General features: G+C 40.1%; 6 protein-coding genes across 14 annotated transcripts; 1 reads left to right on the forward strand and 5 right to left on the reverse strand.

The window, feature by feature from the left end:
* Positions 1 to 26385: 26385 nt before the first annotated feature.
* ctdp1 (CTD (carboxy-terminal domain, RNA polymerase II, polypeptide A) phosphatase, subunit 1) lies at positions 26386 to 122722 on the reverse strand. Of its 4 annotated transcripts, none has more exons than XM_082520706.1 (13): positions 122104 to 122719; positions 120915 to 120998; positions 118528 to 118621; positions 116468 to 116596; positions 115904 to 116054; positions 114948 to 115038; positions 113983 to 114149; positions 107815 to 108858; positions 105033 to 105174; positions 104681 to 104911; positions 100806 to 100959; positions 78310 to 78533; positions 26386 to 27560 (listed from the first exon to the last, which is right to left on the reverse strand). In XM_082520706.1, the coding sequence occupies exons 1-13, from the start codon at positions 122397 to 122399 to the stop codon at positions 27368 to 27370; spliced, it is 3000 nt and encodes a 999-aa protein (XP_082376832.1). In that variant the 5' UTR covers positions 122400 to 122719; the 3' UTR covers positions 26386 to 27367. The 4 variants fall into 4 exon arrangements, with proteins under 4 accessions (XP_082376832.1, XP_082376833.1, XP_082376835.1 ...); XM_082520707.1 differs by having other exon boundaries at positions 107815 to 108855; positions 122104 to 122718; XM_082520708.1 differs by lacking the exon at positions 26386 to 27560 and adding an exon at positions 60467 to 60985 and having other exon boundaries at positions 122104 to 122721.
* Positions 122723 to 124904: 2182 nt separating this feature from the next.
* Positions 124905 to 136978, forward strand: adck5 (aarF domain containing kinase 5). The gene is made up of 15 exons (XM_082520715.1): positions 124905 to 125014; positions 125655 to 125749; positions 125841 to 125990; positions 128805 to 128880; positions 130312 to 130512; positions 130596 to 130736; positions 131889 to 132002; positions 132310 to 132441; positions 133660 to 133743; positions 133987 to 134068; positions 134713 to 134791; positions 134872 to 134963; positions 135055 to 135307; positions 136273 to 136389; positions 136460 to 136978. The coding sequence occupies exons 1-15, from the start codon at positions 124991 to 124993 to the stop codon at positions 136560 to 136562; spliced, it is 1743 nt and encodes a 580-aa protein (XP_082376841.1). The 5' UTR covers positions 124905 to 124990; the 3' UTR covers positions 136563 to 136978.
* Positions 136979 to 136990: 12 nt separating this feature from the next.
* cpsf1 (cleavage and polyadenylation specific factor 1) lies at positions 136991 to 155960 on the reverse strand. The gene is made up of 38 exons (XM_082520699.1): positions 155798 to 155960; positions 155164 to 155329; positions 155038 to 155065; positions 154812 to 154945; positions 154633 to 154713; positions 154396 to 154547; positions 152570 to 152716; positions 152231 to 152370; positions 152036 to 152146; positions 151851 to 151944; positions 151678 to 151765; positions 150670 to 150813; positions 150456 to 150507; positions 150296 to 150369; positions 150140 to 150214; positions 149974 to 150054; positions 149580 to 149675; positions 149305 to 149487; positions 148259 to 148400; positions 147879 to 148057; positions 147536 to 147672; positions 147277 to 147457; positions 144786 to 144992; positions 144534 to 144623; positions 144312 to 144458; positions 144065 to 144217; positions 143595 to 143711; positions 143234 to 143324; positions 142624 to 142708; positions 141097 to 141238; positions 140825 to 140977; positions 139025 to 139201; positions 138638 to 138704; positions 138483 to 138530; positions 138249 to 138404; positions 137463 to 137592; positions 137234 to 137372; positions 136991 to 137157 (listed from the first exon to the last, which is right to left on the reverse strand). Exons 2-38 carry the CDS (start codon positions 155305 to 155307, stop codon positions 137110 to 137112), a joined length of 4413 nt encoding a protein of 1470 aa, XP_082376825.1. The 5' UTR covers positions 155308 to 155329; positions 155798 to 155960; the 3' UTR covers positions 136991 to 137109.
* Positions 155961 to 157719: 1759 nt separating this feature from the next.
* Positions 157720 to 168744, reverse strand: parp10 (poly(ADP-ribose) polymerase family member 10). The gene is made up of 11 exons (XM_082522218.1): positions 168642 to 168744; positions 167446 to 167621; positions 164565 to 164801; positions 164127 to 164357; positions 162998 to 164052; positions 162674 to 162886; positions 161668 to 161773; positions 160593 to 161594; positions 159125 to 159258; positions 158868 to 159042; positions 157720 to 158794 (listed from the first exon to the last, which is right to left on the reverse strand). Exons 2-11 carry the CDS (start codon positions 167618 to 167620, stop codon positions 158496 to 158498), a joined length of 3627 nt encoding a protein of 1208 aa, XP_082378344.1. The 5' UTR covers position 167621; positions 168642 to 168744; the 3' UTR covers positions 157720 to 158495.
* A 2769-nt stretch (positions 168745 to 171513) lies between these two features.
* On the reverse strand, positions 171514 to 173041 carry LOC309698139 (uncharacterized protein; the record flags this gene model as incomplete). Its single annotated transcript, XM_082520453.1, has 2 exons — positions 171514 to 172370; positions 172808 to 173041. The coding sequence occupies 2 exons, from the start codon at positions 173039 to 173041 to the stop codon at positions 171660 to 171662; spliced, it is 945 nt and encodes a 314-aa protein (XP_082376579.1). The 3' UTR covers positions 171514 to 171659.
* A 2565-nt stretch (positions 173042 to 175606) lies between these two features.
* Positions 175607 to 278861, reverse strand: LOC309698352 (CMP-N-acetylneuraminate-beta-galactosamide-alpha-2,3-sialyltransferase 1-like). Of its 6 annotated transcripts, XM_082520727.1 has the most exons (10): positions 278385 to 278861; positions 269707 to 269862; positions 267952 to 268015; positions 266907 to 266980; positions 221774 to 222458; positions 218386 to 218579; positions 196701 to 196880; positions 188430 to 188475; positions 181988 to 182107; positions 175607 to 179396 (listed from the first exon to the last, which is right to left on the reverse strand). In XM_082520727.1, exons 5-10 carry the CDS (start codon positions 222062 to 222064, stop codon positions 179223 to 179225), a joined length of 1005 nt encoding a protein of 334 aa, XP_082376853.1. In that variant the 5' UTR covers positions 222065 to 222458; positions 266907 to 266980; positions 267952 to 268015; positions 269707 to 269862; positions 278385 to 278861; the 3' UTR covers positions 175607 to 179222. The 6 variants fall into 6 exon arrangements, with proteins under 6 accessions (XP_082376853.1, XP_082376855.1, XP_082376856.1 ...); XM_082520729.1 differs by lacking the exons at positions 266907 to 266980; positions 267952 to 268015 and adding an exon at positions 228839 to 228960; XM_082520730.1 differs by lacking the exons at positions 266907 to 266980; positions 267952 to 268015 and adding an exon at positions 262854 to 262910.
* Between the last annotated feature and the right edge of the window lie 9497 nt (positions 278862 to 288358).

Here is a 288358-nt window from a genome sequence, read left to right on the forward strand (position 1 = left end):
CTGCAGTCTCTTCCTGTCTGCCTCCATGCAGCTGGCGTGCCACACTGTCGCTGCATAGGTCAGCAGGCTCTCGATGGTGGATCTGTAGAAGGTCACCAGCAGCGGGGTGTGTAGTTGCTCCTTCCTGAGCACCCTTAGGAAGTGTAGCCGCTGCTTTCTTGAGGGCCGTGGTGTTAGCTGCCCAGGAGAGGTCTGCAGAGATGTAGACGCCAAGGAATTTGAAGGACTCCACTCGCTCTACACATTCTCCGTTGATGTGTAGGGGGCAGGGGCAGTTCTGTTAGATCCACACCATTCTCCCAGTCTCAGGACCTCATCTCTGTAAGCCGCCTCATTTCCCCCTGTGATCAGCCCCATCACTGTTGTGTCATCAGCAAATTTGACAATGATGTTCTCTGGGTGGGCTTAGTACACAGCCCTGGGGAGAGCCAGTGCTGAATGTGTGAGGGGAAGAGATGTGAGGACCCATTATTATTACATATGAAGTTTTGCAACTTTGCAGACTTATTGTGGTCTGTTGCAATCCACATGTAATTACAGCAGACTGATCATACTAACTGGAAAATGAGTTTGTCACCTCTGTTTTAAATAAACCTGAATGCCTCTTGTGTCATTAACTGTGCAAAGTTAAGCCAGTGAGACACCTAATGGTAACTGGAAATGACTCCAAATTGAGTCAGACTAATTGTACAGTAATAATGCTTACGGCAGCAAACAGATGAGAGCAAGCCAGTGAGTTAAACTGGACTTAGACTGGTTCGCTCTCAGTCCTGACAGATTGAGAGATTATCTGAGAAACCACATAATTATTCACGATTCTATGCAAAAAGGAGGTGAAGAAGTTGGTGACAAAGGACTCATTTTTCCCATCATTACCGCTAATTTTGCTTTTATTTGACAAAAGCATGCAGTGGATTCTTAAACTCCCGGAGAGCAGCCATTTGGCTTTTCTACCTTTAAAACCCAGAGAGCAGCCAAATGGCTGGTAGGCTTTTAGCTAAGCTTTAGCTTCAGCCAAGTGGAAGCTAAATTGGCTAGTCATTCATATGTATATTAGGTTGTTACCTGGGAATTCTGGAGGGAGGGGAGTGGGGGTGTGTGATTAAGGGGGTGGGGGAGCTGCTAAAAGCTGTGCACTTCCTTTTGTGTTTCATCTTGATGCATTCTCAATCATCCAGGGAAATAAATCTCCAAAAGTCACCAACTTGGAGTGTTTCAGTTTGCCATCTTAGGGAGAAATCAACACACATGGGTGTATGTCCTTTGTTGCTGAGATTTATTGATAAAAACAGTACAAAAAACCAACCATTTGTACACATATTTACAAATGGCCTGCTGAGTGGTGCATGGAGCATGTTCATTGGTTCATGGACCTCCCTGAACTAATGGCATTTATTGCAATTGTCATCTTGCGGGGGATTAACAGGGTTCCATCTCTAAATGACTGCTGGTCAGCAAACCTGGGAAACCCACAGATAATTGGAACTATGGCACGAAACCGCTTCCAAGACATCATGCAACACCTACGCTTTGATGACAAGTCCACCCGCAGTGATCGAGCAAAGACTGATAAGTTCGCTGCAATTTCCAGTGTGTGGGGATCATTTGTCACCAACTGCATCACGTGCTACAACCCTGGTCTACATATCACCGTTGATGAACAGCTTTTCCCATCAAAGACTCGGTGCTGTTTCCTGCAGTATATTGCAAGTAAACCTGACAAGTTTGGGATCAAGTTTTGGGTGGCTTGCGACCTAAAATCCAAGTACATTTGCAATGTCTTCCCATATCTTGGCAAGGACCCCAATCGTCCCACTGGGGAGAGACTTTCTGAAAATGTAGTAATGAGGCTGATGGAACCATTCCTAGACAAGGGCAGAAATGTTACCACGGACAATTTTTTCACATCGCTTTCACTTGCGCAAAAACTTCTTAGACGGAAAACCACCATCCTCGGCACAGTCAACAAGATTCGCAGGGAAATTCCTCAATCCACTCAAACCCCCACTTCCCTCCCTCCAGAATTCCCAGGTAACAACCTAATATACATATGAATGACTAGCCAATTTAGCTTCCACTTGGCTGAAGCTAAAGCTTAGCTAAAAGCCTACCAGCCATTTGGCTGCTCTCCGGGTTTTAAAGGTAGAAAGGTAGAAGCCTGGGGATGCTACTGTTAAAAAATGACAAAGACTTGCTTTAAAGATTAGAGTCAAGAAACACCACTCAATTGGCATCGCTAATGAACACGCTGAAAAGAAAGTGTGCTGGGGCCCGTTCTTCGTACCTCGCTAAGTAGGTTAGCCGGATTAGATTGTTGACGATTTCGCGTGATCCTGGATCAGTCGGTTCCCCGAAGCTCATCCGGGACTTGCTGTCATAGCAACAGAGCCGTAAGCGTAAACCTGCTCGGGAGCAGGTTTACTTTATGTAAACAGGATTAGATCGCGGCCACGCAGGTATGTCCGCTTCATTTATACGAAAGCAACAGCGATATTTTTCCACTGTTTCACCATAAATAAATATTATCAATGTAACTAAAGATAATGCAGCACTTGATCCTTTTATTGATGTCACACAGATACATACAGGTCATTTCCTTAAAAAGGGAAATGTACTATTAACATTCTATTACATGTATGTGATTATTACAGATGTAATTCATATTTCAGAGTAGTAATTGTAAATTACTTCGTGTAATCAAGATGAGAGACCACGGCTATAAAAGCGAAGGTGGATTTGGGAAGCCTGTCGCAGCCATGTCCTGTCCGTATACGCGACCAACCCATTGCGGAAGGTGCAAGATTGATAAGGAGAGTCCTCAGAATCCAGCGTATATTGCGGGACAGACAGGATCCTTTAGCTCAGCGCGACAGTGTGCTCATAGAGAGATATCGATATTCCCGTGAGGGTATTATTTACTTAACCAACTTGTTGACGAGGGGGTGCAGGACCACCACCTGTCTTTTTTTCCTCTGCCCTTTTCTTGGTTGCTGTTATGAACAAACTAACAGAGTATTACAGGCCAGTATTACCTTGCCAAGAGACGCAAAGCAATCTAAGAGATAAATATTACCATTCTGTAGAATACTCCTGTATTTCACTTTTACTTGTTCCCATGTTCTTGTGGGTCCTGTTGTGGCTCTAATGTGAAAGGGGATATAATATAACATATTATAATATAATATAATGCCATATGATATTGGACAATATAGTGTCATATGATAGATCTACCCTACCGCCTACTGGTGTTGGCCAGAGGGGCCGATGGCGCGATATGGCAGCCTGGCTACAACCGTAGCTGCCTCCACCAGTGTGTGAATGTGGGAGTGAATGAATAGTGGTATCGTAAAGCGCTTTGGGTGCCTTGGAAAGCGCTATATAAACCCAATCCATTATTATTATTATTATTAAATTACCTACGAGTTTGATTTGTCAGCAACTTTCTGCCAGCCCTCTCTCCTTGCTTTTGCAGCCTTTGCAGTGTTCTCTTGCGTTTTAATTAAACTCTGAAACTCCTAAAATCCCTCACTCATGAGTTCTTGCTCTGCTGCCGGAAAATACCGAGCGCGCCCCTTGGACATTTTCGCCGACCAATCAGCGGGTTGCCGATCAATGTTTCTACTATCGATGCGTAGCCCCTTTTACGACACCCAGTGATGTCACATTCCTGCGTCCAGCTGTACTAATCGTCAACAGCATGTGTGTTCGGGGAACCGGATTAGCGAGCTCACGGTTAGCGCGATGATTTGATCTTGGATGTGTCATTTGATCTTGGATGTAGTAAGCGACGTACGAAGAACGGGCCCCTGGTGTTTGTAAATAATCCTTGATCTCTGTTTTGGTTCTTTTGTGTTTCTCGTGCGCTTGCATACACGAGTGTCTTCGTCTTGCCTGGAGTGATTGTTCTTGTTTGTCGTGTTAGTCTTTGTTCTTCTGTTTACTTTCAGCTTCCTTTTGTAGTTTTTAGTGTTTTTATTTCATCCCTTTATTTTTGTTTCCTCTCTCATTATTTCCTAGATTGAATTCACCTCTGCTTTGTCATCCCTCTCCTTCGTGTCTATGTAGTCACCTACTGTCTCCATTAGTCATTGTCAAGCTGTCGTCTGATGTTTCTTCATGTCGTCCATCATCCTCCTATGCTTCTCTTGTTGGTTGACTTGGTTTATTGGATTTCTTTCCCTCTGCTATAACTGTTCATCTCTGTTTGCTCACTATATAGTTTCATCAGTGATCTTTTTAGTTTACTATGTACTTTGTCAGCAGTTGGATCCACATAACTCTTTGTAACCAGTGCAAAAGAAATATTGAAATTGTGGTATCTTCTGCCTCCGCCTTGAGTTGGGATGGGAGAAAAGACAAAGGAGAGTTGATTTAAAGAGATCCTTTAAAATTGGGGAAATCTAATAGGGCTTTTTAAAAATACATTGTGTTATGCCTGCTTTTCACGGGATGTGAACTCTTCAAGCCCTTTCCCCTCCTTGTGCCTCCAACAAGGACTGTGTTTTTCTGTGTGTGTTTCATGAGCTAACTCTACCCACACAGAGGAATCAGATCCTCTTGGGCTCCTTTAGTCTGGTGACAGACATTTTTAATCTGCTTCCCATCCCTTGCATACATCTGTCTCTCTCAGCAGCCTGACTCCAAACTTTTCCTGTGTTTGAACTTGTTATTCAAGGTGCCTTCAGTTCACATCACTTGATGAGATGAAAATGGAAGGTTTCTGGTTGTTGTTGTTGTTGAAAATCATATTTAATTTAACCATTTTGGGTCACACAGCTATTCTTGGTTTTTATCCTTTACATGAAAAGATTATGTAGTCAAGGAGGGTTAAAAGAATCAAAACACAGCTAGGAACAAAAAAAAACCCCCCATTGCAGTGGGTTTAGACCCTGAGAGATAACTATGAGCCACACTGATACAGCTATTAGCGGCACTCCACAAGCATCTGACACTGATGAATTACCATGCTCCAAATATGCTGCATCAGCCATGTGGATACATAATAAACTTAGACTTCATCATCTCAACTCCCCTCCGCGGGACGATGAAGGGGCTTGGCCATGAGTAACGAGCTGCTAAACCTGTGATTATGGTCATGGCATGTTTCCAGCCTCGTGTCCTCTCAGGTCTCCAATGATACGGGAGGAAAACATGAAAGGATGAAAGGGAGCACAAGGCCTCGTTTTCTCCAGAGCGAGACTAAGAAGTGTTTACTGTTGGTTAATAACGCTTGTTCCAACTAATGCGCGCAAAAGGTCTGTCTTTGGTTGTAAAGCCTCATTAGCCATGTTTTTATTTCAAGGCCACATAGGATTAGTTAGGCTGTTGAAAGCCTGTGTGTCCGTGGTTCCCAATCTTCATATCTTGGACATGTTCCCATTGAAAGATTGAGTTACAAATATTCTTTTTATATCAGCTACATTTCAGTGGATTTTGTTACAATATTATTATAATACTACAAGGTAGGTGGTTAGGGGTGTGACTCTGAAAGGTCCATTCAACATTGTTGTAGCCCGTAGATTCATCACTCAAAGGCAATTAACATTTATAAGATGCCACAACACTCCTGCTGCTGTAGTAAACTCTTAATAGTGGAAATATAGTTGTTTACAATGATCAAACACAAAGAAGAGAGATGGAGACCTCAACAAAAGTAAAGAAAAGAGGAAGAAGACCACCCTCCAACCTCCATGCTCCACCTTTCTATGGCTTAAATGAGTGCAGGTGAGTCAGTCAGCAATAGGAATAAATCAGAGAGGTGAAAGCAGGTTAATAAGGAAGACAGAAAGACAGCAGGAGATTGATAGATGTGCTGGCACAGTGGGGTGTGCATAACATTAATAAGTGTGGAATAATGGGGATGCATAAACACCGCTCAATCCAACCAAAAGTAATGTGTCAGCCAAAACATAGTCTTTTCTTTGATGTTCTCAACTACAATGATGAAGTGTAAAAATAATGCTCAGCTTATCAGTCCCTGGACTGAGTTGCACATTTGACCAATGAAAACAAGACAAGCATAACAAGCATAACTTTTACTCAGCACTAAATCTTTGATGCTAAATCTTTGATACTACTCGCCTGCAGAGGATAATAGTCAGATGTAGTAGCTTTTCATTAAGGCGAAGGCTCCCTAGTTGCACATTCTTTTCCTATACCAATTTATTCATGCTATAAACATTCTGATTGCCTCCCTGCTTTGTTCTTCATCCACCAGTGCAAGCCATAGAAATGCTCCTTTAGGCTTACCCATTAATGATATTGTTAGCTAAAAGTATGTTTAGCTAACTATTTGCACCATTACGTTTAGCTAACAGTTTATATCATTCCTTTTGGCTAATTATTGCCAATTTAAGGTAATTATTTTAACTGTTTGTTATTTCACACAATAATAATTTTTTTTAACATAAGATAAGCTAATTGTAAATTAGCTGCTTTTACTTGTATTTAAGCTTTATCACCACTTAGTACCGTTTCAATTCATTCTTTTTTCTTTCTTTTTTTTGTGTCCCGTTTGGATCTTTAGCCATCAGAATTGTTGTCTTAAGGCCACCTGTGTGGATCAGCATGCTTGTATTCCAAAGGTTGCAGGTATGGAGGAGATCAAAACTCCAGACATCCAGAGGCCCCAGAACACAAGAGACCAAGGAAGACCAACAGAGGGGCAGCCGCGCCACTGTCCCAGTAAGAGCTGAGGAGAGTCCCAGATGAGGGCTCACTCAGCAGCCACCGAGCAGAAGCCAGGGGGAGTTGCAGTGACGCGCCCGTGAGCTCCGCTGGCAGCCAGCTGTGCCTGAGTGACCGAGCCCCAGGAGTGAGCCGATGTGTACCCGAACGCCCATCCCCAGACACAAAGAACCACCAACGCACCGATGTCTGAGGGAGTCCGCCACTGGCAGGGGAAGTGGTGGTGGGTGGAGATAGGCCTCCAAACCTTGGAGGGCCTGAGATGTCCCCAGAGAGGTGGCGCCTGACACCCAACCTGACATATAGACACAGAAATACAGGCACACACATATACAAACATCCATTCCCACCCTCATGCTCTCATATGCACTTACTCCACACTCAACCAACGTGGAGACAGACATAAAGAGACGCTGTACACACGATCACACTCCCCAAGCGTACTCTACAAACCGGGTCTAGGTACCCTTGCCCCTGGAGGGGGGAACTGCACCCAGACCCAGGTGGTGTTACCCTTTTCCCTGCGGTGGGGAGAGGCAGACCGCCCCGACTCCGTAGCAGCAGGGAGGCCCCACACTCCAGACCGCAGTCGGACGGCCAACTCCTCCTAGCCCCCCCGCTCCAGCAGGTCGCAGAGAACGGGGGTGAGAGAAGACTCCAAACCTCCCTCCACCCGCTCATTGTAGTGTTGATGCATGTGTGTTCTAAGGTGCAATTAAAACCCAGGAGGGCATGGAGCTACCTGCCAGAGAGCAGCAGGTAAGCGCATGGTCCCTCCTGCTAGCCCTCAATGTCTACTTGTATTTAAAATTGAGAGGTGGGCAACGACGCCAGGGGTGAGATGTACACCCTGATGGTAATTTGGACTCCGTGTATCGTGCCCACCCCCAAGATCCTATATGTATGTGTAATGAGAGTGTGAGTAATGTGAATGTCTAAGTTGTGGGATAAAATTGAGGCAGAGGCAGCCAGAAGGGGACAGAGGGGGGGGTAGCCTCCTCTGCACCCTGGTGACACACCCCTACTCCAAGGTCCTGCATGTGTGGGTGGTTGTGGTGGAGCGGGAAGAGGGAGGCAGCTGGAGATGGGGAGGGAAGGAAGGGAGGGGCAGGTGACCCCTCCCTGGGGCCAGCTCCCCCGCTGACCCCAGTAGGCACCCCCATACTCCGCGACCCGCCAGGGAAGGGGGGCCCAGGCCCATCCAGACCGGGGACCAGTGCGGCAGCGCCCCCCGGCCCCACAGAGCCCGGGACAGTCCACCCAACCCCACCACAGAGAAATCTGCACCCACCCCACCATCCACTCATCTTCCAGACTACATGAGACAATAGACGCCCAGGCTGAGATCTTCCTCCACGTTTCAATTCATTCTACAGGTAATTGTATCAGGAGATTTTTAAAAATATTTTTTTAAGCTTTACTATACAATTCATGCATATCTCCTGAGCTCTCAATGAATTGCTCTATATACACCTTATACTGAGAATCACTGGCCAAATGAAGCAGTACTAATCAAGCAAATATGTTGTGTGTGTGTATATATGTGTGTGTGTTGCATTTTACTTTAATTTTGGGAATTAATGTTATCACAGAATACTGTTTCCTGTTACATTTTCACATTTTGGCCGGTTTAATTCTGCATTATGTATGAGGGGTAGGTGCATATGAGCTGTTGCTGCACCATTTCTGTCTCAAATATAGTTGGGTTCTTTTTTATTTTTTTATTGATTTTTCTGTCTTTTTTCTGTTCTTTTGTTTTTGGAAAGTACAGCTTGTTTCAGTATGATCAGAAAGAAATAAAATAAATGTAAATAAAATAAAATAAATTGGCCGAGTGCATGGATCTGAGAGTGTGTGTTCATTTACTTCCCTGTGACCAACTGATGATCTGTCAAGGGTGTATCCTGTCTTTCACACTATGTCCCCTGGGACCTTCTCTAGCTGGATTGGTTAGGAGATGGATGGATAGATGGATTGATTTCCTCACTGGATTGAGTAAATGTGGTACATCTTTAATTTTAAGCTTTTTTATTGATTGAGATTAATATTTTATTTGTTCAGTAGGTTATTTTTCAAGGGTACAGCAAGCAGCCTTGATTGAACATGTGCAGCCTGCTTCGATTTGGCTTTATGATAATGACCAGCTGTCGTAAAGAGACGCTCACCTTATGTAAGATCTTGTCATGATCTGAAGTGAGCAGCTTCAATATTAATGACCAAGCTGTTGATCTGTATCTTCCCATCGGTCTACTGGGGCTCAGCTGACAGCTTGTTGATATCAGGAGGGGTAATCCTTCTGGTGTAGGATAAAAAGAAGCTTAAAGTATCAAAAAGAAAATGCCCTTGTCTGTTGTGAGTAAAGTTGCCGATACTATAGATTGAGAAGATAGCACTTGTTGTAGAATTCATATAAAAGATGGGTTTTATGTTTAAGCATTTATACCTACTATGAACAATGGCAATATATTTTCCACCAAAGCCTTCAAGCTTATTTTTGTATAAATGTTTTCACTTTTATTTAAACAATGACTTTGGCAGCTTCTCTACTTCTTCCCACAGCAATGAGCTAACAATCATGTAATCATGTAATTTTCATCTGTGTTATTCAAAGGCTGATATGTATCATTCCACTGCACAACAGAGCTCGGACTAGACCGTATTTCAGAGTTTGCACTGCCTGTACACTGAGCATATGAAAGGTGAACATGGCTACCGTGGTATTACCCATTGTTTTGCGAAGTCCCGTTCTGAAGCCTCAAGTTGAGCATTTCCACCATCAGTAGTCATGAGAATTTGCATAATTATGATGAAGGAACTGACCTCCCAGCCCACTGTTCGGTTTCAGTCATTATGCAAATGTACTGTTTATAAGATTGGGGAAACCTGCAGTCAGCTGAGACTGAAGAAGTCACCTGGATGAGTGACGAAACATTTCTCCCACTGAAAACGCTACGTCCAGATGAACAGAATCAACTTTTGGAGAACTAGTAGACAGCTTTTTTTTTTTTTTTTGCTTTTTTTGCCCTTTCACCTTTGGTTTGGTTCATTGTTAGGTTCAAGTTAAGCTGGGCATACACTATTCAGCTCCTGCTCAAACTACACGATTGACTCACAGGGGTTAGAAGTTCGTAGGTCACGATGCAGGGTCTCACACTATACGGCCCGATGCTCTGATGCGACCTGAGTGCATCCATAACACGAAGCTTATAACACAAAAATCTGTGTGAGAGGCTGCGGTGACACCCTCACGACATCCGACAGGATTTCAAACAGGTTTGATTTTCTTACGACCAAATGACTGATGATCGGGAGCTGGTCGTGAGGTGTTAATCGCTTCTCGTTACCCCACGTATACTGCACGATGCACGACACACGATGAAGGCGAAACGCGGTCCGACCCCGAAAACGGTCGCACGACTGAAAAATCGGCTCAAAAAGGGCCAAAAATGGCACAGTGTAAGCCCAGCTTTAGGCATTAAAAAATATTTGCAGGTTTGAGTACAGCACGGTCACATAGAAAAAGGAGCCAATTTATTGTACTTACTTGAACAGAAACACAACAATAAACTCATTTATATGGTACAACACAGCACAGCAAGAGACACAAAGATCTCAACACCAATAATTTGTCAAACATAATGGAATGGTTTTGTTCCATTATATTTTCTGTTTTAAGAGCATTGCAACACAAGCAGTCTCTGGGGAGACAGCTAATGGAGATCTTAGCAGAAATAAAGATATAACATAAATGCTTTATACAGAGTGGAGGAAAAAGTTAAATGTCACTCTAAATGGAATCTACTTTCAATGCAGTTTTAAGACTGCATTAAAGAAATTTGTACTCCTCACTCCGCAGAAGCTTAAAGGTCTAGCTCCTCAACATCCAGTAATCATTGTGAGATAATGAGCCCTAATGACTAAATCACTTCAGGAAAAAGCACTTTAGAGTTGAACAAATTACATAATTGCATTTCATGGGGAGCAACTTCCACCTTTTATAGACTTTTTCTTTCTGGGTCTGTACAGTAGTTGGATTCAGGAAATGTCAATCAAGGCCAGACCTTGTGGGTAAAACGTGGGCACAGAGAGAAGTGTTATATTCTCCTCTGTAGCTGCTGTTATTCATTCACATCATTTAAAGGCAGAGCAATCGATATTTGTATTTCACCAATGGATCAAATGATGATGACTTAGCGATATTCATTCAGTAGTTAAAATGAAAATAATTCTATCGAGAGGGGAAATCTGCTAAAATCAGAGTGTTTGACTAAAGAGACATCAGATGGACAGAAATGCTTCTTAAAATGAGTGATCAATGTTTCTATGTGTAAATGTGAAATTCCCTTGCAGCACATTTGTCATTTAACTCTACAGATGAGGCTTAAAATAATATCATAATATATTAATCACAATTCCACTGACAAACATTTATAGTAGGATATATAATTTTTCCTTCAAATTAGAGGTGTAGCCACTTTTACAGGATTGTTGATCAGAGCCAACATAGCTGACTAAGATAAGATATTGATCCTGGTCAATATTTGTAATTGTAATTATTTACTAGGTTTTCCTATTTACATTTCTATTGATTTAATACAGTTTAGTTTTTATATATAAATCTGGTATTTATTGATTCATTGAGTCATAACATATTACACACACACAAAAACAATTTATATAAGCTCAATACCTACAAATAATGACTGAAAAGGCTCCAGCTGAACGAATGCTTATAATTACACCTGGCCTATATTCTTATCATTAAAGATTCTAAGTAGAAAAAGAAATAACATCAAAAATCATATAAGCCTCAAAAATATATTTGTAGAGCATTATTTTGAAGACCACACAGGAATTTCACATTTTTATCTTTATAAAAACATTATTCCACAATTTAACCCCAACAACAGAAAAACATCTTCGTTTAGTCTCTTTCTTTGTTTTTGTTTTTTACAGTAAAACAACAAAAGTCTCTCAGATCACACTTCTTGTCTTTTACTGAGAAAAACCTTTGTACAAAGTTTGAGAGTAAATTAGATTTAGCTTTAAATATTAAAAGAAACCAAACTAAATTTATTATTGTTTTAAAAGTCGACAATTCCACCAGAAAAAAAAGGGAAGTATAAGTGAACAATAAATGATATCTCATGTTATTATATTATTTTCATCTCCATCTTCATCCGCTTTATCCGAGGCCGGGTCGCGGGGGCAGCAGCCTAAGCAAAGAGGCCCAGACCTCCCTCTCCCCAGCCACCTCCTCCAGCTTATCCGGGGGAATACCAAGGCGTTCCCAGGCCAGCCGAGAGATATAATCTCTCCAGCGTGTCCTGGGTCTGCCCCGGGGCCTCCTCCCGGTGGGACATGCCTGGAACACCTCACCCAGGAGGCGCCCAGGGGGCATCCTTGTCAGATGCCCGAACCACCTCAGCTGGCTCCTTTCGATGTGGAGCAGCAGCTGCTCTACTCTGAGCCCCTCCCGGATGGCCGCACTTCTCACCCTATCTCTAAGGGAGAGGCCAGCCACCCTTCGGAGGAAGCTCATTTCTGCCGCTTGTATCCGCGATCTTGTTCTTTCGGTCACTACCCACAGCTCGTGGCCATAGGTGAGGGTAGGGACGTAGATCGACCGGTAAATTGAGAGCTTCGCTTTTACACTCAGCTCCCTCTTCACCACGACGGACCGGTGCAGCGTCCGCATTACTGCAGCTGCAGCCCCAATCCGTCTGTCGATCTCCGGCTCCCTTCTCCCATCACTCGCGAACAAGACCCCGAGATACTTGAACTCCTCCACTTGGGGCAGGAACTCATCCCCGACCCGGAGTGGGCACTCCACCCTTTTCCGGCTGAGAACCATGGCCTCAGATTTGGCGGTGCTGATCCTCATTCCCGCTGCTTCACATTCGGCTGCGAGCTGGAGGCCCTCACCCGATGAAGCCAACAGAACCACATCATCCGCAAAATCAGAGATGAGATTCTGAGGCCACCAAAGCGAAAGCCCTCCGCCACTTGGCTGCACCTAGAAATCCTGTCCATAAAAATTATGAACAGAACCGGAGACAAAGGGCAGCCCTGGCGGAGCCCATCACCCACCGGGAACGAGTCCGACTTATTGCCGGCAATGCAAACCAAGCTCTTGCAACGGTTGTATAGGGATCGAATTTGATTTTCATTTTTATTTATGAAAATAATATTTAGGTCTGTCTCAAACTTTTGTGAGTATTGTGCCCTGTTGCACATTTAGAAAGCAATTAAAGTGTATTTTCTGATTTACAGTGAACACCAGTCGTTAGGGAAAAGAGTGTATTATGTGACCTGTCGTGAGTAGTTTCTGGAGGCTGATGGCAGTTGCTAGATGATCAGAGGGTCGCTCGCAGGCTGCAGTGAACGGCAGTAGTTTGCATGGAAGACTCTGTCAGACACCCAACCAAAAAAATCACAAGGAGGGTTTTGGTGCAGAATCCACTTTGTAACTGATTTCACCTGACGACCACTTGTCAACCAGTTGGTGAACATGCATTTTACCACAGTGACTGGAGGTACTGTAGTGAGTCAGGGCTGCCAGGAAGTGGCTGACTGGTATTTAGTCTGTGGATTGGCCAGTTACTCCTGTAGAGAAAGTCTGAACTGGCTCTTTGTTCAAAGGGTCCAGGTTTTGATTTCATGGATGTTCCCCCAACAGACAATGCAGAAACCTGATGGAGCCAGGGACGAGGAGATTCGCCTGGCTCTACCTACCTACCTGTGGCTGTCTATCTTGCTTCCTCTGACAAAATACTTTTCCTGCGTAGCCTTGCAAGTCCAGTGCTATTTGTCAGCCACATCCATTACCTCTACTTTATGATCACTTTGTAAAAAGCAAAAGAACCGGCGCCATGGGTCCGTTACATTTAAGGCTAAGAGCAACATATGAGAACCTTGTAAGCCACGAAATGTTCATACACAAGTTTTGTGCCTCTTGGTGTTTTACGAAGAGTTATAAAGGGAATGCACACAATTTAGAAAGGCGAAAGCAAAAGATCAATCAAATAGGAATTACCACTTGATCAATTCACGTAAACTTTATCCTAATTTATGTAATCTACTCTATGATAATACTGATTTCTGATATGGGTCTTGAGATGAATGAGAGAAAGGAGAAGCAGTACATCCTTGCCAGCGGTGGACTTCTCTCCATCCTGTGCCCAATAAAGTCCAAATGGTGAAGCAACGACTCAGTACAAAGTATTTCAATTGCTCTGAGACTTTGATCCAACATGGCAAAAAAAGAGCAGATCAGTCACATCCTGGTTTCCACTGCTGTTGGCATATTGAGTAATTTCCTATATCTCACAGCCTGTATGAGCAGTACTGTAGTTCTGCTAGTTAAGACACATTTCACTGTGTGTTGTACTCGTATAACTTTGCATCTGACAAAGACTCTTGAATCTTGAATCTTTAACCATAAAAAGAGGATTCGACGGAGAGGTTAGTGACGGAAGTGACGGACAAGGTAAGCAACTCATGTTGTAACTGACGTCAGACGCCGGAGATTTTGGTGGAAAATTAAAGCAAATGGTAGTTTAGAACTGAACAAATTCCTTTAAGCTTCAGTATTACCAAATACACTTATCAATTGTCTTATAACTAACAACATTTGTCTAAATCATCTCCAACACCCTGGAGAACAACGGGGAGAGTTTAGAGGCTCTCCAAGATTACATTGATCAGTGCTTCCAGGATCTCGTAATGAAGAAGACTCAGAGTGCATCTTCCCCGGCCAAATCTGAGACGCCGTCGTCGAAAAGATGTCGTTCCTCATCTGGGGCTCTCCTCAGCTCTTTCCGGGACAGTGGCGCGGCTGCCCCTCTGTTGGTCTTCCTTGGACTCTTGTGTTCTGGGGGCCTCTGGATGTCTGGAGTTTTGATCTCCTCCATACCTGCTTCATGCCCTGGAGGACGGGGCTGTGGCCCCCCCACACCCTCTAGCAGATCATTACATGAAGGAACCTTTTAATACAAGCGCGCTCATGCTCACAGGTGTACACACGGGTGATCACACACACAAACTACACCCTTTTTGGCTGCTACCTCAAAGCACACTGTGCGCTGTTGATCTTACGTGCTGCACAATAATGTTTAATATTTAGTATTTACTGTTATATTCACGTAGATCCTCGTGATGTTGTTTATTATGTTGCTCTTTTTTTTCTTCTGCTTGTTTTCTCTTTTTTCTTTCTCAACAGGTGATCCAGGTGATTGATATTTGTATTTTTTGTCTGCTTATTTTGTTGGTTTTTGTTTTTTGCCCTTTATCCCTCACCTCGGCTTATAGCACTCACTGAACTCAAACGCTCTCTCTCCTGTTTATACTGTGGGTGCGTTTTGGAGAATTTTTAATGGGATTATCTGGAATTATATTAGATCCATGATACTCTGGTAGCCAGAAATATTTCCAAACAAAGTTTGCCTTACCAACTTTATTAGTTGAACACAGTTGCTTTAAAGAGCTTACTGTCCCTAAGTGGCCTAAAGCAGGTATTAACACCGCTTTAATCCCTCACCTTGAAATAATAAAAAGATTAAAGCTTTATCTTTTTGTAATGCCATGAAACCCTTTTGGGAAGGAGAAGCTTTTATCTGCTGTAGATCAAAGGGATTTTTTTCTTCGTTGTTTTTATTCAGAATAGGACTAATCTTAAATTTTAGGAATATTTGCTAAAAGAAATACTTGTCATATTGTGTTGGGGCTTATTCAGAACTATCCCATTGTCTTGTTTTTCTTTTGTTTTTTTGTTTTTCAATTTTGGAACTAATGAAGTAAATTAATATTATCTGAGACACTGTAGAATGAGACATTTAAGTGTACAAAAAGGTCGACTCATGTTCTGATTATTTGTTGTAAAAGATCTGAAGTTAGTTCGGTTTGCACTACCTTCAGTCAAGTACTTTTCATGTGAAGCTGCAGTTGAGATAAGGATGCTGGAGGCAGTAAATAATGTACAACCTCCTGGAGAGCTTTCTTCACGGTATCACATCCCATCAGAGAAGAGCTCTTTCTCTTTTTATTGGGTGAGTCGACAAATCCTCTGCTGCTGTTGTGCAATATTGAATAGGTGGAGGGGAGCAGAAGGACCAACCGCATGCGATAACACTGTGAGATTTTTATCTCCTTTAAGTCACAGACGCAAACAATCTAACAACCAGAATCCCAGCTGTGGAACTTCTTTCTGCATATACATGGATCTGCATATTCTAGGTCATCACGCAAAGGGATTTGATTTGCAGAGTTCACATTAGATGCTGTACCAGCGAGTCTCCCGCTTTAAAATAGTACCTCGAATCAGAGATGAAAAAGGAAGCGCGAGCAGGACCTGACATCCTGTGTGAAACAGGACACGCAAAGAAGAGCCCTGCCAGCGTCAGGGAGCAGCCTCAGCAGCAGCAGGAGCAGCTGGATCTCCGGATGAACATTTGACTGCTGCCTTTGTTTTACACTCATGCTGGCCCACTTCCCCGACAGGAAAAAGTGATGACACAGGAAAAAAACTGTAAAAACTTGAGCTTTTACGTCTATTATTCCCTCAAAAAAGGGGACATAAACACTTCGCCTCTGTCAGTGCGCCCCAGGGTGGCTGTGGCTACAATGTAGCTTGCCATCACCAGTGTGTGAATGTGTGTGTGAAAGAGTGGATGACTGAATGTGTAAAGTGCTTTGGGGTCCTTAGGGACTAGTAAAAGCGCTATACAAATACAGGCCATTTACTTCATGGACTGCCAACGTGATTTTCCTTGTTCAAACACTAAGAATGAGCGCTAACATCTTGAGATAAAATGATCAAGATTGCTGCCACTGCAGCAGCAAAATCAGACTTCAAACACATTAATTTTCTTGGAAAACAGGTGAAATGATTTCAGATTATCTGGTCTTTGATAAAACCAGCATTTTCCAGCTGAATGACTGGCACTGATATTTCATTGATAGTGCAATGAAAAACAAAAATAATTAGCATCTGCTGCTTCAGTCATGTTTCACCATCACAGGCTAATACTGCAGCTGCAGCCTGGTACCAGGTACTAGCTAGTGACCGTTTATTTAGATTCACATAACACCTGACACATCTCTGTCGACTTATTGGTTTTACCTTCAAGCCACCATCATTTGCACTTCATCACTGACTGAACTGTACCAGAATGGTCATGTAAACCTGTTTATAAATGGGACCTAATCCTCCCTCTACTGATAGGCTTCTTTTGTTTCATCCAATATATTCAGTACATATTTTGTATATATTCAAATACCGGCTTTTACAATACTGATCAAAAGTATTGAGCCATGTTCAGTGATTTATTGAAATGTACATGTAGCCTCTTTGTCATTTCAATTCTGATAGGTTACATGAAAAATGCATGTTGACCATACCTATCCTGTCACCTAATGAGATGGTAAATGAGATGGTTCTTCTATAGCGCTTTCCTTTCTTCATACAACATGCCTCATTCATCCAGTCGTACAAGCACCTTTTTCTATGCCTAAGTGCTTTCTATCTAACATTCACACACATTCATAATCTGCTGTACGCATCATTTAATCTTCCTGCCCATAATGAGGAAAGTAGCTTTTATCTACTGTGATGTAACTGTGATGAGACAAGTGGAAAACTGCTTCTGTCCGTCTATAGTTCCTACAAGGAGCTGTTCCCTGCAATCATTGGTCAACCTCACAGCACTAGTTCCTAAATTCAATCTTGAAACTATGTGATATCATCTGATGACAATTTAGTGTTCAATTAGCTTTCTAAAGTGTGGATTTGCTAACAATAGCTGACACAGTTATTGTTTGGCGACACTGGAAGCCTAAAAGAAATTCAATGAAGAATTCTGGAAAAGGACACGCGGCGGCGGTCCTGCATCTGTCCACAAAGACAAACAAATAATGTTGTGGCCAGTAATATTATACTTTAACCAAAGCTATATAATGATTTTCAGGTGCACTGTAATTCCTGCAAATCCATGACAATGCTAGCCTATTTGAATAACCCCTTATATGGACTTCAGTGTTTAGTGTCTGTTAGCAATGCTAGATGTAAGAAAACTATGATGACAAATATAATAGGACAAAGAATGCTGACGTTAGCATTTGGCTTCATGCATCGCTTTGTAAACAGTGAGTACAGCATGAAGAATTAACTGAAAATCTAACAGAAAGTGACCAGAATGTACAAACTTATGCTCTACCAGGTGCATCAGGCTTGTTCTTGTGTATATTGACTCTGTGTGCACTTTAGTATTTCAAAGATTTAGGATCAGACTATTCAAGAGTTTGCATGGATTTAATGATTTCCAGTCAAAGTTCTGGAAATCTGAAAGTCACATGTTTTTTCTGCTCCGAGGCTGTCAGAGCGCCTCTCTTTGATGCCTCTCATCACAGCCACGGCTGCGCTGCCGCACACAATCAGCACCCAGCCAGTGAGAGGCATGTGGGGCGGATTCATGGGATGGCACTGCCTGGCACATTCGTTACTGCTGTCACCAGCAGCAGGAGACATCTCATAAATGGAGTGGGCTGTGGGTGTCAGAGGACGTCTATCTTGTCAAACAGCAATATTTGGGTTTGCCTATGCCGAAAACCACCTACACCTACCTCCCCTCTCCATCCGTCTCCACACTGTCTGCTTTGCTGCTCATTGCTACAGTGTGACACTGAAGGACAGTCATAGCTACAGAGGATACAGTGTGAGGTTTTACAAACTATGCGAGTGTTAAAGTAAACCTGTTAAACCCATAACATCCACCAGATTATCTCTTTAGGATTGGGGTTAGGTTAACATCCACCTCTTTCTATGGCATGCCCAACTGTAAGGCTGGAAAATAGCACTGTGGGCAAATCTCGAGCCACCCTTTATTTCTTTATATTTTGCTAAGAAAATGGAAAACGTAAATAATATGTGTTGTAATCAACTTTTTATTCTTTTTATTCTTCAACATAGGCTGAAATCTCTGAAGCGAGCTCTTTAACTAGTCTCCATGAATTGTTTTCCAGGTTTCTTGATGGACAAAGCTTTGTTTATTTTTTTAACTTTGGTGATGGGATTTGTGAAACGATACCACAGAGAGAGACTGATGCAGAAAAGACTTGAATATGTTTGACTGATGATATTGCTGATCTTCCTGATACAGATCCAGAATCCAACGGTTGTCTGGGAGAGGCTCATGGTTGGCCTTATCCTACAGAGAGGTGACAGACTGGCACATCAAAAAGAAAAGTAACCCAGCCTTCTGTACTGCTGAATATTTGACTGCTACAGATAACATGGTTGACATCAATAAATCCATTGCTTTATGAAGGCAACACTGTAACCAAGGACTAGCTTCTCTTTGCGCTTTGAGGTACTAATATTAATAATTTAATCATCCTTTTCAACAGAAGGCTTCCTTTGAACAGCTGATAAGAAACATTGCCACTTCCCGGTGGCATTGGTGTTATTGTCTTAGCCTCATAGTGCCTGCACCTTCAAATCTGTTTACGTGGTTATTAAACATTGTGTTCAGCTCCATCTGTAGCAGGAGACTTTAGAATTTAGCCACCAAATTCCAAATAAATGAAAAAATAGCTTTGACTCAGCATTTCTCAGTGCAGTTTTACCTGCCAACTTAAATGCAACTCCTGTGCTGCATCGTGATAAGGACAGAAATCCTTTGAAAGGAAAAACAAAAATAATTTGCATTGTACACAGCTGGAATAATCCCCCAATTATGAGCACCATTTCAAGGCTCATTACTGGACAAATTGACATAGTAAGAAGGATATGTTTTTCTGTAAGAAGCTCAGCAGGGCTGCCTTTGCAAACTTCTGTTCGTCCTACAGAGACAATGCCGAAAACGGCCCCTGATGTTTTCCGAAAAGGAGCTGAAGATAAACTACAGTGCACGACAATGGACAAAAATATCCTGGGTATTAGTGAGTGCTGTATTTCTGGATCAACGGAAATTAGCAGAGGTGTGGGGATTTTGATTAATATTCTTAGTCCTTAATGACTCGGGACCAGAAAGCTATTGGCTGATAATAGCTAGATAAGTCTTTGAGAGACCTGTCATCTGGATTTATAAAGATATCAGTCATTTGAGTTTAAGATGTAAGACCTCTTTGCATAAAAATGTTAAAGTGAGTCTTTAATTTATGACTAATTTATCTAAAAAGTCCAACAGATAACAGTGTCATTTATGTTTCTTTCAGTGTGGATCTTATTTTTACAGTAATTTACAATAATTCTTGGCAATAAGTCAAATCATATCTCGACTTATTGATCTTAAAAAACACACACACATACATATATATATAGTGAAAGTGTTGTTTTTTAAAGTTTTGAAGGTTTAAATTGGTGTCAGAAAAATGTTCAAGATCAAAACAGAAGAACAGTAGGACAGTATCTATTGTGGGCCTTTGATTAGCATCACACAATGGAAGTTGGCACATGATGTTGACCCAGTTACAAGCAGCACATTTACACTAAAATAGTGTCCCTCATTATTTCTGGAACCCATTAAAAACTTTTCTGACCTGTTTTAAACGTTGGTTTCAGTCTGCAACTGATATATGACTTAAAGGTAATTTGAAGAGGACTCAAGGGCCAAATTCAATTTGATTGATCTAATTTCATTATGCAGCTCTTGCTATCATGTATCTATCTTATCAACTTAAACCAGGGATTACTGATTCTCGTGTTCATGCATCTTTTTTTCCTGGAAAACCATAAAAAAATGTTGAAAGGATTACATGAATGGAAACACATATGTCATGCAGTGCTTGTAGGGTAATGTTAATAATGGAGTTAGTTAGTCAAGCTGGCACTGCTGCATAAACTCAGAGACACCAGTGGGTTTCCAACAAAAGCAAAGAAAAGAGTCGCTGTAATTTTAACTAATCTAATGATGCTCTAAAATGAACTGTATGGAGTGGTGTATGTCATTTCTAAAATGATCATTCACAGTTTTCTAACAGATTGGGGCATTATCTGTGGTTGCTGTAATGGCTTACTAAAATCAGATTCATCGCTCCTTTTCATTCATTCATTGACTTTCATCGTTTTACAGCAAGTTCCACCTCCTTCTAGTTCCCCACACGCTAACAGCTGCAGCCTGTCTGCGCTCTGCTAATCAAAGGTGTGGAAGGTTTGGACGACCTTTGATGTGAGTCTTGCTATTATGCTTTGCCCTGTATCATATTTGGAAATGCACTTGCATGACTCAAGATGTGAAAATCTACAATAATCCACATGAATGCCCCGAAGTCTGATGACAGGAAAGCTGAACCTTGGTCTGATCTTCTAGGAGACTTCCAGCTCGATGTGTGGGGGTATGTTCATCCATCACTCTTTTCTCAACTTTATTATGAACTTGATTTCCAAGTCAGTGGGTTTACATAAAGCAAACAAATATAATTAGCATGTTTTGGCAATTATGTTACGGTTTACACACTCTTTTATTCGTGGCATGATTTTTTTTAACCGTTTCTGCAACAAGGGCTTATTCCTACCTGACTGAAGAATCAGTGCCACCGGTCGTTTGCATCAGTGAGTCCACAGTAGAAGTCTGAAATGATCAAAGGCTCATCTCTCAATAGAACCCAATCTGACTCAAATTCTGTTGTGGAACCTTAAGAACTGTGAATAAAGAAATGATATTTCGTTATTCATAATTGTACTTTAATATTAAACATGCTAACTGAGATGTAGCTCTTCGTTTTTTGGAGTTTCTCTGGGCACTGCAGAGTCTGAGCTTCAGGTGGGTTGCTGGGACGTACTGGGGAGACTGGCAACTGTCTTCAGTGTTTTCCACTTGTGAGGAATACTTGTCACTGAAGAATGATGGACTTGTTTAGAAACATCCGTCCACACTGGAACCAATTCATACCAACATGGCGACCAGAGGCCATAGAAACACAATGAAGCAGCAAACAGACAAAGTGGTCACACTTACTGATGATCATTTGATCAAGTGCACCTAAGAATATGCGTTCTCACAGGACTGCTTAGATGCCTGTAAAAATGTTCTTTTTCACATCACTGTGGGGATACAATGGCTGTTGAAAATTAAACTAATAAAGAATAAAATTAATCAAATTCAATTCCAGTACTCCTGTCTGCTTTTCTACCAACATCTGCTATACAGAGAATGGATAGGCACATAAAGCGGACACTCCCGATTCTGGTAGCCCTTTAATTTATTCATCATGTTGTTATTTGTCAATGTGGGGCACCCTGCACCTTCACTGGTTATCATTTAAACCGCTTGTCTCAAAGATAAGAAAAGTTTAACTTAGATCCCACTTCACTTTGCAAGCCATTCATTCAGTCATTGTCGCTCATAGTCATGGAGTGTAATTGACTTTCTAATTCTTTGATCAACAAATTGCTGCTGGGAAGCAATTCAAAATAATGTAGTGTGTGGCTAACTTTAAATGTATATGATATTATAATTTTATTCATATATGATTTTTTTTATTCCAATGTATCTAATTATCAAACTGTTTTATAACTTGTTTTATTATGTTTCTTCTAAAGCATTTTACACCCCAATATGCAGAGCTGACAATTCTGTTAAGGTGGGATCCAACAGAAGGTCAGGTAAATGACTATCAAGCTTTCTTTCATTTTACTGTGTGAAAGACAGATATCATTATACTCAACTTGAGGCACTCTTTAAAGCCATCAGAGCTGCTCTCAGACGCAGTGTAGGCAGATCTGACCTCAGCTGTCAGTCAGACCAAAGTGCGTCACCAGTTTTGTAGTTTGTCAATCATGTTCAAGACACGGTTAGGACAAAGATACAAGAATAAAATCAGCTTCAGCAGAAGTAAGAGCTGAGATAACTACAAGTGGGAGCAGCTGTCATCAGCTGTCTCATGAGCAAAGAAAGCATTTTTTCCATTTTGTTCAATCTTTAGGTTACGTCTGGAGGAAAGATCTAAAGTCTCATTTGCATTTCTAGACTAAACAGCAGTTTTGTCTGCTTATACAAATTTCTTCAAGTCAGAGAATGGTGCATATAATTTAATTTTTGCTTGATAATTAAAATTAAAAGATTAAAACTGATAAAACAAGTTTTAAAAAAGGAGACTTTTCCATTTGATTACATTTTGTATGATGGATTGTGCAGAAAAAGTAGAACTGGGCTGAAAGATCTATTGCTTTATCACCTATTCAGGTTGTAAATCGTGTTTTTAAAAAGTAACTAAGTAATTAATTACTTTTGAAAATAAGTAATCAGTAAAGTAACGGGATTACTTTTTTGGGGAAGTAATCAGTAATTAGTTACTGATTACTTTTTTCAAGTAACTTGACCAACACTGCTGATTAGTACTGTATGTGCCACAGTGGTTGTGAAACACTGCTGTAAATGGTATTTATTAAAGTGAAAGGCAACAATATGACTCAGAGCCAGCTGTTACACCTGAACTGTGCTGAAAGTTTCTTCCTGTGAAAAGGGAGCCTTTCCTTCCCACTGTCACCAAGTGCTCATTGTGGAGTTCTTCTCTGTATCATTGTAGGGTTTACCTTACAATATAAAGCACCTTAAGGTGACTGTTGTTGTGATTTGATACTTAAGTTCGAAATGTAAAAATAACAACAAAAACCAACACAAAACTATATACATACATTAAAACTGAATTTAACTATTTATACATTTAATTATTTCTCTTTCTTCATTTCTGTTTCTTTCTTTTTTTATCACTGATGACAACTGTCCAAATGTTACAGCACCCTGGAGTTACCATAAAAATGTTTGCTGCCTTAAAAATGTGTTGATCTGGCCACACACCAGGCAGGAAACATAACATGATTTTGTGTTTGCAGGTTGTCAACATATATATTCAAAGAAAGGTCACACTTCTTGTATCCACAGCCATAAAGCCGGATTCTACAAAAAAGGCTTTTGTGATGCAATTTGGCAGTTAAGGTAAGTTCCTCTCTGCAGGAAGGAGGTTTTGGGACCATGTAGTCTAAATTGAAGCTACAAAATAAGCCTAATTTACATTCAAATGTGGACATCAAAGCACTGCTGAGCACTATAGCTCTGTATATTCACAGCAGAGGATGATTTGCGCACGGGGAGGAAAAGGGCCTCCATTTACTGCTGTTTGCTTTGGCTTTTAAAGCAGCCGACGATCAGCCGTTCCAGGAAAGAAACACACCAAGCACCATAACAGATCTGGCAGAGTTGCGCTTTTAATAGACTTTATGACCGTGATTTATCCTGCTGTGTCCTGTGCAATCAACATCACACCTGAACACCCATTACTCTGACTGAATGACAAGATGATAGAGTAATATCACAGGTGTGTTTCTTTTTCTGGCCATAAAGCCCCAGACATCACCGTGCCCTGACAAACACAGCACAGAAGGAAATGTTATGTATTTGCCATCCATAGATGATTATTTTGGTCTTTGTTTCCCTCCTGCATCTAGAATTGCAAACTGATGACTTGCGCTGTTTGTAGACTCCAGTAATGAGGCTGTTTGCGTCTTTGTAGTAGAAAAGAAAACAGAAGCAGAGGTTCTTTTCAGGTTGCATAAACCCAAGCAGCAAGATGGAATGAAGGCTAATTCTGTTGGTTATTTTTAACCAACAGACCATTAACCGAGTGGCATCTCCTGGTGGGAGTCTATTGCTGTCATACACAATATAATTCCAATGTTTAAAACCCAACTAGGAGCAGACGGCAAAGGGCCAACAGACTTCATCCCGAGTATGATTACGATGTTAAAGGTGGTTAAGTTCAAAATGTAAAAATATATCATCCCAGAACAAAAACCAACACAAAACTACTGTGTTCTTTAGAAACAGCTTTATTAAAAGAAAGTATCTTTTCTCTCTAGGTTAAGTTGGAAATAAAGACTTTACATGTCAACTGTTCTTTCTGTTGAAAGTCACCATCAAATCCACACCAAGTATGGCTGTCAATCACTGTCACAGTTTTGGGGCATAAAAGGTGAAACAAAGTAAAATGTAAAACTTTTACTAAACAGAGACTCAAACAGACACCAGCCGTCCTGCCTTAGGACAGTAATTTTATTGAATTAGCTGAAATGCAAAATATGTCACTGCTGAGTTCTGCAAGTCAAAAGAAAAAGAAAACAGACTCAGTGCTATAGGTTTGACACTAAACAGATGCCAAACACCAGGGGTGAGCGTAAGCAACCCTCGTGCAGCACATGCTCCATTAGTCACAGTCTGTTCAAAAAGAAAAAACTGGAATGTGTATCGTCACCGATGTGCCTGAACTACAGGCAGATACCACCAAAAACAAAGAATGAGATGCTGTTTTGTGCTGCTTTCTCTCCACGCTGCCACGAGCGAGTAGGGACAGTTGATCATAAATATCTCTTGAAAAATTAGGCTGAAGCAACAATCATTTTTCTATTACACAAGAATCTTGCCAAAGGCATGGCTTTCTCCAAGGTCCTTATGTCACGCTATTGTTTTTTGTTTGTTTTTTTGTTTGTCAGAATTGTCACCCCCAATACCATGTAAGTGATAACACAGCCTCATTAGTTAAAAAAAAAAAAAATCACAAATGTGACCACAGCACACAGGAATGTCCTGCAAATTCATAAAAGTCCATGTATCCATAGATTTTGTGGTAAATTCTCAATTTGCTTGTTTGTCTAAAAGTATGGTATTTATATGTTGTTGTTGTTTTTTTAAAGGGCTGTCTCTCAAGCCTGGGCTATTTGACTTTTTTGAATGGGTTCATGCGAATATCGCTACAATAGTGCACTAATTACTCGGATGGCAAAATTAAAAATAAAAAATACAATTGTGTGAAACTCTTCACACTCTATCATGGGGTACCATCTAAGACAGTAGAAAGCAAGGGACTGTCAAAAAACGTATGATGCATTGTCAGTGGTGGACAACTCCAGGCCTTGAGGGCCGGTATCCTGCAGGTTTTAGAGATCACCCTGGGTCAACACACCTGAATCACCCGATTAGTTCATTACCAGGCCTCCAGAGAACTTCAAGACCTGTTGAGGAGGTAATTTAGCCATTTGAATCAGCTGTGTTGGATCAAGGACACATCTAGAGAATGCCAATGGTAGCTAGCAACCTAGCTAATTGTAGCATTTTTCTTTAATGTTAGTTATATCTTGTAGAGTCTTCTTCTTTGTAGGATGAACTATTTTAATGTTCTCTTTTGAATCTAAGAGGAGTTGAAAATGTTAGCCAAATACAGCAGCTAGCTTGACTACTACAGTCGGCTAATGTGGTTATTGTGTATGCTAATCCTGCAACAGTACTACAAGAATGTGTACTAGCGTCTGGAAAGAAACTACAATAGTAACTAACTTTGCTTTTTATACCACTTACAGTTAAATGAATAGCTCACATTTTGGGAAATATCTTAAGAGTTAAAGATGTCATGTATCCCAGACAGCTTAGTGTTCCCCCAACCCCCGAAAACACAGATAAAATCTATTGTTTTAATGAAACACAACATCTTCATTTCTTAATAAGTGACCTTTATTTTCATTACTAATCGATCAGCAGTTTTTTCAACATAATATCAACACAGAAAAATGGCTGTCAAAAGACTGAGGTATTTTTTTTTTCCTTTTGCCTTACTACAGTTGACCAAATATTTACCATCATACATGAGAAAGAAAGAGTAAAATCTTCACACTGGGAAAGCAAAAACTGGCAAAGGTTTTGCATTTTTGCATAAAAAGGAGAATAAAACAAATATTTTATTATCAAATTATTTGTCACTTAGCCATCCCCACTTAGCCAGCTACAGGTGGTCACCTCTCGACAAGAAATATTTCCCAAAATATCAGACTAGTCCATCAAATCACAGAATGCTGAGCTACAAATGAAATCAGATTAAAAACCCAAACTAGATAAGGGAATTCAGATTTTGTTTCTTTTGTCAATTGGTGATTGGCTCCAGTGGGAGATAAGTAAAAGGAAGGTATCCATTCTAACAAAAGGATCAACAATTAAGGTAGCAGATGAAGGAAATGTGAGCCATATTAAAAACAAAGTTGGGATCACTTCATGGTTATAGAGCACAAAAGACTCAATAGTTGATCTCATTGTCGCAAATGTACCAAATGTACAAACACAACGAAGAGGAAGAAACAAGCTGTGGAAACACATTCATATGTCTAGATCTGCTGGTTGCATTCATAACACAAAGAAACTGTCAAAGAGGCCAAAAATAAAAATAAAAGTGGAAGTCAAGAGTAAAATATTTAGCTGCAGGCCTTAGTAAAACTATCTCAAACTCTTTGGCATGTACAATCAGCAAAATTTACATGTTATGATTTCACTCATTTGTTTCTCAACAATATAAAAATCGAAATAGAAAAACAAAATGTATCAAATTTCACGTGTCCTACAGATTTTTTATGTTACAATAAAATGTTAACATCAAAGGGTTTTTTTTGTTGCATTTTGTTATTTTTGCCAAAAAGGTTACACATCAATGCTACAAAAATCTAAGTCTTTATTTTTGTCTTGATTTTTGTACAACACATCCTTTCTGTACAGGATAATCTTTTTTTGTCTTCTTTATTTTCTATTACAACACTCATACATCCTAATTACACACAGATCCAAGCAGAAAAATAATTGTTTAGGTACCATTTTTATGGGAGACTGGGGTTTTATTTTTATTGTCTTTGAGCCCCTTAATTTCATCATCACATAAAGTCATTTAGCTCTGCCTCCAAGGCGGCGGCCATCTCATCTTCCTCCGAGTTACTGCCTTCTTCTTCCTCGTTAGAGTCTTTGGAAGATTCATCGACAAATTTCTCCTCTTCTTTCTTGTCTTCTGTGTTGTTGCTGTCGACATTGTCTTCCTCCTTATCTTCCTCGTGCTTACGTTTCTGGCCCCTAAAGAAATGACACAGGATTATTTATGAGAACTTATAAAGCCTGATATTTATGAGATCCTGAGGAATATTTTCAGTTCGCACTATTAAAACATTCAATAAGATTTAAAGGTGCTTAATTTTGTTAAGTTTGTCAGAACAATGCTAGCATTTTACCTATTTCCTGCCTTTGTGCTAGGCTAGTTAGCTGTGGCTTCATACTTTGCAAAAACACATGAAAGCGATGTCACTTAGCAAAAAAAGAGCATTTAATTAAAAAAAACAACAACTTTGAAACATCATGAACGGAAAAAGTGCCTGCTTTTAAATTCTTAGCCAACTATCCAAATAATCTTTAGTTTCAGTCCTATTTTGAATATAGTAATCTCTTCCAAGATGAAAATGACAGCTGGATAAACAGATTTAATCTCTTTCAACATGTTCAAAACATGAAAGAATGACATTCTCCCATCTATTAAACTGCTAGGACCTTCTCAGTCCCCATATCGCACCTATTCCCCTCTACAGCAGATTATGGACTAATTTCTTGGACATCATGAATAACCATCACCCTAGCTTACATTAATCTGCATATCTTCATACCAAAATGAGCCTAATGAGTATGTGCAGATTAATGTATCAATTAATAAATGTCACATTTGCTACTATAGGTAGTCCACCCCATGACAAATGCTATGATTTGCTCGTGATACCAGTCCTCATTTAGCCCGATAATCTGTTTTTAGTCTACAAATCTCACACCCATCACTAGACAGTTGTTAAATTCATATATCTTATGCACAGCCTTCTCAATAGAAACTAAAACATACAGTGAATCCACCTTAAATGTTCTATACTGATGGTATATTTGAAGCATCTGTGTAGGTATTGTTGAAGCTGGAGGAAAGCACACATAGCTGAAGAATTCTTTGATATTACTGTGAACATGCCATCCCTCTTTTCACTCCACTCCAGTTTCTCCATGGCATCCTCAGTAGAATGGCTTATTAGCATGATGCTAATGAGGTGTGTAGGTGTTTTGTATGGTCATTGAGAAGGTCTGACACCGGCTCTGACAAGAGGACCCATCTCATTAGACCGCACTGTGTCAGACAGCCTCGCTAGCCTCCCACGGCAGTGGGGATCTGCCTTTGTGTTCATTAAAGGTCAGATGTCGGCTTACATCTGTGGAGAGGTTTCGTGACATGACGGTTTACAGCGGACCCCTGCAGACGGTGTCTGTGAGCAAAAGGGCTGCGCTTGTGTTACAACAAACGAGCTCAGAACCCCTGAACTAACAAGAAGTTTAATCTCCAGAGCCAGAAGTTGGAACCTCAGCGGTGAGAGGGTAATGTGAGGCTGAGCTGTGAGGGCAAGAGTGGATATGAGGAACTAATTATTATTTATCTGGAGACAACGGAGAAGAAAAGCCAATCCATCAATGTACTGTATCACGCTGCCTGAGCACGCCCATCACGCTATATGGGCCCGTTTATCAGGATGTGTGTATCACATGAATATTTCCATACCCACATCCACACCGAAGAATGGTGATTCTTTCCAAATATTAACAATGGGGACAGCAGGGGGCGGGAGGGGAATGGCTTCCCCCATTGCTTTCTGCTCTGCATCATTACATCCAATCTAAATCCTCAGCTATTAATCCAACCACCCACAGACACACACGCTACTTACTCCCACGAAACTCATTCAAGTCACCTCCCAAGCAGGCTTCAGCAGCTATCCATTTTAAAAAATCTTTTTCACCTTCTGTTAAATGACATGGCTACAAAGGGAGAAGCTGCCGTTCACTAGTTTATTTACTAGTTAGTAACAGGCTGCAGAATAAGCCATCTACAGCTTCTTTCTTTCATTTAGATATTAAACGGTCATAGCTAGACAAAACAGGTATGTTGAGCCAGGAGAGAATCTGAAGATGAAATAGAAGAAACTGAACAGATGAAATGAGCAAATGAGACTGCAGAGTCATCAGCAAAGAGTTCATAGAGCAGAGGAGCCAAAGGTCATTCACCTGTAGACTCTTTACAATGAAACTTCTTTTTGCAAATACAAAATTTGCCCCCTATTGGCCATCATACAGAATGCAGGTTTAAGGCCCCAACCTCTAGGTTCACTGGGTTTCACTTTTATTCAGTCAGCACATTCACCAAGAGACATGCATGCTGTGGACTTTGTGCACAACTGGGGGTTTGTATATATGGATACTGAGCAACATGGACATAAATATTTATTATTAGCCTTCAAGCGGGAGTAGAAATTGATTTATAAATAAAGTATAGGGTTGTGAACAAAACAAAACAGACTCTTTTTATTTTTGTTTTGATGGCTATACAAGATGACCAAACTGAAAAACCCCAACCCCCAAACAACAACAAAAAAAACAAAAACACGAGGGATTAAAGCTGGAAGTGTTCACAATCTGCATATCATATTATTTTTAATAAGAAATGTCTAAATTACTTGCAGCTGCCAGTGCTACGCCTCGGTCTCCTAGTAGATATACCTATGGTATGAATTTGAAAATCCTACCTGACAATTTTGTTTAGTTATTGCATTCACAAGACTTTTAAAACACTTGATCTCTGATCTTGGAGTCAAAGTCACTGGGATTTAAACTTGTGTGAGATTTTTAATAGCAGATACATGTGTGCCATGAATGTGACAATCTTGCATCACCTTGCTGGAAAGTTACTGTATTCACAAACTTGGGTATCTATGCTGCCAGGGGGTGATGACAGTACCCTATCAGTCTTTTTGAATGATAAAACTATACAGAAGCTCAAAAATATGATGGATTTATGATCTAATCCAGCTTGCTTCATGTAACACTCACAGAGTTTAGACACATTCGTTACATGGAGTACTATAAAGCTATCATTACTAACTCACGTATGCAAAGCCCTGAGGGGTTTTGGTGAATGTGCTCCTCAGACTCTCAGTAAAGTCCAATATTTCACTCTCTCTTAAATGAATACAGTTCCATCGTTTTAAATGGCTCCACAGGAAACCCTAGAGCTGAGTCAGATACTAAAGGGGAGGAAACAAACCAAATGGGGACAGATGAAAGTGAAAAAGGCAGCCTGTTCCCTAGACAAAATAAAAAGATAAGACTGCTCGGTAATATAAAGCTTCCTCATTATTTTCAGTTGTATAACTGATACAGTGCAAGTGTTGAGATAATAGGATCTCTTAATGCACTTCTTTCATTTAAATTTCCTCATTACTGGATCTCTTATTGGCTAGTAAATTTGACGCTGTAGCTGTGAAGGCCAATCTGCCATAAAAACTTCAGGAGGAAGTTGCTAACAATGTACTTTAAAGTGTTAGCGAGGCACTTTTGACTTCTTTTTCAGCATGAGAGGATTTACCACTGTACACAAATGCTGGCTTGTCAAATAGCTGCAAATTATCAACAGCTAAATGAATTGGGCCCTAAGCCCAGAGAGTGTGCTTGAAATCAAACTGCTGTTGATAGCACAAGAAGTAGAATGGGGCTGACCTTCCAGGTGGTAATCCGCAGGCACAGTTCCTGCTAGTTATGAAAAAGAACTCAATTTTGTGTATCTAGCACCAGCTCACAACAACAGTCAGGGTGCTTTAGATCAGCGGTCCCCAACCCATGGACCGGTACCGGTCCGTGAGTCGTTTGGTACCGGGCCGCGAGAGTTGAGGCTTGGGTGTATGGTTTTCAGCGGTATTTTTGATAGTTTTTATTGTTAACTCAGTTTCCCTAGGTCTTTTCCCTTGTGTTATGAATAAATCTTCTTTTTTTGGTACCGGTACTGGTTTGATTTTAGTTGTATTTATTCGCACCTTAAAGGCCAGTCTGTGAAAATAGTGTCGGTCCATGGCGCAAAAGGTTGGGGACCGCTACTTTAGATGTTAAGGTAGAAACCCAACAACACTGGAGCATTTGGCAATTTGGGACAATGAACTCCCTTTAAAGCCAAAGCACCAGACTCAGGAAGGAACAGTCATCAGTTGTGACTGGCTGGTGGAACAAGAAGAAAGAGCCAATAAAAAAAACAGAACACAAGGAAACCATGGAAACCAGAGCAAAACACCACGTCCACTAGCACCTGATCCAGCTGTAACTAAGTTTTACCAAAAAGGACAATTTGAAGCCTAGTCTTAGAGGATGTCCGAGTCCTGAACCCCAACAGAAGCTTATTCCCCAGGAGAGAGTAAATAAAGTCAAACGCAATTCTGAAGCCAATGAAGAGAAGCCAGTTGGGCTGGTATTACCCAAATGATAAAAGGCATTGCTAAAGATTTATTATATTATATTATATAAGAGGATTAAAGATATATCCCAGTAAAAACCAATGTAAAAAAGCATGTGGTTATACAATGTGTTTCTGAGAACTATGCAACTGTTTGGAATTCTCACATTCATGCCTTCCAGGTGGTTTTGGAAATTAAAATGATATTGTGTTCCTCAAAAAAATACCAGAAACGTCAGTTATGAGGGTGCAAAAGGCGATAACATGCTTGTTATTAGAGACACAGATGTTCCGGTCATTACTCTGAGGTTTTATTATGTGTGTGTACTATGGGAGTATAATTGCATGAGGACATACTACAGAGCGCCTGCTAGCGAACAAATAGCCTGCAGCTACAAAGCCTAAACACATCATTAGAGCCACCAGTGATACAAAATAACAAATAAAAGTTAGGAGAAATGCATCTGCCCCAAGTTGACATACATTTTTATAAAACTGCGTTCTTCAATCCAGGCAGCACGAATGGTGCCCAGGGGAGCATTCAAAGGAGCTGCACTGGGAATGACTTCACAGAAAGGGCACGGTAACCATCCCGCTGATAGAAAAGTAAGCTCTTATTTAAGGCCGGGGCGCCGAACACCACCCAAGGCATCCTGATCTAGGACTGTTGAGGAGACGCAGTGAGAAATCACTTCAAACACTTCTGACAGCTCTGCTAACAGCAAGGAGGAAGGAAGGGTTGGTTGGAGGGGAAAGATGGAGCAGAAAGGCAAATGGAGCAAATGCAGTGGGGAAGAGGAGGAAACAGAGCACAGAAGACATAAGAGGGAGGTAATGAACTGAATAATGAACTAAACTTTGAGGGGCTCAGACCAAATCTTGTTGATTTCTTGGGGGGTTGATTTCTTACTTTCTACAGTTTGTTAAGCTAATTCCAAGATAACTTTTTCAAAACAGAGGATGGAAATCAAAATCAGATTTCCTTTCACACTTCATCCAACACTTTTTCTATCCATAACGGCCGTTTTGGCACAATGTCAACTACTCCCAATGTATTTAGCCAGCTAGAATTTATTTTTAACCATAATCCATATAATTTACAGTGGATATGTCAAGCACAGATGCTTACACAGATACATGCATGTATTCAGAAGCTCCATATGCAGAGAAATGATAAGCAGTCTATTTAAAATGACTGTTTTTCTGCTGACTTTATCTTCTCAGTGTATAAGGGAAGCTTGTCAGTTTTGCTTAGCTATGCTTCAAACACAATAGGGGCTTTCAGCAGCGTTCAAACCAAACAACAGACACAATGACAGTTAAACAACAAACAGTCACACAAGTCCCTTTTTGAAGCCACATGCTTTTAAGCCCCACTTTTCAACAAAGCTCACTTTCTGCACTGTTCTGTTCAGTAAGGTCAGGAGAAAAGTCAAGACGAAGACACTCAATTCATAACAAAGTACAACAGTAGTTGCCTGAAGGTGCTTTATACTGTAAGATGAAGAACCTACAATAATACAGAGAAACCGCAACTATCAAACAACCACCTATGGGCAAGCGCTTGGCGTGAGTGGGAAGGAAAAACTCCCTTTTAACAGGAAGAAACCTGAGGAACCAGGCTCAGGGAGGGTCGGGCATTTGCCGCGACTGGTTGGAGGTGAGGGGAACCAGAAAGGACCAAAGCCGTGGAAGAGAACCACAGATTAACAATAACATTAACAATTAAATACTGCTTGTGTAGTTAAAATCCATTTGATCCATTTGAAACCATTACACTAGCAAAAACCTGCCCTGCTGTGCTTTTTCAAATTCTACACTCTGTATTTTGTGGTGACTCAAACAAATTACAATATAATTATTTTACCGGCCAACCATTTTGACAAAATCTGCACGTCTTGCAGATCCCAAAACAGAAAAGCTTGTGGCAGGAAAACTGCAATACCAAAATGAATGTACGGCACATCTTGTGGATAGCGGCATCTTCAAATTTGCAAAACAAACCCCTAGATGAACTGCTGTTAACATGGGTAGTGTTAATCATTTAAAGATATAACTGGTACAGCCTTCCTATAGTTTTTAGTTTTTCTCTACTTTTCCTCTAAGACCTTTTTCTCCTTTAAAACAGTTCACCAGACGATAGGCATCTCCAAGCCAAGGCTGTGACAAAGGTGTGACGCAGCATGTCAACTGTGTGATTCCCTGTCAGTATCATTTATATCTTCCCCTGTCACCAATGTCTACATCAAACCACCCCCATCTCTGGCTAAGCCACAGGCTGCAGAATCACATTAAAGCCCCCCGGCATCTTATCATATGACTTCTGTTTTTTTTTTATTTCATTTCTGAGCGCTTACTTGTAGCATTAGCTTTGACGAGGCAGCAGGGATCATTTCTCAGGAGTTTCAGATGGATTTGGACCAGGATACGTTAGTTTTTACCTAAAAACACACTAGGGGATTAGTGAAACATCAATACTGATGAAGGGAGAAGACTCTGGTTCAATACTGCAACAAAAAACATCCATTACATACCCCAAAATCTTTGAGATAGGGCAGAAAAGTCTTAAAACACCAACACTTTGGACTGGTTCCAACATTGCTTAATTCATTTTTAAGCTTGCAATGTCCCCACTCATAAAATATTTGAGCTGTGTCTTTGTTTTGGGGCTTTCCGTCTCTATACTCTACCAGAGCTGTGCTAACATCACTGTTGACCCTGCTATATCTCTTATGTTGTATCATCCCCTCCCCCTCCAAAAATAAAAATTAAAGACTGTTCGAGTTAGCGAACAGTGACAGGTGACACATGACTGCGAGGTTACAGGGATATTCAATATAGTTGAGTGAAAAATGGAATGAGTCTACTCAACGCAGAACTTTGCAGATGTGCTTCGGGTGGTACATAAACCTCTAATCCCATCAGTGTGATACCGAATAATCAATGGATATCGGGGAAAAGGGCACGCTTCACATCATTCCTTTGTTTCCTCTTTCTTCAGGGACTGAGTCAGCAGACTGAACATGCGAATGCTTAGTCCAGTCACTTGGAAAAGAGCAAAGTTAATATTTAATCTTTATACATGGGAGGTGCCAAGGGTCCAGTCACAACAAGAATAAGTGTGTCTGGTACAGAAAAGATGTCGGAGCTCATACAGAGAGTCTGAGGCAATTATGACGCTGATTTATGGCTTTAACACCGAGATCAGCTCCACTTGGAAACAGAACACCTGCTGAGAAATAAACCTCGGATGGATGTCGTTTGATTGGACATGAAACAGAATTTAAACTACTTATCTAAGACCTGAAGTAAGAAAGGGCTTTTAATGTCTATAACACAGCAGCCTAAGTAAGGTTTACATTATTTAGCCTAATTAAAAACAAAGTATACTGGGAACTTCGTGTTCAGACAAAATCTAAGAGTGGAATTTATTTATTTTGAATATTTATATGAAGACTTTTATAATAAATCTACATTACAGCTTAAAAATCAGGACTATTTTTGATATTCCACAAACCCCCAACAACTTCAGTCCATGCTGTGGGTGGAGATTGCTAAGGACTTTCTCATCTCAAAGCATTTTTTTTCCTTAACAGACTAACTACCCCAGTGTTGGAATCTGGCTCCTGATGAGGTACTTTTTACACCTCTATTGTTGGCAGTTGCCTACTGACTAACAGCTCGTCTAATTATCAATATTGAGCCCTAAGTAGAGACCATAATCATGGTCTTCAATCAGTGGTGATTACACCAGGACACTCTTTGTGTTTTCGCTAAGCTGTGAAAATAGGAAAAAGCTTTAGATTCAAATTTGTGACGTTTGCAGTAAGACGACATTAGCACAGTGTCAAAAAACCAAACAAACAGAGCTTCCTATTTTGTGCGCTTGCAGAGTGACAGCAAAGCAAATGCGGAGTCACCAGGCAGAATGTGAATGTGAATCAAGTTTTGTGAAAATGCAATGATGCAGAGTCACACGTTCAGTGAAATGCCAGTCGCTGGGATGGAAAATAATGAGTCTGTCCCAATGATGGCTTCATGCCATCATTGCACTGTGAGACAGTTCTATCTCACAGTACAAACCCAATCCCAGAAACGTTAGGGTGCTGGGTAAAAGTAAATAAGAACAATGCAGTGACTTGCAAATTTCATAGACCCATATTTTATTCAAAACAGAACATACAAAAGATAACACGTTTAAGCTGAGACATTTTACTATTTTATGAAAAATATTATCTTATTTTGAATTTGATAAGAGCAACATGTTTATACATGGCCATGTTTACCACTGGGTAGCATCACCTCTTCTTTAACAACAGTCCATAAACTTCTGGGAAGTGAGGAGACCAGCTGCTGGACTTTTGAGAGAGGGAACTTATCCCATTTTTGTCTGATATACAATTCAAGTGAATTTGAACTACATCTACAAAAAACGTTGCCATTCCAGTCATGAATATCCAGGCCAGGGAGTTAAAGTCACCTTTGCTCTTTCCAAAGACCCTTAAAACAAACAGCTTAAAAAAGTGTTGCCTACAAAGCAGGTTTATTGTGGGTATAATGGCAATCATAACCTAAAGTAAAAGCAGGTCAGGGTGGCTGAACAAAGCTGCGACCCATACCCCCTTTTACATGAATCACTGTCTGTCCAATTTCCAACAGTTAGCAGATATTAAGTGGTGACTAAAGTACACGAGTGAAGCCTCAGGAGTTTTTCAAAATCCACTTCCCCCCCCCCCCCCACACACACACACACACCGCAAACATGTGTTGAGGACATGTAGCTTATGCATGACTGTATGGCTTATGATAAACAGTGGCTATTGACAGACCAACCTTTTCCTGAGATCCATCTCTCTACTTCAGATCAATGTGTAGTAAGATAATAAATAGAAAAACTGTGTGCGTCACCAGTTTGTAGGACAAAACTGGCTCAGATTACTTGCAGTTTCGGTTTTCCTTCTCGTGCATTTCTCCTTCCTCCCACTTTCCTATCTGTGAAAAGCCTGAATAAGCATTCCTTTTCCTCATGGTCTTCCGCCCCCTCTCGCACTGCTGAACTGTGCGCACAGGGATCACTACCCTGTTTTCCTTCTGCTTTGCTGAGGTTCGGCTTATTTACAAGAGACATGCAAGTTAAGGTGGACTGCTGCCGCCGTCTTTTAAACCCTGTGTCACTCATAATCCTTCTTTACTGCATGTGACAACTTCCAAAGCACCGTTGGGATTAAGGCTTGAGGTTTCAGTGTCAGACTAACAAGAAGGCTGTGTGTCAACTGACAAAATGTCCCATGGGATAGATTGATCCATTCAGAGAGCCAAGACGAGGCCTAAAGCTCCAGTTGCTCACACACTTCAGTAACCACTACATAACTAAAATTTTCATTTTCAATTCACTATTGGTGTTACCATCAGAGAATACACATTTTTCCTAGCTACAAGTGGTTGCAGGTAGAGCAGGGCGATATGGCCAAAAATATTTATCACGATATATATTTGAAAATTTGCGATAACGATATAACTGACGATATAATTGATGCGAGACAAAATACAGTTGTATTTTGTAGTAATGTTGTGGAGTTCCACAACATTACTAGCGCAAAAAGACAACCTTCCATTTATTTTCACTTAAACAAGAAGCTGGTTTTTATGTACATTAAAGCTTTATAAAAATGTAACAGTGCAAATGCAAATTCCTTGCTGAAAGTTTAACCAAAAGGCATTTCCAGTAGAAATGGGCTGACATATCCTGAGCATAACCATGTATAATATCCACTGAAGTTAAAAAGAGGTGCTTTGCAACATTAAACTGCAGTGTGCAGTACGCATTTTTTGGACCATAAGTGCACGGGATTATAAGGCACATTAAGCGAAACAAAGCAGTCAGATAAATCAAACTTTATTAAACTCATTCTTCTTGCTTCCTCCACTTCTGTACCATTGATTCATTAATGTTGAATTCTCTGGCAGCTGCTCTATTCCCATGTTGTTGCAGTATATTAATGACTAACCTTGTATTGTGGATGGATTATCTCAGTTGTTCTCCTGACTGAAGTTTGGTCCGTTTACAGCATCCTGCCATGCGATTGCATTTGTCTCCAACTATCAGGAACTTTAACGTTAACTTTTATAAGTGGAAAAATGTTAGTGTTCGTCCTCCAGCTTCACTGTTTATGTTATGCTAACATAGCTGTGTCGCTAGCGATCATGTAGCACATCATTATATACCAGCTAGCCCAACTTCAGTAACCCTACAAACGTCACTGCTGTTTAGTTTCCTGTCTTCATTTATGTTGGAAGTGATAGCAGAGCTGTACGTTTGATTTTTTTCAGAAATCTCTCAGTCAGAACATGCTATATCATGCTTAGGTAACTAGCAAAACTAGCGAGCTAACTTCCGCTAGCTTCCTGCTAACTTCTAACTCCGTTAAATGTAATAAATTTTGTTTTCATGGATGCCTGGAAGTTAAACTTCATAGTTACACCTGGTAAAGCAGCAATGCTGATCGTTTTATTAAAGATGAAAGAATTTAGAGAGTTTTTAACTCTCAGTGATGCGGCAGTGTTGTTTGACCTGAAGCATACAGAGTTTAGGACCCAGATTACTCCCAGATTTAAGAGCATCTTAGTCCGACAAATACGACAATAACGACGGCCGCTTGCATGTTCTGCAAAAAAATGTGCTTTGTCGTGTATCTGACGGACAAACACCAAACCAGTTCCACATCACTGAAGTTGCACCATTTTTACAAACCAATTCTGGTTCATCTGTTTCACTCAACAATCGGCCATGTGCGTATGAAAACAAAGGCACTGCGCACGCGCGTTTTACTCCCATTCTATCACGATATTTCATTTTCCTATCGTTGCCTAACATTATACCGGTATTACCGTGAACGGTATAATATGGCCCAGCCCTAGTTGCAGGGGGTCGCTGACTGGTTTCTAGACCAGTGTGGCTGGGGCTTTAGTTATCTTTCACTACAGATACACATTTTGTAGACTTTTAGATAATTAAAGGTTTTATTATTGGTGGCTGATAAGGTGAGGAAAAGGAGCAATTGTCAATATGCCAAGAGCGCAAGTGTTAGTGTCAGCTCAGAAAATGCACTGATGTAGTGACAGGTAGCTATCAGAATAGTTTGCTAACATCTGAAGAGCCAGATAACTGCTCATGGCCAAACGCGACAGTGATGCACTAAAATGGTCAGGCTATGGTAATGGATGTCCCTACTTCATGTTATAGTTTATCCACAGTTAGCAACCGGTTAAATGACAAAAACAAATAAAAAAAATATAAAATAAAATAAAAACTGTCCTAGAAAAATCTTTGAAAACTATCAAGAAAACGTGATAAAGAATCTTAAATGTTAAAATCTTTTTCTACTTTTAGAAATGATATCAAGTTATAGGTTTTTTGTATCCGCAAGCAATTTTCCACCAAACCTCCACCCCAGCTCACTGTTTTCATACAGTTTCTAACTTAACTTCAGTGTGCTTCAAGTCTGACAGAAATATGCTGCCAAATATAAATTACTGCAGATGGAAATAATCTTCTTTTGACTACAGCAGTGCAGAATGAACCAGCTTTTTTTTTATATCCATATCACTTGTTGCCACGTGCACTTCCACCTCATGGCTGTGAGAAGCCTCGCTCAAAGGTACCCTGGTGCAGATTGGAGTGGAGGGGCAAATGGTCTCTGAGAAATATCCAGAAACCTTTCTTCTTTTTATACCACAGTTCACGTGTCTATTTCTCTCTAAAAAAGAACTTTGTGCTGAACACACAAATACTTTCAGAATGTGACAAAAACACTATCAAATTTAAACACCATTTATGCTGTTCTCCATCATAATGACACCTCACATTAATAACTTGAGCGCTGGAGCGTGACACCTTTTGTTCTCTGTGGGCTGATACTGATATCAGTATTTTAAAATATAGCAATATAAAGCTAATGTATTTTTTTCTACATTGTATCAAGCATTTCTGCAATGTAACTGACTAGACACAGAAGCATGTGGAGCCATTAGCATAATGCTAAAAACCTCTCTTCTGCTGATCTGATAGGATGCAGAGCTGAGGGAAGCTGGTCAGGCTTAGCCTCAAAGTCTCCTTGAATTCAAGGCATCTAAAATAAATTCTTACAAAATATTCAGTGCTTGTAGCTCCTTCAACCAATGATTTGCTCATAACATACATAACACCAGGGTTTCCCTCTGCCTGTCTCTGTCCAACAATGGAATCAAGGACTTAACATCCAGCCTCCTTATGGTTAGAGTAACACAGAGTACAAGGATAAAGTTTACCCATATGTGAATTTGCTGTTAGAGCTCCTCACCACCAGCTTAAACCAGTTTCTGCATTATCTATTGGGGAACACCACTAGGAATTAGAAACTTGGACCCTCTAAACTGAAAGTTAGTCCAGACTTCCTGCATTAGGAAACTTAGTTAGTTGTAAATGTAACCCACATAAAATTAGGGTACCACTTTAAGGAGTAATAGATATGAGGAGAGATGGACAGCCTGCTCAACCAATCGAAATGCACAAGTCCCAGTATGCTTTGGCCAATAGGAAAGCATCCTGCCGCTGTGTGTCCCACCCACCTGCTCTGAGTTCGCTGCTACTGTATGTGTGGAGGTAGTCGCGTGCTGGCAGGAGAAAAAGAGAGCTGCGCTGCAAAACTTTGATCCCTGAGAAACCGACGTTTTTGGAGAAGGGTCTGGCTGCAGCCACTGGGGAGCGCCATATTGGAACCTCCACAGTAACCGGAAACACGTGACCTCCACACTAACCGGAAACACGTGACCTCCATAGTAGGCGGAAATACGTTCCTGCATGGATCTTTTTTTTTTTTTGTCTCGTTCCTGCATGGATCATTAACCTTGCAAATCGATCGTAAAGGTTGGTACGGAGTCTTCCATGTATAAATTTGCCGTTAATAATTATATAATTCTAGGAATCATCTACTTTGCTTACACTGATTACGTTGCCACTTTGTTAGCGTTACAACAACGGTCAGACCCCCGAGGTATCTAAACTTAAGTAAGGAATGTGTGCACTTTTGACACCTCTGGTTAGCATTTACTGGTCAGTTTCGGACATATTTGATTTTTGCTTGTTATTGAACAAATTCACTTCACTGCTTTTCACTATCTGACATCAATGCACATTGTTCCATTTATTGCGCTTTATTCATGTCTCTCATTCCACCTGCATCAACATTGTAAAGTTTGTCACAAAGAGATTTATACATTTATAAATACTAATATTCTCTATTCCATTCTGTTCTGCTTTTTTATTGCCCAGATTTTAGTTAGCCTTTGTTAAATTGTCTTTTATATGTCAATATATATGTATGTCACAAATAAAAGTGTCTTGTAAATTATGTTTTTGTAAAGAATTTTCTCCCCAAATCTCTTACATGCTAACTGTAACGTGGTATTTCTGCTAAAACCTGAACTTAAATGTGTATATGATGTTTATCTGTTTTTCTCTCAGTTTTAGATGCACATATCAAATTTGAATTCCGCCACCAAGCCAGAATTGCAGGAATGCACAACATGTTGCTGAAGACTCTTTCACTGCCCTCTGTGCCCCACTTTCAGCCCTACTGTCAGGGCAAAGATCGAGGAGCATATAAATGGATACATTAAAAATGCTTTGCCTTTCAAAGGTATGTTTGAAAGGCAAATAGCAATGGCCCTTTTTATTTTTAATCAGCCTTATATATATTTAATAACTATAACTTTGTATATTTAATAACTATGAGGTATTAAATATACCTCATAGTTAAAGTTATAAATATGCACTTCTTTTCAGCACTTCTGCAGTCTCTCTGTTGACTTTTCACATTGTACAGTTCAGTGCATTGTAAATAAAATAAATAAATAAATAAATAGGAAGATTTATGAAACCATTAGGACTTTATCACCTTTTTATCTGAAACGTTACTGGTACTATATATAACCTAACTGGCATTTAAAGAGTAAAAAAAAAAGAATGTAGATAAAATTTTGGTTTTGATGAAAAGGACTGGTGCTAATTTAAAGAGTCAAGTCGCTAAAAGTAGATAAATGTTTTAATAAATATACATATTACAGCATTTTGTGAACATACACAAAAGTAGCCTATTTTGGCAACGAACAAGCTGAGAGAGTTTTATAGTTTTTGCTCTCCTTGAACAAAAATAATAGTGCATGATAATCAATGTGGATGTTAATCAATTAGATGTCCCAGACTCTACTGTTAATAATACAGCAGTCCCTCGTTTATCGCGGGAGTTACGTTCGCTACGCGAAGTAGCCAATTTTATTTTTTACAATTATTATAGATGTTTTAAGACTGTAAAATCCCTCACCACATGCTTTATGTTTCTCAGACATGCATGAACATTTTCAAACTTTTCTCTTTTGTTTAAACACTCTTAAAGTTCAACCCATTATAGAAACATAAGTCCAGTATTACAAAATGAAACCGTGCAAAACTTTTCATGTGCAGATTTATATAAATTCGACAAGCTAAACGCATTCTGTAGTGTACAGCAGTGGTCCTCAACCTTTTTTGCACCACGGACCAGTTTAATATCAGACAATATTTTCACGGACCGGCCTTTAAGGTGTTGCAGATAAATACAACAAAATAAAATGATACAAACAAAGACAAAAACGGTGGTATTTTGTAAATATAATAATAAACGCGAATTCGGCTGTGTAGTTGTGTAACTTTATGAGCAGCGTCTTCCTGAAATGCGCCAACATTGAGAGTAATGTCCTCCTCTCTGCTTCTTGATGCTCTCTGGTCGCTATGGTAACACGTAAATAGTTCTTTCAAAATAAGACACGACCACAACACGGGAAAAGACCCAGGGAAACCGACTCAACGGACCGGTACTGGTCCGTGGCCCTGTTGGAGACCGCTGCTGTACAGGAGACACTGTAGTAGGTTGATTGACAATGGTCTACAGCAATCACAACGCACAACACAATGTACTGTAAAAAATAAATAAATTAATTAATTAAAAAAAAAATCAGCGAAACAGTCTGCAAAAGGTGAACCGCGTTATTGTGAGGGACCATTGTACAATAATTTCCAGTAGCACTGCTGATATATGATATGGTGAGTTTTGAGGTTGTCTTCAAACAAGTGCATTGTACTAGAAAAAGGTGTTTGAAGGATTAAAAATGTAAAAAGTGATTTTTTTAATAAACCCAGATTGTTAAAAAAACCCACTTAGAATCAAATTTATTTATCAGCAGCATCAATAGTAACAAAAATACACTTTAGTTTTCGCTGTCAAAGTCGATTTAACTGAAGTTATGCGTTTCTGGTTAGTGTGGCGGTCGCAATATGCAGCCAGATGCTCTTGTGGGAGTTTTTGGGCTGGGAAAAGTATTAGATATAAGTTGCAACTAACTGTGCTGCACATAAGTTTGCTGGTTATCAGCTATCTTCCATGTTAAACGTAGCCAAAGTGAGTAAACAGGCGATGCTGCAGTTTTCTGGCAACTTTAGAAAGTACCGCGTGGAGCTAAACTGTTAGCCTTTGTTAGCTCTGGTTGCCATCAACTGCCTGAAAGTTCATCTCAATCTGCTTCCAGAAGTAAGGTAACACTTGAAGCGCAACTTATGTTTATTTTCCTTCACGTCGTATTACTGTTATTAAAGAGAAAAACAACATGTCCTGTTACGTTATTTAGAGCCCTGCATTTTCCAACCGAGAGACACCATACCATTGTCTTTGGCCGTGATGCACTGAGATCGGTGAGCACATGTTGTATGTCTCAGTTAGTTCACGTCTGTTTCACATTTTATCGTTGAGAAACTGAATTAATCTCAATTGTTTGATTAATAATTGTCGCATATGCACTGACTTTACTTGGTTTAATGCATAGTTTGTGTAAGAGAGATGTTTTATTTTTGCAAATTTGAGTATTTTAATTGCAAATTGATGTTGAATGTGATTTCAACAAAATCCGAAGTTGTGAATTATAGCTAGAACAGCATAATTAATATTTGAATTGCTCTTCTGACCCTGTCTGTTGACAGGTCAGGTTTTTTTTGTATGCTGAATTGTTCCTGAGGTGGATTCCTCCGGTGAAATAGACGGCGAGCCTTCCCTCCTGGACTTAGAGAGACTGAGATTCGCTTCTTTTCCACTTGATGATCTGCTGCACCTTGCGGTGTGGTAGTACTGTATCACTCACACTTTTACACACAGCTGGTTATACATGAGACCACTGACTGACATTCTCTCACCACTATTTTCTTTCACACCCTGGGAATTTTTTGAACTTTACCCCTTGGACATTTTTTATTTGGGACTCTGAATAATAAGCTGTTGTGTAGAACACTCTCCACATGTGAAAAGAGTGTGGATTTTCATTTGAATGTACATTGGATTTGTGTAATCTGTTTCTATAAGAATTAAGGAGTCAGGTTACTAGGGTGCACCCGAGCATTGAAACCCAACATTGAAAACCAAAAGTAACACTTGGCCAAGTCATTGTCTTAGTAGTTTATGTGTTTTAGTTTTCTTTCATTTTTTGTAAGTTTCCTTTCTACCATTGTAAAGTGTCTTTAACCTGTGCTTGTCAACCTTATGGTTTATTTCACTAAAGTTGGCTGGTTCTTTTGAGTTACATTCTTGTCTCTGTGTCTCATTTAAACACACCCCTGTGCTCCTATAGTCGAGCCTATTGGCCCATTGATATATTCTTTTCAACAATTCCCCTTACTGTGTTACATAAATGATACAAGATATTTATCCCAGAAGGTCACAATGCCTGATTACTTCCCAAACCAATTTGTTGAAGATTTGTTGGACACTTAGCATGTCAGACATTTTGGACTCTCTCGCTGTATGAGCATCTACCTGCTCTGAGTTACCCAGCTACTTTGCACAAGCACACTGAAGTAACAAAAATGATGTGGACCCTTTATCAGTTGAAATTCTATTTTTTGAATTTAATTTTGTTGCTCAGCCGCTGACATACAGAGGATCCCTTTAACAGGTAAACACAGGCAAAGGTGAAAAAGCACAAATTTACAATTTTTAAATTTTTTTTTTTTTTTAAACCATCCACCAATCCATCACAAATGCTGCTATACAACACTGTCTAGAAGAAACGGTGTGCGCACCCACACCAGCACACACACCTTACCTCCTCAGCTAATATGACAGCTGACCTTATAACAACTCCGACAGCAGCAGTTTGTCTGAGGAAAAACTCTGGATTATGGGAAGAGATGGAGGCTTTGTCACTGAAACAACTGTGCTGGCTGCTGCTGCTGAAGAGCCTTTGTACCTGACAAAACGCAAAATCACAAAGCCCCGGGGAACAGGAACAGCTCTGACTGCAAGTTAAAAAGAGAAGGCAGCCAGCTGAGTTGCGATATGAAATCAGTCACAGAGGTAAATCGGTTATAAGTGACAAGCTTGATTCAATTAGGCTGTTTGTTTCCTTCTCACCCTGAATGTCAGACACCTGCATAAGTTCCTGCTGTAATTGTAGACGTTTAATTAATCTACAGCGAGCGTCAACATGCCCTGCAGCAGGGGACAGATATGAAAGCTTCGCCTTTACCGAGACAGAGAGAAAAAACAAAAACAGCGCTCTGTCTATCTATGGGTTCACAAAAACAGCTTTAATAAATGCAAATAGAATAATTTGAGCACATAGAGCAGAGATACAGTGTCATTACAGCAGGCCTCGGGTTGTCGGGCGATCCTTAAAAGCAATTACCTCAAACTGGGCCCTCGGGTGCAGACGTTGTAATTGGAAAGCTCATGGAGTCTAACTTACAACATGCACACATGCAGATAACAGCCTCAGCTTTCCCTTTACAACCCGAACCAACCGTCTTCAGGAGTGAGCAGCTCGAATGTAATGAAGATTACAATGTCAGCACTTAACAGCAATTTCTTCACATTTGAACGAGGGTAACACGGTTCACGAGCTCAACGGATAAACAGAAATTCTGCCCAAATTAAAAGCCTGATTGTCGGGACTTCAAGCCATCTACTAAAACGTGCTCACAAATTAAATACTTTGATCTGTGAGAACTTACCAGTAAATTGCTCTTTTTAGACTTCAGAATGCCAAACACTGGCAATATAAGCAAGGAAAAAGAGAATAGCCAACTACTGACTACAGTGTACTTCAGAGGGCCACAGATGACATGAGAGAGCGACTGTAGCCCAAGAGTGACAAATGTGCAGAAACAGGTGCGGTACAAGCTGCAATTTATACCCCGAAACCTCAGTTTTTCTCTTAACTGGATGGAATTATGGCAGCTATAATAGAGATGAGGAGGCAGTCAAGGGAGTGCTCTGAATGTGTGTGACAGGGTGAACTGCTATAGTGAAGGATGATGTTGTTTCTCTGTAGACTAAAGTGCTTCGGAGAAGAGGAATAAAAATTTAGAAGATAAAACGAGACAACATGAGGTCAGTAAACCTGTCAGGGGATCAAACTCATGTCCCAAAAATTAGCCTGCAGAGAGACACAAAGGTTGATTTTACAGTTTTTGAAGTTAAACTATTCTGGCTCGCTTGGAAACCCACGAGCAATGCCTCATGCGGCAGAGCAGGTCATCTAATAATGGTAGTTGGTGGTTCGAGCCCTGGAACCACCAGTCCCTTTGAAAAATGTAAATTTGATCTTGAGTTCTGAATACATTTACTGAAAAGGAAAGACCAGAAGTGTTCAGCAGACTTGTATCACTTCTCACAGCCTCTGCTCATTTTTGATTTTTCACGTTTAAAAACGTCCTTGCTGTCCCCATGTCGAGACTGAAACACCGAGGGGACCGAGCATTTGCTGTTGTGGCCCCCAAATTATGGAATAAGTTGCCCCTCCATATTAGGCTGACTCCAACACTTGAGATTTTTTAAATCACTTTTAAAAACACACCTTTTCTCCAAGGCATTTTAGGAGTAGCACCAGAGTCAGCTTCCAGTCAGTAATAGTCAGTTTTAATCTGTTTTATTTATTAATTTTCATTATTGTCCATGTTATTAATCTTTTACCATTTATTTCCCCCAGAAGCAACCTCCAGCAATGCTCCCCCAGCAGTGTTATAGGTGCACAAACAAAATGCAGAGAGACACACAGGCTTTCCACAAGTCTTGTGGACGGTTTAGAAAACCTACGCTGTGCTGCCATGCTCTTTAGATAGAAGGCAGCTTTCTCCTTCCAAACAAGCCGCACTTGTTCAGTCCTTCATCAGTGAGTTCAATGTGATTTTGCAAACTCACTCGTTTCGTGGGAGTACTGTGGCGTTATTATATTAACACGCACCTGAATGCTCCACACAAGAAAATCACCAAGCCAAGTGCTTTCACAGAGGCACTCACACTTGTAATTAGTACTTAATGAAGTGCATTTGATTAACAGCACTTGGCTGCTACTTGCCCCATTAATGCCTATGGAAGCAGTAAGGGTGTACTTGTGTAAACTCTTTTTCACATGAATGTACATAGAAACAGATGCAACAGGGGATCTTTGTAGTGGTTTCCATGGCGCCACAGGTTACAGGGGTAAACAAATGAAAACTGCAAGACTAGAGTGGAAAACAATTTACTCTGAAAAATAGATTCTAAAAAGCAGGCGGCTATGCTTCTCTTGACCCAGAGTAACAAAGGCCTCAATCAAAATGAGAAGGCAACTCGTGTTTTTCCCAGGAGGTAAAACAGCACTACAAGATTACAGTGGGGCAAAAAAGTATGATGACAGAGGTCAGTAATTTGCACCAGAGGTACACTTCAACTGTGAGAGACAGAATGTGAAAAAAAAAATCCATGAATCCACATGGTAGGATTTGTAAAGAATTTATTCGTAAATCAGGGTGGAAAATAAGTATTTGGTCAATAACAAAAATACAACTCAATACTTTGTAACATAACCTTTGTTGGCAATAACAGAGGTCAAACGTTTACTATAGGTCTTTACCAGGTTTGCACACACAGTAGCTGGTATTTTGGCCCATTCCTCCATGCAGATCTTCTCGAGAGCAGTGATGTTTTGGGGCTGTCGCCGAGCAACACGGACTTTCAACTCCCGCCACAGATTTTCTATGGGGTTGAGGTCTGGAGACTGGCTAGGCCACTCCAGGACTTTCCAATGCTTCTTACGGAGCCACTCCTTTGTTGCCCGGGCGGTGTGTTTTGGATCATTATCATGTTGGAAGACCCAGCCTCGTTTCATCTTCAGAGTTCTCACTGATGGAAGGAGGTTTTGGCTCAAAATCTCACGATACATGGCCCCATTCATTCTGTACTTAACACGGATCAGTCGTCCTGTCCCCTTGGCAGAAAAACAGCCCCATAGCATGATGTTTCCACCCCCATGCTTCACAGTAGGTATGGTGTTCTTGGGATGCAACTCAGTATTCTTCTTCCTCCAAACACGACGAGTTGAGTTTATATCAAAAAGTTCTACTTTGGTTTCATCTGACCACATGACATTCTCCCAATCCTCTGCTGTATCATCCATGTGCTCTCTGGCAAACTTCAGACGGGCCTGGACATGCACTGGCTTCAGCAGCGGAACACGTCTGGCACTGCGGGATTTGATTCCCTGCCGTTGTAGTGTGTTACTGATGGTGACCTTTGTTACTTTGGTCCCAGCTCTCTGCAGGTCATTCACCAGGTCCCCCCGTGTGGTTCTGGGATCTTTGCTCACCGTTCTCATGATCATTTTGACCCCACGGGATGAGATCTTGCGTGGAGCCCCAGATCGAGGGAGATTATCAGTGGTCTCGTATGTCTTCCATTTTCTGATGATTGCTCCCACAGTTGATTTTTTCACACCAAGCTGCTTGCCTATTGTAGATTCACTCTTCCCAGTCTGGTGCAGGTCTACAATACTTTTCCTGGTGTCCTTCGAAAGCTCTTTGGTCTTGGCCATGGCGGAGTTTGGAGTCTGACTGTTTGAGGCTGTGGACAGGTGTCTTTTATACAGATGATGAGTTCAAACAGGTGCCATTCATACAGGTAACGAGTGGGGGACAGAAAAGCTTCTTACAGAAGACGTTACAGGTCTGTGAGAGCCAGAGATTTTCCTTGTTTGAGGTGACCAAATACTTATTTTCCACCCTAATTTACGAATAAATTCTTTACAAATCCTACCATGTGGATTCATGGATTTTTTTTTCACATTCTGTCTCTCACAGTTGAAGTGTACCTCTGGTGCAAATTACTGACCTCTGTCATCATTTTAAGTGGGGGAACTTGCACAATCGGTGGCTGACTAAATACTTTTTTGCCCCACTGTAGATGGCAGAAAATCATAAATTAATACATTTGGTGCTCTTCTCAGGCAGACTAATTCACTTATGATTAGTTTTTGTATGGAAGCCAAAACACATTCAGGCACAGACGGCAAGGAAAAGATGCATATCAGCTGCGTAGCTCAGCTGGTGGGCTTTCATCTCCCTTGTTAACTTGCAGGAGATTTCGATGTTTATCTGCATGAACTGTCAATTTAAAGGGTGGAGTCACAGCTTGAGACTATCTAACCTTTGGAAATGGCATCTTTTACTAATGTATCACACAATACAAAGGACTGAATGTGTAGCATGTGATGCATGTGCGCATGTTGTGACACACTGAAGACAAGGCTCTCGTCTTGAAACACGATGCCCTCAGACAACAAGATTAAGCCAGAAATGATTAAGATGGGTAATAATTACATAACGGAGCAGTGAAGGAATTGAGATTTCACACTGAATGATAAAACGCAGTGGCAAGAGGACAGAAATTTGATGTGTAGTCTATATGCAAGGCCTTTTCTTAATCCCCAGAAAAAGGGCAGAGTGCCAGAGTAGATAGCCAGCTCCACACAGAACTATCGCCTGCAGAAGAACAAAAAAGAAAGGTAGCAGGGAGCGAGACGAGAGAGCAAGGCAAGACAGAGCGAGAGGAAGAAAGCGAGACCAGCGAGTTCCAATTCACAGTACGCCAAGATGGGCTATATTTTTACTTTCCCCTTTCATCTCTGTCAAAGCACACACTGAACAAAAGGAGGTAAATGCTGATGAGACCAGCCAGCCTCACTGTGTTGCTTCTGTTTCTGCTGTTTGCAAAACAGAGGACAGAGCATGCAGGGGGATTTAAGTAATCAGGTTTTCAGTGGTTCTACACGTTTAAAGATTGCTTCCCCATTAATCAGCAGGCTGTTATTCGATTATGTAAAAAACATGTTATGAATATTTACTTTTAGATGTTAGTAATCTAAACCCTGCATATCATGTTATATAACCATCCTATTACTGAGCAAGGCTGGGTGTTTTAACAAGCCAGGGCAGCTTTACACAACATGAATGCATTATAAGCTAACACAGTGAGCTTGTGAGTGTGTTTGTGCTTGACTAGCAAATCAGTTAATCTGTTTTTTTAAGTGCCACTTATGTAGAAGCCACAACAAAAATCAACCAAAGTCATATTAGCCAAGCTGCGAGGGGGTGGTTTCTTTGCGATCTGATGAGGTGATGAATGTCAAGTGTGCTAACTCCAAGTAGCTGCACAAACTGTTTGCTGACGAATAAGCTGACACCGGAGAACTTGAGCTATGTGAAAGCAACTATTATTCAATTAGGGAAATTCGGGTTCTGGTGGGTGGTCAGGGTTCACTGCAAACAAACAAGCCATTAGTGACAGTGTGAGGAGAGCGAGTGTGTCTCACAACACTGATATGTTTCCATATTGTGTGCTGACTTTTCAGGAAGTGCAGCTCTCTTAACCTCAATACAGTTCTTTTAAACATCAAGATTTAGTTCACATTTTCACATATTGCTACAATCAACATTTAGTGCTAATTGGCAGAAGCACTGAAGATACAACTGAAGTCGCTCCGTAGAACTGCTGACAATACATTAACAAGTCTGAGTCACTGAACTAGTTTAACTAGAGCAGGATCTCATTCTTCTCTGCTCTTCATGAGCTCTTCCATCAAGTCTTGTTCTTCCTGAACGCCTCTATCTGGCGCTTTGTTTTATTTTTATTCACCTCCTTGACGCCCTGCTTGGTTCCTCGTTGTTTTACCTTGTTTAGTTTCAGTTTCTTGCATAGCTGGCTTATGCCTGATTTAGACTTGTAAGAGAAATTTCTGTCGTAACCAGAAACTGCTGTTAACCCAGTGCCGTAACCTGAAGTGCACCTCCCGAGAAATGTAACTACACATCGGGTCGACACAGCCCGTAATGACTTGAATGGAGTGGAAGTAGAGCTGGGCGATAGAACGATAACGATATGTATCGCGATATAACTTTTACTCGATAGAGAAATTAAGCTATCGCGATAGACCTCGCCGCTCTTGTCCTCAAAAAAAAAAAAAAAAAGGTCAGCCAATCCAAATTAAGTAGCGCAGAGCCGAACCAATCACAGCCGCAGCGTCACGTCGCGTGACTTGTAACGTACAGCACAAGTGCCAAGCCGCACGTGTGTTTGTTTGGGAAGTAGCCAGCGGGTAATGGAGCCAGCGCGTAATGGAGGAAATGAGTGTGCCGACTAGAAAAATCAACCGAGCGTGACCGAAGAGAAAACAGATGATGGTTCCAATGCCGGAGAGATTGTCGAACGGAAGAGCCATAGAAGTTCCGTAGTGTGAAGGTATTTCGGCTATTTCAAGTCTGACAAAAAATAGAGTAGCGTGCACTGTAAATTGTGCCGAAAGCAAGTCTGGAAATACAATAAACCGGTGCATGCGTCACACTGCGCCACGTTATTGTTTCGGTGAAATGAATTTCTACAATACTGTTACTGTTAATTCTACTCTCTGCAGTGTTTAAATGCTTACATATACACACAGTTACTGTCCCTCCACACATACGACTCGGTTCTGCTTCTATGCCCCAGCTTTGTTTACTTTTTCCCACCGAGGCTTCTAGACTTCTGATTGGCCAACATTTCTGCACGGTTAGGAATCTAGCACCACCTGCTGCTTTGGCATGTTCCTAGCAGCGTTTTCCTTCATTTCTGCCTTTATGTGTGGACGAGATTATTTTTTAAAACGAAAACGGAAAATCGCCGTTTTCAAAAATACCCGTGTACGTGTGGAGCCTCAGTCTCTGACTGGAAGCGCTAATTCGTCATTCGGCTTTTGTCAGACTAAAGTAACTGTTAAAACTGTTTGAAAAGCTAAGCTATACAACAAGGAAAGATTGAGAATTTCCTTTTAGTTCTCAGTTTATTTGATATTGACAAAAGTTAGTCAGTTTTGTCTGTTCTTCTGTAAAACAAACTAAGACTTATTTTTAGAATTAATATTTTGTTTCTAAGTGGAATTGACAATTTAGTCTGTTTTGTTTGTTCTATTTTGAAACTTAAACGCTTTAGTGGCTGCCTTTTGTGTAGTTTGCAATATTTGCCTTTATTTATCTGAAAAAGTCTCATGTTCCCTTAAGTACATCTACCCTGTTGAACTTATTATGGGAAATAAATATTTAAATAAAAACAAGCTGCTGATTATTTCACATTTTACTTGTGAGCAACGGCACATTTAAATCTTACAAATATAGTTATTTGGCTTATATCGTGATAGATATCGTTATCGCCTGAAATGAAAAAAACATATCGTGATATGAAAAAATCTCATATCGCCCAGCTCTAAGTGGAAGGTTGTGGTTTAGCGTTGGGAAGGGTTTCCGTGTACATCACAAGTTAGGATGTAGCTTTCCAGCAGCTTTCCAATCTTTATTCTATTCACCTGGGTTTCAGTTATCTTGCTTTGTCCTTGGCTGATCTGGTTTATTCTTATAAAGCTGGGCCCCAATGGGTTTTGCCCCACTTTTCATCCTATGCCTCTTAGCTTCTCTGAGTTGTTTTGTTACAGACCCTCCTACACCCAGCTCCAGAGTCATTACATTTTCTCCTGTGTAAAATCTAGTAGGTGTAAATGTAGTAGCTGACTCATTATTTTCTTAATTAATTCAGGAAAATTTGGAAGAAAGTGAAAAATCCCCACAACACTTTTTTTTAAAGTAGTTAAAACCATCCTAAAAGTTTATCATGTAAGACATGGAAAAGCACCAAAGCCTGAGAAGGGGAGATGTGGAAACAAGACAGTTTGCAATTTACATAAACATTTACTTGAAAGTCTGTTAGAATGCTAAATACTTCTCACGGGTTACTGCATAGTCAACTATTTGATTCTTCTTTATCATTACTTCCTCATGATGCAATCATCAAGGACCTCGCTTCCTCATACTGGGAGAATTTGATACAGCCTTATGTGCTTTAATGAGAAAACGTCGGGCTCTGGCTGCTAATGCTACTGCTTACAACCAAGTTCAACAGAAGACACTTTGAAAACATGACACCTTTCCAGGCTCTCTGTCACAGAGCATGTTTGCTGTCAAATAATTTGAAGAACTACCTCTGTGTGCTCCTCATCACATTCTCTTGAAGTCGACTGAAAATGTCATATGATCAAAGAAAGATCTGAAGATTTCTGACGACTTTATCTCCGTTGCTTTCATAAAGGTGCGCTCCAGTGCAGCTTATGCTACAGCAGGTAAGACAAGAATCACTGAGGAACCTTCGCTTCATATTCTAAAGATTCAGTTGGGAACCTTCACAAGCAAAACTAACAATTCGACCAACCCCCAGGCTTTTGTCACAGATGGTTAAATAATTAGCATTAGTCATAACCATCAAGTAAAAGAAAATACAACTCTCTTTGGATTTGGATTGGATTAAACTAAATTAATATTCTATCCCTATAGGTCCTCTATAGACGTTTGGCTTATTTACTCAGAAATCCACAAATCCTCCAGAGGGAAACAAACTGCCTCCAAAAAACAGAACAAAAAAAAGAGCTCTGACGAGTTGGACTGTTAGATCTTTTGCCTCTCTTCCCCCTGTGGCTCTTTTGCATAAAGCATCACAGACTGGCTGGGTTGGCAGACGCGGGGATGCTGTAACCAGTTCACTGACGTCATTTCGGATGATTTCTGAAATAGAAGCTAAACTTTTTCCAAAGAGTTCTGGTACTAGATCGAGACAACCCTTTACAGCTTCACAAATGGGTTTCCTGGGTCCTGAATTGAAATAATCAGATGAGAAAACAACGTAATCAGCCGGGATAGTTTCCTCAGCCCGGGTCTAAAGCATCACCATGCTGGAGTTTTGCAGTCTGAATATCCAGAGCTGTCAGAGAACATACAAGGAAAACATTTTCCCCTGGAGGAAAATGTGCACTTTGTCAAAGAAAGAACAAAAAGTGATGACTACAAAGTGAAGCGGCCGTCTCTTGGAATGAGGAACATCTGAAAATAGTGCTGAGACTGGGGATTCTCCAGTTTTCCATGGGACTATGATTTGGCAAATAGTTAAAGGACTGGGGCCACAACAAAAGGCGTCATCATCAGGGAACACTAACAAACACATTCATCAGCCAGCTAGTGTTTCCTCCTTTAGTGCGCTTACATGCAATGTGTGAGAAAGCAATGACGTCTGCAGGAATCAGCATGATTTCCTTGATGCTCCTGACAAACAATTTTACTCTAATGAATCTTGGGTGCCAGGAACAACAGGCTCTAACTGCTGATGCTGGAAACAAACCCATCCCAAGAAATTTAGCAATGATACAAGCATGAGATGACAAATGAATGCTGGGAAGCAGAACTAGTGGGAGAGAATGATTATTCTATTTAGATACAGAACAGAAAAAAGCCTTTCACAGCATGGCTCCAATTCATCAAGGTGTGCTGCTTTACACAGCCGGTAATATATCCCGAGGCACACGTTTTACACCAGTTATAATGAAGTATGTAGTCCCTTTACCCAACTTTGAGAGCTGGAAGTATATTCAATCTGTATAGTAAATTTGCGTGACTTGCAGTATTTTCAGACACAGGCATTTATATATATGGCACTGCAGTTTTCTGCAAGTCTGTCAATGATGCCACTAAAGTGCTCAAATATATCCTGGGTTTCAGTGCTCACCACATTTAACGGCAAACTTTTACGACCCTTTAACAGCACTGAATGCAGTTTGACACTTTTATCAGTCATACTGGACAGAAACAAAGCAGACGGGTTGATGGATGAGTAACGCATGCATGTGCTTATCTGAAGTCTGCATAATGTGGTGAAGTTTAGCTACAATGTTTGCTCGAGGGATGTGCGCTGCCTGAAACTCAGCTTAACTTAAACAACATCCTTTGCTGAGTCTATGCTTTAGTTCCCTGTTTCACATTGATGTTTTAAATCTTTCAGTTTCATTGTATCACCAGAGAGACCCCCACAGCTGGAAGAAAATTTGCCGTATTGTGACATGCTTGATTAAACAAACAAACAAAAATCAGATTCTGATTCTTTAATAGCTTCAAAAGCTAGCAGAGGTGCTTTGTTTCCCTTTGAATATTGTGATATTTTCCAAATGGCTCTCATCATTATCTTTAAACACTCACTTGTTCCAAACAAAACCACTACATTGCTTATGAGGTGACTTTTATATTAAAACAAACATAAAAAACTGGTCTGAACAACTATGCTTTAAATATCAATTTGGATATTGTGCTAATACACTGTTAACTGATCAGGATGCACAACTGTACTGTGTGATAGTGCTGCTGAGGAACTGACAACAATACTATCTTACCTTACAAGCTACTGGACTCTGGAATGTAAACTTCTACACAGGTGCACTACATCTATAATCTATAGAGATTTACATCAACCATGACGTCTCTTAATGGGACTCAAAGACATTGACAGAGATTAACATCACATATACCTCTCAACTGAAGCATAACAAAACTAATCATTTTCAGCAACTGCACTTTGAGCTGAATTCTTAAGGCGGACCACTAAACTGACAGAACATATATTAAAAAAACAAAAAACAAGCTCCATTGGACCGATAAACAGATTGCTGCTTTATAAGAATAGACCAGATGGGCATTGATTCACTGTTTTTAACTGCTAACCTTCCTGGTGTCTATTGCTGAAAGGTAAAGCTAGAATTTTGTGCCTGAGGCCTGAAGAAGAATCAGCAAGGAGATGGAGCTACTAGATTACAAACCAAATTTTTAAATGTGGTAGCAATATTATCACATTCACACTTGTGCTGTTAATGTACAGTTTGAGAGTTGTTTTTTCTGCTGCTATATGAATCCATTATACTCTTGTAGAAAATGTATGTAAGGTCAAATCCAGAATTTGTAGGCATTGCTGTGTGTTGAATTAATGAACATCTTTCCAGAGCTATTACAGTATAAATTTGTATATACAGTCTATAACAACAAGGACACATCACTTGATGGAACAGTGTCGGATGGAACAGATGTATGACTTTTTAATCAATTCAGATTTCTATACGGGTAGTAGACACAAGTACAAGTAGTGCTGTGCAAATGTGCTGAGGATGCTATATATTAGGGCAGGGCAATATGGCCAAAAATATTTATCAGGATATATATTTGAAAATATAAATGAAACTTTATTAGTGCAAAAAACCCCATCAATGTATTTTCACTTAAACAAGCAGCTGTTTTTTATGTGCATTAAAGTTATATAAAAATGTAACAGTGCAAATGCAAATTCCTTGCTGACAGTTTAACCAGCAGGCATTTCCAGTGGAAACTGGCCGACATATCCTCAGCATAACCATGTATAATATCCACTAAACTTAAAAAGAGGTTATACACACACACAATACGGTAATATTATGTTTACAAACCAATTCTGGTTCATCTGTTTCTTTCGCCCTTCTCATTCTCCGTCGCCGCAATGCTTTTTCTGACATATGCTTATAAAAACAAAGGCAGTGGGCATGCGCGTTTTACCCATATTCTATCATGATATTTCATTTTCTTATCATTGCCTAACATTACACCAGTATTACCGTGAATGGTATGATATGGCCCAGTGTAGATCTGGCATTAAAGACTTCTAAGCAGTGTTTTTGGCTTACAACACATTTCTTTAATGACTGCTACTTTGTCTCCAGTGTCAGAAATACTTTATGCCTGTATGGCCTGCTATGAATACGTTATCTATGTTATCTTAAATAATGTACATAACATTACAAAAAAGCTTCTAGTGTTGATATTAAACTAAAATGTCAGATAATGAAACCTACTTCCAGACAGATTAGTGTCTATATGTTAGACATTTAATTTAAAAACATATAACAGTGCCTGAGAGAGCAGGCCAGGCCATAAGACGCTTCATGAATACTTGAGAATGCATAAGGAAATCCTTTAGGTTAAAAAATGATGTGTAGGCTTTATTCACCTGCAACAGCACAAAGTCAGCACAAAGATTACAGTAAGTAACACTGCACAAAAATCCGTTTCAGTTCTCCGAGGCACAATACATCCCATACTGTGCAGCATGCCCTTTACTTTAACATCAGCGGCCCATTTGATAAACCCATTTCAACAACGTGCCTCAGGTTTATTGCTGTGGCATCAGAATCATCCACTAAGAAAAGGGGGACATGCACCATTATGTGAAACATTTCCCAGGGTGCCTGCTGCTCGCAAACAACATATCACTTAACAGCAGCCGCCTCCCCACCCTCCACATGCAGTGCCACCACATTGCAATACTGAAATGTGGTCTCAGCAAAAACACTCGATATTAGCTTAATTCATTTTACAAAGCAGAAACTTACATGAGAATGAAATATTAATGTTTACGTGTACAGCAACGACCAAAGTGAAGAATATTCAAGCAGGGTAGCTGTCATGTCACCTGAATAATTAACTTGCTTACTTCAGCTGAGTTCAGTGAGTGAACTCTTACATAAGGATAATTATTTCACATGCAGAACTTATAAACTATCATTTAAATACTTCTGTTTGTAAACATTTATTAAATTATTGTGAAAGCTGTGAAAAATCCTAGAAGCATGTGGTCTGTGACTCAGCTATGAAAAAGGAAGATTGTACTGTCGCTGCTATATCTGACTAAATTAAATACCGATTTCTTCCCCACTGCTATCAGACTCCTGAACAGCTGACCTACCTCAACTGCAATTTACACATCAGGACACTTTGCACGCTAAGTTCATTTTGCACATTAAGCTCTTTTGTACATACATTTACATCGACATCATCATACCTCACTTGTCTTCACTTATTTATTTTTGTACTTATTTATCTTTCATTATTTTTATCCTTATTTTTTAAAATCTTTATTTATCTTAATATCTTGTCTTATTTTTATCCTTATTTATCTTGTTCCTTCAAACCTACCTAACTTGGGATTTGTGTATGAACAGCAAAGGAAGAATTTCATTGCACAGAGAATTGCTATTTCTTCTGCACACATGACAATAAACACTTTGAATCTCTTGAATGTTAGTATTAAGTTAGCTAACACTACAACATATGTGCCAATATTAAACCTTAATGCTAGTTACTGCCTGCAGTAACACACAACGAACACCTTTCATAAAGGATTGCAGTGACACAGTGTATAGTTACTAGTGACAACCAAAATTCCAGAGGAAGAGAAAACAAACAAGAGCAACTCGCTCTGCTGACACTGAAAAGGTTAGCTGGAAAAGCCTGAGTGTCCTTTTTTTAAAGTTGCTGTAATAATGGTCATGATAACTGTGTTGTGAAAATCTGATACTGTGGTTCTGTATTTTATTTAAGATTAAGGTTTTAAGCGTACATTATTAATATTTTAATCTCTGAACTGGAACTTCTGGTTAAGCTAACCTGACTGTATCAAACCTATATGAAAGCTAAGTTGTCAAGCTAGCTAAACAGTGAGTGTTGACTCTTCCGTTGATTATCAGTTTATTAATAGTGTTTGGAGATCGTGCTAATTATTATTATTTTTAACATTTCTTGTTTTTCTGCTGGAAGCATCAAAGGACTCAATTCAGCAAAAGTGAGGTAAGTGTAAGTAGCCAAAATTATTGACCTGATTTAGAGGTTTTTTGTAATAAATCGGCAAAAAAGCTTATGCAACATAGTTACACAAGTTCATATGAAACCTGTGAATTATGGTAATCCTCAGTAGAACTTGTATACAAAACTAGAGATCAATTGGTTTCTAATTTTATATTTTAAAGAATCACAATTTAGATAACAACAATTAAATAAGTTGGTAGAATTATTCTCTTACTCCCCCATATCTATAAGTTGTATCTCTGTCTGCAGGCAAACATGAATATCTGTTTAAAAAAAAAGAGCATAAAAACTCAAGAGACTTTTGGCATTTCCCAGCACTTTCAGCAGCTTACAAATCAAACAAAACACAAGGGGATTTGTGTCAAGCACAATCAAACTTTATTCGTGGTTTCCTAATTCAATACAGAAGAATTTGAGAAAATGTTTTACGTCAAATTAAAAATTCCTAAGGGGAATCTAGGTCATCACGGCAGCAGAAGATAATGAAGATGGAAATACTGCAAAAAAAAGCAAATTGCATGGAGCTGTCTTTGTAAGTAAAGAGAAAAAGACTTGCTTTATTATCAGTAGCCTTCAAAAAGACTTGTTTAACAGCCTAAAGGTAATTCTCAATAAAAGGCTGCTCTCAACATTGAGCTATTCACAGATTGAGATGAAACACTACTAGAGGATATCCCTGATGGCTTACCCTAAATCTTTCAACTTTAACTGAGGATAATGGTAAATAGCAAGGTGACGCCATGAGGCCCTCCGGATCATAAATCGTCCTAATTTAAGATTTAGTAGTGCATTCATTAAACACTGAAGTCACTCAGTTCAAAATGAGTAAGGCAGGATAGTCACAGTGAGAGAGAACAAAATGAGCTTGAACTTCTTGGTAGGTCCGGGGCATTTTGCAGCACTGAGTTTCATTCATGTTTAATCAGCTCTCAGACTGTAGCACCTCTTTGATATCACACAGTGGGCACAGTGAGAAGAAAGCCATGACTGCAGGCTCTACTGCACATCTATCCTTTGATTAATGAGAGGACACCATTTAATCACTCCTTTATCCTCAGGAAATTTCAAAAGACCAATCTTTAGACTCAGCTGAGGGACTCCTGTGTGTGGAGGGGTCATTGTCTTCCATTATCTACTTGGACATAGAATAGAATATTTCTTAGCACATTTTAATGAGTGTGTATGGGTGTGGGTATGCATGTTCCCTTTGAAATGATAGTTTAAGGCTCTTGTTCTCCATTGTTCCAAGACCGGAGTGGATATTGATGGGATTTAATTGACATTAATGTTATTGTCCATTTTGCTTGTAGGTCAGGTTATTTATTGATTACTTCACTGATTCCTGATTAACTTTATGTGGAAGCCATTGTGGAACCAAAAAAAATGTTTTATCACTTGAATTGGAGTGCATTGTAGAAAGAATCTGATGATTTAGAACACTCCCAACACAAATGTTAATAAAGCTGCAAAACCATAGAGGCCAGACAAACCTGATGAAGAGTGTAAGAAAAGTACTGCAATACATTAAATAGGAAGACTTGTAGCTAAAGGGAAGGCTCATTGAATAAAAAGCTGAATGCAATGGTAATTCTATAACCATGTATTTTATTTTCCAAGTACTACTGCTCTCTTCTGAAGATGCTTGTTAACCTAACAAGCAATTCTAAACTGGCGCTAGATATAGATCGAGTGTTGTTGTCTGTCTCTTTATACTGGCTCTTTGATGGATACTAAGATTTCATGCAAGACTGCAACACTTATTTCAGTTTAAAGGTCTTTTTATTTCTGTGTTAATAATCTTGTTTTTCGTGACCAGAACTTCATCGACGTTGCTTTACCTCACAGCCTGACATTCACAGTAAAATTCCTTCATACAATCTCAGTACAACCACCAGGTCAAGTTGTATAAGAAATGGACCCTTCACTTGTTTTCCCATCTTCTGTTAAAGGCTCAGCAGTTTATCAGCAAACCATGGGACAGCACTATATGGGTCATACATAAACAGATGGTGGGACATGATCTAATCTGGCCACAACGGGAAACAGCGGTTCAAAAAAAAAACAAAAAAAAAACATCCAACACAGAAGCTCCAAGAAGATGAAACACATTTCAAATTTCACACTTTGTAGTCCGACAACCCTGAATGGAAAGCTTTACAACTCATTTGCCTCGTCCATCATCTCTGTTCTGGCGATGTTATAATAACAGGCTCGCTCAAGCTGACAAGTTCCACGCTTTCATTTTTGTTAGGAAAACAAATACACTCCAGAGATATGTGGCGCAGGAAAACGGAGACATGGGCTGTCTGAATGAATGTGTATCACCTACAGAGACAGGAAATTAAAAGTGAGAAGTCCTGATAACAGCACACATGTCTGCAAAGTGAAGGGGTCTAATTGTGCTAAAAGATATGACAGACAAAGATGTGATGTAATTAGTTCAGCAGATGATGCTGGAATGAAAAAGCTAATGGTGACAGCTTGAAAGACATTAATCAATGGAGGCATTCGAAATTTGAAAAAGAAAAAAAAAAAACGTCCCTGACATGTCAAAGTATAGTTTGTTTCTGACATCTGACATCTATAATGTTGATGACTTCAGTCCAGCTCCATTAGCACTTTACTTAAATGGCATTTCGATTACCTGCCTCCAAGCTCTCACCTACATTTATTTTATTCAAAATGATACAGTGTGGAAGCTAATGGATTTTTTGGCCAATACAGGTGCAGGCAGAAGAATAAAATGTGACGCGTGGTTCTTCGTCCACAAATTCCCGAAGATAAACACAACTTTTCTTCACAGGTAAAAGTTATCCAGTAACAGAAATTTCCAAACACACAAAAAACTACAAATAGCTAGCTAAGCATAACTTCAATGGGAAAAAAATGAAAAAAATGTGAAAAAATGTAAAAAACAAAAAACAAACCAAAAAACCACAAGATGAATGAATGCACAAGAATGCACAAACTACCAGACTTCAAAGAAGTAGGAATGACTCAGCCTCCCAGTCTCCAGCTGTCTATGTCGACAATGGAGTACAACCTAAGCTTAAAGATAATAAAACTTGTACTGTCAGCATTAATGTCATTAAAGTGATGTTAGTGAGCTAACGGCGCTAACGTGGTGCATCCCCATCCACGGGGCAATCCGTGGTAACTTGTTAATGGAGATTTGCCGCATTAATGCAGTTATGGCGTTAACGTCATTTTAACGAGATTAACGCTGACAGCACTAAATAAAACTGAAAAATATTTTAAAGCTAGGATGTTGCATCTTGGGTTGATATTTTCAGTTTAGCTACTGGTTTCCTTGCATATTTTGCTGTGGAAGTACTGCGTTTTGTTGGAAGTTGTTGAAGTAGCTCCCTTTTACATGCTGATGTGTTCACTGAGACGATTGTATGATCCATTTTGGGTGCATTTCCATGTTTTAAGCATGAAATTAGCTTACTAGTTACTTTGACGAGGTTTAAGCATTAAAAGCTCGCTGGTCAGTCATCTCCATGTGTTCTGTCCTTGGTCTTTCTCCCATTGCTCATCTTCTTAGCTTGGCCTGGATTTACTGAAGGGCTCCTAAATGTGGATTCCATTTATGTAAAATCATACTAAGTCTTCACCACAATTACATATTTTAACTGTAGGCAACACTAACTAACTGTCAGAGAGGCTGACAGATGCTTACGGCACATCAGTTGACCAATCTAGTATTTGCTAAAGCTTCACAATGACATGTTTTTGTTTTTTTGGTTTGTTTGTATAAAAGTCAACCCGACACACTGTTATGTTGATCGCTCTGGGCGAGTGTTTGTTGAAGCACCACACATATGGCTTTCATGGTTTGCCAACCTGTTCACCAACTCTCCGGTTGGTCTTCTGCACATGCTCCTGCTCACTCTGGTCTCCGGCTTGACTATATAAAAAGGAAAACCTCGTTAGGAAGATCATCACCACCTGTCCCTGCAGCCTCCCTGGCACCGCCCCCTTGAGCTCACTGCATCACTCCTCCCCTGCGGCTGAGCCAGGGACCACACCTCCACCACAGTTCGGATTTCTAAATAATATTTATTGGGTGTTTATAATTCATGTAAGCATTATCAGTTACAATTACCATCAATCTGCATTTTGTTATTATTCAATTCAGAACTGCCCAGACCAGACACAGTGACATTCCACCAGAATCCCTTTGATCTCTGATCTTCTTTATGACATCAGCACACTAAAACCTTTAAAGAGGGGAAAGGTTCTCATTCTTGTCAGTCTTTCAAAGATAGTGGAAGAATTCACTAGGCAGGAAAACACTTAAACTACTCGAAACTTCAGTTTCTGACACAGTTGACCGTATTTATAAAAAATCTTTTAGTTAGTACAGAGATTTAGCATCAACTTCAATTTGAAATATGAGTCTGTCAAATCCTGTTGTATGCAACCTGAGAGCCGAGAACGAAAAACTTAAACAGCAAATCAAAGAGCTGAAAAATGAGAATAAAACTCTCAAACAACAAAACTCTACCATACGTGACCTTAAAGTCGAGAACGCCGACCTTAAGGAGCAAAAAACAGAGCTCATAAATGAGAACAAAATTCTCCAAAAAAACATTGAAGTTCTCTTCAAACAAAGTGGGTTCTCTAAAAACAAGAGGAAAAGAGACCTGCAACTAGAGAATGAAAAAATTCACATCAGAATTCAAGAGCTGGAATATTTGAATAAAGTTCTACAGGATGCACAAAGCTCCAATAGCAAAGAAATTCAGCAACACAAAGAGGTGATGCAGGAAATGCAGGATGAAATCAGAGAGCTGCAAAGCAAAAAGGCAGGCTATGTTATAAAAGTGAAAGGCATGGAAAAGGACAACCAGTCTTTAAGAAAGAAAAATGATGTGATGATAAAACGCATGTGTGAGCTGAAAAGGGACTTTGAAAAGGAAAAAGATGACATGCAACAGGAAATACAGGCTGTTAAAACTGAGCTCCATCAGGCAAACACAGCCTTTAAAGAGTTAGAAGAGAGTGAAGAAAGAAAAAGGATCATGAATGAGGAAAGCAAAACAATGGACAGTGCACAGCTCAGACAGACCCTGGAACTCCAATGCTTTGCACATGAAATTGACATATTGAGGCATAACGAACTTCTTGAACCGGACCTCCAGGAGCTTTCCAAAAGGAGTGGTGATTCTCAAAAAGAACTGAAACCACACGATGAGGGTGTGAAAGGAGAATCACGGATCTTCAAAGCCACTGAGAAAGACTCTGAACATGATTTTAACGTGATCAACAGAGAAAAGGAGTTGTTGTGCCATGAATTTGAGGCACTGGAATGAGAGCTTGAAGAGGTCAAGAAAAGTCTGTGTGATTTACAGAAAGCCATGAAAACAGAAGACATGGCGTTGCAAACCCAAGCTCAGACTCCCAAAGTTTCACAGGAAGAACATAACAATCTGATAAACAACTACGATGTCCAAGTTGACATACTCAAACAACAAAATAAGGCCTTAGAAAATAAGGTTAGTGACCTTACCAAGAAGATGTGGAATGGACGGGAAGCGATGAGACAAATGGAAAAGAACTTTCAAGAACAAAGGAAGCTACTCGAAATTCTCTGAGGAGAATTCGAGGAAATTTAGCACAACTACGACTTTGGCCCTCCCTATTAAACCTGGTTAACGCAGGTTCAATAGGGAGGGGTGGGGGGTATAACTTAGACAATGGAAATTCATTTGATTTAATTGGCCCAAAATGAGTGACTGCACCCAGACACTCAGTAGCAAACAAAATTACAGAGATTCAAGAGAGAAAACTGTTTCTGCATAGACTCCTATAGTACTGCAAGTCATATCACTTGGTGTCCTGCATAGAGTGCAGGTTTAAGGTATTTACGTATCTTTCAGAATTAGAAGCTATGCTGCGTCAGGGGTTATAACAGCTGTGCCCCCCCCAACCGGTCGAGGCAGATGGCCGCCCCTCACTGAGCCTGGTTCTGCCGAAAGTTTCTTCCTGTTAAAAGGGAGTTTTTCTTTCCCACCGTCACCAAGTCTAAGGAGCTTGGAAGGAAAAGCGCCTGGACTTCTTTAACTTAAAGAAGTCCAGGCGCTTTTCTTTCCAAGCTCCTTAGACTACTATGGCCTTGATGACTGAGAACCTTCACAGACACTGTCATCAAGGGTTTGCTCACAGGGGATCATCTGATTGTTGGGGGGTTTTCTCTCTTATATTGTATGGTCTTTACCTTACAATATAAACAGCCGTGAAGCGGCTATTTTTGCGATCCGGTGCTTTAGAAATACATCTTAGCTGAACTGAACTCCATAACATCTGGACTGAAATGCCTACACACAACGGTAGGCATTTCAATCAAGAGCTCTGTCCAAAACGTTCAATGACAAGCATCAGCACCAGGATTGTTTTTTAGCTCACCAACAGTTCATGTTCCATACCCAGCTTTTATTGTAACTGCAGCTTTGTAAGACTGGGTTGGGAGATGTTCTTGTGGTGAGCTTTTATTCACATAATTGGTTTCTTTAATAGTGAAATAAAATAAATTTGTATAACTGGAAACAGCGTTCTCATGTGTGATTATCACATTGTATTCTTTAAACCATGTAACAGAATATATAATATATATAATTTACTCATAGTAATATTAATATCTAATGTGATTGAGTTTCCTCATCTCTACTTATGTGCTGATGTGTTCACTGAGGCCATTGTATGGTCCATTTTGGCTGCATTTCCATGTTTTAAACATGAAATTTGCTTATTTAAAGGGTGTCTCATGTATCTCTTATGCAGAAATATGTGTTGCCTAGCTGGACAAATGTAGCACAGGTCTACTATTATTGGCCTAATGTATTTTAACAATCATTTCAGCATCCAGATAATCTCTCTCATGCTCCCTTAGATGAATTTAGCCTGGTTGTCATGAAATAGGCATTTGAAACAATAACTACCAGTATCTTTGAATGTGTGTGATTTCACTAATCCTGCATATTTTTTGCAAGACAACTGGGTGTTTTTATGTAAAGAATGATCTGAGAACACTGAGGCTAATGAAGTAACAAGAGAAACATAGTAAGTAGTCTTTCAGTTTGCATGAGTGTTCCTCTCAGCTACAAATGAGCAAGAAGTAATAAATATCACATTAAAATGTAAAAGTAAGTCTTCAATGGATTATCATGACATAAATATGTCTGTAGTTAAACAGGTTATTCTGAATATTGCTAGGCCCTTAACATATATCTGTAATTTATCATTTCAGTCCGGTTGTTTTCCAAAAAAAATGAAAATTGCGAAAGTAATACCACTATATAAAAGTAATGACAAACACAGTTTTACCAATTATAGGCCTATTTCTCTACTGCCTCAATTCTCAAAAATTCTAGAAAAACTTTTTAATTCAAGATTAGAAAAATTCCTTGAAAAACATCAAATAATAAATGTTGGTCAGTATGGTTTCAGAACGCAAAGAACCACTTCAATGGCGATAATTGAGGCAGTAGAAGAAATTACTGATACACTGGATAAAAATAAATATGCAGTTGGTATTTTTGTTGACCTCAAAAAGGCCTTCGACACAATCAATCACTCAATTTTACTGGATAAATTGGAAAGATATGGTATTCGAGGGAAAGCTGGTAACTGGTTAAAAAGTTACCTAACAGGTTGGGAACAATATGTTAGCATAGGGCATTACCATTCAGAGAAACTTGGTATTACATGTGGTGTTCCCCAAGGGTCAGTGTTGGGACCAAAACTTTTCAATGTATACATAAATGATATTTTTGATGTTTCTCAAGTACTTAAACTCATACTGTTCGCAGATGACACCAACATATTTTTCAGTAGCGATGATTATACTGATCTTGTAATGACTGTAAACAGGGAGCTAAAATTAATAAAAAAATGGATGGACATAAATAAATTATCATTAAATATAAATAAAACTAAAGCAATGTTTTTTGGTAATTTAAAATATAATATAGAATTACCAATTATCATTGAAGGTGTACCAATTGATAATGTGAGTGAAAACAAATTTTTGGGAGTTATAATTGATAACAAAATTTCATGGAAACCCCACGTCAGACACATAAAAACCAAAATTTCCAGAAGCCTCGCAGTTTTGAACAAAGTGAAACAATTCCTTGATAAAGATGCACTTCGTACTCTGTACTGTACCCTGGTTCTTCCATATCTTACATATTGTGTGGAAGTGTGGGGAAATACATATAAAAATACAACTAATCCATTAGTCACAGTACAGAAACGAGCACTGCGTATTATTCACAAGGCTGGTTATCTAGATCATACTCACAAATTCTTTCTTCAGGCAAAGTTACTTAAATTCCAGGATCTGGTTAATTACAATACATCCATAATTTTGTATAAAGCTTTTACTAAACTTTTACCGGCAAATTTACAAACTAGATTTGAAATTCGAGAAAAGGTTTATAATGTGAGAGGCTTTGGAGAATTCAAATTACCCAGAACTCGAACAACCCGTAAAGGCTTTTGTGTGTCTGTATGTGGTGTGAAAATCTGGAACAGTCTGAGTTTACAATTGAAACAATGCAAAAATATTCATAGATTTAAATTTCTCTACAAACAGTTGGTCTGGTCACAGTATACTCAATGATGGGTTTTAGTGTGCTCTGTAATGTCTGTCCTCTTACCATTGCTGGTATGGATTCCAAAATAAAAAATAAAAAATAAAGTGTGCGTATGTATGTACATATATGTACTTGTGTGTGTAGATGTATATGTATGTATATGTATGTGTGTCTGTTACTTGTAGTTATTACTGCCTGTTACCTGTGGTAATGCAATTTATAATTTATATATTCTGTATTCAGTTATGAAGGCTCTAATTGTTGGTTGCGAGCTGCCGCTTAGATGCTTGTATCTGCCCGGGGCTGTTGATGGGTCTGTATGCAATGATGGGCGTAGCTGCGGGAAGTTTATTGTTTTTTTTTGTTGATGAGTGAGTATAGGGGTGGGATTTAATAAGTTTTCTTCGTCCCACTCCTTTTTCAGGCAAGTTTTGTTTTTTGTTTTGTGTATTTTATGTTCAATATAGGTATTTGTTGTGCCTGAAAATGAATAAATAAATGAATGAATGAATGAATGAGTAATTTTGATTATTGTTCATTTTCATTTACCATGTCAACATGTTTTAGAGCAACGTTTTCTGATTTTGAGCTCTTTTAGGTGTAAGTCATCGTCAGTGATTACCCTAATCTGCTCACACAGATATGTAGAGCCAAATACTGTCAATAAGGCCTCTGCAATGTTCTGAAGACAGTTAAACTTGTCAGGTAGTGATGTCCAGCAGGTGAAAATGCAAGCTCCATGAACACGCACAGCTGTGGATTCCAGCTGTTTCGATGTTGCATTAACTGGCATTAACTCAGCCAGTTAATGCGAGACAAATCCAGCTGCTCATTAAAGATTTCTGGTTTGATCAGAAAATACAACATTGATCCATACACCTGAAAGTCCCAAAAATGCATTGTGTCTCGAGTCTACAGATGTATCCGTGTATCTCCGTGGTGCTGATGCTGTGCTGAGCGAAAAGCTCCTGAAGCTTTTGAAGTGTCGGAATGTGGAAAGCTAACAGCGTCCCTCTCACCAGTAGGCTAAGTTATTTTTAGCCAATTACAAGATGAATCTGGTACTTGGGGTTGTTAGTTAAGATACCGTCATTAAGAAGAAGCACAACAAATGTGTCTATGCGGGCTGATTTGCGATGTGCACCACTGGCGCGGCCATTTATTTTTTGATGCACCTTCTCAGATTAATTCACTGTGTGTCGTGCCCAGGGCTGGACCGGGACAAAAAAACAGCCCGGCTTGACTAAAGACCGGCCCACCAGGTATTAAAGCCATAAAGCCTTTGAATGAAAACAAACGCTGTTGTGACAGTGATGTACAGTGATGACTGAAAACTGGAACGTATGTTACTGAGCTGCTGACATTACAACGTTGCTTACAGATTGCAATTCAAAGCTTCAGTTTTATTCAGCTGTTGACCTTTTGAGACATGTTGCCATTCACGTCCCTTCGTTTTTTGTTTTTTTTTTTCATTTTTAATTCAATTCACACCAATGCCAATTTGTCCTTATAAAAAGTAGAAGGAAAAAGAAAAAATCCTCACACATTTATTCTAAAATGAAAGGATGAAAATCACAGGAAGAGAAGCAAATTGGTTGAAAAGGGTTATTTTGAGGTAAGGAAAGGGTCATTTCAGATGTAATTATCTCTAGGCAGAGTGTGAAAAATTGTCTGAATATGGTCTTTGGTCTGGTCAGGTAATATCAGAATGTACATAAAGATGGGCTTATCAGAGAAAAGACAGTACCCCATGGATTCTGTTCACTCTTAAGTATTTATTGTATAATAAATTAAATGTTAATGTTAATCTTGGTAGTAAAATCGCAGCTGTAGTTGGAAGCAAGTCCCTGAGCTATTTGTCACTTGGCACCAATACTTTCACACAATAATCCTTAACTGGAAACCTCTATTTATGGTTTGGCTACAGTCCCAAACTCTGCAGTCTCCCGAGAGCTTCCTAATACACTGAAAAGAGTCATGATGGGAAAGTACTTTTTACACTGAACAGGAGGTAAAGCTGATGCATAAATTATAGAATTATCTGAGTGATGACTGGTCCCTGCTGTACAGTTTGTTTGTACAGCATCAGTCAGCCCTATATGTGTCTCATCAGCCCACTTAAACCTGCAGGGCTTTCTGAAGCCTCCTCTAACATGTTTTACTGTAACAGAGGAAATCTTTTATGTTGACAGGAAAGGAGTTCAGTGTTTCCTGCATGTTTACCGTAGATGAAGCAGAGAGAAAGTGTGTCAAACAGCTTACAGGATTAGAGCTGTCACAGATAATGAGTCTGTACTATAATTACTATATTACAGGATAGGAGTTACTGTATATTTGAACTAGGCCGGTAACATGAACAGCATATGAGGGTATGAAGATAAAAGGCAGTAGGGTTTGTTTGTTTTTTTATTTCAGGAAGCTATTACCAGGAGAAGCTCTGTAATTTGACCACTGGACAACACTCACCGACAAAAAGAACATTTAAAAATCAAAACGACTTGTTCTTTTCAAGTGTTACATTTGGCCAAAGATGCTGTGGAAGCTTAAAAGTGCTTTCTAGAACTTAAATGTTTTTAATAATGCTGAACAGCCCATCCATCCATCCACTTATCCGCTTTGGACTATGGGAGGAAGCCGGAGTACCCGGAGAGAACCCACACAAACACAGGGAGAACATGCAAACTCCACACAGAAAGGCCAACATCAGGCCATCAGAGTGGCCTGATGTTGGGATTGAACTCAGGAGCTTCTTGCTGTGAGGCAACAGTGCTAACCACTGAACCACCCCCTGCTGAACAACCAATTCAGAGAAATAAGCATGTTGCAGCTGCTGTTTCTGCCTCTATAGCCTCCTTTCTTATTAAATTCTGGTCAATTTATCAATGAATAAAAAAAGGAAAAAGAGCAGTATTAACCCACAATTATTTTAAAGCATAAGATCAATTTTTCCTCATCACAGATACATCTTTATCACCATCCAATACTGTCAGCAGTGAGTGCAGAACATGGTGGTTTGGAGCCAAGCAAATTGCAAACTACTGTGTGAAATACTGCTGTAAATTGAAATAATGACCTGACAGATGACATATGTAAAGAATATCAGCTGAGACCAGCCCCAGCAGCCCCAGCCCCAGTTCTTTCACCTGATAGCAAATTAACAAACCAAAGAGACTGCAAGACTATTTGGTTTAAAAGCTGGCTTCATTAAACTTACAAGTCAAACTAGATAGCATTTGTATTGCTTTACATAAAAATAAATACATATTAATAAGGCTCATTACATCATGTTCAATCTGGCAAAAATCTGTCACTCCTGTGTCTTCATCTAAAAAAACAGAAACCTCCATGCAGGGCACCCAACCCACAGAGTTTAACCAGTTATACTTTTACAGTAAGTCCCAGCCTAACATGTGCATGTGTGCTCTCATATATGTATTAAAGAGGCTACAGAAAGCAGTCTTAAACAAGACTAAACACCGATCATTCTTGAGTGTGAGGTCAGTAATAAATGTCTCATCATGTCTGAATGAAGCCAATCAGAACATTAATATCTTGCTCGCCTTTGTCTGAATGTTCCATTTTCCACAAATGAAAACGTCAACAGTGCAACCCTGCTGAAACCCTGCTTTGAACTGAAAGATGTTGACATGCCAATATGCTATAAAAAAAAAGAAAAATACCAATGTGAGCCAATGATGAGCAGCAGTTCTTATGAAACATCCTATATAAACCATGGTTTCAACTGTCAAGCCACTTTTCAGACATAGATTCCTTTATTTTAATGACATCACCTCAACATGTCCACATGAGTCACTAAGGCAGGGGTGTCAAACGTACGGCCCGCGGGCCGGATCAGGCCCGCAAATGGCTTTAATCTGGCCCATGAGATGATTTTGTAAAGTATAAAAATGAGCATCAATTTTTCAATAAACTAACTGCTGTTCCAATTGTGTCCATTGGATGGCGCAATAGCAATTGTGAGCTACTTTGTTTTGCCTGCGAAATTTAAACCCGATGTGCTTTGGCACCCTTATTTCCCCAATATGTCTCTGTCAAAAAAAAGAAAAGTGGATGCGGAGTGCAGAGTGTTCCAAGAAAAATGGTCATCCTCCTATTTATTCACGGACGTGAATGGGAAAGCTGTATGTTTGGTGTGTTCCCAGCATGTTGCAGTGCTGAAAGAATATAACCTCCGTCGCCACTATGTGAGTCTTCATGCCGACAAATATGACAACTTTCAAGGACAGCGGAGAAGAGAGAAGGTGAATGAACTGTTGGCGGGTCTGAAGAAACAGCAGTCTGTGTTTACTCACAGCTGAGACAGCAGTGATGCTGCAGTGAAAGCTAGCTACCTCATTGCTAACAAAATTGCACTAGCTTCAAAACCATTGAATTCAGTTTTGAAAAATTCAGGTTCATCCCTCTTCCGCAGTGACCCTCAAAACCTCAAACCTTCTTGTATAATCTTAAATCTGTCAGAGTGTTTCTCCTCATCAAAAATCTTTCACATCAATCCCGACCAGCAGCTAATGACACCAACAAATCCCCAGGAGGGCTGAAAAACACCAGCCCACTGGATTTTTTTCTCTGTCTTCAAAGACTTTCTTACTCTTTTATTAAAGACATTTCATGTTGTCACAGAAAGTTAAGACAGATGGGGTTTGGGTGATTTTGACTGAACAAGATGAGTAAATTCTTCCTTTTGCTCTGTAGTTAATTCGCGGAGACAGTAATGAAACTGTTCAAAACACATCAGCAACAACCCAGAGGAACACTCTCTAAAAGGAAATGCATCCAGATTATCCATAAGTCATTCCTACACTTCTTGCTGCAGAATACTTACTAATATTGAGTCCTTGTTCAACCCGACCCTGTTAACTGTTTATTAAAAATAGTCAACTCTTTCCAAGGTTACTGAGATTTGAAGTTAAACTTGTCTTTTTAATTCTACTATGTGAAGAATTATAAAGTGTAAACATAACACAATGAAAAGACTTTTGTGGAAACTTCTGTGTAAAACTCAAAAATTTTTGTTTGGCAGCAGCTGACGGATATCTGAGAGCTGATATTTTCTGCACAAAGACTTAGCTTAATGTTTACTATTAGCTGTTTAACGCAACATTTGAAAAGAGTGCTTTATCTGGATCACTTTATGTGAAACAGTACATAGCCTACTTCCTGATGTGAGCAATCATTCCTTATTATTATTATTATCCATCTTAAATGTCAAAATTCTATTTATTTACCTTAAAGACAATGACATGTAGGACTTGGGTTAGCATGAACATTTTGTGGTTAAATAAGTTGTATTAAAGACACAGGTGGTGGCCTGGAAACATAAATAGTTGAACTAGATACCAACTTCTAAAGCCCATTTCCACAAGACACTAATCCTTGATTGTAGCTGAAAACATGAAGAAAGATGGTGAGAAAACAAAAAACTATTCACTTTTAAGTTCAGGTCAGTTGCAGGTGAATTCAGCAACTACGGCACCATGATTGTTTCAACTCTAACAATGGATTTCTTTCGGTTTTACAACTAATAAGTTAGCTAATGAGTCTTATTAGCCAACTGTTCCTGTTAGCAATTTCCAAACCCATAAAGAAGGAGGAAAAAAAGAACAAGGCAAATGTTACAAATGATCTGTTTGACCTCTACAGCTTATATCCGTCCATTAGTTATAGATTGTGGAAGACTGATCGTTGTTGTTGCTGTACGTGTCCGATGTCAGCTGTGATTTGATGCTTTCTTGTTGGTGCAGGCTATAAAGCAGGAAATCAGCTCCCTGGTGTCTCCTTTGTCACACACAGAGAGAGCAGAGATGCACCAAGGCCAACACGGCTCTGCTTTTCCACTCATGCCTCACGTCTACAATTACAGTGAATTAACAGCACAGTATTAAATCATATATGAATTATATACACCCATAAAGCTGTCTGGATTAACAACTTTTGTGACCAAGTTCCAATATTTATACGTTACTTTGCTACATTGCTAAATTTATTATTGTGCTTCTAAAAGTTAAATATCCCCTCACCCACATTCGCTCACAGCAGACGGCTGTCACCAAATGCTCATTGTACAGTTTTTTTTCTGGATTATTGTAGAGTCTTTACACCTTACAATAAGGCGCCTTGAGGTGAGTGTTGTTGTATTGTATACAGACAAAAGTGAATTTAACTTATCTCACTAACTCACTGGTCTATTGTTGATTCTACATTATTGCTTCTTCTTTATCCACATCTGTATTTCAGTTTTGCTGCTATTTGCATCAGTTAGTTAGACAATAAAATGCACTGTGATGTACTGTGTGCACAGTCAACAAAGCAGAATCTCAACGGATCCCCTGCATGTGCCACATTACTTGCTGCCCTGAATGTGCACCGAGTCACAGCTGATTCACCAAAATAAAGCACTTTAAATCAGCAAACAAACAAACAAACAAGGGAGTGGAATCAGCCCAATGGAGATTCTTACAAGCTGTTCATCTTTCAGTGCATTTTAAAAAGACTGAGCATCTAATCACCAAGTGGAATGATTTGTGCAACTAAACAGCAAAACTGAATAAATCTACTGCGTTTTCTCAGATAGTTTTTGTCAGCTTTGCTCCTCAGAACAAAAAGTGCTGCTTTATTTCTTAAGAAACAAATTGCTGGCGCCGTAGGTGCAAATTCCCCGCTTTACAGGGTGTATTTCTAAAAAAAAAAAAATCTGATAAAAGCAGGACGTTATTATTTACCTGCAGTTAGCTGTCTAAATTTGGTGAACAGGAAGCTTGAAAAGAACCGTAATAAGAGCAGCGTTGTTTTCACTTTAAATGGAAACAAGAAAGGCTGAAGCAGATCCTGAATGATGGCAAGAACAAAACAGAGACATTTGCATCACTACAGTATCTTAGCAACAGATGTATGCCTGTTTTGTACCAAATACAAGGAAGTGGAAGAGCCAGGATGGAGACTGACAGAATGGCAACTATTAAGCCATCTCCCAGAGGACCAGAGGTCCCACTTACTCCGTTCTAAAACAGGAAGCCACTATATGAATTCTTCTAGAAATGTTAAACTGGGCAACAATAAAATCAAATACTTTTCTGTGTCAGACAGGAAAATTACATTAACAGGGTCTTGTAGACAGTCAGAGGCGGATACTGAGGATGTTTCCCCCCTCTCTAGTAAATGGCTCAGCTTTGCATCTTTGACATTTTAGAAATGGTGTTATGCAAAGTGTTTTATTTGGCCTCCTACTACACATGCAAATAAATACCTGCTAACAGAAAGACTCAACGTATGTACTGTCAAATCTGAACTATTATTCTGTTGGATTTATATAAAAAAAAAACATGTTACAAACTTACAAACTACTAATTGGAGGCAGAATAATAATCTTACCATCATGATTGTAGCAGCTGTAGCATTTATGTATGTATGTATGTATGTATACGTCTGGATGTATCCCATCTCCTCCTTCACGAATGAACTAATCTGAATAAAACTTTGCACAAACGTAGTTGCACATACAGTGATTATTAACATCTATATGATTTTTAAACAGGTTTATGGGGAATTTAAAGCCTTATTTTTCGTATTCATACTATGTTCTCTGTCAGCATCCATTTCACGTGTCACACTCTTTATGTTAGTTAACAGTAGGGCTTCAACGATTCATCGACTAATTCAAATAATTCAATCATAAAAAATTCTCCACACTAATTCTGTGCTCCGATGCTTCGGTCAATGCACGCTCTGCAGCGTGCAACTGTCACTATGGAAACATGAGCGTTTCAACCACAACTGAGGCAAAATGCAGACCTGCAATACAAACGTATTCAGGAGCAGCGTTTGAATAAAAGTCTGACAACATTCAGCCCACATGACTCCAGTTATAAACAAAAACACAGAGTCTGTTTGCACACCGCGAGAGCAAAGAGGCGGAGCCGCTACCGACACGGTGAGCACAGGTAGAGTGAAAGACGAACGCATTTCCAGCTGTTTCTATTAAAATATAAAGATAACCTGTGAACGTGGTCTGATACCAGACTGGTTAGATGATACAGCTTAATGAAGGCTTGTTGTGTTTTTGTTAGTGAAAGTTACATTTTCTGTTTAGTCTAAATTAATTTTATTTCTTTTAAGTTTGTTATTTTACCAAAAGATATCGCGACTATTGGAGAAAGCCTCAAGTCAAAGAACTGCATGTCTCAGGACTTAGACGCTGGCTTCAGTTTTCACCCTCAGAAGCTGCCACGAATTAATTTCTTGCATTAATTCATCATAAATGTTTATAAACAGTAAAATGAAAATTAAAAAAAACTACAGAAGGAGAAATATCAGTAGCTCAGATTTAAAATCAACACATGACACCTTCAAGCAGTTCAGCTTCAAAGTTGTTCTGTGCTGTTTTAAACGGTGAATGATTTGTATATGAGAACAATGCTGGTTCCTTTGTGGTACTTTACTATTATTTACACATGAAAACTAACTAGGCTAACTTGTAAAATATCAGTGGAAACTGGAGAGAAACAGTGGTCAGTCAAGCTAAACGCACAGAAAGGAATTCAACGCTCCTGAGTGCAATTTTAACCTCATACAACAAAAACCTGTGAGCTGAATATTCTTTACAAACAGAAACAGTTGTCAGAGCATCACAGTGGTGAGCACAGGGTGATATTATTAGACTGTCGCTGGTGTCTTTTCATGGAAGGAACCAAACACCTACCAGCCAATTTCAGTCCACACTGCTTTCAGAATCAAATTTACACCCCTTCCCCTTGTGTGTCAGGCTGTTTAATCATGTGCTGCTCCTCTGCACCACCGCACAGACTGGAGGTGGACTTGCAAAGGTTTTCAACAACCAGTAAACAACACTGTGGACAGTGCGTTTCAGGCTTCACTCATTAGCGGCAACCAAAGTTGTCGGACCAGGTGACAGATGGACTGACATGTCTGGGCAACCATGGATACTGAGCCACAGCCAAAACCATTCATAGGGAGAAAAAAGGAGAGGCTTCTGGGTGAATGCAGTGTAGAAAAATACTCAATTTTATGCTCTGACAGTCAGAGCAGTGAGGCTGAACGCTGAATTACACAAGGAAACCCAAGTCTTGAGAAAAAGGTGCAACGGTCAAATATTAGTGCTATTATCTAAAGAGCTCAGGGTGGAAGCTGTGGAGTTTCTCTGTCTACCTCGTCAAAGCTGGAGTTTAGCTTAGCAGATCTTTTCTTTATAATATACAACACAACAAATATTTAGGCCTGAAGTACATATTTAATACTTATACACAATTGCTAGGTGCATTAGGTACTAGAGGTGCTCAACAAAAGCACCATATGGAGTGGCAGAGGTAAAATGCACTAACAGGTGCAGTACAACACTACGCTGTATTTGAGTCAATAGAACAAATGACAGGAGTCCTGAAATTCAGAACGCAAAAGGAAACGAATATTTGAAATGAAAGGAGGGCGCACCTCAAGCCTCACAGTTAGATCAACACCCATATATAGGTTTAAAAAAACAAAAAACAAAAAACAAAAAACAAAACCCACAGTTTCGGGCCTCGGTGCGTTATCACAATATTCCTATGTAGAAATTATGCATTTACATTTTCCCCACTGCAGGTGTGCATTGCAGCCACTCTCCACACACTGTATTTGCAAATTTTAGCTTGTTTAGGACAACACGGCAATGGCATACTGTGAATACTGATTGACTTTAGTGATCTACTGCATTTTTGATTTTATTTTAAAATATATTAATTAGATGCATCATTAAAGGAAATGTAAAATTGAGTATGTAAAACAAAAAAAAATTCAGTATCATCAAAAATACCCAAAACATGTTTCAGCTAACTGTCTGCGTGTTAGCTGGCGGGCTACAGATCTATTTCACATATCTATTTGAAATGACACACAATAAGTGTCAAAGTCTTTAAGCCAGTTAGAACTTGTACACAGATATGCTTTTGCTAGCGATCAGCTAACTACAACTTAGCACAATGAGGCGATTAAATGAATTGGCTAACCTTATCTACTCAATACAGGATTTTGCTACACAAGTTAACATGCACACACTCCATGTTAGCACACATGAAGAGAAAGAAATATAGCTTAGTGTTGGAATTAATCCCAAAAATAAAACAATTCCATGATGAATGAAATGCAACTTTCATATCTGTAGTAGTATTATTTTAGAGGACTAGCAAATGTGGTGCATGCTTAGACAGAGGTTATTTACAACCCCAAAACATCCCTAAACTAAACTGTGGCAGTTTTATATTACCTTCTGCCATCCTAAAATATGTGTGCAAGTTGTAACATCCAGGAATATCTGTATTATTGATTGATATCTGTATTATTTAACCTTTACAATTTTTTTTTCTTATCTGGAACCAGATTGTCTGGGTCTAATTCATGCTTGCCATTTCCATCTCTTGGAGAGGCTTTTCATACATCAAAAAAATAGTTTTGGGCAGAATGCTTCTGTAGACTGCAGCGCATTTTAATGAGAAATGCTTAATTTCATAATAATCCACACTCTGAATGTACCAAAGACAGCAAAATACTTTGTCCTGTGAGATTAAACGCTGGCAGTCTGACGACTCGGCATGTTTTTCAGCAATAAGAGACTCTCATATGTTCAGAACTCTTCGAGCGCCTGCTGTCTGTTTGGAATTAGTCTCCATGGCAACGGACCAGACCGTCTGGCTTCAGCAAAGTAGTGCTGATGAAGTGGTGTGTTATGTTAATAGTCATCGGAGAAATAAGACCCTGAAAATATACAGTACATTTTGCAAGATTCCCCTATGGACTTGTTAAACTATAATTTAAGCTTAGCATACTTCTCACCTAGACATGTTTATGCAAGATGAGCATCACTGACAGTGAGTGCAAGCATCGGGGGGCAGTAATAGTAAATATCTGGCATGTAGATGGTTGTAACTTTAGAATAACTTTATGACTTCCCTCTATCCCACGATGCCTGTGTTTGAGGCCCAAAAAGCTGCAGCGGGGGGAGTTAAACGGCAAGAGATAAAAAGTTCTGTGCCTCACCTTGCCACACTTTGACACTGACTGGCCACATTGGATGGAGTCTGAAGCCTCTCATCGATGCTCAGCGCCTGAGGACCGAGTCTCCTTCCCACCGTCTGTCCAGCTCCTGCCTGCTGGTGCCGTTGCTGCTGCTCCTCTTCATCCTCCATCTCCTCGTTACCTGGCTTCTCCTTCCCTCGGCCCTCACTCTCGTTGTCGCTCTCCTCGCCTAAGATGTCATCCACCTATTATATTTTTGTTAAAAGGAGCTTTGTGAGCACATTTTTATCTTCTTTAACAGCAGCATGAATTCACACTGTAAATGCCACAAATACCCTTTTCATTTTGCATTTTGGCCTCCTCTCAAGTGCAAATTGGATTCATTAATTCCCTTCCTCCACGGAATACAAATTAAATCAACATGTCTTTATTTCTATAAGAAACATCTGGCAAATAATACATAAAGCTCCACTGAATCCTGGGAATCTTTAGTGAATATGGCTGTGAGAGAATGTCTGTTTATGCCCTCAGCCTTTCAGTGAAAATGCATTTAACAAATTCCAACCAAAGATTCGGTACGGAGGAACAGTTACACATCTACAGACATTGTGCATTACTGGAGAACACTGACATAAAGGACACTAAACAAAATACCTAAGAGAAAGGCCCATGACTGCAGCACATAAATTTGGATTTAAATATTTATTTCATGATAAGAATTGTTGTTTTCTTTTATTCATTTAAATTTCAGATCTTTATGTAAGACCACAAAAATTAACAAAGGATGTTATGTTTTCCTTTGGCTCATTTTTATGTGTTTTCCTATTCTCTCTAACCAACACACACACACACACACGCACACACTACTAGTTCTTTATGCTAATTAAAGCATGACCAAGAGCAAGGTAATAATGAGGTCAGTCTTTGTAACAGCTGTGAGCCAAAGGCTTCCAGGACACTTTCCTCTCTACTCTTGACTCTGAAATATCAAACAGGAAGCCTATCACGAATATGGTCATCTCAGGTACACAGCTCTGGCTCAGGAAGCCTCACTCATCACCTGCCTAAACCTTTTTTTTTTTTTTAAATTGAGGAGCAGCCAATCAGATGAAAGCTGGCTTAAAGGGGATGAGGAGCTACAGGAATCTTTTTTTTCAGGAAGTGAAAGAACTGAGGGACTGCACCAACATTATATAAGATAAATACAATATATAAGAATTTCTTAAGAGCTGTGAGCCTCCAAAAAGGAAAACATGAAACAGAAAATAAGTGTAGTGGGTGCCCAAATCTCTGGAGAGTACTGCAGCAAGGTAAAGATTAGCACATTTCATTGTTTGCCATTAAATTTCCGATGATGAAAAGCTCTATTAAAGGACTAATTCCTGTTCAAATTATCATCAAGGAGAACCTCGTACATTAGTCTGTTCGGTTGATCCACTACAGATTCTAATTATGCATGTAATTATATCTGGAAAGCACTTTTCCTTTTCCATATAATTGGGTAATATGCTGTACTGTAATGACGGTGATTAAAGTTGGAGGGATTAAAGAAGCTGGAATCAGATGTTTGATGCAGGTACTGTTGTATTAGTTCAAAGATAAACAAAATAAAATAATATTAATAATCTAATTATGTGCTGCTTATTTTATGTCTTCCTTTGTTTATCCTATATAACTCTCATAAGGATTACAGTTTAACATTGGTTTATTTCCTGGCTTGTTAAATTAAATTAGAGAGACGGTTGCACTGTCAAACAGTCAATGCCATACAAACTTCCTGTAAAAATGTCAACTTTTATTTTAATATTTCCATTTTGATGAATTTTATCAAAAAGTTAATTAAAAAATATTACACTATTTTAAAAAAAACAACAACAAAAAACCAATAACAAAAGCTCATCAATCCTTTATTGTATTAGCTGCTCAATTTATAATGGCAATGGCTACGGACCAACAAACTACCCAACTGGCTGCTTTCAGATCAATAGGAATGAATATAGCCTCAGCAAATGTCCAGTCTTTGACCTTAACAAGCATCAAGCTGAAAGTGAGATTAATGAGAGGGGCGTAAGTCAGGATCACGTCTGACATCAAACCAGGTTTTGTTGGTGCTTACATGAACAACACAGTGTGCCTTGGTTAAGGTAGAGGGTAAAAGTGCCAGTAGTAATAAGTCTGATGTAAAAATGGAGAAAGAAAAATTTTTAAAAAGGAGGTCAGGTTGTTCCTCGTGTTCCATTTGCTGAATCAAATTTGAATCAGCTTAACCCTTTAGGGCACCAATAAATTGCAGTGTAAGACAAATAAAACAGTTTTTCTTTTTATGTCTGTCAGGAAAACAAATGAATATTCATCATTAATTCCTTCTAAAATATGATCATCTCAGTCCAGTCTGCCCACGACGATCTACCATGAAAGCGAACACTAACAATGGTTTAGCCTCGTCTCTGTGGCAGCTGCTAAGGATTTAAATGGGTTCTATTTTTCTGTTACTACAATCAAAATATGAGGGACAGATGGGCTGTTTATTAAAAAGCAGAACAGTGTAAAAAACATTTGTAAAAACTGGCTTAGGAAAGCTATTTCATCTAAATAAAGTTAACATTCTCAGGTTTACAGTTATGATAAACAGACATTTGAACCAACACATATGAGGTTCTGACACTGCAGCTACTATATTTAACCTTGATGGAAACAAGCACTTCACCAGACTGCAGTGTCACAAACAACCAGCCTAAAGACTACGGTTGATGTGCTGGAGGTCCTTCCCGGCTGTGGAAAAGAACAAAATTATAATATACAAAGATACTGGCAGTCAATGATACTACTCCTCAGGCTCCTAGTAGATATACCTGTGGTAACAATTTCAAACTCCTCGTCGCCTTGTTCTCGAGTTATTGCATTCACAAACTCGGGAGTCCACGCTGCCCGCCTGCTCACCCGGCAGGGTGACAACAATACCCTATCGGCCTTTCATAGCTGAGGGGTAAAAAGCTGAAGTGAAACTGACTTTAAAAGCAATGAAAAGCACCAACAGCAGCTTCTTGCACCTCTGCTGTTTGTAGTGAATTCTGTTCCCTTCCACTTCACAACCAATCGGCATTAGATCTACGCATTAAGTCATCCAAATTGAACTGCATTTTTGGAGGACTGAATCGGAGTATGTTTGTGTAGGCTGCAAACCGCTCAGCCATCTTAGGCTCTGTGCAGCCAAATACTTTAGCAAAAAGGACATTCAATTAGATTCTATTTATATATCAAAACTTTAAAAAAAATACAATAATAAAGAGAAAACTTAACAATCACATGACCGCCTTTGGACAAGCACTAACAGTGGGAAGGAAAACTTCCATGAACATATCCAGAGTATCCCGTGTCAGAAAGCCAAAAATGGAGCAATATTTTCTTAATTTGTAACTAAACATGATTTCTCCTTTCTTCCTGATAACTGAACAGGTGTTCAAATGACACGAAATGACTCTACTTAGATTTGGTGCCAACATTTGGAATCTACAACTAGCAAGCTCTCTTTTTCCGAAGACCATCTTCTAAAAAAAGAGCCAGTTAGCCTAGCTTGCATATCTCAGCTCCTAACTTACTCGGCTAACTAGCAAGTACCAAATTTGCACAATAGTTACCCTAAAATGCTCAACAGTTTGATGAGTAAGACCTACCTACATCACAACACAATGGAACAGGGAGTAATGGCATGCTTATTAAGAAGTTTTGAAGGAGCGTTGTGCTCTCAGTGATACATCTCAGGCTCTGGCTTACAAATGTTGCCAAATCACAGCACATGAAACACCTTCAAATCTGCTCACACTGGCATCAAGAATAGGGTTGAGTGACCTCATTAGTACCATCCCATTATTCCATTATTATGACACGTTAAACTAGCATCTCTACAAGTTAGTTAAGCAAGGGAGCTGAGGTCTGTTTTATCCGAGATCTCTACACAGTGAAAATTACTTTGCAACCACAAACCTCGCACCCCCCTAATGGCCAATAAAAAGAAAGCGGGTTTCAGGTACTTTTCAGATCCAGAAGCTACATATATCTTTAATACAGTCTACCATAAGTAGAGTTACTGACACAAAACTAGAACAAGGCAGATTCAATGTAATATAAATGTGCAAAACAACATTTGATCACTGATCATATCTGTTATTAATCTCTGTCTCTCTTCCACAGCATGTCTTTATCCTGTTTTTCTTCTTTTGCTCCAACTTGTCGCAGCAGATGGCCCCGCCCCTCCCTGAGCCTGGTTCTGCCGGAGGTTTCTTCCTGTTAAAAGGGAGTTTTTCCTTCCCACTGTCGCCAAAGTGCTCACAGGGGGTCATATGATTGTTGGGTTTTTCTCTATATCTATGAAGCGCTTTGAGGCGACTTTTGTTGTGATTTGGCGCTATATAAATAAAATTGAATTGAATTGAATTGAAACAATCAGCCATTGGCACGAAGCTAATGGCTGATTGATATTACATTCTACCATTATAAAAGGTATGCCAGTAGAGCAGAATAGCAGTAGTATAGGTTCTTAGAAAACAGGTCTTTATTCCACAGACAGGGGAAAAAGCACAGTATGTATCAATTTAAGAGCAAAACACTTACATGTACTGTGTGTGCATCAGAACAGTTCCTGTCTGCTACTCACCATGGAGCCACTGTACAGAAAGCCCCGTCGGCTTCTGATCATTTCCTTTCAAAGACCAATGTACAGTTCACTCTGTCAGGTAGGGTTCTTACAACCTTGGCAGAAACGGAAGCATTAACAATCCTCACAAAGAGCAAGGCAAACTTCCCACAGATTTTTCTCCTTTTTTTTCTCTCCTGGATATAATCAAAGGCCAACCAAAGAGCCCACCGTCAAACTTTTCAAAGCACAGCACGACGCCCCCTCAAAGCTTGTTTAGAGGCATGCTTTTGGTCTCATCACTGCAAGCTGGAAGTAGTGAGTGAATAAGTTTAGTGCAAGTGCGATTACAGGGAACGGAATCTATTTACAGCTAAATATCTCTGCTGCTAAACTATTGTGTTCGCCTTGTTTTTGACCCTCCCAAAGTTGACTGTGATGATAAATGTGTTCGAGGGAGGTGGCGAAGAGGTGAAGGAAACAGACTAACGACACAAGAACATGTTTTGATTATCACTCAGTCGTAGGATGCAGACAAACCACAGTAAATGTATCGTGTTTTACAGAATAGAAGATCACCTGTGGCAAATATTCTTTTGGCCGTTCACAGGCTGCCAAAGCAGCTGCGACCTGTTGAGAAACACTTCACGAGACATTTGAGTCATCTGGATCCAATTCTTTGAGCCCTGTAAAGCTGAGGTGGCTATTCAGCATTTGTTTTCTTTTTTAACAGAATGATGATAAAATACTCGGAGTTACAAATGTGATTTGATTAGTTACTTGACATCAATACCGGTTTAAAAGCACAGAGCAACAATGAGTATCACGCTCACAGTCTGAAGCAGCAGCTTGGAGCTTTAGATTTAGTTTACCTTTGCAGAGTTGTAGTTCAAATGTAAGCTAGCAAGTTGCAACACCACATTTGTGCTCTGTCCATTGCTGACAGGCATGCATGGCTTCCCAGCAACACTAAAATACGCCCCCCCCCCAAAAAAGGCACTTGTTGCAGTGACAAATGGTTAAAACTAGGGTACAGCTGTGCAAAAATAATCTTGCAATAACTGGATCGGCTGGAAAATCTAAAGTAAGGCAAACTAATAAAAGGCACATGCAGAGATGCCCATCTACAAACAAAGAGTCACAAAATATCTGACAGTGACTTCGCTGACTGTTGTTTGTTGATGTTATTTATGAAGGAGCAGCTCACATTTTTTAATATGTACGCTCAGGGCCATCTAAAAATGTCAGCTTTTGTTTTGTAGTCTCTGGCAGGTTGATGGCTTATTTAAAAAAGAAAACAAAGAAACTGCAGGACGCAACATGTGGGGAAAAAACAAAAAAACCCACTAAAAACACAAAGGATACAAAAGCATATTTAAAAGGACCACAAACAGAACAATGACAGCTGTTACTCAAGATTACAGCTTGTAAGCATTAGGATATAGAAATCATTAGGAATTAAGCTGCATTGTTCTGAAAGACAGGTTTCCTGCCATAATACATTTATTCATACAAGACAAATAATTGTTTGGTTTTTTTAAAGAACATTTCTTCAATCATTTGTTTTAATCTCCCTGATTACTAATAATGGGCATCAGCCAAACTTTTATTTACACTTCTGCTTTCAATCTGTGCAGGTCCTACAGTGTTCAAAGCTGGAGTAGCAACACATAGTAATTATACCACAAAAATGCCAATCAGAATCAATACTGGAATTATTAATCAGAAGAAAAAACCCCTGCAGAACTCAGAACCACCTGATCATAAGCAACCAATAAAGCTTTCTGACTGGCAGATGCTTCAATTAATCGACTGACCCTTTAAAATCAAAGTCAGTCAGGTCTTTACATCCAACATGTTGCCTTTGAGAACCAACGACTCAGCTACTGTCTGAGTTGTGTGTCTCTCAAGCACAGATCTAAAATTCCGCTTTTTAACTCTTAACTTTAAGATTCATATACTGAGAAATAAGCCGACAGTCAATTATGATCAAACAAAGGGCAGCAATTAGAAGAAGCCTTTACTTGGGGGAGCACTGAACAGATGTTGCCCGGCGGAATGAGTATTAGCTTGGGCTGAGGTCAGCTTAAAGAAAATTAGCAGCCATTGATCAAATTTCTGCTCTGACATCTTACTTTGCATAAAGTATCTCTTACACCTTACCAGGCTGGTCTTTTACAGTCCACTGCTATTTGTCATTTTGTCTCCATTATTATATGTGATGGCATTTAATAAAGGTTTTTCTATCCATCAATACCAAAGACTTACATGAATAATACCCAAAAATTTTAACAACCTGACATAGATGGATGTTCATTTTAGCCACATTAGCTCCTAATTGAGTAGTCTTTCAAGAAATACATCAACCTCCTCCACCTATGGAGCTACGTAATGTTTTTATTTTTTTTTTTTTAAAATGCATGGTCTACTGTGAGTTTATTATTACCATCATGTATTAATTTCACAATGCCAAATAAGACAACAGCTTAATCATTATGATGCTAAATAAATTATCACTGCCTTCTGTGAAGATCAGACTACAAGACAAGTGTGATGTAGGTCCTGTACACGTTCTAGCCAATTACACCTTTTCTCTTCTGTCAACAGAACAACCCTTGGTGAATAGCTGCAGACTTGCAACTGCTCTCTATACAAATACATTTTATTAAAGGGTTTTATCATGACTACAGACAACTTTTTCAGTGGTGGTTTAGTTCCTCTTTAATGGTGAAGGAATAACTGAGGCCAATGAAATGGCCTTTGTGAATGTTACTGAACTTTTTATCCAAAATATCAGCTGCAACAGGATAAGGAAAAGCAAGAGACAACAGCAGACGGCTCTACTTGAACAAACTAACCAGTTAACCTTTTCATTAAAGACTTGCCAGCTGATCTAGGAACTCCAGGGTTTCTCCAGTGTTTTTTCAGGGCATCGCAGCCTTAAGTTGACCCCTGTGTTTTTTCTAGACCAGGTTTGGCCAACTCCAGGCCTCACGGGCCGGTGTCCTGCAGGTTTTAGACATCACCCTGGGTCTACATACCTGAATCAAATGATTAGTTCATTACCAGGCCTCTGGAGAACTTCAATACATGCTGAGGAGGTAATTTAGCCATTTAAATCAGCTGTGATGGCTCAAGGACACATCTAAAAGCTGCAGGGCACCGGCCCTCGAGGCCTGGATTTGGACCCCACTGTTCTCAACAAAAGCGATCCTTACAACCCTTAAATTTGCTAACGCTTAAAATGCATCTTATTAGATCTACTGTTCCCGTGAACTGTTTATGCACACACATAAAGACAGCTTGGAAAAAAACCTAGAGATAAAATACAATTGAATAAAGAACAAGGCAAACGTTACGGCTTAATACAGTTGTACGTGTGTGTATGATTGGATGGGTACTTAATAAGGTAACTAAATTATTCATTGAGTCAGTCATATAAAATACCTTTACTGTGACTCTCACTGGTGCTCTTTGTATTGTATACAATCCAGTCTGTAGTCATACCAGTGTAACTGACAACAGATAATGTTGCTGCTGCAGGAGCAGGAGATGGCACTGATCTTTCAAAATGTGCAGCAAAAACAAACAAAAACACAGCAGCATTCCCTCACCAGCCTCAGTCACATACAACTATGAAAGACTTAGCTTACCTTAATTACCAAACAGAAGTGGACAGTAGGGGTGGGTGATATAGACTCAATATTAATTAATTCCAAAGAGCTGCAGTCACAGATGACAAACTTTCTAATTTAAAGTGAGAATCTATTGCTTTAAGCTGCCAGCAGCAGCATTATAGTGCAATAATAGTATATAGTAGTAATATTAGTATAATAACAGCAATATATCCTTAAACCAAAAATAAGTAAGAGAAAAATTGCCTAGCTAGTGTTTTCCCTGGTAATTTTTGGAACAAAGCATAAGGCTGATATGTGGCTGTTTTTCACACCAGGGAACAAAAAAAGCATAGTGTTGCTATAGCAACGACTTTGCTATACAATGTAAACATTTATACTGGTATTATTACGGACAATGTGAGCCTTAGTGGACAGACATAAGCACAACAGCTAAAACAAAATTACATTAAAAAAATTTTCTTTAATCTTTCCTGATTTATTCTTTATGCCTAAGATTTGTCTTATTCAATCAATTTTTACCTGTGTAAAAATGGCACACCTTTCTTCTCCTCCACTCTTCATTGTGACCTCCACAAAGAGGATGCACCGATGGAAAAAAAAACATCTGACTGACGGATATTTAAGACTGATCCCGATATTTGGTAAAAAATGTCTTTTTTTTTCCTTTTCTATTTATTGACTGCTATAAAAGCCAACATCAATAAATGGATAGATCAGCAGATAGCCAATAAATTGGTTGGGCTCTGAGCTTTACAAACACACAGTTACATTAAGTGTCAAATTAACCGTGTCTGTTTTCTCTTGATTGATCGTTGTAGCTGCTCCAAATAATTCAATTAATTTAATTAATTGCAATCTTTTTTATACACCTGCACACACATATGGCGCTATGTCAACTGGTACATTAAACTGAACTGAATCACACCACCCCAACAACTTTTCTGGACAAAATCCAGTAGTACGTACCCCAGAGCTTAGCTATGAAAAGAACTTTCTTAAATCTTAAAGTTTTGGTGTAGGACTGGTTCGCCTACCTAAAAAAACATCACTTTCTCTTTATATTAAGGTAACTCACAGGAGAAAACAATATGCCTGCAAGCGCTACAATGTGTGAGGTAGGAATCCAGAGTGGGAGCTCAGCATATTTCTGTGCAGCCAATCAGCAATCATTGTTCTCACCAATTTCTGTTTATGCTGGGTTAGTGTACACGGAGCTCATGTTTTCAGCGTGAGGGCAGCTCATGGAGAACTTTTCATAGCAAAGTCCCAATGAAGAGGGATTACATAAGCTACACCCTGCCAAAATTACCGACTTCATCTCGGAAAGGTAGTCAGAGGTGGTAATAGAGCCGACGGCTGATTGCTGAATGGAGTAAGAGTGTTGATGGCTCGTTCAAAGTGGGGAGAGGAAGATGAGGGCTTTGTGCTGGGTGAGAAAATGCTCACTGGAGACCATCGGGAAAAGAAATTAATGGAAATGAATACGAGAAGTCGATGTGAAGATATTGTGATTGCTAGCTATTTAAAAAAAAAAACAGTAATGTTATGCATTGGGACCGGTGAATCGGGAGCACAAAGAACTCCAACACCAATCTACTCATACCTGCAGCTGTTCATTAGCTCAGGGTCACAAACCCAGCTCTCATTGTTTTGAGTCAAGGGCATTCCCATCCTCTGCTTGCTCCTCATAAATAAAGGAAAGCTGAAGTGCTCAAACGGAAAAGATGCAGCAATCTTCTGAGAATGAACTTTTTAGAGGCTCTGTAAACAGGAACACGCTGGTTTCTTTTTACCATTATCCAGAAAAGATATGCTAAAAAAGCTGAGGTTAGTCGAAGAGAGTTGCATAAGGCTGAACTGAAAACATTACTGTGAAATAACAGACCCCACGTAGCTTCAGGTGACAGTTTGTGTTATTACTTTTTAGATTTCAGTGTTTATATCAATGATGTGGGGTTTTTTTAACCTTAGAAAAAAAAATAAACCTTCACCAAGTTGCTCAGAAAGGAATAGAAGCTTCTTTTTTTTTGTTGTTGTTGTTTTTTTTTTTAATGTGGACCAATAGTGGACATTATGCAACAGCCAAATGAGAGATTTCTGCCAGGCTGCCAAAGACTGGTGCAAATGGAAACTGGACCAGATGGAATATTCATCCCGCTTCAGGTCAAGGGCTAAATGATGGATTCGTGTGACTGGGAGCAATAATTTGCTGGTTGTGTTGGCATGATTCCTGTCTGCAGCATTGGTCTGATTTGATCAGTCTAATGTCTTCTAATTAAATTCTTTAAAAGTTGTGAAACTCAAATTCAGCACCACAGACCGTATCACACACTCAGCTTAATAGGTAGATGATTTCATCTGAATAGATTCACTTCGCTCAAACTTGACCTAATACTCTTTTCTTATAAAGCTACATTGTCTTACTTCCAACGTATGTTTTCTAAGCTCTACTGTGAAGACAATATGGGTTTATGAGATTTCTAAATCAATGCATTCTGTTCTTGTTCACAAACGTTTTCAGAATTGAACTCTGTTTGGATAATGCTATGCTATCAGTGTATGCCCAGTTAGCATGAAAATGTGCTTTGTTTTTGCAGTTTTCAAGTAATTTCACATCTTCCACTTTCCACATCTTTCTCTAGAATGCGAGGCTTGTCAATCAGCTTTGAGTGTGATCAATCATAATAACTTTAAAGACAGCTAACGTTTTATGTGGTTGCAAAGCACATCTTAAGAACTAGTTCTGTCAGACAATAGCCCAGTCCTTAAAAGTTTGACAGTATTCTATAAAGTTGAGGCTAATTGAAGGACGTTTGAGTTTTTCTGTTAACACTGCCAGACAATTATCAGGAGTTAACATGAAGCAGCTAAATATAAGATTTTTTTTAAAATAGTCTTTTAAGTGAGCTTAAACAGCAACCCGAATTAAAAACCTTCAGTGAGTATAAATAGACTGACATTTAAAAACACTAAACTGAGCTAAAATCACAAACAAATTACAAACAAACAACTGAGTTGTTTATTACAATAAATTAAATAAATGACATCACAAAAACTGTCCAGTAAATGTATTAATTGCATGTCCAGAACTAAAAACACATCTTTGCATCAGACATAATGAACCTAAATTTAAGCACTCCGAGTATTTATACGCTATTGCTGTAAGAACACACGTTCAACCACTCAAATCCAAGTTCCCCTACTACATATTTGCTAATGCCAAAAGGCTCAGGACAGGTCTCCATGTCTGAGCATCAAATGCAATTATCCCTCTTGTATTTCCAGATTCTGTAGCATTCATAAATCATTAGTAAACGCTTGGACTGATGTAATCTGAGAACTTATATGATGACAAGTAGCAGTAATCAAGCTAGGGCACCCTGACCCCAAGAGGAGCTTTGCACTGGATTAAAAGTAAACTTGTGACTTTATTGCAAAGAAAATAAATACATTTAAGCTTTTAAATCAACAAAAACGCTCATTGTTGGCCAAATTAAATTTCACAGATTGCAAGTCTTAATACACTATATGTTGAAACTGGTGGGACTGCTATGCTGTTCACATTAAAACTTAAATTACAGGTCTAACTCTGTTCACAGAGAGCAGCAGAGGCTTTCATATACCTAATTCTGCATGTCTCTTTGGCACACATTAGCTGTGGCAGGGTGCAGCACGTGCCAAATGACTCTGCTGGCAGGAGACTGGGTTAAAATGCTCTCTCCTGGGAGACCATCCAAATGGATAAAACAGGTGTTATTACGGTTGGCTGTAGGGGGCTTTTTTCTTTTTCTTTTTTTTTTTAATGAGACAGACAGATGCTAATGGTCGGCCTGCTTTTTCTACATTTATTTTCTTTCTTCTTATGATTATCATCTTCTATATTAATTCTAACAAAAATAAATAAATTTTGTTTGCCATGCATATCATATTTTGGGAAATACGACCAAGATCAATACTTGCAGGTGAAGAGTGACTGATGAATGCACTATGGTCTTAGACTTAATGAGCCATGTGCGTGGGGGAGCATGCTACTCCAACAACAACCAGTCTTATTGCTCGCCTGACTTTATAATACCCACATGCTCATTTATTTACTTGATTTAGAATCCTGGAGCAGATGACTGCATAGAGTCTCAGTAATAACATCCAACATAGGACTGATGGTCCACATTCCACATCATTATGTTAGCGAGAGCAATAAGACAAAACCGATTCCAGTCATTTCCAGTCATAAATGCAGCCATCAAGGGCACAGCAATTTCAAAGAAAGGTCATCCAGTTGGTACACGGTTATTTGCCAGGCAGCTCTGCACACGTTGCTCCAGGTAAACTGACACAAACACCACCATGTTACCATTGCTGGCATTTAAATGTGAGGCTGTCCAACTGACTCAAATGTGTACCTTACTTGAGCCAATTAAGTGTGGTTCTTTCCCTCTGCCCCTGAAGATCCAGAGTGTTTAAGAATGTCACAGACTGGCCTTTAGCAAAACAGTTCGAAGAGGATGACATTTGAAATGCAGTGCATCTACAAAGGACCCTTCACTTGAGTCAACTTCTCTACCCCTTTACAGAGCAAAACATGGTGAACGAGGCTTTAAGCTTCACTTGCAAGAAGCAAACAGTCGTTCCTTGCAGTTCTACAAGTCTGATAAATTGTAGAGGTGGGAATCACCATACATCCCACGATACGATATTATCACAATACTTAACGCACGATACGATATTATTGCAATTTTTTAAAATATTTTGCGATATTCAGATTCTGTACATAAAGGTAAACTTTATCAATATTCATTTTATCTAATATCAATGAAATAGATCCAGACAACAACTTTTTCTCATCTAACAATAACAATTGCTGCTACTATACAAATAAAGACTACAATCAGAGGATTAAAACTGAGAATAAATTATCAATTATCCACTTTGAACTGGAGGGTTATGAATTCACATTTATAACTAGGCGAAACAAAGGAGGAGGAGGAGTGGCCTTGTATGTGGACAAATCCTTGAAATTTAATGTGGTGGAAAAGATGACGATGGTGATTGATAATGTACTAGAATGTATTACAGTTGAAATTTGTAAAGAAAAAAGTAAAAATGTAATCATTAGCTGTATATACAGAGCTCCAGGTAGTAGTATTGAGACATTTAAAGACTGGATAGAAGAAACATTTATTGAAATAGCTCGCAAAAAAGTTTTCATTTGTGGAGACTTCAATATTGATTTGCTAAACCCAAATAAACATAAAACCACTGAGGAATTTATAAACACAATGCACTGTATGAATCTATTCCCTAAAATTACTAGACCTACCAGGATTACATCACATTGTGCAACTCTCATAGACAACATTTTTGCAAATGACATTGAAAATAAGACTGTAAGTGGACTCCTGATTAACGACATAAGTGACCATCTTCCAATTTTTACAATCTATGATAGGAATTACAAGATCAATAAAATGGACAGTAAAAAAGAGTACAGACGAGTAAGAACAGAAGAAAGAATGAATGCATTTAAAAAAGATTTATTGAAGGAAAACTGGGGTGAAGTATATCAGGAACAGGACGTTAATAGTGCTTATAATAAATTCCTTAGAATATTTACATTACTGTACAATACCAACTGTCCAATAAAGCAATATAGTAGGAAACAGAAATATATGGACTGTCCATGGATAACAAAAGGTCTGCAAAATGCATGTATAAAGAAAAATGCTCTATACAGAGAGTTCTTAAGAACGAGAACTAAAGATGCTGAAATCAGATACAAAAGATATAAAAATAGGTTAACTAATATACTTAGATTTAGTAAAAAGGAATACTATAAGAAGCAATTAGATATAAATAGAAATAATAATAAAAGATTATGGGAAATCCTGAACAGTGTTATAAAATGTGGGACTGGACAAAAGAACTATCCCAAGTATTTCATTTGTAATGACCATGAAGAATACAATATGGATGTTGTGGCAAATAGTCTCAATGAATTCTTTGTAACTGCTGGACCAAATTTAGCAAGAACAATCACTCATCCTGGGAAAGCACAGGAAAAACCCGATACACTGATTGACAGAAATCCATATTCTATGTTTCTCACAGCCGTTGATGAAAATGAAGTTCTTGAAATTGTCAAAAAATGTAAAAATCACAAATCTTTGGATTGTAATGATATTGATATGATAGTGGTTAAAAGAGTCATTGAGGCTATTATAAAACCATTTACATACATCTGTAATTTATCATTTCAAACTGGTCGATTTCCAGACAGAATGAAAATAGCAAAAGTTATACCTCTATACAAATCTGGAAACAAACACCATTTCACAAACTACAGGCCTGTCTCTTTACTACCTCAATTCTCAAAAGTTCTTGAAAAACTGTTTAAAAACAGACTGGAAAAATTTATAGATAAACATAAACTACTCACTGAGAGTCAGTACGGATTCCGATCAAGCAGATCAACATCATCGGCACTATTAGATTCAATAGAATACATCACAAATTCCATAGACAAAAAGCAATATGTGGCTGGGTTATTCATAGACTTGACAAAGGCATTTGACGCTATAGATCATGATATATTAATAAGAAAACTGGAACGTTATGGTGTCAGAGGGGTAGTTTTAGATTGGGTCCGGAGTTATTTAAGTGACAGAAAGCAGTTTGTGAAAATAAATGGTGGTTGCTCCTTATGTATGGACATTGCTTGTGGTGTACCCCAAGGGTCAGTTTTGGGTCCAAAATTCTTCAACTTGTACATTAACGACATCTGTAAAGTGTCCAAAGTATTAAAAGTGGTTCTCTTTGCTGACGATACAAACATTTTTTGCTCTGGTGATGATCTGCAGAATTTATTGGAGGATATGACTAATGAAATAAGTAAAGTGAAGTTCTGGCTTGATAAAAACAAATTATCATTAAATTTGAATAAATCTAAACTTATGTTATTTGGAAATAGTAGTTTAAATACTAATGCAAAGATTCAAATAAATGGTGTTGATATTGAAAGAGTCAGTGAAAATAAATTTCTGGGGGTAATAATAGATGAAAAACTTAACTGGAGAGCTCACGTAAGATATATTCATTCCAAAGTATCACGAAGCATTGCAGTACTAAACAAGGCAAAACAGGTATTCGACAGAACATCACTTCATATTCTCTACTGTTCACTGGTTTCACCATACTTAAGCTATTGTGCAGAGGTCTGGGGCAATAACTATAAAACCACATTACATTCACTTTTTACTCTTCAAAAGAAAGCAATTCGAATCATCCACAATGCAGGTTATAGGGAACATACAAACTCACTATTTTTGCAGTCTGAAATATTGAAAATTGACGATATAGTGAAATTCCAAACAGCACAAATTCTATTCAAAGCAAAAAATAAAGAACTGCCAGGTAATATTCAGAGTATGTTTTTTTTGAAAGAAGGAAGTTATAATTTAAGGGGTTTTTGTAACTTCAAAACAATGAAGGTACGTACTACAAGAAAAGGCTTTTGTGTTTCTGTTCAAGGAGTGAAACTATGGAACAAACTGAATATGGAATTAAAGCAATGTCCAAACATAAAACTGTTCAAAAAGAGTTATAAAAATATGATCTTCTCGATCTATAAAGAAAAGGAAAATATTTAAATTAAGTGAATGTCTCTATTTAAAAACAAACAAACAAAAAATTCATGATGTGATATTATAGTATATAGTATATCAGAAATCTGTTCACTATTTTTATTACAAATTATATCAGTAAGGAAGCTGACTAAATATTCACTGATAATTTATGGGACAGGGGTGGGATTAAATAAGTGTATACTTCTTCCCACTCCCTTTCAACATGTAAATTAATCAGAATGTTTTTTTGTATGTAATTTGTATAGTATATTTTTTTTCTCTCATTTCTTTTCTAAATGTACTTGTATATTGTTCACATGTTGAAATAAATTACCAATCAATCAATTACCAATCAATCAAAGTCTCACACTCAGTCTTTCTCTCATTTCAGTCAGTTTTATTGTTGACAAACTGAACGGTTTGTATTACAGTCTAGTCCAACTTAACTGAATGCAACCATCTGGTACAATTATAGCTATTCTGAACTATGCAATTTATGAAAACTATGCATCCCATTCAGCAACTGAAGAATTTGAAAGTAAATTAAAACAAAATATAATTTTACATTACATAAAAAAGTTTTAAACTTAATTAAAATAAAACATGTCTTAAATTTAGTTTATTGCTGCCAAAAAACAAGTTAAACACATTTGGACAGTGAAGGAATGTCAGGATTCTTGCTCAGAAAAAGGAGCTGATCAACATGCTCTGAAGTCAGAGCATGTTCCAGTCCACAAAAACTTTTTTTTGTAACAAAATATCGATTTCTGCTCTCCCTGTATCGATACATTATTAGCAAACAAAATATCACAATACTACACAGTATCGATTTTTTCCCCCACCCCTAATAAATTGCTAAAGCTAATAATCTAAACTAAAAAAAACCAAAGACCTATCAACGTGCCTTTATTCAGATACTTGGAAACATTTTTTAAACAGTTGCCCCTTTGTAATACTGTGATGTAATATGATTGTAAATGTATTATTTATGGAAATAACACAGTAAGATGATATAAGCGCTATGCAGGATGTAGTAGGATTATCATTTATTAATAGCGGAGTATGTAAAATTTCATTTCATTTCCTTGTCAGTCATAATTTATCTTTAAACACGTACACATCAGGCAGAATTAGTTTAAGAGGTGTTGGAATAGCCCAGTAGTGTGACTTTGAGAACTACAGCCTAGAGCAAATAAAATTATATGCCTTAAAATGTTTAAATAGACCACTTCAAAGTAAACATAAGGGTTTGGACACTGTATTTTTTCCCAAAACAGAGCAAGATTAAACAAATCATTATAAAATTGCCCCCAAATTAATGATTAACTTCAGAACTAATACCACATTTACACAATTGTGTTTTGGGAATAATACTGGGAATCAATTCTGGATACCTTATCAGGCAACTTGATCTTTATCCACTATAGTGCTACATCAGCAAGACGCTGGCCTTTAATTAAGACTGAAAATTAATGCTTGGTCCATGCTGTCATGCTAAAGTTTTAGTGCACATGGTCGTGATAAATGGGAAAAAAGCATGTGCTAGATAAAGACATGTGACTTTCAACAGGAACAGGACCACCAAACCTCACCCCTTCTGTCTTTATGCAAAGGAGGATTAATACTTATGAACAGTTAATTAAATTGAACCCAGAGTCAAACAGGCCGAGATCAATCTGCGACCCCTCCGGCTGCTTAGGGAAAAAAGCAATCCATGAATGATTGGCAGGCGGTTGGCTAGAGGTTGCTGACAGAGGTAAACTTGTCTGCACATGAAATTGAAAAGTGTGACTCAAACCAGGAAGAGAGGCCGTTTCTCTTCAAAGTAATAGCTGTGCCTTTTGAAACATATTTACTTTTACTTTAAAGGCACTTGATGTCTATTTGTTTTGCACTAATTCAAGCTTAACTATCGCTTGGCCAGTAGTTGGTGAGTGTTTGGAGACGGGTCAGCATCTTCCATGCAAGCTATGGGCAACTACAGCAATCTCAGCAAACCTGATGGGAATACACGTTTTTCCTAAGCAACCAGAGGCTGTCAGGAAATCGCAGAATGGTTTCTAAGCCTGTATGACCTAAATCTTAGAGCCAACTGCCATAAATGTCTATAATCCCTGATGTTAAGGATGGACCTATGGATAATCACGATCCTCTCCAATCTCAATTTCATCTTGTGTGTCCAACCTGGTTTGCATTCATTGCCAAATCCTGTTTAACAAGACAAACGTTCCTTTGCACTCTCTTTTTAAGGGCAGAAATGTGGGGAAAGTGTGATTTTCAAGCTTCCCCTGGGCATCGAAATATATCCCCCCCATCTATAAGAGAGCAGCTATGAGGCTTTGACACTTCATAAGATTGAGAGATGGCAGCTCTATCCTCCAGTAGTTCAGCCCCCTACTTCACACAAAGCAATTACAGAGTGCAAAAAGCTCTTATATCTGTAGGAGTTCACAGAGGATGAATAATTAGAATAATCAGAGCAATCCCTACAGAGATATGTGAGCTCATAATTTCACCAAGGTAGAACCAGTGAGAATTACCACATTTGAACAAACTACATTTTCCAAACCTCAGTCTAACAAAACAGTTAAGCTAATTTACTTACATGTTCATCAATGAATGAAAGACAATCATTTCATACTTAGAACACATACATGGTTTTCAAGCACTATACCATCCCTGTTTCAAAACAGCATTTCAAAGACATGAAAGCCATTTTTTCAGTCTAATTACACCAGGTCAGACATAATCATACCAAAGCTCTGACCAAACCACTGACTGCTCCATTTGCAGATTAATAACAAACCCACAATGTTCAGTTTCCATTGGGCTGCAGTGGTTCTAAAATCCAGTCTGTTTTCCTTTAGCCACAGCATCTAAAAGGACCCATTAGATGCCTCTATCAGAAAGAATTATATTGAGTAATATTAATGGTTTTAGTACAATGAACTCTTTGTTTTGTGTGCTTACTAGGGATGGGTACCGGTATCCGGTGCCATGATGGCACCAGTTCTGACATAAACGGTAACCAGACCGAAAAGCAGCGCACATTTTGGTGCTTTTTTTCCTGAGACGTCATACACTTTGGATTCTAGCCATTTTACCTTTCCGAGGATAGTAGGCGGGCCCAGGTACGTACGTTCTTTTAGAGCAGAGCTACAGAATAAAAAGTCTGGCTGTACTTCACAGCAAAGGATGCAAACTCAGCAGCCTGCAACAAGTGCTTTAAGCTGATACTGTGCAAAGGAGGTAACACCTCGAATCTGATGAAACACTTGGCGACGCAGCGTTAGCGTTTTTTTAAAAGCTGAGAAATGCACCGTATTTGATAGCTTGCTGCGAGACCTCACACCGTGCACATCTACTGCGGGTGTGGTGCCTGTTATCGGACCCGGAGTTCGCAACATCCCCCAAGAACCCGAAGAGGCGAGTCCTGGCCACGTTATTACATTAATGCACGTAAGGTGAACTAGCAAACACCGTCATAGTTACATGCGGCTGTCTTCTTGTTTGATGGCAGATACTCCCTTCACCCTGACCAAAAAGGCTAAAATGACCAAAGAAAAAGTGAAAAACAGCTAAACATGAGAGGTTTTTAGACAAAATTGGTGTTTTTTCCATTGATTGAGCACTGCTTCCAGCCAAGAGTGATACCATATATGCTCTATAGCTGCAGAAAAGGCTAACATTGTTATCTTTTTACAAAAAAAACAGCTAAACATGAGAGGTTTTTGGACAAAGTGTGTGTTTTCCATTCTTTAAGCACCGGTTCAAGCACCGGTTCGAGCACCGTTTAAGCACCGGCACCGTTTCAAAAGTACCGGTTTGGTACTGTATCAGATAAAACCTAAACGATACCCATCCCTAGTGCTTACTGGTAAAAAGAAAATGGGAAAAGATGTACATTTTTAAAAAAAAAATCAAATTTCAATCTATTTATTCTTCTTCCAGACAGCAACTGTCCTACTCTAACTCAGCAACTGAACCCAGGCATGAACAGCCTGTCAAGCTTTGGGATTCATGGCATGCGTGTATAAGATGGGTGTTCAGGCAGAACTCTGGGTTGTCTGTTTTGTTAGCCTTTCCAAATCCAAAACAATAGAAAATATAATATAAATGAACTGAATCACTAGGCTATTTATGTTTTACTCTAAGCCATCAAACAACCTTAAAAGCAATGCTGTGCGACATCCAGTGGCACAGAACATTAAAAATACATATGATTTTCTAGCTTAAGTGCCAATGCTAAAAGCAAGCCTGATGGACTAATTAGCATGCTAGCTAACAGTAGCAACGGGGGTTATCTGCTATTCCAACACAAGCTAGTCAGGCCACGTCTTAACAATAAGACGCAGTTGCAAACTATACATCACAATGGAAGCATATGTATATAATTTAACAAATAAATGTTAAATAGCTGCTGGTTTTAGCAGTAGTGTAGGTCAGCAATATATAGAAGATGTGTGAGTCAGCTAAGGATCTATAAGCACATGAAGTGTAGGAGAAAAAAAATAGGGGGAGTGGGGAGTCTGTTTCCTAAAAGGCAAAGCAAAGCAGTTCCCAGGCTGAGTGGTTGCCTGCAGCTACGGAGTTACTTAACCCCAGAATTCAATCGAGTTAATAACCAGGCAGATCATTTTGCATCCCAGTAACAGGAGACAGTTTGTGGTTTAAAGCATGACCAATCACAATGACATCCACATCATTTAATTACATCTAACTAAAAGTGCAATTTCCTTATAGGGTCTATACCCAGATCTCAAGTTAAAACTTTAAGGGTTGAAAGCCACAAAACTATTATGTCATGTACAAAAATCTTCATTGTTTCATTATAAGAAGTCTTAATGCTTTCAATCCAGATTAATCTTTTGCTCATTACTTTATTCATTCACTAGCCCATGAAAGTCACCTTTAAAATAAATAGATTTGCTTGAAAACAATGGGATGGGCAAAGGAAACATTCCTTTCCCCCAATTTGTTTATATACAACAATAAACTACACAAGCATGCTGCACTTTTAAGCAAGGTTAATGAATGTCAACCAAAACAGTTCATTAGTGGGCTGTAAAATAAGAGTGAGTCTGTGAAATGTGCAAAAAGGGACCACAAAGTGTAAAGAGTACCTGAGTATTTTTTTTCCACTACTAAAGATCACAGATAGTATAAAACACAAAAGTAACTTCCAGGCTGAAAAAAGCCAATGCGGCCAAAGTGACTAAAACCTGCATTCTACCCAAAGACCACCAGATGGCGATAGCTGAGGCTGTGACACGTTTATGGCAGAAAAATTAAATTACATCTGTTTTATAAATCTTTTTCCAACTACTTTTCAAAAACGCGGATTACCTGTGTTATGAAACCACAGGATAATTAGTTAACGACTTGTCAACCACACACCAATGAGCGTGTAGTTTCACAGTCAGGTTTTACTATGACGTCACGTTTGCTTCTTCACAACCAAACGTTGTGAGCTACATCCATCTTTCATACTGTCAATGTTAGCGACACATTCCATTTTTTTTTATTAAGAAATGTTCATGGTGCAGCTTAAAGGTGAATGCAGTATATATATTAACTACAAAGAAATACAAAAGGTTGCTTTATTTTTTTCCAGAATTCTTACTTTTAACTTCCCTTTAATCATATTCAAAGGACAAATGAATCTAGCAGTAACCCATGCAGCTTTCCTGTGAGAAATTATCATTACATGCAAAAGAAAATAATCGCAATAATCCACCACTGACCTCACTTCAAACGTGGCTTGTCATACCCCATGTGAACAAGCCACATAGCTCTTTCACTAGAATAATCGCCCACCGAGAGGCTCTTGGCAGATCTCAAGGATCTGCTCTGCACTTTCCCCCCCTGCTGAAGCATTAGAAGAATTCAGAATTCCATTATGGAGTATTACCAAAGAGGGAGCTGAGCTACCTGACATTAGTAATCACTTCACCTGCCTCGTGAGGCCAAAACTACAAAATGCAGTAAGCAGACAGAAGTAATAGTCTGTGGAAAGATTTGAATATCAGATGAAAGGTTGTGCTCCTGACGTTTTGACTGCTGTGAAAGGTTCCATTATATTTACCATTTGATAACATTTAACTTTTGTTAAATTTGCAAATTTTGCAACTTTTGCAAATGTTTCCCTGTCTATGCATTTGAACACAGCAGGAAAGGGCTGAAATATGTGCAGCATTTCCACTTCTAAATTGATGTCCCTCATTTGCAGTGCATAACTGTCTGACAAATATGGTGACATTATCAAAAGAACTAATGAGCTCAGAGGCATACGTGTTTTGCTGGATTAGATTTGGAGAACCAGTTTCTGATTTCCATTCCTACATCCAATGCAAAGCAATAACACTGCAGGTAGATGCCTGCTGTGAGTATGGTATGGAAATTTATTTCACAGTCACTGCTGAAATGAAACCATTTAATTGCCTCATTCCTTGTACAGAGAACTTTCCCTTTTCACAGTGTCTGTCACTGTTGGCGCAAAATGGCACAAGCCTATTTTGAATGTGTGTAACAGACTCATTAAACATGACAGATTTCTGTAGACTCCCTAGTCTAGCTCAAACGCCACCAGGTCGAATGCTGAACGAAAGTTTCGTCCGTCCTTACCTCTTTGTCCATGCTGTCCAGGTCCTCTTTGCAGAGAGTGTATAGCGGCATTGTTTCTGACATGCTTGGCTGTCGTTTCCGCCGAGATGGTCCAGGCTGCTCATCATCTTGGCCGGACTCTACTCCCTCGTCTTGCTGACTCTGTGAGGTTCCCCTAGGGTACACAAGTATAAAACAAACGTGAAACACTGAAAATACAAATAACTTTGTCCAAATGTGGTAGCTACATTTTATTCTGAAATTGGTAGTGGGTACTACATCAGAAAAACAGTTTTTAATGGCATCTGTGGTCTTTAAATGCTGTGCTGCTCAGATGTCACATGAAAGTGTACAATGGCCTGAATATTAATGAGAAATACACAACACACTTATGTTCTATTATATTTCACTACTTTATGTTTTTATAGATGCACCTGCCTGCCCAGAGACCAGTGTATACACTATATGCTTGGGTCAGGTGTGATGTTACAGTGAGCTGGCTAACTACCTCCATGTTTGTTATTACTGCAGCAAAATGTTAGTTACATAATTGCTTTGTCACTTTAACAAATTTACTTGTTTCAAAAAATCTGCAGTTTGATATTATACTACCATAATAACCATGCAAGCTAGCTTTTCCACTCATACTGCCATAATGTCAGGAAGTAAGGTATCGTTGTTCAGCTGGGTATAACGTAGGCATGCTGCACAAATTTGGCAATGGTTAGTTCCCCAATTCCTTATTTGCAAAACAGCCACCTAAGTTACTAGACCAGCACATGAAATTGGATGATTTAGCTGACCTTATCTATTCAACTAAATGTTTTAGGGAAATCACTTGTAGTTTGTCCGTTTTAGCAAACAAGCTAACATCAGCCTAAAGATCAGAAAGACAGCTCCAGGCTGGATTTGATCCTGAAAACCCAACTGACCCTTCACAGAATGCCCTGCTCAAGTCCAACATACTGTTATCCTGAGGGGTAAAATATATTTCTATTTCTTGCAAATGTGATGTCAGGTTACCTGCTCACTCAATGAATTTGTTTGATGCCTTACATAATAATTAGCTGGTTAACCATAGCGACTATGTCATTGAGTAATGAGGCTATCGAAAGCCAAAGCTAAAATGTCTTTTTTGGCCTTGTGCAACGTGAGTGCTGGAGTCTTTATTGCACTGGGAGCTTGCTGCTTGTTGACGTTTGTGATTACTGGCATCCATTTCTAAGCTGCTGTTAGCGTTTCTCACTGTTGATTGGGAGAACTGAAAAGAAGCATTGTCACATCTTTTGGATTTTCACAGACAATTCATCGAGCATCCTTCACACTGAAGTTATTCCATGTGCTTTGGAGGCAACCAACAAAGTCAGGGAAGGTCTCTTCAAAAAAATAAAAATAAAAATTGGATTAGAGAGGATATCTACATCGGGATTAGTTTGTGACATTTCTTTTAGAACATTGAGACGATGACACTTTTTCTCATTTCTATAAAGATGCAGATTAACACAAAGATTTTCAAAATTTAGATAAGAGAAAAACAAACCGAACCAAACGAATCACCTTCCAGGCACAAGGATGAATTAAAAAAAACAAAGAGTATCATTATCATTTTTCTGTCATATTTTTCTCATTTTATTCTTGATGCTGTATATGTTATAGTGATATTTACAGGAAATGTCAGGCACCAGAATTAGGTTGCAAACACTGTACATAATCAGCTCATAGACAAGTAGGTGTAGGCGGTAAAAGGGAGTAGACCAGTCACAAAACACACAGATAGGCTTTCTTCTCTGTAACGAGGGCCCAGTAGATGCAAATGGAAAGACAAACTTTTCTACGGTTCCTCTTGGCAGTGCTTAATTGAGCAGATCTTCTTTGATGATTCAATCCAAGGTTATGCAACTTCCTGAAAACTCCATAGTGCCTCTAATCTATGAATAAAATGAGCCAATTTTCCGCTTTAGATGATTAATTACAGAGTATGATCACAGATATATTCAACTTAAAAACACTTTGAGCTGCTATTAAAAGTTGGAGTCTGTAATTTTCTGGCGTTATTATAAAGCATGCAGGTCAGCGTCTGCATGTGGCATCCCAATGACAAACTGGCAATGTTGGTGACTGATGAATGACAGAGTGACAGATCAGAGGTGAACTGTGAAGCCATCCTTTCACCTGCCACATTATTGCTGTCAAACAAGGACGCGACTGGCAATTCTGATCACTGCATAGGGAGAAAACATCTGACTGCCCTGAATTCAAAAATGTAAACAATACAAGGTGGGAGAGTTGTCTGGGAGGTGAAGCCTCCGTGGCTGATGATATCCCTGACCATCAAAGACCATCAGTCCACACAATAACAGGGTGTTGGAGCCTTTTTATTATTCCTCAGTTGATGGCTAAGGAAGCTATACATCTCCAACGGGGGTAATTCATGTAGTAGACTATCACTACACTGGCAGCTGCTTTGGTTTACAAAGAAGGTAAAGATTAAATGAGAGTCAGGAGTCAAAGGAGTACACTGAAGATCTAATATAAAAGAGTTGTCTTTAAGCAGACTGGCTTAATGTGGAAACCAGAGATGGGCAGTAACGCGTTACTTGTAACGCGTTACTGTAATCCGATTACTTTTTTTCAAGTAACTAGTAAAGTAAGGGATTACTATTGCAAAAACGGTAATTAGATTACCGTTACTTTCCCGTAGGAACGCTGCGTTACTGCGTTACTAAAACCGTGATTTTTTTGCGAGAATGTCTCATGACAGTGACGTAAGCGAGTGCTACGGTTGTGACAACAGCTGTGTGCAGATCAACAATGGATCATATATCGAGTGCGGGAGAGAGTATGAGCGTGCAGCGTTTAAAGCGTGGAAGTACTGACCTTACTTTGAGTTTGATTCCATAAAAAGTGACAAAAACATTAGTGTCCATTAGCATTGTGCGTGGGAAGAAAACATATTTTTACAGCGAAAAAAAACCCTAAACTTCCAAGCAAGCTCCGAGTGCGCTATGACGTAATGGAAAATTCACAGAGAAACTGCCGTATCCTTCCACTGACCGCTGCGGCACACCTGCACCAGGGTAAACCTCCGCCTACCCAACTCCTGCTGTACAGGTGAAAATAGAGCAACAGGACCGCTAGTCTTTGATTTTATTTATTTTCTGCTGTGTTTTACTTGCATCTATTTGAAAGAGTGAGTGTAAACACAAAAAAAAAAATATTTTATGTGCTGGAATGTGCAGAAAATAGGTTTAAATATTAAACAAATTTCTTCCAGTCAGAGAATGTTGCATATAATTAAATTTTTGCTTGATGCATAAAGTTAAAAGATTAAAATTAATAAAACTATAAAAGTTTTAAAAAGAGACTTTTCCATTTGATTACATTTTGTATGATGGATTATGCAGAAAAAGTAGAATTGGGCTGAAAGATCTATCGCTTTATCACCTATTCAGGTTGTAAATCGTGTTTTTAAAAAGTAACTAAGTAACTAAGTAATTAATTACTTTTGAAAATAAGTAATCAGTAAAGTAACAGGATTACTTTTTGGGGGAAGTAATCAGTAATTAGTTACTGATTACTTTTTTCAAGTAACTTGACCAACACTGGTGGAAACACTGAGCCACTTTTCTGAAACTGTAGGTACTTTCATAAGACGCTTCAGAGTTCAGCACTAGTTTATGGCAGTATTATAGAAATGGAAAACCAACATATTTAAAATGTAATGATATGATTATTAATACTTTGATAGAAGTGCTCCACGCTCTATTAAACTGGTGCAATGTTGTTGCATTGAGGTTGTGTAATTTGGTATATTACATGATGCATCATACATGGTGTATGATCCCCCATGATCCCTCTCAAAATATTGTTTATTTCACGGTAAAGTCCTGCAGTACCTGAGACCAGACTGCTCTCTGGGATCAGAGAGCAACAAAGATCCTGCCGTGTGGAGGTAGGCTGATGGACGGGACACTGCAGGGCCCCTGCGAATCAGTTTCCCTGTGATGGAGTCATATGTGCGAACCTCTGGAGATGCAGGTGGAGTTCTCGGGTGGATGGGTGCTGGGTGGAAAATAGGTTTCTGCAGGGAGCCCTGATTGTCAGGGAGAAGTGCTGGACTGTTGCTCCTTTAATCAGACCAAAAATAAAAAGGAAAAAGAAAAATAGTCAGTGAAGTTTTGGGCTTCTGCAGTTAGTATGCTTTAAATCATCAATTGGCTGGTTTCCATAAGATCACAACGCCCTCACCGTGCTGTCTTAGAGTAATCCTCCTTCAGTGGGTAGAGCTGCTCCTCCACCCTCTCCCACCGTTCTAGACAACTCCAGAGCCAGTCTGGGTTGACAACGTGGAGGTGCTTGCAACCTTGTGCCTGACGGACCTTCTCGGTGCCTGGATGACAGAGATGGAAGAGAATGCGAGCGAGTTTTGACCTTACAATCGAAAGCCATTACCAAACACGCACTCACTCTGCGTCTGCTGAATAATTCAGATAGATGATCCCACTTTCCCTACTGGAAAGCAGAAAATAATTACCTGGCCAATATTTTTTGAAAGATAACAAAGGATCTATCTCTTGGAACCACCGGGGTCAACATCCATTCATTTTTCTTTTTTTCCCTGCCAAATCTGGGCATAATCCAACTCCTAAAAGTCAGGTTTTATTTGATAAAGTGCTGAATAACACTACAGACACAAAGACATCAGACTGAATTACTGAGTGCAGAAACTTGTACTTGATGTACAAGCTGAATGCTTGAGCAAAGTGAGCAAAGCTGCAGTTCAGCTGTATTTTGCCAGATCTATTTACATCCTGGTCAACATACTACTATTTGATAGCTACAAAAGTAAGATGTATCAAAACAAACTAATCTCTACAATTTAAATGTCCAATGTCAAACAGCCAAAAAATGCTCTCAGTGGAAAGATGGCTTTCAAGAAGCCATTCTTAACGAGATGAAATAGGAAAAAAAGGCTGAGGTATGAAAAATTACACTTGATCTTTACTGAAAATCAACCACAGCAGGTCTTACTGAGTGATGAATTCAAATCTGTAATGTCTAAATCTAGTCATCATCAACAAATATGGAGGTTGTAAAAAGAAAGGTATAACAAAGCTCAGGCTAAGATAAATATCTCTTATAATTTAAACTGTGAATCAGCAAAGCTACGCTAAGTAGAAGAAGAATAACAATATGGAGCTATGATGAGCAACTAAACAAGTACAGCTGAGTTTTTGTTTATAAACCAATATGACTGACACGCAGATTTATGCATTAGAATTCACTTTTGATGACCATTAATGTTTGAAAAAAATTATTACAGTCTATCAGTAGCTGTTGAGATATTTGCGTCTAGAGCAAAGCTGGAATGGCAGAGACTGCCAGGATTATAGTCACAGTTGCCATGGCCACTTCAAATCCACGTGGCTATTTTTTTTTTGACTCAAAATGAACTTTTAAAATGATTGATCTGACAGTTTAATTTTTCTGATACCATATACCCTTAACAGCTTTAACAGCAAAAATAAAACTTAACTCCGAGTTTGTATGTGTTTGTGTTAGGGGCCCATCAAAGAACAGAGTCTTGATGGACAGGTTTAATGGAGGAGAACGTGGGGGACATAAACAGCTTCCTGCTGTACCCCATGTCGTTAAGTGGGCATAGATGTTAAAGCTATGATTATTTAATCACTAACTCTCGTAGGATGTGTGTCATGGCTGCCCACTTTGCTGTTCAGCCAACGTAACAGGCATTTTCAGAAGTTATTTCCAGTTAAGTATCCTACTGCATATATTCCATCTCAGGCTATCCTGGTGATGTATGAGGTGACTGATTGCCAAGTGCTGCTCTCAGCAGGACTGCATCCCAGGTTAACAGTGCCACTTCCTATGCTTCTATTCACATGGTAAACTTGATTGGTGGCAATGGAAGCCGTGAATCTACAATTTCCAAGCTGGGTAAAGGGACTCTGACATAAAAACATGTTTCTTTCACTTCAGTAGGTCTAATTAGAAAAAAACAAAGTGTATGAATTTCACTTCATTCATTTCATTTCACTCAAGTAATGTTACTTAAATCTGTATGTTTTTATTTTTAGCACAACATTAAAACAAACTTTCATATCTATTCACGTATGCACTTCATTCCTGGGGAAACACTTTCTTCCATAAAGAAAAGCTGTATAGCTATGACAATACATTTTTCCTCCATTAGTCATTCATTGTATTTACAATTACATCTCTAAATGTTAGTTTTCGTTGATGCTGCATTCTTGCATGCATGCTCATATGCATGTCAGTGTAATCTAATCTCACTGATAACCACCTTACTGAGTTTCTGTTTCGGCAAACAGAGCATGCTGCTGCAGCTTCATTGGTACTGATGCAAAGAACTAAACCATGTTCGTAAGTTTAACCAGAACTCGTCACACCAGCGCACTGCTTAACTGTATGCCTGACCTCTACGATACATCAACTCTAATGACACTTTATTCACTGACATTTAAACAAGCCTTACGTGAGCTTTCTTAAATTCACCATTCACCAAATGTCACCATTAGCAAACCATAATTTGCATTAATCACACAGTTCCAGCATATTGTTACCTTAAAGAAAATCACTAACTATATCTTGCTAAATAACAGGTCAGAAAAAGAGTGAAAGGTAGCAGGCGTTCAGCACTTGAAATCCACTCTTTTTTGGAAACGCTTGAAAATAAACCCATAAAAACTGAATTGTCAGATTTAACTAAAGCTGAGAACACTATGCACAACTATTAAGAAGTAGGGTTGAAACTAGTGATTATATACATAATCACTCCATCATTAATTAAATATTCCTTAAAGGAATAAATCAACTGAGAATGAGATTGCCCCCTGTTGTCCATTATGCGTCCCAGGTTTAAGGGATCTCTGCTTCACGCTTATGGCTTCATCCATCTTTTAATACAGTACATGTAACTTGCGACATCACCACTCAGTACCAGCAAAGCCTATACACTATACTTTAACTAGCACGCATCTGTACATACCGGCTCTTGCTGCGATGAGATGTGTTGTCCGATTGGGATTTTGTGCACTGAGAATCAGATTCTTGCTGATCTTGGCCCCCAGCGCTTTGGCATGATAGTACTCACGGGTTCTTTCCATGGGGTAGTTAGTGGGGTACAGACCACTGAATACTATCGTCGTCCCCTCCAGTGTCTTGTTTTTCAGCTCTGGGACGATCTTCCGAATGTCCGGAATTTCAGAGGCCTCCTTCCTCAAGTATGCCTCATAGCGGGCGTAATACTCTGCATGGATCCTTTCAAGCACCTCCTCTAAATAGATGAGATGATCGTCCTGGTCATTATCAGCTTCTTCCTCCTCTTCCTCGTCATCTTCCATACTCTGATCCAGCAGCTCCTCGCCCATGGTAACACCAGACTGTTCACTATTCTGGGACTCTGTTTCTGGCTCTCTCCTATCTGAGCAGCCATTTCCGAGCTCGGGGTCAGGCAGAAGAACTGAAGGCTCTGGTGAGTCAGAGCTGCTTTCACCTTCAGCTCTGCCTTTACTGTCCTCTTCCTTTGCCCCATCCTTACAAGCAGGTTCTTGCGTGGTTCCTTCCTGACCGGATTCCTTTGTCTGGCCAGACCTACTTTCACCGTCACTCTCTGATGAGGGGGGCTTTTCTGTAATGGAGTCACTGTCACTGTCACTGGAAAGGTCAAAGTCTAGGTTATTGGACTCATGTCTTGGTGCCGATGAGTTTGCACCTTCCTTGTCCTCTCGCGTCCCATTTGTATCGTCTTCCTTAACATTTGTAATCTCATCTCTCTGGGTGTCCTTGGATTCTTCCACAGGTTTTGTTTCAGTCTCTGAACCTTTATTTTGTCCCGATTCGTCCTCATCCGCTGTCGGGTGTGTCCGTTCTTTTGATGGCATGTCCTGAGAAGACTGAGGTGCTATGGACTCTTCCTTTCTGGAAACATTATTGTCCTTTGCCCTTTTCCTGAGGCCATTATTTTGCTCATCGACACCAAGCGTCCCTGTTTGTTCTGTGCTCTCTGCTGGTCGACTCGAAGAGCCTCCTGCTGGAAAAACACATAGAAGTTTAAAAGTATTCAAGGACACACGAATTAGAACCTAGAGGTGGGACTACAGTGAGATCAGCTTCTGATTCCCAAAAGTTACAACAACAATTAAAAAGGTGAGTTAAGGACTTAGCTACTGCCAGTGGTCATCAAAGATTATCTTCTACAACTGATGTGCTCAACAGAGGTTGTGCATTGATACTAGAGTTGCAGTACTAGTAATGGAGTACTGACAGCAACAAAATGGTAATGAACTAATGAATAAAAGAACTGTGCTGGTTTATAAAATTCTTAGAAAACAAATTCATAGAAAGATGGAATGTGTTTTTTTATTCTGTCCATTATGAAAAAAGTGAAATGGGCAATCAATACATTAATTAATATTTTTCCCCATCTCACTCCAAGTATATTATTTTAATTTTTGCCCCCCAAACATGTGCCTTACTTCCCTAAAAAAACTCACATGTTGGTGAGGTGGTGTATTTCAGGACAGGATCGGGTCTAAAGTGTTTTTTCATTATTGGTGGAACGATTTCGAGGATTGTATGGCTAGCTAGCTGATTATTCTTCACTTCCACCATGCTAAAGATATTTGGGACATGTCAGCACATCATTTCATTTGCCAACAGTAGGGTGGGTATTAAACCTGGTTACCAACTGAGTTACATTAGTACTACTGAGTACCGATTAACTTAATGATTCCATTGTTGTTAGGTACCAGAACACACATGGGTAGAGGAAGAACAAGACTGTATGAAATCCCTGGTGAAGAGCAACATGTTGAAGAGCAATAAAAATGTCTCAGGTGTGGTTAAACCCTATGCAGGCAGTGCTCTCTGCACCATTTTAACCTGCATCATTTTCCCTTTTTTTGAACCACATAACTTTATTCGAGCTGATGGTTACATGTTTTATATTAATTCTGGAAGGTCTGTTGCCCTCCAATTATAAACCTCTCACTAATAACCCTCCTGACATTTCACACTCCTAGATTTTTGCTCAGGAAGCGCTGTTCCAATTTCCCCTTTTGGCAAACACTTCTTGGAGCAGAGTCTTCCTCTAAGACAAATTGAGGTTGTGTACACTGAATCACTCCGGTGAAAGCAACTCGCTTTGTGCTAACCAATCAGCAGCACAGAATTAAAAAAGAAAAATTTGGAATCGGGTTGTCATGTTTTCTTCAAGCAAAGGAGTTTATCATTTTAATAAGATAGAAAGATCTACTGCAAACTTCGAATGAGGTTCCTTGTTCAAACAAGCATGCTGTATCACTGTGACCCACAGGGCTGGATGGACGAGAGAGGGCAGTGAAATAATCTGAGGAGGCAGGCCAGTGTGCATCAGCCATCAGAAAGAGAATTCAGCAAATTAAATAGTGAACAAACAAACTTTTCAAAAAAGGCTAATATATTCCAAAGTACAAAGAACCAATTACTCTGACATTATGTGATGCATTTCAAGCTTAGAAAGGTTGACAATTGCGTGGTAAGAGCAAGAACTTTTCATTTAATGTAACTGGAACTCACCCATGATATAACCCACACAGCTCTGGTCCTATATTGTTATTTATTTATTTATTTATTTATTTTTATTTAGTGATATATCAGTTAACCATGCAATAGGCTAAGCTTCAGCTGGACCACAACATAAACGGCTCATTAAAATTTTAAGATCAATCTTTATCATATTAAATTTTTTTAATAGAAAATATGGCTGAAATCTTCTGTGTTTGAATCAGTGGGGTTTATAATATAAACAGAAAAGTAGATCTACTGGGGAATAAATATTTGAGAGCAATACCGAATGCCTCAGAGCTTTGTCCACTATATTGCTTTAGAATATTGAACTACCACCTGGTCTCTGATTTATTCATAAATATAATGTGATTGAAAAATGGTGCATCACAATTCAGCTCAGCAGGACGGCAGAAATTAAGTGTTTGATACTCACAATTTCTTCAATGAAATCAGGATGCCAACATTGATAGTTCTGGTTGTCTGGGTAAGATAAGTTGGTTGTGCTAGTTTTGGCATGTAAATATGCTAAATTATTAAATAAAAATTTAAAAATAGCACTGTTGATGTCAGTGTTATTAGTTCTGAAGACTGGCAGTATAAAAGAAGAACATAGCTTCTTGGTCCTTGAAAAGTGACAAAGTCAGAGTACCCTTGAGCCAACAATCCCTTTAACGTTAACTAGTAATGACTTCATGAACTTCTTCACAAATAAAATTCTTATCATTAGAGAAAAAATTACCAATAATCATCCCACAGATGTAGTATTATCTACAGTTACTTTCAGTACCATTGATATTCATTTAGACTCTTTTTCTCCAATTGATCTTTCTAAGTTAACTTCAATAATTACTTCCTCCAAACCATCAACGTGTCTTTTAGACCCCATTCCTACAAAACTCCTCAAAGAAGTCCTGCCATTAATTAATGCTTCGATCTTAAATATGATCAACCTATCTCTAATAATCGGCTATGTACCACAGGTCTTCAAGCTGGCTGTAGTTAAACCTTTACTCAAAAAGCATCTCTAGACCCAGCAGTCTTAGCTAATTATAGGCCAATCTCCAACCTTCCTTTCATATCAAACATCCTTGAAAGAGTAGTTGTCAAACAGCTAAAAGATCATCTACAGAGGAATGGTTTATTTGAAGAGTTTCAGTCAGGTTTCAGAGCTCATCACAGCACAGAAACAGCTTTAGTGAAGGTTACAAATGATCTTCTTATGGCCTCTGACAGTGGACTCATCTCTGTGCTTGCCCTGCTAGACCTCAGTGCAGCATTCGATACTGTCGACCATAATATCCTATTAGAGCAATTAGAACATGCTGTAGGTATTACAGGTACTGCACTGCAGTGGTTTGTATCATATCTATCTAACAGACTCCAATTTGTGCATGTAAATGGAGAGTCCTCTTCACACACTGAGGTTAATTATGGAGTTCCACAGGGTTCAGTGCTAGGATCAATTCTGTTTACATTATACATGCTTCCCTTAGGCAGTATCATTAGAAGACATAGCATACATTTTCACTGCTATGCAGATGACACCCAGCTCTATCTATGAAGCCAGATAACACACACCAATTAGTTAAAGTGCAGGAATGTCTTAAAGACATAAAGACCTGGATGGCCGCTAACTTTCTGCTTCTTAATTCAGATAAAACTGAGGTTATTGTACTCGGCCCTGAAAAGCTTAGAAATATGGTATCTAACCAGATTCTTACTCTGGATGGCATTACCTTGGCCTCCAGTAACGCTGTGAGGAACCTTGGAGTCATTTTTGACCAGGATATTTCCTTCAACGCACATATTAAACAAATATGTAAGACTGCTTTCTTCCATTTGCGCAACATCTCTAAAATTAGAAATATCCTGTCTCAGAGTGAGGCTGAAAAACTAGTTCATGCATTTATTACTTCCAGGCTGGACGACTGCAATTCATTATTATCAGGATGTCCAAAAAACTCGCTGAAAAGCCTTCAGCTAATCCAAAATGCTGCAGCAAGAGTCCTGACAGGGACTAGAAAGAGAGAGCAGATTTCTCCTGTATTGGCTTCCCTTCATTGGCTTCGCGTTAAATCCAGAATTGAATTCAAAATCCTGCTCCTCACATACAAGGTCTTAAATAATCAGGCCCCATCTTATCTTAATGACCTTGTAGTACCATATAACCCTATTAGAGCACTTTGCTCTCGCTCTGCAGGCCTACTTGTTGTTCCTAGAGTATTTAAAAGTAGAATGGGAGGGAGAGCCTTCAGTTTTCAGGCCCCTCTTCTGTGGAACCAGCTTTTTTCCTTCCCACTGTCCCAAAGTGCTTGCTCATAGGGGGTCATATGATTGTTGGGTTTTTCTCTGTACCTATGAAGCGCCTTGAGGCGACTTTTGTTGTGATTTGGCGCTTTATAAATAAAATTGAATTGAATTGAGAGCCTTCAGTTTTCAGGCCCCTCTTCCGTGGAACCAGCTTCCAGTTTGGATTCGGGAGACAGACACTATCTCTACTTTTAAGATTAAGCTTAAAATTTCCTTTTTGCTAAAGCATATAATTAGGGCTGGACCAGGTGACCCTGAATCCTCCCTTAGTTATGCTGCAATAGACGTAGGCTGCCGGGGGATTCCCATGATGCATTGAGCTTTTCCTTTCCAGTCACCTTTCTTACTCACTATGTATTAATAGACCTCTCTGCATTGAATCATATCTGTTATTAACCTCTGTCTCTCTTCCACAGCATGTCTTTTATCCTGTCTTCCTTCTCTCACCCCAACCGGTCGCAGCAGATGGCCCAGCCCCTCCCTGAGCCTGGTTCTGCTGGAGGTTTCTTCCTGTTAAAAGGGAGTTTTTCCTTCCCACTGTCACCAAAGTGCTTGCTCATAGGGGTCATATGATTGTTGGGTTTTTCTCTGTATCTATTACTGTACGATCTACTGTACAATATAAAGCGCCTTGAGGTGACTGTTGTTGTTTTTGTTGATTTGGCGCTATATAAATAAAATTGAATTGAATTGAACTTGACATATTAGTGGTTGAGGTTACGGGAGCCTCGTCTGTGGTTGTGAAGTTTCTTCGTTTTTAAACAAATGTACAATTTGCTACATTTTTACAGTCTTTTGAGGAACATTAATATCTGATCCAGACAGAAACAGAAACGAAAGCATTTAGTGAACAATCTATGTAATGTCTGAAACTGGACAATTAATTCGGCTCCTGTTTATCTGACTGCGTCATTAAATAAATAAATAAAATAGTTGATTGTTGGAAGTGACCCTCAACTATAGCCCAGACACTTCCCACAAAGATTCCCATCACCACTGCAGGCATAAATTTCTGATTAAAGGCAGAGAACCATGAGATAGTGTGTTTTCCAATTAAACTTCTCTAAGCATCACTTATTTTTATTTTATTTATTTATTTATTTATTTCACACTTGGTACAACAATTCAAACAAACCAACCACACTTTCTATCAAAAAGCACTACAACCATGTGTGAAAAGGAGCAGGAAGAAGAAAATAATCTTATTACAGGGTGTTTACCTGCATAAAAGAATTGTTGGTCCAGATTGTTTTTAATGGACATATTACCTTATCAAAGATGAGTGGGTGAACCATACCTTTCCTGGCCATCTGAGCTTCCCGTGATCCCGGAGGAGCATTGATGTCTCCCGTGCCCTGGAAGTAAATGTATTTCTTCACAGTGATGAGGTTAGGTGCGAATTTCCACACATCCTCTCGGTCATCGATGATACAGACCATCGAATCTCCACAAGGAAAAAGGTTTCTATCCAGGAAAGAAAGAAAGAAAGAAAGAAAGAAAGAAAGACAGTGCTCAAAACAACAGTAAAACTGCTGAGCGTCATGGCAGATGCTCAACACAGACAGCCCATTAAAAATCTAGTAGTGTTATTTGTGGTTACAGGGAAATAAAGGGAACATCAATTTCTTATATCAAAGTTCCGCTTTTGGGTTTCCAAGAAGAGGCATCGCTGGCAACCACTCATAAGTGACACTGAGAAAGAACAATAGAGCTCTACCATTTGTGCTGCACAAACATGAACAAACAATGACAATAAAGACATTAAACAAATGGATAATGGCGCTAAGAAAATTATTTGGATTAACCAGCTCCTGGGTTTTTGGTTATTATCTGCTTAAAACAAAAACAAACAAAGAAAAAAAGAAAAACGGAACAAAAAGAAATGTTTTATTCATGTTTTTTTACTCAGTGAATTCTCTACTCATTTTGTTGTCACGCTTATTTTGCTCCTCTGCTCTCTGTTTCACCTTGTGTCTCACTGCTCCGCCCCCTGTGTAAAGTCTCTCCTCCACGCACTCGGAACACAGCCAATCAGAGGAGAAGGCAAAGCATAACAACTTGTTACACAACTGGAAACCGAGTGTAAATACTAGAATCAAATCCTTACATAACCACCAAAGAAAACCAAAAGAAACATACCCCGAATCTTTCTCTTTGTTTTTAAAACAAAACCCTGTATAGTAGAGTCCAGACAGAAGACAAGGACTGATCACTAGACTAAGCTGTGAGCGACCGATCTAGTCTTAGGTAGGAAATTCTCACCTAAGATTCCCAGTCTTTGAGAATGGATCGATGCATTCATCTCTAGAAAGGATTCGATGAGAGAAAAGCTTCTTTTCAGGATCCAGGAAGCCTATAAAGAAAAGCAAAAAAAATGCAGATTTAAATTATTATTATTTTTTTAATCTATGCAACTGTAACCACTTCTTCAACACAACAGTGGATATTTTTCTTAAACTGACAAGCTTTTCTTGACCTTCTCTTTGGTCTTCCTGAATGCAATCAATCCAAGTTTCCCAGGGATTTTTACTGAAATAAAATGTCTATCAAGAAACGTGGACAGTAATGTACAGTGACTAAACAGGACAGCCACTGTACAGGCTGCGAAACCACAGCAAAAGCTGTCAATGGCAGGAGCGCTGATCTCAAACATGTTGAATCACTGCATCAGGGTCAGCAGTAAAATCCAATTCAAAATGCATTAAACATTCATCATATGGAGGCAGAACAGTACTAGAGTGAGACTGCCCCTACCATTTATTGCCTGATGAAAGTTTGCACCCAGAATACTAAAAACAAGCTGCTTAGACACACTAACATATCAATATAACGTTACTGAATCAGAAAGCTGTAAAATATTTTCATTTAGAAAGAAAGCAACATCAGGATTACTTTGAGCAGCCAAGCGCTGTGCAAAGTAAATATCTGCAAACTTGGCAAGAAACCTGCTAACATCTGAGACATTACATGGGTTTAGTAAGCGTTTTAAAGTTTAAGTACAACTGCAGCTTGCAGATAGATAAGTGATCCAACAAAACATCAGCAAGAACACAAAGTATGAGCAGACACTCCCCTCTTATGGACACAAACGGGTAGTACAAGGTGAAAAGTTTCCCAAAGTGTCAAAATGCAAAAAGTGAAAGTGTAAGGTGATTTAATACATATCCGAACTTTAAAGTGGAAAGGTGCTGCAACATGTAAAACAATACGCTCCTTACCAGCAATGGTGTGTGCATAAAGGCGGCTCCCAAATGTGAAGACATGCAGCTCATAGAGCTTGGCGATTTTCTCCAAGAACTCCTTGCAGTGTGGGCGAAGTCGTGTGTGAAGCATAGGCTCTCCTCGGCCAAGCTGGAAGTGGAAAATGCCCTGAAGGACACAACAAGAGATTAAGAAAACGTCAGAAAGAAGCTGCAGGGTTGGGTATCAGGATGCACTATTAAAGACATTATCATTGCCGACAAACTGAAAACCCCTTGATCTTGTTTTTAATGGGAAAACAAGGACTTGTGAAATACATGGGCAGGCTCAGCAGCTTAGTGTGTGTTTGTGTGTGTAGCTACATTACAGACTGATTTATGATTCTTTTATTTGCGCTACTTTTAGAGATCATTTTAGCATTTATCAATATCCTATAGCAGTGTCTTGTTGCTACAGCGGAGGCTGTTCAACAAAAGCTACATTGTACGAGTGTTTCAAAATAGCACTTTGCTAGAAATCAAAAGACGTGGTAGAATAAAAACCCTGCTGACAGTGATAGTTGTATGAGGGGAGACCAATACCTTGTTGGACATCCGTTGGCAGTGCTGTTCAGTGGTGTGAATCAGCGTCTGGTCCAGATCTACCATTAGGACCAGCTTTTTGTTGCGGTGCAGTCTCTGCTGGTCCTCTCTGCCCAGCTGTTCTGCTTGCTGTTGGGAGCGATTGAAGGTAATGAGTGGAAAATTAGAAAAACGTTTGCACACTCTAGGTTGTGTTTTTGTACAGCACAGGTGCAAGAGATATTAGAGAGAGATATTTTCAAGGTTTATGGTTAAGAATTTTTTGTTTAAGTTTGTGTGAAATTGTTAGTTAAGTGCTTGATAGAAACTTAACGAACAGTAGCTGCGTCCAGGTCATTTGTTTATGCTCTCATTTAAAATAAAATTCTCTCTGCTTTTAAAGCTATGGCCTGTATATAAAAGATGGACACAGATCCCATTGTTAAGTGTGAGAATGAACAACATGAGCGTTAACAACATCAAAGAAGGAAAGATGTCAGGCTTATTTTAGAGAAGCAATTGTTGCTGTGAGAAGACCATTTCCAAACAATCTGAGGTTCCTGGTTCTGAAGCCACAAGGATTATTCCCAAGACAAAATATTAAAGGTAAATCTTCCCAGGAGTGGATGTTCCACCAAATTCAGCCCAAAGTCAGACTGCACATCCTCAGAGAGAGAATGTAAACAAACAAATTACTCTACAAGACTCAGATAGCATACTAAAGTTTGTTACAGTATAAGAAGACTGGAGAAGTGTAGCATTTTTCTGCCAGAAGAAAACTTTGTCTCTCTACAAATAACACATTTGCAAAGTTGCATATGAACAAGCCACTGGAAATGTGTGAACAAAGGCCAAATTGCACAAAGCCACGTCTGGTGAAAACCAAATCAACACCTCATTCCAGCTGTCGAGCACAGTGGTGGAGGTGTGAAGGTTTGAGCTTGTTTTGCAACCACAGTCCCGGGCTCCTTGTAGTCCCCAAGTCGACTATTAAGTACTCTCTATGCCAAAGTACTGTAGCATCAAATATAAGGTCATCTATTAAAAAGCTAAAGCTTGGCAGAAACGTTGTTAAATAGCAGGACAAAGATCCCAAGCAGCAAATCTACAAAAGAATAGCTGAAAAAGAAAAGAATCAAGATGCTGCAGGAGTTGAACCTTTCCTGCAAACCTCAATGAACTGAAGCAACATTGTAAAGCGTCAGTTCTTCCATAACAACTGTGTTCTATATTATTAGCAATTACTTCAAGTTATTACTGTTAGGACTGGTTTGATAGCCTACTGAATCGCAGGGTGCACTTAAGAGTTTCACAGGACAGCACAGAAGTCTGTAAAAACTTTATCACATTACTTTATTTCATGTTTACTGCACATTTACTCTGATTTAGGTCGAAATGAATTGGCTCAATGTCAAAGCAGCTATTACAGGCCTTTTTCAGTAGTACCTACTCGGTTCAGCTTGGCTCTTTTTATGGTTTTTCATTAGGTGGTAGTACTACCTAATGGTACCAGTACTCGGGTGGGATTCCAAGTGATCTGAGGCAAATTGAAAATGTGACATCAACAGACTGTATGCAAGCGAGTGACACCCAGCAACAAGGGAAATGGCTACAGAAGAACACAACACTGTGACCCCCCCCCCCCCCCCCCCACCCCACACACACACACACACACACACACACCACATAGCAGCAGATATACCTTGGCATCATTGTTGTTGTGTTTGTGTCGCATTCAAATGACATCACAGGACTTTCTGCCGTTGCTATAACGACTGCACCTGCATTAGATCTTACTCAATTGTGATGGAAAACGACTGAAACAGAGTTGCGTTGAGTCAAGCCGAGTAAGTACTAGCGGAATAGCGCTCTTGGTAAGACCAGTCAAGAACTTGCAAATGCGTGGTCACCTACATTTAACTGATTAATCAATCATAAAAATGCAAGTCATATTTACCGGAATTAGGACTACTCGACTTTTGCAATAAAAAAACAAAAACAAAACAAAAACAAACACACACGCGTAAGGTTTATCTGGCCTGCCAGTCCAGTCCTCCACGTAGCTTCATCATATGACTCACCTCAGAGCTCACCATCAGCTCAGGGACACTATGCACCATGGAGACTGTTGCTGTGGAGATGGGAGTTTGCTGGTTCCCATTTGTGCTCTGGAGCCTGAGAAAGAAAAACAGAGTGGGCGTCACACATTTTTTGTATCTCTCAGGTCCTTGAACATATTGCGCCGGGAATAAAAAGAGAGCTTTGAAAAACATGCAGATTTGAAACTGCTCCACTTGACAGCCGCTATGTTTGCAGTGAGCACAGAATATACCTCACTTACAAAGTGATGGTGAGCATTTCAAGCTACTTCAGGAATATGTTAACATGACATCCAAAAGTGACACCTGCTGAGGCAATTCTGTGCCACATCATGTAAACTCTGTCTTCAATATTGATACCTTCAGAAAAAGAGCCAGACTTTTACTTCACAACAACAACCACAACAACAACAACAACAACAACAACAGCAGCAGCAGCAATTATAGTAAAACACAGACTGTGGGTCTATGTAAAAATCATTTGGTGTGTTTTGGAGTTTTATTAATAGCTTCAAATGCTCTTGCTTTACCAAAGTGATACAAAGAAAAACTGCAGAGTGCGAGTGCTTGATTTGGGACCAGAGCTGCAGCTCTGCACTCTGTATATGATCTCTGGCACCATCTGATGGCAATAAATGAATCAGGTTATATCGCAAGCACTACATTCAGTCAGTGTTTAATTTCAGTAAAAGTATGAGCTTCAAAGTTATGAGGTTCCAAAAGTATTCTCTAACTGAACCACGACTACAACTGGTGCCTGCATGGCACTGTCAGCATGAACTTTTTACCATTTATACAGGACTGTTTCCCAGCAAACAGGCTGCTTGAGTTGAGAGACCACAAGTAACTTAGACATTAAATATAACTGGTTAATGCCGCGTATGTAACCTTAGCCTTTTTGTATCAAAAATATAAATGTCTCTACATTATTAGAGAGAGAACTCCAATAATGAGAAGATTATATGAGCTAGCACTTAGAGACAGTGGGAAGAAAGAACTCACATCTAATAGAAAGATACTTCTGGCACAGCCAGGCTCAGTGAGGGGTGGACATTGGCTGCAACCAAATTCTTCAGAGGTGGGGCAGAAGAGAAGTATATATATTAAAATTACTGGTAACAGCCAGCGTTACCCCTCAGCCTCCGAGAAGGAACACCTATGGTATCAATTTTAAAAGCCTACGAGCCTCGAGTTATCACATTTGTATAACATTTAACCTTTGACTTTGAGATTTATACTCATTTTAACTTTAATGGCTGAGGGGTAAAAAATGGTTTGAAAAGCTCCTGAGAACCTTTTTGCATCTTGCAAAGGGTTTGACTCTAACTGAAAGTCAACCAGTAGATTGTTGTTTGAGCTAACTAGCTGTAGCAACCTTTCAAAAATCAAATCAAATCAATTGAGTAGATTATGTATATAAACAACAATAATGTGCTTTTTAAGTATCTTGAGGTAAGTGTTGTAGATGAGCTTTGCCCCACAGATCAAACACTTGTATATTAGGTTAAACTGGTGATTCTAAATTGGCCACAGAGGTAAATCTAAGTGTGAATGAATGTCTGTCTCTCTGGATTAGTGATAGTGATAGACTGGCATCTATCACTCCTATGACAGGCTGGACAGGCTCCAAGAAAACAGACAGAGAAGACAGAGAAAACAAAAGAAAGACATACTGCCTTTACCCAAAGCACAAGGACAGAAAATAAGGCTTTATAAGACATAGGTTCTATGGAGCTTCCATACATAGATGGTGTTGAACAAGTGGAAAAACAAAGTCTGGACTCTCTAGATCTACAAATGCCTCCCTACTAAAACATCCTCTGTAATCACATTTTAAAAACAATGATATCACATAGTTCAAATGCTTAGCTAAGTTTAAGTTCATTCATACAATTGAGTAAATGTAATATCAAAGATATTATCATCATATTATTTTGGTTTACATTTAATCATGTTTGTACATTTAAAGCCTACCAATAATGGCATTTTGCTTGGTTTTTGTCTTTGAAAACAGCGTTGGGTAAACGTCACAGCTATCTTTTTTTAAAGAAAACATGTTTTTAATTTTTTGACCAATGTTTTCAGAATAGTTTTCATTTACTCATTTTGCTAGGTTTTGTTCACTTTCCCCCCCCCCCTTTTCTTCTGCCACCAGCATGTGAAATGACGCAACCGTGACATCCATCCCAAATGAGTGGTTTGCTGTTCCATTTTAGTTTGTTTTATTGTTTATAGATATATCTATGTAATAAAAAGGGGTAAGTTGTAGTTCTTGGGGGGAAATGCATGAGCAGATCAGAAAAACACAAAGATTTAAGTTAAAGACAAACAAACAAAAAAAGAAAGAAAGAGATAAAGCATGTATTTACTGAGTTAGATCTTGACCACATTCGGCACATAAGCCCTTCATGACAATGGGATGGCTGCATTCTTCTATTCTGGCTATGGTGCCCCTGCAAAAAGGAAAAAAAAACAGGAAAATAATTAAAGACCCAGTTTACTTGCTTGCAAACTGAAGCCTGAGACTGTGCACAGATTCTCATTAACTGTAGCATGCAAGTATATAAAGAAACATATAAAGAAAGGTATTAGTTAGGTGTTTTATTTTATTTAGCTGTAATAATAAGACGCTGTAAAAGTACTATAAATAGCTAGCAGTAGATTAAGCAGGGAGCAAGAGTTTACAAAGAGTACCTGAAAGCAGCACGACCCTTTCCTAACAGCAAATAACAACTATATCAGCTTTGAATGTGTATCAATATCAAAAGGTGTCGAATTTAAATGTAAAGATTTCAAAAACAGAACATTTCTTTTAAATCTGATATATAATTCGCATAAAAAGTGATGCTAATACATAATAAAGCACAAAAAGACCGGTCAAACCATTTAAAACGAACTTCAAAATCTCCTCTTTTGGTAATTAACTGCTATTAACGCGTATTAATTCTCCCGTTACTGTGAATTAATACGCGTTAAAGTATATATATATACGGCTGGTTCAAGCTCACGAGGATAACGGCTGCCTCCAGGGTCACTCTTCTACCTGTCAATCTGCACTGCTTGTATACAATTTTGTGCACGCGATAGTGGCTGCGTCAAGGCAAACAGCACAGCACGAGCGCATCTACCACGTGGTCGTGCCTTCAAAACAAAAGTGCGGAGCTTTGGGAATTCAATCATTACTGTAGGTTAATAAAATTAACTAAAATTCTGATTTAGCAAATACAATTGTTTTCTAACTTTCTCTTCCACTACAATCACAACTCCTGAAAAAGCTCGATAAAACAACATTTATAAAACACGATGCTTTTATTTTGAAAGCCCCCCGACGAAACGCCAGCTTGTTTATTTTGCGGTACTTGACTCTGGTCGGAGCAAACGCTTCACTGTGTTGCTTTGAGCGTGGCTAGCAAACAAGCTAACGTCAGGTTAACAGCGTTAGCTCGTTAGCTAGCTTAGGTACAATGAGCGTGAAGACAGCTGCAACAAAACGGAGCTGACACAAACAGGGAACAGGTCAGCTAACATTAACGAGCTATAGCAAGCAGGGTGACTCACCCAGGAGATATGACTTCTCCAAGTTGACTGCATAACTCCTTCACTATTCCAGCACGGTCCGATTTCACCTTCTTCTCTGGCAGCCTGGCACCATCAGTCCCCTTCTCCTGAGGTATGGGTGCACACAGTGCTAGCACGGAGTCCACGTTAACAAGAGAGCCGGCTTTGACTTTCCACTCTATAAGCCGGACAGGGAGAGCCCCAGCTGGCCAGCAGATATCCGCCACCTGCACCATGGGGCCCTCTGCAGCTGCACCATCGCCGCCACCACCAAAATCTGCAGGAGGATCCTCCATCTGCCCCGCACTCTCCAAAAACAAAATCTCCTTACTTTTGAAAAGCTGACAACTTAAAAGGTATCCACTCGACTTCGCAAACCCCCGTGTATCATTAAAACGTGCGAACCGTCAACATCGAGGAGAATTAAAACAAATGTGCTGCAGATTTAAACACAGCAGCTCCACAGTCCCAGCTACGTTCGCTCTTCCCGCCCGTAAACAGGAAAGCGCAACACTGCAGCGACACGGGTCGCTACAGTATCCGGTATACAGCAAGCCACTCGCGAAAAACACCAGAGAACTTCTATCGTCTCCGAGAACGCCCACTCTTTGGATCTCTATTTTCTTAGAGGGCGCTCGCGAGGTAGTCCTGAATGAATACATCCCTGTGGACGTGAAGCCCCCAAATGTAAATTCCGTCGAGGATTTTATGCTGGGGACTTTATCGTGTGTTTTATAGGTGAATGTGAGGCAAAATATTTTACGGGGTTCGATTGTAGTTAAAATGCGTTTTTTGTGACAGCGCAATAATAAGACACTTTACGGCATCTGCCATTTTGATTTGGGGCATAAAGCTAGTGAATCCTAAATTGACCAATCAACTTGCAGGTTTGGTTTTAGGAAAATCCGATTCTCTTTTTTTAAGATAAAGGAAATGATGTAACTGTTGTTATGTTTTAGGTCGTAAAAATTATAGGTATGCAGAAAATAATGACAATAGTAATTTGTGGGTTTTTGTCTAGAAGCAGGTTTTACCCGTTTAGGTCCTTTTCACTTGTGATCATCGAGGACGAGCTCGCCGGCGCCCTCTGCAGTGCCGCTGGCTAATCTACAGTCAGTTTGTGTACAGTGGGATTGTTAGGAAATGAAACTACTTCCCTAGATTATCTCTGAACGCAGTTTCTATTTAGGTTTCAAAATAAAACGACTCGTGCCTCTTTGTGACGCTTTTCACAATGTTGCCGTAAACTTTTAAAGTCACCAATGTGGTTATTCTAAGTGCTCCTTATTATAGATATCACCTATATAGCGCTTACATATTGTGTTAAAATCCGTGCAACCGTGAAAGATCATTATTTATGTTTTCCCTTTTTCTTTAAAGCTGCTGAACCCGCACAGACATGGTGTTACCTGACGCAACGTGATGTAACATATAAGTAACACTACACAAGTGTCTCATGGGGTTTTTTTGCAATAAGAGCACGATATTTACAAATACAGTAATGTTTTAAGGTGTAAGTGAAGGAGGTTGTTATAAGTTTAAGAAAGCCTTAGGTTTGATTGTATAGGTTATACCGGCCCTCGAGGTATGTTAATATTTAACTTTCCAGGCTGAAGATGGGACTGAAGGAAGTCAGCAGGGGATATAGATGATGACCTTACAGGACAAGAACGTACCTCGCACTGTTCTAGCTACTCAGACGAAGAACTTAAGCACCTCCTTCCAGAGTGTTCCTTACAACTAACCGAGATGTTTCACTGCCCGATTTCTTTTTCACGCAGGTGTGAAAACGCCTTTCTTCTTATAGTTCACAATAAAAGCCATAGAAATAGTCTTGAAATACCAGCGATAAAACATAGCTTACACAAGTAGCTTCCGTTAACGTTTGGTTTTTAAAAATGATTTTATACTATGTTCTACAAATTATGAAATAGACATCATTTTCTTATTAAATGTATAAACGTTGTTGTGGGGTTAATGAAATAGAATCTTTTTTTTTCATTGAGGCAAAATTAGTAATTTAAAGGAACTCATGAAATTCCTGAAATTATATTTTAAATAAAATTATGTATATTGCACACCACGGGGCTTCTGTTACCTAACCTAGGTCACTGTCAGTAGGTGGATGCAGTAGGTCGTTGGATGGACTTAGCACTATTGTGGTTAAAGTTCTACAATCTATTTCCATCAATAAATAGACCTATTTGCTAAAGACAGGTTCTAGTTATTAACACAACGTGTGATGTTAAATTAAGTTTTCCTTTGCACATTTCTTAATTTTAGAAACACACACACACACACAGTGGAGGGAAGTATCTGCATTACACAGGAAGTTTCCCGATGATCCACATATTACATCCACCATGACTCGTCTCTCATATCATTGGCACTGTATCAGTGCAAAAGAGACAACGATAGTGCAAAGGTGGCCGAGGTGGTGGGAGCCAATCATAATTCAGATACACACATGTCCAGTGTTGGTAGGAACCAAAATTTCTGTGAGGTAGGGGGACCTTTGTGTGTCTTCAAGCAGGAGGTACGGGTGTGGTTTTAGGACGGATCTAATGAGTTAGATTTTTTTTCTAAAAGAATCACATCAGATAAGAAAAATGTGACTATTTTCAGTTATCTCAATAATAAATAAGTAAGAAATCTTTTCACTTGTAGTTTTTATTTGCACGGCCGAACGAGCTGTCAAAAAATAAACGGAAACTACAGTATGTGGGAGGGTACCATCTCGCATTGCGTTACCCTTTGGTTAAACATAAAGGGAACCAGTGTGCTGTTAGCAGTTTATGAAGGGGAAAGGTAAAGCGTTTACTGGTGGCTGCTGACACGGAATATTAATACGTCTCTTGGAGCGGGTCTGTTTTAATAACTCGGAAACATGATAGCGGAGAACTGTAAAGTGGTAAATAAATCGTATTTACTACACATTATTAACCCAATTCTCTCCAATTAGCAAGTTAATTGCTAGCCAGCTGCAATTGTTCCCGGTGTGTTGGCGTTTGTGTATATTATCTGAAGTTTAAACTAAATGCCAAGGCCGTGTTTCAAAACCATACTGCTACCTAGAGTGTTTTAAAGCTGGTTTTGACATGAGGTAAGAACACATTCAACACTGTTTCCAGCCATGATGTGAGTAGGAGAATGAGACTGCATGAGTGGATCGTGCGCGCTGGAACACTTGGGAGGATGGGGGTTGCTCAGGTCCCTGACCCCGCTGCCATGTGTGAATTCATTTATCAGCACTGGAAACATTTTGTCCCTCAAAAGCAAACTGCCAAGAACAACAAAGTCACAGTGAAGCTGCTCACGTTCGCCTTGAACCAGACGTTCTCGCTTCCCGTCCCTCGCGCGCACATTTTCTTGTTGTTCCTCAGAACACAGCGTCTGTCCTCTGGGCCCACACTTTACTTCGTGCCCTAAACCTCTTTACCTAACTCGGGGGGTTGGTTAATGTTCACTTAACCTGTGCAAACACAGAGTTCAGATGTGTCAGATGGAAGTGGCGCTGTAGTTCACTCATACACTGCTTTGTTTTTCTTCAGTTGACGTTATGTCTGCATCAACTGGCTCTCCTCCGAAGAGCTCCGCTTCCTGGATCTTCATCCCTCCCAGCAAGGCGATCTTTCAGTTCACTCAGGTAGCAGACAGCTGAGGACTGTAGATGAGCTTCAGGCTATGCTCAAGTCTGCATGCAATGAGACTGTATGTGTGTGTTTTAAATCTTGCAGAGATGCTAAGCGCAGAGGCTTGTTATGGAAGACGCTCGTTGGCCTCTCTGTTGGCGTTCCTGTGGCGGTGAGCATCAAGTATGCCGTATCGCAGCCCAGACAGAGGAGACAGATGAGGATTGTGATTGAAGGGTTTGGCCGCTTCTGCAGGTTTGTATGGATGTCATTATCAGCATCATTAGATTCTAACACGTGTTCAGTCTGAGGCTGTGAAATGGTCTCTAAATGGTGACTTCTTATCTATTAAACTTGCACATTAGATTTGTATATCTAATAGTGTTCTCTAAGTATTGTCAGGAACATTAGCTAAAGTAGGTCATTTTTTTCATGAATGGATAAAAGCAAAAGAAACAAAAATATCCTGACAACATTTCCTTTTATGGAAAGCGATAATTTTATCCCTCTTATAAGGTTGTAAATTCCATCTCATTACTTTTAGTTTTTGGGTTACACCACAAGACTGAGAGCAGGGTGGAGACGGGCAGGAGCAGATGTGTGGCCAAAGTCAATGTATTCATTAAGCCAAAATGGCTTCTGTTTTGCCTCATTTATTATTCCACCAAGAGGTTACGTTTTTACTGTCCGTGTCATTCATTCTGTCTGTAAACATAACAGCCCAAAAAGTTAAGACTGAACTCTGATGAAACTTTGGGGGTGTAGAGTGGGGTCATGTTAGCTTTGCATCCACTAAGCTATTCAAGGTCAGCTTCATTGGTCAAAACCTGACAAAAAGCCTGATGGAAACTTAGAAACTGTTATTCTTGCTAGTGTGGTGTGTTTTATCAAGATGTATAAAATCTACTTTATAAAGACTGAAAGTATCAAAGTTGTTATATTGATGTGAAGCTCAAAGGCCCCATAGAGCTGTTTGAAACGGTGTTTCTTACTGCCATTGTTTGTATTGACAAACATATCGGCATATAGGAAATGATTTATTGGCATTCTAAGTACCTCTTAACTTTGGACATCTGATCTCTTCTTAAAGGTCAAATGAGGTATAAATATTATAAAAATCTGTTATCCTTTAAACTTTGCTTAAACTTCAGTTGCTTTTGTTTGTATTGGCAACATTTAGGAAGTGATATGGGTATATGACGATTCTAACTATCACTCTGCATTTAAATATTGACCTTTGACCTCACTTTTACGTTTCACATCTGCCTTTTTTCAAGTTGACCCCAGAATGTGTTTCATCCTTAAATAAGGCATTGCCAAGAGAAAGAGAGCTACCTAACTCAAGGGACGAACTAGTGTTGTCTATGCATAACAGACAACTTTATGTTACTGGCAGCCTGTTGCTGTGTAGTGTGTCCTTAAAGATTTGAGGAAACTGAATGCTGTGAGAAGGTCATGTCCTTAAAGAAGACCTGAGACAGCATCTGTGAGCTACATCGGGCCCTTCAGTTGGTGCATCTGTTCTCTGAAGCCTCCTCAGAAGTGGTCTCAGTGGAAGGATGGCCAAATTACACAAGAACTCAACTGAAAATGCATCAAGTCTGATGAATCTAGTCCTCACTGGACTGTATGGAGGATCTTGGGAGACAGACTACAACAGTATGACTGTAAAACATGGTGGAAGCTCTGTCATGTTTTGGGGCTGCATTTCAGCTAGTGGGGTTGGGGATCTTTTTAAAAGTTATGGATTGTACATGTAGAAAAGTGCCATCTGATTTTGGAAACCACTGTGGGAAGAGTCAAATTGTTTATGGCCTCATTTTCAGCACAATGATCCCAAACACAGTGCCGTAAAATACCTGGACAGTGTTCTGTTGTGTGTTTATTCCATCAGTCATGGATCGGCCCCCCCAGAGCCTAGACCTCAGCTTTCTTAAAGCATTAAAGCAATGTGGGAACATCCTGATACAGAACAGTAGCCAACATTCAAAGAAGAGCTTTGACTGTCCTTCAAGAAACCTGCAGAACTAGTCCCAAAGACTACTTGAAGAAACTGCAAGAAAGTTGACGTACAAGAGTTCAGGCTGTGTGGAAGAATAAAGCTGGCTGTGTTAAATGTTGAGGTTCAAGCTTGTTACAATTATACAAACTCTGTTTTTTCCTTCTTTGCTGTATTTACATGTATGTTTGCACGTTTCAATAAATCGCTGCTCCCCTTCCCGAGTTTCTTAGCAACACTTCCGCGCAGCGCTGTCTGTGCCTAGAAGCCATTAGCACTGGGCTTAATTGACCCATTCTTACCAATCAGAAGATCGATGCATTGATCCCTGATTTTTCCAGTCCATGTGCTGAGATGTCCTTGAGCAAGATATTGAACCCCAGTGTATCCGTGCAAGTGCATGCTTAGATAAAAGTGACATCTTTGAGTTTTCAACCGAGTAGAAATGCAGAACACACTTTTACCAAATGCTGCTAATAGGAAATCCAATCGTAGATGTTTTCTCTCTATTTTATAAGCTGCAGATATCTTTGAGCTGATGCTAGATTATTTAAGTTGATTTCCAGATCCCCTTCCTCACACAACCCTTAACGGATCAGTATGTACTTCCAGCGTGGAACCAGAAATCTCATGCAAATGCTTAAACCGTTACACCGCAGAACCATTGGTGCTGCTTAAATGAAATTAACAAGATAATATGTATGAAAACATGAGGGCAGAGAATGACTCTGCTGTATTGCAGCAGCCTATGTGTGTGGAGCCTAGTGGTAAATGAAGAGCACATGATTTTTATTACACTAGTGCTGTGTCACTGTATTTGAAGTACACTTTTGCTTTATTCTAACTTGCTGGAAGTGTAACAATTTGCCTTTCTCGGATCAGTTCAGACAGACTACATTTTTAAGAACATTTTGCAATCCTCACTTTTTTTCTCACTAATCTTTATTATAGAAAAACGATCTTCTTACCGCTGATCGTGTTAGGAATCGTCATCACATGCTAGCAACTCTGTTTATTTGTAAGTCAGACCTTTCAGTTCCAGTAATCATCAGATATGTGTGTGTCCTCAGATCTCTCTCTGTGGGACTCTTCATTTCCGCTGACTACTGGTGGACCACCAACGTGCTGCTTCATGGAATAGATGAGGTCAGTTTGTTTTTAGAGTGGGTAATATGGATTGACCCACTCTAAGCTTTGGCTGAAGCTCTGACAGACCAAGGATTTCTTCATGACACCTAATGCCAGGGTCAGTGTGTCGTTGCCAAGCCTGCAGACGTCTGTGTCCTGCTGCATGGATATGCTTCCCCAGATATCACTGACCCACTGAACAGTGGTACAGACAGCAAAATGTTCTTCAGATCCTTTTATGTCTGTCACATGTGCTCAGGGTGAACCTGCTCTCTCTGTGAAAAGTGCAAGGAATCAGTGGTGGAGCTGCCAATTCTGGTATTCTGTGGCATATGTCAGTCTCCGTGGTGCCAGGGAGTGAGCGCAGGGCCCACTGGAGGATGTCGACCCCTCAGGCCACCCTTATGAACCCATACAAGGTTCCCATGGCAATGACTTCAGCTTCCAGGCCCCTCTTCTGTGAAACCAGCTCCTAGTCTAGATTCTGGAGACAGACACCCTCCCTACTTTCAAGATCAGGTTTAAAACTTTTGATAAAGCTTATAGTTAAACCTGGATCAGGTGACCCTGAATCCTCCCTTAGTTATGCTGCAATACTTTCAGACTACTGCGGGCTTGTCATGGTGCACTCAGCATTTCTTCTTCACTGTGTTTATACCCCACTCTGCATTTCCACAGTGTGTGTTTTGTCCTGTCCTCCTGTTTGTTTTTGGGTTTTTCCTTCCCAGTGTCCCCAAGTGCTTAATCAAAAGGGGGGTGTTTTTTCTGTATTGTTTTAGGGTCTTTACCTGACAGTATAAATGCACCTTGAGGTTGCTGTTACTGTCATTTGGTGCGTTTATAATAAAAATGTAATTAAATAAAGTCTGTTTCTAATTGTTTCTGTCCTGTTGGAGGTCATTTTGTAGCTCTGGGCCTTCTATGGTCCTCTCCAGCTCTCCTAGAGTAACTGCCTTTCTCCTAGAATCTCCTCTGTGCTCTTGACAGGTTTGCAAACAAACCTTCTGGCAATGGGACTTATTGATGTTCCATGCTGGAGGTTTTGAACTACCTTTGCAGCCTCTGTAGGGTCCAGGTATCGCCCCAGCAGTGACACTGACACTAGCTAAATGCAAAAGTAGTCAAAAAACAGAAAAGATGAGGAGGTAAAAATGTCAGTGGCCACTTATAAAGCCATTCCTGGTTTGGGGGCCTGTTTTTAATTTCATTAACACCACCTTCTGCTGCTTGACTGGCCACATCAACATCCCAGAAGCTTCACTGAATTGATGCTATTCTCTCATTAAAATGTGCCCCTTTCATTTTTAGAGTACATGTACATTATTTTCTCCCTTCAGTCACTTTATTACATGTGGGGTCCAAGCTTCATGTGAACTAGAAGGAACTAGTTAGCATTGATTTTTAGCACTGATGGCGTTAATGCTTTCTGTACGTGTATCTTCCTGTTAGAGCAATCCATCCTACGTGACTGAGATGTCAGCTTGCCACCAGAGGGCAGCAGAGTCCATCGTGGAAGGAGCCATAAAGAATGGAGGCCTGTACATTAAGCTTGGCCAAGGCCTGTGTGCCTTCAATCACCTGCTACCCCCTGAGTACATCCACACCCTGCAAGTACTAGAAGACAAAGCTCTAAACAGGAGGTACAAAGAGGTGAGCAGTGCAGCACAAGCAAAGCACAGGACTCGTGAAAGAGGACTGAGTGACACTGGTCAGGATGTGTCTGTCTTTAACAGGTGGACGCTCTCTTTGAAGAAGACTTCAACAAGACCCCTGATAAGCTTTTTAAAGCATTTGACTATGAGCCCATTGCTGCTGCCAGCTTAGCTCAGGTTCATAAAGCCCTGCTGTTTGATGGGACTCCGGTCGCTGTGAAGGTGAGCTGCTGAAATCACTGGTCAAGTTACTTGAAAAAAGTAATCAGTAACTAGTTACTGATACTTCCCCAAAAAAGTAATCCCGTTACTTTACTGATTACTTATTTTCAAAAGTAATTCATTACTTAGTTACTTTTTAAAAACACGATTTACAACCTGAAGAGATGATAAAGCGATAGATCTTTCAGCCCAATTCTACTTTTTCTGCATAATCCATCATACAAAATGTAATCAAATGGAAAAGTCTCTTTTTAAAACTTGTTTTATTAGTTTTAATCTTTTAACTTTATGCATCAAGCAAATATTAAATTATATGCAACATTCTCTGACTTGAATAAATTAGTTTAACATTTAAACCTATTTTCTGCACATTCCAGCACATAAAATAAAATATTTTTTGTGTTTACACTCAGTCTTTCAAATAGATGCAAGTAAAACACAGCAGAAAATAAATAAAGTCAAAGACTCAGCAGTCCTGTTGCTCTATTTTCACCTGTAAAGCAGGAGTAGGGTAGGCGGAGGTTTACCCTGGTGCAGGTGTGCCGCGGTCAGTTGAAGAATCCGCGAGTTTCTCTGTGAGTTTCCCATTAGTCATTGCGCACTCGGTGCTTGTTGGAAGTTTAGGGGTTTTTTCGCTGTAAAAAGAAGTTTTCTTCCCACGCACAACGGACGCTAATGTTTTTGTCACTTTTTATGGAATCAAACTCAAAGTAAGGTCAGTACTTCCACGCTTTAAACGCTGCACGCTCATACTCTCTCCCACAATCGATATATGATCCATTGTTGATCTGCACACAGCTGTTGTCACCAACGGCGCACTCGCTTACGTCACTGTCATGAGACATTCTCGCAAAAAATCACGGTTTTAGTGACGCAGCGTTCCTACAGGAAAGTAACGGTAATCTAATTACCGATTTTGCAATAGTAATCCCTTACTTTACTCGTTACTTGAAAAAAGTAATCAGATTACTGTAACGTGTTACAAGTAACGCGGTACTGCCCATCTCTGCTGTTAACATTTTAAATGACCTCACTATAGCAGTGAAGCATGAGCCTCATGAAACAATGATTCAGTTATATCTGAGGTTTTATTTTTGGTTATGGGAAAGTTTGGTCCTGACTTTTAATAGTTTCTCGTCGTGTTTCACACAGGTGCAGTTCATTGACCTCAGGGATCGCTTTGATGGAGATATCCGAACATTGGAGATCCTGCTGGATATTATTAAGTTCATGCACCCCAGTTTTGGGTTCCGATGGGTCCTTAAGGTCAGAAAGTGTCTGTATGACTTGACCGATTCACTCGATGTTCTAAACCCAGGGTGTCCAACTTCAGGCCTCGAGGACCGGTGTCCTGCAGGTTTTAGATGTGCCCTTGATCCAACACAGCTGATTTAAATGGCTAAATTACCTCCTCAACATCTCTTGAAGTTCTCCAGAGGCCTGTTAATAAACTCATTTGAGTCAGGATGATATCTAAAACCCGCAGAACACTGGCCCTTGAGGCCTGGAGTTCACCACAGTTTTCTGTTTAGAAAACTTCAGAAGTTACAGAGTTTTATTGTAATTTGTGTAGGACTTGAAGGGAACACTGGCTCAGGAGCTGGACTTTGAGAATGAGGCCAGGAACTCTGAGAGGTGCGCAGAGGAGCTGAAACACTTTAAATTTGTGGTTGTACCTAAAGTCTTCTGGGAGCAAACCAGCAAGGTGAAGTTGCTGTCAGTGGTACATAGTAGTGCTGGGCGATATGGAAAAAATATTTATCACGATAGGAATTATTTTATACGACGATAACGATATATATCACAATGTACCACCTGACCTGTGGTCATCTGGAAAGTACGCAGTCTGTAAACAGCGAGCGCAGAGGGTGCAGTCTTTGTTAATGAAACGGATGGTTACGCTCATGTAGGGCTGCGTATCTCTGCTCGTCACCGTCCAGGCCAGTCGTCAAGGCATAATGCACAACACTGCAAACATCCTTCTCTACTTCGGGCCGGCATGCGTCATAAGCGAGGCAACTCGACTTTATTGAAGTGCTTACGACCGGACACAACGTACCTCGGATCAAGGACTTTGACGAGGTCACGAAAGCTGTCCTTCTCAACTACATAAACAGGGGCCATGCCTTTACAAATGTAACCCGAGATGGCTCCTGTGATTTGTTTATGGCGCTGGTACGTTTTCTCATAAGGGCCTTGTGTGAAAGACTGCTGTATCTTCGGCTGGCTATAGTTTTTCTTTTCCCAACTTGCTCCCATCGTTCCACAACTTGGTTTAGCTTGAATTTTCTAGATTCTTGAGTATTCCTTTTCGTGGACCTTCTGTAGGTGATAGAAGAGATTTGTTGTGTTGCCATCGGGTGCAGGAATAGTTTTGTAGCATAGCTTGCTTCTGCTCCGTGTTGGTGCTGTTGAACCCAAAATGTAACCAAATCACAGACGTACCCCCTCTTTTCGGTCAAAGTGCTTCTTCCTGGGCTGCCTGTGTAGCTGTCTCTGTCTGTTGCATGTCGGGGCATGAAACTGCAACATGTCGCACGTCCATCGTTTTGAGTTACCGTAAAGGATGTCACAAATCCGGGTGCATGTAAAGCAGCACCATGACGCAAAACCACAAGACGGAGTTTCTTTGCGAAAAATATCATTTTTTTTATACTTTATTTTCTCTTGCATAAAGTTAAGAGTATGTATAGTGAGAAGACAACACTAATATATTTGCCACAGGCTATTTAATGTTATATTTTATGTAATAATTTATAAAATTATGATAGAAACGACAGAAGACAAATGGCATGATAGACACTTTTCTATCGTCCACACGATATATATCGTCATATCGCCCAGCACTAGTACAGAATAAGTGCACAATAATACTGCTCGACTTCCATCAGCGTCCTCTTTATTTTTTCTCTCCAATACTCAGAGAGTGCTGACAGCAGAGTTTTGCAACGGCTGTAAAATCAACAGCGTGGAAGAAATAAAACGTCAAGGACTGAGTCTGAAAGATGTAAGCTGACGATACTCTAAATCCTCGAGTCACTCACCTCTTCTCACCCTCAACCAGTTGTGGCAGGTGGTTGCCCCTCCCTGAGCCCGATTGTGCTGGAGGTTTCTTCCTGTTAAAATACATTTTTCCTTCCCACTGCCGCCAAGTGCTTGTTATTGTTGGGTCTGTGCAACATAAACCACTTTGAGGCAACAGTTTTTGTGATTTGGTGCTATATAAAATAAATGTAGCTTTATTTTTCAGACTGCAGATAAACTGATCAGAACATTTGCTGAGCAGATATTCTACACGGGTTTTATCCATGCAGACCCTCACCCCGGGAATGGTAGGTACATCACATGGACTGTAGAGCACGGAGCCACTGGTGTTGTTACTCTGCATTTTTAAACCTCAGCATTAGTCTTTTGGTTTCCTCCATGTTGTTGTTGTTGTTCTTTTTAATGACCCAAAAAGGCTCATAATTTGGAATGAGGGTACATTTTAAACCCAACACTGGCTACCTTGTAAGGACAATCTTTACCTTATAGAAGTGATTCAATAAAGTCCTGTGATTTCACTCATTAAAACTGAAGCACAAACTTCCTGGATGCTCTGTTCCACATAACAGGACATGTTGTTTGTCAGTTAATTCCATTAAAATCTACGAAAGGCATCAACACAGCTGACAAAGAAGCCAGACACCTGTAAGCCTTAGAAAAATCCAAATGAGAAAAGTCACACACTTGAGTGTTTATTAAGAAACTTGTTTATAGCAGGGTTGTTAAATCAGTGGCTATGTGGGAAGTTTAATTCTTTAAAATTCTGAGATTTTTTGTTTTTACTTTATTTTTTTACAGTAACGTTCATAAACAAGTTCAAGTTGTTTACTCATGCTAAAAAAAACCATATACATATCATATGAAATGACATGAGTTAGTAACAGAGGTTCTAAAGAGAAGAAGTCACTCAAATTTGGATCATGTGTTGCAGTTCTCGTGAGGCGAGGTCCTGACAACAAGGCGGAGCTGGTGCTGTTGGACCACGGCTTGTACGAATACCTCAGCCAGCAGTAAGAAACTGATGAGTCGGCATGAGATACTCTCAGGTTTTTCTTCAGCTATCTGCTTTAACTCTGACCTTTGAACTTAGAGATCGAGAGGCCCTCTGTAAACTTTGGAGGTCCATAGTCCTCAGGGACGAGGCAGAAATGAAGCAGCAGTCCAGCGCCCTCGGGGTCAAAGGTCAGGACGCTTGACTTAAACGCCATGTTAACTTTGTTATGAACAAATGTGGGGATTAAAATCAAACACGAGGGCTCGTCGTCCTCTGCAGAGTACTTCCTCTTCTGCGAGATGCTGCTGCAGCAACCAATCAACATGCACAAGTTGGGTCTGTCCAACATCCTGAGCAAGGAGGAGACGGCCTACATGCGTGAGATGGCCGTCCACCGCTTCGAGAGCATCATGCAGGTGCTGAAGTCGATGCCTCGGCCCATGCTGCTGGTGTTCAGGAACATCAACACGGTGCGGAGCATCAACATCAGACTGGGGGCGCCGGTGGACCGCTACTTTGTCATGGCCAAGAGGTAAACACCCTAACACAACATCTCAGGGGTCAGGGCCATTAAGGATGAGATCAGATTGTGTAAAGCAATATTTCTTTTGGGAATGTCAGTCGGTACTTAGCTTTAAATTAGTGGGTATGCTGCGTGTTGCCCCTGTGTGGATACAGCTGCAAGCATCAGCTAATGAGTGTGCACACCACAGTTTCACCCGTATACGTCACTTCTGACTCCAAAAATCATCAGCCAAAAACCCTAATGCACAGACACCAGTAGGTGATGGCTTATGACTCTGTCCATCTGTTATCTACAGTCTGTTTAAAACACCTGATGCCTGGAAGTATTCAAACAATAAAGAGCGTAATGAGTCAATGTCTGCTGGGCAGTTAGTGTGAACCCTGAGTAAGCAGAACCCAAAGTGAGCCCCACACACACTCAAAGAAAACCAGGCCTCAGGATCGATACGTTTGTCCTTATTTGGATTTTTTGAGACGCTTTGAACTTTATTCTGTGCTTATCAAAGAAAAATGTCCCCACACGGTTGGTCAAAAAGCACTATGGATTTCTAGTTCAGGACCTTGCATTAATAACAAAGGCACGTGACCTCTATAGGACAAAGTTTTGTGAAGAAATAAAAACCGATCAATGCACCGCATTGAACTCCATCGCACACTGTTGAAGTTCACACTTCCACAGTCAGCTCATTTTCCAGCATGAAAGTTATAATAGAAATTTTCCCAGAGCGCAAAGTTTGTTTGAGCAAAAATGCAGAATTTTAAACCTGACGCTGATGTTAGGGCTGAATTACATGTTTATTTTTAAATGTAATTTTGTGTCTCGGTGACCATTAAAGTTGATTAAAACAATACTTTAAAATATCTGCCTCAAGAAGTGCTGTGAGTGATAATCTTTTGTGAAGCCTCCACATCTCCAGCAGAATGTCGTAAAGGTTTGCAGATCTTGTGCATGTCTCTTTTTCTCATCAACAGCGCCGTGCGAGGCTGGGGGAAGATTCAGGCTGAGAAGGTCGGCGTCCTCCCCCAGCTTTGGCTCTTCCGCTGGGGGAGGACTGCATGGGAGAGCGCCAAGTTTGAAGTTGCTCTGAGGTGTGCAATAATTAAAGAAATTATATGTTCTGTGATTGGAGCCACTGAGCTGATTAGATTACTTTTACAGATCAGAGATGGCAGTGATGAGCCTGACACGTGCGGTCCTGGCGCTGCTCCAGTACTTGGGCCTCCTATCGCTGGACTCCGACTTGTACGAGTACCTGAAATAGCGCGCAAGCGTCTCACTACAAAGGATTCATTCCAAGCACAAGTGAACACAGCTCATCAGTGAGCCTTTTGCTGCTCAAGCAGCTCCGAGTGCTGGTGGTTTACGTTGCTGCTCGACCGTGAGCAACGTTCCCACCAAACCACCTTCAGGGTCTGCTGGGGGAGAATGTGCTCCACTGCAGGACTGGAAGCATCCGTTCCAGGGCGAGAGGAGCAACACCACCAATGGGACTTTTAAGTAATTAAATCTTATTTATTTTAAGAGTAATTTTGGGAAACCAAATCCAATGAGGTTTTTAACCTGCAGGTTTTTTAATGAAGCAGACATTTTCTCAGTTATTCTGTCAGACAGTATTTTGTCCAGTACCACCTGACTGTTTAAATTATGAGAACATGGTAATAAAACACGAAGAAATCACACCAGTCTTGGTTTGTTTTTTTCCCTCTTTTATACAAAATATTCTAAGAAAACAAATCAAAGTTTCCATAACAAAAAGTCTTCTGTTCACTATAAAACAACTCAGTGAAGAAGAAGCAGGAATGTGGCGTTCAGAAATGAGCCGTTACTCTGTCGATCTCCAGAAGGTCATCCAGGATCTGCAGGGAGAAGGAAATTAAATGAGCGAAGAGCTGAGCTAACGGGAAGCTCCGGTCTGCTGTTCTGTGCACTCACGATGTCCTGAGTCGTCCCGATCTTCTTGGCCAGCTCGCTGCGCTCCATCGTGCTGAGGTACAGGTACTTGTTGAGGAGCTCTCCATCCAGGATGTTCTTCACAGGATTCTGAAGGCTCCGCCTGTCGCTGTGCAGCATTCTGGATACCATAGACAAACACGTCACTCACATCAGCATCCTGAACTGTAACGTTTCATAATTCATGTCAGAAAGCTGCAGTGCTGCTAACCTGAAGGCTTTTGGGTTCAGACCCGCGTGATGAGGCAGCATGGTGGTGAGCGCATTTTGCAACATCAGCAGACGGCGGTAAGTCTTCTCCTGCATGGGGAGGAGCAGGCCGATGCCTCCATCCAGGGTTGCTGTGGGAACATGATTAGTTCATATAGGGAACTGAAGCTTCTCATTACCATGTGATTCATACTGGTTGTGATTTGGCGATTGTGATAAGTTCACAAAATAAAATCAGCATAAATCAGTAACGACAATCGCCTCACTTTATATTGTAACGTAAAGACTCTGAGCAAGTGCTTTGGTGACAGTGGGAGGGAAAAACTCATTTTTAACAAGAACTTTTAGTTTAGTTTTAAAACACATCGTTTACAGTTTATTTTCAGTTACATCAAATTTCGTGTTTTAATTTACTTTCATATCCTCTCACCCCAACCGGTCGTAGCAGATGGCCCCGCCCCTCCCTGAGCCTGGTTCTGCTGGAGGGGAGTTTTTCCTTCCCAGTGTTGCCAAAGTGCTTGCTCATAGGGGGTCATATGAATGTTGGGTTTTCCTCTATTATTGTACGATCTACTGTACAATGTAAAGCGCCTTGAGGCGACTGTTGTTGTGATTTGGCGCTACATAAATAAAACTGATATGAATTAAATTGAATATCTTTGGCTCACAGCACATTTGCAATGTTGTGACTGAATGTGATTCGGTAACATCAGCTTAGTTCAGTTAGTAAAAGGAATATTTGTTGGTATGAGTTTTGATTCTCCTGGTAAAGCCTTGTGCTACCCACCGAACCACGTGATGTGCTTGTTGTCCCAGGTTAGAGCCTTTTTGCTGCTAGCGTCCAGCGCCCCTCTGCACGGCATCCGCCAAAAAGTGTTGATGTTAGCTCCGGCGTTGAAGTCCGCTCGCCTCAGCAGGCGCATTCCTCCAAAGCTCTCTTTAGCTGCAACACACACACACGGAGCACTTAACAAGGACTGTGTAATTTTAAATTAAGTTACAAAACATCGACAGCACGTACCTTCAGGCAAATACATGTAAACATAGAGGTTCTTGTCTCGATCCGACACTGGAAGCAAGAGAACAGAAAAGCTTTGTGAGAAAACGATTTGATCATTAAAGTTTCTTTGTTGTTGTTGATTGTTTTTGTAAAATAAAGATTATTCCAGACGTTACCCAAGAATCCAAGCTGGTTGTTATCCACCATGAATTCGATGCTGTAGACTTCTAAAGGCTTTGCATCCTGTTGCCAAAACAATAAGAAAAGAGTTAAAACCCAACAGAGAAGGCTACAGGGCCCTGAATCATCCCCTGCTGCCAGAGCTGCTCTCGTCAAGATGAACCTGGCTGAAAGACATCAGTAATCACTCACAGATCTTCATCAGTACACCCTCCACTGTGTGCTGTAGCCACGGTTACTTAATCCTGATTTACACTCTCATACAGCACATCTTTCCTGACTGTTTACGACCCTGACTTCATTTGGGAATACTTGAAATGACAGATGTTTGAGTCTGGGACAGGCTCCACCCATTGAGTCGTGTCGTGGCGTTTCCTCCTCACCCTGCTGACAAGAGACAGCGTCTTGCTCTCCTCCTGGTAGCGCAGTAACGAGATGCTCTTCATCAAGTCAGCAGCCAGGATGAAATTCTTGATGCTGAACATCTGGTGGATGTAGAGCTGCGTGTCGATGAAGGCCATACCCGTCAGATCATTGTCCTTCAGGACCCACAGGAAGATCTGAAAGAGGAAGTTATACCATTTGTTTTTGCGGGCGACTCACCTCTTCGGGTGATTATCGCAGAATTTCAAAAATGAAACATTAAAGGTCATTTAAACTCCAGCGAGCATCCTGACAAAAAATTCAGTGGCTTAATAATAAGTGAGTTCAGATGAGAGGCAACCGGGCACAATCAGTCAGATTTCACTATCTGACTGATTGTGCAACATTTTCTAAAATATACAGTAGGGATGCACCGATACCGGTATCGGGTATCGGCCTCGATACCACATTTTCTAAAGTACTCGTACTCGTTAAAAGTCCCCCGATACCGGGGACCGATACCACGGTCTGAGACTTGTCTATGTTTGAGCGGCAGGTAAGGGGTTAATCACAGGCGCCGAGTGCCCGCCCCCAGGCCCCGAGTGCCCGCCCCCAGGCCCCGAGTGCCCGCCCCCAGGCCCCGAGTGCCCGCCCCCAGGCCCCGGCTGCAGCTCAGAGCTGAGAGAAGGGCAGGCGAGACAAGTCAGCCATGTGGAACTATTTCAAAGTGAACGAAGACGCGAAAAGAAACAGCACGTATTACATACTCCAGTCCCTCATTGAGCAAAAGCGAGTGCTGGGGGTGTCCGAGCATGAACTCCCTGACTATCTCACCGCTCACCAATGGGCTCTTATGGAGACGACTGTTGCCATCCTCGCCCCCTTTGAGGAACTAACTAAAAAAGTGAGCAGCTACGACGCACTAGCCTCTGATGTCATCCCAGCTGTGACTGTGCTTGTGAGACTTCTAAACAGAGAAACAGACGAGTAAATACCTCTCAGCCCCATGTAGCAGTGTGGAAAGTGAAAGGCTTTTTAGCTCAGTGTCACACATTATAGATGAAAACAGAAACAGTCTGACTGCTGATAATGCAGAAAAGCTACTTTTCTTAAAAAAAACAAAAACCCTGCCACTCACTTTTTCTCTCCTTTAAGTGAGTCATCTTAGACTTGATGTTAATACCTACCTCAGTTGCACTGACTGCCACAGTTCTATTTTGGTGGATGTTGTTAGTTTATTCAAATATTGTGCACTAAATAGCAAAGATGTTTATTAATGCCCCTTGTGTTGTCCAAAGCGGCAGAGTTTACAACAAACTGAAAAAAATACTTGAGTTGCACTGTCACTGTTTAAATTTATTTTTCATAATTATTTATTCTGTAATATGTTGCATGCAACATGCTTTTCATTTTAAATAAATGTTCTTAATTCCAAACCAGTCCCTTGTTTTTTTTTTGTTAAATTATAGGACTAAAGCTGTTACCTGTAAATTTAAATCATGTTTTTATTAAGTACTCGGTATCGGTATTGGCGAGTACTGAAATGCAAGTACTCGTACTCGTTTCCAAAAAAGTGGTATCGGTGCATCCCTAATATACAGCAATAACAAACTTTTAAAAGTACTAAATTTTAATGGTGGACAACTGATCCATTAAAGACCCTACAGTGTGACCCTTTTCACTGAGTGGGATGGTGTGTAGAGGCTGGATTAGAAAGCAGGCTAGGACTCCTCTGACCAGGTAAATGTTCAATAACCAGACCCAGTGTGACGGAGCACTGGTGTCGCTATATGCAGCCATGTCATGAGTGTTTTTCAGACCTTCTGGCCGATGGCTGACACCAGGTATCCGTTACAGTGACACAGAGCAGTCACCGGTCCCTTCTGCTCCTTCTCATAGAGCACTTTAAACTTGTTCTTGGTGAGGGGCTGGCCGGGCTCCGGCACCACTTCAATCACATCCAGGATCAGAATCTGAAGGTGAGACAAAATTGAAAAACAAAAAACGAATTTAATGGAAGTTAACAAAGCAGTTTTGTTACGAGGTGACATGTGGGAGGAAGAGACTAAATAATGTTTCATTTCCAGCTCACCCGGCCCCTGCAGGTGACCTCCTCCCCCTGCATCAGACACGTTCCTGCTGCGATGTAACCCTTCAGTCCAGACACAGTCTCCTGACTCCTCAGTGCCACCGTCTTCATGCACGTGACGTGTTCCCACTCCTCCAGGTCAATCCTTTATGGAGACAGACATCACAATCATTCACTCCTGTTAGCAACCATCTATCTATGATACAGCATCGTCCGGTCATAGATTATTGGGATTTATATGGCTGTATAGATTATATGTCAATATGGAGAAGGTGCTAGAAAGACTGCCAGCTCAGCAGGAAATCATCAATCAGGTACATATGGTCGAGCAGCCAGTGTGAGACGATTTTTTTCTCTGGGTGATTTTGTGACGATCGAAGCAACGCTGGGGGGGCTTTGAGTGGGGAAAAACACCCAAGTGTGCACTACGGGTGATTGATTTTTATTGTATAAATCATATACAGAGAGGGATACAAAGAACAGGGGATCTCAAACTGTGAGGTGGGTCACATTGGTGGGGCATGGAGGCCCAGGGGAAAAGCATGAGCGGAAAGTTGAATCAATATAAATTCTGAAGAGAAAATAAACATACTATATTGCACCATCAAGCAGACCTTTAGTTCACTAAAAGTCAAACCTGAACTTTTCTTTTGATAATGACTTGGGGAAAAGGAAGGTGAACTTTTTAAAGTGGGCGATTTGAGCAAAGCGAAAGAAAGCAGACCTAAAGCAGCAGCATGAAACTAAAATACTAAAACTGTTCTCCCGGGCTTAAACCAGGGAAACACTAGCTCACTAGTCTGAGTTATCTGCCTGTAACTAAGTTCTCCATCGTCCTTTGAAGAGGTCACGCTCTTATGCAAGTGAAGTGTGATCAAAGCGCTCAAAAAAGTTACATTACAGTAACTTGCAGTAAAGCAGCTGCTCTTTAGACACAGCATTTGAAGATACTTTCTGAGTGCATCTAAAACAGTTCGTTCAACTAAAAATGTTTCCTAATCTGAAGACTTTAAACTGGCAGAAAGCCTCAGCTGTCCCTGCTTCACAATAACAGATCAAATGATCCTGAATGGAAATGCACTTCAACATCAAACACAGGAATACAAAAGCTCAGTGCCCCAAAATATGCTGCTTAAGAAGACTGGGCCCGGCTTACATAATGCATCGTTCAGCTGCTGACAGAGAAGCACTCAGAGGAGCGCTAATAATAATGCAGAGTAGTTAATGAACAGGGACTTGGATAAACCACTCAATATTTTCAACTGATGAAGGTAAGCAGCCACGTGAGACTAAATTTATAGTCTACAACAACTTGGATAAATGGCCCAAGACTTTCAATTAAAGCCCACACTTCTCCCACAGTCTCCAGTGGAACAGCTCAGGGCAGGGAAAATGAGAAAATAAAACTGGCACAATCTGGGCTGGACCACTTTCTCCATGGCTGCCCAGTATCTATTAAAACGAAGCATTTCTATTGATTTCACAAACTGCACTATGGCTCTTTAAAGCAGTGCAATAAAAAGCTTTTACCGTGTGTTGGGAATGGCCTCCCAGCTCACTGGAGAGATGAGCTGGATTGAGAACTTCTCCTGCTGCGGATGAATGTAGCGTTCATCTGCAGGGGGCAAGAGGAGAAACATCAATGCTCTCTATTCACATGGAAACAAATCAGCCAAAGACAGATCAGATTTAAAAAGCTCAAATAGCCAACTAAAAGTAGTTTGTCAAATACTTCTAAATGATCCCCTGAAGTAACCGATAAATAGAACCTCCCTGTATTTAAACAGCAATTAATCTAATCTAAGGTCAAATATTCTGTATGTACTGAATCTATATTCTTTGAATAAAGGCTGTCAAGTGATCAGTGAATAACATTTTTGCTGGAAAGGCTGATCACTACTTTCATACATTGATAATATCAATACCAACGCAGGTGCTGGGACTGGATAGCTACCAGTCCAATAGCATCGATACTTTGTTTCTATCCTCTGAGTTGAACTGTGCTAAATAAACAATTATTAATATTATTTATTAAATCTCTATATAATAATCTTTTTGTGTTGACTGTCAAGTCTGTTTTATTTCTACAGCACATTTAAACAACAGAAGGTGCTTTAGAGACGGTCTCCGAAACACTGACCTCGTTCTATGACTTCGTATTCCTTCTCCTCTCCTGTCATCCTCGGAATGCGTGTGCATGGTTCTTTCACACTGGTGCACACAGCATACACCTGAAAGGAAAAAATACAAAATCCCACTAAAAAAAAGGTTCACATCAAAGACTTAATCCCTTCAAAGTCACCCTGCATTGATTTTTTTTCTTTTCCAGTAAGAAAAACTTCAAGGCCAGAAGCCTTTCATCTCCTCGATCAATATGCTTTTATTTTGCATCGTGTTATCCGAGTGGATGTGTTTGAGTCCGGGGAATGTGTTTCGCCTCAAATGTGTGTCGAGGCTTCAGCGCCTTTGGTGCTGTGAGGGCTTAGCGAGAAGAGCCTTGCCTTGGATTCCACGTGGTAGGAGACATAGTGGACGGTGCACCTCAGAGGGATTTTTCTGACTGGCCACGGGGCGTCGTAGGACAGATACGTGGGCAAAACGCTGATCCTTAGCTCGCCCTGTGAGAGAGCACACACACAGAAAAGCCTCAAGGATCTGATTTGGTTTGTTTACTTCCTGTAATGTCACTTCTGGCTTGCTTTAGTGATCTTCAAACACTTTCTCAGCTGAGACAATTAAACCTGGTGCTGTTCCAGAATAATTACGCTCCTTCCTCTGTGGTCTCTTTTCTTAACGTGTGCAAAAAAACACTGAATTTCTAAACTCTTCAGGACCTCCACGTTTATATTCATAAAGCTCTGAGGACAAAAATGTCTGCACGTCGTAATTTGTCTACCGATTTCATAATAAAAACCAGCTCAGTGCAGTCTAGTAAAGTATAACAATAAAATAAAACAAACAGTTCTTGTACCTGTTTGTTAAAGTACAGAAAACCTTTGGGGCAGTTGATATTATGGAAGGGGGAGAAAGACTCAATGGAGCCATCAATGGTCATTGGGTGAAGCCTCAACGCTCCACGAGACGTGACCAACATCCAGTGAGGAGACGGGCCGCAGATAAATACCTGGGATAGCAAAGACACAAAAAGACTCCTGGTTGCAGGGCTGTTTCTTGAATAACAAAGGTCTATAATTAGTTCTTAACAAAGGCATTCTTACTCCTGAGTATCCAGAGATGTCCTCAAAGTATCTGAACCTGGCAATCCGACCTTTCACGCCAGAATTTTCCTCGGTGGCACTGCTCTCTGCTTTCTTATCTTTCTTGAGCTTGGATTTCTTTTCCCTGAAGTTAATGTTGTGGGGTACCTGTGGAGAGTCCGGTGACACGGTTAATGAGGCGTCACCTAAGCTGACTTGATTTAATTTTATCAGTGCACACACTTTTTTGAAGCGGACTTTCAGGTTGTTTTGTGGCTGTTGTTGATCATACTGGAACGCTTCATAGATCAGAAGCTCTTGTTCAACGTGGACCTAGAAAACAATGAAAATGTAGTTGTTGTTTTTTACTATGGTTTGTTACATCTGGTGAATGATTAATATGACACAGCAGAAGTGACTGTAGAGTGTTGGGAGGTGGAGAAGAGTTTTCCAACACAACATCTGACCTTAGCACTGAAAACTGTAAAAACTCACCAGCAAATATGGTTTACTGTGATTGTTGCCAAGTGAAACCAAAGCCACTTCTTTGACTAATGGAATCTCTCCTTGACGGGTGACTTCTTCTTTTTTACCCTCCCCCTGTGTTGCCGATTGGCCAGAGGAACTGTCCACCAGCACCCTTTGGCCCACTGGGAAGTTCTTCACCAGGAACACCAAGCGCCAGTCTGGCAGCTGATAAATCTGTTCAAATAACCAGCAGTCAAAATGAGTGAATGCAGAAATAAGCCCTAATGTTCTTCTGATTCTTTACTGTACATACTGATCATGTGTTATTTTCAAGTTCAGTTTTATTGTATGTTCACACAAACTGTAACAAACTGCAAGTCAACATCCAGGAAAAAACTGGCTGTGAACCACAGATCAATCTGTTAAGTCAGCGGTCCCCAAGCCCCGGGCCTCGGACCGGTACCGGTCCATGAGTCGTTTGGTACCAGGCCACAAGAGTTGAGGCTCAGGTCTGAAATGTATGGTTTTCAGGGTTTTTATCGGTTTTCAGCGTTATTTTGTTATTGTTTTTATCGTTAACTCGGTTTTCCTGGGTCTTTTCACGTGTGTTATGAATAAATCTTCTTTTTTTCTGTGCCGGTACTAGTTTTATTTTGTTGTATTTATTCGCGACACCTTAAAGGCCGGTCCGTGAAAATATTGTCGGGCATAAACCGGTCCGTGGCGCAAAAAGGTCGGGGACCGCTGTGTTAAGTGATTAAATAATAAGTCTCTTGTGTGTTTCTTCAAAGTCATGCTAGAGTTGTACAACTGTGTTAAGATTACAAAGTGTAGCACACCTTTAAGCTAATTTAAAATAAAATCAAGCTGTGCACTACAACACCTCAGAATTATATCATGCATCGGAAATGAGTCTCCATCAGCTCAGAGTCACAGCTCTTTGGAAACAACTGAAACTTTCCAAAAACATTGTTTACTTTGTTGTGAAAGTAGCATCTCAGACACAGTGCTGGCTGCTTTTTGTCCATCAAGTGTCACAACTACTAAACTAAAGTGAAATGTACTTTCACTGAAAACAATACACCTTCGTGCTTCGCTGCATAAAACGTATGAAATACATTACTGTTCCTCTAGTTTCTAAAGTAGCCAGCAATACCTAGAAGCTGCAGAGCATCATGTCAACTTCAAACCCTCTAAAACCTCCCTGCTTTTTAGCTTTTGATTTTTTAAGCAGCTTGCTAGCTTATTTCTTCCCCTCCAACAGCACCTGATAAATCCTTTTTCCCAGGAAAACAATGTTTGCTTGGGAGTAGAATAACACAGATCACTTTAACCAAACTAATTTGGAAATTGCTAATTATGTCTGATTTAACAGTGTGCAGTACACAGTTTCAACATACTGAAAGATCAAACACTCATATTACCAATAACAGCTTAGCTGAGGCCAAGAGTCTTTTAACTGCATAAAAATCACTGACAAAGGAAGATGCAGCCATTAGTCCAATTACCTATCACCTCAAGAAAACCAACAGAAAGAGCAAGTTATGTAAACAATCAGAACCAACTGTGGAGGGGGGCTTTAAAAGGCTGCCCCGAAGCTGATTATTCACTGGTTTAGATGAAGACTGAACTCAGATTTCTCAATCAAACATTTCTTGATCCATGTGACAGAGTGTGATGAGATTGTGGTTAAACTAATGAGCTAAAATAAATAGCTAAAACCTGAGGTGGTTTGATATTCTCCTTTAGCGCCAATTAGGGCTTAGTGACATGGAGTTTTCTACCTTTTTCCAAAGTGTTCATACTGTTAAGAGTTCCCTCAGAAAAGTCTTGCCAGTGTTTGAAGCTCTCCCACTCTCCCTCTGTTTGTAACATGAGGAAACACTGTAAATAAAAACTTATCTTCTTCAAAGCATCCAGACGTCTTTGAGGAAAAAAAAGTGAAAAATATTCAGTCTAGTCTGTGTGACTGTGCAGTTTTATTAGTTTGAATGTACACTAAACAACTGCAGTCACAAAATAACACAAACTGACCGAGGGCGCAGTAAATGAAGTTTCTAGTGGAGTGTGACGGCTTCACTTCATTGCTGAAGGAGCTTTCTGATGCCAGCAGAAGTGGTGAAAATGTTCTAAGATAGCAAACACTTGAAACCTTATTGATTCTTTTAGGTGTTTACAATCAGTGTGCTGCTGATTGTGTCCACAGCAGAAAATGGCTTTAGTTTGTGTGCAGGTCGGTACTGTAGGGAACGCACGGACTGTCCACAAGGACCTGATACAATCCCACTTCAGAGAAAATGAACCCTCCCCAGCTGAGTGCAGACGTTTTACCCAGTGCATTGATCATTACTTTAAAAAAAAAAAACATCAAAAAGAAATACACGCTTTTAAATGTGACTTTAAATTACATCTCTCTTGTGAAAGTTCTAAAAGCATCTTACGTGTTTGTTTTCCATTGTAAATAGAATAAATGGTGAATCAGCATTCAGTAGATTCCAGTAAACAACTATCACCATACCTCCATCACTCCATTCTCCCTGATGATCATGCACCAATGGGTTGGCTCTGCTTTGCTCGAGGTCGCCTCGCTCCCAGACGTTGCCGGTGCCACAAAGCTGCGGTTCATATCTTCCTTGGCAGGCGTTGCACTCGCATTCGAGTCTCCGTACAGCATTTCCTCCTCGTCATCCACTGTGTTGCTGCACACGCATTTAATAACAGTCAGCAGTGTGAAGACTGGCTGAAGGCGTCAGTGAGGAGGCGAACTGAACTCTTACCTCATGTCATGGATGATGGTCTCTGCTTCAGACTGACTCCTGATGGTGTCCTCTTTGATGGAGCAGCTCACTTTGTTTTCTGTTGTAAACATTCCGCTCACGTCTCGGTAGGCGCACAGTGTGATGACACGAGATTGCTGTTAAATCAGAAACCAGTTTAACCAAGGTTAATACTGCTGAGAACCACATAAGAGCGTTTTGCAAATCCAGTTTCCATAAGAGAAAGACCGTCATGAACGCTGCCAATATTAAAGAAGTGAAACTGAGTCGGCCAACTCTGCTGGGTGAGCCTCACTGTGGCCAGCAGGGGGGGTGTTTGTTTTTGTGAACACCGGTCACTCACGCTGGGAATCTGTGGTTTCTGCAGTGCCAGTCGGTGCATCTTCCCCATGTACGAGTCAGACTTCAGCACAAACATGGTGACCACTCCCTCAGCAGTCATGATAACCACATATGGGTCAGCCACAGAGCAATGCACTATGGGAGAACCCAGGTCCACGGGGATGAAGTGGAGCTGTCTCACTGACAGAAAAAGAAAAAAAAAATTGTTAAAGGTATCACTCAAATGATGAACCAAAACAAACACACACACTAAAGTAACGCTTTTAAAACACAACAACTTGTTTTACTTTATTTAATGAGGTTTTTGTTTAACAGCTTCCAGCTGCAATTATTCAAAGCTAAGGACAAAAGTTACAAAATAAATAAACCAACTAATTGTACCTCCTTCCAGCAGACGAAGGCCCATGGGAGAGACCTGAATGATGTACTTGTTGTCCCCAATGTTCCCAGCATACACAGTGGGTCCCTGAGTCGCAAAACCACTGGTATCCAGCTCCATGATCTCCTGACCTGTTTGAAGGATCTTCAGGAAAACGCAAAGATGCTTACATCCAACTTCAAAAGCAGAGATGAAATAATAAACAGTCTACAAGATCAAGCAGCACCTTCAGGAGCTGAAAAATAAAGCCAAACTTTGAATTCCCTCTAATAGTCACTACCACAGACTGTATATGAGGATAAACACGTCGGTTTTGATTTCCATATTTTGGAAAGCTCTGGTTTACTGCTGTTCTTATTTTAAAGCCAAAAGCCAGTTTACTTGGCTTAGAGGGGTAAGTGCTAAGCTATCAACTAACACTATCAAGCTTGGTTAGCAAGCTGCATCCATGAACTGTGCATGACACACAGATATACATGTCTACTTAATGCTAAGATCCTTTCATTGGAGTCAGTGAACTGGACCTTCGCTATGTGTGTGCTTGTGTGTGTGAATGTGTGTGTGAATGGGTGAATGACTGAATGTAGTGTAAAGCGCTTTGGGGTCCTTAGGGACATACAAATGCAGGCCATTTACCACTTGTGGTGCCTTCTGGAGCATTTGAACAGATTCGTCTAACATGTAATTTGCCTTGTTGTCCGGAACGATCTGTCCAATAAGTTTGTGCTCCAGTTTTAGTGAGTGAAGCTCTCGTTTTTTATTAGTTTGTTACTAATAAAAAGTTACCAGGTATCTGTGTGATTCACCCATACAAGTTAAATGATCATTTCATTTGAAGCGCTTGATTTCCGCTTCTAACGCTAACATTGAGGCTTCAAAAGGAGTTCAAAACTAACGAGTGGCATCACTGTAGCTACTTCCACCTTTTATATACAGTCTGTGTTCCATGTTTTAAATAATCTTTCTTGTCAAAGAAAAGCAGCAGAGTATCGGTTACAGTCTTTTACCACGACTTCAATCACAACAAAATCGATTAACATGTTTTTACCATTGTTGAATCTTCTCTGCTCAGAATGAGGAAGCCATGCTTCTTCGCATCATCCTCCATGGAAGGTTCCGTCTTCTTCTCCTCTTCCTCCTTTTCCACCTCCTCTTTGTCCTTTTCTCCCTCTTCACCATCATCACCCGTCTCAGCCTCAGCCCCATCCTCTGACTCGTCGCTTTTTGCAGCCTGTGAGAGGCGTAACAAGCATGTGAGTTTAAAAGGTGTCGCCAGCACTTATTTCCAATGTTTATTAGAGAAATAACAAAATAACACTTTACTGTTTTGTCTTCTTTGACGTCACTTGAGATCACAGTCCACATGTCGTGACAACCTGGCAACTCAAACGTAGTGACTACTTGGGGTCGGATGCTTCTCTGAGAACAGAATTTAACAAATTAACAAATGAAAGAAGGGGGAAAAAACAGACACACGATTCTACTGTTGTGACTCACACACGCTTCCCTGTGTGCGTTTTAATTATGCGCTGAGGATTGTTGTTTCTGGGGTGTTTACAGGCTACTCCGTCGATCTCTGAGGCAGCCCTGGTAGACCCAGACTTGACTTTAGCACCGTGACTGGACCTGTGGCAGACGGGCCTCGCGACCACAGGTTTTAGGACGGTGCGGTACCAGAAATCATGAATGAGAGACTGATCTAGTAAGGAGGTTTTACCTGAAGCACAGACAGGGCACCATTCTTGCCGAAGCCAGAGCAAACTACAACTTCCAGGTCAGGCTCAGGGTTGCTCTGAAACTGTGAGTGGAATAAAAAAAATTGAGCTGACAATTCATAACAGCTAACTGTAGCATTAATATAAGACTGTTTCAACTGTCTGTACCTCCTCGGACAGGAAAGCAGGTTCACCCATGGAGGCATTTGCACAAGGCCCAATGTTCAGTATGCTATCACACACCTGTGAAAGACAGAAAAAGACTCTTCCTCATCTTCTATGCACATCTACACCACAGTTAAGCTTAGCAGTTAAGCTTTTTACCTCAAAGGAGTAGGTGGCCAGCTGAGTGCCTGACTGGGCCTCACTTCCATACACTTCTATCTCATCCACCTCATCTGACAAAACAAAGAAGTCGAGTATAACACAGACTGGCAGTTCTCACACACGCTGCTATTGTGCACATGTCAAACAGGAAATGTACCGGTCCAATTGGTGGAGGATTCAACTCGCTTCTTTTTGCTTGGTGGTTCCTCCTAAAAGAAAGAAAGAAAGAAAGAAAAAAGAGACAACACGTCAAATAAAACACATCACCTTTCAAGCGCAGTGAGAAAAACTAGAAAATACTATATCTAAATTCAACGCTCAAACTAGCACCAAATCTAAGAATTGCTGTATTTAAGTTTGCACCAGCTCACTTGTTTGTCTTTGTCTTTTTCTTTGTCCTGCCTTTCTTTGCCTTCCTCCGCTGGCGTCTCCTGCAGTTTCTCTGTGTACTTCAGGAGCAGCGAGTTTCCGAGGCGGGAACCCAGGAAAAGGTATCCGGGCTCCATGGTCACCATCTAAGGAAGAAGAGTAATGTAAGGCGACAGTATAACTGGATGCATCATTCAGGGGGTCCACAGTTACAAGCGAAGCTTTTAAGATCAATTTAAGTGTCATATTAAAGCAAATTTAAGAGCTGACATGGATGGAAAAACAAGTAATTACTCCTAAGCCTTTGGTCAAGAAATGATCATATTTCCATTTCCATAAGCTAACAAGTAGGATGGCCAGGATGACACCTAACCATTTCTAACTATTATTGTGGGTTTTCACTGTTGTATTGCAAGACATCCATCCATGCACTTCAGCTTATGCTTTTCAGGTCGCCAGTCTGTCGTGGGGCTAACACATAGACAGGAGACAACCATTCGCACTCACATTGACTCCCGCATTCACACCTATGGGCAATTTAGTGTTTCCAATTAACCTATCCCTATTAACTGCATGTCTTTGGACTGTGGGAGGAAGCCAGAGTACCCGGGGAGAACCCCAACCCTATTGCAAGACCTGCATTTTGTATTTTTAAAGATGTTAACAACCTGAAAGAGTCGGTGGAAAAAGAAAGCATTGAATGTAAACAGGACGACAGCAAACGTCAGTGTTCATCTGGTATCCATTGACCCAAGTTCAGTAATTATGATAGCCTAAACCTTTTTCACTGATGTATGTTTAAAGGTTAACAGTGGTTTGATTCTCTCCTGTTGGTATAACCCTCTGAATTAGAGCAGAGGGATAAAAAAAAGCAACGTTTGCCTGCTCAAATCCTGCTCCCTCATGTCCTCTGTGTCTGTCCACAGAAACATGACAGAACGAGTATGTTTAAGAAACAGAGCTCCTGTATCACCAGATCATCACTGCTCACAGTCAGAGGCAGGACTTACGCAGGTCGTCAGGACGCTGGCAGCAGCTTTGTCAAAGTGGAAAGCGCGCACGCTCCTCATGCCGTCAGTTATCAGTGTCAACACGTAACTGCAAAACAGCAGCAGCCAGTAAGAAATAATTTAATGTCATCAACATTTGCATGCATGCTGCTGGTAGTGTTACAATAACTCACATCTCCCCTCCTTTCAGCGAGATCACCATCTTGTCGTAAGCAATAAAGTCAGACTGACAACAGTCCAGCGTGAGCTTCACTTCATCTTGTACACCTGCACAACCGAGACATGGTATAGAGTGGTGAGCATCACAGCATACCCAGAGATACACGTACAGGCGTGGGTTTGAAATGATTAATCTTACGCAGAGGAAAGGCTGTGGTCCCATTTGTCTGAGAATTGAGCGAGACTCCGTAGGGAGGAACGCTCTGGTTCAGATAGAGCAGCGAATTCACAGCAAACACCACCACACCACCTGCAAACGTTTCAAGTGTGATCAGCACTCGCTTAATGCAAATTCATATCCAACAGAGCACTGACACGCTTCCTCAGAACTCACCGATGGGTTTGGGGACAGCCATGACCTGTGTACAATCAAAGGGCAGATTACTGAGAGACCAGATGACAGGATGAACCTTCTGCATGATGTTGAGGGAGATTGCAACAATGCTGCAAGTGTCCTGACGGACAGCCACACGCCTGGGGAAAAAAAGCATATAGGAGAAGTGACAATTCTGATAAAAGTGGCTGCTTAGAAACTCAAATTAATACCAAGTTGCCAATGCAGTGTTTCCAGATGCATACTTGACTTGGGCAGAACACCAAGCATATATTAGGCGACTCATTTTCGTATTTTTTTTTCCTTTCTCCTGACAGAACTGAATCTGTTCGCACTAACCCAGGCCATGTCTGGTTGGGCTCAAAAAGAATGAGCAACGTGGGCTCGTAGTAGCCGTGGAGGAACTTCATGTCAATGATGTTGAGGAGCTTCTCATCTAGTTCACGGACGTCAATGATGTAGCTGGGCAAGAAGCTGGATTTAGGTCTGGAGAAGAGATAAACAGACAGCGTTCGTTTGAAAACTGCAGTAACATTAAAAGAAAAAGCATGTTTAGGTAACATCAAGTAGAGAGACGTTTATGAGGATCTAACATCCTTTTCTCTATTATTCTGTTTTATATACTCATTCATCAAATTCATGATGTAAAACAAGTTCATTTTGTTTTGTAATTGAATTCAAAAACAAGTTTCATATATTCTGTTCTCATGTAAAGTCAAGCGTTTCTGTTATAAGTTTCAAGAACACGACTTGTAGCTCATAAAAATCTGAAATACATCATCTCAAATTATTCAAACCATTTCATTTAAATTACAATTCAAATACTATGAATACAGTGCATCCCAAACTAGTTCACACAAAACCACAAACCCTCCAGAGAAGGAGTGTCATTGCTGAAAAGGCTGGCTGTTCTCAGAGTGCTGGATCAAAGCACTGTTCTGCACTGTTTGAAGAGCCTACTATGTAACATAAGAGGCTGATGTCTCCGCCCTTATTTCTGGTTGCGTGCTGGTGCATTAACTGTTAATTATCATGTGGTCGTGTCCAGGTGTTTTACATACAGTGCCCGTCACGATAGAAATAAATACAAAGTCTTCACTATTTATGGTGGTTAGTTTTTTTTCCAGAGGCAAAAATATTTGTCCTTCAAGTTTTTCCACTTCTTTGTACAATTTCTCTCCAGGAATCTGCTGATTGTGACTCCTTATATTGATGTTGTGATTTTTATGGTTATTTTTAACAGTTTTTATCTTACTCATTTATGATTATTGATACAATATTTGCTAACAGTTGCGAGAAAGTAGCTTAAAATGCAAAGGAGGGATGGACAGCTGTGAACAGTTAATCACAGTAACTGTGGGTTGTGTCCACCTGATGTGTAGTCATGTTACGTTGTAAGTAACTGCACTGTTGCTCATTGGTCCAACTGTCCTCTTCTCAGGTGAAAGTAAAATTTCCCTTTCATTTGGAAATCAAACTTATAGAGTCATGAAGAAGAGTGCAGAGGCATGGACTCCAAGGTGTGTCAAGCCCAGTGTGACATTTCTACAGTCTGTGACAATTTAGGTGCAATGTGACCTGACAGTGTTCATGGCTGTTGGTCCGCTGTGTTTTATCAAGTGCAATGTCAACCTAACTTTCTACCAGCAAATTTTAATGCACTTCAACTTTCGACCTGCTGACAAGCTTTATGGAAATGCTGATCCTTTTCCAGCAGGACCCACCCACAGTGCCAAACCTTTGGCTGAGTAGTTTGCAGACAAAGTTACTGCCCTTAATTGACAAGCTCAGCCAAACTGAATTTCATGGAGAATTTATGGATTTTATCAAGCGACAGTTGAGAAATACTAAAATTGGAGGCAAGCTGAAGGTCACTATGAAAGCAGCCTGGGCTTTGATCACCTCTATCTGCCCCCCACTTATGCAGTAACTTGTGATAAAGCCCATGCACTGAGTGTATGAATGGACATGGTTCTCAGAAGTTTCATTTCTGTCTTTTGATTGATCCTAGCAAATAATCTAATGATTTCAGATACTGGTGTCCCTTTTTTTCTATGAACTGCATCACGCAAAGCTACTCTAGTAGAGTAAAAAAAAAAAATCAAAACAACTGAGCTGGAACTGAGCGCAACAAATCAACTTTAATAATTGGATGTATAGCTTACCCTTCTCCAACGCCACTCTCTTGTTCATCCGTTAGCGTGTCCTTTCGGAATGGCAGCACCACGAGTTTGGTGCCATAAACGAGCATTACAGCACAGCGATTCTCTGGATCTACACGGACAATGGGAATATGTACATTCTGTACAAAGCCATCCTGAAAATACAAGAACAGTTATATTCACAGTTGAGTCACTTTGACACATGAACATAAACTCAGGTTTATTTTTGTTGCTACATACTCTGAGCTCTGGCTCCTCAAAGTAATGAAGAGACAGTGTCTTAAGATCATGTGTCCCAGGATCATACTCTACCACAGACAGCTGGTGAGAGACAAAGCACAGGCAAAGGTCACTGAGAAACAATTCTAGGGGTAAACAGCATGGTTTATTTAAGCAGCACACTGCTTGCTCTATAATACCTTTGCATCTTTGAAACTCAAAAGGAGTGCATCTCTGCTGGCTCCAACAAGTTGTACACTGGCCATAGACATGATGTTCCCAAAGAGAGAAAAGGAAGCCACCTGCTCCAGCTTCTCTTTGCGAGATTTGGAATCTGCACAAGAAAAGCTGAGACTCAGCAAAACAACAAACATTTTTTTACCAACAGTAAAATTGTATTTGAATGAGATGCTTTCTTTGACATACCAGATGACTTGTCAGCCTTTGAAGTACTCTGAAATAACACAAATGTGGCATACGTCAAAAAGCCCTTTCATGCTTGTGTTAAAAAAAAGGCACAAAGAAAAAGGGGAATCTTAGAGTTAAAGTTACCTCCACATCATGAATGATCCTGTAAACAAACAGTTGAGACGTTCCAGCTACGACCAGGTTCTTCTCCTTACTGGATATAAAATTGCAGTAGACAGAAAACTCCACTGAGGTCGGTGTGTGGGCTTGTCTGTACACGGCATACATGGTGGCAGGCTGCCCTCAGCATCTAACAGGTGAAAACACTCACGTCAAGACCTCTGACATCACTTCACCACTAAAACGATCGGTACACAGGTATGTGTGTATCTACGTTAAACAAAATTACCCACAAAAACTGCACAGACAGTCCGAGCGCCGTTTTATAGATTACGTCAGTGTACGCTTAAATAGGCTTCATAATGATCAAATGCTAGCTAGCTGATGACATACCCGAAAACAGCGCTACATTTTCTCTGTTTTTCAGTTATTAGCATTTATTCTGATAACTGGTTTAACTTAACCAGCGATATCCACTCGTGTTGTTAGGCTCAGCTTTAGTTTAGCTAGCTTCGAATAGCAAATGTATGGGAAAAGCCGGTTATGTTAGCTGCCTTAGCAGCACGCTAACGTTCCCATTTGTAGCTGGCATGGCATTGTAACAGGATACCGTTTTTCAAATGTTTTCACAAGCAGTGAATGTAACGCGTGGACGTACCTATGTCCGTCACGTTATCTGAGTTTGCAGCTTTATTGTTTCCTCCCTTGTTCACACTGAGCGTGACATATTTTGTGTGATACTAACTTAAGCTAGCTAACCGATAGCAAGGTTAGCTGTCGTTGTTGTGGCTGCGTTGGTCTTCTTCTTCGTGTTCTTTTTTTTTTTTTTGCCAACCACTCCAATGCACATTAGCGCCACCTATATTTAGCATTTTGATAGCAGCTGCTGTCTCAGAGTTACTTGTGTGTGTAAAGATCTTAAACAAATGAAGAGTAAAGGGGGCAGAGCTTATCAGTCTGTGGCGCTAAGGCTTTGTAACAGTGTCCCTCTACAATTACATTTATTTAGCTGACTCTGTGGATTCTTTAAAAGTAGCTAAAATCTTTTTTGTTTAATCAGGCTTTTTGTTGATTCTTTTACTGATTGTATTGTGTTCTGTTTTTGATTTTTTTTAAAATTACATTTTAATGGCATTTAATTTTCTTATCTTACTGAATGTTGTGTACAGCATTTGTCCACACTTGTCAGTGAAAGACAGCTTCAAAAACATTTCTTACTTATTAAAGCCAAGTTTATCCCAGCAGAGTGCGCCAAGCGAGTCATTTTTTAAAATAGGTTTTGTCGATGAGTGTGTAGATCCCACATGTGTTACAGGTACATCACATAATGAGGATTCATTGATATTGTGTGCTGCTCTCACCTTAACAATAAAATGTATAAGGAAACATAAATCAGAATACTTTATTGATCCCTAGGGGAAATTATTTATTATTTATTTAAATAAATGTAAAGAAGTGGTATCCCTTAATCCATAGTTTAATATGATTGGTCTGCTCACAATTTGCAGCTATAAGAGCTTCAAGTCTTCTGGGAAGGCTTTTCACGGGGTTTATGAGTTGTTGAGCTTAGGCTGAACTACTGTCGTTCCCAATCGCTTCCACTTTGTTTTAATACCACTAAAAGCTCACCGTGGAATATTTAGTAGTGAGAAAATTTCACGACTGGACTGGTTGCACAGGTGGCATCCTATCACGGTACCATGTTGGTATTCACTGAGCTCCTGAAACGGACCCATTCCTTCACAAATCAAAGCCGTGTGCATGTCTAGGTGCTTGATTTTATACACCTGTGGCCACGGAAGACCTAAATTCAATGATTTGGTAATACTGTAAACAGTAAACAACATTTTTTTTTTTTTTAAATATCGCCGGGCTCCACACAACTTTCTCCTCAGGTGTGCTGTTACAGCATGAGGTGTGCTACGACAACGATCTCCGAAATACATTTAGCGTCTTTTTCATTCATCATGTGTCATGTAAAGTTATAAGATCAGCACATTCTGGACAACATGTGTGCAGATACTACAGATCTGTTTGTTATAGGTCAACAGTGGTCTAACATCTACAAATAGGGTAAAAAACGACCATCAAACGCTTTCTCATTTAAAGTTTTATTTTTCATATAAATGAAGTGGAGTTCTCTTAAAACTAAATATTCTTCATTAAAAACAACAAACATGATGCTAAAAACAAAAGACTTTTGTAGTAACTGTAAGTCTAAATTAAACACAGCAAAAACCCAGGGCCAAAACTTTCCAGGATTTAATTAAAATCCAAGACTTGATCAGATAAGGATAAGCAGAAGAGAATGGATGAATGGATGGACTTCTTATGAGAGCACTTGGAAAAATGAAGGCACTGTAATTAAAATCAGGCTGTCTGTGCTCACTTCATTAAACAAGGATCAGCAGTAGAGAGAAGACAATCAAGAACTATCACATGTTGTGCAACACACATACTGGAGCTCACAGATCATTTTGGTTCAGAAAAACAACAGCACACAGTCCGTGCCGTGTGCAACAGCTGCGATGGATATACGGCTTTAAAGTTTTAAGACAGAACATAGATCACGAGACTCAAAACAAGACAGATTTATCTTTAATTTGACAAAGAATATATGTTTTCAACCCAAGCCCACCTGTACGTGAAGATCACTGGCGTCCAGCTGTAGAGCAGTGGACGACACACCTCTACTTTTCTTTTTTTTTGCTCTTATTTTTACCACACTTAAGTTTTATTCTTGCACAGCCAAAAGAAAGAAAGAAAAACTTTAGGGAGAAACTCAAATAACTTAACCCAAACTTAAAACTAAATAGGAGTCATATTCTTGTACTATCAGATGTGACTCATTCACAATAACCTCATACTGACAGAAGCAGGCAGACAGGGGTGCATGTAGTACTGTCAGCAAAAACTTGTCTTCCACTTATAGGAATACAATGACATTAACAGAGGAAAAGCCAGGCTAATATTAACTGGCGTGTAGGAGTGATGGCAGTGAGAACCAAATCGACTATTACAAGTCAAATGTCACGCAATAAGTGCTGTCTATGTAAAGCCACGGCACAATGAGCTGTAAATGTGCTGAAAGGGCATGTTTAAGGTTACTGAATGAAAACTGGCTTGTTGGGTTCAGTCGCTTGATTCCTTTTAATAACATTACAACATAGTGAGGAAATCAAAGAGGGGAAACGATCAACAGAGAAGCACTTCATGGGTTTGATCACGGCTGATCAAATGATTACACCTTAGCCCTTTATAAACCAAAATTGATTTTTTAAACTGAAGGCAGAAACATTAAAGCATCAGCAGTCTGCTCTCTCTAAATTTCATCGCCGGCGTCTAATCCATTCTCCTCAGCGGTGGATTCTCTGGCATGTGATGAGATATTCTGGAAAAGCTTGTGTGTCGTTGAAAATGACAAACATCGACGGCTTGGTAATGTTATCAGTCACGCTGTCGTATCTGAGGGGGATATCTCCTGTCTCCTTCAGCGGGGCCGTCTTTATCGAATGGCAGCCTTTGGTGTAGTCTCCCGTTAGAACTTTGGACACAAAAATAAACTTGTATCCATCCGCGTTTGGCGGGGAATACTGATCCTGGACAGATAGAGCCGAGTTCACAGCAAAATAGACCCCCTGACCGTAGACGGTGGCTGCGTGGAGAAACCAGAACATCAGAAGATGTGACAAAACCTGATGTAAACAAGACAAAGAAAGCCAGCGTACCATTCTTTCCACAGAAGCTTCTGTTGAAGCCATGGACGCATATCTCCTTGACGCTGCTCTCGCTCGTGCCGTGGTACAGGGTGCGCTCGATCTGCGGGTAGGTGGAGCTCTGCAATACGCTGGCCTTCTTAAGCTTGTACTGATTGTACAACAGCTTGTTCATGAGCTTCTCAACCTGCAAACCAAACAAAAATGATTGTAGTCACCACTGAAGCCACAGTCAGCTGCTGCAAAAGAGACAGAGCTCATCGTTTCACCTGTATGATTCGGATTTTGCTGTGGTATTCCTGAATGGTCTCGTAGAATTGCTTCACCACGTTCTGGAATTCATCAGATTCCTCGTCCACTTTGGTTGCTTCAGGGAAGTTTGATAGCACGGAGTAGTCGTCTTCTGTTAAACAAATGATTTAGTAAGCATTATTTCAGTTTTTTAAATGATTCGTATTATTTAATAAAATAAACAGGGAGCTGCAAAACTGATGCAAGTGGAAAAACTAACTAACATACATCAATGACAAGAAGTGCAAGCCTCCACCAAGGCAGCTCGCTCTCTTTGGCGGTATTTTACTTTGAAGGGATCAGTTTATTTTGTATATATTTATTGTTTTCTTTGTTCTTTTTTAATTATACCACAAACAAAGACAGGACAATTTTAAGCAGAGCTTTAAAGGTAAAGAGATTGTTTTTTGAATGTTTGAGCTTTCATGACTTTGAAGATAAGGTCAGAGGTCCAAAGTAATGTGATATTTAGAATCCCCATATATCATTCCATATGCTGTCAATATAAACAGCAGCAATAAGAACCACAGTTTTAAATAGCTCTATACAGCATTATTATCATTTTGACCTTCGGATTAATCTAGTGACAATGTTGAAAATACACACCACGTTTATAAGAATAATAACTTCTAAGTCTTAAGGCTTTTAGTTTATTTCTGACTAATAAATCATGAAGTTGACCTTGAAGACCTTGGTGGAAATAAGCCTAATTTTAACAGATTGCTAACATGACCCCACTCTACACCCATACAAAGTTTTATCAGAATTCATTCTTAAGTTTTCGAGCTATGCTGTTTACCTTGGTGGACGTAATAAGTAGTTACAATTATATACATTTCCCTAAGTCTCCCCACTCAGCTGTTGATATGAAAATGTCTTTCTTTATTACATACTTTACTTTGTTTTATGTTTTAATAGTTTATTTCAGGCAGGTACACAATGCTAATACTTCTGACTGTGTGCTAATCTGAAAAAACACAGCGGAGCTAACTACAAATACACCTAATATTCCTCACAGACAACTTCAAGGGCTAAATACCGAAGCCAACATTCCTCTAATGGCCAAAAATGAGTCTGGCTGCAAAAGCAGATAAATCTGTAACACTGCTGCGTTAAAAAGTTCTGTCTCTATAGTATCCAAATGGACAGTTTTATAACAACTGTCCATTTGGATACTGTTAAAGCTTCAATTATTGGTGTGTTGGTGTAGCTGTTTGCTGGGCTTAACCTCAGCTAACTGGAGTCACTGAACCAGACCTCACACAATATTTGTGCTACTGCAGCACCTTTAATGAAGTTATATGAAAAATCATGTGGCCTGTTGTGTGACATAGCATAAGATAGCTGATGACATTTTTGACTTGCTAATCATTTTCTGGATTTTGTCTCTTTCACGGCCCCACACGCAGCATCATTCCACAAAAGGCTTAATAAATCCCACTTTACCTGGTACACTGTCACCTAAATCGTCTAATTCGAGCAACTTCCTGGAGATCTGCGCTGATTTCCCCGAAGCGATGTTGTGTTCTTGCATCTTCTCAAAGTTGATTGTGTGCGGCTGATTGTCTAGCAAGATGTCAACCTTCTTCAGCTTCTTTCTAAAGGCCTTCTCAATGAACACTGTGGCTTCGGGAGAATAAGGAGCAGTGACGGAGGAGATTGGGTCGTGCCGCAACCACTGCACAGTATTCAGGATTTCCCGTTCTGGTACAGAATTGGAGATTTTCTCCAGAAGCAGCTTAACATCACACACAGCTCCCATCACAAAGTCTTTGAAACCAGATACGGTGATTATGGTCCCTTGAATCTGGATCTCAACTGCATGTTTCCTCTTGATAACGTCCAGACATGTCTTGTAGTACTCTGACATATTCCTCAAGTTCCTGTGCTCTATTTTCTCCTCAACCTGTCTCTGGCTCACCTTCTTACCAAAGGCTATGTCCACCCGAATCAAGTCACAGTTATAGCCTGCAAACACAAATAACTGGATGGTGTTGGCTGCTTCGATTGCATCTTTCAGGGGAATATTGATATTAGCCTTCTTTGGCTGGTGCACCTGGGGTGTCTCATCAGCCCCATTAGAAGAGCTTTCTTTTTGGCTCATATTCCTGGACAACTCCAAGGCTTTCTGCAGCTGCTCCTCTTCGTCCTCCGGGGTCCAGTGGCTCGACTCCATGGAGTACTGGATAGCTAAAGACAGCTGGGCCTCTTCCTCCAGATTGCTAGAATGGCCCAGAGCTCCATTATTGAAGAATAAGCCGCTCGCAGTGTTCTGATCTGAGTCAACAGCTGTCACATCGGAGTCCTGGTCCATCAGGCTGCTTGGGTCATCTGACGCCGTGTACAGGTCTACGTTATCCATGTTTTCCTGCTGGTCTGAAGTGGGCACACTGTGCACCAGTCTCTCATCAATAGCCGAGACGATTTTCTTCGCCTCCTCTAAAAGACCTGCAAAGAGTTAAATGCACAGTTTAAGCTGCGTAGAACTGACAGATACCTGCAAAGAAACCAAAGATGCTACCTCCATCTGAAGCATCAATTTGCATTGAATCTGACTTCAACTCCTGCGCAGACATTTTCGGGAAGTTTTTGTGAAACATCATCTGCCACGCAGCTTCAAAGATGTCCTGGAATAAATAAAACATTTGCATGATTTAGTTCCAACTTAATGTTAAATGACTTACAACTTCAAAAGACATCCTTAGTAAGAAAACGCACTATATGAGTAGTTTTGTATATCTGGACATTTTAGTTAAAAATTCCAGAGCAAGCGTAAACAATCTTAAAATCTTAAATATATCTTCAAATTCTATGGGTTGATCTGTTGTGAAGGGCAGCTTTTACCAGCCAAGAGCTATCATTAAATTTTTTTTATCTCCCAAAGATTTACTGGATTTAAACCTGCTTACATCTATTTATCATTCTCAGCTGGACTATTGTAACTCACAGGATATAGGGCTGCTTATTTTCAGCCTTTTTTAAAAGCTTTAAAGAACGACAACACATCACTTCTGGTCTGGTAGAACTGAACAGCCTGCCAGCAAAACACTGAACAGATTTTATTTGTATTGTAAGCCCTCCATGGATCAGCTGCAAAAACAGATTATGCATCCACTGTCAACATTTTCTTACTGCCCTTTTATTAATTAATCATTTCTATTTGCAGATGTCTTATATTTTAAATCTTTTGTTGATTTACTCTTATTCTGTTTCATTATTTTATAGATCTCTGCTCACCTCATATTGGTTACATTTTCTGTCATTTGGATTTCATGTTTCATGGTTGACTTAGTCTTTTACACTACCTATTCAGTGTTGTCCTATTCTGTATATTTTTGCATAACTAGAACATTATTCCAGCAATGTGGGAAACGACGACTACTACTAAAACTAAAGTCAAGCCTTGAGGTATAAAAATCAGAAACAACCACCTACAAATCTGTCAAGATAAGAGGAAGCAGTTTAGTTTAAAAGCACAGAAAAACACATAAGATTACAGAAACAAGCTTAATTTCTTCCATCATTACCTGGTGAGGCAGGGGCTTCCAGGGCACATATTTGGGGCTGATGTAGACACAAAACTTTGCCTCCATCTCATTCAGAATGCTCTGACACTCCTTTTCACCTAAAAACCGGGCCACTCCTGGAGTGTTTACTGTGATGGTTCTAGTGCAGATTGAAGAAACTACACCTTGCAGCACCTCCTCTGCCATTTGGCAAGCAACAACGTGGCCGTGGATCTGTCAGGTACACCCACACACACGTAAAAATATAATTTATAAACACTCTGACTTTAATGACGTTTACACCACTACAGTCATGAAGCCTTTACATGCGATTCTGATACACACCTTTAAGCCACAATTATCCTCAGCCTCTAGTGGAAAAATAGACACTTGGTCCATGTCAACCAAGAGCTGATGACAGTGGATCTGAATGTACTTCAGCATGCCCGGCTCCATAGGGATGACCGTCTCCCTTTCAATGGGTGTAGTCAGAAACTGCATGATGGCAGCCTGCTTCTCATTCTCCATCCCCGTCAGAGTCCAAACATCAATATTCCCTCCTCGTTCTGACACCTTTACAGAGCAGAAACTCAGAGTCTGCAGGAACTCTGACCACTCTCTGCAATTCAGCATGCACTCATTTTCCTGGTCCATCGGCATGCTGAAGTAACACACTTGGGATTTTAAAAAGCTGCACGCCTTTTTAGCCGAGTCTTGGGTTAGAGACGTTACGGTAATATTAGAGTCTGATACGGTGTACAGAGTAGAGGAGCCACTTTGTGTCGTGGCTTGTAGAAGCCGTTCCTTTACATCTTTTCTGGCAAGAAATTGAGCCTTTTCCAGCTCAAGGGTGAAATGAGCCTCTGCTATGTTACAGAGAAAGTCCATGATGGTTTGTTTAACCTGCTCTGCCTGTGCTCTATCAGGTCCTTCAATGTAAACACCATCGTCTTTAGTTTGGATAATAACATTCGGGTTCGTGTTCTTGATGTCCCTTTGAATGGTACTATGCTGAAACAAAGCATGTTTCCCTGGGTCTGTGAGAGCAATATGACATGTTATATTATCTGAATCATCGCTTTGTTCCTCCATTACTTCCTCTGCCTCCCCTTCTTTCACCTCCTCTACCTCCACCTCCTCTACCTTTGTTGGTAGAGGAGGTGGAGCAGCAACGGACTCCAAAGCCATTTCACTTGGAGGATTGCTGGAACTGGCTGCCGTGGGAGGACTCGTCTGCATCTCAATATCATTCACCTCCTCAGAGTTCTCAGTTGTGTCTTGGCTTGTCTCCACCTCTTGCGATGTTTTACTTTCTACAGGTACAAGAAAATCGAAGTAGGGCTTCACTGAGAGCGCAGCACCCTCAAGTTTGTGTGAGAGAGCCAGGACAGCATCCACAGCTGTTCAAGGAAAAACAAACATTTTCAGAAAACAAAGCAGACAAGTTTTAAAGGTTACAGTGTGTAAAACTTACATTCATAGTTACAGAAGGACACCTTTGCTGTATTCTCTGACAGCACGATGACCTCCTTTACGTCCTGGTTCCCGCCGCGACTGCTCTCAAAGTACAAAGTGACGTGGTCCGGAGTGGTTCCAGGGTGCAGATTCTCCACTAAGATTGAGTCGGGTTGTTCAACCTGTTCCACGGTTACTTGAGCCCCATCAAGTGTCCTCTTAGAGATTTGTGTGCTAAGTGTTTGGAAATCTGTAATATGAACAACATATTTCAGTCAGGACCACTACACTGCACCAATTCATCATGTAGAATTTGAATTATTTCACAAGCGGCCTGCTACTACAAAACCCGAAGAATCCATGGACCAAAGTCATTAAGATTTACTATCTGGTGACCACAAAGGTCTAAATCAACTCTTTGTTTTTAAGAAAAATTAAAGATATGCATTCAGTCGACCTGTTGCGAGCGGTTCGTGGAATTGAATGACGATCAGATCTCTCCCCGGTGAGGGATACAGGTTGTAGTCTTCCAGTCCCATTGTGTTCTCCACGTAGAGCTCTATCATCTCTGTGTTGGTGTTGGGGTTGATCCCCCGCAGCAGGAGTTTGCGCGGGTCCTTTGAGGCAGGCTTTCTCACACTCAGCTCAGCATTATGCAGAACGTGGTGCCCTTTAGACAGCACTCGGGCTGCGACTAAAAATGAGTGGAGCGGAAAGAAAAGAATTAGTATACAGTAAATATTCGGCACCGTCTATATCTGTTGTCTAAAATTAAAATGTTCTTTTGAACACAACAAGGTTTTGGTTCTACTCAAGTGCTTCTTACTATAAAAAGAAATGTTTACAAGTTTTTAAACAGTCAGGTTATCACAGGTCATTATACAGGCCAGCGTTTTTTAACCAAGTCTTCAACAAATTTGCAGGATGACATTTTGTCTTACACAGCATCAAGATGATTCTCTCCATCCTAACTCTGGGAGACTATTTAAGTGTTGACAGTGGTGCTGCACTGCATGCTTAAGTTGTTTCTACACAGATATATTATCTAAGTTTATTGGTACTTACAGAAATTAGACTACAAATAGGGCAGAGAAATATAGCACCTAATGATACTGAGTTAATGAAACGGGGATAATATTTGTGGTCAAACTGATTAGAGATTTACTCACATTTCTACCCAAGCGATCATCACAGTACTCGGACATTTAGCAAAGGGAAAAAGACCGTAGTGCAGCAGTGCTGAGACAGGTCTGTACCAATTTTTTATAAGGAAGAGTGACCACACAATCTAAATCACTTCTACGCTTGCACTCCATGATAGAATATTTCTAAGGCAGCAGTTCAAGTCTGTGAATACATGCTCTGGACAATATGCTGTGTCCTGTGCCAACCTAAAAATGGCACTGCAGAGGAAAGCCATCGGCCAGCACAGTGATACGTGGACAGCTCGAGCCTGTTTGGGGTCCAAGGTGAAGTTTTGAATTGAGTGAAAAGAAATATCTATCGTTAATTAATACAAATAATCAGCTCAGCTCTGTGTTGTTCACACACAGAAAATGTACAATTTAAAGAAAAATATCGCCCGATTTTGAATTTGATGTCAGCAACATGCCTCAGCAGTTGGACTTTGGGGAGAGGATTGTTCTCTGATATAGGATTTTAGCAGCTAACAGCTATGTCACAGTTGTTTTGTTTCATGATGCTCCAAATGCTTTAAGAAGGTGAAAGGTCAGGACAGCAGGCAGGCCAGTTCAGCACAAAGCCATGCTGCTGTTATCTTAGTGAAATTATAAAGGCCTCCCCTGAAAAAGACGTCTAAATGAAATAATAGATGTGAAATCTCTACATAACTTTCAGCTGCAAACCCATGGGTATGATGCATCCCCACACCATCAGAGACGCAGCCTTTTAACGGGGCACAGATAAAGATTCTGATGGTCTCTCTCTGGAGGAAGCATCTGTGTTTTCTAAAACGTATTTCAAAGCGTGATTCATCTGACCACAGGACAGTTTTCTCTCAGTCGATTTTATATGACCTTTGGCCACGAGAAGATGGTGACTTCTGGAATCCCTGAAAGAGACCATGGGGGGATTCCCATGACAGAGACCATGGGGGGATTCCCATGACAGACTCATGCCTGTTTTTAATGCAGTGCTGAATGAGGGCCTGAAGATCACAGACATCCAAGATTGATTTTTCTGAAATATGTGAGAAAATCAATCTTGGATGGCCTTCTTTTAATGATATTATGTGAATAAGGTGATTAGATATTGCAATTTTACAAACTGTGGATTACAATTAAACCACAATTTGTAGAAGCAGTTTTTTGCAGACTGGTGAACCTCTGCATATCGTTGCTTCTGAGAAACTGCCTCTCTTTTGAAATACAATCATGTCACTGCAAATAAACCTAATTAAGTCCAAAATGTTCTTGCAGCCTTTGTTTTTAACTTCGTTAAAAGAAGAGGAAATCCTACACTGTAACATGTCCAGGCTTTTTTGAGATGTGTTGCTGTGGTCCCTTTTTTTCCAGAACTCCCTTGATTCGCCTATAATTTTCTTTAAAAAAAAGTACATTTTCTCAGTTCAAACATTTGATATGTTTTCTGTGTTCTTCTGTGAACAGATTTGCAGATCACAGCATTCATTCACCCCCACTGTTTTGGAATCGGGATTGTATTACTACTAACATAGTTGTAGTAGCAGGATTTTGCTGTTGATATGGAGCTTATTATGAACTGTTTTGTATCCAACTGGTACTAATGATTACAAAGCAGAACTGTATTAAGTCATTATGTTCAGTATAGCTTAATCTACTAGTTATTTCCTCTGCTGCCTAAGTAACTCTGAGTATACAGTGGTTTGAAAATGTGTTTGCCCCCTTTCCTCATTTCCTAGTGTTTTGTCACACTTTTATGATTCAGATGATTGAACACATTTTAATATTAGATAAAGATAAACTGAGTAAGTACAAAACACAGTTTTTAAATGATGATTTCATTGATTAATTCAGAAAAGTTATCTAAACCTACCTGATCCTTTGTCAAAAAGTAATTGCCCGTTTTTTAAAATTATGAATTAGCTGTGATTAACCACAGCTAATTAATCTAAAGCTTTAATCTAATCTATAATCCGAAGCAGTAAAAGTCTGAAAGCTCAGAAATAAAACTCTTGTTTTCAAATCACTCAAAATATGAAGGGAAAGTCCCTTTTCTCTTAGCCCACTTTGGACTAAGTTTGGTCCTTTTTAAGGGGACTATAGGTGAAAAAATCCTTTATGTAAGAAATTTGGAAAAAAAGACAAGAAACAAATGACTGTCTGTTCACAGTGACTTGCCTGCTGCATCTTCAAACACGACTATGGCGCGGTCGCCATCCTTCACCACAGATACAAGTGGACCTCCACCAGAGCGCCGCTTGTTCTCAAAATATAAAGACAGAAGCTCCTCATCCACTCCTACAGGCACCTTCGACACCTCCAACGTCCTCTCCTCCACTCTTTCACCAGGCATCCTAAACAAAAATAGAGAATCGTGTTTTATTTGTCTGTCAAAACAATGCCAAATGCTTGTTCCAGCTTTTCAACTGTGAGGACTTCATATTTCATATCGACTTTGTCTTCAGAAATGCTCCAAAATGATGGAATTATGTTATGGTACTGCTTTATGACATTAACACAAATCAAACAATAATGGAAGAATCAAATATCAAGGACAACTACACAATATTATATACGGCAACAATATTAATAACAAAGTACAGCTGTGACAGTTACTGCAGTAGTACAGCTGCACACATGGCCCCACCATGCAGGTAAACAAGTACAGTACTGGGATGTACACAAAAGAGCATAAAGTTTCACGTCTGTCTATTACAAGTGGCATATGAAGCAGCTATTATCGACACATGTCACGGTTTCTGTTTTGCAATAACGTGTTAATAAAGTTTTAAACTGTCACTTTTAAACCTGTAAACATGGAAGAAAAAGCAAAACGAGGAAATCAGGAGGAGGCAAGCCTGCAGTATAAAGGAATCTGTACTCGCTACTTTTTCTTTAAATTATAATTATATAGCTTAGTTTGACAGATAGTTAGAGATTAGTCATAGTTTAGCAGTTATGAGCAGAGACAGCTTTAAAGTGGTGACTTTGTGTTTAAAATGCGATAGCTGCTATCGAGTATGAGCCTGTCGTGTCAGTGATTATGGCCTACATAGCACTGCTCGTAGCTACCTTACAGGAAGCCCGGCCTTTACATAATTTTAAGGACCAAAATGTCGTGCTGCTGTTTTTAAATTAGCCACACAGAACATATTCCTTAGTCTGACAATAAGCGTCACAGCAGCTCACTTTTTTTTACTGCGTAGTTAACCTAAAGTTCATGTACAGCACGCTGTCACTTTGCTAACTGGAAAGTGAAACTAGCGGCTACAGCTGCCATGTTCAGTCACTGAAGCTATTGTTAGTCGCAAAGCTATTTATGCCGGCGACAGAATAAACTGTTATGTTTTCACACAGCTTTTAGCTCTGCTTACCTGTTCTACGACAACATTTGCTGTCAAAGCTAGAAGAGTTGAACTGTGGACTCTGAAGACTTCCTTGTTGTGCTGCTTGTTGAACGTCCGGTGGCGTCATCAGCTCAACGTGTTAAAGGGCCAACGCAACTTTGTGAGAGTTGACAGCTTACAGCAGTATTTAGTTTTAAGGGAACAGTATGGAGTTTGGTATACATTCGTTTGGTTTTCTTTGTTCTTTTTAAGAAGATTTGTAGTGCAGCAAAAATCAGATAAGGGCATCATTGCAAATGTTAACTTTGATTACTCAAACATCATGTAGGAGTATGTCATGGATAATATGTACTAATTTGTAAATAAAGGGACATCATTAACTATTAATAAAGACAAATATTAGTGCAGTACTGCAGTATATTTATAACTAACTGTGCAGCTCATTCTTTTTCTCTTGACAATACTCTTTAAATACTCTTTAAATATGAAACACATTTTGGGGCCAACTTAAAAGAAAGGCAGATGTGAAATGTAAAAGTGAGGTCAGAGGTCAAATGTGACATTATATTTGGATGCAAGCTATAATGTGATATTTAGAATCCCCATATACCAATCATTGCCTAAATGTTGCCAATACAAACAGTCTATAGACAGATAAGTTACTGCTTTTTAATCCATATGTATCCTTCTGTATACAACTTAATTGATGGACCTCTATAGTTTCTATAGTTCATTTCTGTGCATGTGTGGATTGATGGGTTGTTATGTCTGTGAAGGTTCTCAGTCATCCAGGTCATGGTAATCCAAGGAGCTTGGAAAGAAAAGTGACTGGACTTCTTTGAGTTTCTTGAAGACATTTCACTTCTCATTCAAGAAGCTTCTTGAGTTCTAAGACCAATTGGTGGAGTCTCATGTAAATCTCATTTGATTATGCAGATGATCAATAGTGGGTCAACAACCCTTATAAGAGACAACTCCCAATAGGGTGAAACATCTTCAAGAAACTCAAAGTTAATGGGTTGTTACCGACATCTTGTGAGAATTTCACGTCGATAGCATTTTAAAAAAGAATTTTACTTAGAAAATTGTGATCAACAGTTATTTTACCCGCTGTAAATGTAACACTTTACTTTTGTGACCACTGAAGTATATTTTATTGAGAACAATTGCCAGTACATAAAATTATGAATACAGGTCTGGAAGGGAGTATATTAATATTGTGGGGTGACTGAACATTGCTGGAATGTGCATAAGCACGTTTGAAGCACTCGTGATTAACAGACTTGTGAAACGACTGTTAAGTAATGGTTGGACAGAATTAGACTTTTTAGCACTTACGTGCATTTTATGGCTCATATAAAAGCCCTCATTTGATTAGGGCTACACCCTGAACAGTATAAACTGGATCCTGCTCAGTCACAGTGGTTTACAGTGTGAGTGCTCAGGTAGCAGCTGGGTCTTAGATTTCTGCTCCTTTCAGTTTAATTACATACATTTGCCAAAGCAATAAGATAAAGGGTGTAACATATAACATTTATTGAGGGCTGTTTTGTGGCTTAACACTTATTAAGTGCTAACTTAATACATAAAATGCTAGCTTCTTCATTCTTCTGGGATTTTCAAGTATATCCGCTATTGCTAGGACTGCAATCTTCTGGACAGAGACTTCTGATGTTGCCAGAATCTGCTGGAGCTGGGCTTCCAGTTCCAGGTGTTACAGCTGCTAATGCAGTAAATACAAATGTGTCTTTTTTGGCCCCGACCAGTTGTTCCTTTAAGCCCTGTTTCAGCTGAGCTTTACTGTCACACGGTCTTTCTTACAGATGTTTCAGCTTAGACTCCCACACCCGTCACAACACTCTTCCACTCCTCACCAACTACCACTGTGTCTGACCAGTTGGTTGACAACTGATTGCCTGCCTCGAACTTAGCCCTGTTGTTCTCAACCACATTTAGTGGACTTCTAATTCATATACGCACTGTCACTAGGTTGACCTTGGGTATACTGTCTCAGCTTGGGACTCACATCCTGCTGCTATGGACTTCTTAATCTCTTGGGCAACTTGTGCAATATGCAGCTTGGATCCTGTCAGCTGTGACTGACTCCTTCCTCTACAGATCTTGTGCTCAGGGCCTGTTGTTGTGATCAGAGGCTGGTTGGTATTTCTCTATGGAGGGGCTTGATCTCTTACCATATTTCCTGCTTCTGTTCCATCTGTATGGTGGTTGTGGTTTTGATGGTTATGTAAAGGTTGGGACCACCAGATTCAAGAGCATGCTAACAAGGTAATATTGTGTTTAATTGCAAATATAACAAAAACTCATGTGATGACTACTTTCTAAATGAAAACTATAGCTTTATGTTGCAAAGAGAGAAGCAGGTCAAACTGAGAAACTTCAATGTGGCCTGTAGTGCATTACAGTTTTTCTCCATTGGTTTGGCTCATTTCTTGAAACAGAAATTACATTCTCAAAACTCTAAGATCATTTAGCACAACACTATAGCTCACCTCTTCCAAAACTGTCCACTCAAGCTTCAGTCTAAATCCCTTTCTCATTTAAACAGTCAGTGTCTCCAAAATGGCAAAGATCCTTCTCAATAGCTTTGGCTCATTTCTCGACACAGATCGGACATTCTCATCATTCTTCGTGCTTTTGTCAAAATAAACCTGGATGGTTGATCACAACAACATGGTCCACCTGCAAAAGCTCATATCTCTCCAAAAACAGTTCACTCATGTGTCAAAACTACATTTCTTTCTAATCTGAATAGTCAGTGCCCCCAAAATGCATCGTCCCTTTGGCATTGTGTGAGTACTGCCATACAAAATGTTTAGATGTTTTGTCACTATGGGAGAGGACCAACAATATACAACAGAAAAGAGTAGCCTCCAAGGTTTGACATCACAGATTGCACTCACACTACCAAGGAAATTATAACCATTTTTTATTCACACGCAAAGAAAGTTTCATACATATGTAAAAAGAAAATGTACATTACAGTAGTAAATTGTATGAACACAAAATCAAAAAACAAGGACTTATTCAGTGGTCGCTGTACTCATTCTCCTGCTCTTGTCCACTGTCTTCACCCTCCTGATTATTTACACGCTGTTGTCCGTCTGGCCACAGATTCTCGTCCACATCACAGCGGATACTTTCTCTTGCGATGCAACGAGGGAAGAAACGGCGTGCATGCCGCAACCATCCCCTGCATTGATCTCCTGTAATGTCGTCACACGCTGCGTCCATAGCATGGAGCAGGGACGGCTGATCCTGAGCATGATTCTCATACACTATCCACCTCCAAGCAGAGAAAAACTCCTCTATCGGATTGAGGAAAGGAGTGTAAGGTGGTAGGAACCCCATGACCATCCTTGGATGCGTTGCAAACCAGCCCCTAATGAGTGGGCTATGGTGGAAATTGACATTGTCCCACACAATTAGATAAATGGGTAGGTGAGGCCCTATGAGACCGCTCTCATTTTCAGGGATAAAATCGGTATAAAGGCGATCCAAGAAAATGAGGAGCTTGTGTGTGTTGTATGGGCCAAGACTGGGGGTGTGAGTGGCCACACCATTCTCAGAAATGGCAGCACACATAGTTATATTGCCCCCTCGCTGACCTGGGACATCCACTGTGGCCCGGTGGCCAATAATATTATGGCCACGTCTTCGGCCCTTGGCCAGGTTGAAGGCTTCATCCACGAACACCAGGATGTGAGGGGTCTCATGTCCTTCCAATGCCATCATTCTCTAAAATAGAGTAAAGAGCATAAAATCAGTCATACAGAAGAGCCATATACTACAGTTAGACAATTACATGTTCTCCCCCACAGGTTCAATATACTACAGGCCACTACTCCAGTGGTTCTAAACTAGTGATAGGCCTATGAGGAAGTACTGCAGGGGTATTTGATAGAAAGGGGAGTGGGAAATACTGATGACTTACTGAGATGTTACAGTAAAACCTACAGTATTAGATAGATTTGATTGGGAGACAACAAAATAAGGATTATAATGAGAATTGTATCATACAGTAAACTGCAGTTTTCTGTTGAAATTGTTAGTCAGATGAAGCAAATACTGATTCTGAAATCAGGTAAAGGAGGTATTGAAACCAAATAAGTGAACAACTGCTTACTGTGATTACAGGTAAGGTTATAATGAGAGACAACCAGTAACTGACTTACATTTACATACTGGTAGCGCAGCTCCTTCACTCTGTCAGAGTTCCTCTCAAATGGTACCCTGGAGATTTGTTTCATTGTCATCTGATGCTTCTTCAAAACCCGGTCTATTGTGGAGATGCTTATTGTGTTTATATTCTGGAATATATGATTGTCCTGAAGGATGCCGCCGCCGCCTCCTCCTCCTCCTCGAGGAAGAACTTCCCCTTGTCCGTTTGCTTGGCCTTGTCTATCCATGTTCAGAGATCGGACTGGCTCTGGTCAAGCTCTATATATCTGTGTTTGGCAGCACACAATCATGGAACACACCTGTGTGTGACACTCCCCCTTCGTTAGTCTAGTTTCACCTGACTGTCAATGACTGTCATCAATTTATCAAATATTCAAAGAAATTCATATATGGTATTCATGGTATTATGTTCTTGACCAATTTTGACAATTGAGCAGACAGTTGTGCATGCGAGTACTTATACAATGAAATCATGCTGACATGTTTTGGAGGGAATGATCATTAGACTGAGAATCAATTAATCAGTTTAGATCTACGAGATCTATTCATTTGGAAATTGTGCTAAATGTGGGCTAACTGTATAACTGTAGGCTACCTGTACTTAATCATTTGCAAAGATGCACTGAGACAATTGAGACATGTACTAAGGCATTTGCCATTTGATAAAATGAATGAGAAATGCCATTCTGTTGTGAACATTTGCCAAGAGGTTTGGAGGTTTGTCTGTGTTATTTTGAGAATGTAATTTCTGTTTCAAGAAATGAGCCAAACCAATGGAGAAAAACTGTAAGACAACTATAAATAGAATGGACATTAATAGCACTCCATAGCCTTTAATACATTCTACAATCAGCTATCTCAGATTACTTTTTATAAATTATTATTTTTTGAAGGTGGTTTGTACAACTTACTTAAGATACAAAAACTATGAGTGTAATCGGCATTACAAAACACAAAACAGCTAATAAGCACTGAAGCCAGAAAGCAACTGTACTGTGACTCCATGGCATGAAATTACTGAGCGGTAAGAGAGGAAAGAACCTACCGGTTTCACAGCACTGAAGGCATAACACCTCATTTAGACTCAATTTAATTAAAGCACATAATAAAGAAGGCATACGTCATGTGTTTATGTAATTCACACTGAATATTTCATCAAAGCACAGATGTAAAAGCAGAAAATCTAAATTTTTTCTGTGTACTGAGCAGAAAGAAGAAATAATGACTTTTAGCTGTATAGGTCATGAAGGAAAAAGCAAAGTTATTATTGACCAAACTGTGAAGGGGATTCATGTAAATAGCGCCTCACCAATTAGGACTGATTAACCATCGACCATGCTTGTGATTACATCCTTAAAAAGAGAAAGATTAATCAGGAACATTAAATGCCGTGTATTTCTTTTCAAATCCCAAACTGTGAATCATCTAACTTTGTCTCAGCTGCTGCAGACTGATATGTTTCTGTGAAATCTGTGTAGACCCATCCACATACAAGCTCATGGCCATCTGGTGTAATTTGCACTCAGCCTACTCAGAATTTGTGAAATATTTTACAAATCATTAACCTTCTTGTCCTTTTTACACGTTTCAGCAAAAAGCTCCAGTTGTATTTGTGTGGGAGTCTACAGATAGCTGAACAACTGAATAATTCAACTTCTCATTATCTGTCTCTCCCACACAAGTCGGTGTCAATGACCTGAACTTGAACTGTATCAGACTATACATACATGTATGTATGTATGTATGTATGTATGTATGTATGTATGTATGTATGTATGTATAGATAGATAGATAGATAGATAGATTTATATGTATGACATGCTCTTGCTAATATAGTATGCCTTGCCATGAGTGTGTTGACAAGAATCTTGTAAAATGACATCTCCACTAGACAAAATCAGAGAGGCAAGGCTGAGATGCTTTGGACATGTGCACAGGAGGGAAGTGGAATTGGATAAAGGGTGTTGAAGATGTAGCAATGGAGCTGCCAGGCAGAAGGAAAAGAGGAAGGCCATGCAGAGGGTTGGTGTGACAGAGGAGGATGTTATGGGACCCTCAAAAGGAGCAATGGAAAGATGAAGACAGAAGACACATGTCAATGTCAGTCACATGACACAGGTTGTTTTTACATTTTAAACTTTTTAATGTTAACTCTAATTAACAAATCTAGCAAATATGTAGAACAGCAAAACTGATCTTTTTTTAATATTGAAGGGTTGAATACTTTTGTCTGAAGCATCTGTGCCGCATCACTGCTGATACTCTGTAAAGGTTCAGAAAATCATGAGCCCGTTTTCTGTAGTTTTCTGTGGGTGACTGGCCTGGGCTGCAGTCACACCAGTTTTGCACATGGTCTTCTTTTTTTTAAACCACAAAGCTACGCTGCTGGAATAGCCGTGCTGTTGAATATCTTCTGGGTTAAGCAAGACCTTCCCTGAAAAGGCATCATCTGGAGAGGACCGTTTTTTGTTTTATAACCTGTATCACTCAAGAGAAATGTTGCTCCTCTCTTTTTGAGCCTTGAGGACAGGGTGTCTGTGATTTCTAAAAAAATAACTAAAATGTTTTGTTCACTGTGTTTGAGTTAGGCTTACACTAAATGACTGAACTTTCTTTGATATAAATCACTAACAAATTCCAACAAGATATCAGTAAAAAAAACGAATACAAAGGAAACAAAAAGGCTTGAACAGATATAAGAAACCAGCTGAGCTGTTGTAGGAATTTTCCAGCCTAATGTGTGTCAGACCGTGTGTTTAACAATTTTCTGTAAAACTAAATGAAGTCACCCATTCTTTTCATTGGAGCCTTTATTTTGTGTCTTAGTCTTACATACATCCATCTTCACAGCTAGTGTGTTTGTGAAGACTGAAACAACTGCACTACTTACAGTTTATTTAAACGATAAACAATGAATACAGTTTGAAAAGTGCCAGTTCATACTTAATCATATAATACCAAATCAAAACACGTTAATGCTGACCCACGTTTTTGTCCACTAGGTGGCAGTATTCCCTGCTCCCTGTATGACACATTCACACCACTGTTGTTTTCTGTGGCAGCTGAATGAATTCATGGTGACAGGAAAAACCAAATTGTGGTTTGTCTCTGTGTGTGCGGGAATGAAGAAAAGACACCGGCCATACAAATGTCTCTAATCTGTTACAAGGCACACAGAGCAAATCATAGCCTGTTACTGCAGCTAAGCCTAACTCCTGCATCATCTGAACAAGCACAACATTTCAGGTCAGATGTCTGTGAGTAAAAATAAGAAGGTGAGAGTTCAGTGTGATCAGCAAGCTAATAAAGTCTGGACAAAACAGAGCGACACCTCATCAAAAAGTGCAAAACATGTTGGCATCTTACTGACAATAAATGAGACAGCTATACTGTGTGTACCAAGCATATGAGTGTCAGATTTACACAACAATACAGTACACTTTAACTGTAAGGCACTTTACACATACTTTTCATTTACAAACTGTGTCACATAATACATCAAAAAATTTATACTACATCACTGATTTCAATGATAAGGCACCCCTGTATAGGCTGGTTCGTATGTCAGGTGTTAATGATCGATGACAAAGAACCCGCTGTTTGTGTTACGCTGCAAACACTGAAAACCTTTCTATCATTTTTCCATCACACCCAATGGCACAATCTCATTGATTGCTTTGCTATAACACAACTCTTAATCCACAGGTAGCTGCAGGTCTCCAGTAGAGTCCTTTTGGCCCAGCAGATTTAATAAAAGAAACAAATTCCAAGCACCAAACTTTCTTTCTGTCTAGAACAGAAACTAAGTTGGTGTTGGTATTCTACAATTTCAAATGTAGAATGTGCTGAAATTGTGAGAAACATCAAAAGCTGACCCCCTTCACCTCAGCTCAACAAGAGAGCGAGAGAGAGCCACAGTGGTTAGTGGTGAGAGAGAGAGAGAGAGAGAGAGAGAGAGAGAGAAGTGATCACGGGAACAAATAAGAGCAATAAAACATTATTTTCTGTTTCACCTCGGTTACATTTTACATATTAACACGCCCACACCGCCACATAAAGCCGCAGGAAGGTGCCACATTATGGTATTTTTAGTGAAAGCAGCTGAAGCACACGCTGCATCCTGTCTAATGTAATGTCTGTGCTCTGAATATGTAGCTCAGGCCAGCCCTCTGTCAAAGAGATGGAAATAATTCATATAATTCATGAAAATTTCAAGAGATTTTTCATTACAGTCATCTCTCCTAATACACACTGGGTATGTAACACTTAAACTGTGGGTAGAAAATTCGATACTACAACTAGAGAAAATGAAAATGACTGAACTGGTGTCCTTTGAAGAAGTTGCTTTGAAAACAAAGACTGGGTCTGGGACTACTCTCATCCTTGCTGACAGCAATAAGATGGAGTTAGTCTGCTATCAGTTTGCAATTGAATGGGGTCAAGTTAGCGTTTAAATGCGGTCAGATTTTGTTAATATGGTGATCAACTGTGTTAAACTGGTGAAAAATACAAATTCATTGCTGTCTGTATCCACAGAAATTCATATTAAACAGAAATTTACATTAACTGCTACTGCCAACCAGAACCATGGATTTAAAATTCAGAAATCCCTCCACAAATAATGTAGTTGCTGCATTACGGTCATTTAACTGCAAGATGACATTGGCGCTCAGCAACTTTGCTTATATATAAAGACATAATGAGAATATAATTTTGGTGGCAAGCTGTTGAATTACAAGTTGTTGACTGTTACACACTTAACCTTTAGGCAACCAGTTGTTGGTCCCAACTATTTAAAATAAGTCGCCAATGTGAAAAAAGTCAGTACAAACAATGACTGATTTTTCCTAGTCACAAGGAGGTGGTCATTCTATTGTTCTCTATGTGACTGAGACATATCTGAAAAAGCCAAGGATAGAGGAGGTGGATACTGTAATGTAGCCCATGAGTACCAGCGTGCTAGCTCAGATTTGTGTGTCTACTTCTCAACCATCACAGTCAAGAAATATCCAACAAAATAAGAAGAATAAGATTAAAAAGCTAAGTCTTATTTGTACCCTCAGTGCGCAGCGAGCACAGAGAGTGACAACTAAGGAACTAGCTTATTAATTTTTTTTAGTGTCACCGTGCTAATTCTGACTTGCTAGGAGATACACACTTGTGTCACAAAAAACACTACAGCCCACAAATCTTCAACAAAATAAGGAGAAAATAAGATTAAGTGTGGGAAAATTAAAACACTGCATATACCAGCAGCTCTGAGACACAGGCGAACTTGGGCTCAATACTAGCATGCTAAAATGCTCTTTATGATAATGCTAGCATTATTAGCAGAAGGAATGTTTAACATGTTCCCCATCATAGCTTAGCAGGTTAGACAGCTAACATTTGGCTCGAAATACATAGCACTATTGAAGCTTATTAGACGCAAAACAAAGTGCATAGTCATTTTTAGACTCTTTTTGATAGAGACTTAATTTTTGCTCTAGCATTGACAATATGGTTATTTTTTAAACTATACTGCAAAACTTAGTATGTAGGGATGACAAAGTGTTTGACATTTGGACTGAACACTTAAGTATTTCCCATAGATGTGGCTGTAGTCCTGGGGGTTTTCTGTAAATGTCCCAATGTAGTAAAATAATTTCTTGGGGCTAGATTTTGGGTTCAATTTTAAGCACCCCTTTAGTGTCATTAAACTTTATTTTACAGCTGTAATCAGGAAAGCAAGTTAATAAATAGCTTTTTAGTGCAGGTTGCACATTAAAAAATTGGTGGGTCTGACAAAAAACAGCAGAATTTCTCGCATGTCCATCACTACAAAGTAAAAAACCAATGCCATATTGTGAAAATGCATTTTGATGTTAGGTCTGTAGGGTTTTGCTTTAAATGCTTTTACATTTATTGGGTATCAATTTAAACTTAAACAGTTTGCAACAGAGGCAATTGAATGACATTAACGGTAATTACGGCACTTGGTCTGATCATTAGCATACAAAGCTTTTGGCGGCCACAGTGCTGGACATCATTACCGTATATAGAAAAGCGACACATGGATTATACACATACTATGTAGTAGAACTTCAGCTTTTTATAATAACATGCTTATTAACATACATCTTCGTCTCCCTTCTACTATTATCTGCTCGGTCTCCCATGGCAGTGCTGATTTTGTCTTATGGATGGCCTGTCCTCGTCTCCTGGTGTGACAATAGAAGTGACATTTGTTAAACAGCCACTTCAGTAAATGACAGGAAACTGGGCTGAGCAGAATAGTGAAAATGTCTTTGGAATCTGTAAAATAAAGAAATAAAATGAAAACAAAATTCTTCTTTTGGTGGGTAACGAACATTAAAAGGCTGCTGAGGTTCATTTGGTGGTCATCCAGCTGCACATATGGGCTCGGTATCATCTGCCTTTAAACATTCGGATTTTGTGCTTGTCTGCCAGCAGCAGGGTGACATTATATTCGTAATCTCCATCGTGGACTCCTGTGTGTCGGAAAGCTCCGGCCAAATGGTTCTCCTCCCAGTAGTGGTGCCAGTTTCCATACTGGTCTGCACCGAATCCAAACACACTGACCTGTAAGAGACAAGGTTAATCACAGTGAAACTACCACAGATGCTCTTAGTGCATAATAACATACTTTGCAGTATCTCCAAAGTTCTCCAAATGCCTTTTTTTAATCATCAACAGAGCGATCTTTGCTTCACAAGTCCAGTTGTGGAAGCATTTTGCAAACTTTGAAATTGATTTTTTACAGAAATACACTGTGCAGTATCACCACATGAGGCCAGTGATATGTGATGAGATTTTGGTGACACTAGAAAACAATTTTGTTTCTACTACCTATTTTTTTTATTTAAAAAGAGAAATTGTTGTAATTTGTAGATGGTCTGGATGCACTCATCCCACAGCCTGTTACACAGAAACTGAATTCAATTTGGCTAGATCAGATGATGGCTCATTTTGATGAAAATTTGGTTCTAGCCCATTGTCTACACAAAATAGTTCGCTGTTGTCACTAATGATGCCATTTAACCAATACAAGCCTGATCAATTCAACAAGCAATGGAAACAATCTGAGGAGAAGAGGTGGAGCCAGGTCAAGAAAAGTAATTTCAGGTGAGCAACTGAATTTAAACACAACCTATAATTTCTCTTTTTTTTTAAAGAAGGGAGACATATCTCAGCCATTGTCCATTTTTGTTTTTGCTTCATATTTTTGTAGACTTCTAAGACATCAATATGAGGTTTAAAGGCCTGGGATACATCCCCTGAACACTGTGCTTTTCATTGTTTCATCTAGGGTGTACTGAAAGCTTAGTTCTGTTCTTATTTTTACTCTCTGTATGCATGAGCAGACCATTGTGTGGTTCTGACCACAGATAAAACTGTTTGGATGGGTTTTTAGATTTTGCCAGAAGAATCAACGGTTTTGCGAATGTAGTTTGAGAATTGGGTTTTGTTTTTAGAGTTATGAGAAAAGGGTGAAATGTTTCAAGAAATGTGTCTCTACAAGTGAAACAACTACAGCAACTGGAGGAAAGTGTTTCTTTAATTTGAACAATATTTCATTAAGGCGATATTGACATTGGAAGTTTAGTCAACATCTTTGCAGAAGCACTTCTGAACGCTACCAGATAGTGATAGCAATGGTTAAAAAAAAGACTTCAGCGTTTATGTCCTCAGTCACTCATTTTGGGTCATATTGAATAAAAAACTTCATTCTTTTTATTGTTTTGTTCTTCCACACTGAGGGCACATTCAAATCTCGCATTAAGAGATTTGAATGTGCAATCCAGTGTCAGTAATGGAAAGGAACGAATGGGATGCTATCAGTGATTGTACAGCCAGTGTGCAGTGGCTCTTCAGACCAGTCGATCGGCCCCAAAAGTGCGTTGGCACACTGGAAATATGCCAGATTACCAGTGATGGTAGAAACGTTTATCTCGAGGCTTTAAATTGATCTATGGTAGCTGTTTCTCTTCTACACTCTCTATGGGTATACTTAGTTCTTAATTACTACATCAAAGCACATTGGCATGGAGGCACTCAGCTTGTGGCACTGGTTAGGAATTAGCCCAGGTTGCTTTTATAGTGCTCTTCCATTGGTCTTTTTTTTTTTTTGGTCTGGAGTTTCTCATCTTTCTCTTGTCAATATGTCATAAATTTTCTATGGGGTTCAAGTTAGGCAAGCTGGCTCATCAGTCAAGCACACTAAAACAACCTTGACAGTAAACCGTTTTGTAGCAGTACTGGCTGTGTGAGGAGGTGCTAAGTCCAGCTGGAAAATTAAATTGGCATCTCCATAAAGCTTGGATTCTTTTCAGATTCTGTGCCTCTCCATTCTTACTCCAGACTTTGAGACAGACAGACTTTCAAATGAAATGCTGAATGTCCTCATCTTAAGTCCAGTGTCCTCCACTGAAAAGAGGACACTGGACTACTGAACATAAATCTCTAACTTTCCATTGATGTGCCCTGATATAGCACTTTGAAAACAGCCAGGCTTTTCAGCAATGACCTTCTGTGGTTTGCACTCTTTCTGTGGGGTGTTGATGATAGTCATCTGGACAGCTGTCAAGTCAGCAGTCTTCCCCACGATTGTGATTGTGTGTATTGAACTAAACCAGGAGATCCATGATGTTTCTAATACTTGAATACTAATTTACTTAAACTCAAAATAATATATTCTAATAATATTTTATTTTTGATTTCCATTACCTGTAAGCCATAATGATCAAAATGAAAACAAAGAAGGTCTGAAATAGCTCACTTTAGGTTTATTAAATACTTAATTTCTTGATATGTGCGGATATTTTATCTGTGTCTGTTCCTCAATCTTTGCCAGGTCACAACTCTATCATTTTACCTTGATGTAATTGAGTATGACATCACTGCAGGCTGAAATTATCTGCAGTGTTTGGACTGTATTTCTAAAACAATCTGACATCTTAGAACACATCAGATAAACACACAAAAATATGGATACTAGGATGACAGTTATTCATAATGAAGTTTGAGGGTCACACAAATTAGAGGACTATCCAAGGAAAAACAATAAATAAGGAATTGGCAGGGAAATATGGGAGAAACTTATGAAAAATGGAGGTGTTGGCAGGAATGACTGAGCAGTCACATATGTTACCTATTAGAGTAGTTCTCCTTACCTCATCACATATGTGGACAGCGAGCAGCAAACTGAGGAAACCGGTCGAAGGATATCGTCCATGACTGTCAAGCCACGATTCGTAGACGTATTTGAAAAATGTTGGACTGTAAATCAACACCTGAAAAAGAGTGAGAAGAATTTCTACTCCTTTGTCATTTATCAAAATCAGGAAATGAAGAAATGTAAGTCACCAGTGCAGACTGCTTTTTAGATATTCGGTCTAGAGCAGATTGTGCTGGGCCCCAAATCGAATTCTTTATGGTACACTTCAGAAAAGTGGATAATGGTATAAACTTAGAGACAACAAAATAAAGCCAAGATGTGCCCAGAATGTGCTTTGTGTGCCCTTTCTAGGAAAATAAACCCTCTTACCACATCATGCTTTGTAAAGTGTAAAAGAAAATAAGATACACTCTCCACTTCACCTTGATCACACAACACACAAAATTTTTTTCTCTTGAATATTATGGAATCAATTGACGTCAGTAGCCACTGAAAAACACCCTGCTATCATCTGTGTGATTAAAGAGCGTTGACTTCAAGTTGAAAACAGGACTTGTGTCTTCTATTTGATTTTATAAAGATATTTTTAAAGAACTGGCATGACCTGTTAGCGTGATGCTACACTCGGTCGACGCTACACTCGTGTGGCTGTAGTTGTTAGAAATTGTCTTGACTGCATTAAAATATTTTTTTATTGCCACTGATCCTCTAATACAGTGCTGTGCATATTTGCAACTTTAAATATTTCAGATCATTAAACAATTTTAGTATTAGATAAAGATAACAGAGTAAAACCAAACAGCATTTTTTAAATGATGATTTTCATTTATTAATGGCCTGGTGTGAAAGTACTTGACCCCTAAAACTAAAAAATGCTTGTGGCACCCTTGGCAGCAAGAACCACAATGAAGTGTTTGCGAGGAGTCTTTTCAGTCTTTTGTCGCACTCTTCCTTTTAGGTTAGTCTTTATTCAGTCATACTAAAGAGTTTTCGTGCATGAGCGGCCTGTATAAGGTCTTAATTAATCATCTGAATCAGATTTAAGTCTGGACTTTGACTAGGCCACTCCTAAATCTTCATTTTGTTTTTTGTTTTTTGAGCCATGCAGATGACTTGCTGGTGTTCTTCAGATCATTGTCCTGCTGCATAATCAAGCCCATGAGCTTCAGAGCTCAAACTGAAGGGTGGACAATCTCCGTCAGGATTTTTCTGGAGAGCAGAATTCATGAATCCATCAATTTGGAAAGCTGTCCAGGTCTTGAAGCAGCAAACAGCCTCAGACCATCACACGATCAACACCATGTTTGACTGTTGATATGATCTCCTTTTTATTAAATGCTATTCTTTTCAATCCAGATGTAAGAGAACTCAAACTTTCCAAAAAGGTCAACTTTTGTCTTGTCAGTCCACAGAATATTTCTCCAAAAGTTCATTAAGATGTTTTTTTTTGGAAATGTGAGATGAGCCTTTGTGTTGTTTTTTTTCTCAGAAGTGATTCTCACCTTGGAAATCTCAGTTCTTTAGATGTTTTTTCTGGGTTCTTTTGTGGACATCTGGATTAGTCATTAATGTAATGTTGGAGTAATTTTCGTAGGCTGGCCACTCCTGTTAAGGTTCGCCAGCGTTCCACCAGGTTTTCTCATTTGTGGTTCACTGGAGTCCTAAGCCATGAGAAATGACCTTTTAACTCTTTCCATGACTTTGTTTCTCACCTGCTTCTTTATATCATGTCATAGTTAGTTTTTAGATCTTTTAGCCTAGTTTACTTTATCAGACTTAAATTATTTCTTGATTTAACATATCTGGAAGTAATGAAGCCTGGATTTTGACTTGTGACATTTACCTTGTGAAATTACATCTTCCAGGTAGGTTTGGATATTTTTTCCCCCTAATAAATAAAATCATCATTAAAAAATACTGGTGGCTGCAAGTGCTACCCATCAGCTTCCAACAGATGCACCTATGGTTTCAATTTCAAAATCCTACATCGCTTCAATGTTGAGTTATCGCATTCACAAGATTTTCAGAAAACCTGACCTCTGACCTTATCCTTTAAGTTTATGTCACTGAGATTCAAACTCGTCCTAAATTTTAAGAAGATGCACCTATGGTTTCAATTTCAAAATCCTACCTCACCTCATTCGCTCGTTTTTGCATTTAAAAACTCTGATGCCAAGGCAGCCGATCATGTAATGGCAATAACCCATCAGCCTTTCACAGCTGAGGGTGAAACACTGCATTCTATTTTTTGACAAGCTATAGTTGAATAATATTGTAATTTGTTTGATGGGCTGAATCTTTTAAATGTGACGATTATTTAAAAAGAATATGCAATCGGGAAGTGTGCAATTACCTCAAAGCACTGAACTTCTGCTATGATTGCAGTGAAGACCACCGCATGTGATTCACATAATTTTCATACACAATAAACCACTCCATGACCCTTTCTGACCAGTGGATGAGTGCACTGTCATCATTGGAGCCATTCTGTTATAGTTTGAAGGACTTTGGACCCAAAAGCTTTACAAGCAGGCAGAAACTCTACAGGCAGGCAGGTTTAACTAAAGGCTCACCTTTAATGGTGGAAAACTGTCCAAAAATTCAGAGAAACAGAATACATGACAGTCAAACACATAAAAACAAACAACAGTGAGATAAACAGACATTGCGACAAACACAAAGGGCAACTGAAGCTATTAAAAACACAAAGGCCTAATCAGGTGAAAAGGGAGCAGTTGGCTGGACAGACGGAATAAGGCACAGACGGACGGAAATATAAGGCACCAGGAGCAAAAGACTACCAAACAAAACAGGAGGTATAATAAGAAACATCTGGCACAGGGATGGAGATTTGACAACAAATTACAGGGAAACACCAGAGAGGCAGAAAACCTGAAACCTAAGGAAGTGATCTATACAACATAACTATGATCAAAGAAGACTAGATCAGAAAACTAAAGGTAAGAAAACATAAATATAAAACTGAGGCTACAAGGAAAATATTGTTAAATAGAAAATGAAACCCAAAGACTCAGAACACTAAATATAGGAAATCAAACAGTAAATGCCAAAAACCCAGGGTCTGTGACACGTTCACATCAGGATAGAAATGATTCAGTGCATTTCATAAAAATTCAAGTACTCACTCAAAACCTTGTATGGATTTGCAGTGACTCTAACCCTGCTGGGGTTCTCACAACGGCAGTCTAATTTTGTGAAGTGAACAAAAAACATAACCGATTGCACCTTTACTTTATACGCAGTTCAAGTTATACTAAAATATGGCACAAACATTTCAATGTCAGTACTTTTATTATAAAATATTTATGCATTCTAATCGTCCTGATCATTTTCTAAAACCTTTAAAGCCTGAACCATGAAACAACTGCCAGAAAATTCAAATAAATTTGCATCTATAAGTTTTAGTTTGTATAACTTTTGCTACATCTGGCATTTCTGTGCAATTTACTGCTCACAGTTAGTTTATCTTAAATCAACAAAAACATATAAGGGAATTAAAGTTATGGTTAAAAACAATCACAATGATGACGCAGAGGCCTCAAAAACTCATGTATCAAATGTGATACACTTGGCATTACTGTTGCTAATGCCAAGAAATTCAACATGTTGTCTCACAAATGGTTAAAAATATATATAAAGGAGTTAAAAAATGACAAAATCACTCTCCTTTGAACAAGGAGGTCACAAACAAGAGCTGAAAGTAACACTTGCATTGCAAGAGGGACTGAAATTACAACGCAAACCTCAACACGCTACAGAGTGACCGATGACTGATCACCGGCGTGAAGGGAAATAAGGGCCGCTGCTGTAGCCTACATTCATTATATTTCGGGCAGACATTTCACATCTGGAATGACTTATTCATTACAACAGCTGAATACAGTTATGAGTTTGGCATCAAGTCTCAGAGCTCATCAGCCCCTGCAAATATGATACAGATACAAATTTGGGAGAGATGAGTAAAAATTCCCCAGGAGCCTAGAGGTGAATGCTGGGAAGCTGGTGTAAGGGTTGAACATGTGAACATGAAAAATTCTGCGTCTTTAATAGACGGCCAAATTGATGTGGTATGCTTGAAGTGGAAACTATCAGAGTGCAGCTCTCGACAAGCTCGCAAGCCTTGCTCCATTAGCGGGAGGGTTCATAACCACTCCACAGGCTCTCCTGTGCTGTTGTATGTTCCAAATAAATTATTGGTTTTGGAACTATGTTGTTTAATGCGTGGAAATTTTCTTAATGCGTTACTCTTACATGTTCACCCATGCACTCATCTACTTGTTGAGAACTTGGTGAAGGATGACTCATCTGGCCTTCAAGCATGTTCTTACTGGCAGTCTGATCACGTCGTCATTGAGATTCTCACTTGGCTGAGGGAGAATTGCTCTTCTGTTTTTCCTTTTATATCACACTGATGCATAAGAATAACTCAGTTGGCTTCAGTGCAGCTGTTTCTATTAAAACACTATCCAGGTGAGCGGTTTGTTTTTCCACAAAAAAAAAAAGAAAAAAAAAAAGGAGTTTTTCCACAAAAAATGAAAGTTGCTAAAGTTATTCCCATTTACAAAACCGGTGAAAGACATCATTTTACAAACTATAGACCAGTGTCAATACTCTCCCAGTTCTCTAAGATACTGGAAAAACTCTTCATAAAAAGATTTGACAGTTTTGTGGAAAAATATGAATTAATGACAGATAGTCAGTATGGGTTCAGAAACAACAGATCAACAGCTTTGGCACTGATAGATCTAATGGAAAAGATAACGGAATGTATGGATAATAAGAGGTATGCGCTCGGAGTTTTCTTAGATCTAAAGAAGGCGTTTGATACTGTTAATCATGAAATTCTATTAAAAAAACTGGAAAAGTACGGGTTTAGGGGAGTGGTTTTGGAATGGTTAAAAAGCTATGTAGGGAATAGGCAACAATATGTACAAATAAATGAATATAAATCTAATTTGATGGATATAGCTTGTGGAGTACCTCAAGGTTCAGTACTGGGTCCAAAAATGTTTATTATGTACTTAAATGATATCTGCAGAGTATCGGAGATTTTAAAGTTTGTAATATTTGCAGATGACACAAATATACTGTGTGCAGGTGGGGAATTGCCACAGGTTTTGGAAATGATCACACAGGAATTAACGATATTAAAGAAGTGGTTTGATATAAATAAATTATCATTGAATCTCGATAAAACCAAATTTATGTTGTTTGGAAACCAAAAGAAAAACATCGAAGTAGAAATATGTGTTGACAATGTATATTTAGAAAGAGTAAATGAAATAAAATTTCTTGGGGTGATCATTGACCACAAGCTCTGTTGGAAGCCACACATTACTTATGTTCGGGGGAAATTGGCACGGGGCATTGCCGTCCTGGGAAAAGCAAAGCATATGTTGGATCAGAAAGCACTGCACATTTTATACTGTGCTTTACTACTGCCATATATGAGCTACTGTGTAGAGGTCTGGGGAAACACATACAAAAGTAACACACAAACAATAACTATAATACAGAAAAGGGCCATTAGATTAATAAATAATGTAGGGTACAGGGACCATACAAATGCACTCTTTGTCAAAATGCAAGCTATTAAATTCCAAGACTTGGTGAAGCTTAAAACAGCGCAAATAATGTATAAAGTCAGAAATAAATTGCTTCCCAAAGAAATCTGTAAATTGTTCATAGAAAGAGAAGGTGGGTATAACTTAAGAGGGAAATGGAATTTAAAAATACAAAGTGCTAGAACAACTTTAAGAACTATGTCTATCTCAATTGCAGGAGTTAAATTATGGAACAGTCTAACAGAAGAAATAAAAGACAGTCAAAACATAAAACAGTTTAAAGTAAAATATAAAAACCTAATTTTAAATAAGTATAAGAATGAAGAAAACGGGGTTAACCCAGGACGGTAATGTTGCTGGTAATGGTGTTGCGGTTCTTTTTTGTTTTTTTGTTTTGTTTTGGTTTGTTGTTTTTCCATAACTTGTGTATCTGCAAATATACACATTCTGTATTTTTCATATGAAAGAAACTATACTGTGGTGGGGCTTGCTAATTTCTTGTTTTTGATTTATGTATGTTATGTTTTGTTTTACTTCATATGTTTATATGTTTCATATGTTGTTTGTTTAATTTAAGACAAAAAAAAATTAAATGAATGAGAGGTAAAACTTGAGGGGGTAGGGACAAATAAGTAAATACTTCAGCCTACTCCTTTTCAAACAAATAATGGAATGATATTTTGTAATGATTGTGAAGGCACATGTTTGAAATGTTTGAAATAAAAATGAACTGAACTGAACTGAACTGAACTGAAGTGAATCTCCAACAGTGAGCCCTCTTTAAAAGTCATTTACCCATTTTCCTCTTGAAACAACGGCGCCTACTGATGCTGTAATAAAGTCATAACTCACCTTATCTTTATTTGCCTTTATCCTGGACATCACAGGTAAATATGTGCTGTAAGACAAGAAAAATTACAGGAGTTTAGACCATTGAATTGTCTAAAGCAGGGTTGTCAAACATAAGGCCCTGGGGCCAGAATTGGCCCAACAAAGACTCCAACCCAGCTAGCTGGAGTGCTTTGGAGAATGTGAAGGATGGCATAAATTTTGGATTTCTAACTTTATTTTCATAAATTTTAAATCTCTTCTTACTAATAAAGACTTCTCTCATGACCATAGCAGTCCTACTATAACAAAGTGAGTAAATAATAGATAAACAGAGTTTTTACAATCGTTGAAACAAAATTTGTTAAAAAATATAAACTTTCAGTTTTATACTTACAGGACAGTCTGGAGTTACCAGAACTGCTTCTGTAATTTTACACATTCACTTCTAATAATTTAAGCCCAAATCATGTATTACAGAAACATACTTTTGCATGTATTTTCCTTATATTAAGAAAATATTAATCTTCATGATTAAATGTACAAATAAACTTCTCTATACTGACAGAAAAGGGACTTTAGCTGGTGCAGCCCACTTGAGATCAAAGTGGGCTGTATGGGGCCCATAATGTAAAATGAGTTTGATACCCCAGCTCTAAAGCATCCCCTGAAATGTTCTGCTGAACACCATCTGGCAGGTTACATGTTTGTAATGAAATGCCACTGATGATGTATAAAAATGAATGCCCAGTGTCCCTCCTCACCTGTATCAGGCAAAGTAATTAAAACCTCATGAACAGAGTTTGCAGTCATTACAGTGACTAATGCTCACCGTCAGCCTCTTTTTTTGCATCGTTCCCCACATCAGAGCTGTTAGTGACAACACATGATTTTTAAATAGAGGTGTGTGTGCAGTGCTGTGAGGTGGCTGCATTTAGGCTGTGTGGATTGTAGCGCATCACAAATGGAAACAGAGACACATGCAAAAAATGGGACTCTCTACTTTCCTAAATAAAGAAGCTAATAAACTTAATTTACACTCCATGGGAATTCCACACTCTGCTTGTGCATATGTTCACACACTGCATGATAAACTACTAGGCTCAAATGAAAACTAAATACATGGCAAACTACAATAAAGATAAAGATGTTTAATTAGAAAAAAGGTTAATCAAGGTTGTGGCCTCAGAGGCAGCATGTAGGGTATTTTTCAGGAGAGATTTTTTTGGAAACCCTCAGATTTATTCTTCATAAAGAACCAAAAGAAAATGCAGCAAAGTGAAGAAAGAAAAAATGTTTACACTCAATTGTTAATAGAGGTTTCTTCTACTTGAACATAGTATAAATTTGTTAAACTTATTAAATGGTAAAAAAAAAAATAGGAATAACATACATTCTTTTCGAATAGGATAACACAAACTCTTGGCCTTTGCAAAGTAATTGTGCTTACATTTTAGTCACCCATCCTAGCTGTCAGAAAAACCCTAAGTGTGTCTCATTTAAAGAAAGAAGATGGTACAGAGAAAAGTGTTTCCAGGAATTCAAGTGGGCACAGTGGGGGCAAAGACCCAGTCAAGAGGAGCCTGTGGGAAATAAATATGCATCCATTTGATATTTGTCTGAAAATTCCTAAATATTTTAGTTGCAGACAGACCTGCAGCCTCCATAAACGTGCATTAGGAGACATGGCTGTCCTACAACAATATAGTCACTAAAGTGAAAGACAGGACTCTATTGTGAGAGAAAGGAGAGTCTCACAGATCCTATTTAAGATTCACATACGCAAAGCAAATTCAATTTAATTCAATTTAATTCATCTAGTGCAAAATGACAGACCCTAGAACAATACTGAGAAAACCCCAGCAATCAAACAGCTTCCTTTGAACAAGCACTTGGTGACATTGGGAAGGAAAAACTCCCTTTTAACAGGAAGAGACCTCATGCTCAGGGACGGCCAGCCATCTGCTGCGACCACTATGAAGGTGGGAATCGACTTTTCAAGCCTTAAAAAACAGTTTTTCATGGACCCAACAGATTTCTATGCATATCAGATTATTAGTTATACTTAAAACTCAGCATATACCAATTAAAATTTTTTACAGCTTCAATATAATACAGATTCATTGGTTCATGGTCTTATAACAATGTTGTTGAATAAACTCCCCACTTTCAACTTTCTTCTGTAGAAATAAAATTTATAAAATCCTTCCAGGAATATATATATATTACCGAACTGATTTTAATAAATCAAATAATTTAAAAAAATAATAAAAATAAATTACAATTTATGCAATTATTTGCACTGCAATCTAATTAGAGCTCTTTTTTGCAGACACAAAACGCCTCCAATTTGCTTAATCTTTTGTGGTTAGCTTTCTCTTGGTAATGCTAGGTCTTCCACTAGTAATCGTTCCACAAAGTGGCACAACAGCTTTATAGAGTTGCATCTAAAGAAACCTTAAAAAAACCCCTCTTTAAACAATGTCCTTTCCACTAATGAGATCAACGTAGCGATGTCTAGCTATCACGCACAGCATGATATTTGGCAAAAAACTAAAAACTACCTCTGTAACTTTGCTCTGCTTCACTTCAGCAGCATCAGGTAATGTTCAGATGTTGATTAATGGTTTTCTTTCGTTGTTGATCTACTACAGAATTTTTTTTTTTTTTGAATCCCAGGCCAGGAAAATCACCTTCGTGTTTTTTTGTGTTTTATCCTCAGTTACTTTGACACAGGCATCTGCTGTGATGCTTACACCTTTGATAAAGTCTCGCAAGTGTCAGCTTTATTTTTATAGATATAAAAATATGGACATGTACTGATGCATGATCTGAATTATAATATTTCTGACTGTCTGAGGCAAAATTTCCCCGATTCAAATCGACTTGAATCGAATTGTAGATCGAATTGATTCGGGACCTTGTGAATCGGAATCGAAACGATTCTAGAAATCAGTGACGATACCCAGCCCTAGTTTGCATAAACAATACCTGCGAATCTCAATGAACTAAAGCAACCTTGTAAATAAGAGTGGGTCAAAGCAATGACGTGAGTGACCGACAGTCATACAGAAAATTCCTGCATCAAAGATGGTTCTACAAGCTATAGAAGTGTCCTTAGTTTTTCACAGTACTGCACATGACAACTTGTTTTCAGGCCCTTCTGGTTCTTTTATTTAACTACAGGCTGTTATGCAGATTTGTCAGATTTTATTTTTTGTGCGTGTACAGCAAGGTTTGTTCCTATCCAGAAACAGAAAGCCATATGTCCATTTAACTAGTTCTGTCCTTTCAAAGCCCCATTTAATTTAACAAGCTTAGAAAATGTAAAACAATATAAATAACTGATAATAACTCATATCTCCCACTTAAGATCTACTGGCTGTTGGGTTAATGCTGACATTACTCTCAGCAAAGTGAAATTTAATGATGCAGAATGATTGCTTTGGCAGAGTTGGAAGACAACTGCATATTTATGGGCAATATTTGTTTGGCTACTTGCACCATCTAACATGCTGGCGTGATTGAGTTATTGGCAGTGGCATTAATTGGCGGTGACTTCATTTTTTTCCCTGGATGTCCAGTAATCAAGCTAATGATTATGGTTCACTGGGGGTGAAACAACTGAAGGTGAAATTTACTGGAAAATTTCAAAGTGAGTGATTATCCTTGTTATGGTTATGTGACAAACAGCAATATTGAGCAAGTCTGATTGCTGTGACAATCTGGTATTTGAAGGATGTAAATGAATCTGGGAATGCTGCACATGAAGTATGCCTGATTATGCATTTGGGGCTTTTACATTTCCATGCTAGTGAAAATGTTTGAGCTGATTCCAGTGACAAATGAGATGGTAAATGAAGCAAATCACATCCAACTCGGAATAAAAGAGAATGTCTGTGAAGGTTCTCAGTCATCCAGGTCATCGTAGTCAAAGGAGATTGCAAAGAAAAGTGTCTGGACTTCTTTAAGTTGCTTGAAGACGTTTCGCCTCTCATCCGAGAAGCTTCTTCAGTTCTAAGGTCCCCACCATTTGACCTTAGAACTGAAGAAGCTTCTCGGATGATCTATGCTACATGAAACCTGTGTGGAAAAACATTTTTATTGTCTAGTTACACAATAAAAATAGACTAACTGAACTCTGTGTAACTATTGAGAATTAAACTCTATTTGACCTCATGGCTATGCTTACATGCTGGCACTGCCACAGTATGCTGTCATACAGTCAGCAGGCAGAACACAGTGGGAGTAGATGGGATGTGTTGTGTAGCAGGCATGCTGGAAAGGTCAAGCTGTGCCTGATATGTTTGCCATATGAGTGACGATTCATGGTGTAGCCAGCATATCGATCCTTGTATATTGTGTATGCTTGTGATACATGACATGATTTTTACTTTAAATAACAAAGACAAGAGTCGGTGGCTCTTTGCTCTACAGGGTGGGCCATTTATATGGATACACCGTAATAAAATGGGAATGGTTGGTGATATTAAAGTCCTGTTTGTGGCACATTAGTATATGTGAGGGGGCAAACTCCTCAAGATGGGTGGTGACCATGGTGGCCATTTAGAAGTCGGCCATCTTGGATACAACTTTTGTTTTTTCAATAGGAAGAGGGCCATGTGACACATCAAACTTATTGGTAATGTCACAAGAAAAACAATGGTGTGCTTGGTTTCAACATAACTTTATTCTTTTAAGAGTTATTTACAAGTTTCTCTTTGTTCACAGCCATTGACATGTCGAAGAGGTTAACACGTGAGGAGCGGATCGAAATTGTTTTGATATCTGGTGAACGCAGTAACCGGGCCATTGCAGCAGATTTCAATGCAAGACACCCTACGAGACCACCCATCCCCCATGCTACAGTTAGCAAATTGCTTGCTAAGTTTCGTGAAACTGGTTCAGTGTTGGATTTGCCAAAATGTTGATGCAAGAAAACTGTCAGTAATCAAGAAACATCAGTGGCTGTCCTAGCTTCATTCAGCAAGAGCCCACAGCGTAGCACTCGCCGCATGTCACTGGAGAGTGGCATTAGTCGAACATCCCTTCGGCGGATAAACTCCAGCTACTGCAGCATCTTAACGAGGATGACCCAGATCGGCGCATAGAATTTGCAGAATGGGCAAAACAAAAATTGGAACAGGACCCTCAGTTCACACAGAAGATTTTGTTCAGTGATGAGGCAAACTGTTATGTGAATGGTGAAGTTAACAAACAAAACCACCGCTATAGGTCTGACACTAACCCACATTGGATGGATCCCTCCAAGACTGTTGGAACAACAAAAGTGATGGTTTGGTGTGGTATATGGGGTACAACGATAGTGGGTCCATTCTTCATCAATGGAAACCTCAAGGCCACTGGATATTTGAAATTGCTACATGATGATGTGATTCCCTCTTTATGTACTGAAGCCAGCACGTTCCCTGAGTTTTTCCAGCAAGATGGTGCACCACCACATTATGGGTGCCAGGTCCGAGCATTCCTAGATGAACAGTTTCCTGGAAAGTGGATTGGTTGTTGTGGGCCAGTTGAATGGCCCCCAAGGTCTCCCGATCTGACCCCCTTAGACTTTTATCTTTGGGGTCATCTGAAGCCAATTGTCTATAGTGTGAAGATACGAGATGTGCAGCACCTGAAACTACGGATACTGGATGCCTGTGCTGGCATTTCTCCTGCGGTGTTGCTATCAGTGTGTGAAGAGAGGGAGAAGTAGGGTTGCATTGACAATCCAACACAATGGGCAGCACATTGAACACAGTTTATAAGTGTTCAGAAACTTGTAAATAACTCATGAAAGAATAAAGTTATGTTGAAACCAAGCACACCATTGTTTTTCTTGTGACATTACCAATAAGTTTGATGTGTGTAAGTTTGATGTGTCACATGGCAGCACGGTGGCACGGTGGTTAGCACTGTTGCCGCACAGCAAGAAGGTCCTGAGTTCAATTCTACCATCACATCTTTCTGTGTGGAGTTTGCATGTTCTCCCCATGTTTGCGTGGGTTCCCTCCGGGTACTCCGGCTTCCTCCCACCGTCCAAAGACATGCAGCTTGTGGGGATAGGTTTATTGGTCAATCCAAATTGCCACTAGGTGTGAATGTTCGAGTGAATGTGAGTGCGAAAGGTTGTCTGTCCCTGTGTGTTGGCCCTGCGAGAGACTGCCGACCTGTCCAGGGTGTACCCCGCCTCTTGCCCTATGACAGCTGGGATAGGCTCCAGCGCCCCCCGCGACCCTGAAAAAGGATAAGCGGAAGCGAATGGATGGATGGATGGATGGTGTCACATGGCCCTCTTCCTATTAAAAAAAACAAAAGTTGTATCCAAGATGGCCGACTTCTAAATGGCCACCATGGTCACCACCCATCTTGAGGAGTTTGCCCCCTCACATATACTAATGTGCCGCAAACAGGACTTTAATATCACCAACCATTCCCATGTTATTACGGTGTATCCATATAAATGGCCCACCCTGTATATAAGTGAGGGCCCAGAAGAGTCTCTTTTCACTGTTGGAGCATGTGCTTATGGGAAACATTCTGGGGACACTTTTGATTCTTTGACTAATGACCCTGCTCTTTTTGTCAACAATCAGTTTTGCAGCAAACTCTGTTTTTTCCCAGAGGTTCTTTTTTGAGTGTTGTTACTTTTTAATAGACTAAAAAGCGAGATTCCAAAAGTGATCGGCCAGAGAAAGATTATCATTTTGGCTCCGGATTTTTGACACACTTTTGTGCTAATTATATATAAAAAAATTACCTGTGATCTGTGTTTATGCTTTACTGTAATTAACTTCTTATAAATACATTATGGTCGGTCTAGAATTAATACAGTTCAAAAGAACAAAATATTTTTCCTGCATAAAAACTGGCTGCTGCAGGTCTGGCTAAATCTATTTTTGGACCTAAGAATTCTGACTTAAGTTATTTTTATTGATCAATTTTAAGTGTCAATATAGTTATACATAAAAATATGATATGTTAAATGATTCCACAATTTAATACATTTTGTTTAATACATTTCTTTAAAGCTAAAATAACAAAACCTTCTAATGAGCTCATACTGACTAAACATTTATGTATCCATTCTGGAAAACCTGTGACATCTACTGTTACAGCTCTAAATTCTGGATAAGCATCAACTGGCCTTTTTTATTATCTTTGAGTTCATCTGCAATAGGCTAGTGACATGTTCAAGGTCAGTTGTGGGCAATGCAACAGTCACTTTAGACCTTGTTAACAACAAACTACCCATTTAAGATGGGCATACACTGTGCGATTTTTGGCCCATTTTGGGATGATTTTTCACTTATGCAACCATTTTGGGGATCGGCACGAGTTTCGCCTTAATCGTGTGTCATGCATCGTGTAGTATACATGGGATAATGCGAAGCAATTAACACCTCGCCGCCAGCTCCCAATCAGCAATCGTGTGGCCACGAGAAAATCAAACCTGTTTGAAATCCTGGTCGCCTCCTGTGAGGGTATTGCACTGCTGAAGCAGTGCCACGAGTCGATTTAACGCAACCTCTCACACTGCGCATGCACAAACACAGAAATGGAAATGACAGAGACAGAGCAGAATGGCAGTGCAGCGTGTGATCTGGACACAAGCGGTGGAGGCCCAACTTGTAGAACTTTGGCAAACCTTTTCGATGTGGCCTCACAAAACTATCACGACTGCAACAACCGAGAAAAGAGCTGGATGGACATTGCTGCTCAATTATGTTCTTCATTAGCAATTTAGCAAAGTTGATGGTGGTACGTGTGTGTGTGTCTGTGTGAGTGAAAGACAGAGAGGGAGAGAGAGACAGATTTTGTGTTATATATTAGTTATATAATATTTAGACGCAAATTTGGACGCACAGTGTGAGCACTCAGGTCGTATCAAAGCTTCGAGCCGTATAGCCGTATATATGCCCAGCTTTAGGCATGCAGAAGGTTCAAAGCGCCATTTCTCCATTGATTTGGAGTTCACTGAAAAACATAGGATTTCTCAGGAAAAAAAAGAACTCTTTAGCTGCTAAATAGTGAATATGTTGCTGTTAAATTTGGCAGCAATTTGGTGGTGAACAGATGGAGCCTGTCCACCGCCTACAGGTGGAAACAGTAAAGATGAGAGCGGGTGAATTTAAACAAGTTGCTGCCCATAATATAAGATTAGTGAGAAGAATGACATTATGTTACAACTCTCTGTGGGTTCTTCACTGACAGTCTTTCACATTATGCATCAATATTTAATCCATTTTGAATGTGGAATTATAGATGAGCGCAGCTTTAATGTTCACTTACTGTTTAATAGTGCCAGTGGTCAGAGCACTAATAATCCACTGCAGATCCAGAGTCTTGAAAGGGATCAGCACCAGACTAGTAATATTGTCCAGGTCTATGGCACTTTCTGGATACATGACGTGATGAGTTGTCCTGCTGCCCACATCCTCCTCAAAACCACTGGTGGGAGCCTGGTTCATCCTGCAGAAATAGAAGAAGACTTTTCTGAGTTATTTGTCACACATTCTCTTTCCACTTTAGTGCTTTTGCCATCTTTGTCTTTCATTCGACAGTTCAAAGTGAGTTTTATTTCACCCACATGTTACAAAGATGGAAACCATTTGGCTGCTGTTATGCGAATCCCTATAATCTTCAAAGGGTCTGTCTTATAGACCATGTGTTTAATTATCAAGATTCTCTCATGTCACCCAAACCACATGTCGCTGAGTCATACAAAACCAGCCATGATTGTGAGAGACAAAGACAACAATAAAAAGCACAATTTGTCCTGCTCTCCCATTTTTGGGCATCCAGACAGTAATTTTGAGATCAACAATTACCACCTGGCAAGCTAGGCGAAACATCCCTTTCATTATGTCAAACAATACTCTCTTAAACTGGAGCGGTAATTGGCAGGAACATAGCTTGACACTGGCAGTTGGTTTTGGTCAATGGCAGAAAGTGACACAGAGGAAAGAGAAATCATGAAGCTGACCTCCTATGTAACTAGCAACACCTTTTTGAGCGCTCTGGTCTGGGCAATATCATCTTCCTCATTACTGACTCTTGGGTGACAGAGATGTGATATTTTCAGACTGCTTCTTGAATCATTTTGACTCCTGACAGACTAATTGTTTTTTTTCTTCTTCTTTTTGCTGCAGCTATTTATGGTTGACCAAAATGTTTGGGTTATTTGATGTTGCGACTTTTCATTTGAAATGACCTTGCACAAATTGAGACAGTGACAGTCTGGGTATAAAAGTAAAATTTAAGAAAGCGGTTGCAGCATCTGGAAAATATTTCCCGAGCGGATGATTGTTACTTTACTTCTAATTGGTGCTGAAATGCTTGGCCCAGGGCTTAAGATATTATATTATTTTTTATTTTAGACCGGATATGGTAGTAGAATATTTCAATTCTTTAGTGAATTTCAGGTATTTGAACATATAAAAATTGGAAATTCCCTCTTTTTTCTCAGAAAACCTTCTTTTAAAACCTCATGAACTTATTTTTAATTTGATATGGCAAATGATTTTGATCCTTAAATATCCATCCATCCATCTTTAGCAACTTATCTGGTACTAGGTCACAGACGCAGCAGCCTAAGCCTCCCTTTCACATCAAACAGCTTATCTGGGGTCCATCCCAGGCCTCTTCCCAGTAGGACATGCCCAGAACACCTCACCCAGAGGTGCCCAGTTGGCATCATGCCTGAACCAGCTGGCTCCTATCCATGTGGAGGAGTAGCAGCTCTACTCTGAGTCCTTTTCAAATGACTTTACTCCTGCCTGTAAGGAACGGTCCAGCCAAAGATCCACAGTCAGGACGACAACAGCATTGTTTCCCCTGAATCTGAGTTTCAACTAATGGGTTGACTCTCTTCTCCAGTATACTAGCATCGACCTTTTTTCCTTCCCACTGTCGCCAAGTGTTTGCTCAAAGGTGGTTGTTTGACTGCTGGGTTTGCTCTGTATTATTGTAGGATGAGGTGACTGTTGCTGTGATCTGGCACTATTATCTAAAACTGAATTGAACTGATTTGAAACAACCCCCTTTTATTTATAGTACTGTATCACCCAGAGCCTGTCTTTGTCCTGTCTTCATCCACTCACCCCAGCTTGTTGAGGCAGATGGCTGCCTGTTCCTGAGTCTGGTTTTGCTGGGGGTTTCTTGCTGTTAAAAGGGAGTTTTTCTTTCTCACTGTTGCCATAGTGCTTGCCCATACAGGGTTATATGATTATTAGGATATTCTCTGTTTTCTTGGTAATATTGTAGAGTTTTTACCTTACGATATAAAGGGCTTTGAGGCAACTGTTTTTGTGATTTGGTATGATATACATAAAAAATGAAACGAATTGCCCGTGTCCTTGTCTTGTAAAAAACACTCAACATACAGGCAGCAAGCACACACACACAAAATACTATGAGAAGGCTGGATGATTATGCTACACATGGGAAACGTTTAGTAATGAGGTCAGCCAGTGTTTAAGTAGTTTCTAAAGCCCAAAAGCTCGGGCATCAGGCTGCTCTAAAAATTCAGTTTTTAGCTTTTAACTTTTGAATCTGTATGATGTAAATTAGAATAGATTTGGTCGTCTCAGAGAGCTCGAGGTGGGATCATCAAAGGCACCACACACATACCATTAGATCATCTGTTTACATCGGGGAGCCAATCAGAAGAAAGTTCAGCTAAAGGGAAAGCAGCTAAAAAGGTTCGTTCTAAACAATGGATAAACTGAGGGGCTGCACCGAGAACCTGAGCAAGCATCAATGAGAATAATTTTGAACTGTTATTCGTGCAAAGCCATTGAGTCTAAGAATAAAGTATATGTAGCTGTAACTGTAAATATGTAATTGAACCATTAAGCCTTTTATAAAAAAGCATCAAACATTAAACAAGCTCATGAAAACGAAGACAGTGTTAATGCAACAGATGACAAAAGTAGCTGTGGAGCGGTAGGAATGGCAGTTACTCACAGAGGAGAGTGCTGTGTTACTAGTAATAAAGCTGCGGCACCAGATGTGACTGCGGTTATTAACAGCACACCACTGAATATTATGATACATAAAGCATTTAAACTACATAATATCTCCATTCATATTAATACACCTACAGAACTCCTAAAGACACTGTTTAGTCTACTTTATACTTGACGTGACAGAAGAAGCATTGGTTTATTTTCTATTTGTAAGTAATGGTACCATTTCAGGGAAAAAACAGTCAGGTTTCAACAGCTGTTTGGTAGTCCTTTGTTACTTTGATGAGGTTCATGTATAACAAACTAGGTTTATGGCTCTGACTGAGCTCAAACTGTCAAGTATGGAAGAAGAGAAGCACTGATGATAGGCTTTATGGTGCAATATGTCACTAGAAGAAAAGCACTTTTTGACAGGAATACTTTGGTAGATTTCTTCCTTAATGGTAACTGCAGCATCTGGGAGTTTTAAAATTGCCCTACAAATGGATGCATCCCGTCGAGAGCAGATGAAAAAGTATGCCGAAGAGGGCCAAGCAACACCAAATAGTAAAATGTGAAGACTTCATTACTCCTGCAGTGCATTCAGATATATTCTTCATCTGCACCACATTACTTTGTGTTAGCTTTTCTTAGCCCTTAATTTACATCCCAGCTATTATGCAGGTGTTTGGGAGACAACTGGAATCAAGATTAGGCTTTAATAGAATTCGATGCAGATATTGTTCCTTTTCCACTGACACACAATAGGAAAACAGACCCTGCTCCATCTTCCCAGAAATAACCCCAACAGCAAACTATATCTAATTTAACATCTTACAAAACCAGTGCAGGCACTGTGAGGCACTTTTCTATCATCTTTCTCTCAATAGTAGAAAATTGCTACTCATTTTAACTAGAAGAATGGACGTGATTCGTCTGAAGACCTGCTGTGCACATAGAAAAGATGTGTGTAGATGTAAAAGATAGACGTAACCACTGGTGACATTATTCCCCACTTTGTAGACTTGTTAACGTTTTGGCTGCGTAGCATGTGTCGGTTTGTGACCATATTTGGAGGACAGGGCGGGGTTATCAGTCAGTCATCATCTTTAAATGGGAACTGACAAGTGGTTGTTAAAGGAACTGCAGTTTTTAGCACTTCTGTGTTGGCTTCATTTTTCAGCCTCTGCATACATGTTGCCATGCATCTCTACAGAGGTCAGTACTACATGAATGCAAATGTGTATGGGCACACAACAAGCCACCTTGTTGTGGGCTGCTCGCTCACTTAATGTTGTGGCGTGCGTGTGGAGTCAGCTATGTTAAGGAAGCAAATATATCAGACAATATTCAATCAATATTCAACTTATGCTTCAACTACCCCTTTGGCACTGGAAATTTGCACCAGATGGGCTTGAAACAAACCAAAGCAGATGTAGTGGGCCTTTGAAAAGCCCATCTCATGCACAGGAAACCCACAAATACCCAGGAAAAGACAGAAGACATCAATGGGCAAAAAAAAACCGCCTAAAAAACGTATTTAATGGCTCTGACTGATATCTTTTTGAACCGATCAAACAATAGTTAATATTCAGATCCTGAAGCAACATAGAGTTGCTTCAGGATAGATAGATTCAGGAAATTAGATTCAGGAAATTATAAAATGTCAACAGTGTTTTAAGGGAATGCATAAAAACAGGACACATAACTCATTCTCAGTGAAGGGAGGAAAATCAGAGAGGAAATCTTTTTATTTATGACAGATCTCTTAAGTGGTATTTATAGCAGAGGTGAATGAGGCTTATAAGTTTAAAAAAATAAATAAATGCAGTAATTTGAGCATCAACCAGCCTCACTCAAGTTTAGTGGCTCAAATCGAAGAGGCAGGTTGAAATGTGCATATATTTACAGGATTCATTTGAATTTTTTTCCACCTCAGATGGTTTTCTGGAGTTGAAGCATTTCATTTCAAACAGGAGCACTGCGTGGGTTTAACACTGCAGCAAACCTGACAGTGTGGATTAACAGCTGCTTTGTGCTTATCAATTCATGGCATCGTAACTTATTGAATGTTTATTTATGGATGAAATCAAACAGTGACTGAAAGTTTGTTGTCTGTGTGGTTCAGCGATGATCGGTTCATCTGGTGCCAGTTCCTAAAGATGTTATCAGTCCGTAAGTGTGGACCAAGCTAAGAAATGAACCCAACATGGAAGTGCCAGGCACTGCAGTTCCTCTAACAACCGCTTGAGGTGAGTCAGTCCCCACAGACCGTGCCTGCTACCTGTACCTGTGTACACACCCATACAGCTTGTGGATGTGGCTTGCTAATCAGTGTTGCTAATGTTAGCTGATATCTTGGAACTCCTCAGAGTAGTTTAAAGCTTGTGAGATCAATGGGAGAGCCACATTAGCCGGCAAGTCTGAGGGTCCTCTCCCTTGAGTTTTAAGCATCAGACACATTTCTTACATTCTAATTATTTTGTATGCAGCATTTGAACACTTTTTTGCACAATTTTATAGCTTAAATGTCTAAAAAAATCAAAAATAACAGGGGCAAAATGCATCCATCCATTCTCTTCCGCTTATTCTTTTCAGCCCCTGGAGCTGGGATAGGCTCCAGGGGCTGGACCCTATCCCAGCTGTCTTAGGGCAAGAGGCAGGGTACACCCCGGACAGGCTGCCAGTCTGTCGAAGGGCTAACACATAGAGACAAACAAACATTCACACATATGGGCAATTTAGAGTTTCCAGTTGACCTATCCCCACTAACTGCATGTCTTTGGAAAGTGGGAGGAAGCCGGAGTACCCATGCAAACATGGGGAGAACATGCAAACTCCACACAGAAAGACTCCGGCCTGATGGTGGAATTGAACTCAGGACCTTCTTGCTGTGAGGCAACAGTGCTAAGTGCACGGTGCCAACTTTATCATCACTCTAGCCAAGAACCCAGAGTGATGATAAAGTTGAGTGCATGCCGACTCCAGCCGAGCAGCAGCAGCCTGAACTTGAACTGGTAACAAAGGCAATGATGGGCAGTCAGCCTCGCAGCCTCCATTTCTATTTGTTCATGTTTTTACTGTAGAAATGACAGTAACGATCATGGTCATCATTTTATTGTGTAAATATAAAAAAAAAAACATTCTATGTGTGTCCTCGACTGGATGGGAATTTCTGCTGGTGCGTGGGACTGCAGCCTAAGATTTATATTGTTAACTGCTAATCATGTGACAGCATATTTCAGATCATTTTACAGAGTAGCGTGAAAGTAATGTAACAAGTAGTGTAACAAACTGCTTTCTCTGGAGTAATGTAATGTATTACTTTTACGAAAGGTAACAAGTAACGTGTAATACTTCCCTGCTTTTACGTAACGACCCCAACACTGGTCTAGGCTCAGTTAAGATAATATATTTACATTGTTACTGTACGTCTTCATATTTTCAGTCAAGACAACTGATAGCCTTGAGACTGAAACATCACTGGAATCAGATGGACTTCAGTTTGCACTCAGGCTAGAAGTGAAAACCTGCAAATGTGCAGGTCCCGGTCCGTGAGTGTGTGGAATTGTATTTTTAAATTGTTTATTTACTTACTTAAAAAAGGATAAAAACAGGAGTGTGAGGCTGATAAATGAATAATGACATCTTTAATATCAGGACTGTTTGCCTGCCGGCATGTGGTTGCACATTACTTGTCCAATTATTATGTATTTGCACCCAAAATGCTCACAGCCAAGAACCCCAGAGTTCCATAAGGCAGCCTGATGCTTACGGATCACGCAGCATGTAATAGCTGACTAACACTTTAAAGGTCACTGGTGTTTCAGAATCCTCTCTATTCTCCACATTGCTGCTGCTTTCCTTTGAAAACCCGAGTGTCTATACATTTTTTAAAACCTAACAGTTAAGTTTCCACTGACCAATAATCGCAATTTACATTTTTATCGAATGAGTAAAGCTATGGGACCACGAATGAGGCAAGAACTGAGACAAAAGAAGAGATGTCCCAGTGTTTTAAAGGACACCAATTATGCTCATTTTCAGCCCCATATTTTCTATTCTTGGAATAGCTGTGAATGACTCAGAATTAAAAAAAATAAAAAATAAATCTTGACCTTATGTCTGAAAGAAGTTGTTTCATCACCCCTTCCATTGCCTTTAAACCAGCTTCTGATTTGCTGCCCTGGTAAACAAAAGAGTTGAACAGTAGGTGGGAGGAGCCAAAGCTGTTTGCCTTAAAAACAACAGATTAAGAAATATCTGCTTTTTACTGACATCATTCAGAGCAATGAATAAAAAATAATGCGAATCTTTAAGTTGACACACATTACTTATAAACATCTGTCTGTATCTGACCTCTTTGTTTTACACTTTTTTATATGAGCAACCACCGTTGTCATTTGTAAGCATTTTCTAAGATAACATTTATTTTTACGCTAGTTGGAACATAAACACTGCATGCATAGAATAACCTGTCATATTTGATATGCTTGGAAGCATTTTCTTCGCTCCTGGAAGTTATATTTCTAACACCATCTGTACGATTGTAAAATCCACCCATAGATTACATTTCAGGATTCTCTGAGCCATATCTCTCCCTTATGATGTCTCTACAACAGTCTGGCACCGCCTGCTCGGTATAGTAAATAGCTTGCAGTTGTCCTGGAACGACAGCTGATATTATCTACCTGCCTTCCGAGCACGGTCTGATGTATAGCAGCAGTCTGCTCTGTGGACACCCAAAGAAAGCTTGGCTACTACACTGTGAGCTTTTTATAGTTAAGTAGCAGGATGTTTCAATCAATTCTTCATCTAATAGGCATTCACCAGGACAGCCAACAACCATTAATGTCCTTTCCCTGACACAGCAAACACACCCGTGCACACTCCCTCACCTCACCTCACACTTCTTGTTAAAGCAGCCCTCAACTTGTAGAATGTGCAAACACATAATGAGCACTCAGACTTGTTAAGTGAGCACTAACGAAGCCTCCCTCATCTTGTACATCACACTCGATGAGCAGTTATTAACCTTTGGATGGAAAAGTGATGGAATGGAAACTAACTATAAGCAAGAATAATCTTTTGACTGAATTACAACACAATTTGGGGGAAATGTTGAGGAATCCGCAGGATAGGTTATTGCACACATCCACCAGACCCACTATGACTTCATTCTTTCTCTCCTTTACACACACAGGCATTCACCTTCACAAGCACACACACACAAACCCATACATCTCCTCATTATCATACTCTGTGTGACAAGCTGAACTGCATCCCCTCAGAAGATACAGTATCTCCTTGTGTTTCTGTTGTAAATCTTTATGCGTAGCACAAAGTGGACAAAACTGGCTTTGCTTTATAAAAGCACGTTTCACATCCCAAATTAAATTTCTTGCCATTATATATACAGATTTTAGGGGATTCCTCTTTTTTCTTCATTCAGTTAAAATATAATCGGCTGCTAAATAATTAAAGATTGTATATACTGTATTAGTGTTAGCATTAAATCATATATCGAAACAACCAATTTGTTGATAAAAAGTGTTTGTGGCAGGGATGTGGTCTCGGGCCTGCTGCAGTGGAGGGGTGGTACTGTGAGCTCTCAGAGCGGCGCTGAGGTGTGGCAGAGAGGGCAGGTGTGAGCACTCACTGTAATGATCTTCTTCTTCTCTGTGTATATATAGTGACGGCGGAGACGGAGGAGGGTGTGTGGAATGGAGCAGCTGTTACGGAGTGACTGGTACCGAAAACAGTTGCTAAAACAAAATAAAACGGACCTGCACTTGCATGAAATCCTGTGTGTGTGTTGGGTCCCTATCACAGTGTTCCTTTAATTTTTATGCGCAGTATATTAGTCTTTGATTCATGTTTTTGTTGTACTTGTTTTCTGCTGTACTCTGAATATCATATAAAACTTTCTGAAACTGTTTACCAATTTTTTTCTTTTTAAAAGGTTCAAAATTTCTTTGAACAAGTCAAACACCAATCCCAAAGTGTACCACAGACTGAAGTACAGATTCTGCAGCCCAGCATAGTTAGAAAAAACAATAACTCAGAGTCTAATTAACATCAGTTACAGTGGACCCACAACAGCTGTTTTGCATGTCAACCTCACCCCAGCACATTACCGCACAGCTGTGCCCTCACTGAACCGGATTCATCAACACTGGAGAGCAACTGAAAAATAAGCATTCCTGCAACCCCTGGCCTCCATACTGACGCTTCCTGGAGATGAGTCCCTGAGGCAGCTGCAATAGACATGCAAATTAGATACCAGAAGGTCCTCTGATTTATGGTTTTTCCACAAAGAAGAATGTTATGTGTACTTTTGTTTCCAGGTCACCAAAAAGTTTGCCTGAATAAGTTAATTTACAACCAGCAGTATTTCATCAGGAAGTGTGCTGGGACATCAAACTTATGTGGCTACAAAGTAGTCCTGGGGGCTTCACACGTGGGGCTCAGCATTCCCAGCATCATTCCTGATGGGTGTGCTACTAAGTTGTAGGTTTTAGATCAGCTGCTGGTGCTTTCACCTGCATTTAACAGCACTCATAAACACCAGGATGAACCCCTCCTTCTTTATTGGACAGACGCAGTGAAGAGTGACAGGAAAGCAGAGGGAGACATGCGGCAAAATGGTCGGATTCAAACCCAGGCCCGCTCATCCCAGTGAGCTAAACCGGCAGATGTGGCAGCTGTATCAAGGGCCTGGGTGAGGAGTGACTTGGTGCAATTATTACTGAATTCTTGAATTGTATTTTTTATTGTGTGGTGGTAAAGATAAATGAGCAGGGCTGCTGCATCTTGGAAAACAGGAGGTGATACACAGGAGACTGAGGAAGGCACTGGGGAGTTTCCAGTATAAAAAGACAAAACCTACTTAACCAAGACTGAATCACAGTTTACTTCATTCATATACAGAGATAAATCTTTTTGTTGACCTCGCTTAACAGATATCTGAGGATAAATGCCAGCTGAACATATAAAATGGTATTGAGTAATAATATCGACGGCTAATAACATCACGGAGAAGCTCGCAGCTATTAATGGGAGATTGAGAGACCAGTGTCGGAGTGTTAAAAACAGCTTGAAATTCTCAATTACCATCATAATGCGGCTACCCCTTCGGCGCCAGCTGTGGGCTCAAGGCCGGAGCTCAAGGCTGGAGCCGAACAAAAACTCCCTGATAACGACTGTGTTGAGTCTGTTCCTTCCCATTCCATGCGAGGCCACCTGGGTTGGCTGGAAGACTGTTTACTTAGCCTGGCAGGGCGAAGGACACTGTCTCAGCTGAACTATGGACACGCACACACATACATATACTGATACTGGTAAGCACTCACTGACGCATCACCCTCCCTACCCCGGATCCAACGCCACCTCCAACGCTTACCTCCCCCATGATGTGGACATCGGGTCAGCTGGAGGCGCAGTCGAAAGATTGCAGCGGTCCCAGATCAGATGTACACACTGGAACTCTTTCCCATGTTGCTTGTCTGTGTTTATTGTGTTATGGTGTGTTGATACCTGTGCATTCCTGTATTATCCTTTTGTGTTGCACATTTCAATGTTTTTTTTTCCTCGCTACCTGGCCTGACCTGTCTCCCCAATGTGATGTTTGTATTGTATGTACGGTCGGCAAGGTCTGTCATCTCAGTTGTGGGCAAAAGACCTGCAACTGACAAATAAAGGCTATCTCATCATCTCAATATCTGCTTACTTCACTCTGCTGTTTTCTTAAATGTTCATTAATGTTTTTTCAAGTTGTTGTGTGATATTTGGATTATCTGAAAGTTTTCTCTGGGATTCCCAGAACTGTCATGGATGAGTCTGCTTTGACTACCACCAACCTCAAGCAAATTAGAAACTGCCAACTTGAGGGTGTGTCTATCAAAAAAGAAAAAGACAAGCAAACATCAGTTGACACACAAAGCAGAAGATAAAAATGTATATGAAGAATATGAACAATACGGAGGCTGCATCACCTTTCAACAGCTTGAATTTTCTCCTCAAGTTTCAAATGTTTTGGGAAAAATGTTGTCAGAAAAGGCCAATGCCAATCCCAGCACTTATCATTCGAATCCAGAAAAGCTCCAAAGGTGAGCCTTCTGCGTGCTGTGGTTAGCTTTTTACGGAAGTGAATGAAACAGTGCTAACACAGCATTTGCACAACAATGCCCTCTTATTCAGTAATGACACAAGGGAGACATTATCACTTTTTGTGTTGCTATATCAGAAAATGAACACAACAACACTTACTGAAGGGAATATTGCTGCCAGGATGCATCCTACTACTGTAGCGTGGGAGTTGAAAGTATATCCCTTTTTTCCGTGTGTTTTAAGATATTTAAAACAAATGAAATGATCTGTTCTTGCTGCAAATGTCTTCAGGCACCTCTTATTTTTTCTTATTTTGCTTCCAAAGAGACATATTTTCCTGTCATTTTGAAAGTGGTCTTTCTGAACCAGGTTTTCTGAAGCCAAAGTTTTTTGTTTGTTTTTTACAGTCTAAGGAGCCTTGGAAAGAAAAGCACTTGGACTTCTATAAGTTTCCTTGAAGACGTTTCACTTCTTGTCCGAGAAACTTGATTTGATTTGATAATACTTTATTCATCCCGAGGGAAATTGGGTTAAGGCTGCCAGCCGTGCCAGCGCCATCTTACCCTTCCGACCATACATACATTACACAAACATCACGTGGGGTTGACAGGTCAGAGAGGTATAACAATGGAAAGTGCACAACATGAGGAAAGACGAGAAATAATCCTAAAGACCCTGTTAATATAGTACACGCATAGCTGGATGCAACACGATCAGTCAAGAGCCCAGACCAACAGCCAGCAAATATCCAAAGAAGAGCTTTGAATGTCCTTCAGGAAGTCTGGATAACTTAAAGAAATGACAAGAAAGTTTGCCTAAGAGTTCAGACTGTTCAGACAGACAAATATTGACTTTCACGTTTATTAAAATAGTAAAAACTCTGGTTTTAAATTGTACACTGTATGTCCATTTATGTTTGCACATGTTCCCCTTAACAGCTATACCTATTTCCAGTTTACCTTCCAAACACAAAGAAATGAGGGATGGCTTAACATTTTCGTATCATCATTGAAACACTTAGTATCAAATATTCTTTGCTGATCACTGTACATCAGGGTATATGCAAAAAAAACGAAAGAAAAAAAGATGATCATGACCCGATCAAGTGAATTTCATACAGCAAATCTAAATTTCCTACAGTGCCCTGGTGGCACTCATTTGTAGTGTGACGTAGCCTGAGTAGCAATCATGCCAGAGACCTCAATTGTTCTTTGCCTCACAATAACACAAAGGTCCGCTGAGCCAAGGACAGCACTGATTGCAAAGTGGATTGGGTGCCCATGAAAATAAAGTCTTTAATGGAAATTTTAGGAAAAAATAATCTTTGAAGGCACCACTCTCATTGTGCAGTAATAATAACCAGGAGGAGGAGGAATAATGGAAGGACTAGCTTTTAATACTAGATCTTTGTTTGAACTTTAAACTACTGATTACCAACACCAAAGTGCAGCTTATTTATCCTTAGACAGGGTTAAGAGGCATCACATGGAGCTTTCTGGCCATTCATCAGCCCCCAGGAACATATCAATATCTTAATGAGTCTCTCACTGAGAAAGGCAACCCCCCCCCCCCCCCCCCCCACACACACACCCAACTTCTTTCTTATAAACAAGTATATAAACAAAGAAAAAGATTGAGAGAAGACCGAAGAGAAGCAAAGCGAGAAAGCATGTGCATTACTTGTGTTAAAATCCCAGTTTTAAAGCCAATTTCATCCAGAGACTTTGAGTCACAAATGCCTGCCTATTACATCTGCTGGCTCCAAGATCCATCTTAATGAAGTTATTTGCAAGGGCTTACATTATCATGTCGACTATAAGCTTGACTGATCCTCAATTCAGCAGAGTAAATAAAAATGATGAGACAATCATACATCCCAGACAGACTACTTCTATTTCAAATGAAATATGCTAGTGTACCCGCAGAGCATACAGACTACTAAGAGAATGCAATTGCTGATAGTCTCTGTTCAGACGTGCCTCGAGTGATTAGACTTTTTATAAAAATAAATTCCCAGGTTTTGTATGTGTTATAGTGGTTATTCTGGTATAGATTGACTAACATCATGACTTATCCCAATACCACCTCTAGAAATATTGAAAAGATGACTTTACCAGACAAGAAACAGCACAAAAGTTCTTTAAAAAGCGCTGGTTGATTTTGAGAGCCATATGTCACCAGTGAGCGGAGTGCTAACTAATGCTAGCAAGCAGTGACTAATTATTGAAAAACGAGCATCACAAACTTCTTGAACAGGCTTCACCACATATTATTGGACATATTATTTGCCAGCTAATTTCAATGTGCTTCAAGGATCAGTGTGTTGTGCATTCAGAGATGCTATTGTACTTTAGTTGTAAGAAGTGCTAATTTCTGTCGAGCTGATAGGCAACAAAGCATTTTTCCCCCAGAGAACTGCCTCTCACTGGATGTCTTCTGTTTTTTGGGACTTTAGAAATGGATGTGCATTAAAATCCCAGTCAGCAATTTCTGAAATACTCAGGTAATACTCTGGCACCAGCAAGTATGCCAAATTCATTGGAATAAGGGGAAGAAAGGTAATTTAAGTCACTTGAATCCCCTTTTACCTTGCATCCTGTCGATGCTCAGTTTGAACATCAGCAGGTTGTTTTGACCCAAATGGCCTAAATCCACTGAGCAGCAGCCACGTGATTGGCTGACTAGATATCATGTTAATGAGCAGTTGAACAAAAATGGTGTGTTCCCATATGTGGATAGACCTGCTATTGTAGCCAGTGCCATGTGGCTAGTTTTTGGAACTTGGTTTCTAATTGAATATGATGTATGCTAAACTTTTACCTATTAACTAATCTATCCAGTTTTTCTCCTGAAAACTGCACAACGGGTCATATGAATTCAAAATGAGGTCATAGAGACAATTTTTACACTTTACCTTTCAACCAAATTTAGCAATAAAGGGATGTCTTTTTAAAGGTCAAAGCTGATGATCTTTAATCCAGAAAATAACTTCCATGGACATCTGATGCTTGGTGACTTTTTGTTTTTGTTATTTTCCTCTCCACTTAGTTGCCATTTTTAATTGTGTCTCTTTTATTTCTATTCAGCTATTCATGAAAGTATTAATTTGTAATTATAGTTCCTCACCTTTATGCTGCCCTTTCCATTACGCTTTCCATTAAGTTTTGTCTGGTGTTTGCCCCTTATTACTCTCCCTTATCTCTACTACAGTGCAGGACAGATGAAATGTGATTCCACTATTTGTGTCTTCACCTCCATAAAGTTAGCTGTATTTTTACATTTACTAGACAAAAACATTGACTTTGTGTCTAAAATGTCCTTATCTGCAGATACAAACTGGAATTGAGCATAGTGTAACACTGTAACATTCCCTAAGACAAGCTGAAAACAAAAAAAACATCTTGAATGAAATTTTAATAATTACAGTGACTTACTGGTGCTTCAACAGCATATCTCTTATAAGATTTCATCATTCAAAAGCCAATGAGCTCACTATTGTCTGTCAAAGGAAAATGCACAGCTCTTTTTATGAGTCAAATCTATTTTTTAATGAAATCTGCTGAGCAAACAAGAGGCTTTAGCAGATACGCCAGTGCCATTCAATATTCATAATAGTCTGTGAAGGAGGCTTTAGAGGATCTGAGTGAACTGAACTGTGGATATTTGGAATCCTTTGTTTTCAGCCTGCTCGTTCTTACTGGACAGTGCTCCCAGCGAGTGTCAGCCACTGCTTTAGAAATTTGCATGTAGACGTCAGTCCAATCAGCGCAACAGTTTATTTCAGGTTTGTAAAAAAACAAGAAAAAGAAAAGAAAAAATGTATGTACCCCTTAGTGGTCCCTTTCCTATTCACTGTTGTTGTGACCTTTTGGCTCAGCACCACAGCTTCCAACCAAGCATGACTGAAAATGTGACGCTCAGCCTACAGTAAATAAAAAGACAGCAAACATTTTCAAAGCATACGTCTAGAGGAAGCTCTTCTGCTATTAGCAAAGTAATAACTCTTGTCTTGCTGCTGTCCTGTCATTCTATAATTGAATTGGTTGACAGTATCATGCTGCTGCCATGGAGGGGGCTGCCAGAGAAGATAAGTGCAATAATATGGTTTTATACAGAGGCAAAATGTCATAGCAGGTTGGCAAAGCCATGCTGGGTTGAATTAAAAGCCTTGTAAGAATAATGCAAGAAATTTGCTTTTGGATATTTGCTTAATGGTTAATCTGTTGATATGACCATCATGCTGAATAGATTATCTATCTGTTTGCTATCGATCATAACTGAGTGCTTGTCCACAGAATTGGGCTAATGTTTGTCCCTGCTCCTCTAAAAGCATCCAATTTTTTCAGGCTCAAGTTACTATATTTAGTTTTAAAATGTCACTTCAATTTGAAGTAGTAATAGACTTTCCAAAAAGGTCTTATCTTAAAAGCATTGTATATATATACAATGTTTTTAAGACAAGAAAATGTGGTATGTTTTTATATATAAAAGACACCACAAAAGCCCTGCCCTATGAGTCTCAAAAAAGAAGCCAATTGCCAAAATCTGCAGTTCCTCTAATGGCCACTTGAGACAGGCCCCATATAATTCCATGTTGAAATTCAGCCATGAAATTAATATGTTTGCAGCCTCGTCCTAAAAAGAGTTTTGGTAATTAATGTTACTACATTACTTAATAAACATTAGTAACTCTGTAACTACTGTTCCCTTTGCTGACAACTGTATCAACTGTATAAATAATATCAGATTAATCAACTAGTTCAGGCCTAGCTAACAAAAATATGTGGCTCCAGTAGTTTAGTGGTTAGCATTTACTTGGCAAGCAAAAGCTGGGTTTAATTCTAGCTTGACACAAGTCTCCCTTGGGATTGTGTCTGGTATACAAACATGTGGAACTACATGCTGTGGTGACCCCTGGTGGCAAGGGTGCAGCTGAAAGTTACTTTTTATCTGAATAATATGGTCTTCTTTTAGGCAAAGTTTGCACCTTGTCAACGAAGTTAGGTAGAACTTGCTCAGTTAGCAACCCACCCTCTTTTCTAGATGTGGTGACACCTGGGTCTAAAAAGCTAATATGGCTAACACTGAGGTTTTAAAGGTGGACTCTAGAAACTATTGGCTGAAACCACAACAGTAATGCTCATCTTTTGGGTATAGCCTATAGTCCCTCCTCATGCTATTCATAAAAACTATATTTGTCTGGCAAAACTCAAATGGACCATCATATCAGATGGACAACATAGTGGGCCTAACCGTAACACCTTGTAGCTAGGATAGGCTCCAGCCTGCCCATCCCCTTAACCCTGATCAGGATAAGCAGAAGAGAATAGACAGATGGATGTATGCGTTAAGTGTGGCTTATCAATTACTATGTTTTAGAAGAACATAAACTATTTCTATCCATTGTTATTTTTATATCCTTATATCCATTAAAGTAACTTGAAATATTTATCTAGAGTTCATGCACGTTATTTTGCACTTTCTATGGCACTGGCTGTAATTTTAAACAAGCACAGACATACCAGGCCACGCTTATTTGCTCTTTATTCCAAATTATTCTCCCTTCTCTTCCCTATTTGTGAACTATAAAACAGATGAAATGTGATTCCAAGTCTTTGTCTAAAATGTACTTCTTATCTGAATTCCCACGCCAACAGGAAGTGGACTTTTGTGGACTGGTGCATTTCAGAAAGATAAGACAACCCCACCCCAAACAAAAAAACGGAGGTTTTAGTGATCATGTGCATCGGCTTATCAATTATACCGCCTTAGAAGAACAAAAACTGTCTGTGAAAGGAAGATGCAAAGGCTGCTTTTATGACTCAAATCTATTTTCCACTTCAATCTGCTGAACAAACAAGAGGCTCTAGCAGACAGGCCAGTGCTGTTCAATATTCATAATAATCCATAAAGGAGGCTTTAGAGGATCTGGGTGAAATGCATTGTTTTATTGTTGTTGTTTTTTTTTTAAACCCTCTGCTTACTGTTCACTAATCAATTCTGATCTGATATAAAACATTTAGTAGGTATGGTATTTAATAAAACTATTTCACAATCTGTAGTGCAGACATTATTGTTCAGAAAAAAAAACTTTGGATGAAGTTTTATCTCTTGTAGTTGCAGAGGATAATTCCGATGCAGACTGTAACAGCCTTCAGAGTTGTTAAATACTATTCTGAGAACTCCCTCTAGATAATACAAATCCACTCTCGAGGAATATACATTTCCCACCCCTGCAGCCTTTAGCTTATTCTGAGTCAGAGCTCAACAAGTCTCATTCAAATCCAAACTGCAAAGTGATAAAACAGAATCAGGACATAGCAAAGGCTTCAGTTTGGCATCAATGTTATAGTATTTGTTTAATTCTTTTATGTTTTGTGCCAATTGAAAAGTTGAAAACACATTTGAAGCAAGGTTTTGTCTTTAAGTGGTCATCCTCATCTTCTTCAAGTCATCTTTTAAATTTTGGTGTTAATCTGCTTTAAAAAAACAAGCTGTACTACACTTCAGTCTTCAGATATAATAACTATCAATTTGATTTTTCTCCTAAGTTGTTTAAGAATGCAATCAGTGACTTCTCTACTCTGGAGAAACAGCATCAACAAAGTCTGAGCGAGCATGTTTTTTAACCCTTTCATGTACATTCTTGTCATTTATACCTCAGAGAGCAAACTCTGTTGTTTTTTATCTATTCAAATTCCTTCTCTGCTGTGCTGTAATTGATATGTGAGAACACAGAGAGCAACAGACTCTTCTTCTCTTTCTCATCACCGCAAGGCACGGGAGAAACATTATAATATTCAAACTGCATGGTTTTTATCTCCTGCATTGTTGAGGCAATTTACTCAAATGGTTATCTAACCCAGAATGAGGATGTGGGACAGTCAAATCTCTAGCCCCACCTTTCTTTCTGGAAAGCTTCACGGCAGAGCATAAATGTGTGAGTGAGACAGGACTGATGAGTGCAGTCGGCAAATCAAATACAGAGAGAGAGATATGAGTCATGAGAGAAATCAGTAAAATAAAAACTAAGTGCATCTACTCTTTTAAAACAAGATCACAAAGACACATACTTTATGTGTGCCAAATACTGCAGTTCCTCTAACGACCACTTGAGCCTCTGTGTCTCCAAACGTCATAGATGTTAAAATGAATTTCCAACTTAACAGTATTAAAATCTGTGTTTACAACCTGACAAAGAATAAAACGAAAACACAAAAACAAACTTGTTTCTATGCTTTACTCCTTTATATGTATGTTATATGTATGTTGGGTGTTTGGTCCAATTAATAGACAATAGCATTTAGCAGGTTAGCAAGTATCAGTGTCTGTGTAATGGACCCATAAAATTTTTTGTTGCATTTAGTAACTAAATGTTCATCTAAATGCAGCCACTTTTGTCATGGCGACTATGTCCATCTTTTATATACAGTCTATGGCAATAATAAGATAGATAGAGAGATAGTAGGGCTGGGCGATAAATTCATATCTCGATATTTTTTATCTGGATGGCGATATACGATATATATCTCGATATATTTTTTTAAGCCATAAGGTAAGAACACAAAGAGAGTTCTTAGTCAAAGCTGTGTCCCAGATGTCACACAGGCACTTTTATTAACATACAGCGTAGATGTACATGAAGAAATTACTCAAAAATAATATTATTAAATAATAATGCTCCATAAATAAAAGAAAACAATGTTGTTTTTGTGCATAACAAAAAGCTCACAATTGTGCAGTCAAAATGTAAACTAAAAGACGCTGAGCATAATAACAAAGACAGATTTCACAGCTGCTCTATTCCCATGTTCTACTGTGTGGCTGACAGCCTGGAGTTTGAAATCTGCTTCGTAACCGTGTCTTTTAACAGGTGCCATTTATGGCCATAAGCGCACTGTCGTTTTTTGAGAAAATGAAAGGATTTTAGGCCATGCATGTCGTTAGCGCGGTTAGCTCGCGGTTGACGGCGTGCAGCCCCACGCACGGGCGATCCGCGGTAACTCGTTAACGGAGATTTGTCGTGTCCATCTTGTCGTTGCCTGCAGGTGAAGTGATGGGGGAGGAGGAGTTGTGTTCAGTGAAGGAGAGGCGAGGCCCAGTAACGTTGCATAGAGACAAAAGTGGACGAAAGAGAGGCAAACTTGTGGCTCCACAAGTATAATTATAACGTAACATAGACTATATCGATATAAACGATAATGTCATATCTTATATCTTGTATGAAAATATATCGATATTTTTTAAAAACTCGATATATCGCGCAGTCCTAAGAGACAGATCATTATTAATCCATCGGGTAGGTTCCTCTGGGGAATTCGGTTTCCAGTAGCAGAACACCGATAGAAATTTGCATAGTAAAAGTTTTGTTAAGCTGAAAATTTTGATAGTTAACTGCAGTACTTTTGTATCTTCTGTGGCGGTAAATACTGGTTGGACTGAACAAGCAAGAGCTGCTTTTGTTAAAAGCAGCAAACCCCTCAGTTCATTTTTAAATCCAGGGAAAGAAAAGACATCTGACGAGGCAATAACAGTAAGACAAGGATGCCTCCAGGTTAATAAATTATGAAATGAAAGAACAAAGACAAAATTAAAAATGATAAAACATCTGGCACATTTAACCAGGTTCCTGGGCCGACTTTGATTTGTTGTACCAGCAAAGTAAAAATTATTTTAGGGGCATAACCAGGAATGATGATCTAAATATTAGAAATCTTTCACTGCCTTAATATTCTACCTCTATATCTATGGATCTATCTCTAAATATAGAGATGAGTTTAAAGAATGCCAGATTCTCACATTCCAAGAATACACACTGAGAACAAGACCTCATAGAGTCAATGGTGCACTCAGCCCTGAGCAGACTTCTTTCAGTATTATCTCTAAATTAAATGGGAAGCATATTTTGGCTACAGTGTTTTCTAATCATTTTACTGCACGACTTTCTGCTCTATTTGAGTTTGTCGTAGCAGTAATTAGCTGGAAAGAATATATTCATATGATATAGGGAAATAAGTATAGTTAATATTTTAATATTATTTTGAACTTATGAAATATCTAAGAAGTAGAGTTTATTATTGAAATATACATGTTGCCTCAGTGTTGGGATGTAGGCATGCCTGATGTTCTTTATGGTAGTCATAACAACAACCAGCCACTTGAAAGGCAAAGTAGCTAAGCTTCAGTTAGCAATCATTATTATTGATGCCAGCTGCCAGCAAACTTTCTTCTTCTACAACTAATAGACTGGTTATAAATGATGGATGAAACTACAGTGTGGGCTTCAAAGCAGAAGCCTTCTTGTTAGAGTGCAAAATTTAAACCCTGTCTGATATATTGACCTTGATATTTAGCTACTTGCTGATCTATTGGTGTCTGCAATTATAACAAGCGATAAATGGGATTTTAAAAAGTAAAAAAGAGAAGGGAGAAACACCCTTCAACCATGTAATCTGGGCTGATATTACACATTTTGTCCACCGGGGGCACTCTGCAACTTGGCATCACACATGTTTGGAAACGCACAAACAAGGAACTGATCCTAGCAGAGTCAGGGAGAACGTAAACAAGTACTCCACAACTTCTTGTGACAATAAAATACCTTTATTCTGCACCCCCATATTTCTATTCTTAACTAAAAAAAAAACAATAAAAATACAAATAATTTCACATAAAAATATTTAGAATGTCTGTTTATGTTTTTGACAGCTGAAAGATTTTTAAAGCACCAAATATCTGTATCATTTCATATATAAGACAACACATTTTATCGTTCTAAAATATAAGTGGTGATCTCAGTAAAATAGTAAATGGCAACAGAACCTAAATAAATCCAAAAGAAATGTAAGCAAGTTATTCATTTTTCAAATTTACACTAGTCTGTAGTTAGTAAGCTACTGCATCTACTGCGGCTGTTTAAAGCTGTGCTCATCTTTACTTTCCCTGCACTGCCTGTAAGCACACCTCCTCACACACCACATATCATATATGGAGTGGTGCTGACAAAAGACAGATGGAGCAAAATAATATTAATCTAGTCAATATTAATCAAATGTTCTCTAACCACGAGTGCAATAAAAGCAAATATTGCCTTGAACATAATGAAAGGGAGTGAAAGAGAGAGCTAGAAGCGTCATCATCTGAGCTCTTCAGTTACGTTGGAATACTTAACCACAGTTTGCAAATAAATCAAAAACTACCGTAAAAATGAGAAGAAAAGCTTTTGGTATCGCAGGTTTGAAAAACCTCCAAGCTACTGAACCTTCAAAATGACCTTCCTCCGTGGTATGTTAGCTCTCTTACTCCAAGATAAAGCATGGCACACTTAAAGGCAGAGCAAGAAAGAACTGTATCAGTCGCACATATCGACCTGTCCCAGATACCCAGTGTTTTTAGTCAGGAGTGGAGCCAGTAGGCAGTAGGCCATATTATTAGTCAGATAATTCCAGGGTAGAGACATCCAGCTCAGTTCAACCATGGTGGGCTGTGATGCTGGGCCTCCACAGAGGGTAAAGCTGCTATTGTACCAGGCTGTAATTATACTTTTTAATGTTGTTTGGTTGGGAATTTTACATGGAAGTCTTGCTTTTGGAATCATCCTCATGTGCCCATTAGGGGAACTGCAATTTTTGACATTTGTGTGGCAGTTTTCAGCTCAGAGGTTGCCGCTTGCTTTTCTTTCTTCTTGTTTTTTTGTAATTCTGATGTCTAACGACAGGCTGCACTGGCAGCTACCTTGCCCTCGTGTGATGCTTTCATAACATGAACTGACTTGTGAAGCTTGAAAAATTAAATTCAACTCTTAAATTCACTCTGCCCAAGCAGAGTGAAGCAACAGATCCACAATTCAATTTTCACAGTGCAGAGTAAATAGAAGTGAGAGCTTCAAAATCAAACCTCTGATTGACGTGTTTACTGACCTTATGATGAAATCACTAGAGTCGATGAGGCCACCGTAATGGGACCCCTTCAGGTTCCCGGAGTTCCCCACGACGGCGCAAGTCCTGCAGCGCTCGGGACCGGCATCCATGTAAAGCACCTCATCGGGGATGACTTGGAACAGCTCCTCCACCACTTCGTTGAAGTTGGCCGGCTGCCTCTCTGACTGCAACCACTGGTGACAGAGCACATGCAGGCCTCAGAGACAGACACACAGCTCCAGGGCCACTTTAAGTAGAAGTGATTGAACAAGGGCAGTGGAGCTCAAGACACCGAGCACATTTCTGAAAGAACCTGAGGGGCGGCTTAGCTCCGTCTGCGGGGGCTCTTTTGGCCCTGCTTTCTTCTGGCAGCTTTGAACTCGGAGAGTCAGCAAATAAGCGCAGGAATGTGCGTGTGCTGTCTGCTGAATGGATACAGGACATTCTACATCAATCTAATTTTAAAGCATGGCTTTGGATACATGTGGTTCAAAATTTTCATTCAGCCTTTTCTATCATATTTAAACAACTGGGCAATAAGGTTTTAGGTGGACTGCAGGCAAGTTTAGAATATGCAGCAATTGATGCAGGAATTACATTTAGCTGTGTAACATGTAAATTGTGACAGCTCCTTGGAGAAAAGTGCTCAGATGCACCTTATGGTCATGCCCTTGCCTTGGAGCAGAGCAGGCCACACCATCTGGCCGGGCAACCGTTGATATGTGATGCTTGCCTCATCAAGCTCGCTGTGAGAAGCACTTTCTGGAATGAATAGTGACAGGAGGCAACCTTGCAGTAATTTGCCTATTCCTGCCTCTAATTGGACATGGTGTGAGGTGAATGTGGGAATACTGGATGCCTTCCACACAAAGGTAGGATCATTTCTGTGAATAGCTCTTTCTGATTTAGAGAGCTGCAGTTTAATGATGACATATAGAGAAAGTAAACTATATATTGGGCTGGTACATAAGTACTTATGTAGATGGGGCAAGGGATCCATAAAACACTAAGCGCCATGGTATCCAGCGACCGTGGATTCCTTTTTATGTTTGCTGCGTTTTATGTTCCCCACACGCGACAGGCCAAATGTAGGGGGCGTGACATCCATTAAGCTTTTTTTCCGGTGGAGAGAAAATGGAGGTTGATATGGGGGAAATCTCAGTAAATAACAGTAAAAAAAAAAAGTGGATTTCCTGTCACTCTGCATCCAAGGGCTTCTACTCTCAGGGGGCCATTTAGTCAGTGATGCCCAGCAATCACACAGGTGACAAAATCCATCTTGGAAGAGGCAGAGATAACAATTCCTCTGCTGACTGCCATGTCAAGTCATGGTGCTCATGTCAAAACAAATACATTATGTTTAGTCTGACACTAGACAGTTGCCAGATGGAGACTTCAGTGACTTGAAAAGACTGGGATGCACTGAGTTTTCACTGTTACAGTAATAGTAAGATTAAACAGAGACTTTTATGCTTTGTCTCATTTCCTCTCACGCATATATGTTACAGCGTTGGATGCTCATCTTAAGTGTGGCCAAGATTTCAAATGAGGTTGATTTTTTCAATTCTTATCTCCATATGATGTCAGTAGAAAAGGATTTACAAAAAATAGTAAAACATGTTCTGCTGTTTAGAGTAGGGCAGCCCATTCAGAGGAAAGTTGTCACGAAGCATTAGCCAAACCTTTTCTGAAATGAGGTCCTGCACCTCACACTTTTTGTCACTTGCAGTGATGAAAATGTTATAATTTTGGTGAAATATTAGTCAAGTTAGTGAACTTCAAATGTTTGTGATTTGGGAACAGAGCCATGCGAGATAGTTGCGTTCCTTGTGGTTTGTTATTACAAGGAAACAGACATACAGTGTTACCGATGTTTTTGTTAACTTTCTAGCAACAAAGTCACTAAAGTAAAGCTTTCTGAAAGCTCTTGTAAAAGTTTACTGCTAAACTAGTTTTATGACTGTTTAATTGCCTACAGCAGGGGTGTTAAACATAAGGCCCGGTGGCCAGAAACGGCCCGGTTTGAGCTCAAATCTGACCCACTGGATGGGTTTGGAAAATGTGAAATATTTTTTAATATGTTTTACAACATTTACTGATAATTAAGTTATAACCTTTAATACCACACCAAAGTATTTACATTAACGATAAACAATTCTGCTATTTTTTTAACTACTGACTATGAAAATTGTTTTTTTTTAAATGGGTATGGCTAAAAAAATAAGAAACAAGGGACTTTCTGTGAATTAGCAGAAACTGTTTCATATTTACCGGACAGTGAGAGCAATGAGCTACCAGAACTTTGCAATTTAAGTCCAAAGAGTCATGTTGGCAAATTTCCTTTCATTTACCTCAGCAACATTTCTTTATCATGTAGAAAAACTGACATGTACTGTTAAAAATTTAACTTCTTTTCCTTATAATAAGATATCTACATGTATATTTAACCTTCTTTACACTGACTTCACTGGTCCCGGTGTCCTGCAGGGGAATCAAAATTTGATTCCCCTGCGTCGGGAGCATGTGTTGGGCTCTCCAAATCACAAACAAACAGGATCTCACATTCTTGATTTTTAGTTCCCAAACACTTCTTATAATGACTTATTACTCCTGAAACTTTGGAAGTTTTAGCTCTTTAAACAGTAAAGTTACAGGAGGATACAAATAATTATCAGGCAAAATGTCCTTGGTTTGTTGAAATAATCCCATTGAATACCACGTGAGAACAATAAATGTATGATTTTCTGTTGTAACGCTCAACAATGCAATGCAACAACACTCATTTTTCACTTTTTTACAAAACTAAAACATCACTACATTCACGTCTACTTGACTGTAATGGAGGCAGAGTAAACTGGATCCGCCTCCCTGCTCAGCGAACGCTCCCGACGCAGGGGAAACAAATTTTGTCGGGGACACCATCCTCGGTACAACATCGGCTCACTTAAGTGGCCCAACACTAAGGCCTACAATGGAGTTTGACAACCCTGGCCTAAAGTGTGATGGAGACAGATTCCAGTGAGTGAACAGTTAAAGCATCTTTTACACTTTCAAGTCATGTATGGAAAATGTCTCTCGTTATCTACAGATTCTCTGGGAGAGAATTTCCATATTCTCCATCTTGCTTGTTAAATATGAACAAATTGTGCGTGGGAGTTTGCTTCACAACTTGATCCTGGTAAGGACTTGTTGGATTTGAAACAATCAATGTGGCAAACACAAATGTGTCGTGGGAGCATTACAGCAGTGTGTAAACTCTGTTCTTTATTCATGATCTTTCCTTTTCAGCACCTCACCTTCTCTCGAATGCTGAATGTGCTTTTTTATTACCAATCTTGTGTAGAAACAGCATTGCAAATTCCCCCCACACACATCCCCTGAATCTTACCTGCCACCACTTAAAGGTTTCATCCGAGAGGGCACTGTTCTCTCTGGTCATCAGAGGGTGGATGGACTGATTAAAGCGTTCGGCGAACCACGGGTCATCCTCCAGCTCTGCTATGCACTGACGACAGGCACACAGCCCTTTGGAGAAGAAGTTGTCCGACAGGCGAAATGCGTACTTAAAGAAGTAGAGTGAAGGGTCCCGGAAGGTATAGCTGAACAGGAAAGTTGTAAATGTAATCACACAAAAAAGGAGAGCAAAAGTCCTGATTTTCCTGACTTTGAGCAGAGGCATGTTGTCGATAGTCAAATTCCGCTTGTGGGAAACTCCGAGAGCGCAACAGAAAAAAGCAGCATCACGATAAATCTAGAGTCCAAAAGGTGTGAGAAAAGAGCAAGCCCATTGACCACATGGTACAGGTGACTCAGATGTGTCAAAACACGGCGTCAAAATGACTTGCGGTTATTTTTCAGACAACTCGGGGTTTCAGTCAAAAACGTCCTTAATTAAATCCATCAATGTGACTTCTTTGCAGATTCCTTTCAAATCAAAGGAAGATAAATCTGCTGTGTGGTTCTTCCAGCCTGGTGGTCCCAGGTTTATGAGTGTAAATCCGATTTACTGACTGCTCTGATGTTGACTCTTTGAGGTCAGTGACTGTTGTGTCATCCATTGTTTAATAATCCACCTAGAAGGCAAATAAAAGGACATTGTGTAACATCGACTTCTTGAATTCCCCCAGCTCACTGACAAACCACTTAAGCGTAGGGTTAGATTGCATTTTATGCTAAGAAAGCCTAGAATCACAGATTACAACATGTTACCCTTAAAATCAAGTTTTTTTTCCACCATTCTGGCCTTACAGTACCTGTATCATAGGATATCCATTTGTGTGTCAAATAGGAGAATTCCATACATAGGTTTACAGGCAAACCTAATACTAACCCTAATCCTAACCACCTGCGGTCTCAAGGCTGGAGCCGAACAAAAACACCCTGATAACGACTGTGTTTAGTCTGTTCTTCCCATTCCATGCAAGGCCACCTGGATTGGCTGGAAGACTGTTTACTTAGCCTAGCAGGGTGAAGGACACTGTCTCTGCCGAACTCTGGACACGCACACACATACATCTTATAAATCTTATCCCTTCCGATGCTGACGGTGGATCAAGGAGACCAGCGCACAGGCTGCAGGCCCGGATGTACTGTCTCAATCGGCTGTCTCTCACCTTTACCCATCCCTGTTGCTTGTCATGTGTTTCTTTGGTGCATTAAGAGTTTTTTTCATGTGCTATGTGCAGAGGTGTTTTTTTCTGTTCTCAAACTGATCTCCCTATTGGAGCTCAGTCTGGGGGGAGTTATTTTTTTCTCTTTCCTCATGTGGTGCATTTTTCCATTGTTATACCTCTCTGACCTGTCTTCCCCATGTGATGTTTTGTGTAATGTACGTATGGTCAGAGGGTAAGATGGCACCGCCATTGCGTGCAATAGGTCGGCAGCCTTATGAAATTTCCCCTTGTGGGACTAATAAAGGTATATCAAATCAAATCAAACACATTGCCAGAAAGCTGGTGGCTCAGTACACATCACAACACACATTCTTCAAAGCTGGCTTCTTGTAATTTCACAGCACTAACAGTTCCAAGAGGAGACTGTACTGCAGTACAATTTGCAAGACTGTGAAAAATGTTTTCTTTATTGTTCTGTTGTTGCCAAATTACACAGGATGCATCAAAGTCTTTTAGCTCTTAAAAAAGACCATCATCAAAAACCATAAATGTCTTCAGCAAAATCATATCAGCTTTTCTGGAATGAAACAGGAAGCAACCGTAATCCCCTTTTTCATCCCCCCACTCCCCTGTGGCATACATAAAAAGACAGACTGAACATAGAAATCATTGACTAACTGGAGAATAACTACTTTTTGGTTGTAAAACTCCAGTACGAACAGTCACGCTGCTGTTTTCATCCATGTTTCTTTGCAGACATTAGTATTGCAGTTTTGCACTTGCCATCAGCCACATTAATTAGGAATATCAACAATGAACTAGCTAGCTACCTAGCAACCTGGCCGGTTGGCCAGTCAGCTGGTAAAACACGAGAAACACGAGACAGGAAAACCTGGAGTCTGCTAGTTAGCATCGGGGAAACATTTAGATAAAAAACAACTACCCTGCTACTTCCAAAGGTGGGTTACCAACAGCAAGACCTGCTTGTCGGTACTACCATGCACTACCGGATACTACCATGCGAGTGGCAACATCAAGGGTTAAAGCAGGATTAAAAATAATTCTTAGACTTCAAAATGCACAACCTAAAATCAGGGGCAACTGCCATCATTTATATACTGTCTTTGAGACCAGAGCATAGCTAGTTAGTTGGGATAAGCTGACAGATACCACTTTGGTGATATTTACTCATCTCAACAATCCCATTTTGATGTCAAAAAGGCATCAAGGTACAGATGCATGGGGACAAGTGTTCGGTTGGCCCTAGCTAATTGGATTTGGTGTTAAATCTTCTTTTTCTTTTATAATTAGACACATTCACATTCATTCGTCTAGGCAAAATAAGAATATTCCCTTCGGAGGGTAGATTTATGGTGAAACCTCACTTTTAAGGAGACAGCAGATCAGCACATCATTACATCATTGTTACAACATTAGTGGTTATTTGCTTCTCCAGCTAGTTTGGCCTCTTCCTTTAGCTCTGACCACACTTTCAGGTCATGAGTCCACTGTGATGGTTGCAGCAGCTAACGTCTGGATTAACTTGCTTATTTCATGCCCACAAGAAGTGGGCAACTTGCTGTCACGGAGTTGACCAAGAACACCTCCGAATATCAAAGTATTCTAGAGTCAAATGTGAGGTTATCTGTCTGGCAGCTAAAGCTTGGCCAAAATTGCCTCGTGCAATAAGACAATGATCCCAAGCACAGGAGCAAATCTACAACAGAATGGCTGAAAACAGAATCCAGGTGTTAATCCAAGCAAACCTGATCAGGACCATTAGAAAGCCCTACATAACAAACATCTCAAAGAACTGAAGTAACGCAAAAAAGAGTGGGACAAAATTCCACAACAATTTGAAAGACTAATAAAGTCATGCGGAAAATGATTAACTTAGTGCTGCTGAAGGTTGTTTTACAAACTACTAAATCATAGAGTGTATTTGGTTTTTCACAGGACTGCTTAGAATCCCGTGAAATGTTCTGTTTTGCATGGCTGTATAATGTATGGTTTCAAAACTAGTGGTTGAACAGAATAAAAATCTGAAAGTCTTTTTTTTTTTTTCCAGAAGGATCAGAAGGGCTTCCCACTGTCCACAGGCCTCTAGGCCAGGGGTCTCGAACTCCAGGCCTTGAGTGCTGGTGTCCTGCAGCTTTTAGATGTGTCCTTGTCCTCCAACACAGCTGATTCAAATGGCTAAATTACCTCCCCAACATGGCTTGAAGTTCTCCAGAGGCCAGTTTTAGATAACCACAGGATGATATCTAAAACCTGCAGGACACCGGCACTCAAGGCCTGGAGTTGCCTACCCCTGCTTTGGGCCAATACCCAGAATACACACTGGATAATCCACAAATCCCAGCAAAATCAAGACCAAAAAACCCCTAAAAAGCAAACACAAAGAAGAATTTGACCACGGTAATTATTTAGAGAAACTGTGATATAATATGACAAGCCCTGTGTTAAAATTCAAATACATTTACAGCATGACATGTAGTGTCAGTGAAAGCGTACTCAAACTGCTCCATGAGGGGTGTCTGCTAAAAATAGTTGGGAAGCAATAGTAAAAACCACGTTCAACCTACTACGGAGCCTATAGAGTTATTCAGAAACACACTGCTGATAAAATTTCCAGAATATCATTAAGTATTTTTTGGAACGTGGCTTTTCTTGACGCACAAAGCAGGCAGACCTCCTGGGGTTTCATTTCCAACATGAAAAGGCCACCTCTGCCTTTATCCAGGGTCTTTCCTGATTAGAAATTGATCAGGTCATTCAAATTCCACCCTGGAGGGAAGCAAAGAGGATTGGTTTTAAGACTGCCTGAAAAAGACTACACAGCGACACAGCTTGCCTGTTGATTTCATTCTCGCTATCGGAGCAGGAAAACAAACTGTACAGGCATTTATCTGCTGCACTGACACAGACCAATGCACAGGCAGGCTTAGAAGTGATCCCGTCTGCTGTTTGAGAGTCAGTAACTCACGGCGCAACACACATTTGCATAGAGCCCAAGGTTGGTTATTGTCAAAGGCAGCAAGTTTGACAAGGATACCTGGGGACACGTCTAATGGACATATCAATGAAGAGGCCTACTTCTATAAAACAAGCTGTTGACTCCACTCAGTTTGAAGCTCTTTGGCATTAAGGGTGCAGGTAGATGGGAGAGTGAGCAGAATTTATTCTCAAACAGGTGGCGCCTCCCTGCTTTTGACAACACACAGACTGTCATCTCGCTCCTCTGACCTTGTCCGACTGAAGGCTGGCAACCCTGCGTTGATCAAAGATTGCCAAGCTGAGACAGCAAAGCGTCTGTTCACACTTCACAGACTCCAGGGGGGTTTAGGGAGAGAGAGGGAGGGAGAACGAGATGGGGTGGCAAACAGTAAAGGGGGGGGGGGGGGGGGGGAGTGCCCCCCCCCCCCCCCTAATCTTCAGTTCTGAGAAGTCATCAACTTTGCAGGGTGTAGTTACAGTAAAGTGTTTTCAGTTTGTGTTCTGTGGAAATAGTTTTTTCTCTCCAGCTTACCTCTGCCACAATTTTAGAAATCAAAATTCTAGAGTTTTTAAACTCCTTTGTATTATATAGTTGAGAAAGGTATCTGCTGAGCTGTGAACTTGCTGAGTTAAACCAAGCCTCTTAGTTGGAGTTAACTCTCAGAAGTGCTGCAACCACTGTTTCAATGTCATTTTTACATAAAAATAATAATATACTTGCAATGTGGCACACTGCCAGACTGAGTGAATGGGTAATCTTTTCATGTAGGATGGAAAAATCTCCCCCCTTGTGTTGCAGAACAAGAAAAGTCTTCATTCATGGGACACTTTATAAAATTAAATGCCTGATTGTGTCAAATTTAAATAAGTAATCCTAATTTACAGCAACATTGTCTAGTCAACAAAACATCCATCCAGCCATCATTTTTCACAACATAAAATAATGTGTGTTTGATTGCACACGATCTGATATCCCTCTGTTGGTGTCGTTCCTGCATCATGTTGGTCCTGGATCAATATTGCATCACATTGTCAGCTTTTAGTTAGCCAAGAGGTGACATAATGCTGTAAAATGCTGTCACAAGGAGACTAACATGTGTAACCTAAATTTAATAACCTAAAAATCTTCAACCTTACCATTTGTTGTAGAATATTTTTGTATAAACAAAGGTATTCTTTCCCCTCCATGTCCCAAAGCTATAGCATCACAGCGATGTGTCTGGTAAGCTGCCATGCTGATCAAATACAAATTAACTCCTTACAGTTCCTGTTAGATCTATCATCACCCACTGATTTCTGGATTTTATAGCAAAAGGCATAGCGGTTCTTTGAAACCAGGAACTGCTAACTAGTGAAACCAGTGATCATTAACGATATCAGTAATCATTCATCAATGTTACCCCAACTTTAAAAAAAATATAGTGATATCCAAGTCCCAGCCTGACTGCAAACTAAAAGTCAAACCCAAACCCACCTGATTCTAGTAATGCTTCAATATTAAAAATATCAGTTGTTTTAACTTAAATATGAAGTGATTAATTTAGACAATAGTGAGCGTCACATTTCAACGCCTTCCTCTGTGGTTTAGTTGGTTTCTTTTTGTTGCACCTTCTGTTTCAAGAATCAGTTTTTCTTATTTACCAGTCATTACTCTAGGTTATGTGTGGGTGGGGCAGTGTGTCACCGCCACTGCTGCAACTGTTGATCATCATGATTAGTGGACCAGGCTCCAGTAACTACCCTTTGTTTATAGAACGTTGGCGTACACCCTTTGCCTCACAGTCCTCCCTCTAGCTCTCCTTACAAGTCGGCCACTTGTCCCTTTCGATTTGAAATACTGTCAGACTTTTAGTAAATGGTAAATGGTAAATGGCCTGTATTTATATAGCGCTTTTCTAGTCCCTAAGGACCCCAAAGCGCTTTACATATCCAGTCATCCACCCACTCACACACACATTCACACACTGGTGATGGCAGCTACATTGTAGCCACAGCCACCCTGGGGCGCACTGACAGAGGCGAGGCTGCCGGACACTGGCGCCACCGGGCCCTCTGACCACCACCAGTAGGCAACGGGTGAAGTGTCTTGCCCAAGGACACAACGACCGAGACTGTAGCTTAGAAACACATAGGAGTACAAGAGTGGCTCATTTTATAACACATTCTTTACCTGCTTAGTTAAGCTAAGATAGCCCAGTATCATGTGGAAAAGCCCAATGTGGCAACACTGAAGCAGGGAAGATGTGTCCACATCACAGGCTGTATATAAAAGACAGGCGTACTGTTTTGTGGATTTTAAAGCCTTGGTGTTGGCATTTTGGCAGCATTCTTCTTGCTATTTTGAAGCCAGAAATGACCAGTGTTGGTTTAGCTCTCCAGAGAGTAGAATTCTAGCTTATCAGCTCATGCTAGCAAACTTGGTTAGCAAGCTGCATTCTTAAACTGCAGTAGTGCGTCACATATATATGCAAATCTGTGCCAAGCTACCGAACCACATTTTCTTTGACTACCTGTAACATTAAATCAAATATCTCCATTAAATATGATTAAAATGATGCTACACTGAAATTCCCCTACTATACAACTGATAAGCTATTTTATAAGGCCATTGAAATAAACCAGCTCAATGCACGAGTTAATCTTTTGGAGGTATTTTATCTGTCATACTAGCTAACAAAGCTAGAAAATTCAGACAAGTAGCATATCTCACAATTTGATGGTTGTATAAATTAATAACATAACAATACTCATCAATTTTCTTTCTGCATCCACTGTTACATTATATCATGTATTTTTGGAATTAGCACACATAGAGCTTTCACTTTAGAACCACAGCACCTTACCAAAGGATAGTAGGGAAACTTTTTTGCTGACCAACGCTAGACTCCCACTGTGTACCCAGAATGCCTTCTGTTCCAAATGAATGATGGGGCAGCATTTCTTCATGCAGGGCCGCAGCCGATCTCTACATGGTCAAAAGAAGAGCATTTATAACGTGAAACCCATCTGAATGGCAAAATGCCTTTACTCTCAACAACACGTACAGCCAGTGATGATACATAGTCCATGTCTGAAAAGGGCTTTATAAACACTTATTGTACAAATATAGGAGCCTACCAGCTCAATTATTTAATAAAACAACATTATAACAAACCTAAGTGTAAGAAAACCTCTTTTATCATCAGCATTCAATATCCCAAAGTGCACCAGACAGGATGAATAAGAAAAGCTGTTTAAAGCAACCAAGAAGAAATCCAGAGGGATTTTCTGTGAAATTTCTGCTTCATAACTAATAATACCTCTCAGTGAATAAAAAAATGAAACAGCTCCAGATTTTACATTTGATGGCATCACATCTATGAGTCTTCATGTTCTGGTCTCTGCCTTTGATGGAGAGTATTTCATTTTCACAGTTATTGACTTTCAGCTCAGTGCTCTATTTTAATAAAAGGGGGGTTATGGTTATGTTTCTTGCTCTAGCAGATAAAGAGGATTCCAGGGTCACTGAGGGATTGAACAGTGAGGGCAAAGTCTTCTGAGGTGATTTGAATAAGCTGAGAAATGTTTTTGAGGTCAGTTCACACATGTGAATGGAGCATGGGATCAGTTGGTAGATAACTGAAGCTAAATAACTGGTGAAAATTTGCCAGCTGGAATTTACTAATACTTTTTTTTTGAAAACTTCAAAGCATGAAAGTTTTAAGACATATCCTTTTCATTGTTTGGCAAATTAATACTGAACTGAAGACTGATGTTACACTTTATTTTTAGTCAATATCAGCATGTTAGCTTAACACATACACTGGAAAAAGTCAAACAGGTAGCCTTAAAGTTTAATCCTAAACACTTTACATCATCTTTATTTTATTCATACAAAAAAGAAGTACAAAATAAAAATATGTCCGTTTTCTTTAGCACCCACTTTGGTTTTCTTCACTTGTTATTCAAATTGTCACCTCTCGCCAAGGAGGTTATTTTGCTTGTGTGCGTGTCATTCTGTCTTTCACATTAGCTTGAAACGCTTTAAATTAATTCTAAGAAAACGTTAGGCTGTAGATTTGGGTCATGTTAACAAGCCATTAAAGTTTATAATAAAGTTTTCAAGGTCAACTTCATGATTAATTGGTCAAAAAGCAGCAACTTTATACAAGCGTGGTGTGTATTGTCAACATATAGAAAGTACTGTATAAAGATTAAAAACATCAAGTCACACTTGATCTTTAACCTCTCAATCAATGTCAAATTGATCATAAAACAAACTTTACTAAACAATGAAATGAATGCTACACATATACTAAATAAATAAAAAATAATTTTACTCCAAATGATCTCAAGCATATGAAAATTGGTTTCAGGAAGTAAGCAAATAAGAAAATAAGGAAATCCTGCACTTTGCACTTGTTTTTACTGGACTGCAAACTACTTAAAGTGCATTTCGAAAGAACAAAGAAGTAAAAATATATACAATAGTATTTCCCTAAAAGCTAATGCTGCCCAGAGGTGTGTTTTACATTACATTTTATTCTGAGGTGTCTACCCAAACCAATTTTGGGGAGTTATTTGAACCTAACCCTAACCAGTCATCAGACTTATCTGCCTAAATCTATCAGTTTTAGACAGCTCTAAAACCTTTCAATGCCAACATACAGGTTTGTCAGGGATTAAGAGAAGGGTAGAGAGAAGTAAAACATTACTTCTAGTACTAATAGAGTCTCTTCTGGCGGTCTGACAACTGCTCAGAGCCAGAAATAATCCAGCAAAGCACAACATGAAACTTTTTTTTTTCCAATCTGTGCCAGGTTAAGTTAACTGACTGCTGGCTTTTTATTTAATGAAGCTATGAGAGTAAGATTGATTGTCAAATGCAAATTTCTCACAGAAAGCGTATTTTCCTGAAACCATTCCTTTTATGTGTTCCACTGTTTTCAGGAGGAATCACTAGGTTTACGTCCAGAGCCAACGGCAGTGTAGTAAAGTCAGAAAGTCATGGGATCTGTCGAAAATAATAACACAATATGAAAACTTGGATGTTATTTAAGCCTGAGGTCTACAAGTTTCATAACGTTAATGCCTACATATTATAGATGAAAAAATAGCTGTTTTAAGAATGGTAGATTATATACCACCACCACCACATACACACACACCTCCACTGCTCTTTTGAAAAAAGTATCAAACTTTACATCACACTCCACCTCTGGGCATGTCGCTTCATTTGACTGAAGGTCACTGGGTTTGTCACACTCTCTCACAGTAACTAGAATGTGTAGATTTTAAACAAATAAAGCATCTCACTACTGCACAGCTGCACGCGTGGAAAGAAATGCTCTCCGTGCCCTTGATCTCTCGCAGACTTGTGTAAATGACTGTGACGTGCTTCACTGCTACAAAGCAGCACAGATTCTTTCCATTTACTGTTATGACCCAGGGTCATTATTTGCGGTACGGTGTTGTTATTGTTTGTATTTGTATTCAGTGTTGCTTGTTTCCAGGTGGAGGCCACCCATTGGTGGAGGAAGGAAAGAGGCCAGCTACAAAAGGGGTTGGACTGGGTCGGCGAGGAGACTTCCTGGTTTCCCGTGAGCTGTGTGTCTGGGGACCGTCGTGGTGTGTGACTGCACGGGGCTGCAATATTAATGCTGAAAAAGGGGTTGTACCTGGGCTTGGTAGCTGTAGGGGTGGGAAGCCGTTTTCTTTTATTCCCCTCTTTTCTCCTGTTTCGGGTAGGGAGACAGGTTAGAGAATTGTATTTTGTTTTGGGATCGTGGGAGGTAAGTTAGCTCTGTTTTTCTTTCTAGTGTGTTTTGTTTGTTGTTTTGGCATCGCCCACCCTGAAGCTCGCTACCTGTTCAGTAAATAAACTAACCAACTCTCGTCATTCTGCCGTGGTGTGATTTTTTTTTTGTCGTTATTATGTATCGGGTTTATCTTTTTGTTGTGTTGCACCCCGGCTTCGGGCCGGTGTGTAACATAAATGGGGGCTCGTCCGTTTGAGGGATTTCGGGGTCGTTTGTGTGTAGTGGGGTTCGTGTGGGTGTGTGGGGTTTTTTTTGTGTTTTTGGGGGTTGTTTGTGTGGGTGGCCGCGGATGGAGTTTGATGTGGATAAGTTTGCCGAGGCGCCTTCCTTGCAGCAGTTGAGTCGGTGTCGGAGGGAGGATTTGCTGCTTATTGCGGGCCGTTTTGATGTGCGAGCGCCGGCGGGGGTGAAAAAGGATGATTTGCGACAGCTTGTCACGGTGGCTTTGAGCGAGCGGGGTTTGCTGTCGGGCGTGCCGCTTGTTGGTGGGACGGGCGGGGCGGCTATGGAGCCGTTGGCTCCGTTGTCTGTTCCTCCTGTGGCCGCCCCCTCTGTGGCTCCTCCTGCTCCGGTGGTGGGGTCGTCGGCGGAGGAGCTCCAGTTGTTGCTCCGCATTAAGGAGGTGGAGTTGAGTAGTCACCGGTTGGAGGTAGAAGCGATGCATTTGAGGGTGAGGGCGTTGGAGTTGGAGCGCGGACCTCCACCGCGTGCCCCTGACTCTACGCCGCCCACGCCTGCGCCCTCTGTGCTCCCGGCGCCGCCGGCGCCTGGTCCTGCCCCGGCTCTCCGTCAGGATTTTGATGTTGGGAGGCACATTAAATTGGTGCCGCCCTTTTGTGAATCAGAGGTGGAGTCGTTTTTTCCTGCTTTTGAGCGTGTGGCTGCCGCGTTAAAGTGGCCGGAGGAGGTCTGGGTTTTGCTGTTGCAGTGTCGGCTGGTGGGTAGGGCTCAGGAGGTGTGGGCTAGCCTGTCAGCATCTGAGAGCTTAGATTATGGTGTGGTTAAGGCTGCCGTATTGCGTGCTTTTGAGTTGGTGCCTGAAGCGTACCGTCAGAAGTTTCGGCAGTGTGTGAGGGGGGGGGATCGGACTTATGTGGAGTTTGCGCGCGAGAAGGGTTTGCTCTTTGATCGGTGGTGCCAGGCTAGTGAGGTTAAGGAGTTTGCACAGTTGAAGGAGTTGATGTTATTGGAGGATTTCAAGGGGTGTCTGCCGGAGCGGGTGGTTGTTTATTTGAACGAGCAGAAGGTCGTTTCCCTCGCGAAAGCGGCGGTTCTGGCAGATGAGTTTGCTTTGACGCACAAGAGGGGTTTTTCCCCTCCGTTACGTCAGGGTTCTAGAGTTTTGCCGGAGGTGGGGGGGGGGGGGGGCGTTCTCCCCCGCTCTCGCGGCGTAGCCCTACGGTGGCCGCTGGGGACCGCCGATGTTTTTTTTGTCATGAGCTCGGTCATCTCGTTGCTTCTTGTCCCGTGCTGAGGGCGAGGGAGGGGGCGCGGGCCGACATTTCGGGGGGGGGGGCCGTGCAGTCTTGCTCCGCGGTAACCCGCCCTAGCTTAATGCCGGTTGGCGTCGTTCCGCGGGGGATAGATGAGGTGTTTCGACCGTTTGTTTCGACGGGGTTTTTATCGTTGTCTGGTGATGCGGGGGACCGGGTTCCGATCACCATCTTGAGGGATACAGGGGCGAAGCATTCGGTGGCGCGGCATGGAGTCGTGCCTTTCTCTCAGCAGTCGTACTGTGGTTCTGATTTGCTGGTGTGGGGTATCAAGGTGAGTCTTTTACGGTTACTTTGACCTCGTCCTTCGTATCGGGCGCTGTGCGGGTGGGGGTTCGAGATCAGCTGCCAATTGAAGGCATTGATCTTGTTTTGGGAAATGACATTACATCCCCGCCTGCTTTCTTCTTTAACGCCCTTGCTGAAATCAGGTTTACTTTTATTAACACAGCCGTAATAAACCTTTACTCATTTGCCTTGAGTCAGCAGCTGATTATATATCTAATTTTATTGCTGCAAAATTACATTATCCACTCACTTTCACCCTCTCATTGCATTTCCACTGATTACTGCAGACTTTCATTCGTCACATCCTTCACAGCCCTCCATGTACCTGCAGTTGCCTGAAGCAATAAACTTTCTCTGGTGTGTTAACTCCCTGTGAGGCTGCCTTATTCACTTCAGGCTGATGTCACCAAGTACAAACAGAGAGCAGTGCACTTTGAGATGAATCTTCACACCATGTTTCCAAGCAATTCCCTCAGCTCAGGCTTACCATTTTAAATGCCTTAACATACCCCCCCCCCCCCCACCCCCCCACCCCCGTTCCTTTCCCTCCAGCTTGGTTCCAACTACCTCACTCTGACAGTATCACATATATTCTGTGCCACGTTGTGCAAGCTTCTAGCGATATATGATGTTTACACAGTGAAATATTTAAAACTCTGTACTTTTTTTTATGGCTGTACTAGTCAATCAAATAAAAGATGTCTTGTGCAATTTCTCTAAACCACCCCCTCTCCAAGTGTGGTACCTTTGAATACTTGGCTTCTCTACCTGAATTGAAAATAAGCTTTTGTCAGTTCTGAATGTTTTCATGTAGAGAATAAGTTTGCAAAGAGCGACCCAGCAGGCCAGGATGCGTTTGAATTCATTTTTGAATATAAGGTTAAAGACTGTGTCAGCAAGGGTTTAAAGGTTAAATTCATTGACTGATATGAAGAATCAAGGAAACAGACTTCTATAAAGGGTCAACGCTTAATAATCTTTATATCATAGTTGAAAACCAGCCAAGAAAATTTCAGATGAATAAAAGAAAGGCTCATGGATACAGCGATTATACTTTCACCCTGAGCTCAGAGACATTTGGACTCCAGCATGGAACCTGATCTTCTTATTACTTTTACACCGCTTTCATTCATTTAGTTAGTTCAGGTTTTTTTTTCAAACCTCGGTTTTCTTAGTTGCCATGGTGATTTTACATCCCAGATGAGTCTTGTATTTCCTATTTAAATACATTTGTTTAAAAGTCATGCTGGCTGTAATGAAACAGGGGGGAAATGTGTTGCGTTCTTGTCACTACTAAAAGTTTTGCCATGATACATGCTTCGGTTTATGTCATGATTTTATTTCTATTGGATCTTTTCTTGTTTTTCATTTGTCAAATAAACTTTGCTACCTCAGCAAGTGCAGCAACTTTTAAAAGCTATTTTTGTGTGCGTTATTTTACTGGCACTTCTACTGAAGATTTTTATCATTCAAAATGAGAAAGGTTTTGCTGCAAAATGGAAAAAAAAAACACAAAAGGATCAGAGCCCCTTGTTAAGACCATGCCTTTGTGTAGTGCTGCACAACTTTTAGGCTTAGATTGCTCTTGGCAAATGCTATTCTGATCGCCTGCGTGTTCAAATGGTGATTTAAACTCTTACTTTCTCTCTCTTTTTTTTTTTTGCCTATCCCGTTTGGTTCTTTTGCCATCAGAATTGTTGTCTAAAGGCAAAGAAAGATGCCCAACGGATTTACTTTATCAAATGGACCATCCTAGCCTTGCCGTAATGGTCTATTTGATTCACCTTTGCTTTTATTGTTTATTTTATTTTCATTTGCTGAACACGGGGCAGACTTGACTGGGGAAAAGGAAAGGGAGAAAGAAAGAGGGAAAGAAAAAGAGAGGGAAGAGGGACGGTGATAAAGGGCAAAAACCAACAAAATAAACAGACAAAAAATACATATATCAATTAGGGCTGCCATGGTTAGTCGATTAGTCACGATTACGCCGACTATCAAAATCGTCGACGACTGATTTAATAGTCGACGCGTCGTTTGAAGCTTTGTAAGATCCCAAAAGATGCAGGAATAAGTAGGATTTAAGAGTGTAATAACGGACTGAAACAGAAGATGTCTTTCGCTACTCAGGTTAAACATGATAAATAAGTCACTTAGATAACTTAAAAATGTTATTGTTTGGCTTTTTTTAGTATTTTATTTGTTCCTGAGTAAATCGGTTTGGCTGAGATTAAAGCTGTACGTTTTATGTCCAGTGGATGATGATCTGATTAGTCGACTAATCGCAAAAATAATCGGTGACTAGTCGACTATCAAAATAATCGTTTGTGGCAGCCCTAATATCAATCACCTTGATCACCTGTTGAGAAAGAAAAAAGAGAAAAAAAGCAAAGAAAAAGAGAGCAATATAATAAACAACTCAAGGTAAACGCAAGGATCGTATTTGTGGGTTGAGGATAAGCAGGTGACCATATGCCACATGGCTGAGAGTGGCTAGCCCGGCTTCGAATCTGTCCCGTGGCCCTTTGCCAAATGTCTTCCCCTTTCTCTCTCCTGTCCCTCTTCACTGTACCCTTTCAAAATAAAACTGTAAAATATTTTTTAAAAAGGGTAATCTTTGGTGATCTTTCACTGAGTATGCTTGTTTTGTTCTTGTTGCTTTTTTGACAGCTACAAGAGTTTTTATTATAATAACAATGTAAGGCGTTTTGCCAGATATAACTGTCACAATGCATTAAAATTTGGGGGGCACTAGCAAGAAAACTGTCAAGATTCAACGTGTGAAGTCAATGCTGCCACACAGGTCCATTGGGGCTGCTGTACACACCCAGTTAAATTGTAAATGAAAAACTAAAGAGCCAAGGATGGGCTGCAAGAGGACAGTGGACAAATTTAGGCACAGTTGGGTTTTTTTACTCAACGTCTTTTACTCAGTGTTGCGTCTATTGTGTCCTGTAATTCCAATTTGACAAATACTGTATACCAAAGAGAAGCCGTCTTCTGATGTTTTAATATGCTGTCACATGCTTGCAAATTGCAGTTGGTTGTACACTACAGGTAAATCTTTCACTAGAACAGAGCCCCATGAAATCTGTTTAACTCCCTGATTGAGGCTTTTGTGCCATTTTGGTGTTTGGAACAATGTGTTTGGCTGTCAAACACAACAAACACAAGTCGATGTTCACTTTAAATATTTTTTCTTTACTCTGCTATAGTGTCATGACACAGAAAAAATAAAACATGAATGTGATAATGAAGCCCCCCATTCCAAAAAACACACGAGGTACAGGTGCACATTTTGTACAAACCATTTGCCCTCTCTAACTCGGTATCGGCCAGCTAATGATTTTCAGATTTGATGAGCTCTTTGTGTAGTAAAAAACAAACTCAGGTAGAGGCAGGCACAGCTACAGCCTCCTGTGAAAATTAGGTTTGATGTTCACTCTCAAATGAAAATCTCTGACCAATTTTGCATGCAGTCAAATGTCGTCCGCTCCCGTCCACGCATGTTAACTGAGAGGTGGACAGAATGTAAAGCAGGCTGTGATTATTGATGTCTGTTGTCAAGCACATTCTGTGTCCAAAATGAGAAGTCTCACTCATTAATCATTAACAAAAATGCACAATGCCTCCAATAGAATGAAATGTGTAGTTCATTTGGCAACACACAATCCATGTTCCCATGATACTACAGCTTTTTTCCCCCCTCCAGTTTCGGTGTTTTTATCTCTAGTTTTGATTAGGCCATTTTGCATGCAGACAAATGATTTTCCTGCACTTTCACTGATAGATGCAGCCAGAAAGAGAATGTAAAACAGGTCTCAGTATTAATGTGTTTTGTCGAGGAAGTTCTCCATCCGAAAGGCGACGCCTCTCCCATTAATCATGAGCACCAGGGTAAGGTGTGGGAAGAAATAAAGCAGTCCATTTGCATTTCTGGCAGACATAAAAATGTCCACCATGATGCAGCACATTCTTTACGTTTAGTCTTTCTGATCGTTGACTGTTTTACTGTAAAGCAGTTTTACACCCGAATGCCTTTTCCCTCTTTATGTAGATGCAAAAATACAAGCCGCAAAAGGAGATCAGATGGCACAGCAGCATGTTTACTGAGGACTGAGGTCCTTGGAGGATTCTTCAACACTGTAAGCTATTTTGCCATGTGGAGTCAAAAATTTGGCACACAACTAGGAAACATGTTTCCAGCAGCATGTTTCATCATGAAAGTGGTCCTATTTAACTGCTAGGCACAAGGACACTCCCTTTGTTTAATTTCTGACAGTCATTATTCAGGCATCAGGTGGGATGGTGGATCTGTCACTACATCAATGCCACAGAATGTTGGGTTTTTTGTTTTTGTATCAAATGATTTCTCTATCAGCGTGCCAGTCAGATCCACTGAGGATTTCACTCTGTCTCTGATCTTGTTCCAGATTCACTCCTGCATTTGGAAGAAATCCTCTTCTGTCAAGAAGAACATGAAAAGCAAAGTGTCCTCTCCAGAGAACCAAAGCATTGGTTGTTTGTTCAAATTTTAAAGAACCAATGTTTATGTTTACTACCGTGGCACAGCAGGAAGTGTGGTAGGAGATCCTGCAGTGAAAATGATCCACGCACAGGTGTGTGGTTGGTTAACAGAAAATGGTAAAAAGAAAAGAAAAGACTATGAGTTTAGCACTTAATAATGACTTTCCATGCGCTGTAGCCTCTATACAGTTTATTTTGTTAACTGGTAATTACCCTGGAAATACCCAAAATGATCACAGACATGTTTGCCATGGTTTGAATATGAATAGAAATCCTAGTGAAACAGATCTGAGTGACAACAAAAAAAGGTGTTGATACGTTTCCAATATATAAATGTATAAGTGGTGTGAACAGTTGCCACATGCACATTAAGCAGGTTGCTTCCCCAGACAAAAGAAAACGAAAGTATTCTGACCTTCACATCTAAACCCAAGCAAACCCACATGAGTACAGAAGAGACTGTTGACTCAGTAGGGATAATATTTAACAAGGACAGATGAGAATGATTATTTGAAAGTAATACAAAATGCATGAGAGCCTCAGTGCGTTTCTGCCACAAACTGATGCAGAAAAGGTCTAAATTAGTTCATACAAATTCACCAGAATTCTGAAAATTAAGAGTCTGATATCCAGCTTACTGTGTCTGATCCACAGCTCAAATGAAACCTAAAGCAATCTGCGAAGGTTCACACAAAACAAACTTTCTTTAGAAATATGACTATGCCTTAACTCTTCTTGCCTGAAGCTATTAAAAGCCTAACCCCAGGTAGGCAGATAAGTATGAAGCTCATTAACAGTCTGTTTTAAGGCTGTTTTTGGTGTATGCGCTCGGCTCTCACCCTCCACTGAAAGATCCAGATTCAGTTAGCTCAGGCACCATAACACTGCATATCCACACAGAATTCATAGTGATGCTGATCAATACCAGTACTGTGACGAGTACACGTCTCACTGGTGACATTTCAGGCTTTCACAGCATCTCCCTGTTCAGGAACAAAGATTCTCATCCATCCAAAATGTAAATACTAATGCACTCACTAATAACCACTTCTGACAGAAACAGCAACTCAGGTAAAAGCAGAGGAGGGGGGCTATGTGTTTACGTGCATAACGAGTGGTGTTGTAACAGCAGGATCATTCACACACACTGTTCTCCTGATTTGGAGGTTCTGGCAGTCTCGTGCAGACCTTTTTACATCCCGAGGGAGTTTACAGTAGTTATTGTGATAGCTGCTTATATACCGCCGGATGCTAACGTTAGCACGGCTCTCAGCCTCTTGCTCAACACCATAAACAAACAACAGCTTGCCCACCCCGATGGGGTTTTTATTGTCGCCGGCGACTTTAACAAAGCGTGCCTAAAGACTGTGCTTCCTAAATTTGTCCAGTTTGTGGACTTTGCTACGAGAGGAGAACACACTTTGGACCATGTCTATTCAAACATCAGGCATGCTTTCAGAGCGACACCCCTCCCCCACCTGGCTGGATCTGACCACCTCTGCATGTCCCTCACCCCCACCTACACCCCCCTGCTGAGAAAAACAAAGCCCCAGACAAAGACAATAAAAACCTGGCCTGAAGGAGCCCTTTCTCAACTGCAGGACTGCTTCTCAACAACTGTATGGGATTTATTCTCCAGCCACAACCTCCAGGAGTACACGGACACTGTACTCTCGTACATCAGGAACTGTGTTGACAATGTCACCGTCAACAAAAGGGTCAGGGTGTTTCCAAATCAAAAACCCTGGATGAATAGCGAAGTGCAATCCCTCCTAAAAAGCCGCAACACTGCCTTCAAGTCAGGGGACAGGGCTGCGTATAGGGCGGCCAGGGCAGACCTGAGTAGAGGCATCAGGAAAGCTAAGGCTGCCTATAGGAGGAGGATTGAAGATCACTTTGCTGACAACGACCCCAGAAAAATGTGGCAGGGGATCAATCACATTACCAACTACAGAAGCAATAACCAGGCAACATCTAGGACTGATGCCTCACTGGCTGAGGATCTAAACCGTTTCTTCTTTGAGGCGACCAAGCCCTCAGCTGCCACACCACTTCCACCCGCCCCCAGCACTGGCACACTAACACTTAGGGAGCACCAAGTGAGGTGTGTTCTAAGGTCAGTGAATCCCAGGAAGGCGGCAGGTCCTGATGGAATACATGGAAAGGTTCTCAGCGCATGTGCTGACGAACTGACCGGAGTCTTCACTAAAATCTTCAACCTTTCCTTGTCATCAAACACCGTCCCGCCCTGCCTCAAAACCTCCACCATCATCCCCATCGCCAAGAAGACAGCTGTGGCCAGCCCAAATGACTACAGGCCTGTTGCACTTACGCCTGTAGTGATGAAGTGCTTTGAGAGACTGGTCTGTCAGCACATCAGGGCCGGTCTGCCTCCCACTCTGGACCCCCACCAATTTGCCTACAGGACAAATCGTTCCACCGAGGACGCTATCACCATAGCGCTCCACACTGCGCTGAGTCACCTGGAGCACCGAGGAAGCTATGTGAGAATGCTCTTTCTGGACTTCAGCTCAGCATTCAATCATATCATCCCGGAGATCCTGGTCCAGAAACTGTCTCACCTGGGACTCTCCACCCCCATCTGCCTCTGGATCAAGGACTTCCTGACAAATAGACCACAGTCTGTCAGACTCGGCCCCCACCGGTCCAGCACCATCACACTCAGCACCGGGTCTCCACAAGGATGTGTTTTGAGTCCCCTCCTGTTTACGCTCTACACATCCGACTGCTCCCCTACCCATCTCTCAAACACCATCATAAAGTTCGCGGATGACACCACAGTGGTTGGACTCATCTCAAGGGGGGATGAGTCGGACTACAGAGATGAGGTCAACAGACTGACTGAGTGGTGTTCAGTTAACAACCTCCAACTGAACACCACGAAAACTAAAGAACTTATCTTGGACTTCAGGAAGGGCAGAGCAGACCCGGCCCCACTTTACATTCACGGGAGCTGTGTGGAGAGGGTACACTCCATGAGGTTTCTGGGCGTGCAGATCTCTGATGACCTCTCCTGGACTGCAAATACTACAGCGGTGGTTAAAAAGGCCCAGCAGCGTCTCCACTTTCTGAGAGTGCTCAGGAGGAACAACCTGGAGGAGAGGCTGCTGGTGACATTTTACAGAGCCACCATAGAGAGCATCCTAACGTACGGCATAACAACATGGTATGCAGGGTGCTCAGCTGCAGACAGGAAAGTACTGCAGAGGGTCATCAACACAGCCCAGAAGATCACTGGCTGCTCTCTGCCCAGCCTGGAGGTCACTGCAAACTCTCGGTACCTCAGCAGAGCTGGCAATATCATCAAGGACCACTCTCACCCCAGCAACCAACTGTTTGAACTATTACCGTCAGGCCGACGGTACAGGTCACATAAAACCAGGACAAACAGATTCAGGGATAGCTTCTTTCCCAGAGCTATCACCGTAGTAAATAAGCACAAAAACAATTGAACCTATTCCATACCGTCACTGTCATTATATTATGCTGCTATTCATACTGTCATTATATTAATGCTGCTATCCTGTATATATTGTACATACTATTGTTTGAGTACTTACGATTGTTTTTTTTTGTACCTTTTATATTTTACATTTATATTTATTATTGAAACTTGCACCAAGGGAGTGGCACTCCAATTTCGTTGTACTCTGTACAATGACAATAAAGGCTATTCTATTCTATTCTATTCTGTGAATATTTTTTCAGAGAGCTTTTTAGTGTTTAATCTAACCCCAATCAGCTTTTTCTATGTATTCCTAGTTATACGGCTTTATACGGCCAACACCAAGCACAGTTTTAATTTGTACAATGATTTTGCTTTTAACCTCATACCAACCAAAACTGTACTTCATGTTTCAATTCACAAATGTCAGCATTAGTGCTGTCAAAATTAACGCATTAAGGCAAATTAGTCCACTGTTACAGTCAGCGCGATTAAAATTTTGTAACGCAATTAATGCATCTGGAGTGCAGAATGACTAAAAATCCCTAAAATGTTTCTGTCAATGCATTTCGGGCAGTTTTCGGGCAGCGAGTTACCCTCGCACATCTGCAAACGGGCAGTTGATCTGGTAGTGACGGGCAGCTGAACCAATCAACTCAATATGGAAGATGATAAATGCACATTGGCCCTTGCAGCTTAAAATATCCCATTGACGCGAAGCATACGTTAGCCGGGCATGCTGTTAGCACTTTGGCTAACACGTCACACAGCTTGCGACAAACCACTCGCGGAGCATCGGAGGCTCAGTGAGTCTACCTCGGACATATTGACTGACATAGTTTTGGTTCCTCGTTTCAAGGACTTGAAGTGCCTCCCCAAGAGTGACAGAGAGAGAGGATAAATGTCTACAGAGTTTTTGGTTTTTTGTTAACATGAATGTGCAAGATGTTCAACAAACATGTTAAGTGCCGGAGGAGCCCGCACCGCCAGCTGCCTGAGCCAGCATGCCTGAGCAGGAGCTCGGCGAGCCGGAGGAGCCCGCTCTGCCAGCTGAGGAGCTCAGCGAGCCGGAGGAGGAGCTCTCGCTGCCGGCCGAGGAGGAGCTCTCGCTGCCGGCCGAGGAGGAGCAAGAGCTCCTCCTCGGCCGGTCAGCGGACCGGAGGGACCTCCACGTCTAGCGCGGCCTCCTCGCCGTCCACGTCCGGTGCGTCCACGTCAGCGATTGGCACGTCATGGACCTGGTGCCACGCCTCGCTGTTGCTCACCGGAGCAGCGCCGCCGCCACCGGACCCGTGGCAGGCCACCAGAACCGTTCCGCCGCCACCGGACCCGTGGCAGGCCGCCGGAGGAGCAGCGCCGCCGCCACCGGACCCGTGGCAGGCCACCAGAACCGTTCCGCCGCCACCGGACCCGTGGCAGGCCGCCGGAGGAGCAGCACCGCCGCCACCGGACCCGTGGCAGGCCCCCTGAACTGTTTTGCTGCTGCTGCCGGACCCGGGGCCGTCCGCCGGAGCTGCTACGTCGCCGCCGTTGGGCTCGAGGTAGGCCCCCCGAACTCTCTTGTTGTGTTGATGGGCCGCCTGTGACTGTTTGTGGCGTCTTTTCGTTTTCTTTTTGCACCGCTGCGGGATGCGCGGTCTGACTCTGAGACTGTGGACTGGGTCGGTTTGTTGTTTTGTTGTTTTTGCCAGGGTCCTGGGACTGGGCGACCCAGGATCCCTGAGCAGTTATGTATTATATTATATTATATTATTATTATTATTATTATTATTATTATTATTATTATTATTATTATATGTATTTTGGTGTTGCTGCTGCTCTTCTCCATGCTTGTAGATGTGAGTGTGTGTGTGTGTGTGTGTGTGTGGGTGTGTGTACGTCTGCGGGTATGCTTGGAGGATGGAGCTCAGCCACCTGCAGGCCTGAGGGGTGTGGCCCTGTGGAAGGACTGGCCACACCCGAAGCCACACACCTGCCGCTGATCAGGGCTCGTCGGGGGAGCTACTTAGGAGAGTCTTGGAGCTCCCACCGACGCGGGATCATTGCATGAGACTCCACGTTAGTCACCCTGTCTAAGCTAAATCTGAAAGTGTATGCCTGCCATTCTGAGTGTCCTGACAGCTGCCGTTATTGTTTCCCGCAGGAAGAGCGTGGAAGGCACGGAGAGCAGCGAGCACCGGTGGGTGCTGAAACGGGAGCAGAGAGCACACGGACTATTCACGGGAGACACGACACGGGAGTCTGGGAGAATACGGGGATTTATTGTTACGTTGTTTTCACTCTGTAAATAAACACTGTTTGTACATAGAGCACCGCGCCTGGGTCCTCCTTCCCCCACTCCTTCCACGGTGTGCCATGCCATACCGTGACAATTTTCCCTTTTTTCTCGAGTCTGTTTGCTCATGCAAAATGAAATGCGATTAATATAGAATAAAAATTAATGATAATTAATCGTGATTAATCAAAATTAATCCACAGTAACCCTGTGATGAATCTCATTAAACATTTTAATTGTTTGACAGCACTAATATATATTACATATTAGAGATGGCACGATACCACTTTTTTATGTCCGATACTGATACCGATATCATAAATTTGGATATCTGCCGATACCGATATGAATCCGATATAGTGTTTTTTAATCAACAAAACTGCTTTTTTAAATATCTTGCTGCATTTTGTATAAGTTCATACTCAAGTTTAAAACAACAACTACACTAAAGCTATTCTGTTATACCTGTATGCAAAAAAAATATTTCATAGTTCAGCAATACTGATCAATCTAATAAACTTAAACCTACACCATCCTCCCTATTCTGGTATTTTAAAGAGTACTTAGCATAAATATTAAGCAACCTAACTAATAGGGTTCCAACTCCCAGCAACAACAAAAATAAATAAATAAAAAATAGGGAACCACCCCTCACGCTCCACCTCATGATGCTTAATCGACGTAATCAACCTTAATTTGATGCAGTGTGAAAAAAAATGCACAGAAATCAATTATTTTTCAAGAAATATTAAATAGATTCAACATCTTTCTTCAACAAAATTGCAGACTGCACAGATGGTACCTTCCCAAAGTAAAAAGTACTATAGCTTACTAGGGTATATATATTAGACCTAATAGTCACTATATACAGTAATTGACTTCTATTCATTTTACATCAAATTAAAACTTTGGGTGTCAGATAATTATTTATTAAAAGCTACACATTTTAAATGAGAATAAGAAAGAAAAGTATGTCTTTGTGCCCCCTTTTCCCTGTTAATGCCCTATCGGCCCCCTGGCTAAACTTTGCTAGATCCGCCCCTGCACATTACCAGCGTCAGCTACGTAGAAAAAGATCCTGGAGTAGAAAGTAGTATTAAATACATTCTAACAATAGCTGATCAAGCTTAAACGTGCTGCTGTTGTAAATCCGCTGGTTTCCTCTTTCTGGTGCAAAGTGGGCCAAAAGCAAACTAGAGAGACGGACTGAAATGCCGGGTTGCTAGCGAAGCTCCACATGCTATCCAGACCACCGACAGGTCCCGAATGCCACCGCCGCTCTATCACGTGATGCATACTGCTCCAACGTGCTAACGTTCTGAGGTGAGTTACGGCGTGTTGCAAGTTTTGTGAGGTGCTTTCGTGATATTTAATGGATCGGATTACATTTTTTATTTTTCTCCGATATCCGATCCAGTAATTTAGGTCAGTATCGGACCGATACCGATACGTAATATCGGATCGGTCCATCTCTATTACATATTAGTGAATACTTACCTATTACTATTTAGGTTTTTTAAAAAGTTGTATTTCACAGGAGAGAACCTGTGCTAAAAGAAAGCTATTCAAATTCTCTTTGAATTTAAGCACACACTCTTTGTGTGTGCTTAAACAACAACAACGGGAACAACATCGGAGATCTCTGTCCAGAAGAGCGCAGTCCTGGGAACAGCTAAGATACTGCGCAGGACCCTCAAGCTCCCAGGCCTCTGGTAGAGGACCTGAGCTTGAAGGATAAACCGCCCAATAAACTTCACACATATATAAGTGTTAAAGTGTTAGATGCCTGTTTTTATTCAGGCACCTAAGAGTGGTGGTGAAATCTGTCTGTGTTAGCAAGAAATAAAATCAGCCAATGAATAAAGAGTACAGCAACATCTAGCATAGTGTTTATTGCCCGTTTTATCATATATATATATAAAAAAACACCCAGCACGCCCCTGCGGGCGGTTTATCCTTCAAGCTCGGGTCCTCTACCAGAGGCCTGGGAGCTTGAGGGTCCTGCGCAGTATCTTAGCTGTTCCCAGGACTGCGCTCTTCTGGACAGAGATCTCCGATGTTGTTCCCGGGATCTGCTGGAGCCACTCGCCTAGCTTGGGAGTCACCGCACCTAGTGCTCCGATTACCACGGGGACCACCGTTACCTTCACCCTCCACATCCTCTCGAGCTCTTCTCTGAGCCCTTGGTATTTCTCCAGCTTCTCGTGTTCCTTCTTCCTGATATTGCTGTCATTCGGAACCGCTACATCGATCACTACGGCCGTCTTCTTCTGTTTGTCTACCACCACTATGTCCGGTTGGTTAGCCACCACCATTTTGTCCGTCTGTATCTGGAAGTCCCACAGGATCTTAGCTCGGTCATTCTCCACCACCCTTGGGGGCATCTCCCATTTTGACCTCGGGACTTCTAGGTTATACTCGGCACAGATGTTCCTGTACACTATGCCGGCCACTTGGTTATGGCGTTCCATGTATGCCTTGCCTGCTAGCATCTTGCACCCTGCTGTTATGTGCTGGATTGTCTCTGGGGCATCTTTACACAGCCTGCACCTGGGGTCTTGCCTGGTGTGATAGACCCCAGCCTCTATGGATCTTGTACTCAGAGCTTGTTCTTGTGCTGCCATGATTAGTGCCTCTGTGCTGTCTTTCAGTCCAGCTTTGTCCAGCCACTGGTAGGATTTCTGGATATCAGCCACCTCCTCTATCTGCCGGTGGTACATACCGTGCAGGGGCCTGTCCTTCCATGATGGTTCCTCGTCTCCCTCCTCTTTCTTGGGTTTCTGCTGCCTGAGGTATTCACTGAGCACTCGGTCAGTTGGGGCCATCTTCCCAATGTATTCTTGGATGTTCCTTGTCTCATCCTGGACTGTGGTGCTGACACTCACCAGTCCCCGGCCCCCTTCCTTCCGCTTAGCGTACAGCCTCAGGGTGCTGGACTTGGGGTGAAACCCTCCATGCATGGTCAGGAGCTTTCTTGTCTTTATGTCAGTGGCTTCTATCTCCTCCTTTGGCCAGCCTATTACCCCAGCAGGGTACCTGATCACGGGCAGGGCGTACGTGTTGATGGCCCGGATCTTGTTCTTACCATTCAGCTGACTCCTCAGGACTTGCCTGACCCTCTGCAGGTACTTGGTGGTTGCAGCCTTTCTAGCGGCCTCTTCATGGTTCCCATTTGCCTGCGGGATCCCCAGGTACTTGTAACTGTCCTCTATGTCTGCAATGTTGCCTTCTGGTAGTTCAATCCCCTCAGTTCTGACTACCTTCCCTCTCTTTGTTACCATCCGACTACACTTCTCCAGTCCGAACGACATTCCAATGTCATTGCTGTATAGCCTGGTAGTGTGGATCAGTGAATCGATGTCTCGTTCACTCTTGGCATACAGCTTGATGTCATCCATGTACAGGAGGTGGCTGACAACTGCTCCGTTCCGTAGTCGGTATCCGTAGCCAGTCTTGTTAATGATCTCACTGAGGGGGTTCAGGCCTATGCAGAACAGCAGTGGGGACAGAGCATCTCCTTGGTAGATCCCGCACTTGATGGTAACTTGTGCTATGGGCTTGGAGTTGGCCTCTAGTGTTGTACGCCACATCCCCATTGAGTTCCTGATGAAGGCTCTTAGGGTCCCATTGATCTTGTACAATTCTAGGCATTCCAGTATCCAGCTGTGGGGCATTGAGTCATAGGCCTTCTTGTAATCAATCCAGGCAGTGCACAGGTTGGTCAGTCTGGTCTTGCAGTCTCGGCTGATTGTTCTGTCTACCAGTAGCTGGTGTTTTGCACCTCTGGTATTCTTGCCAATTCCTTTCTGTGTCCCGCTCATGTATTGACCCATGTGCCTGTTCATCTTAGCCGATATGATGCCTGACAGGAGCTTCCATGTAGTACTGAGGCAGGTTATTGGTCGGTAGTTGGAGGGGACCGGTCCCTTCTTGGGGTCCTTGGGGATCAGGACCGTCCGGCCTTCAGTTAGCCATTCCGGGTGTCTCTCGTTAACTAGCAGCTGGTTCATTTGTGCTGCCAGACGCTCGTGGAGTGCAGTCAGCTTCTTCAGCCAGTAGGCGTGAACCATGTCGGGCCCTGGTGCTGTCCAACTCTTCATACTGGAGACCCTTTCTTGGATATCTGCCACTTTGATGGTTACTGGACCCTGTTCAGGGAGGTCGCTGTGGTCTGCCCTCAGATCCACTAGCCACTGAGCATTGCCGTTATGGGTTGCATCCTTCTCCCATATGCTCTTCCAGTATTGCTCCGTCTCCAGCCTTGGTGGTGCTGTTCTCTTATTGTTCCCTTGCCACTGAGAGTACACCTTTGCTGGTTCTGTGGAGAACAGCTGGTTTATTCTCCTGCCTTCTATCTCTCTGGTGTACCTCCTCAAGCGGCTGGCCAAGGCTGTGAGTCTTTGCTTGGCAGTTTCCAAGGCCTCAGGTATGGACAGCTTGCTGTATTTCTTAGGCACCTTATTTGTCTTACCTTTCTGCAACTCCGTTAGTTGGCTAACCTCCCTCCGTGCTACTTTGATCTTGCCCTCTAGCCTCCTTCTCCATGGAGGGTACTGCCCCTTGTGGCTGTTCAACTTGTAGCCAAGCATCTCACTGATCACTGCTGCCGTATTGTAGATCAGCTTGTTAGTGTCGGTAATCGTGGTTGTAGGTATTGCCCGTAGTGCTGCATTAACATCATCTAGCAGACCTTCTGAGGGTACTTCACGTAATCTTGGTAACCGGCTACGGGGGATCCAGGTTTCAAGCTTGGCCATGATCCTATTTTTCAGGTCAGTTCCTCTCGCACTCAACTCTCCTATCGCACTTGGGGCTATGTACCCAATCTCGGGTGGGGGTGATGATATCCCCCCACCCGAGGGGTGGGGGGATATCATATATATATATATATATATATATATATACATATATATATATATATATATATATATATATATATATATATATATATATATATATATATATATATATACATACATATATACATATATATATATATATATATATATATTCAAAGTCCACACGTCATAAACAGCAAACAGCAAATTCTGAGTAATGAAGGTGCTAAACGCAGCCTACAGTGGTAACTCCATCAAAACCCAGGCTGGTGAGGTGATGGGCACAGTCTGTGCCACACCAGATTGCGGGATACACTTAACTCTAAATACCACTGTCAAAATGTGCAACAAGCACCAATAAAGTGCATTTTGGAGGCATGAAAGCACTCTTTGGCTGGCCTTCGTATGCAGCGATCGGCTAGTGAACATGAATAATATCCTGTCATATATGGATTTGTAGCAGTGCAGTAGCTGAGCGTGCTCACTAAAGCTTTTCAGGAAAAAATGCTAATGGACACAAATGACTACCACTACATTACTTTGCATGCTGTTCACTGGAACTTTGGGTTGGTTATTCGCCACTAACAGATGAGGGAGCGAAAAGGTAGGCAGTGTAGAGGCTTGTGTGGGAGGAGATATTTTCTATCAGTGTTTTCTGGTTCCCAAGAGAAAAGTGAAGCTACAAAACGGTTAAGCACCAACTATAAATATTTCCACATGTAGTTCCACATAATTACTTTTAATGCTGTTTTGAACCAATGTCATCAAGCCCCAAACTTTTAAAACTTCATATGTATAAATTATAAACATTATACACACCTATATGCAGGGAACAGATGGGCTTCTTCGGGATTAAGACAGGCTGCATTAAATAACCTGAAACTTCTCAGGAAGAACAGCCGGCTCTGCCCTGTCTAATCTATTGCCACAGTGTTATCAGACCACTGCAGGTTGTTAATAATGTGACACCCCACCGCCATGCAGAGCAGTCAGGATGGGTGCTGCCATGTGGAGTGCTAGATGGACTTGAAGTGGTGAAATCTGTCTGTGTTAGCAAGAAATAAAATCAGCCAGTGAATAAAGAGTACAGCAACATCTAGCATAGTGTTTATTGCCTGTTTTATTATATATTATATCATATATATATATATAAATTAATATATATATTAATTTATTCATTTGTACATGTTATGCAATTCAAAACTGTAGCGTAATTGTAGTGTAACATGTAGTGTAATCTATTAGTGCTCATGTACCGCACATTAATGTTGGCACAGTAAATACTGCTGTGTAATTTAAACCAAACGAAACACATCACACAGCTTGTTTATTAATGTGTGTATGTGTATCTATACATCATGTTAATGTAGTGAAGTAAAAGATGCAATATTAGGAATACTGATTTAAAGTATAGTGTAGCAAAATTCTAATTATCAAGCATTTTCACAGTTTTTCTACACTAAGTAGAATATGCTAAAGATAGCTTTTCCTTTCTGAAAACAAAAGATTAGAGTAGAGGCAACATTTAATGAGATGTGTATTTACTGTTGTATGTAGCTGAGAAAAGTGCACAACCAAAAGATCACAGATGTTAATAGCAACATTACTTATGGGTCAAATTTTATGTTCTGGGCATAAAATTTGAGTCCTGACCTCAGTCTGTCAATTAGACTTGCAGATGAATGTGCTCTTAGCACATAGCCAACAATCATATTTACATTTTACTCTTGGTTATCTACTAAATGATTAATTATTATTAACACAGTCATGTAAAAAATAAACTTCCCATAGAGTTCTGTGAGAAACTATAGCAATAGCTTTAGGTGCAATAACTTGAAGTAATCATTGGTGGTATAGCTTCGTCAGTCTCTTCCGTTTGTGTCATTGTCTTTCAGTCGCACCGTAACAGTGGGTCAAGATTTTATGTTTTTAATTTGCCATATTTTTATAGCTTATTTTAGTCTAATATTTTTCAGGTGCAGGATTTAGCCACAAGACATTTCCAGGGCTGGAAAATATTTTATGAATTGTCATAAAAACTTTAGCCGGGCTCACAGTGCAAGGCTTTTCAACAATCTCTTCAGGAGCCAAAGCTGCTGACAGAACCAAATATGTGTGTCCAAATCATTATAACGAACATGAAAACACCAAGTTAATTATCAGTTTCACAGCCGTTAGTTACATTCATGTTAAAATATGGCTATAATAAGAAATTATGTTGAGATAGAAGAAACCTACATCCTGTTGATAAACAGGGTGTAGGTTTTAATTGGTTATCTTTGTCCAAGTGTGAGAAACATGCAAACAAACTAAGAAATCAGAAAGATGGAAAACACGTTTAGAAAATCATCACAAATCATTTGAAAATCAAGTGGAGCTATAACATCATCTGCTTATTCTTCTTCTTACAAAACCACTATCAAACCTTATAAAGTGAACCCTTCTGCAAACACATCCTCGTGTCATCCATTCTCACAGCGAACTTCAGGACTCAGTTCACTACAAATTATTCTAAATGTTAAGAAACGAGACCATCTGCAAGCCTTTTATGATTGTACGGAGTCATAAAACTTATCATTTATGAGAGTCATCCCTCTCATAAATGTTAAATCCTGTGACTGAGTTACTTTACGGTCAGAGAGATGTGAAGATCAAATAGGAGATAAGAAGGCAAATGAAAGATAACAGGATGGTGCCTTGGGGTGGCTCCTGGAACAGTACCAACAGGAGCCTTTTGGCAAGATAGTTTGTAATCCAGGACACCGCAGGGCCATCCACCTGCATCCCCCACAGCTTATCCCCCTACAGCAGTTTGATGTTAAAGGGAAAAAAGAAAAAGAAATGCTCAGCACTGTGCAACCCCAGTCACTTAAACTGCAAGAAGTATGCGGCCGGGCGATGGCATCTGCCAGAGTATGAGACTGGATGGTAATGACATAAAATTTCCATAAACTCAAATAATCAATGTTAACCTGATAAAGACTCTGAGTGCAAGATTATCATTTAGATTGTTTTATTCGATTAGCTAAATCGGAGTACGCGTTCCACTAAAGCTACAATTAGGTTTATGTCCTCAACTGAAACAGGAAAACACTTCTTTACATTTTCGTTTTAAAACTTAAAATTCTTACAATTACACACACCAAAAGAAATGCAGGCCCTGCAAATGCTTGTTGTAATGTTTTTGTCCTCTCAGACCTTTGGATCAATAGCATGGACCCAGTAAAAAGCCAAGTCAGTGGATTAGAAATACCATTGATCACAATGATTCTCACTAATCCAATACTGTTTGTGTAACGGTACTTGAGCACTCAATGCAGCAGGAACCCTGGAGATGGCTGAGTTCTCTGTTTACGGAGGACTGTCTGCATTTCAAAGTTCACAACCATTTCACTCGAAGTACATACAATTTATATTGGATATTTATGTTTATCTGTCTGTCTACTACTCATTGGGAAATGCTCATATTAATGACACTTTTGCTAAACTTCTTTAATTTAAGCTAAATGTCTACATGTCAATACAATCTTGATTATTTGTTTTAAACATAATCAAGCTGGTGATATAGAACATGATGGGCCTATGATGCATACTTTCACTAATTAGACTCAAAATAATGACATGCTAATTTAAACCACAAATTTCTATTTATACACTCACTCAATGCCAGGATGCATATATGTGCTTCTGAGGCACCCATTGTTCTGGCACAAATGGACATGGTGCTCAAAAATAGTGGAGCAGTAGGGGATCGAGAGCTTGAAATATCAGTGCACTAAATATTCTTTATGGGGTTGAAAGTTATCCCAATACAATTGGTTATCTGGGTAGATAATTTCTCCATTTGGATCTTTCTACTTTGTAAAACTGGCTGGAGGTACACCCATCATCCATCTGGTTCACTGCCTATAGGTCCATTTTTTTTTTTCAATTTTATACCACCAGAATAGCGCTAACATCTCTGATCCCATCCCCCACCCTCATTTTATGAAGTCCTTCATGAAATATCCCTTCAATTCATTCTTTCTGCTAACCCCTGACCACATTTCAGAAAAATTATTTATTCACATAATAATTGCTTAATATACAATACAGAACAGACTTTTCTCAAAAGTGGTATTAACGTAGATTTATTAAGTTCATTTCCTTCTACTACTAGAATTCATATGCTTGATTCACAGTTAAACATCCTAATTTATGTTCTACTGAATTAGCTTTATTCTCTTTAACAACGTAGCAACTCATTAATCATTCAAAACCAGATAGATAGATAGATAGATAGATAGATAGATAGATAGATAGATAGATAGATAGATAGATAGATAGATAGATAGATAGATAGATAGATAGATGTTTTCTTCTGATTGGCTGTCTATCTTTGAACAGGATGTTTGAACAGGTGGCTTGGGCTACTGTGCTAAAACCTGACCTGTGTGCCTGAGATGATTACATTAGAGATATACCCTCTCACTGACATAAGACAGAATAATTTACTTCCTTGTATCGGATTAAGACCTTATAATTATTGTAAACCTTTGCAATAATTACAATCTAATGTTGTGGTGTAAAGAGGAAAATTTAAAAAGCTGTCACTGTCCAAATACTTGCTCTAACTGTATAACACAGCAGCTGGTCTGCTAATCAACTCCTGATGAGCTTTGCTAAATCAAAAAGGGGTGTCTTTTTATGCCCTTCATAATATTTAGAAAAGGGTAAAAAAAAAAACAAAAACATTCCAGCACATTTACTTTTAGAGACAGTGTTGGAGAAAGGAATTTCACAGGACTTCATTTTATTTCTTTTCAATACAAGTGAAAACAGAGGACACCCACCCATCTAGCAATTCTAAAAGGAGTCGGTGTAACACTTGAAAGCAGTAAGAAGGTCAGAGCAATTCTGTAAAGATGCTAAGAATATCTTGTTATTAACTAAACATAAGAAATGACCAGCAAGTGGTACAACATGATTTGCCAGCGAGCTACTTGTCAACAGCGCATGTGGAGTGGATTGCTGCCTACACACCGGCTTTCTCCTTTCACCCAAATTTCTTGAATCCCCCACTCAGCTCAGATGGAGTACTTTGCATAAATGTCAAAGAAATGTATTTCAGTCTGAAGTGAGAAAAAAAATGTGCAAAGCAAACACTTTTTATGGCTGAACCATGGGGACTGTAAGCAGAGGTTACAGGAAACATTTTTGCCCATTTGATTTCTGCAGATCTCTATTTTTGGCACGTCTTCTTTTTAAATGGAGCAGATACCTTAAAGTGCACACATCTAAATGTTGCATGTGTCGAAGACTGTGCTTTTTGCACATTTATGTCTTACACACTTCACTCACTTATTACCATTACTTATTAAAATTATTCATGATGAACAGACAGACGTTCATGTTACTTGGACTTATATTTTTAATATTTAAATGTCTCCTTTTTGTAAATGTCCTGGATCCCCTTTTTTTCAGCTTCCACACAGCTTTATAAAGCTACTGCACACTCAGAAAATTCAAATTGTTTCATAGCTCTTTCAGTGTTGCCATCAAAGTCCATTCATTTCAGCTGTCAGGCTAGTCTGTAATGTAGGCCGATTAAAGCTGACAAAGCTAATAATTCTGAAATATAATGAATATGAATATTTTTAACTTAGTGTTAGCACTAAATGAGAATTCTGCTGTCAGAAACATTCATACAGTCTCTACATGGATGCAGATACTTGACACTGTAACTGCCTTTACATCATGGAGCCCTGCTCTCAAAGACTTACACAGATGTATCTCTATCTGTGTAGCAGGATTTAAGAAATAAGCACTCAAAGTTTTAAAAACATGTTTAGAGCCGTGTTCTGTCTGTATGAAACGTGATGCCATGTAGCTGGTTGACTGATTGCAACTAATAGACTTACATTAGTTAGCTAGTTAGCTAGCTAGTGAAAGAATCGATAACTCAGGGGAAAATAAGGACACTAAAACTAAAAATCAGTTTGAGGGAATCACTGTTGGGCTGCCTCTGACTGCAACAATGAGTTTTATGTTAAAATACCAAAGATATACTGTCCACTTTCGCTCTCTGTCTCTTTAGCAGTAAGTGGTAGGGGTGCAACGATATTCGTATCGATATTGAACCGTTCGATACAGTGCTTTCGGTTCGGTACGCATATGTATCGAACAATACAACATTTGTAATTTATTTTATCAACTTTCCTTCTGACGATGCTGTCTGTGTTGAGCGCTCAGTGAATCTGCGTTCGACTACTCCGCCTAGGCTGCACTGTCGAGCGCAGATCCACTGAGCGCTCAACACAGACAGCATAGTCAGGAGGAAGAGCGCAGGGCAAGCTAGCGAGACAGAAGTTAAGCTCTCCTTGCAAGATGGACCTCCCCCACCCTCATTCAGATCTGGCGTTTGGAATTATTTTGGTTTTCATGTGACGTATGACCCTGAAGGTAAGCGAGTCATGGACTAAAGTAAAACAGTATGTTGGATGTGCCATGCAATGCTTAATTACATTGGTGTGAACTAGTGTGTTAGCGCAGTTAGCTCGTTAACGTGTTGGCCGTCTAGCCCCATGCACGGGGCGATCGGCGGTAGCTCGTTAACGGAGATTTGCCGTGTTGTGGCGTTAAGGTCATTTCAACGAGATTAACCTGAAAGCACTAGTGGGAACACAACGAATATGACTGCACATTTACGCCGACATCATCCTAGTGCAAAGACAAAAACAACAAGCATGCTACTAACTTTAGCCGAGTCATTTAGACAGCTGTTAGCACGTGATTCTCCTTATGCTGCTGAGAATATAGCCCAGAAGAAGCGGATAGTATAGCTTTTATTTTGGAAAGAGACATTTCTCTGTAATAAACTCTCTTTTCCAAAGATGAGTGATTCCTCAATCAGATACAGGGCTTGCAAAATCGCTAGCCCGACGTCCCGGAGTTAGCGATCTTTCCAGTCGGGCTACAAAAATCTCTCTGCCCTGCCCGTCGGGCTATTGTAGGAAAAATATATGTCAATGCTTTTGCATTCTTTCAGAAATGTAGCTGGGTAATTATGTCATTGGCATCGGTGAGCCACTGTCAATATGTGACATATTGAAATCGCGTTTGAATTTGCGCTTGTTTTTTTGCTTTCACTTTGCAACGACAGCACTGATCTGTGAGTGATGATAATTTGTGCACCAATTTCTCTGACATCGTCTTATTAATCGTTAGCTTACTATGCAAACATGACAAGTGAAATCTCCCGCAGCTTAAACATGTGAGAGGTTGATCGCGCAGAGAATCGCTGAGCTTATGTGAGTCCGTGTGTAAAAGTAGCAGTATATATATTTTAGTTCTGCTGAGCCAAATAAGACAGGTCGGGGTGAAGAAGTGACAGCCAAAGAAAAGCTTACCACAAAACGGAGAAGTTATGACAAATGAGACTATAAGGCAAAAAGAAAGTGCAGCTTTATGGTTTCATGGACAAAAGAATTTCTGTGGCTGCAATATGACGAGCTAAATAACCAGGGGTGCACATAAGTGGTCCGCAGGTGCGCATTCGCTGTCAAAATAAAAAACGCGCACAAGGGTTAGGGTTAAATTTAAAAACTGTACTTTTGAGTTAAAATATATATTTATAATTTTAATAAATGACAAATTAAAAAGGCATGAACATTTTTTGTATCGAAAAAATATCGAACCGTGACACCAAAGTATCGAACCGAACCGAACCGTGAATTTTGTGTATCGTTGCACCCCTAGTAAGTGGCTATGCATTGTTTAGCTAGCAATGAAACGGAAAAATCCAGCCGTTAGCCGTAATGCTCGGGTTTGTAAAGCGCTTTATAAATGAGCACTATGTCAGTTTTTGAGAGCAGAGCACCATGATGTAAATTAGCCTTTATATGTTTATTGTTTAATGTACTCTTTAATCAGGACCAAATTACCTCTGTAAACACAGTCACCATTCAAACCACTGCTGCCCATATGAATATAAAATATGTTCAATATTTAAAATTCAATAAACAAAAAAACAAACAGAGACATACACACACATATATTTACTGCTGGCCTTTATATATAATATTTGTAATACTGCTTTTAAAACTATTTCTTATCAAACAGACAAATAAGCACATTTCCAGAGTATTAGCTCCACTTTAATCCCTGTGGATAATTGTGTTGCCGTGTACCACATTCTTGGATCAGCATTAATTTAACTGCAGAGTAAATGCTCTCAGAAATGTCCAACTTTAGCCTTGTAAAAAAAACACATGTATGCAAATATGGTTTGGTATAGTCATGACATTATCAACAAAAGCAGAATATGCAGGCGACTCATTTATGGTCAAACACTGCTCCAGACAGTGGTACATGCGCATCACTCGTTTAGACTAACCACACATTCATATAAGAATAGCAACAAGTGAAATATTAAAGGTTTTAAAACAAACACTATTTCAGAAACAAAGTATGTCCTCAACAGACCAGCTGCTCTGAAGCTGTACTTAAGCTAAACGCTAATGCCAGCATACTGACATGCTCACATGGCCTAATTCACAAACAGTGGATAGCCACACATCTCAGATTATACTGAGTGTATGATTGTTTCACACACACAAAGCCAGGATTCATCAACATTTTCTCAACTGAATTTGTTATACAACACTTTTTTAATTTAACTGGGCAACAATTTCCCGGCTAGGTTTCATCAACACAGAGAACAAACAAAACAGTAAATAAAAGAAAAAAAATAGATGATCATGCTGCTGTTTCACATGTGCAGTATATAAAATACATCCCAGGGGGGCAGAACCAGCTCATGAACTATCTCAATCTCCATAAAGGAAAGATAAACAACTTCTACCTACTGCGAAAAAGGTAATCAAAAAGAAACATTTTGTTAATGAGTTTGAGGTGTACGACTGTAATAATTCATTCTAACATAAAGTTCTTGGGTTTTGAAGTATTTTTTTGTCTACCATAATTCACCTTTGTTTGTTTTTTGTTTTTCAGCATAATTTGCTCAAAGTGTGGCTCTTTGCTTACTACTTTGCTTAGTGTCTATGAAGAAAAATGTTGCTTACTCCTGGTTTAGCATATTAAAACTGCATTGACTAAAACAAGATTTCCATCCTTGTTGGATGTCATCACTTACAGTTTAATCCATCTCTTAAGTCTGATCTCAATAGCCGTTTCCGGGTCCAAACTCCTCTTCAGTTTCTAAACTCAAGCAAACAGTGCTGCATCACTGAGAGTTAAAAACTGTCTAAATGCTTTCATCTTTTTAATAAAATGATCAGTGTGTCTTCTCTACCAGGTGTAACAAGGAAGATATTAACCCTAAATTCCTTTTTGAAGCATCCTTTAATGCTTTGAGTACTCCAGGAGGGTAGAAAAGCACTACATAAGAATCAGCCCATTTACTTTTTGGAAAGGTTTGCCTTTTTTGGCTTCCTCCTCGTTGTTTTGTCTTTCTCTGGGTTTCTCACTTAGAATGACATCATCTACTCCATGATCCACCTCAAATTAAACACACTTCATTCTTTAAAAGAAGACAGGCATGGGTATATGCAGATTGCAGATAGCAAGCATGTGCTCATGTATACAGAATTATTCTGACTCCCTAACCTAAACATATGGTAAGAACAAAACTTGTCCATGCGTATGTTTTATTAGTGTAACTGTAATGTTGCATGTGCATTTATTTTCTGCACAGGATAAACAGAATTTGTGTGCATAAATTAATAAATTACACCCAGTAAGTAGCTAACAAGTTTTCGCTATCTTGGTTTAGCAGATTAGTATGCTAATGTTTGCTAAGCACATTGCAAGATACCAAATGGGACACTGGCAGTGGATCCTTTTGGTTGTAGATTACAAAGTTGGCTATTTGTGGACTTGGCTTGTATAGTGGTTCCCACAGGAAGTGTTGATGCATTGTATGGATGTGCTTTGTGTGCAGCAACGTTTAGATAGTTGGTGCATGTCGAAATAAAATTCAGTTGAATGAAGACATTTGCAAGCAGAGCATTACATTGTAATGAGATACTTCAAGTTATAATGTTTCAGTGTATATGAATTATGCTAATAGCAGCTAGCTGTACTCAAGATTAAGTAAAAATACTTGAGTTTGATAGGCTACAAGGCTTCCGGGCATTATAATAATATTTCCTGATCCTGAAACTATCCTGTTCAGCAAACAGGGATTAGGGCATATTTATTTTGCCTCATGCATGCTGTCCTCCCTGTAAATGTAGAACTCAGAGTGGGAGTTCGCATTCGTTTTGATTTTGATTAGTCACTCTTTGTTGTGCCTGCAGGGGGTGCTATTTTACATAAATCTTACATAATCTACCTTTGAGCTGAAGAGGGATGGGGTGGAGGGGATTTCATGGGATTTCTTTCAGCACCAAAATATCTCCTAGAAGTATAGGTCTTATTCTCTGTAGAAGGCAGCTTTAACATCTAACATGTATTTTTCCATTTTCTGCCAGGCAGTCTCTGTTTGGCATGCGTTACCTTCCTAGAGCTTATATATTGGAAGTAAAAGCATCCTTCAGTGTAGTTTAAATAAGTAGGGTGCTTTCAGGGTGCTTCAAAAACATTTTTTATTTTGGGGTGGGGGCTACAAAGGTTCCAGCAGGAACCCTCTGAGGCTTCTCTCCAGTTGTTTAAAGATTACTTTTCTTTCTGCTTACCTTTCCACATTAACTTTTATTACTGCTCCAAGAAATCTCTGAAATACTTATTAAAGCTGTAGTCTGCAGTTTTTCAGGACCAAGCCTCAAGTTTAACAATGATGCATGGTGGTGTGTGGGACTCTGACATGAAATTTGCTTCAGTGCTTCTTAGACCATTGTCAGATACCCTGTCCTCCTAAAACATTAACAATACCGAAATATCTGATGAGTTCATACTGTGAAACAGGTAGAAAATGTTAGTCAACAGTGTGCTGCAAACAAAACACTGCTTTAAATATGGGTTTAAACATTGATGTGAGGTTGCACTTCATGTCATGCATATCCCACATCATAGGATAAAAACAATTCTTTGAATGGCTGTGGTATAGTATATGTGTATTAGCAGTGTTTTTCTTTGCAGTGTTAACATTTGTGGCCAACAGCAAGAGGAACATTTGGAAGATTCTAACGATATAAACCCTCCTCGTTAGTCACACACCCTGTATTAATGAGCAAATATAGAAGCAATTTACTTTTTGTGGCTGGTAAATTAATCAATTAGTATCAGTTGTTGTTTTTCAGTTTATCTACATTGCGCTTTATCTGAAATCAAAGATGAGAGGTTCAGGGTTGATTATGATTCTGTTCTTTCGTCCTGCCTCAACAGTTCTCAGTGTTGATTAGGCTGATCAGCAGTACTTGATATCTGCGCTTTTAATTATGCTGCAAATGCGTCTTAAAAATAAAACATGAAGCACAGGATTTAGCAAGACTTGTATGCTGACATAAAGTGACTGCTCTAGCTGAATGGAAATTTGCATTTTTATATTTATCACAGAATTTATTGACACCAATAACCAGATAATATAAACCAACTGGGAACCAGCAGACAATCATGTGCTTATTTCACAGCAAATAGGCACCCAATTTGAATTTAAATCAGGGTTTACCTGTGTCAGTGCAACTATATAGAGCTGGTTAATTAGTCCTTTAAAACAAAATACTGTAAGCTGTCTCTGTCTTTGAAAATTAAATAGTTCATTTGAACATTCTTAAGATATTTTTGTCATTAAGCAGTAAAAACATTTTGGTTTATGAAAAATGTCACATTTTCATTTTCTGCATGGAGGGAAAAACTGGAAAACTCTCAAAGCTAATTTGTGCAGCATAGTGAGCACATACAAACTTCACACATGGACAAGACCTGAGTTAAAAGACCAACACAGTAACCATGAAGCCATCTACTGGTTTTAGACTTGTTACCATGTTGATTATAAGAGTGTTAGGACCACTTTGGTATCAGATTGGCGACCTGTCCAGGGTGTACCCGCCTCGCCCTATGGTAGCTGTGATAGGCTGCAGCCCCCTTCCCTCCATGACCCTGATAAGGATAAGCTGAAGAGAATGGATGCATGGATACAAGTGTTTGAGACTGATTTTACTTTTGAAGTCAGCCTCAAGTATAGTTGGTATTCCACACTTGACTTGAAGAACCAGAAGTTGCTGTGTTGACCCTTTTGGAACGATATAACAACGTCTCAAAAGCAGGAATGCTTGTTCTGCGAGCTAAACTGTTACAGTCCCGGCATACTATTTTTGGCTCCATTTTCCCCTTCTTTTTGTTATCCAGTCACCCATCCAGATCCAGCAACATCCGGACTCTTCACATTATTTTCTGCTCTGTGTATAACCTATTAAATGAACTAAGAATGGTGAAAGGTGGAGGAAACAACAGGAATGACTAAACAATTATACAGCGATTAAGAATTGGTCATTCCAACTTCAGCAGACATCAAACTTGTGATTTCAATCAGTGTAAATAAAAAATATCACTGAAAAATGGAAGCATGTTCTGTTTTCATGTGAGAAAGATGAAGAAGAAAGAAGGGCTGCACCTACAGGACCACAACATCTGAGTGTGGGGACTCGGCTCAGAGAGGAAAATTAATATTTATGTTTTGAAGCAAAATGTACCAATGTTACACAACTGAACAACAGTACAGACTGTGGAAAACAATAGAAGACCATAATCTAAAGGAAGCAGTAATGCAACTGGGATACCCCTCCAATGATGTCACTCCTGCAACTCAAGTGAAATCATTCGAGGCATCTCTGTGCTTGTTTTTGCCTCACACAACACTCAAGACACCCTGGACAGAGGGTACATCTCTTGATCGCCACTTCACACCACATAACCCCTCTCTTCACACAAACCAGCTACAGGGTGGGCCATTCACCGTAATAACGTTGCGTTGAAACCAAGTGACATTACCAATAAGTTTGATGTGTCACATGGCCCTCTTCCTATTGAAAAAACAAAAGTTGTATCCAAGATGGCCGACTTCTAAATGTCCACCATGGTCACCACCCATCTGGAGTTTGCCCCCTCACATATACTAATGTGCCACAAACAGGACTTTAATATCACCAACCATTCCCATTTTATTATGGTGTATCCATATAAATGGCCCACCCTGTAGTTTCCACCAGTCCTTACAAGGATATCCAGCTACTCGGCTGCATCAGCCAGCTTCTAATTACCTAAAGCTTAGATCTAAAAAATATCTAACTGTTTTGTAATTACATGAAGCCTTGTTCTGCTGTGGTAATTCTAATTTCTCAGTTCTTCTTTTCCCTCTTGTGTAATCAAATTCCTACCACATTTTTCCCCCAGGAGCTAATATTATTATATTATTCTCGAGTGTAAATCCAGAGGTGCAAAGCACTGGTTACACTGAATAACAGGAAGGCCTGATTAAAGAGCTGGCACAGTTCTGGAAAGAAATTCTTTGGACAGATAAAACCAGGATTAACCTGTACTAGAATCAAGAGAAAAGTAGCAGGATGAATTCTGAAGTGTACAGGGAAATACTCTCAGCTCACGTTCAGTCAAACGATGCAGAAGTGATCAGAGAGCACTTCACAGTGCAAATGAATAATTACCTAAAAGGTGCTTCAAAAGCAACCCAAGGGTTTCTCAAGGCAATTATATAGGATATTTTTCAATGGCCAAGTGATTCACCTGATCTCAGCAGAGGATGCTTTTCAGTTACTGAAGACACAGGTGACGGTAGTGAGACCCACAAACATGCAGCAGCTGGAGGTGGTTGCAGTAAAGTCCTGGCAGAGCATCTCAAGGGAGGAAGGTAAGCATTTGATGATGTCCATGTTTTCTAGACTTCAGACAGTCGCTGACTGCACAGGACTTTCATTCAACTAGATTGAAATAGTCCAGTTACTTTGGAGACTAACATAAAAATGCTCAAATTAGATTACACAACCTATATTACACAGCATAATATCTCCATACAGAAAGCCCCCAAATATAAAAGAAGAATCAGCAGACTCCATATTTGATAACTTTATTACAAAACTGTTCAGCTTTGTGAAATTGCTATAGCGTCCACTGAAATGGATGTGGGCATAATTTTAAATTAAATATAAGTTCATCACCTTATTCTAATTGAATATTGGTTTTCTGCAGGCAGTGAAGTTAGGTAACATTAATTTGTCCTTACTCTCTCATCTCAGCTTGGCTGTTTTTTCTTCTTCTTCTTTTTCAATTAAACATCCATCTGGAAAACAGACATCTCCAGTGAGTGAGGGTTTGTTCAAATGCTTCAGTTCACTGCCCATAAATGCACTTTAGGGTGCTAGGGCTGTCAGGCCAGCTCTTTTTGCTGGATAATATATTGTTCCAGAAATAATTGCAATAAACAATAATAGTCATTTTAAGACCTCAGAGCACAGAGAAAGGGTGGGGGTACAGAAACACAGCATGTCTTTTCTGCTCATTTGATTTAGGTAATGTGAAAAAACATCTGTCTGTATTTTGTTACTTTTGTTCTGTGTCCAGAAATGATTTTTGATAATAATTAATGTCTGTAGCATTGCTTTGATAAATTCAACAAGTCCAATTTTGTCTTGAGGATACAAAATTCACAATTCTCATGGAAGTCCTAGGCACTCCCCACCTTTGTGCTGAAACCATAGTACCTTCACCATACAACATATGGTCATCATACAATGACCATACTTAATTAAAATGAGTAACTAAATTGACGCTGTTTGTTTTTTAACATTTACTCAGTAGTTTCTTTCTATATCTTTGGCCACACAATGATGTACCGGAGCAAACTTGTTTTGTTTTTCTATTTGACTTTTCTAAGTATAGAAGACTTCTGCACTGGCAAGCGCAAAGACTCATGAGATGGTTAATGTTTAACAACAAATTGTTAATTTAGTAGTGTTGTGATCATTATTTCAGCCATGTTGTGTTTAGACTCTGATTCCTGTGAATGTGTTATGTTGTTTCTAGTGCTGTGTGCACAGATTTAGCTAGAAATGGGCCACCGTGACTGAGGCTTCTCTGGCAACTGACTTTATTTTCACCCTGTTTTACAGCAACAACAGCAATGACAAATTCTTTGGTAAGTCATTTCTCAGCTGGCTTCAACAAATAAGAAACACATATTAATAAATTAATTATTCTAAAAATAGAACAAAGATGGTTTATCATCTCATCCACATTTACCTCCTCTTCACCTATCCTACAGCCTCTCTCTCATCCACCGTTCACATTGCTCTGCCTCGGTCTGCAGCTCGATTTGTGTGATTTGCTCGTAGTAGTTCTCCACAATCTGCCCTGGCTTAACATGTCATCCATGGCAATTTCAGTCCTGCAGTAATTTTTCATCTTTTATCTAACTGCAGTCCTATATATATTTATTTATCAATCACATCTAGCTAGGTGGTTCATGTTTGTAACAGAAGATCCATGCACACAGCATTGCAAGGTAAGTGGATGTTTCCTCAACTGCTTGTGCAGCTTTCAAGCTCCCACAATTCTTTTCCATCCAGCAACGCTCTCTTATCAGGTCCTATGAATCCCACTCAAATAGGGGATGCATGATTAGATGATGGAGATCTGCTCAGCCTCACCTGACACCACACCCTAAACCCACTGCTCCACCCCTGCCCTGCAGCTGAGCCAGAAACCATACCCTGCCACAATGTTATATGTTGTGCAAACAACATATGTTACAAATTTTAAGAGTAGCTTTTTACATTGAAATGTGGTCAAAATAATTCTGTGTATAAGTGATTCTTGGTATAAGTGGCTGCAATGGTTCTTTTACTTCCTCCCCCCCCTTTGAATTATAAATTGACCAATTTTAGGAAAAGTCATGAAATATCAGATGATGACATTTTATTTAAAGAGAGTTACATGATTTGTAAAATGCCAAAGAGTCAAAATAACCTGTAGTGGTGATGCAAACAGAGAAAAATAAACCATACAATGGTGATTTGAAAACTAAAGGAACGGTGAAAAGTAGACACCGAGTTGGGATTGTTTGTTTCAAAAAACAGCTTTCATACTCAAGAATAAAACTTGAACACAAAATTGATTTTTTTCTTCATGTGCCCATGCTTTGACTTCAGAGATTACACTGGGATTCGCATCAGCAGCAAGGAGTCAGTAACATAAAAGAAATGAAACCAAATTTGGGGGATTTAAAGAAGGAGAACATTACTGGAGCAGAAGATACTGACAGGCAGGCACTTTTATTTATTTGCAAGTCAAACCTGTAACCCTTTTGAAAACTTTAATAACTGTAATAACAGAGTTTGCATACATCACCTGCATGTAAAAGCAGGGTTAATACAACCAATGTGTTAATTGTTACAGTTATTGCTTTATATCCCAGAATGCTAACTAACCAACTAAGGTCATGTTTAAGTGGGAAAACATCTTTCACGAGGGGGAGGCCAGACTATCAGCACTGCATATTCATGAAAAGCTCGACTGAGTGACTGTGACTGGTGATTATGAATTTGTCTACTTTCATCACATTCATTCTGGTGGAAGGCTACAAAGTATTAAGCCTATACAAAAGTCTTTTCATGCACTCAGGAGGAAATGGAAGCAATAAAAGAAGCTAAACCAAATTTGTAGATAGCAAAGAGAAATTGTCAGAGGTGGATACAGGAGATCACTAGCCATTGGAGATAAGGAAAAACTCAATAATGGCGATATTATCCTTTAAGCTGATTACTAGCCCCCATGAGATGAACTGACCTAATCTGACAAAGAGATTTTGTGTGTTTACTTGGATGATGAGAAAGTTTCAGGTCTGATTCAGATATTTACTAGATCCAACAGAAGAAAGCAGTTCTTTTCTAAGAACTCCGGTCCTTTTATTAACCGGAGGTGAGCATCTGCCTGTTTCGCCTCCTCCTCCCTCTATTCTTTTCTGCAGCTCTGCTTTGATAACAACATCTGTGACATAAACTTTATAGAAGAATTTGGCTGTTTGATCAATGGAAATGAAAACAATACAGTTTGTAAGCCACACAGGCACTAGTCTGTGTTCGCAATTCTAAGAAATGAGATGAAGTCTCTCCTGCTGTGAAGCTCAGCGGGTAAGTCCAGCACAACAGTGAATCAAAAGTTGAGTAACACCACCAGCTGCAAATTCATGTCTTCACTCACTCAAAGAAAGTTTTATAACAAAATCTGGACTCCCACCTGTGGTGTGCACCAACCCAGTTTCCCAGAAATTACCTTTTCATAAATTCAATTACGTTTTTGCAACATAAGGTAACAGGTAGCATGTTTTTAGAGTTGACAATGATGCCACAGAGGCAAAAAATGAAAAGTTAGTGTCAGAGAAAGTTTGTCATTTTGTCTAAATGTAAATAAGATATCTTAATTCACCATTGTCTGCAATCCCTACTCTTAATTTCACTGCAGTTACTGAACTGACAACTTATTCAGCATCAGTACTACATACATTTTTATTCCAGCATCAGAGAACTGATTTTGTCAAACTTACACATACATCCACACTGAGCTGGACTATTAAAAAGGCACCAGAGCCACAGGGTTGATCTATCCATATAAAGAGAGCATGAGCAGTATAAAAGATATACATAGCTTCTGCTTGCTAAAGAGAAGCAGTGCAGAAGTGCCTATCACCCAGATAATTTTTAATGGCATGAAGGGGGTGACACTCTTTAGAAGTCCATGTGAAAACAGCTCTTGGCTTCCTCGCTCTGTCACTCAAGTAAACATTTTCCTGATTAGTTTCAGGTCTTGTTGAATAAATTATGAAGTTCAGTTTGTGACTTATGATCATTATAAGAGGCAGAAAGGAAGATTGCCCAGTGATTGCTAACAACTTGTCATCATTAACAAGTCGTTAGCCAATGAGCATGCAGTGTCCTGTTTGTCTGTGAGATCCACCGCTGGCTTGTTAAATCCTATATTTAATTGAAATAGTACAAAGATACTATATCCTATATTGGAACAGGTATTTGCTGTTTTGCTGGGAGTAGGACAACAATAAACTGATTGGTTCATTAGTAACATGACTGGGTAGAAATGAGTTTTAGGAGTAATGACAGGGAGAAAATCAAGCATTGCTTATTTCAGCAGGACAATACAAAGAGCATGGGTCCTTACTAAAGCGAAAGGCTAAAGTGGGCTGTCTGATATCTAGGCTGGTTAAATTTTGAAAACATTTGACACTTAGTACAAAGATACTATATCCTATAATATACTATCTCACCTTTTTTCCCCCTCAAGGAATATCCCCGCACAAGAAACGTCTGCATACATACAGCACAGCTTCAGACAGCAGGTCTGCTAAGGAAAATCAATTTTACATCTCAACATGATTTTCTAGAACATTTTTCTGTAAGAATATAAGCCAACCTCAATTCACATTTATTCACAAGAAATTACATTAGAGGTATACCAATAAAGCAAATAAGTGTGGATCTACTGTCTGCAACACAGATCTTATTTTTATATAAGACAAAACCTGATGATACCGACGACAGCTCTAAACTTTACCCATGTGACTGCATAGAGGATGCAAATATCTGTATAATGGGTGGTTTCTCAGTTTGGCTTTAAATGCGATCTAAGATATGATATGCTTAAAAGCAACAAAAACCTTCTTATTCACTTTCTTGCAGAGGGGTGGATGAAAAATCTGTGTTAAACCCCTACGTGTCCATATAGCCAGAGGCAGGCTAGCTCAGCTTTGCATAAAACAGCTAGACTAACTCAGCCCAAAGCTAACAAAATCCTCCTACCAGCACATATAAAGTTCAGACTACTTGGTTTAAAACAGCAGAGTAAAAATGACACATTGCGGATTCATGGCAGGTATTCAGTTTTTAATTTTAAGGTGTTTTATATTGTAAGTTATAGATCCTGCAATATTACTGTGCTGGTCTGATTGTTTCCCCTCCGTTTTGTCTTTTACATAATTAACAATGAGTGAAATTTAGGGGCAATCATTGTCATCATAGCTGGAGAAACAACAGCTGCAATTAAATTTTTCACTCGATATGCATAGACACATTTATTCTAATAATTATTCACTGAAAATCCCAATTAAAGCCGTGAAAGCAGCACTCTTTATGTACTTACAATTAACTTCCTGAAGCTGCTGTAGGTTTTTATGACACCATATTTAAAAATCAATAATTAACAAGGACCCATAATAGCAGACACCCTAAACGGTTCGGTAGTGTTGCAAAGAAATATATGTGCATTGTTAAGTGGACATTATAATGCTATATAGTAACTCTTTGAACACTCACAGAAAAGCAGCTGAGTAAATGAGCGGGGAAGAGACTGCATATCGTCAGTGTCCCACTTCAAGAGCTAATGTGGGGCACAAAACACACAAAAAAAGAAAGAGTGAGGAGAGCAGGACCACAAAACTCTAGCTACACTCGCTTTTTTAAACATAAACTATGCCCAATAACGACTATTTATCAGGTTATTACTGCCATTACATCAAGATGCAAGTGTTGTGAAACAAATCACATGTTCATGCATTGGGCACCTCAGCCATGTGTTTGTACACCACTTTGCATTATCATTAGTTATTATTAATCTTTGGTTCTCTTGCACAGTGTGTCTTTTCTCCAGTTTCCTCCCCTCACCCCCAGCCCCTCAGCCTAAGGTAAAAGGGAGTTTTTCCTTCCCACTCTCATAATCGGTCGTCTGATTGTTGGGGTTTTCTTTGTATTATTATCCTGTTGGTATTTTACAATATAAAGTGCCTTGATGTGATTTGTTGTCGTGATTTGGCACTGCATGCCTGCTGCTATGCAACAATGCCATGTTTTGCATCTTCCACAGTGACAGTTCAGTGTGGTGCTGCTGCGATGTATTAATGACTTATCATCAGGATGTGAAAAAACTGTGTTAGCTGAACAGTTCCATACATGTTATTACTTGTTGAGACAACTGTTGAGCAGAAGCTGCTGCAGAAGGAGGTATCTGGATTGAGATTGATGGAGGCTGAGTTTGAGCTAAACGTGTTCTGTGCTGCTCATGATATTCAGACTCATATTAAAAGTAGCTGGCGGAGATTTGGCTTTTGTTCCTTTGTTCCAAGCTGTGCACTGAGTGAAGGAGGACAGGCTGCTTAGGCATTTGTTAAATTATGAAAATGCCATTGTAAAAATCTGACCTGTTATCAAATGCTGATCAAGAAGCAAGAAATTGGAGTAATTTATATATATTTTAATGTAGCTTATTCTGATATTCAAAATAGTTTTTATTGGCCTATTGTCCTGCCCACCATGAAGATGATTTAAAATAATGAAAAAAAGTGAGAAGTTGGGGTAATTCCTTACTTAAACTTTTTCTTGTACTATACAGGAGGTAAATTGCATCCTTTTTTGCATCTCTTTAAAAGGCAAGCTCACTCGCCACTTTAGTCAGCTTGAGCCAAGATCTAAATCTAGATCCATCTGATCTAGCTAGAGAAGAGCAACTAGACGAGCTAGAGGAAGTTTACAAAAATGTTCTTGTGCAGCCACCTTTTTATCTGGCTCCTTCTGGGTCTCCCTCACACTCCACTTTCTATAGTGTACAAAAGTTCGGCTCTCTGTTGCTTGCCCATAACCACCATGCAGGTTTCCCAAGGTATGCGACTGGGGCTCTGTCCGCCACCTTCTTTACTCTCACAGAGGCTGCTTTTGCAAGACTGGCTATACAAAAACACCCCCTAGCCATGCCCAAACTCCCAGCCAGACAACCATATTCAGTAAATGCACGATATGTGTTATGTTTCTGAATAATCGTAGTAAATAAGCAACATAACAATAGCAACCAAAAAACGTGTGATTACGACTTTTGCTATAATTAAGCAGTCTTCCTCTGGGCACTTGGAGGGTGCATCATCTGCCACATTTTGCCCTTTAACAATGACCAGGATTGCCACAAAAGCTGACAGGCTCTTGATTTGCTTCTTTTCCACCTTTACCCAAATTTCATGAAATTTGGCTCTGCAGTTTTTACATAACCTTGATCACAAATACTTAAATAAATGGAAAACATACCTCTGCTTTGGCTCTTGCTTTAGTGGAGGAATGACACTGGTACGCTTCTTGAAGTGCTACATCATGCCACAGGCTGGACAGGGGCTCTGGTCAGTGTAGAGGGGAAGATGAATGGCTCCAAACACCAAGTTGTTTGAGGCGACAATCTGCTGCCCTCTGGAAGAAAAATACACTGCTAATGTCAAAGAAGAATTTCATCTTTCAACTTGACAACAACCCAAAGAACACAGTCAAGTCAACCACCCAGTCAGCCTAAAGGATGTCTTTTTCCTGGATCCCTCCATTTGTACAAACTCTGTGGACAGAACCAAAAAGAAAACTGCGTATAGGCTCATGAGCTGAAGACACAAATGTGGGACAATTTCTAAATCAGATTACTCGGGTGGTAGAAATCTTTTCAAAACAGTCATACCTATTATCAAAGCAAAAATTACGGGATGTTCAGCATTACGCAACGATGGAGGTTTTGCTTCCCCTTTTTTAATACATTGCCCGAAATTAGCTGCTTCTCATTTCTACCTTTGGCTCTTTATTTCAGCATATCCAAAGGAAAATGGAAAAATCAGCTTTGATTTAATAGGGTTTCATTCCAGCCTACAAGGCAATAAATACTAGAAAATTAGAAAGAGTCTGTACATTTCTGATATCCCTGGTATACCCATGCAGAAGCCAGCCAGATGTACTTCCAATACTGATTACAGAACTGAAGACAGTAATTATTCATAACCATTTCAGAAGCCAACTAGCATGTCTGTGTTGCTCTGATGAAGACTGGTGCCCATTCTCCTCCATTTCAAGGATTTCTCGAACGAAACATTAATAAGCTCGACTGCAAAGTGTTCAGAAAATAAAAGTTCTAAAATTATAAGACGGTTATGAGAGGTTTAGAGCACTAATAAACTCTCAGTAAACTCTCAGTAAAACGAATGCTGATAAAGTGACACAAATTAGTTGTGTATGATTTGTATGCTGTAAATGAAGATGTAGCTTTTGGTAGTCCAAATGTCCCGATTTAGAAAAACTGGCCCAGTACAAATTAGAGATGGACCGATCCGATATTATGTATCGGTATCCGTCCGATACTGACCTAAATTACTGGATCGGATATCGGAGAAAAATAAAAAATGTAATCCGATCCATTAAATATCACGAAAGCACCTCACAAAACTTGCAACGCGCCGTAACTCACCTCAGAACGTTAGCACTCGGAGCAGTATGCATCACGTGATAGAGCAGCTGTGGCATGCGGGACCTGTCGGTGCTCTGGATAGCATTTGGAGCTTCGCTAGCAACCCGGCATTTCATCTCCGACAAAGTTATCCCCGAGAGAAGTAAAGCAAGTGTGTAAGTCCATCTCTGAATGTTTGTAAAGCATTCCTGCGTTAAGCTTAACAAGCGACTGCCTCTCCTGCTGCTACTTCAATCATGAAACTGCTTAATGATCAGCTGATCGGCTTTTCTGTCGCGAGTCCGTCTCTCTGGTTTGTTTTTGGCCCACTTTGCACCAGACAGAGGAAACCAGCGGCTGAACAACAGCAGAACGTTTAAGCTTGATCAGCTGTTGTTAGAATGTATTTAATATTACTTTCTACTCGAGGATCTTTTTCTATGTAGCTGACGCTGGTAACTGTGCAGGGGCGGATCTAGCAAAGTTTAGCCAGGGGGCCGATAGGGCATTAACAGGGAAAAGGGGGCACAAAGACATACTTTTCTTTCTTATTCTCATTTAAAATGTCGAGCTTTTAATAAATAATTATCCAAATCTTACACCCAAAGTTTTAATCTGATGTAAAAGGAATAGAAGTCAATTACTGTAACTATTAAGTCTAATATATATACCCTAGTAAGCTATAGTACTTTTTCCTTTGGGAAGGTACCATCTGTGCAGTCTGCAATTTTGTTGAAGAAAGATGTTGAATCTATTTAATATTTCTTGAAAAATAATTGATTTCTGTGCATTTTTTTTCACACTGCATCAAATTAAGGTTGATTACGTCGATTAAGCATCATGAGGTGGAGCGTGAGGGGTGGTTCCCTATTTTTTATTTATTTATTTTTGTTGTTGCTGGGAGTTGGAACCCTATTAGTTAGGTTGCTTAATATTTACGCTAAGTACTCTTTAAAATACCAGAATAGGGAGGATGGTGTAGGTTTAAGTTTATTAGATTGATCAGTATTGCTGAACTATGAAAATTTTTTTTTGCATACAGGTATAACAGAATAGCTTTAGTGTAGTTGTTGTTTTAAACTTGAGTATGAACTTATACAAAATGCAGCAAGATATTTAAAAAACAGTTTTGTTGATTAAAAAACACTATATCGGATTCATATCGGTATCGGCAGATATCCAAATTTATGATATCGGTATCGGTATCGGACATAAAAAAGTGGTATCGTGCCATCTCTAGTACAAATGTTCAACATAACAATTTTTCTGTTAGCCACAACTATTGCGCTTTACTATAGTCAACCAATTCTGACTGGTTATTATTGGTTATTATTGTTTGAGGGATGTCTGTTTGACTGACAGGTGTACCGACACAGGGAGCTGGAGCTGATAGCTGTCTACTGGGCCTCATCTGGTCACTCAAGTTGTGGACCAAAAGCACTCATGTTGAGGCAAAGTCCAAATCCGGTGTATGACATCCAAAGGCTATGTCCATCTATTATATATACAGTGTAGCCTGTTGAAAAGGCACATATACAGAGTATATTGGTCCAACTGTATTTATTCACAATGTATCTTGTTGTGAAATAAGAAAATCAATGCAGAGCCTGTGCATAAACACGATATAATCCATGCTGGTTTACACTTTCAAAGGTTATATCAAATCAGTGTGTATGAAACTCAACGATTACACATGAGGTGTTTCAACTGCTATACTGGGATTAACTGAATTGCAATTTGCTTTAGTTTCAAAGCTGTTTTCATCAGAGATAGCTGCACCCAGTCACAAGGTTCAGAAAACCCACCACTCGCTATCTACCCAGCATCAAATGACAGTCTCATTAGTAACATGCTGGGCAACAGTGGTGATTACTGCACAGTAAAAGGACCGATTCCCTTCCCTGAGGTGTTAGCACTGACACAGAGCTTAAAGGCGAAAGGATATTGGACTTGCAATTACGAGTTACCACAAACATGACTGCAAATAAATGGTAATAATACCCTGTAGCTGTCATTGTCTTACAAATTCACTTGTTGTTGCTGTCCATGCAACGTTTGAGCAACATTAAGATTAACTTAGTTTACCTTGAAGACTGGAGGGGGACAGCAATACAGCAGGGTTATTTCTAAAAGCTGCCAAACATCCCTTTGACAGGGTAACTTATTGCCTGTCTTTCAGCCCTTGCACTGAAGTAAGCTAACTTCTTCATCTCCATATTTATAGTCACAGGCAAGAATTCCCAATGTCACACCAATGAGATAAGAGGGTTTTCCATCCATCCATTCGTTGATCCATCCTCCTGTGCATATTCCAATTCAGGTATTTTTGGCATAGCAAAAATCTCTGTTTTTCACTCCACTGGTCCAGCTTGTATCATAATAAGCTCCTCATTACGAACCTAAATCTCAAATTTGGCTTGTCTCAGGTATTCTAAGTGCTCTGGCAGTTAAGCAAACAGGAGTATTTACATTTCTCCCACCTCATTATTCCTGAGATGACCTCCAGAGCAAAGTAAAGCTACAGTGGGCCCAGTCTAGAAGTCCTTTCCATTGAGCCAAAGTGCAGAGTTGCAGTGTTGCTGTTTTTCATAGTATGTTTAATTAATGAAGTGTTATTAACGGTGGTTGCAGTGAAGCATTAGGGGAAGTAATGATTTCACTATCAGTAATTATAGCAGTGATAGGCCTGTTTATTCCAATTAGTCTTCATATGGCAGTAATTTGCTGTTTTTGTTATTCTTTATGGTTTGTCGATTTTTATACATATATATTAAATGGACTCTTGCAACTTAGTTAAGACTAATTGTTGCTGGTGCTTAATATCCTGCTGATAATAACTCACTTTCTCATCGATGACGTGCTTCATATAATATACTGATATGCAGAATTCGTAGGCTGCTATCATAAAGCACACACTGCCAAAGCTCTGCGCCTAAACACAACATTTCCTGGAAAAATAAACAGAAAAAACAACAATTCAAACACATCCACATCATCCCCAGCTCTCTTGTAGAGCGTTAACGTTTTTTGCCTACAGCTGCAAACACAACGCAGCTCCAAAGCGTTTTTTAAGCGCTTCTTCTATTGCTCCATCCATCAAGATATAGCACATTGTCTAAATCCGCTTTACATCTCAAATTCCCATTGTGATCAAAGAACAAAGGCACGACACATTCGGGTATTACTGTGAACCCTAGATGCTGGAGCTGCAAGACAAAAACAAAGCTTTTGACTTTGTGGCACAAAAAGACAGAGGTCTTTTGTCCTCCGGAGCACGGCGACGCTGGGCACATTTTGCTTGAGTCATACACAGGTCACACTTCCTTGGCCTCTTCTACAGACTTTATGATTGGGCATTGTGATTGCTGCAGATTTGGACCAGTTAGTCAAGATTAATGGGGGTCAAAGATGGATTTTCTCCCATGGCAGAGACGCATCATGACTCTCAATCACGCGTGGGAAAAAAAAATCTCACACTATTCCAGCTTACTTTGTGGGATCCTGGTGTGAGTTTCCAGCGCGCTGTGAAAAGCAGCAGCATTCTCTCTTGATTGAATTGCCGCCTTTTCTCCGCAGATTTTACCTCCACGTTGCAACTGCACTGAATTAAAAATTTAGAATGTGGCTTTAATTGATTTGAACATTCATATTTCCCCCGCAAAGAGCAAAACAGACTTAATTACACAATTGTTCTCTTATCTGCTCTGTACTCTGTGGACAGAACCTCTCTGATGCCAGCTATTGTTCAGTCACAGGATGAACTTATTTTTCCTCTGTAAAGCACAGGTAAACAAACCCTGCACAGGCTGCGCTTGGTGTTGATGTGCTGCCACCTCACATCGCCTGAAAGTGTTAGAAATCCGAAACAAAGAGGTGTGATGTGTGACGACATGTGTATCAAAAGATTACACTAATTTTTCAGAACCTTTCTTTCATGCCGGCTTCCAAAAAAAAAAGAAAAGAAAAAAAAAAAAGGCTTGCTCAGCTACGTAGCATGAAATAACCTTTTGCAGCTGTTTTTCAGCTTCGCCATTTCAGCAAAGTTGTCCTGATATGGTGCCCACCCTCTTCCCCTCTCCTCTATCTGTCTGTCTCCGCTGTCTGCCTTCGTTTAAGAGGCCACAGCTACATAATGCCAAGGCCAGTGGCTTTGCTGGGAGCACCTGGTGAGTTAAAGGCTGGGCCAGGTGGTACACAGCTTTGACTGCCAATTAGTGCGGTGACCATGTGAGAGCTGCCCGAGATAACTTCTAATTAACGACGGACCTCCGAGGCATAACAATTAGCCTTTCCTTCAAATAAATCCACAAAAAACGTATCCACGTGTCAAGCCCACTAACTAAATTACTTTGTGCTGGCAAATAAAACCCTCATGAAGACAAAACAGCAGTTAAAGTTAAGTAGAAAGTAGCTGCAAATGACAGCCTGTATATCATAGTGACTTACTGTTGATACGTATTGTAACAGTAAGTCTCTATTAAAGAAGAGAATGAAGGCATTTTCCCTGACAAGGTCATAGATACTGCGGTGCTGTCAACAGGACTATAAGTAGAATGAAAGGAAGCAAAGATGCTTTACATTGAGGACGACACTGAAGTAGGCATGCACGCTTTCAGACTAACTGATTGGACCAGAAAATGATTAGACAGCACTGGAACAATTTGTGTAGACAATGACAAGATGAAAGTCAAGGACGAGGCACGTGCGTCCATGGGAAAGACAATGAAAAAAATCACAGGAAGAACTCCCGAGTACGCCGCTGTGATATGGAGATGTATGGTTATGTCGCTGGGAGGAAACATCTGCCTGCACGATACAGTATGGCTTTACATAATGCATCAGCTGTGGGCTCCCTTCCTCTGCTCCTCCAAAGGCACCTGCCAATAAGCATTATCAAACAAGCAGTCGCGGATAAAAAGCCACGCTGTAATTTTGACAAGCCTAATTGCAGGACTGATGTGCAGTCTCGATGTTGTTGATTGCACTCGGGAAAGATTACGGCAGCAATCACAGGAACGGCTCGCTTTGTTGCCGCATTCAAATTGTCATTTTGTAATCGTCTGTGATTAAAACCTCAGAGGGGGGGGTGCAGCCTAGGTGCTTTTTTGTAGATTCGCTCATACAGTAAACTCCAATCCATTCTCCACATGTTGCCAGACTACAAGAAGCCTGTTTATCCTGGAGAATGGTGCTGAGGTGTTTCTTGGAAAATAGCCAGGACTGCTAAGTGGAAACAGAGGGCAAATCAAAAAGCCGGGGAGAAGTCCGAAGGGAATACTATGAAGGAAAAAGACTGTGTGACAGAGCACAGAAGCCTGAACAAAAGACACTAAGTATTAGTGAAATACCCTTGTACAGGCTGCAGATGCATGTGGACCACCACCCCGGGGAACTGGAAACATTTTTTGCTGTTGCTGCTGCTGCTGCAGTGATAGGCGGTCCCAGACCTTGCTCTAAAGCTGTGTACTTAAAGGGCCTGATTGGGTTTGTGGTGAGCCACGGGGATTCCTCTGTCTGGAGCAGAGACTCTGAATGCCAGAGCTGAATAACTGATTACAGTAAAGCCTTCACTGACTTAGCACAGCCTTTATACCACGGCAGCTTAAGCTGGAAATACCTCGCAGGAAAGATCTGAAAACAAAACTGGAAGTCAGATTGTTAGAGAAACTTACTCAAACTTTGAACGAGCTGTTAGGCGTGCTCGTGGAACGCTATACGTTATACCACGGCGTGCTTTGAAGTAGAAAGAGCAGCACACGAGTGCGGCTGCAGTTTCGTCAGACTTTTTGCTTGCAGCGTGTCTTCATCTGGCTGGCAGCTGGTGAGAGGCTGCCATGATTCACTGTGACTCATTGCCTCTTCCATGCACCGTTGTTGAAAGGAGCTCACAAAGGACTTTTCATTCTGAAGAATCATACCTTTCTTTTAAATTAAAAGACGCACATTAAGATGAGACGGCCGACACCCAGAGCTGTCCGAAGTACATATTATCAGAATAACACACATTTCTCTCCAAATAGCCCCACTATCTTATACGGCGTAACAAATGGCAATTGCTTATGGCAACCACATTTTCTTGATATAATTGGGTTCCTTGATAACGGATGCCACCAAAAGCAACCCATCTCCATCTCTGCCACCCTCCTTTCTAAATGCTGCAGCACGGTCCCCCACCCACCCACCCACCCCAAGGTCACGCCATCCAGTCTGATTGGAGACATGATGAGGAACTGGCTGAGCTAATGGGTTCTACTTGCTTATTATTTATAATGGCAAGGAGAGGTTTCAGGAGAAAATGAACCAGCCTGCTGGCAGACGCCTTCATTAGTAAATGAGGTGATGTCTCGTGCAAAATACAGATCATTACAAAACTCATAAACCTGGAGTTTATGAACACTGGGATATTAAGCATACAATGGAACCCGGAGTGATTAATGTTTACAACAAACTGAAAGGATTTCTGACAGCGAACATTGTTGCTTTAACTTAATGAGGCTGCTTGCAGCATCCCCCAGACAGCTCCTGAAATGTACTCAGCACAGACCTGTTTCCCTTTCAGTAGATATTGACAGTCATTGATACCAACACTGGTATCGGACTAATACTGGCATGATAGGATCGATACTTTGTTTCTACCCCGTAAGTTCAGTATATAGCCCGACTGAATTGTGTTAAACATATACCTTAAACGTTTTTGCATTTACTCTCATGGTTATTTTATTCATAGCCTAGAGCACATTTAAACAACAGCAGTTAACCATAAGTACTTTAGAAACAGCTACATTTAAATTCTAGGTCTCCAAAAACACACACAGTTTGAAAATACACGGAAAGTTGACAAAGCTGACCCATGACACGAAGCTCTCGCCTACATAAGCTGCCTTAACAAGTAAAAAGTATCAGTATAGTCAGTACTGACCCTCTTGGTACCTTTTTGGCACTGCTACTGTATATTCAACAGTTACCCTGAACGCAGTGAATGGTCCATGCAGCATATCTCTGCCTTCTTTGGATGCTTTGATGGGATAAGAGTATAAGAGGATGAGTTTGTCCTTTTGGTCATTTTTCTCTTAAATCTCGAAGAACAGAAATGTGGGAAATCCAATCCAGTCCTCAAAGAGAATAAGTTGTTTTTCTCAACATGACCCTCCAGTGCGAGCTGTTTCCTTTATTATGAGATATTTACACAAAGAGAGTGAAATATGATTTACGGCCACTGATAACTGTTCTCCTAACTGTGCACATTTCAGCATGACACTTTCTCAACATTAGAAAGCATGCATCTCTTTTCTCTCAGTGCGCAACTGAATAATTGTGCAGATTTTTTATTTTTGTTGCAGCAGAAAGTTGCAGCGCAACACCTTCTCAGCCGCACTTTAAAATACTTTAAAAACCTGCACGCGCGCCGCTCACTGTAAGGCACCTAAGCTTAAAAGCTATACGTAGAATAGGACGTGATTATTACCGCAGTCCACACAGTTAGAGCCACGCGCGGTGATCCCACACTCACCTAAAGTCAGTCCCCGGAGCTGCGGGCGAAGTCCCTTTATTCCCACGCGGAGTGACGGCGGCTTCAGCTTCAGCTCCACAAACAACGGAATAATGCAAATCAGCCACAAGCTACAGCTCCAAAGGTCCAATTTAAAGGAGCAGGGAGGAAGAGGGGGGGATAGCGCCAAACTGGCAACCTCGCACCGTTGCCTGTTTGAATGTGACAGCGCTGGGAGGAGGTTTACTCCCCCCCTCCTGGAACAAGCGGCACATCCGTGCGTTTTTGCTTTTCTTGGGGGGGAAGGGGGGGGTCAGTTTGTTTCCGTGAAGGAGGGAAGGCTGGAAACAGGTTTTCTCACGTAAACGGGCTACACGTTACTCTCTCCCAGGCAGTGAGGAGCATGCATTTTAATTCCTGAGCGCTGACCATGAGGGGCACAGCGCTGCTACGCCCCTCAGCATCCTCACTCGCACACACTTGCATCAGGATGTTTTTATTTTTTCTTCCTTTCCCTTCCTTTGGCATGCGTGACCGGGTCCTGGTGTTAGCCCGCAGCTCGGTGCCGCAGGAATCACCAAGCGCTTATAAAGTGATAAAGAATTTATTTCATCAATTTATGGGTCTTTTTTCATCATTCTCTCTCACTCATTCCTTTTCCTCTATTAAAATAAATATATAAATAAATGCAAGGGTAAATGACAAGCTCATCCCCAGTTAATATCTGCCGAGAATCTTTAAGGTTAAAACTTTGGAAAGCTTCCAATGAATTTTGCTTACAAGACCAGTACGGCTGATTTCCATACTGTACTGTAAGTGCTGCTGACTAATAGGATAATAGAGGTGACTGGTAGCTTAACTGCAGTGAGTTTAAGCAGGGTGAACTCACCCAAGCTGAAGTTCACTCAGCCATAATAGCCTCAGGCCTGCAGAGACCTGTTAGTTTTTCATGCCCTTGGCTAAGGTGACTGCATACCCTCACACCCTCAGGCCATAGGAAATATTTACTGTCATTGGGTTTCATTGAAAGTGTCTGGAATTATTTTTGCAGCAACCTTTATCAGATCCATTGAGTCAGCCGAATCATATTTCAAGGCCTGCAATGTGAACTCACAGTGTGAAGAAATATGTGGCAAATAAGTTATTGATACTTTTTTTAAAGCATACAAAAAATTAGGTGTAACTAGAAGGAAAAACTGTATTTTAATGGTTAGAAATTGAAATACATGAGGTTAAAAGGAAGCACATTGCTTGCTTAATCAAAGCCAAGACTACGTCTTTTATAAGTGAAGCCTCGCCTGTAGTTCTGTGGCATGCCCTGCATGAGTTCTGAGCCCAGAGGCCCTGAAAGCTGCTGTTTGAATGCAGATAAGTTCATCATTTGATAGAACATTTCCTTTCTGGTTTCAGAGCTGCATGCTGTCTTAGGCTCAACAGATGGTTGGGCACTTGGCTAGATGGGGACTTGACGGGCCAGCTGAACATACACGGTGGAATGATGGCTTCTAGCAGAGAGAGCGTGTGTGTGCAGGGGGGCTGGTGGGAATGGAGTTTGTGAAGAGTGAGGGAGGAGGTGCAGATAATGTGGTTAGGCTGGAAGCCGGGCAGTAGGAATGGAGTCCCATAATATCTTTTTCTCTCTCTTTTTGTCTTTTTTTCCCTGCTCTGGGCAACATCTCTGGTTGTGATGGAGGATGTGGTTTCCTTTGTTGCCATGGGGTTTAGGACCAAATCTACTGGCTTATAATACTGCGTTTAAAATATTGAAGATACTCATTGTGGTTGTTGTATTTCCTTGACCTTCAATATTTAACCAAGGGTGACAAACATTTGGCCCGTAGGCCAGAACTGGTCCCTCAGACACACAAAAGGTCCTGGTCACATTAGCAGTAATACACAGTCATGCAAATGAAAGAAAAGTTATAATTATTTCTCAACCTTGATTAAAATAATTTTTTTAACAAGTTTGGAAATCCATTGTAATCTTAATATTGTAGTTCACATGTAATGAGACAAAGGGAATATGAATAAACGATTATCATCCAGTGGTTTCTAAATATACTGACTTCATTATATAAAACTTTGGCAATGTGTAATATGAACATTTATCTTTGTAATTTTTTTCTTTAATAAGACAAAAATAATTAAAAGTAAATTAAGATGTATTATTGCATTGGTGCTCCATCCCCATCTGCAAAATAGCAAGACTCTGGACCTCCTATAGCAGGTCAGCACTTCCAGTATCTAGTGTGTAAGTGTGTGAGGATGCACAACACCCACTTTTTAGAGAACTTTCTAGAACTGGTGAGGTTAAAAGGCCCTATGTAAGTGCAGAGCATTTACCTTTTTTACACCAGATATTTTGGCATATCATAGCAGGGAAAGCTGAAGTATCTGCTGTGAGTCCTATTTCATTCTACTTTGAATGTAACTCAAAATCAAGCAGTCTGTAGTACTGTTCAAGATTGTTTTTTTGTTCTTGTAATTTTAGAATTCATTTTGGCACCAATCAACAGTATTTTTAATTAACTAGTCAGTTTGTTCTCTTAGATGTTTATTGTATTGAACAGTCAGGAGATAGTTGAGGACAGCTTTACTACTCACTTTAAATGGAAAAACACACATTCTTGCAAACAGCAAAATAAAAGACTAGCAGCAATCTATACAATTTCAAAACCAAAATGTGATCAATTAACAGTCAAGGGAAATGGCGTATTATATACATATATATGTATTAACTACAGGCTAATAGCAACTACCTACACACAAAGATGTATAGCTAGAGCTTTACATTCCCTAGGCATACTGTATAAAGGTGAGTGACTCAATAAAATAATAGTCTTATTATTGAAGTCGTTTATTCTTTTGAGCATATGACTCTTGGGGAAAGGGGATAAAAAAATATTCTGCTTCTACATATCCCTTTTAGTTCTTAAGCTTGAACTCCAGCTTCAGGGTCCGAAAATGAGTTTTGTTAAAGGGGGGATAATGCAGACCTTCCTTTGATGTGGCTCTAACATTAACGTCCCAATTCCTTTGCTGATCGGCAGTCCTGATCTGCAGAGAGGGCCGGGGGTGTCAGCCTGTCACAAGACTGTGTGTTGGTAATTGTGTTTGAAGGTGTGAGTTGTGAAGGTATAAATTCATGTGGATACCCTCCAGTGGTCACACGCCTCACTCTTCTAACCACTGGTGTGTTTTAAATTTAGAAAAAGCTCATATTTCTTTTTTCCCCTTCTTGATAGGAGAGCTAATGAAACCTAAAGTGTGTAGCCATGTGTTTGAGTTTGTTGATCAAAGAAAAATCTTGGGCTGCCTGTCACCCCTTTTTGGTTGTTATTTGCATATTTAATGTTGATGATGTAATAACCTTGAACCCAACAAACTTAGTGCATTTAGCTAATGCTTCTGGCTCTAAAAGTATGCTTGGTTCTGGCTGTCGATAAATGTATTATCTGAAAATGCTAAGCTAAGTATACAAAACTACAGTGTTGGGTAAGTTACTTTAAATTAGTAACTTAGTTACATTACTAGTTACTTCTATCAAAAGTAAATCAGTTACTTCAAATTAGTCGTTACTTTCAAAGTAACTAGTTACTAGGGAAAGTAACTTTGGCTTTACTCAGAATTCTCTTCTTAATGTGTTAGCACTATCCTGCCACAACTGCACTGTGCCACCTACCAATAGAAGGGAAAAAATAATGTGCATATTTCCACGAGAGAAATCCCACGCCTGGACTGTCGTCAACTGCCGCTATGATTCTAACCTACATCACAGCGTCATGTGCGCTTTTTACATCCAACAGGAAAACTGCAGTTGTGGTGCTTTCGATTGTACTCAGAGCTCGGAAATTCTGCCTTCCGTGTAGGAAGATGTAGGTAACACCAGACTGCAGATGAGCTGCATACTGGACTGGGACAAAAAATCGGCCCGCCATTATAGGAAAAACCATAAAGCCTTTGAACGAAAACAAACGCTGTTGTGACAGTGATGTACACTGTCTTATTGTATTAAAAAAAAAGGATCCTTTGTGTTATTTGTCTCTCAGAAACAGTTCATAACTTCCCTTCAACTCATTCATGTCACCTAAAAGGTAAACCTGTTTCTCCATCCCCTGTTCAGCTCTTATGATTCATACGGAGCCCTGCAGGAGACATGGGAGAAAAAAAAACAATTAAGATGGACTTTTGCGAGATCTCGCAAAAGTTTTGCGAGATCCCGAGTTAGTTTTGCGAGATCTCGCAAAAGTCCGTCTTAATTTTTTTTCTCCCATGTCCCCTGCGGGGCTCCGTAGATTCAGTAAGGACGTCTCCTGGTTTTATCTTCATGTTTCCCTCTCACCAGAAAACCAAACCGATATTATGACCAGCAGCTTTTACGGCCCTGGCTCCAGCAAACATCAGCTGATAGTAGAAGGTAATGTTAAATAAATTCTAACAACAGCTGACCAAGCTTAAACATGCTGCTGTTGTTTAACGCGACCTCCGCTGGTTTCTTCTTTCTGGCGCAAAGTGAAAACAAAAATAAACAAACAAGAGAGACGGGACTTAGGACAGAAAAGCCGATCAGCTGATCATTGATCAGCTTCATGATTGAAGTAGCAACAGGAGAGGGAGGGGGAGAGAATGAGAGAAGAAGAGACAGCTGCAGCGTAAAGACACAGAATAACTCCAGCTTTGTGTCTTTTTTTCATTGTAGCTGAAGTACGGGCCAAATTGCATTCCTTTTCACCTCAATATGAAATATTTTCTCTGAATATGGGACGATTATGTTTTTTACAGGACGGTTGGCAACTCTTATAACTAACCTTACGAATAAAATAAAGTTCACTATCAGTAACATCATAGCACCCGCCCAGCAGTATATAAACTCCGTCATGCTAGCTAGTACGCAGTATGAGTGATTGTAACTGACTGTAAAAAGTCAGCATAACGAAAATAAACTACACACACCATCGGCCCACCGAGTCCAGCTATGGCTGCATATGTGTTTAGTAGTAATTTCTTTTTGTAGAGGGCTAGCAAAACAACCGTTTTCAAGGGCATGGCCATATTGGAATCCCGACTTCTCTGACAAGGCTAACCAGAACGCCGTTTACTCGAGTGTGACATTATTCCCAGGTCCGTGTTCCGATTTCGAGGTAAGTCAAACGCAACACACAAAGTAACGAATAACGACCCTATCTAAATCCCAGTAACGATTAACGCGTTCCTGATTTCGGCATAATAACTAGTTACCATGGTCGTTACCACAATAATAACGTAGTTGCTGTGATGCGTTACACAATAACGCGTTAGTCCCACTGCAAAACAATACCTATTTTTCAGTTCTTATAGCCTACTCCTGTTAGTAGTTACCTTTCCATGTAGTTGTCAGTTATATACAGCAACACTTGGGTGAATTTTGATAACCTATATAGGGTGGTCACCAAAATGTACAGTTACTGAAAATAATGACTAGCAACGTTAAGCAGTTCCTGAAAAAAACTGTAACTGTTGTTGTTAGCTAGCTAATAATAATATGATGCAGTTTATTTTTAAAGCACGTGTCAAAGTCAGCATTAAAAAGTAAGTGGAAATGAAAAATAAATCAGAAATCAGTTGAAATAGGTCACTCAAGATTCATGTGGGGCAACATGGTGGCATGGTGATTTGCACTGTTGCCTCGCATCAAGAACATCCTGAGTTTAAAGCCATCATTTGGCCATTGCTTCTCTGTACAGGGTTTGCATGTTCTCCCCATTCCTGCGTGGGATCTTTCTGGGTACTCCAGCTTCAGCTTCAGTTTTATTTGTCATATGGAAGTTAGCACAGGGTCAACATTGCAATGAAATGTATTTAAATGTATTCCTCCTACAGTCCAAAAACATACAGTTATTCACATTAGGTTAATTTACTTAGATTAATATGTATGAATGATATCAGGCTCTCTGTGTTAGCCATGTGACAGACTGGTGGCTGGGGCCAAAATAGTGTCCATTTAGGGTTGGAAGGCTACAGCGTTTCACTTTTCAACTACTGTTAGTAAACCACCTGAAACCATTAACCCAGACTTTCTCTGTTTCCATTTTGGAAAACCTCAACATACACAACCCTCTAGACTGTTACTAGTAATAGAAGCAATGTATATATGCTATATATGCTTGCTAAGATATAATTAGACCATCACTGATTAAACAGGACCTTAGTAATCTGTAAATTGAAGCTATATGTCTTTACTGCAAAAGTAGAAAACATAAAAGCAGCCACAAACTAAATAAATAAATAAATAAATAATTAACTGGTTCATTTTTTGATTGACAGCATGCCTTTGTCCCCAGGTCATGAAATTTTAATGTATGGGATAATGTCAGCTGGTAATTACAAAAAAAGGCGGCAAGATTGGATTTGTGCACTCTCTGCAGTGCCGCCAGTGTTACTCTGAAGGCCGGGTACAGGGCAATCAATACTGTGAACATTCACAATTCTCCTCAAATGCTACCCTGGAGTTGTTCAATTAACAATGAATGGTAGATGGATTTTGTGGTTTCAAATGTTGTCAGGATTTGTGCCTTCAAAAAAGCTTTAAATTCTATTGAATCTGTCAGTTTTAAATTAGGAAGAGTGTTTGCTGGAGAAACAGCTTACAGTCAGCATTTTCCTTTTCATTTTATTTTGTCATTAGACATCTTAGATTAGAAACCAAGACAATATATTTTTGTTGCCTTGACTCATTAATGCTGTGTCTCAAGAAGTACAGCTGGGTTAAGAATAGTTGTAGGAGAAAAAAAAAGTACAAGTACTGAATTCATTTTCTACTGCTGGCAAATCTTCAACATCTGAAATTGGTACAGGGTCTGGCAGGTTAAATGAAGTATAGGTTAATTAATTTCAGTATGTGGGGCTAAGAGGTCGGCTCACACTGGTTTTGAACATCCTCGGAGAGGAAAGAGAGTTTGTCTGTTGTCACTATGAGAGAAAGATAACCAATGAAAAATGATCATTTCCCCTGAAATATTAAATATATATATACTTATATATATATATGAAAAAAACATTCTGTACTGTAAACAACACCAAACAGCAAAATAAAAGACTTGCAAGAATGTGTGTTTTTTTTTAAACACAGAAAGTGCAATGCATGCTGGGCTTCAGCTGCAGTATCTGTGCGCCAAATAGCAGTATCTCCCAGCATGAGTCGTACAGCCCTCTGGCAATATCCTTCTCACACAGAGCCAAGGTCACTTGGCTAACTACAGTATCTCATCTCACAATGCAAAAGGATTACCATTTTTTGGGCTACTGTCCATTGGGGAAGCTTCCTCACTATCGCTCTTCTTCAATAGCCGCTCCAACATCAAGTGCTGTCGACTCCGAGCTTGCGCTGCCCTTTGTCATTCAGTGCGTGTGAAGTGTTGCTTGTATTTTCGCAGTTTTCCAGGTGCACACCTAATTACACTTGTGGAAAAAAATGAACCAGAGCCTTTTTTGGCTCGTTTCCAAGGATGGGTCTTTCACCTCCTCCCACTCTTCTCTCTTCTCTTTCACCAGGAGTGAGCAGTTAGGTGTTAGGGATAAATCCTTCTTTGCTGCTACTCCGTATAGTTTATTTGTCAGAGTGGTCAAATGAAATCACCAGCCTTCAAGCTGGTTTGATAAAAATGGTATCTAAGGAGAGAAGTCCCCATAACAACCGTTTTCAAGAATTTACTTGGCGAGGGAAGTAAGCTTTGCTGTCCTGACAGTGCCATTTTACACTGTATGAGTGTAAAAAAAAAAGTCAGATTAACAAGCAAAAGTTTCAAAGTTATCCTCACAGCAGCAAACTACTCATGATTTGTGGATATAGTAACAAATGAATTAAAGCCTGTGTCATGTAATTAATTGCTTTTTTTGGCATGTTAGTGTTTTGTGGCTCTGCAGTCATGGGCAATTAGGATTAGACGATTTGAGATATGGAGAATTGAGTGTTGCGCCCGTCTTCCAAGCAACAGCTCCACAAGAGAGTGAGGACCCCAGGAGTATTTTACAAAGCGGATTATCAATTCACTGCTGCCAGGAGAAAAACTCTCTCTCCACTGGGAGATGCTGTTATTTCAAATCTTTGTCCAATTATATTATGCTCGCAGGGGCTGTGTGCATGTGTGTGTTTGTGCTCGCATGCATGGTGTACGTGCAGGTTAAGCAGGCTTGAGAGGAGGACACTGTGTAGTAGGGATATAATCAAAAGTTGTGCTTGCAATCAGTTGGAATAGCTGGAGAGCTGCATAGCTTCCAAGGAGAGATGTGAGTCAGGGTCTCCAAGGAGGAGGTGTTAGAATGTTTTGTTGATGGAAAATCATAATCAAGCGCGTTTGGAGCGCTGGGGGTGAAGACAGAAATGTAGCCCACGGACTCTGTCTTGGTGTCGTCTTGTGAAGTATTGATTCTGCAACAGCTTCGCTTTTGATTTTGAGTAGTTTTTGTTCCTGAAGTCCTTGCCTGTCAATTTGTAAAAGAGCCTCAGAGTTGGTTCACAGCGTGGGTGTTAGATGGGTTATTGGCAGTGTGTGACTCTTGCCATGCCTTGGCCTCTCCGAGTCGCTCAACTCTCTTTGTTGTTATTCGAGTAAAGAGCAAAGTTCATTGAAACTTTGCAGAGGCCTATTTGAAAGCAAAAGAAAAACAGATTGAGAAAGCCTTCCAAGCAGTTTGCACAGGTTGTGTGGCTAAAATGTGAGTTTTGTCCTTTAGAATGGAGCGAAAGTAAAGGATCACATATTAATTTGAGATAATAAAGAGCTGACCGTGGGACTAAGAATTCAGTCTTTTACATGGGGACAATTTTGATTGCTAGGCTACCTGATGATTTTTTTTTTTTTTTCGTGTCCCGTTTGGATCTTTAGCCATCAGAATTGTTGTCTTAAGGCCAAGAAGGATGCCAAGCGGATTTATTTTACCAAGTGGATCATCATGGCCTTGCCATATTGGTCCATTTGATTGACCTTTATTATAATTATGAATTTATTTTATTTTCAGTTGCTACAAACGGGACAGACATGACTGGGGGATAGGACAGGGAGAAAGAATGAAAGAAAGAGAGGGAGAGAAAGAAAACCAAAGGGGAGAAGAGACGGTGAGAAGGGGGGGAAGAAAAAAACAAACAAACAAACAAACAAAAAAACAAAACACCTGGGTCACCTGTATGGAGAAAAAAAACAGAAGAGAAAGCAACCAACAAAGAGCAACATAATAAAAAAAACAGCACCATCACAATAAACTAGCTAGCAGTAGATATCAGTAGATACTAAATAATAAACGATATTGTGCAGCACGCAAGATAGACAGCGCACAATGTGCTTTGAGGCAGCAGCCAAGAAAGCTGTAGTCCGCGTCTGTGAATACCCGTGTGTACACCTGTGTGGATCAGCATGCTTGCATTCCAAAGGTTTCTCCATGTAACGATCTGCTAGGGAGTGTGGGGAGCCACAGCCCCGTCCTCCAGGGCATGAAGCAGGTATGGAGGAGATCAAAACTCCAGACATCCAGAGGCCCCCAGAACACAAGAGACCAAGGAAGACCAACAGAGGGGCAGCCGCGCCACTGTCCCAGTAAGAGCTGAGGAGAGTCCCAGATGAGGGCTCACTCAGCAGCCGCGGAGCAGAAGCCAGGGGGAGTTGCAGTGACGCACCCGTGAGCTCCGCCGGCAGCCAGCTGTGCCTGAGTGACCGAGCCCCAGGCCGAGAGGCCGGGGGCACCCCACCTCCGAAGTGGCCCGAGCGAGCCCCAGGCTCCAGGCCCCGATAAGCGGCCGCCAAGGAGTGAGCCGGTGTGCACCCGGACGCCCATCCCCAGACACAAAGAACCACCAACGCACCGACACCTGAGGGAGTCCGCCACTGGCAGGGGAAGTGGTGGTGGGTGGAGATAGGCCTCCAAACCTTGGAGGGCCTGAGATGTCCCCAGAGAGGTGGCGTCTGATACCCAACCTGACATATAGACACAGACATACAGGCACACACAGACACAAACATCCA

Source organism: Aulonocara stuartgranti, assembly GCF_965226115.1.
Source record: "Aulonocara stuartgranti genome assembly, chromosome: 22".
In the NCBI taxonomy this organism is placed as follows: Eukaryota; Metazoa; Chordata; class Actinopteri; order Cichliformes; family Cichlidae; genus Aulonocara; species Aulonocara stuartgranti.

What these genes read in the sequence shown, in the direction of transcription:
- adck5 (XM_082520715.1), top strand. Translation starts at nt 124,991, where the DNA reads ATGATAGCGGAGAACTGTAAAGTG. An exon ending in TGCTTCATGGAATAGATGAG is followed by an intron (nt 128,881 to 130,311) that starts GTCAGTTTGTTT and finishes TCTTCCTGTTAG; the next exon opens with AGCAATCCATCCTACGTGAC. An exon ending in CAGCGCCCTCGGGGTCAAAG is followed by an intron (nt 134,964 to 135,054) that starts GTCAGGACGCTT and finishes CGTCCTCTGCAG; the next exon opens with AGTACTTCCTCTTCTGCGAG.
- ctdp1 (XM_082520706.1), bottom strand. Translation starts at nt 122,399, where the DNA reads ATGGAGGATCCTCCTGCAGATTTTGGTGGTGGCGGCGATGGTGCAGCT. An exon ending in GGAGAAGTCATATCTCCTGG is followed by an intron (nt 120,999 to 122,103) that starts GTGAGTCACCCT and finishes TCCTTTTTGCAG; the next exon opens with GGGCACCATAGCCAGAATAG. An exon ending in TCAAAGACTGGGAATCTTAG is followed by an intron (nt 114,150 to 114,947) that starts GTGAGAATTTCC and finishes TTTCCTGGATAG; the next exon opens with AAACCTTTTTCCTTGTGGAG.
- LOC309698352 (XM_082520729.1), bottom strand. Translation starts at nt 222,064, where the DNA reads ATGCCTCTGCTCAAAGTCAGGAAAATCAGGACTTTTGCTCTCCTTTTT. An exon ending in AAACCTTTAAGTGGTGGCAG is followed by an intron (nt 218,580 to 221,773) that starts GTAAGATTCAGG and finishes CTCTGTCACCAG; the next exon opens with TGGTTGCAGTCAGAGAGGCA. An exon ending in TAAAGGCAAATAAAGATAAG is followed by an intron (nt 182,108 to 188,429) that starts GTGAGTTATGAC and finishes ACTCTTTTTCAG; the next exon opens with GTGTTGATTTACAGTCCAAC.
- parp10 (XM_082522218.1), bottom strand. Translation starts at nt 167,620, where the DNA reads ATGCCTGGTGAAAGAGTGGAGGAGAGGACGTTGGAGGTGTCGAAGGTG. An exon ending in AATTGATGCTTCAGATGGAG is followed by an intron (nt 161,595 to 161,667) that starts GTAGCATCTTTG and finishes AACTCTTTGCAG; the next exon opens with GTCTTTTAGAGGAGGCGAAG. An exon ending in AAGCTTCTGTGGAAAGAATG is followed by an intron (nt 158,795 to 158,867) that starts GTACGCTGGCTT and finishes TTCTCCACGCAG; the next exon opens with CCACCGTCTACGGTCAGGGG.
- cpsf1 (XM_082520699.1), bottom strand. Translation starts at nt 155,307, where the DNA reads ATGTATGCCGTGTACAGACAAGCCCACACACCGACCTCAGTGGAGTTT. An exon ending in TGAGTTTCAAAGATGCAAAG is followed by an intron (nt 154,714 to 154,811) that starts GTATTATAGAGC and finishes GTCTCTCACCAG; the next exon opens with CTGTCTGTGGTAGAGTATGA. An exon ending in CTGAACCCAAAAGCCTTCAG is followed by an intron (nt 137,373 to 137,462) that starts GTTAGCAGCACT and finishes TATGGTATCCAG; the next exon opens with AATGCTGCACAGCGACAGGC.